The sequence below is a fragment of the Schistocerca piceifrons genome, chromosome 6 (assembly GCF_021461385.2).
Source record: "Schistocerca piceifrons isolate TAMUIC-IGC-003096 chromosome 6, iqSchPice1.1, whole genome shotgun sequence".
Lineage (NCBI taxonomy): Eukaryota > Metazoa > Arthropoda > Insecta > Orthoptera > Acrididae > Schistocerca > Schistocerca piceifrons.
The window spans coordinates 321,084,162-321,372,519 of record NC_060143.1 but is presented as its reverse complement, the minus strand read 5'-3'; the positions used below and the strand labels follow the sequence as shown (position 1 = coordinate 321,372,519).

General features: G+C 39.9%; 1 protein-coding gene across 1 annotated transcript; it reads left to right on the top strand.

Annotated features, from left to right (window-relative positions):
• The first annotated feature begins 35,355 nt into the window (after window positions 1-35,355).
• LOC124803295 (hepatoma-derived growth factor-like) lies at window positions 35,356-35,733 on the top strand. Its single transcript, XM_047264477.1, has one exon. It carries the CDS (start codon window positions 35,356-35,358, stop codon window positions 35,731-35,733), a length of 378 nt encoding a protein of 125 aa, XP_047120433.1.
• Window positions 35,734-288,358: the final 252,625 nt, after the last annotated feature.

Below are 288,358 nucleotides of genomic sequence, written 5' to 3'. Positions count from 1 at the left end.
TGATAATATCGTGTGTATGCTTCTCATTCTCTCCTGAGTTCTGTTTTGTATATTCTGTCCGTAGTTGGTAGGTGAAGATTCGACATCTGTAAACATTAGCCGTAAGTGAAAATTGTAAAATAATTTAAAATCATTGTACCCACTACTTACAATCTGCTTTCTCAGGACGTATTATTTTGCATTTGTACCAAGCTTTTAGCAGCATGACTCAATAAACCCAAGACAAATAACATTAGTAATAAAACTCATATAAAGTAAAGCCACGGTGCGTGTTGGCTGTTCTATTCGCGCCTTTTTCAAATAAATCCACATTTGCCTACCCTCCGCCCCAGATCTTTTCAGCCTGTTTGGCAGCTTAATAATCGAGTACTGTTCTTTCATGAAGATCCGTTGGGTCATGAAATGAAACCCACGGTGATACTCAAAAATAAATTATTTGCAACAGTTGGCTAGACGTTCCAGGTACTTCTCTACGTAGTCTTCGTTCAGCCTTAGTCAATTGTCATAGCGTTGTACTGAATTTCCAATACCCTCGACATAGAAGGCAACTGCCTGCGTTTCCCGAAAATTCTATACTCTTATCTGCAGTCGTTGTCTGTACCAGAATGTTGCCTTCCTGGACAGCGGTTGATGTGAGCAGAAATGAAACTTAAGAGGGAGCCATTTCGGGCCCTAGGAGTGAGGGGGGGGGGGGGGGGGGAGAAATGGGTCTGATCAAACGCTTTCCATCGAAAACACTGCAGGAGTATCTCCATTGCTCCTGCAGTGTGTGGCTAGAAGTGTCATGAAATAGGAAATGCCTGACAGTTGCGTATCACTCTGCAAGCACTTATACTTGGCGGGAGACGCTATTTTCTATGCATTTTTATGCTCTCTCTGGGCTCAGAACTAAAAGCAGCGACACGACGCGATCGACGCACATAGCCGGGACACTGCCTCAGACATCTGACCAAGGTTTCACCGGATTTCCGCTGTGGGTTAGACTTCGCAGACCTAGCAGATCTTAATAAAGGAATAACCTTCATAAGAGAGGACTACCTGGAACTAATTAGCTACGACGTATATTCTTAATGTGGACGAATAGGAAGAACAGGACATGTTGACAGGTTAACGTGCTGGAGTTTCTTATGATTCGAGCTCTTCAGCGAACTCAACTGATATTTATTTCACTTCCTTCAGTCACCTCAGGCGGATTTTAGAATGATGCACCTGAGACGCGTATCATCCATTTTGTGGCACATCTCAGTCCGATCTCATCGTCAACGAGATGTCAATGCCATCTTTTCGTTTCTGCTACCTTGCGATTCACCGCATAGGCTGAAGTTCCAACGCAGCTCTAGATATCCTTTCAATCTGCTGACAAAATTTGGGATTCTTAATCGATAGTTTTGCGTCCTTGTGATCAAGTCTAAATCTTCCTAATTCGTACCTAGATCCTACGAAAATCACCCAGTATTTTAATTGGAAACGTAGACTGAAGTATATTAGTAATGCCGCATACAATAAATGTTTCACAGGTAACATCCATTTCCACCCGTTTATTTCAGTTTATGACGTCTCCCTAAAGAGTGAACGTATTCTATTATCAAAACGCTAAACAGCTACCTTCACTACATTAGTCACAAATTTCGATTAGTTTTTCAACGATAAATACATATGGAACAAACAATGTGCACCTGAGCACAGACTGCTGCAGAAGCAGAATACGGTGGCGTTGCCACGCGCTTTTTATGGCCGTAGATCTTTTAATATACATGTACAAGAGACTTAAACGCATTTAACTGTTTGTGTTCCATATATACCTGTTTTGTTACTGATGCTTCGTTGTGTCCGAACAAATCAATAAATATCGAATTTCAGGAACATAGAATTAAAGAAAAATCTAAACTGTGTTGTTATTCGTAGTACTTAGCTAGAAAATACTATGAAAGGAAGATTACATTTAAATTATTTCACTGAGCATGTCAACCTGTATAAAATACACAAATTAAAAAAAGTTTTGCCTTACCTCGGTTCCGAGCGTTCCGGAACCTGTACAGAAAATTGGAATATAGATCAACATAAACATCATTTCCGCCCTTTTTATTGCTCATGAAAACCAAACACTGCTTGTTTTACCACCATACAGCGAGACCTTCAGAGGTGGTGGTCGAAACTGCTGTACACTTCAGTACCAGTAGCACGTCCTCTTGCATTGATGCTTCCCTGTACTCGTCGTGGCATACTCTCCACAAGTTCATCAAGGCACTGTTGGTCCTGATTGTCCCACTCCTCAGCAACGTAGATCCCTCAGAGTGGCTGGTGGGTCACGTCGTACATAAGCAGCCCTTTCCAATCTATCCCACGCATGTTCGATAGGGTTCATGTCTGGATGTCTGGAGAACATACTGGCCACAATTGTCGAGCGATGTCGTTATCCTGAAGGAAGTCATTCACAAGACGTGCACGATGGGGGCGTGAATTGTCCTCCATGTGCCAATATGCTGCCGATATGGTTGCACAATCGATCGGAGGACGGCATTCACGTATCGTACAGCCGTTACGGCGCCTTCCATGACCACCAGCGGCGTACGTTGGCCCCACATAATGCCACCCCAAAACACCAGATCACCTTGCTGCAATCGTTGGACAGTGTGTCTAATTTGTTCAGCCTGACCGGGTTGCCTCGAAACACGTCTCCGACGGTTGTCTGGTTGAAGGCTTTTGCGACACTCATCGGTGAAGAGAACTGGATGCCAATCCTGAGCGGTCGATTCGGCATGTTGTTGGGCCCATCTGTACCGCTCTCCATGGTGTACTGGTTGCAAAGATGGACCTCACCATAGACGTCGGGAGTGAAATTGCACATCATTCAGCCTATTTTGCACAGTTTGAGTCGTAACACGACGTCCTGTGGCTGCACGAAAAGCGTTACTCAACATGGTGGCGTTGCTGTCATGGTTCCTGCGAGCCATAATCCGTAGGTAGCGGTCATCCACAGCACTAGTAGCCCTTGGGCGGCCTGAACGAGGCAGGTCATCGACAGCTCCCGTCTCTCCATATCTCCTCCATGTCCGAACAATATCGCTTTGGTTCACTCCGAGACACCTGTTGAGAGCGCTTCCTGCCTCAAAGTAACAATGCGGACGCGATCGAACCGTGGTATTGACCATCTAGGCATGGCTGAACTACACACAACACGAGCCGTGTACCTCCTTCCTGGAGGAATGACTGGAACTGATCGGCTATCGGACCCCCTCCATGTAATTGGCGCTGCTCATGCCTGGTTGTTTACATCTTTGTGCGGATTTAGTGACACCTCTGAACAGTCAAACGGCCTGTGTCTGCGATACAGCATCCACAGTCATCGTGTATCTTCAGGAGTTCTGGGAATAGCGGTGATGGAAACTTTTTTTTTAGTGTCTGTATTTCGAAGCACTTCAAGTAAATGACAATCTTATTGCTAAGCTGATCGTGTCATCAGTATGAACGTAGTTACTGCGTAACGCTTCAGTTGTGTCTCCCACTATATATGATTCTAAGCAGCGGAGCCGGCCGTAGTGGCCGAGCGGTTGTAAGCGCTTTAGTCTGGAACCGCGCTACCGCTACGGTCGCAGGTTCGAATCCTGCCTCGGGCATGGATGTGTGGGATGTCCTTAGGTTAGTTAGGTTTAAGTAGTTCTAAGTCCTAGGGGACTGATGACCTCAGCTGTTAAGTCCTATAGTGCTCAGAGTCATTTGAACCAGTTTTTCTAAACAGCGGAAACACAAAATTCTGGTATTTTGAGTTAAGAATGATGATTTAAAGCAGTGATATTTTGTGTTTTCTATTCACTCCTACCTTCTTGTGGATTTAATACAAATTATTCGTAGTAATAAAAAAACACTTTTGGCATGCTCTTTTTACTACTGCAGTTAGACATTCACATTACATGTGATTCGAGAACCTTTGGATCGCATTCAGTCATTCCGATTTTCAAAAGTTTAATTTGATTGACAGCGGAGATAAGGCAATCTGTTTGCGTAGCACATACGGCAAAAAACTTATCTCTGATGGCGGTAGGTAGGAGAACTACGGATGAACTATTTAACAGACTATGTAGGTTCACTACTGTTGGGAGAAACATGAACACACCAGAGACGGAGACGTAAGAGTTAAAATTTAGCAGCTTGTACTCCCAATTACTGCATCTGTGTACTTGTAAAACTAGTTTCACGTGAATTAGCGCAAATAGCATACGATGCTCATATCGGCAGTTTGGTGGAACCCAACAGGCCCATGTTAAGACTGCCGCAAGTGTTACTCCTTTGGAGACGTGTGAGTTCATCAAAAATCTCCTTAAATAATTGAAATCTTATATTCGGTAGTTGGGTTGACGATATTGAAATCTAAATGGCAAATTATAAGGAGAAAACCAAAATAATGAATTCGATTTTCAGAATATGTTTCACCATGGATGATCGTAATACGGTTCCCTCCTTTCAATCGTTGCACTAACGGCTAATTAGCAGTTTCGAGACAAGTTATCACAAAAAAGAAAATCAACTAAAATTGCTCATCAGAGGAAACGCTTCGGGAGCGGATGAGTCGCTGAGACATTCTATACAGACTAAGCGAAGAACTTGCGACCCTGCAAGTGCCACTTTATTGTAGATCGCCGGAGCAACTGAGGGTACCGGCGGTCTGGAAAAGAAGCGCAGGTCATTCCTGTTTTCGAGACGGATCGTCGGCATAATTATATGCCTATTTTGTCACGACATTCTGTTGTAGAGTAATGGAACATGTTTTATGTTCACGCATTACGAAGTTTTTGCAGAAAGAAAATTCAAAAAGAATCCCTTGAAAACACAGATCTTGATCAACTTAGTCGTTAACGTCGTATGTTATGAGGCTACACAGAGGCGAATCTACTGACTGTAGGACTGTTGCAATGCCAAGAGACAGCACGCGAAATGGAGAAATTTATGCAGAGAATTGATTAGTAGCACAGGAACATGTAGGACCTAAAAATCCTATTAATCGTAACATACTGCGTATAAACAATTGAGGATGTAAGTTATTGTTCGATTATGGTATTGGCGATCAGTCAACGGAAACTGAAGTGACGATAAAATATCTGGGATTAACAGTCAGAAGCGACCTGAAATCGAATGATGACTTAAGACTGATTGTAGGAATAGCAGAAAATTGGAAATTTGTGGTAAGGTCCAAGAGACCAAACTGCTGAGGTCCCTAGGCTTACACACTACTTAATCTACCTTAAACTAACTTACTCACACACCCATGTCCGAGGGAGGACGCGAACCTCTGACGGGATAGCCGCGCGGACCGTAACAAGTCGCCCAAGACAGTGCGGCTACGTCGAGCGGCTAGGAATAGCAGATGCCAAGGTGAGATTCATTAGAAGATTCTTGGGCAAATATAATTAACCCATGAAAAAGCACTTAAAATATTTTTCGACCAATTATTAATTAATACTGATTAGTCTTGACCCTTTACCAGCTTGGAGTATTAGGTAAGTTGGAAGAGATCCAACGGAGGTGGATAGGTGTCGTCACAGGATTGTTTAGTAGGCGTGAGAGCATTATGGAAACGCTCAACTCCAGTGGCAGACGCTAAAGGAGTTGTGCACCACGGAGAAGCAATTCCGAGAGAGTAAGTTCCGAAGAGAAGTGAGCAGCATATTACACTATTGGCGATTAAAATTGCTACACCAAGAAGAAATGCAAATGGTAAACGGGTATTCATTGGACAAATATATTAAACTAGAACTGACATGTGATTGCATTTTCACGCAATTTGGATGCATAGATCCTGAGGAATCAGTACCCAGAACAACCACCTCTGGCCGTAATAACAGCCTTGATACGCCTGGGCATTGAGTCAAACAGAGCTTGGATGGCGTGTACAGGTACAGCTGCCCGTGCAGCTTCAACACGATACCACAGTTCATCAAGAGTAGTGACTGGCGTATTGTGACGAGCCAGTTGCTCGTCCACCGATGACCAGACGTTTTCAGTTGGTGAGAGATTTGGAGAATGTGCTTGCCAGAGCAGCAGCTGAACATTTTCTGTATCCACAAAGGCCCTTACAGGACCTGTGACATGCGGTCGTGCATTATCCTGCTGAAATGTAGGGTTTCGCAGGGATCGAATGAATGGTAAAGGCACGGGTCGTAACACATCTGAAATGTAACATCCATTGCTCAAAGTACCATCAATGTGAACAAGAGGTGACCGAGACGTGTAACCAATGGCACCCCATACCACCACGCCTGGTGATACGCCAGTATGGCGATGACAAATACACGCTTCCAATGTGCGTTCACCGCGATGTCGCCAAACACGGTTGCGGCCATCATGATGCTGCAAACAGAACCTGGATTCATCCGAAAATTTGACCTTTTTGTCATTCGTGCACCCAGGTTCGTCGTTCAGTACACCATCACCGGCGCTCCTGTCTGTGATGCAGCGTCAAGGGTGCCCGCAGCCATGGTCGTCGAACTGTTCGTGCAGATGGTTGTTGTCTTGCAAACGTCTCCATGAGTTGACTCAGGGATCGAGACGTGGCTGCACGATCCGTTACAGCCATGCGGATAAGACGCCTGTCATCTCGACTGCTAGTAATACGAGGCCGTTGGGATCCAGCACGGCGTTCCGTATTACCCTCCTGAACCCATCGATTCCATATTCTGCTAACAGTCATTGGATCTCGACCTACGCGAGCAGCAATGCCGCGATACGATAAATCGCGATAGGCTACAATCCGACCTTTATCAAAGTCGGAAACGTGATGGTACGCATTTATCAGCCTTACACGAGGCATCACAACAACGTTTCACCAGGCAACGCCGCTCAACTGCTGTTTGCGTATGAGAAATCGGTTGGAAGCTTCCCTCATGTCACCACGTTGTAGGTGTCGCCACCGGCGCCAACCTTCTGTGAATGCTCTGAAAGGCTAATCATTTGCATATCGCAGCATCTTCTTCCCGTCGGTTAAATTTCGCGTATGTAGCACGTCATCTTCGTGGCGTAGTAATTTTAATGGCCAGTAGTGTATTTCCCCCCTTATACCTCTCGCGAAATTTCAATGTCATGAAGCTCAGTAAGTAGAGCCCTTACGGTAGTGTCTTTTTACTCGATCTAAGTATCGCTCGCGAATACAACAGGAAAGTTAGGAAGGCAGAAGAACTCTCCACCACACACCTTAAGATGGCTGCGGAGTATATGTTTCTGTCTACGGGAATACGCGATTCACATTGGAGACTGCCCGTCCCACATACTATGTGCTCAGGAAATATCTGTAAACCTTCGAAATTACTTTGATGGACCTCGGATTAGAGCCGCATATGTCTGACTAGGACGTTTGAGATCACAGCATTCAACAGTAGTAGTTTATATAGTTCATGAACACAGTACGGGGTTTTGCATGGACGTTGATGATGGCTGAGTACAGAGATTATTGGTGACTTACCTCCATCGGCTTCATGGTTTTCTAGCTCTGATATCTGCCTTTCTTCACTAATAAACTACTTCTAGCGAAGCTAAGCGGGTTACTTCTGTTTTCGCGAGATTCGCTTTATAATACCAACGATAAGCACGTTAATGGGTTTTGTTTACCAGGCAGACTAATGCTAGGCAACACACGCATCACGTCCCAAGATGTTCCATTGTTGTGAGCCTCGCCTGTGAACAATGCTAAAGATTTGCCATCTCTTGTGAAAATTGTCTTTCTCACCTTAGGCGATTTGTTTATCACTATCATGGTTATCCATGGGCTCTGAGCACTATGGGACTTATCATCTTAAGTCATCGGTCCCCTAGAACTTAAAACTATTTAAACCTAACTAACCTAAGGACATCACAAACCTCCATGCCCGAGGCAGGATTGGAACCTGTGACCGTAGCAGTCCCGCGGTTCCAGACTGAAGCGCCTAGAACCGCACGGCCATCGCGGCCGGCCATGGTTATCCATTACAACAATCCTCATTTGCAAAGAAAATAACATTAACAATTTATTTCTTCAGCGCCGAAAACCTTGAACGTAATTTCGAATTCATCAAAAAATGCAAAATAAATGAATAGTAGAGACCTTGAGGAAATCACACATTTTTCACAGTAACTTTGACTAGAACCGTTCCTTGGTTTATACTATTATGATCATATCGAAACGTTTGCATATTTTGATATTTTGGCAACAACGAGCACGAAATATGATTGCAGGAACCATTCGCTTTGAAATTTGTAAATTTATGCACCAAAACAATGAGGCAATGTATAGTTCGTTGCCGTGTATGGACATTTATTTCCAGTTTTGGAAAAAACAAACGACACTGAATGGGCCATATTTCATAGACGACTGATTGTGAGGCGTAAATGTCATGTTCAGAAGAGTGGACGGCAGCGCATAATGACGATATCTTCAACGTGTTAACGAATTAACCAAGAATTATTACATGCTGTTGTTTCTAGATAAGGCTGACTGGCACAGGCTCTGAGAACTATGGGACTTAACTTCTGAGGTCATCAGTCCCCTAGAACTTAGAACTAGTCAAACCTAACTAACCTAAGGACATCACACACATCCATGCCCGAGGCAGGATTCGAACTTGCGACCGTAGCGGTCACGCGGTTCCAGACTGTAGCACCTAGAACCGCTCGGCCACTCCGGCCGGCTGCTGACTGGCACAGTTTGGGCGTATGAAGTACTAAATAGCAGAGCTCCCTGTGAAATACCCTTCTTAGAAAATACCATGCTCACACAGGATTGAAGGCTTTAAACGTGAAACATCTACTAATGCAAAAGTGCAAAAGGTGTAAGGTTCATGCGCCCCTTTCTAGACCAGCGCAGTGCGTGAAAGGTACGGAAAAAATGAGGAGGAAGAAAACAAAGAAGACTGGGTTAAAAAAGGCTGAGAACGGAGTAACTGAATAAATAGGGACATTTAATATTAAGGGAAAGGGAATGTATCAGGGTGAAAGATGCAGAATCCGTATCATACCAGAAATTACGCCTGTACCTAAAGGTTGACAGTAATCGAGAATTGACATAACGATTTGAATTGGATGTCTGAATAGCTACAAAATTACCAGAACTTAATCGCCTGATGTTTAGCTCACAAATACATCCAAGTATGTAACGAACCACGTTCATAATTCACAAATACGCATTAAAGAAAAGAAATTTCTCCCCTTAACAACGTAACAATTAATATGGTATGCGGTTATCCACCGTGATTTTCTAGTGATGTGTCAGCTTTTCGGTCAATATTTCTCAGATTCGGAGATGTAGTTGTCATTTCAGCTTGTGAATAGTTTTCAACACATAAATCTTATCTCTCATCGCTTTTCGATGTGAATAGATATTATCCCAACGGAAAGTAACAATAAAATACCATGCAGCAAGTACGGCCAATCGTAACTGTTATACCGTAGCCAAGGTAGCCCCTGAGGGCCGGCAATCCAATAACACCACAGAGGACGAGGGTGTCTATTCCCAAAGGCGTACCCAAAAGCACCATGGTAAACACCGGCTATTTACACACAAGAGAATGGAAAAAGTCATTCCAAGCAGTACTTCCTGCAGGGGGAGCTCGAGCCACGGCCTGCAGGAAGTATCACTACGTCGAAACCTGATTGGCTGGAGACAGCTATTTAGGGGCTAGAACCAGGCCCACAGTTCAGTTCACGCCGGATGCCGACCTCATATACTGCAACTGCCGAAGTTTACGTCTTCGTCTCGGAATTGTACTGTTACTAGTGTGTGTGTGTGTGTGTGTGTGTGTGTGTGTGTGTGTGTGTGTGTGTGTGTGCTACAACGAACCGTTGTGGAAAATAAAAAGTGAACTTTTGTTTGCCTCAGTCAGGGGACTTTTTTTCCTTATTGTTACCTTTCGTTTGTATGTTCAGTCATCAACCTTGTGAACTTACATCAATAAAAGTTGTGTTGTGAAAAATTGCGAACTGTCAGTCACAACATTATCAAGGAAAATTGTGCTTGTGAGAGCAGTATCTCACTTTTGTAGGCACCTCTAGACGTCAGCTTCTCTGCTGTGGCGAACCACTCTTCTGTGGCTAACCAACAAAGATGTACAGCCATGGAGGATAATTCCTTCTTCTACCAGGTCCCAATCATGACCAGCCCTCTATCTTGATATCAACATCGACGAAAAGAAAATCTTTCACGCACATATAATAAACGTCTGCCATAGAAGCAATGAAATCCTGAATGAAAGAGAAACTATTGCCAAAGAACATACCGCAAAACAATCTTAATCGCTATTGTGGGCTACAGGTTGAGCATTTGGGCTCATAGTACCAGAAAGGTTAACACAGCACTAGTTCTACGGCGAAACAGAGAAGTGTACTATTGCACATAACAAGCACGTGTAGATCAACACTATCTGAGGTGCTGCTGGTGATACTCGGCTTGCTATTTCTATATCCAGCCATATGAAAGGCAGGTCCGCAATATTGGTTGAAAAAGGGTGAACATGATAAGCTAAAGAAGATACTGGGCATAAGAGCCACATCGAATAAGGAAATAAAGGCATGCACTGATTGAGAATGACAAGAAACCTGGGATGAGGCAGAAACAGGGAGGCGAACTTACCAGTTCCTTCGTAACATGAAAGGAAGTACCTGAGTGTCATACTTCCTTCCGACCAAAGGAGCTATACATTACCTGTAGGGACATAGCTCATTCCTTACTGAAAGTACTACAACGCACGACATACTCATACACTAGTAAATGTGGAGTAATCGGCACCTGAGTCATAGCAACTAAGAATGTGCCATCGGAATTGATGTTACAGACGAGGAGAGGAACGTCTTTGTTTGTTAATGCAACAGTCTGTAACGTAATAAGGAATGAGGAATTGTGGCATCAGCTGAGTTCGTTGAATCTAAAATATCGGTTTGTGAACTTCAAGCCTACATGGCGAGAGACAATAAAGAAGAAGCCACACATTATTATAACGAGACGCAGGACGGCAGTAGATCAGCCTCTGACAACTTTCTAGAAGCAGTGAGGAGATGAACCTCGAGGAAGACCCTAACAGCTACCTCCCAATCTCTGCGCCTTTGGTGATGCAGTAGCGCAGCCACTTTGAATCCTGAGCTGTACCTCTGCGCCCCATGTAAGAGCTATCCAGACAAATAAGAAATGTAGCTTGGTTTTACCACACACATAGTAGCGTATTCTGCATACATAAATTACCAACTTTATGGTTCATCAACGCAGCACATTGTAATAGACAAGTATTTCGGATGAAGATAGGGCTGTTTGACATATTTCCTGATGGTAGTAAGTACACTTCTTTTCTCTTTTTTACCTCCTTTTCTTTTTATGTAGGTATTTTATGTAGATTTTTCCACTTAAACATAATAATGCTTAGTTATATTAACACATCAGAAATTATGTTCTATATTATGTGCTATATTCATACCAATTCGTGTGCTACATGTGGTCAGTGGTGTGTCAGCACAGCATGGAATTCAACTTTTACACAATGACACATCAGGTAACCAACATCGACAGTTGCACTGAACATTTATTTAGCACATTTAAACAAGACAAATAACAAATAAAATCATCAACACATTTTTTAAAATTAGCACACATCATTAAAATTACCATTTAGATGATAGCAAGTTACTTCAAAATTTAAACATTCATAAACCACGGCACTTATTGCCTATTACACATTTAGTGAAATTAGTTAAAAATTATTTACTCAAAAACTATGATCAACTTGAAGAACAATTTAGTAAAATTTAACGTGAAATTTCTTTATTGCAGTGACTGGTATTACCAAAGTAATTCAGAGTACAGCCAACAACAAATCAGATACCATGGCACACAACAACGTTACTTAAATGGCAGGCACCCTACAATGTAGGATATAAAATATAAAATTTCATGTGACCAAGCAACCTCGTGGGATTCAACAAACTACGCCCAGAAGCGGACGCCCGCTCACTCAGCTGTTTCCAACACAGGCTCGGCATTGACCCCCAAACAGGAGCAGCAACGGTCACGAATAGCCACGAAAAATCCCAGAACTAGTGGGTAACTACAACAGACTGACATCTGCCTTAAGTAACTAGAAACAATAATTCATCAGAGCACATCATCTGTAGAATTAATCAACCTATTAATGAACATCAGCTAAGCAGTACAAATCTATTATCTTATGTGCTCAAGACCAATTATGCATTAAGCCGCTAGCGAACTAGATACACGGCCAGCCGGCACGCTGGTGCAAAGGGGGCGGAAAATACACAACAACACAACCAGGAAGCAACCCAGGACCCCGCACCCGCTACCAAGACAAACAGCAAAAGTCCCGATAAAACGAAATCAAAATGCAAGTAACTAGCGCTCAGGCTAACGGTATATCGAGTTCCAAGTCCTAGCTAAGGTAGCGTCGATGAATTGTAGAGGTTGTCAGGAAGAATGTTGAGGCATCTTGAAGAATGGACCCCGTGAAGTTGAGAGTTAGCAGCATGGAGCACCTACAACGGCGGCGATTCAGTTATTTTGGTTGTAGCCTGTCGGGTTGTCCCTCTTCCTGGATCATATTCTTTATTCTTTGGATATACTGTTCTCTTGATTAAATTGTAGTCATCGCTAAGGATCTTGCAGCCGCTGAGTTTATCGATCAACTTGGGGATCAGGTAGATAAATTACAGATAGAGGTAAATAAGCACAGAGCGGCGGAGGGGGAGCAGTCACATCCAAGTCCACCAACCCTGGATGGCACTGCGGCGGGGTTGCTTACCCTATTTTCAGAGAAACAGGTGAATATGCATTCATATTTTCTGACAGTTTGGCCACAGCCGCCAAATTGCGGGTACTGAGTAAGGAGCATTTATTATGTGTTGCCAGATTGAAGTTAACAAGAGATGCGAGAGCACATATTACGTGTAATGAGAATCTGAGGGAGACTAAAACATTTGAGGATTTTCAGGATGTGTTAATAGAGAAATATCGGAAGAAGAACACTGCAAGATATTGTCGGGAACAACTTACTAGGGTTTTTCGTAAGCAGGTGACTCAACTGAAAGTTTCGCCGACCGTAATCGTAAAATAAATGTAGGTACCTATGGGCTCACGGATGATGAAATAAAGCAGTGACAGACCTTTTTCTGACCGGCTATGTGGGAGAGAAATTATGTAAAATATTGTTGGATACCGGTTCTCAGGTATCGGTTGCAAGTAAGCGAGTATTTCGAGGAAACAAGTTAAGTGCTTCACGCTGGGCGGTAAGTGGCGCAGATGGAGGGCGTGTAAATTCACTCGATGCTGGAGTGCCGTGTTCCGAGTGGGAGAGATTAAATGCCAAGTGGATGCAGAAGATCTTCCCAATGGTTAGCGGTAGTTACTATACGATTCTCGGACTTGGTTTCCTGGTTGCACGACGCGCAATAATGTAACTGGAATGGCGTTCAGTAGAACTGGTTGGATGTTGGATTTGCATAGGCTCCGCAGCGTGCACACCGTTAAAGTTTGAAGGTCCGCCCCTTGGCAAGGGGAAACCAATTAAACTGCGACAAAGGCCCCTTAAGGTCAATTCGCGCGATCGCAGGCAGAAAGGCACAGGAAAGACAGTCTTCATTGATGTTGGTACTGACCTTCCATAAAACAACGTTGTATATCGTTGAACCTTTGAAAGATTACGAAGTATTAGATGCAGTTAGTTGTTTTATACGACGCAGCGTGTCATGCATTTGCGAGGTAGACGGCACGAGAGTAGTGCCAGGCAATATTGATAATTTTGGTCCTGAGGTGCAAAGTTGTCGCAGGATACACTGTTTGCGAATTTAGAAGTGTTTGATGAGGATGAACTAGACGATGATTTTTTTTACAGCACATTATACAATAACGGTGGGGGGGGGGGGGGGGGAGGGGGCTGTCGACTTGTCAGCGCTATGGGGTAAGGTAGCACATCTGGAAGCACATTGTGCATCATTAGTGGAAAAACTGTTGAGTGAGTACGTGGAATTATTTAACCCTTCGCGTCCCACTCGCAGCACCCCTTGTCCAGCACCAAATACCTGCTGGAAGTGAAGCACACGTCTACATACGACCTTATCGAGCTCCAAGACATTTAAAGCCAATTATGGAACAGTTTATCTACATCTACATTTATACTCCGCAAGCCACCCAACGGTGTGTGGCGGAGGGCACTTTACGTGCCACTGTCATTACCTCCCTTTCCTGTTCCAGTAGCGTATGGTTCGCGGGAAGAACGACTGCCGGAAAGCCTCCGTGCGCGCTCGAATCTCTCTAATTTTACATTCGTGATCTCCTCGGAAGTTATAAGTAGGGGGAAGCAATATATTCGATACCTCATCCAGAAACACACCCTCTCGAAACCTGAACAGCAAGCTACACCGCGATGCAGAGCGCCTTTCTTGCAGAGTCTGCCACTTGAGTTTTCTAAACATCTCCGTAACGCTATCACGCTTGCCAAATAACCCTGTGACGAAACGCGCCGCACTTCTTTGGATCTTTTCTATCTCCTCTGTCAACCCGACCTGGTACGGATCCCACAATGATCATCAATACTCAAGTATAGGTCAAACGAGTGTTTTGTAAGCCACCTCCTTTGTTGATGGACTACATTTTCTAAGGACTCTCCCAATGAATCTCAACCTGGCACCCGCCTTACCAACAATTAATTTTATATGATCATTCCACTTCAAATCGTTCCGTACGCATACTCCCAGATATTTTACAGAAGTAACTGCTAACAGTGTTTGTTCTGCTATCGCATAATCATAAAGGATATTTCTTTCTATGTATTCGCAATACATTACATTTGTCTATGTTAAGGGTCAGTTGCCCCCAAGTGCCTATCCGCTGCAGATCTTCCTGCATTTCGCTGCAATTTTCTAGTGCTGGAACTTCTCTGTATACTACAGCATCATCCGTGAAAAGCCGCATGGAACTTCCGACACTATCTACTAGGTCATTTATATATATTGTGAAAAGCAATGGTCCCATAACACTCCCCTATGGCACGCCAGAGGTTACTTTAACGTCTGTAGACGTCTCTCCATTGAGAACAACACGCTGTGTTCTGTTTGCTAAAAACTCTTCGATCCAGCCACACAGCTGGTCTGATATTCCGTAGGCTCTTACTTTGCTTATCAGACGACAGTGCGGAACTGTATCGAACGCCTTCCGGAAGTCAAGGAAAATGGCATTTACCTGGGAGCCTGTATCTAATATTTTCTGGGTCTCATGAACAAATAAAGCTAGTTGGGTCTCACACGATCGCTATTTCCGGAATCCATGTTGATTCCTACAGAGCAGCTTCTGGGTTTCCAGAAATGACGTGATACGCGAGCAAAAAACATGTTCTAAAATTCTACAACAGATCGATGTCAGAGATATAGGTCTATAGTTTTGCGCATCTGCTCGACGGCCCTTCTTGAAGACTGGGACTACCTGTGCTCTTTTCCAATCATTTGGAACCTTCCGTCCCTCTAGAGGCTTGCGGTACACGGCTGTTAGAGCGGGGGCAAATTCTTTCGCGTACTCTGTGTAGAATCGAATTGGTATCCCGTCAGGTCCAGTTGTTTTTCTATTCCTTGGACACTTATTTCGATGTCAGCCATTTTTTCGTTCGTGCGAGGATTTAGAGAAGGAACTGCAGTGTGGTCTTCCTCTGTGAAACAGCTTTGGAAAAAGGTGTTTAGTATTTCAGCTTTACGCGTGTCATCTTCTGTTTCAATGCCATTTTCATCCCAGAGTGTCTGGATATGATGTTTCGATCCACTTACTGATTTAACGTAAGACCAGAACTGCCTAGGATTTTCTGTCAAGTCGGTACATAGAATTTTACTTTCGAATTCACTGAACGCTTCACGCACAGCCCTCCTTACGCTAACTTTGACATCGTTTAGCTTCTATTTGTCTGAGAGATTTTGGCTGCGTTTAAATTTGCAGAGAAGCTCTCTTTGCTTTTGTAGTAGTTTCCTAACTTTGTTGAACCACGGTGGTTTTTTCCCATCGCTCACAGTTTTACGCGGCACGTACCTGTCTAAAACGCATTTTACGATTGCCTTCAACTTTTTCCATAAACACTCAACATTGTCAGTGTCGGAACAGAAATTTTCGTTTTGATCTGTTAGGTAGTCTGAAATCTGCCACCTATTAGTCTTGCTAAACAGATAAACCCTCCTCCCTTTTTTTATATTCCTATTCACTTTATATTCAGGGATGCTGCAACGGCCTTATGATCACTGATTCCCCGTTCTGCGATTACAGAGTCGGAAAGTTGGGATCTGTTTGTTATCAGTAGGTCCAAGATGTTATCTTCACGAGTCGATTGCTCGAGGTAATTTTCGGATAGTGCTTCAGACCTCAGCATACAACATTACTACCTTCTCTGGAAGGGAATGGTCAGTTTCAACTGGTGGTTAATGAGAGCAGTGGCCGAGCGGTTTAGGCGCTTCAGTCCGGAACCGCGCGACTGCTACGGTCGCAGGTTCGAATCCTGCCTCGGGCATGGATGTGTGTTACGTCCTTCGGTTAGTTAGGTTTAAGTAGTTCTACGTCTAGGGGACTGATGACCTCAGCAGTTAAGTCCCATAGTGCTTAGAGCCATTTTTACAGAAATTGTAAACAGTGCGCAACAATACTCACCCGATCACCATAGACGTCGGGAGTGAAATTGCACATCATTCAGCCTCAAAGTAACAATGCGGACGCGATCGAACCGTGGTATTGACCATCTAGGCATGGCTGAACTACACACAACACGAGCCGTGTACCTCCTTCCTGGAGGAATGACTGGAACTGATCGGCTATCGGACCCCCTCCATGTAATTGGCGCTGCTCATGCCTGGTTGTTTACATCTTTGTGCGGATTTAGTGACACCTCTGAACAGTCAAACGGCCTGTGTCTGCGATACAGCATCCACAGTCATCGTCTATCTTCAGGAGTTCTGGGAATCGCGGTGATGGAAACTTTTTTTTTAGTGTCTGTATTTCGAAGCACTTCAAGTAAATGACAATCTTATTGCTAAGCTGATCGTGACATCAGTATGAACGTAGTTACTGCGTAACGCTTCAGTTGTGTCTCCCACTATATATGATTCTAAGCAGCGGAGCCGGCCGGAGTGGCCGAGCGGTTGTAAGCGCTTTAGTCTGGAACCGCGCTACCGCTACGGTCGCAGGTTCGAATCCTGCCTCGGGCATGGATGTGTGGGATGTCCTTAGGTTAGTTAGGTTTAAGTAGTTCTAAGTTCTAGGGTACTGATGACCTCAGATGTTAAGTCCCATAGTGTTCAGAGCCAATTGAACCAGCCATTACTGAGAGCACTAAATGGCTACAAACTTATAATCAAAACTTAGCGAGGAAAGTGAAAGGGATAAAAAAGGTTTATCAGAAAAATTAGAAAGGGTACCTGGTCAGGATGCAGTCACCTAAACTCAAGGGCGTATTACGAGTCATGCTGCATTACTACAGAGCTTAGATGAGAACTGAGTCCTACTATGTGGAAAGGAAAGACAAACATTAAGGAAGAAGTTAACCAAACAGTTAGCAAGGCTGATGCTTGTGGTTGTTACATTTGTGATGAATTACCTGGTTTTGATTACAAGCATTCCCTATCGGTCAAAAGTTTAAAGTTCTTAGAAATTTAGTAAATTGTATTCATCCACGTGCATGATTGGATCAATCTGATTTTTCACTCTCATCAAATTGGCCCGGTAATTGTAAGACTGAATTTGTGTGTGGGGTGATTTCGATGATGAACCTGAAATGCGACTGTATGACTTAGCGTATAATTGCGCATCACATGAAGTTTATTTATTATTATTGTTATTACTATTATTAAGTAGTATTCTGCCTAGTGGTAGGTCCATGTCTTCGTACGGAGAATTTCTGATTCCACTGTTCCCTGTCTTGAGCATCTTCCTTCAGTCTGTTGTATCTCCTTCCACCTTTCATGTCGTCCAGATGTTGAATTCTTCTTCTTCCTCGTCCTGCGTTTCCTCTGAGTTTCCCTTCGATGACATCATGTATGAGTCGCTCGTGTCTAAGTACAAGTCCAATTCAGTTGACCTTTCTCTGAAGAATTGTACGCAGAATACTTCTCTTCTCCCCTACTCTTCGCAGCACATCGTCATTTTTTATGCGATCTTTTCCATTCTCCTGTAGCACCATATTTCAAAGCTCTCTAAGTATTTCTTCTCCTTCTTTCTCATGGTCCATGTCTCTGCCCCATGCAGTGCAATGCTCCTAACGTAGCAAGTTTATTGCTATGTATTTCTTTGTACATGCTGGTCAGAGGCAGAACAAAACAGAGTAAAGTGTGGTATATTACCTATGAAAAACTTTAACCAGTCTGGCTTCATAGACGTTGCTCGGTTCCTTAAGGGTATGATGTCGATGAAACTTCCCTCAGGGCAGTGTCAAATCATTGTTGCTGGTTGGAGTGAGTATAATCTCAGAAGAGTTCCAAGACTTAGTGCAAGAGATACACTCGCGGTGAACGGGATGGTGGTTGATATAATGATAACGTTTTGTCCCTTTAATCCGAGGTCACAGGGAAACGGAAAGTATGATTGTGTGTGACATAATTCGCTCGAGGCTCGACATGGCAGTAACAGATGATGTTCTTGGGTGGATCTCCCTGTTAGAAATGAAGGAGCGAACGGAATCTTAGGAATGTGTGACGGTATAAACCATCCTTTGCTGCTGCACTGCTCAGTGTGGTGTACTAGAGATTTTTATTTTTTAGATAATTGCTTCATTTTGTGTGCAACCAAGTAACTGATACGTATTGATTAACAGTGTTGTATGTGCCATAATTCATTCCGTTGCTGAATTCTTCTGTGTACTATTATTTTAATGCCACTATGTGTAAAGATGGAGCAATGTTTTTCATATGATAACTTAATCTGGATGTCTTATCGTAGAATTATTTCTTCATGTGCGCTACGTTATTATTGTTTCTTATGATGCTGAAGTTGAACGAAATACTGTGGGAGCCTAGTGTAACAGTACGGGAGAATGAATTTTCTGTGTAATGTGAAATTTAATTAATTATTTAATACGTTGGTAATGGATATTTCTGAATGGTGAATTATATAGTTAATTGATGCAGGATGATTTTGATTGGGTCTTGCCCCATGACAAGGGCCATGAGTGAAGATCTTTAGATGATGCGAGATTTATTATTTGGTATAGGTATGTGTAGGCATGGAGTTATATGTTGTGAGGGTTTGCAGTTTTCTTGATCTGAATGAATGGTTGTTCAACACTTTAGATACAGTTTTTTATCTATGTATGTTGGTGAGTTCAATTCGTGAGGATCTGCAGTTTTATTATTCTGAATGAATGGTTGTTCAGCACTTTAGATGTTTTTTTTTATCTGCATGTGTTGATGAATGAAATTATGGTTTTGCATTTAGTGTTGCTTGAGTAACATGTGCCTATCGTACAGAGGATATTTTGCCTATCACTGATAAACTGTTATGAGTACACTGAGAGAATGCCTGTAAATATGAGGTGAGGATCAGGTTACACGAACTCTGTCGAAACAGATGCTGAAACAATGTGACGTTGTGCTTTCACTTACTTTATAGAGTAAAGTATCATATTTATTCTGAATGCATACTGGAGAATTGATGACAGATGAAGTACAGCCACTACAGAAAGTTATGGGTGATTGAGAGACAACTACAGTTTGATGAGATGGGACTAAGCAGATAACCATCCCTCGCTGACCATTCTTTGCTGCGGAGGTGGCAATTATTTTGGAAAAGATCAGGTATAGATTTAGTAAATAAAAAGTGAGAAATATCAAGGTACATTTTGTTAAGATAGAGATTCTTGGGCATTCTTTTTGAAGTTGATTGTATGTGGAAGGCTAAGTGATTACATATTTTGTGTTTGAATAATATTATGTCATTTCGTGGTGTTTGAGTTGGAGAATCAGTATGTCAGTCTGTATGTACGAATGTGAACTGACAGTGCGTTGATGATGATGAATAGTGATGTTGTAACACTTAAATGAGGGCTGTAATAGCATTTGTCCAAAATGTAATCTGACGCTTTAGTCACACATCCATTCACATGGTTGCACAATGTAACATTTAAATGAGGGGAGTTGCATTCTTTTGAAATTCACTGATTTTTAACGGCATTTTCACCGTGCAGGGGATAACAGTGTAACATTTCGGAGGGTAATGGGAGAAATGCTAACTGTAACAATTAGTGCCTCTTCGAATTTCCGGAGAAAACAATCAGCGTCCACTGTCTGTAAGCGCACTGTGTGTTAAACGTTCTGTACTGTGAGCCCATCTCTTTATGCCGTGGGTTTTAGGTTGGAAGCAGAAAAACGATAGCTCCCAATGGTTAGCGATGTGGAATGTAAGATGTCCCCTATAACTTCTCTCTTATTAATTCGATAAAAGGAGTTGTAATTATTTAAAATGTTTCTGAATTGTGGACCATGTTAGGTTCGTTCGTTATGTACAGGGTGTTTAAAAATGAGTTATGCAAATGTAACCTTTAATTGTGAAAAAGGTGAATAACTTACAGAATTGTCTGATATAGAACTGAATCCAGTATATCTTCAAATTTTATTTACAAAAGTTCACTGTGGATAGCTTTTGTAATTCTACTGCCGAATTTGTTCAATTGCTGCGTCAGAGACTACTAGCGGACGCTGCTCTGACTTCCTATGTCAAACACAATCAGTTTCAGTGAAATGATTATATCAGTCTTTGAAATGGTGGATTGCGATATTCGGTCCTCAATTGTCTCTAACTGTAGTAGCGGTTTGGATTCATGAAACTGTAAGCAACGCTGTACATGCTCTGCATCGTTATGCGACTCCATGACGGCTGTTGGAATAACTTAGAGAGTCTGTATACAGAGACCATATAGGCTCCCTAGAATAACCTACTCAGTCATGGCACCTAGCGGAAACGTCGGAAACTAGGAGCGTTAAGCTGGAATAACACTTGAAGATATATTCCAATGAATGCTCTATCAAACTTTTCCGTAAGTTATTTACCCTCTTCACAATTACAGGTTACCTTTGTATAACTAATTTATAAATGCCCCGTATAAAAGGTGATGGAATAGAGTGTATTTAGTCAGTAATAAAGGTGAAGCGAACGTATAACTTCGTCGAGTGTCTACTTACGACTTCCTTATTCGTGTTAATGAACAGTCGCAGCTTCGGATCGAGCCCTGTTTGGGGTAAATTTTTTAATTTATTTTTCAAAATACAATGCGACGCACCTCCCCCCCCCCTTCCTGCATGAATGTCAAGAACTCAGATGGAAACCCAGTTCTAAGCAAAGAAGGGAAAGCAGAAAGGTTGAAGGAGTCTATAAAGGGTCTATACAAGGGCGATGTACTTGAGGACAATATTATGGAAATGGAAGAACATGTAGATGAAGAAGAAATCGGAGATATGATACTGTGTGAAGAGTTTGACAGAGCACTGAAAGATCTAAGTCGAAACAAGGCCCCGGGAGTAGACAACATTCCATTAGAACTACTAATAGCCTTGGGAGAGCCAGCCCTGACGAAACTCTACCGTCTGGTGAGCAAGATGTATGAGACATGCGAAATACCCTCAGACTTCAAGAGGAATATATTAATTCCAATCCCAAAGAAAGCAGGTGTTGACAGGTGTGAAAATTACCGAACTATCAGTTTAATAAGTCACGGCTGCAAAATACTAACAAGAATTCTTTACAGACGAATGGAAAAACTGATAGTAGCCGACCTCGGAGAAGATCAGTTTGGATTACATGTTGGAAGACGTGAGACAATACTGACTCTAAGGCTTATCTTAGAAGATAGATTAAGGAAAGGCAAACCTACGTTTCTAGCATTTGTAAACTTAGAGAAAGCTTTTGACAATGTTGACTGGAATAATCTATTTCAAATTCTGAAGGTGGCAGGGGTAATACACAGGGAGCGAAAGGAAATTTACAATTTATACAGAAACCACATGGCAGTTATAAAAGTTGAGGGGTATGAAAGGGAAGCAGTGCTTGGGAAGGGAGTGAGACAGGGTATTAGCCTATCCCCGATGTTATTCAATCTGTATATTGAGCAAGCAGTAAAGGAAACAAAAGAAAAATTTGGAGTATGAAATAAAATCCATGGAGAAGAAATAAAAACTCTGAGATGCGCCGAAGACATTGTAATTCTGTCAGAGAAAGCAAAGGACCTGGAAGAGCAGTTGAACGGAATGGATGGTGTCTTGAAGGGAGGATGTAAGATGAATATCAACAAAAGCAAAACGAGGATAATGAAATGAAGTCGAATTAAATCGGGTGATGCTGAGAGAATTAGTTTAGGAAATGAGACACTTACAATAGTAAATGAGTTTTGCTATTTGGGGAGCAAAATAACTGATGATGGTCGAAGTAGAGAGGATAAGAAGAGAAATTTGTTAATATTGAGTATAGATTTAAATGTCAAGAAGTCGAAACTTCCGAAATGTGGTGCTACAGAAGAATGCTGAAGATTAGATGGGTAGATCACATAATTAATGAGGAGGTATTGAATAGAATTGGGGAGAAGAGGAGCTTGTGGCACAACTTGACTAGAAGAAGGGATCGGTTGGCAGGGCATGTTCTGAGACATCGAGGGATCACCAATTTAGTATTGGAGGGTAGCGTGGAGGGTAAAAGTCGCAGAGCGAGACCAATAAATGAATACACTAAGCAGATTCAGAAGGATGTAGGTTGCAGTAGGTACTGGGAGATGAAGAAGCTTGCACAGGATAGAGTAGCATGGACAGCTGCATCAAACGAGTCTCTAGACTGATGACCACAACAACAACAATACGACGGTTGCTCGTCATTAGCCAGTAATAGTACCGTGACTTGCACGACGTGCGGTTTTTCTCCTATCCCTAATTCTTTAAGATCTGTGCTAATGCGAAAACTTGAAAACAAACTTTAAGCTGTTTGCAGTTGGTGAGAAGCCAACAGATTCACCCATCGTAACAAGTATGACAAAGAATTATACATAATCATCATTACCGCAAAAGTACAAATGATATATATGTAAGGACGCAAGGTTTCATGGCTGACATTTAGTTTGTGGGCTTAAGGCTTTGGTCCAAGGCACAGTTCTCTGCTGAACGTTTCGTCTTTCGCTGATGGAGACAACATCAAAGGCTTTAACCACTCAGAGCAGTTACAGACACAAAAAAGCTAAGAAGGCAGAACTCTTTATACGAAGAACGATTCGTCACTTTTTTCAGACGGAAATTACTTACCAAAATAAAATACACCTTATACTATTTTTCAGCTTAGTCGTCACCGGCATTGAGACATTTGTCGCAATCTGCAATCAGTTTCAAGAAATCACTCTAATAAAACTCGGTGCCCTGCGACGCAAAGAATTGTCGCATAGTCAGAAACGTTGTTTTCATTTGTGGATGCAAAGGAATGCCCACATCGACCTTCATCATCCACACCCTGCCTTCCTTCTCTGAACATGCAACACCAGCGACCAACAACTTGACGGGACATGATGTCTTCGCCATACACGGTCTGTAGGCGTTTATGCATGACGTACACTCTAGTCTCACGTGTCCATTCATACTCGAGCCATTGGCGACCAAGTTGTCAGTACCCATCCGCCTGCCATCATGATTTGTACTCGAATGATCTTAGGCACGCCGGTCTGGTGCTACTCTCTCTTCTTTTGTACTCTGCTCATGGGACATTCCGTCTCCAACGACGCCCTTTCAGTCGACGATTGTACTGGGTCACGCCTAGTCAGTTACCAGTAAAAGTGGTCGCGTTAACATGTTTTCAAATGGCTCCAGTGCGGACATGGGTTCCGTTTCAAAATATTACTACTCACTCCCCTCTACAAGTCATAGAAGTTTGTAAAGAGGATCTCCGAACGCCCTGTATAAAGGACCACGCTTCCTACTCACGTAGCTATTCTAATTCAGTTTCAAATCAAAAATTGTTCATTTGTAACGTGAAATAGAGGGATATTGTAGTAAAGATAAAAAAACAGTGTTGCGCTAGACAACGCAATTTCCTCAACAAAGAGGAAAAATAAGAAAAGCACACAAGAAAAATATATCAAATATCGCTTCAATACTTCGTCGAACTTATATAAAACATGTTTCTGTTGTTCATAAATAACTTTTTCATTTATCAACAATAACAGCAAACTCTTGCTTTTTATCATGATGAAGAATGTTCTACTGAACACTAATAACTAAAAGTTTACCGTGGTGCCAGCTGTAAATTTCCAGTCGATGTAATTGAGGGGTGGGGTTTCCCTCGGATAGCTATCGGTTTCGCTAGGAAGTCGGTACCTGGATAATTTGGAGGTCTGACTGTTCCTATAATTTCAGAGAACAGGCTGAAAATTTGAGTTTTCAACAAGACAGTGCGTTTTCGCATTGGGACCTGCATGTAAAAGCACCTGTTCGACCATGGGTCAGCCGTAAGAGGTGTACGAAGCTCGCATTGCATCATACGTCCACAAGGCCATCTGGTCTCACGGTACGTGCTTTTTTATTTTGACTTTATTTTATTTTTGTGTTATTTTTAAGGGGGGGGGGATTTGTGAAAGACTCCGCCTATGTGCTCGCCCTTCCAACAACTTTGGAGTGTGACTCAGCATGGCAACAGCAGTGATTGCCGTTAACTCCAGTCAAGCTGTCAAAGTGTGGAACGAGTTTGACTATCGCCTGGATGTTTGTCGCGTGTCCAGTAGAAAACACACTGGACACTTTTGAAAGATATAAACAAAACTTTTATTCCAAACGTAACCCTAAAAAGTATCCCTATGATATATTGTGCATGCGTGTTAAAGACATACCACTGTAAAATGAGATGATTCTTTTGAGAACAAAAATTTTATTATCCTACGTGTACGTTAAAATTCATCCTAAGTTCCTGTCTAAATTGATACAGAAAAGAAAATCTTGTGAAACAGTATGAATCTTTTTGAGCCCCCTTCTACCTTTTGAAATTTTCTTGTGAACTTTTCTGAAAAGTTTTCTTTGCTTCGCTAAATTGCGAAAATCTTCTGTTATTGCATACTCTTAATGTCCTTCTTCTCTTCACGAACTACAATTTTCTCTTGAACTTCGTTACCTTTCATCTCTGTATATACGTCGAGTTCCGGGGTGTTCAATTACAATTAAATCAGATTATAATTTTATCATATTTAAACTAATAATTCTCCATCCTACAGGGTTTTGAACCGGCTTGTTAACTACATCGTTTTCAAATTCGCACTGAAATGTTCCAAATCAATTAATTTAGATTTTTGCGTGTCAGATTTTCTACTTACTAGCTACAGTATCGGATTTTATGCTACATTTTTACTAGTATTTGGTCTCTATCGATTCCAAACCGGGTTGAGAAGGACACATTTTCTTTTTTTACAGTAGACTATAATACTGTAAATCTTCTTCTTATTTCCATTTTATCTTTCGAGTTTAATTTCAATTCCTCTTTTTCTTAAAGAATGTATTTAGAACGTCATCCGCAGAGTGCAATGCGAAGTTTCCTATACAAGGCAAAATTTTCCCTTCGTCGCCAGTTTTACATTAAATCACTTATTGTAGTGCAATCTATTGTTTTAATAGCTCTTGTTAACATCCTACAATAATGATTAGCTGTGTCACCTGGTCGTGAGACTGTTGAAGTGGAAACATACCCCAGAAAAACATTACGGATTTTGAAAACTGTTCTTGGTACTTCGTCTCACATATGTTTGATTAGAATAACATTATTTTTTATTTTACTTGTGCGTATTAAACCGTAACTCTGAATGTTGTCCAACCATTCCAAATCCCATTCCTTCAGCGTTAGTACCCGTGTCACTGTGACTCCGATGTGAGATTACTGACCCCTTTACTTCGATCCATCATAAGTGTTCCAGATGTACATTTGAGTATATACGACTATTTCACAATTAACACTTAAGAACTTGGCAGAGAGTACTTTGAAACACCTTCATACTACTTCTCCCGCCGTTCCACTCTGTAATATCGTGTGGGAAAAATGAACACTTAAATCTTTCTGTACTTGTTCTGAATTGTCTTTCGATAATCATTTCTCCCTACCTAGGTTGGCGACCATAAGATATTTTGACATTCAGAAGAGAAAGTTGGAGAAATTTCGTGAAAAACGCGTTTGTTCCAACTCCCTCATCATGTACTTGACACTCTCTCCTCTATTTAGCGATAATACAAAGCGAGCTGCCCTTCTTCAAAATTTTTGGATTTCCTCCATCTTACCTGATAGGTATCGCATACAGCACAGCAACACTCCGGCGAAACGTAGGTAGGCGGTCTTTTTAGTAGAGCTGTTGCTTCTTCCACACGTTATTCCAATAAAACGTAATCTCTAGTTTGCCTTCCCCACAATGTTATGTATGTGATCTACCAAATTTAAGTTGTTAGTAATTGTAATTCCTAGGTGTTTAGCCTTTAAATCTTCTTTAAGTCTTCTAAATCGTCCTCTTGCCTCGCTGATTAGTAAATAAATGGTTTGGATGGCTATCAAACAACTTGAAGCATCACAGCTGCCTTTAAGTTTTATTTTGTTTAAATTTATTTTATCTCAGGCACATTTACGACTATCAGCTCGAGTATGAATTGAAAAATATACAAGTCTTTAACACCAGTTCAGCGTTTTGTGTAGGCTTCATTCAGTCTAAAGTTAGTCTACAAGCGGCAGTCATAGTCGTAACAGTGAGTATCCTCACTGAACGCATATCTCGGAGCCATATTATAACTATACTCGATGGTTGCCAGTCCTCGACAGCTGCTAGCTTTGTGCGCTTCTGGTATTTGGGGCTTTTGTAAAGAAGTTATACTACATAAAAGTGACAAAAATTTCTGATACTATCTTATGATGAGTAATTTTGAATGTCCAATTTGACCATCCATGTTCGCCGAGAATTTTCTGGAAATATGAAATCCCTAATTTGTATCTTTCATAAACTAACATGTTATTCTGGTGAAATTATGCATTTTCAGATTCAGAGAAATGGCTGCTACAAACTGTGGCACTGAATTTAGGAAAGAATAGCTTTTATAAATTGTAAATTTCTAAATGAGACAATTTCAAATAGGGATAACGTTTGAAATATTAAGTATTTACTGAAGATAAAGCCTTTTTCAGAAAGAGGAGAGTGGGGGTTTTGAAACAATGTATGCTGATCTGAAAACAATCAGGGGCTAGAATTTTCAAGTGCACATGATTCATGGCTATCATAAATGTTGTAAATATATTTAAATAAAATATATCCACTGAAACCAATTATCCAGTTACCATCAGTGGCGTGTAAATTACTTTGTGAATAATAAAGTTTAGAAAGTATCGTCACAGATAAGAATGGGGAGGTCAGATAGGCACAGTACATTTATCGCATGTATAAAGAGCCGAGAAAAAAAGGGAAAAAATATTGGTATCAGGAATAGCATAAGAAGAAACAGGAGGCCTCCCACCTTACTTTGTTACATCGTGAATTACAGTTTGGAAACTGCGGCACTTTGATTAGTTGATACTCAATTCTGCAGCCAATTGGCCAACGTTTTCCACTGCCTCAGTGCTGCCACTCTAGGTTAGCGTCTGCTGGCGTAGTACCCTACGCCGAATAATTCATTCCTTATTTGACATATCAACGTTTTCCCCAATGAAAACATGGAAAAGCCTGGAAGACTGGACACAGTGTGACCTGTGAAAATACAACTTCATCTGCCTCTGCACTATTTGATCATAAGTATTCAGACACGATATGTAATGCGGAGTTGACCATTAGATGCGACGAGAGGGGCACTCAACAGCATAAAAACTGGCGGGGAGCAGCATTGAGTTTGTCAGTATAGAAGCGGTAACAGCAGAATGACACACTCTAAAGGCCTCACAGATTTCAAACGTGTCCTAGTCATTCGATGACAACTGAGTAACAGATCCATCGGGGACATTTTAACACTTCTAAAGCTGTCCTAGTTTCCTGTTCTTCTTCTTCTTCTTTTTTTTTTAAAAAAAAAAACAGATATCCAATAGCCGTACATTTATTCAATAATTTTATAGCGCTATCAGTTTCAATGCCTCATCGGCACCATTCCAGGCCCTTGGGCTTGATTCCCTCTAATGGACATCTTCTATTGATAGAAATTACGGCTGTCATTGTCATAAGCTTATTTTTACTATTAATAAATCTATTAAAGTGCCCCATCACATGGTACGATATATCAAGCTTCTGTGATCACATCCCTGTATGTGACAGGCCATGTCGTGACTGACTGACTCACTGACTCATCAAGGCCCAGCCCAAACCCTGGTAAGGACAGAAACTTGAAATTTCGAAAATGTATGGATTTTATACCGTAGGCGTCGCTTAAGAAGGGATTTTTTTTAAATTCAAAACCTAAGGGGATGAAGTTTAAAAAAATGTCGCTATTAAGTCAGTTTTGAAGTTAGACCTACGAAAATTGGTATCTGGTTTCTCGGTTAGAAATAAAGAAGTTCGTGTTTCAGCATTTTTGAAAATTTAATCTTGTAGTGTAGAAATAGCCGGTGAAAGATTTTCTTGAAACTGTGTCAGTATTAAAGAACTACTAAAGTATTTTCAAAGTTACATCTACGAACATTAGTATTTGATTTCTCGGTTACAAATAAAAAATGAGTGTTTCAGTGTGTCTGGAAACTGAACCCCTAAGGGGGTGAAATCTACATCTACATCTACATTTATACTCCGCAAGCCACCCAAAGGTGTGTGGCGGAGGGCATTTTACGTGCCACTGTCATTACCTCCCTTTCCTGTTCCAGTCGCGTATGGTTCGCGGGAAGAACGACTGTCTGAAAGCCTCTAATCTCTCTAATTTTACATTCGTGATCTCCTCGGGAGATATAAGTAGGGGGAAGCAATATATTCGATACCTCATCCAGAAACGCACCCTCTCGAAACCTGGCGAGCAATCTACACCGCGATGCAGAGCGCCTCTCTTGCAGAGTCTGCCACTTGAGTTTATTAAACATCTCCGTAACGCTATCACGGTTACCAAATAACCCTGTGACGAAACGCGCCGCTCTTCTTTGGATCTTCTCTATCTCCTCCGTCAAACCGATCTGGTACGGATCCCACACTGATGAGCAATACTCAAGTATAGGTCGAACGAGAGTTTTGTAAGCCACCTCCTTTGTTGATGGACTACATTTTCTAAGCACTCTCCCAATGAATCTCAACCTGGTACCCGCCTTACCAACAATTAATTTTATATGATCATTCCACTTCAAATCGTTCCGCACGCATACTCCCAGATATTTTACAGAAGTAACTGCTGCCAGTGTTTGTTCGGCTATCATATAATCATACAATAAAGGATCCTTCTTTCTATGTATTCGCAATACATTACATTTGTCTATGTTAAGGGACAGTTGCCACTCCCCGCACCAAGTGCCTATCCGCTGCAGATCTTCCTGCATTTCGCTACAATTTTCTAATGCTGCAACTTCTCTGTATACTACAGCATCATCCGCGAAAAGCCGCATGGAACTTCCGACACTATTTTTATGAAAATACTTTATCGCGAAAAAATGTTTAAAGCTAAATCCAAAAAGCTTTAAATTCGCGTGCTGAGTTAGAAATAAAAAAAAGTAACTGTTTCACTGTTTTTGGACTTTCAACTCCTATGGGGGTGAAACGGAGGATGAAAGTTCTTACGGAAATATTTCACTGTGCATGCATTTTTTGAAGCTAAATCTTTGAAAATTGGTTTTTGGCTTCTGGGTTAGAGACGAAAAATTACATGTTTCCCTGTTTTTGGAAGTTTAATTCCAAAGGTGGTGAAATAAGGTCATACTGATTCACTGACTAATCATCGCCTGGCCCAAACAGCTAAGAATAGGAACTTGAAAACTGGAGAGTGTTTGGATCTTACACCGTAGGCATCATTTACGAAGGAATTGTCCAAAACTACACTCCTAAGGTGGTGAAATAGTGGACGGAAGGCTTTTTGAAACTATGTCGCTATTAAGGGAATTTTGAAGCCAGCTCTACGAAAACTTGTATCTGGTTTCTCAATCAGAAAATAAAAAATACATGTTTCAGCATTTTTGGAAATTCAACCTCTAAGAGGGTAAAATAGTGGATGAAAGTTCGTTTGAAAATAAATAATTGCTAAAGAACTACTAAAGGATTTTTGGGCTACATCTACGGCAATTGGTTCTGGTAGAAATAGAAAAATACGTGTTCAGTGTGTCTGGAAATTAAGACCTCACGGAATTGCAATAGGGGATGAAAAATATAAATATAAAGAAATATTTGTTATGGGATGAAAATTGGTATGGAAATTTCTCCACAAGAATGCAAAAGGCATGATTAAAAAAAACTCCAGCAACCAGAATCGCGTTTTGATCAGAAGCACATTCCGAAAAACCATGATTATATGGCCTTATTCACGAGTAGCATGAAAATCTTAGGTGTTGCAGTTTGTGAACAACATAAAAATTCGATTAAATGAAAACATAAAAATCTCTAGAGGCCATACAGTCTACGCTAGAGAAGCAGAGGGTGCTAGGCTAGTCTTGTATAAAAGGAACTAGGTAGCTACGGCCGGTCTGTGACTTGCAGAAAACAGATATCCAACAGCCATATATTCATGGAATAATTTTATTACGATACCAGTTTCGGTGTTACAGTGCTCTTTGGCACCATCCATCCTCCGTCAATCCTATCTGGTAAGAATTAGATCTCTGGAAAGAATGATTTTGTCCATCTCTCTTTGACAACCCAATGGAAACGTACGGCTATGCATGGAAAACGTTTCTCGCCAACATGTGTAGTGCCAACATTGAAGTACAGAGCAGGTGATGTTACGATATGGGGGTGTCAGGCTGAGGTGCACTTATTGAACTTAAGAACACGCTAAATGCGAAAGGATATGAAACCTTTTACAGCCTTCGTACAGCGTAAAGTAGAGAACAGCTCGAAGAGGGTGACTATTTACACTGAAGTGCCCAAGAAACTGGTACAAAAAATGTTCAAATGTGTGTGAAACCTTATGGGACTTAATTGCTAAGGTCATCAGTCCCTAAGCTTGCACACTACTTAACCTCAATTATCCTAAGGACAAACACACACACTCATGCCCGAGGGAGGACTCGAACCTCCGCCGGGACCAGCCGCACAGTCCATTACTGCAGCGCCTTATACAAACTTGTACAGGCATGCGTACTGAATACAGAGAAATGTAAACAGGCAGAATGCGGCGCTGCGGTCGGCGACGCCTGTATAAGGCAAGAAGTGTCGGACGCAGTTGTCAGATCGATTACTGCTGCTACAATGGCAGGTTATCAAGATTTAAGTGAGTTTGAACTGGTGTTATACTCGGCGCGCGAGCGATGGGACACGATATCTACGAGGTAGAGAAAAAGTTGGGATTTTCCCTTACAACCGTTTTACGAATGTACCGCGAACGTAAAACATAAAATCTCCGACATCGCTGCGGCCGGAAAAAGATCCTGCAAGAACGGGACCAACGACGATTGAAGAGCATCGTTCCACGTGACAGGAGTGCACCCCTTCGGCAAATTGGTGCAGATTTCAATGCTGGGCCATCACCGAGTATCAGAGTGCAAACTATTCAACGAAACATCATCGATACGGGCTTTCGTAGCCGAAGGCCCACTCATGTACCCTTGCTGACTGCACGACACAAAGCCTCGCCTGGGCCCATCAACACCGAAATTGGACTGCTGATGACTGGAAACATGTTTTCTGCCCGGACGAGTCTCGCTCCAAATTGTATCGACCAGATTAACGTCCACGGGTGTAGAGACAACCTCATGAATCCATGGACCCTGCATGTCAACAGGGGACTATTCAAGCTGGTGAATGTTGTGTAATGGCGTGGGACGTGTGTAGTTGGAGTGATATGGAAACTCTGATACGTCTAGGTACGACTCTGACGGGTGACACGTATGTAAGCATCCTGTATGATCACCTACATCCATTCATGTCCATTGTTCATTCCGACGGATTCGGGCAAATCCATCAGGAAAATGCGACATTCCACATGTCCAGCATTGCTACAGAGTGGCTTCAGGAACACTCTTCTGCGTTTAAACATTTCCACTGGCCACCAAACTCCCCAGACATGAACATTATTGAGCATATCTGGGATGCCTTTCAACGTGCTGTTCAGAAGAGACCTCCGCACCCCGTATGCTTACGGGTTGCAGGACTCATGGTGTTAGTTCCGTCCAGCACTACTTCAGACATTAGTCGAATCCATTCGACGTGGTGCTGCGGCAATTCTGTATGCTCGCGGGCGCCTTACACGATACTAGACATGTGTACCCGTTTCTTTGACCCTCCAGTGTATATCAGCTATACAAAGTACCGTATCATAAAACAGCATCTATGTGGCAATAGTCTGCAGAGAATAACTATCCTGAAACGGACTGATCTGCCCAGGCTACCGACCAGAATTCAAAGATACGTCTTTGAGATAAATTAGAAAGTAGTTTCCGCTCCCGTTCCCAGCGTTGAACACCAGTATCTTCCCTCGTACTGACTCCTGAGGAAGAATGGACTGCCATTCCTCCACAGACATTCAGACACCTCATTGAAAGTGTCCCCAGCATAGGAGAGGTTGACATAAAGGTGAGAGTGGCCATATCCCATGTGTCTAGATACTTCTGGGTCAGGTAGCGCATATTGCACAACTGTGTGCTGGACAGCAGTTTTGGTACCACTATCATTTTCCGTTTCGCGTTAAATCATGAATGGCATTGGAAAGAACAACTGTCTGTTTCTGTAATAGTCTAGTTGCGTTATTGTGATAACCCTTACGTTCTACGTCAACGTGCAATAACCACACGCAGACTGCATGTGATAGCACAACCAGTGGAGGGTATATTATGTGAGTCGAGAAGAAATGGAATAAAGTCCACTCGTTGTCGCAATGCGGAAAAGGAGTGATTTATCTGACATCCAAAAAGGATGATCGTTGTCTTTCGGGCCAAGGGTGAAAGCATTTCCGAAACGACTAAGACTGTAAACTGTTCGCATGCCGCTGTCGTTAAAGTAGACTGTGCATGGCAATATGGCACTATACAAAACTGGCGACGAGACACCTGTGGTCCATCACTGGGCATATGTGGTAGGAGTGTACATCAGCTGCGGAGATGTCTACTGGTGAATAGACGTGCGAGCGTTGAGCAACTGACCACCCAGATAAACCAAGGGGCTGACAACAGTGTCTCCTCAACGAACGTTCAGAGACCTCTGCTGCGAAAGGGTCTCTACAGCAGGTGCGTGGTTCCTGTACCCATGCTGACTGCTGGAAATGCACGCCAACACCGTAATTGGACTTCCGGTGAGTGGCGAAAGGGGACCGTTTCAGATGAATCACGTTTCAAGTTCCATTGGACAAACGGCCATTGGCGTGTACGACGTGAAACGTCTGAAAGCGAACACTCTGCAGCGATTATTGTCTGGAGAATGTTTTCGTGGCATTCCCTAGGTGATCTCGTCATTTTGCAAGCCCACTGGATCAACGCAAGTATACATCTATGCTTGAGGACTACGTCCACCCCCTCACCCGCCACCCCCAACATTCAGTTTGGAATTTCTCAGCACGATGAAATCTAAAAACGGGACAATGCGACGTGCTACACAGGTCGCAGCAGCATATTTGCATGGTTCGAAGAGCACCAAGATGAGTTTACCATAATCTGGTGGAAACCAAACTACTCGGATTAAATCTCAGTGGAGAATCTGTGGGACCACCTCGATCCATCTCTTCGTGCCCTGGATCCTCAACCGAGAAACCTAGGGCATCTGGTCACGGCACTTGAGTCCGTATGGCCCCACATTCCTGTAGATACTTTCCAGAACCTCACTGACTGTCTCCCTGCGCATCTCGCAGGTTGGTTATTCTGGCTTTGACAGATGGTCACGCTAACAAGAGTTTACAGTGTATCTATGACCTCCAATTTCTGTAATTTTTCTAATCGTGGTGATTTCACAAGATATGTGTGGAAGGAAGTAATATGTCGACCGATTCATCTTAAAACTGGCGCTATCGTAATTTCGACAGCAAACCTCTGCTTGATGCGGAACGCCTTTCTTCTAGCGTCTGCCGCTGGAGTTTGTTGGTCATCTCTGTAACGCTGTCCCACTTTCTAAAATATCCTGTGACGAAACATGCACTTGTTCGTTGGATCTTCTATATATGTTTCATTACTACAACAATGTGAAGGCTCCAGAAGGTTGAGCAATACTCAAGAATTGATATTACAAGTGCATTAATGTAGTGGCTGTTTCTGAGAGTGCCTGTCTAGTTAGATGCATCGAGCAACACAGACACTGTCAAAAACACACATTGACTAATGTATTTCATACCAAAGCAAGGAAAACCTTACTAGAAAAATAAATACGAGGCTTGGAACTTTAATAGTGGCAACTATTTATTTACAGATCGTACAAAATAGATACGTGTTTCAAAGTTTTACTGACCTTCAAAGTAGTCACCAGCATTGTGTATAAAGTATACTCTTAGCAGTGCCAGTTGTGTTGATAGTTCAAGCGGCGCGGTCTCTTGCCCGACGAACTTGTACCAGTTCTTAATCGAATGCCATGAAGTGTTTCCTTCAGTTTAGAAATCGAGTTGAACTTAAGAGGGCTGCAAGCCAATGCTCAAGCACGTACAGCGCAAACTGTTACTGATTTGTTTCACTGATGGGGCTGCTAAATATAGTGCTATACCACCTACTGCACTCCCCTGACTTAAGCACTCGTAAGTTCAACTCGATTTCTAAACTGAAGGAAACACTTCACGGCATTCGCTTCAGAACAGTTACAAATTCGTCGAGCAAGAGACCGCGCCGCTCGAACTGTCAACACAACTGGCGCAGCTAAGGGTATCCTACGACTTCCACATCGCTGGCAACGGGTTATACACAATGCTGGTGACTACTCTGAAGGTCAGTAAAACTTTGAAACACGTATCTATTTTCTACGAGCTGTAAATAAATAATTGCCACTATTAAAGTTCCTACCATCGTATCAGTCTTTCCCTGTGCTGGAATCATATAGCCTAATTGTGCGAGCACTATAGAAAGCAGACAGTGGGACATGTAGAGATCTGAATCGGTCCTGGAAGCGTGCTTGAATAGCCGAACGGAAGAGTTATTTGAATTAGTGTTTAGACTCCGTCTTGGTCTTCGTTGAACTACAACGTCTTCAATTATGGTGAAAGCAGGCGAATTGTCTTAATAAGGACTCGTAGAAGAAACGCTACTGGTGGGCGGTGATACAGCCGCACATTTTGATATTTTGATACTGAAATTTTGGAGATTGACTGATACATTTGCACTCAGACATGAACACCTTTCATCCAGGAGACAAGGTTTTTGCGAAAGTTCGCGGACGCCCGCTGTGGCCTGCAAGAGTGGAAAATGTAGCAGCGTCAACTCCCAATAATGTAAAATACAATGTTTTCTTTTATGGTACTGCAGAGACTACTGTTTGGAAAGTTGAAGATCTGCTTTTGTATTATGAAAACAGAGAAAAATATGGAAAACCAATAAAGCGCAAAGGTTTTACCCAGGCTTTAGCACAGATTCAGAGAAGAGAACCTCCACCTCCAAATATTCCAGGTAGTATTCCAACTACACAACGTGCAGATGGTGAAAGTGAAGGTGAAGGAGATTTGGTCGTTGATGAAGCACCGAGAACTTCTGTTCAAAGCCATCAGTGACTGGTACTGCAGAGGACAAGAAGCGTCCTGTGAAGCGTAAACGTGTGACTGAAATTGGTCGTGATGAACAGGGAACAAAACGAACAAAGCGTCAGAGTACTTCAGGTAACCGGAAGTGTATGAACAAAGAACCTCTGCGCACTCCAGAGACTGTCGGAATACAGCCTTCTCCTTAAAGAGCAGAGATTGTAAGTAAATCTGGCCGTAAAATTAAACCAAAAAAGTTTGCAGATGACGATGACGATGACGCTGCTGCATTGGAAGAAGGTGTCATTCAAACCACCATGCTTGCTGCTGACGAAGGATCTTCTCAAGAACAAAAGCCTTCAGTGAAAATTGAGGAAAGTATTGCAGAAATAGAAAGTGGTGCAAAAGAGCTTAAGAAAACTCTGAAAAAGAAGCAGTCGGTGAGGGCAAATGCTCCATCAGGTCAAGCTGTTTGCATCCGTATAAATACAGATGAAGAGAAAGCTCTTGAAGGTGCCCTTAAATTGAAGGATTTAATAGAAGCAGGTGATATTATGCAAACATACCTTCAAGAATCAGAAAATACACATGGCCAACTGTTAATTGAACGCCGGAAGAGTAAAATTAAATGGCTCGAAACAGAACTTCGCTTGGCAATAAAAGGATGTGTAGGTTTATTGAGTGCAGATCCTGACAAATGTTTGCAACATTTAGATGAACTCACTGGCCTGTCAATCGATCCCTTGATGCTCCTCAAGCAACTGACTTTAGTAGAAACCATCAGCAGACTTCGTCATTATGTAGGAAATGTAGACAAGTGGAATTTCTCAGAGCAACAAAAAGCATAGTTCTATCCCAAGACAGCCACAATAACAAATAAAGCAGCCTACATTTACAGCCAGTTTGAATCGCTTTTTACTGTTCCTGATAATCAGTCATTTTGCAGTTCTTTTGCAGCACTTAACCTAAAATTTCAGCAGGTTACTACAGCATTCCCTAGAGTGTGTCCATTCCTTCATTCAGGATTCAAAATAATCAGAAGATTGAAAATCAGCTCAGAGAGCAAGTCTTCTGTTTATGTGTTAAATACTTGATTCTTCTTATATACTGATGACCCTCGTATACATACTACTTATAAACAGTATTAATTGTTACATGAAAAACACTTGCGAGGTGCGAAAAAAATGTAAAACACAACTGATTTGGTAGGGAATGTTTTAACAATCTTTTGTAGCTCTTTAAATTTGTATGGGCTGTTTTTTATGGCCAGCTGTCCCATCAGTTAAGAATAGAATATGATGTTTTGCATACTCTGTTGTATACTTAGTGAAGAAATTATGGATAGGTGATTGTTTCGTAAAATAATATGAATTTTGTCCCACCTTGATAATCAATAAAGATCTGTATCTATATGTACCTAAACTCTAAACTTTGGTTTCAGATAATCATATGCAGTGTGCAGAAACTTTCTTCTTCTCCTGCACTTTGATGCATGATTTTTAATGTTCACATTAATGTTCACATTAATGTTCACTCCATTCCAGCCTGACAACAGGCTTTTGTTAGCAAACCCTATGACATGTTTTATTTGTTAAAGCAGTCAATCTTACCTGGATGAGATAAGTGATTGACAGCGATTTGTTTACCAAAACGCCGCCTAGGTTGTGCCTTCTCTTCTATTCCGATCACTGTTGTTATATCAGTTGTGGTAACCTGTCAGTTGTAGACCGTAATACGTAGCTAGTGAGTAATGGAGAGCGTGTTGAGATTCAGAACTGAACTGCACATTTCTTGCCGCCGTAATCATATTACATGTGTGGGTATAGTATGAATCTGCCATTCCTCCTATCAGTTTATTTTGACTCAAGTATAAATATAAATTTACATTGTTTCCCAACCGCACAGTAAATATGCTAAAACTACATAAATACTTACAAAGACCTAAGCATAGCGACAATACAATAAACCTTAGTTCTGAAAGGAAAAAAAAACGGTTAAAGCAACCACTCACGATAAGTGAGAAATCTGTCTTCGAGTTCCGATCCACAACAAGTTTTCATATTTTCCCAGTAAACTATGAAGCTGTTATGATACTTTATTCGTAATTTGCGAGTACATATCATGGTATTACAAGTGTTTAATAAGCTAGTTCTTTCACATTTGAATTACATTTCTGAACCTCAGCTTGACTTCTGTTTTTGCTACAGTTACCTTCATGTTGTCATTCCACTTTAAGTGACTACGAACTGTTACCACTAAGTTTTATATGCTAGTTATTATTTCCACTGATCTGTCACCAACACCATAATCTAGCAGTGACGGATCTCTACGTCTATTTATATCCAATAATGTAGAATGATTCATGTTCAGGTCCGATTACATGCCCTTGCACCCCCGTAGGTCTTTCTCCATTTAGCTACAGTCCTCTACCGTTTCAGCCGTCTTACATTTATATTTGTCCGCCCCCGGTAGCTAAGTGGTCAGCACGACAGAATGTCAATCCTAAGGGCCTGCTCAGGGACTGGGTATTGTGTTGTCCTCATCATCATCATTTCATCCCCATCGACGCGCAAGTCGCCGAAGTGGCGTCAAATCGAAAGACTTGCACCAGGCTAACGGTCTACCCGACGGGAGGCCCTAGTCACATGACATTTTGTTGAGTTCTATCTGCATTCGTCTCACAACATGTCAGCCACATTGCCTATTCAATTAAACTCAACAACAAAACCCATAAATTGGAGACTTACATAAGCTGCAGACTATCGAGGAACATATTGTTCAGTTTCCAGTGCTATGGAGATTGCAAATATCCAGTGTAAGTTTTCACCTCAGAAGGTAAAACTCGGTTTGAAAATAGCGATTATCCTTGAGGATCTAAAGTCGAATATACAACGATATTATGAAAAGTGCATGTAAACAAGAGTCACAACCAATTTGCTTAAGTACTGCAAAGTCTTGCACTATACTGTTGAAGGTCCCCACAGAGACAAAACACGCGCTAGGAATTCAAGCTTTCTGACGCAACACGTCGTCCTGTGTACGGCTCAGGCTTCCTGCACCGCTGACGTAAATACAGAGGGCTGTATTTCACACTTGGAGATAAGCAAAACGTAAAAATTGCTCCACATCTTTCTCTAGTTTGTTGAAGTAAACTGACGTCCAGCAACCACCTAGCTGAGAAGTGTTTCTGTTTGCTCGTTACGCGTATCTCATAAACGTCACCACCAAAGATGCAGTCTCATATTCTCGACATACTGTCGCTTGTAACAGCGATCAGTGCATTTTTTAGAAATAATATATGTTTCAGTTTACAGTTGCAACCCTTTTATTTTGCCTACTGCTTAGTACGAGCGAGGTACAAAAAAAAAACAAAAACGGATAAGATTGCCATGGGCGGAGCTTGAGGCGTACGCATTTCTACCGCTAGGAGTGTACTGTAGCACAGCCCATTACAAGTTCAGTGCCGTCTGTGTTGTCGACCTGGCTTATTCTGGAGGGTAGAGGGTGCGGTTTACGAGTCATTCAAGAGAAACGTACAAAAGTGATATTAAATGTGTTCTATCTCGTAAACTATTCGGAATAGGACATACGTCCATATGTAGAGCCACCACGTAACTTTTGTGCGAAAATAAGATACAGAAGACTATTCTTCCAGTGTCATCGGAAAGTAACCATATTTCCATCTAAATATGCTCTGCCACTAAACATGGCAGATGATTCCAATTTTCCTTCTTGCATATGCTAAAAGTGACTTATACTAAAAGCAGCTTACAGAGAAGCCGTTAATGCTTATCAGCAACACGGAATTCTCGAGTAACTAAGATTTTATTACCACCCGGTGATCAAGTAATCAGAGAGGTCACCCTTAGTGAATTCTTAGAACTGAACATAAATGAAAAGTTTCTCAGACATACCTCAATCAGGACCTTGTGTAGAAATTTCATGTCGCTTAACAATGAAACTCAAAAGCTTTCCGATTTCTCTAATTTCACTCTATGGTCAGCCATGATATCGCTTAAAATATCTATACTTTCACGATATTGCTAGCCCAGAAAAAGTCGGGCGGAACGTTTTGTGCTGTCAATTCGCCAGTTTCGCGCAAGCCTTTCTTCAAGGGTCTTAGAATATTATAACTCTGTCAGCCTGTAGAAATACTCCCTTATGGGATTAGTTGCTAATGAATTTATTTTAAAGGAACTGCAACTTTCATTCAGTGAATACTTGATGTTTAAACGATTCTTAGTCGGATAATATTTTACTAACCATTGTACACTAAAGTACACTATTCAGTAAGCTACATTTTCAGTAGCCTTCTTGGAGAACTGAAAATTTACAGAGGCTAACCCTGGATTTCTAAGCGGATATTCAAATTATTCCTTGTGATACACTCCTTTCATGTTGTATGGGAGTCACACGCGGCCTTCTCTTATAATCCGCTATTCACTTGTAGATCTTATGAAAAATCTTTTGTTTAACAACTTTAAAAATATTCTTTCTTTTTTGTAACTTTTATCAACATGGTATTCATTGTATAGTGATCTATTACACGTCCAAGTATTTTGCGTTCGCATCGACCCACAGAACCTGTGCAAAACAAATCAACATAATTCTAAGAATAAATATAATAGTTTCCGAAGTTGGGACAGTCTCTGGATTTTACACCATCTGATTCATTGTGAGTAGAATTACATATTCTTATATATGTGGGCGGCAACAAGTTATAGGTAACTAGTCTTTCAAGAAAAGCCCAAGATGGTGCAAGACGCAAAATTCGACGTAACCCCGTTAACTGCAGCGTAAGCAATACATTACTTCTGTTTTAATTTTTAGCGGTGCTACTGATGTTGACATAATATTGCATTATACTGGTGACTTTTTTCAGTTATCAGGAGTCCCTAGCAGCCCGATATGAGATCGAAGCAGAATCATTTGAAAGAATTACGACTTTATCAAATCGGATAAGCAAAGAGACAATCGAGCAGATGTACAATGAATTTAAGGTAATTATCTGCCCCTCTCACAAAACTATGAGTACTTCTCTCTTAGTATTTTATTGAGCCAAAGCTTTAACTTTCACTTGTCGCAGATGGCGCCTGACGAACGGATGAGTAAAGCTGTTTTCAGAGAGACATTTGAGAGGGTCACAGACATCACAATGGATGATGAAGAGTACCACGTATTGTTCATGAAGGTAAGATGACTGTGGATCATGACTGTCATTCCAGTGTCTAAATGGTTATTAATTTTGCAGGGCTATATGCGAGTATGAGAATCATAGAAATATTAATAAGATAATTTACATTTTAAATGTCAAGTTCTAAAATCGTTAAAATTCATGTACTCCTTTTATAATAGTTTATCATCATCTTTAATAATAATTTAATTAACTGTAGAAGAGTGAATACCCCCACCCAGGGAGTATCTTAACTCAACTTAAGTAGACATGGTCCTATTGCAGGTTAAACACTGTGCAATGTAGCTTGCATCTTTTCTGTTTAAGATTTGCACCACGAAAAAGGAGTTGCTGGCGCTCACGAATAGCGCGCATTGCTTTGGCGATAGTTTCCAAGAATGATTGTCTATCGAACGCGTGGGCTCCTAAAAATATATATCGAACGTGCGACTCGATGTCGACCACACGACTCAGGTGGCGCGAGTTATGGATATTCACTAGAACAACGACGAAAGACGAACGTTTATTCAGTTATAGTTATTAACAAATGAAAGTACGAGTAGTAACTTTACTTACTTTACTCGTCAGCCACGTCTTATTCAGGCGGTATTGCTCGTGTTGTGTAAGCCTCCAGCAGCAATTCTTTTTTCTATAACCTGGGTACACTCTTGCTATGTCATCAGAGATAGCAGGAGAGTATCAATAGGGTTAATTTTTCCAGGCAACCTCAAGTTGCAGAAATATAGATATCGGAAGAGATATAACTTTCCACGCTATATAAACGAGGAATTAGATTTCGTCATATAACGCTCTAGGAACTCGAAATGCAACGCTTTCGCTTATTGATATTCACACCGAAAACGATAAAATATGTTCCCCTGGCAAAGCACTCCACGTTTGCCATAATTCGCACCACCACAATCGTATGGTCGACATCGAGTCGCACGTTCGATATATATCGTTAGGAGCCCACGCGTTCGACAGGCAATCATTCTTGAAAATTACCGTTTAGGCTATCTACAGAGAATGGACAACATCTAACATATGCACAATATTTATTCATTACTAAGGTGTTGGGCCACCATTGGCTTTGAGAACAGCTGCAGTTCTTTGCGTAATAGGTTTACAACGGAATGTTGTTCACATTCTTGTACCAAAACATTCGTCATTTGCTTCAACGATGCTGGTGCTGGAAATTTACTCCCCACTCTTTGCTCTGATGCTCCCGATAACGGTTGGGTCATGTAGAACCGTCTGGGTGTGTGTATGGGCGTATTATCACCTTGCAATGTGGTAGTGTTTGGCAGTAATATGCTAGCGACAGTAAGGACTCCACTATAGAGGTTGTCGAGATATTCACTCGCAGTAATCCGGCCAGTGAGGGTAATGATAGAGCTGGCTGAATATCACGATATAGCCGCCAAAACTGTAACGGGACCTGTCCCGTTCCTGACTGTAGGAAACAGGCGGGCTAGATGGTAGGCTCCTTCTGGGGTTCTCTACACATACATCCGGCCGTTTGTAGGAAACAACGTAAACGATGATTCATCGAACCATATCCCATTCTTCCTGTTTATCAAGTTTCAGGTTTTATAATCATGGCACAACTTCTTTCGCAGGTCCGCGCTGGCGTCTGTTATTGAAGGTTCTACAATTGCAGCCCTTCTGTGAGTGTTAGCCTTGTGTTTTTGTCGACACAATTTTACTCAAGTGAATTTTGGTCTCTGCAGTCGCTTTTGTAGTTGGTTATTGGGAGAATTTAAAGAAGGTGCGGTTTATCTGTAAAGGAGACCGCATGTAGGACGCTAGTACGACTGTACTGCTCGAGTGTTTGGTATCCGCACAAGGTCGGATTAAAAGAAGACACCGAAGCAATTCAGAGGCGGGCTGCTAGATTTGCTACCGGTTGGTTCCAACAACACGCAAGTATTATGGAGAAATTTAGGAAATTAAAAAGGGAATCCCTGGAGGGAAGGTGACTTTCGTTTCAAGGAAGACTATCGAGAAAATTTAGAGAACGGGCATTTGAAGCTGACAGCACAAGGACCACGACGACAAGGGAAATTATGGCTTGTACCGAGGCATATAGACAATCCTTTTTCCCTCGCTCTATTTCCGAGTGGAACAGGAAAGGAAATGACTAGTTGTGCTACAGGGTACCCTGCGCCACGCAGTATTAATGTAGATGTAGATGTATACGTAGTTTAATGTTGTCCAGCCACAGTTTTTCTTTTTACTCGTCGACCTCTGTCAGTCATGTTCGGGTTACGCCCACTTTCCTGTTCGCCGATGATGTTTCACCATGTCTTGTGAATTCTGTCATTACCGTGGATACTATCGTTCGTGAAACTTTAAATAATTCGGCCGTCTTCTACGATAACGTTGGAAGCTGAAAAAGTGAATTAAAATTTGCGCTGCGGCCGGGACTCGAACCGAGGTCTTCTTGCTTACTAGACAGATATGCTAACCATTACACCACTACCCAATTCAATACTCTCCTCAACACAAACTCCAATTCACATCTCCCCTTATATTGTCACTTTTACGAGGGCATCGGAATAGCACCCCAGCATTGGACGTAATGGAGAAAATTTAATTTAATTTAATTTAAGAGCTATACGATCACATGTAATACAGCACTTCCCCATTACGTCCAATGCTGGGGTGGTATTCCAATTTCGGAGAGCCCTGGTAATAGTGTTAATACAAAGGGAGATGTGAATTAGAGTTTGTGTTGGGGAGGGTATTTGACTTGGCGACTTGGGTGTTAACTATAATGCTGTGATAGTGTAATGGTCTGTATGTGTGCCTAGTAAGGTAGAAGAGCTGAGTTCGAATCCTGGCAGCGATACAAATTTTAATTAACTTCTTCAGCTTCCAACGTTATCGCAGATAAATTAGAGACTTAAATGTGTCAGGGAAAATTTAAATTAAGATCAGCCGTTTTCGTCACATATGCTCCCGCTAAGTGCGCACCAACAAAGTTGCTCTTTAAAAAAAAAAAAAAAAAAAAAAAAATTGTGAGGTCACAGTTTTACCGATTGCTTGATCTAATCGTCACAGAACAAAGCGTATAATACACTGAAAGATATTCTGTAAGATTGGCACGTCAGCTGTGCGAACACCACGTGGAAAACAGACCTGCAGTCAACCTGTAGGCGTTACACGTAGATGTGTACAAAATCTGTATTGCAACAGCGCTGTGACGGACGCTGCACTACAGTATATGAACTTCAAGAGTTTCATATCAGAAACTGCGTCGGTTTTTCCCTGGTTTCTTCTCCGACATAGCCTTGTAATTAAACTAAGTAAATATATGTTATAACGTGAAATACTGGAACAAAACTACTCCACAATTTTTGAGCATGTGAAGTTGTTTTCTCAATGTATTCTCCCTTACCTCAGGGATTCATCTTTTCTTGCAATAAAAATTCAGTTATATGCAAATATCAACAGACATTTCCCTTCTGAAATCAAGTAATAGGGCTCCTCCAGAAACAATAATTTATTTTTCGAGTATTTTAGTAATTTTCCGGCTTCACTTATCCTTCAAAACGTTCTGGCTGCACACGAAACCCACATTATTCGACGAAATGGAGCATCTCCTGATACATTGTTCATTAAATCAGGAAATATGTCAAAGATCTTTGATTTTCCTGCTTTTCCAGGCCTTTAGGAACATTAAACACGAAAAATTTGTATGGCTTTTATATCCCTCTCTAAATATTATGTCAGTGTGCTATTTATTTAATCATACCATAAGAAAATTACCTCGTAATTTTTCTTCCTACGTTGCTTAATCTGTGGAACATTGAATTAATTAAAACAAGTTTCAGAGATTATTTAAGTTCAAAATTATTTTGGAAATAGCTATATTTGTATAAATGAGCAAAATGATTCTGTAAATACTTGTATAATTGTCCAAAATGATCCTGCAGGTCTTTGAAATAAAAATCCTGGAAACTCGACAGTCTAGTTAGAATGATAAGTAATACTAAACATTTTCGAGTCACAGAGTGAATGAAAATTTGTTCTTCAGCACAGAAAAGCTATGTGAGAATATGAATCAGTAAAGCGTTACAAAATGTCATACAGATACGTAACACACAGTATTACAGTGCAGGATACTGAGATGTTTGTCTTACTGTAGAAACAAAACTATTTCTGTGTATCAGGTGAAGGAAGTTCTGCACAAACCGCAACGCGAAACTCACCGAAGTGAAAATATGCTCACTTCTAAGTTTGTGGAACATTTTGTTGAAATAAATTTGGACATTTTCATAATACATAACAAGCATGCTGCATAAGAAAGATGAGCTTCTCATATAGCTAAATGTAACTGAAACATCGAAATATAGTTCTACAGCTGTATTGTGAGCAACAAAACATTATTTGGAAATCACAGAAATTGAACAGATGCCCCTAAAAGGATAATGGTCAGTATTAAAATACTGCAGACATAGTAGTGAAAGGAGAAGCGACTATATACATAAAAAGTGGAACAAAATTCTTGGCCATAGTCATAAATGAGTACTGCACATAAGTTATTTTAGTTCTCACAGATAAATTTTTTTAAACTTCACCAGGTAATTAAAGCGCTAATAATACTTAGCAGAAATAGCTAGGAAGTCATGGTATGTGCCTATTTAAATACTAATTTCATCTTGAATAATACTGATTGTGTGAAAGTACCTGTTGACGGCATTGTTGTCCAGCTTTGGCTTGTTCCCCGTAGTAATATTTCCAACTAGAACAGAACATAGAGCATATTATTAATCATTGCTGCATTAATTCCAACTGTCTTTTATGAAACATCTGTGGACTCCATGGTCATAAGGCAGCAAAACCCATCCTCATCAGTTATGTTTAGATAAAACTGTGAGAAGGTACAAACACTCAGAACCATAAATGCTGACTCAGCTACACCATTCAGAGAGAATTTACTATATGAACGATGGGAGGCAGTTTCCTAAGGACCACAGGAGATGAAAATTAAGATGCTCTCCAAGAAATATTCTTACAATGCTATGAATCCACTCTTCCTTTAAAACATTTCAGAGATAACTGAAGTGAAAACAGAAAATAAGTTGTGGCATTTTCAGTCTTTGCCGACGTATCTGTTGCAAATACACTTCACATGTTTGCCGCCCAATCATATTGTGCATATCCCGTAATATTTCGTACATGCAACTGTTCTAAATCTTCGGGAGGTGGTAGTTGCTGTTGTCACTGCTGCAAGACGCGACTGATGATAGTCGAGAGACGACATCGAAATTTATCGGGCCAGGAGCAGGCGTTACGCGTGCTCGGCAAGATGCTTCGCCGGCCACTGTGGCCGAGCGGTTCTAGGCGCTTCAGTCTGGAACAGCGCGACCGCTACAGTCACAGGTTCGAATCCTGCCTCGGCATGGGTGTGTGTGATGTCCTTAGGATAGTTAGGTTTAACTAGTTCTAAGTTCTAGGGGACTGATGACCTCAGAAGTTAAGTCACATGGTGCTCAGAGCCATTTGAACCATTTAGAGTTCATTTTAGTTTCGTCAGTATGTACTGTACTTCCTCGATTCACCGCCAGTTGGCCGAATTGAAGGAAGGTAATGTTGACTTCGGTACTTGTGCTGACATGCGACTCGTTGCTCTACAGTACTAGCATCAAGCACATCAGTACGTAGCATCTACAGGTTAGTGTTCATCACGAACGTGGTTTTGCAGTCAGTGCAATGTTTACAAATGCGGAGTTGGCAGATTCCCATTTGATGTATGGATTAGCACGGGGCAATAGCCGTGGCGCGGTACGTTTGTATCGAGACGGATTTCCAGAACGAAGGTGTCCCGACAGGAAGACGTTCGAAGCAATTGATCGCCGTCTTAGGGAGCACGGAACATTCCAGCCTATGACTCGCGACTGGGGAAGACCTAGAACGACGAGGACACCTGCAATGGACGAGGCAATTCTTCGTGCAGTTGACGATATCCCGAATGTCAGCGTCAGAGAAGTTGCTGCTGTACAAGGTAACGTGGACCACGTCACTGTAGGGAGAGTGCTACGGGAGAACCAGTTGTTTCCGTACCATGTACAGCGTGTGCAGGCATTATCAGCAGCTGATTGGCCTCCACAGGTACACTTCTGCGAATAGTTCATCCAACAATATGTCAATCCTCATTTCAGTGCAAATGTTCTCTTTACGGATGAGGCTTCATTCCAACGTGATCAACTTGTAAATTTTCACAATCAAAATGTGTGGGCTGACGAGAATCCGCACGCAATTGTGCAATCACGTCAACACAGATTTTCTGTTAACGTTTGTGCAGGTATTGTTGGTGATGTCTTGATTGGGCCCCATGTTCTTCCACCTACGCTCAATGGAGCACGTTATCATGATTCGTACGTTATACTCTACCTGTGCTGCTAGAACATGTGCCTTGACAAGTACGACACAACATGTGGTTCATGCATGATGGAGTTCCTGCACATTTCAGTCGAAGTGTTCGTACGCTTCTCAACAACAGATTCGGTGACCGATGGATTGGTAGAGGCGGACCAATTCCATGGCCTCCACGCTCTCCTGACCCCAACCCTCTTGACTTTCATTTATGGGGGCATTTGAAAGCTCTTGTCTACGCACCCAGGTACCAAATGTAGAGAATCTTCGTGCGCGTATTGTGGACGGCTGTGATACAATACGCCATTCTCCAGGGCTGCATCAGCGCATCAGGGATTCCATGCGACGGGGGATTGATACATGTATCCTCGCTAACGGCTAACGGAGGACATTTTGAACATTTCCTGTAACAAAGTGTTTGAAGTCACGCTGGTACGTTCTGTTGCTGTGTGTTTCCATTCCATGATTAATGTGATTTGAAGAGAAGTAATAAAATGAGCTCTAACATGGAAAGTAAGCGTTTCTGGACACATGTCCACATAACGTATTTTCTTTCTTTGTGTGTGAGGAATGTTTCTTGAAAGTTTGGCCGTACCTCTGTGTAACATCCTGTATAAGAAACTAAAAGATTACCTTAATAATCATTCCTATATGTTATCAGAATCTTTGGACACAGTTATGTAACCTGCAGTTCACACTATTGCTCATATTAACCAGCTTTTTATCCCAGAGTGTAGAAAGATGATTATGATCTTTAAAATGAGTAAGTTTACATAAATTCTTAGCATGAAATAGTAGATAAACATAGCAGCTGGATATTGCAAAAGGAATGCAGTGACCATTTTTTTCCAAACCATGATTTATTATTTGTATACTTGAATCCTTAGATCCAGAGAGCTGGGAAGAATTGCAACAAGCCCTGGTCAGAACGGCAAAGGAAACTGTTCCGTTTCTGAAACCGAAGAAGCATGCTTGGTGGATTAGTTATTGTGAGGCAGTGGTGAAGCAAAGACAGTATGCGTGTCAGAGATGGAATGCCAAGAAAAATGAAGCTAACATAACTAACTTCCTGGATGCTAGAAAACACGCTGCAAATACCGGGTGATCAAAAAGTCAGAATAAATTTGAAAACTGAATAAATCCCGGAATAATGTAGATAGAGAGGTACAAATTGACACACATGCTTGGAATGACATGGGGTTTTATTAGAACCGAAAAAACACAAACGTTCAAAAAATGTCCGACAGACGGCGCTTCATTTGATCAGAATAGCAATAATTAGCATAACAAAGTAAGACAAAGCAAAGATGATGTTCTTTACAGGAAATGCTCAATATGTCCACCACCATTCCTCAACAATAGCTCTAGTCGGGGAATAATGTTGTGAACAGCACTTCAAAGCATGTCCGGAGTTATGGTGAGGCATTGGCGTCGGATGTTGTCTTTCAGCATCCCTAGAGATGTCGGTCGATCACGATACACTTGCGACTTCGGGTAACCCCAAAGCCAATAATCGCACGGACCGAGGTCTGGGACCTGGGAGGCCAAGCATGACGAAAGTGGCGGCTGAGCACACGATCATCACCAAACGACCCGCGCAAGAGATCTTTCACGCGTCTAGCAATACTTTTTTTGTTTTTGTTTTTTTGGTTCTAATAAAACCCCATGTCATTCCAAGCATGTGTGTCAATTTTTACCTCTCAATCTACATTATTCCGTGGTTTATTAAGTTTTCAAATTTATACTGACTTTTTGATCACCCGGTATCATACAGGGAGTGAAGCGTACATTTGAGAAAATGCAGTTGGCACAAATTGAACAAGACTTTCAGAAGACAAATACACGAAACTTCTATAGCATTATTAATGCCAATCTCACTAAGTACAATCCTCCAAGCTTAGATTTCAAAGCTCCAAAAGGGAAGCTAGCTCACAATGATAAAGACAACTGCCAGATATTAGCGAATTACTTTACAGCTCCTCTGACTTGTGAATTTCCAAACTCCACATTTCCCTTTACTGATATGTAGAAGTACACCCAAATTCATCACCACCAACGAAAGAGGAAATCAAGCTGATTATTCACTCACTTAAAAACAACAAAGCACCAGGGGAAGATTCTACAATTGCTGAGCTTTGGAAATATGCAGTGGATAAGGCAGTAGATAAACTAACAGAAATTATCAGCCAAATTTGGGAAACTGAAAGACTCCCACATGGCTGGACTTTCGCTCTAATTCATCCTCTTCATAAGAAAGGCGACAGAACACATGTAAATAACTATCGTGGTATCTCTCTCATATCAACAACCTATAAGATTCTGTCGAACGCTCTGCAGGCTAGGACAGAGAACAGCTAGACTCACAGCTGGGAGAGTATCAAGGAGGGGCGATCATGCGTCGAACAGGCAATGAACCTCAAATCCATCCTTTCATACCTGAAGTTCAGGAATAAAAATTTTGTTGTGACCTTTTTGAATTTCAAACAGGCATACGACTCGATTGATCATAAAACCATGATCAGAATTCTACAAGAAATTGGCCTAGACAAGAAGACCAAAGCGATAAACCAGTAAACACTAACCAACACAACCTCAAAAGTGAAATTTAGAGGAGAAACATCAGAAGCTTTTCAAATAAAGACGGAGTGAGGCAAGAAGATGGGCCCTCACCTCTGCTCTTCAACTGTGCCCTCGAGAAGGTGATTCGTGAGTGGCGCAAAGAACTGGAAAACCATGGAATTAAAAATGGTGTCAGGCTGAGTTACAAGAAACAAAATCTTGAAATCGATTGTGTAGCTTTTGCAGATGATCTTGCATTTATTTCTGATTCCATGGAAACAGCTGAAAGATTAATGAGCCTAACGTAAAAGCACAGAAGACTAGCCTCCAAAATTCATTTGAGGAAACCGAGTTTATAACGAACATAAATTTACCACCAAGGGGACTTGTAGTGGGTCAATGCAAAATTAAGCGAACTGAAAAGTTTAAATATCTCGGACAATGGATAACAGCCACCTTATCGGAGAAAGAAGCCTTCGTACCACGCGTGGACAAAATGGAAATGGCATTCCATTTAACCAAAAACATTTACAACAAAAGATCAGTATCGTTTGATGCAAAGTTAAGACATTACTGTAGTGTTATCCGTCCGGAGGTCTTTTACGTTTCTGAATTGCCTAGTAATGAACAGAAAAGACCTACCAAGAAAGGGAAGATTTTGAGAAAGATCTTAGGTCTCATCAAAGAGAATGGGGAATATAGAAGACGTCATAATCATGAACTGTATTCCCACATAGAGAAGATAACCGATACCATCCAGAAAAGAAGGATTATGTTTTATGGACATATGACCCGAATGAGCCCTGGAAGACTCACCAATCGTATGGTAACCTACTATAAGAAGGAGAAACCAAAATGGGCCTGGTTCACAGAGGTGAAGAAAGATCTTAAAGAAGTTGGGATCACCCATGATGACATCTTGGAGCGGGTGCCACTCAAGGAGAAACTTATGGGGTGGCAGGGTTTCCAAGAAAAGCCAAAACCAAAAACAGGAAAGGCTTGCACCCAGGAGAGGAAGGATCAATACCGAGAACGAATGCAGGAGCACTGGGCAAACATCTAAACACGTAAGGCAAGACAGTTGAAATAACGCCGTCCAAAGATGGCCTATACGAAATGAATCAATGAATTAACTTCACATGAATAGCCTTCAGTGCCTCCTTCTGGCTGTTAACGTACATCTTTATTTCTTCAGCGCCATGAAGTTTATGAAACATGACGTATCAGTGAACGAATCAAGACAATAACAAAGAGCACATAGAATATTACTTAAAAGACAAATGGTTCAAATGGCTCTAAGCACTATGGGACTTAACATCTGAGATCAACAGTCCCCTAGACTTAGAACTACTCAAACCTAACTAACCTAAGGACATCACACACATCCATGCCCGAGGTAGGATTCGAACCAGCAGCGCGGTTCCGGACTGAAGCGCCTAGAACCGCTCGACCAAAGCGGCCGGCTACTTAAAATACAGCCTTATAAGAAAAACACTTGAAATTGTGTTCTTATTGAATATTCTCCCAGTTATGTGATTGGATTCGTGATTTCCTGTCAGAGAAATCACAGATCGTAGTAATTGACGGAAAGTCATCGAGTAAAACAGAAGTGATTTCTTGGGTCCCCCAAGGTAGTTTTATAGGGCGTGTGCTATTCCTCATCTATATAAACGATTTAGGAGACACTCTGAGAAGCCGTCTTAATTTGTTTGCAGATGCTGCTGCGGTTTATTGACTAGTAAAGTCATCAGAAGGTCAAAACAAATTGCAAAACGATTTTAAAAAGTTATCTGTATGGTGCGAAAATTGGCAACTGACCCTAAATAACGAAAAGTGTGTGGTCATCCACATGAATGGTAAAAGGAATCCGTTAAACTTCGGTTATACGAAAAACGAGTCAAATCTAAAGGCTGGAAATTCAACTAAATATCTAGAAATTAAAGTTATGAACAACTGAAACTGGAATGAATACACGGAAAATGTTGTGGGGAGGGCTAACAAAAGACTGCGTTTTATCGGCAGGACTGTTAGAAAATGTAACAGACTGCCTACTCTACGCCTGTTCGTTCTATTTTAGAATAATGCTGCGCAATGTGGGACCCTTACCAGATGGGATTGACGGAGTACATCGAGAAAGTCCAAAGAAGGGCAGCACGTTTTGTATTATCGCGAAATAGCATAGAGAGTGTCACTGAAATGGTACATGATTTGTGGTGGGCATCATTTTAAAAAAGGCCTTTTTCGTTGCGACGGAATCTTCTCACGAAATTTTTATCACCATGTTTCTCCTCCGAATATTTTGTTGACGCCGATCTACATAGGGAGAGACGATCACCATAATAAAACAACATATATCAGAGCTCGCATTTCCTGAGCATCCATGTTCTCTTCACAACAGCCGCAGTTGACCCAGTGAACTCTAGTTATGGAACATTATACAAAAAGAGTTAATAATTAACCAGCTGTTTCCTGGCATTCTAACTATGTATTCACAAGAAAACATCAAGTGCTTTTCAAATAGCACTATCTGCAGTAGAATGGCAGGCTGGAATACAGGAAACTGCCCACGTGAAAGACAGGCCATGGCGCGTACGTCATACCACGTGACACAGCAGGTCTTACGACTGCCACCAGCCGTCTCCGGCAGGGAGCCAGTAATTGTTTCAGACGAGTTTAATAATTATTAACTGCGCGTTTAAATGCACATAAGTTATCGATAGCACACGAAAAAATTTAGGACCTATAGTAGGTACATTTACACTTAAATATTGATTCCCTGTGGACCCTACATGGAGCCGAGCGTTCGCGAAGGGTCGTGGACAAGTGTACTAGTGTGACGTTAGAAGTTCGTTGCAGGGCCCGTATATCCGTCAGCCCTGAAAAAATAAGGCCGCCCAACAAAATCGCCACATCACTCTGACGTCACTTCCAAACGGCCCATCCCGGGACTGCCAGCCGACTGGTATGAAACAGCGTTCCAATATGGCGTTATTTTTGTATTTCAGTTAGACTGTTAACTACGTTTCGGGTACAATTTATGGGCAAACACCAACTGCATAAAAAAAAGAACTAATATTCAACTACAAGTTAATTTCAGCACTTAAACACGGGTAACAGACGGTTCGCCAAGTGAATGCGGGGTGCCGCTACATTTCGTTGTATCCAGTTCACTGCGAGGTCCACGAGAAAGACAGGCTGCAGCCCGTTAACGTGACGTCAGCAACTCGGTCCTACCTAGTGGCTCACGAGATCGCCCGTGTCGAGGTTTGCTATTGTGGTTGTGATTCATGGTGACCAGTAACTGCTTTTCTATGCTAGTTTTCAGTGAATTGCACTCTGTAATGTGAGTTACTTCTACCAAATTTCTTCTCGTCTGCCTCGGGTCCACTGCTAGTAGCGTCATGTTCCAATACGGCCTCTGTTCGTAGGTCTGATATGTAGAACGCATTGACTGTGCACTGCAGCTGCGTCACAGTATTTACATGTACGCAGTGGTGCTAACTTGGGGCAAAATGTATTATATTGCGCGTTGTTGATAATATTTTGCCCCTTGTCTTGTTACTGCAGCCACTGCTTACAACACAATCGCATTTTTACATCTATATACATCTGCCGGCCAGGGTGGCCGAGCGGTTCTAGGCGCTACAGTCTGGAACCGAACGACCACTACGGTCGCAAGTTCGAATCCTGCGTCGGGCATGGATGTGTGTGATGTCCTTAGGTAAGTTAGGTTTAAGTAGTTCTAAGTTCTAGGGGACTTATGACCTCAGCAGTTGAGTGCCATAGTGCTCAGAGCCATTTTGAAAGATGTGAAAATTACGCTGCAAAAAATCTGGACTGTTGATAGGATGTTGCAGTGTTTCCCAACCAAATCGCTGAAGTGCAGCCTTCGTCTGCTTGGCAGTGTGGGGGTGGCCATCATAGTGCAACACTATTATTTCTCCTACAGCCCTAGTGCTCAGAGCCATCTATATTCATTCATTGCAAACCGCTGTAAAGTGCGTGGTGCTGCTCATTATACCAGTTTATTAGGGCTTCTTGCCGTTGCATTCACGTATGGAGTGCAGGAAGAATGATTACTATGTGCGTCTGTGCACGCTATAATTAGTCTAATAATGTGTTCGCGGTCCCAAGTGGACCGATGTGTACGGTGTTGTATAATATTCCTAGATTCCTCGAGTACAACTGGTTTTTGAGACTCTGTAACAAGGGCTTCGCGGGATAGTTGGCGTCTACCATTAAGCACCTGCCTTTTCAGGTTCTTAAAAATTTCCATGACGCTCTCCCATTGGTCAATCTAACCTGTGGTCATCTGACACATTTCAGAAATACTTGAAACTACAGTAAGGTCCGATTCCGTCCGTCTATTTTGACCGATGAAGTCATATTCCGAGTGAAGGCGATCGTTTATCATAGTTACTCAGACACTCACAGATAACTGTAACAGGCCGATTGCACTCTTCAAGATGGCGACCACAAGATAGATTATTATGCCCATAAGCAAAGGTAAAAACACGCGATAGGGACAAAGTTTTAAAAAATGTTAATGAAACTAAGACCGTTCCTCAGCAACCAAAAATTTGAAAAATAGGACACACAAATTCATCTGGAATAAACGGAACGAAAATATATAGAGTAAATACAAAATCTGAATCGAATAATTCGTTTGACCTATACAGATCAAAGACAACGATACCAGACAACCGCTCACCACATCAACGACGATAAAAGAGAAATGACATATACGAATTTGTCTAGAATAAACGGAGCATAAAAATACAAAAAGTACACAACTGAAATCGGATTTTTCCCTTGACATATATTGCTGAAACGACGACAAGGATACCAGACACTCCTCCACAAAGCAGCAGCCTTATCGAATAATAAGGCATGAAAATTCTTCCAAAACGATGCAAACGAAAATGTTAAAAATAAAAAATTACACAGGCGTCGTACGCTGCTCCTATGTAGCTCAAACGAAAACAACGATAACAGGTACCCGATCCTAAACCCCCTCCCAAAAATAAACCACGTAAAAGAAACAATTGCACAATAGAATGCCTCGAAAATAAAAAAAAGAAAAGAAATCGCACAGTTTGAATCGAATTATTCATTTGACTTATATAGCTCAAACGAAAACAGGGAAACCATACACCACTCCAAAAACGTAATTAATCAAAACACACACACACACACACACACACACACACACACACACACACACACACACACAATGTCCTCCAGAGTAAACCGAAAGAAAAAATATGCAAAAAGATTAAAAGTGCAATACAAACGAAATCAGTAACTGAAAAACCAAAAGAAGAAAAAAAAGTAAAAACCAAGGAATCAATCCAATTTAACTAATCAGTACTATAAACCACATTGCAAAATACATATCCAAGGCAAGGATGAGCCACCTGTAACAGCAATACGACATCTAAAAGAGCAACCGCTTTTATATAACAACGACTCATCGAAATTACATTTTAGGAAAAACAACGAATTCTTCATCTACATCTACATCATTACTCTGCTATTCACAATAAATGTATTGTAGGAAAGAAACTAAAATTCTCAATAACATTAATATTAATTTCAGTCGCGACCATTTGGGCAATGCACGTATGTCCCCTGATGTTCATCTTATATTCTCCTTTCAAGACACTGTCCATTCCGTTCAACTGCTCTTCCAGGTCCTTTGCTGTCTCTGACAGAATTACAATGTCATCGGCAAACATACTTCACATACTCGATATTTATTGCCTAAAAATATTGTGTCAGTATGTCACGAGAAAGTGCAAGACCAAGAACTGCATAATATTATTGCATGAAATTTATGTCCGGAACGAATCAGTTGGAACTCTGCCTAGGGACGTGTCAGTGATTTAGAGCTTGCATGTACTGCGATTGCAAAATACAAGCAGAAATTGTGCGGAACTGTCGTAATACGTCTGAAAACTTCCAGTAAACATTTCAGTTGACAACAGGATAATTCATTGCAGTATAGATCTGTAAACCACAACAACTGATTAGAAATTAAACAAGCGCAGTGTGTAATTTATGATGTACATATACTGTTTTCTATGTATTTCTCTATTGTAACAGTTGCTTACTGGTTATTAATTGAAAGGTTATGTGATCTTGTTGTGTCTTCGGTGTGGCAACTGTTGCAATGAAAAAAATAAAAAAAAAACACGTATGCTGACCTTATCTTGTTTGCCAATTCTGAAAACTCCTGCAAGTGAAATAAACGCTTCTGCTTACTGTCTTGACACCATGAACTTCAGTTTCCTCCAGTATTGTGGACAAGGGAGTATCTGGCGTTTCCCTTACAATCAGGAATTTTGTTTCTGAAAGTACAGAGTAATGCAGTAATATACAGGGTGATACAGAAAAACGGAAGCATTTCTACAGTCCAATAAGACTAGAAGGGATGAAGGAAAGAAATTTCATTCATAGTAATTGAAACCTTACAACTTTGCCATTTACGAAACATTGATGGCATTTACCATTTTTTAAAAATTACGCCCTTTAGATGGTGTCCTTCGGTACGAATACATTCGTGAAATCTGAGATTCCTCATTGACTGCTGCACCATCTCAGCTGGGATGCTGAGAATTTCATCCCGAATTCTCTGTTTTAACTCATCCAGGGTTCTTGGCCGAGTCATGTAGGCTTTGCTATTGAGGTTGCCCCACAAGAAAAAATCATAAACGGGTAAATCTGGCAATCTAGCGGCCCAGGGAATGTTACCGAATTATTTCAAACATTACTGTTATTCTGTGTCACCCTGTACAACCTATAGTACACTCCCTGATCCTTTGTCACTTACTTTTTCAGTTCTTTGCGGACATTGGCTCGAAGTGAATTGAATTGCTCTCAGTCTCAGTCCCTGCCCTTTATTAAGCAATACTACTTTTCACGGTAAAATACTCAGTAATGCGAAATAAATATCGAATGTTTCAAAGTGGATATCGGGATTTTCAGGTTTTGTTGCATTTATACATTCAGCTTACAATTATAAATCTATTATCCAGTGACAGAGCAACTCAAAAAGAGTTGTACACTAAGCATGTACACACAAATGCACTATTTTCTGTGTCTTCCATTAGAAAGCGCTAGTAGCAAAGATGGCGACTAGTGAACACAGAGAGCTTTTTGTGTTTTACAGTTTGCAAGAACTGAATTTGTTGTTATAGTACAACACGCATTCTCTGTTAGGTTTCAGTATAATCCTCCAGGTAATATAAGATACATAGATGGCATCATAAGTTCGAAGGAAGGAGTACGGGGCGATCAAGAGTGACTAAAAAACGTATTGAACGAGTAAGAGAGTCTTTCACACGGAGCCCAAATAATCAGCTCGATACGCTAGTCGTGAATTAGAAGTTCCAGTGAAGTCTGTGTGGAAACTTTTAAGTAAACGCTTACAACTACAGCCTTATCGTTTACAGTTGTTACAAGCCCTAAAGCCTACAGACTATGTACCAACTTGCTAACAATAAGGTGCTGTATGGTGATGAAGATTTTCTGGATAGTGTCTTCTTCAGTGATGAACCGACAGTTCATGTAAGTGGAAGTGTGAACACACACAATGTGCGGATCTGATGGTGAGCAAATGCCTACAAGGCAGTACAGTTGTAACAAGACTCCCCAAAATTGAATGTTTTTTGTGCCATATGCCAGCAGAAAGTTTATGGGCCTTTCTTTTCTTTGAAACAACTGTGACTGGTGTTTTTTACGTTGATGAACTAGACCTATGGCTCTTTCGTCAAATGGAAGAAGCTGAATCACATAACTTTATTTGGTCGGAAAATGGTGCGCAACTTCACTGGCGTGACTCAACACACGACTGGTTAAACGACGTTGCACTCAACTGGTGCATTAGCCACTAGAGGCTGGATGACAGAGCTTGTTTCACATGGCCTCCATGTGCACCGATCTGACACCATGCGATTTTGACCTTTGGGAACTCATAAAGGATCATGTGTATGTGCGTCCACTCCAGCTGGTCTATCTGGCGTAGCAAACATGACGGAAGCAGCTGCTCCAACAATTACACAGACACATTGATCACAGTTTGGAAGAAAAACTCGCCTATCGACTTGATGTGGTCTACGTGATGAATGGGGCTCACATTGAACAATTCTAAGAAAAGGTGATGGAGTTGCTCTTTCATTTGATGTACAATTTATAATTGTAAACTGAATATAATAAGTGCTACTAAGACTTAAAATCTCGATACTTATTTTGAAACACGTGGTATTAAGCATGTGAGGGCCCCTTTTCGTAGATAATTGTATCAACTCCGAGAAGTCTGAGGTTCCTAGCTAACAATACTGTTTGCCATTAATTTACAACGAGAACACCAACACAGTTCCCTGGAATTCGCCTCAAGTTACTGTCACTTCGGTCAGAAACTCCTTTCAAGCTAACATTCTGCTTCCGCTCTATCAAGAAATCCTCATCCCACATACAAATTTCGTTTGATACCCAATATGATTGCACTTTCGCTAGTAAATATTGAGCTGAAATCAAGAGACCTGCGCCAGGATCAGTGACTGACAGTCAAACATAAAGATGGAATGTTGTCGGTTCGCCGTTAGGCACAAGTGTAATATTGATCCGGTAGCAATTACTACTGCTACACAGTCTAATACATACAGCCACGACACTCTGTGGTGCGAAAATTGTTCCCATTTGACAACTGGAGCAACACCAGCCTTACAAATGGTGAGAAAGCAGACACATGCGTCGTGGCGATAATGTTTGTTTTTAATTATTTTCAATTTAACTAACGGAATAATTGTTATCTTTTTGCTTTCCATGCAATAAGTTACCAAGAGACTTGAACTATCGTGAGATACATGTAAAAACAGCTGAATCACACTGATTCAGTGACATAAGCTACAACTCATTTATGAAGAAATATTTTGGAATATGTCTGTATTCCAGCTTACTCCACCGAAAGCTAGGGAATGTAAACACATATCATATGTGAGAAGCATATATCCCTGTTGTTATTTTGATAGGCACTTACCTTTTTTATCGAGTCCAATGATTCGCCCTTTCTTGCACTTCACTCAACTTTATAATTCACGAATATTTTTGTAAATGTAATTACTTTTGCTTCAAAAGTGTGTTGAGGATTCTTACCGTTTGTGGCTTAGATTTAGCTACAACTGTGGAACTGGTTTTTTTCTGAATTGGGAAACAGTTTTATTGCTTTCGGCGATCTATAATCTCGGCCGTGTGGTTCTCCCTCAAGCTACATTTGTAGTGGCTTACTTTATATGTTTGCAGGTGTTATGTTCCATATCGGTTTCCTACGTTCCTCACTCACTGATTTCGCTGAAAGTGTAGCGAAAAAAAAATCTGCTTTGTTGGGACTTCCTGCTACAGATCATGTCTTCTGAGTTTACTAGAAATTTTTTATTATTGAATGGAAACGACACTATTCAGTAAATTTCTGTACGCTACAAGGGAATCATAAATAAACTGCTCCATAATGCTCCATTTCATGTATACAAGAGTCCTTAAGAAACTAAATAATCACGTATGTTGTGCATTGTTTCAGTTATTGCCCATTTTTATGGTACCACATACACTCCCTATGGTAAAAAAATTATGTTACAATTCAATACAAAAGTTAGTATTCGCACTCATTCGATATTGTATTCATATGTGTCGCTTGCTGGCCGCTTGAGGCGCTGCTGTAGCTGTGGGTAACAGAAACGAAACGGAGCTTCATGACTGTTATGTTAGACTGTGACAGCTACGTAGCAGGACGGGTGCAATTGTGCGTGTGCAGAAGTCAGATTTTTCTCCTTTCTGCGCATTACATTACTGCTGAAAAGCCGGGCATAAGGGGCTCCGTTCATTACGCAAGCGCTCTTACATATTGAAGAGAGTAACTTTTCTGTTGTTCTTTGTCTTTCTGTTCTCTCGAGTCTTCCTTCTATTTCACGTTAATATTACCTAATTTGGGCTGTGGCTTCTTGTGAAAACTATGTTCAGAAAACGAATCATATTTTCTCCAAAGACAAAGAAACATGTTATCTGGTGGTTCAGATCTGTAGAAGAAATGATAATATTAACATTAAAAATGTTACTACCTGTAACGTAAAGCCGGCCGAAGTGGCCGTGCGGTTAAAGGCGCTGCAGTCTGGAACCGCAAGACCGCTACGGTCGCAGGTTCGAATCCTGCCTCGGGCATGGATGTTTGTGATGTCCTTAGGTTAGTTAGGTTTAACTAGCTCTAAGTTCTAGGGGACTAATGACCTCAGCAGTTGAGTCCCATAGTGCTCAGAGCTATTTGAACCATTTTGTAACGTAATTTTAAAGAGGGCGATTATTTACCAGATCTCCAGGCCGAATTATTGAATTATTCCATAAACAAAGACCTTAAAGTAGCCTGCAGTGCCTATGTTGCACCGTATTAAAGCCAGTTGTGCTGTTGTTACATCCTCTAAGGTATCATAAAGAAATAAGAGTATGAAAGTTAGGGAAACTCTTAAAAATACGCTTAACACACAAGGTTGACTGCCACCGAAGGATAAAAAAGTAGAGCAAAGCACACAAACAGAAAAAGATCGTGTCGATCCCTATCAACCTTAAGGGATTGGGGGGCGAGAACTTACCATCCTTTGTGTAAGAGTATTGGTGAGCTTACCAACCTCAATGCAGTAATCGTGGCTATGTACTTCTGCACTAAGTTTGTTGTTTGCATACTTATTGATCACACTCTAGAGAGTAAATTTGATGCTTCTGTGATTATTTTCCTGTACAAGCAGTAGACTGTGATTACTTGTTTTGCTGGCACAGATGGATGAGAAGCGCGATAACTACATCGACTGGGATGAATTCCTGACGCATCTGATGCTGGAGTACCACGAGAAGGAGATGCTGATCAAGGAGCATCGTTTAAAGGAGCCCATATTGGGATTGCCCAGAATCTTACGCAGCGGCCACAGGCTACATGTCACCCGTGCCACTTTCAATCCTGTTGTTACACCGGTAATCTTGCTTTAATTTTTGCTGTCACAATGGAAGTAAAAGGAGTGCCAGTCCTCACTTTGTCCAAAAAGGACCAACTATGATCTACATACGAGCTGTCTACAAGATATTTTGCTTTCCTCTTCATACTAATCAACTGGTATCAATTAACAACTTTATTTACTTTTCTTTTTTGTAGTTTCTGTAGAAATATGATATACGTCTCGTTTAGTAAACTGTTCTGTGTTCCATAGTGTGAGGACCAGACTGTAGGTATTTCTTATAAATAGTAAATCAATTATATGGTTGTTAGAATTATGGGAATTTTCCATTTGAGTTCTATACGCTGTAGTAATAGGATTGATGTGTGTGTATCTATTACAAATAATAAATTAAAGTTATTATTATTCACATCACGTGAGTTTGGTACTGCTGTTCTTGACGCCATATCAACGTCACGTCAATGTCATGTCACATCGACACCATTAAGCTCTCAGCCCAATAGTGTTAATATTACGAAGTATGACTCTTTGACATGATAAATAATGACTTTACATCATGTTATGTAAATTGGCGGCCAATATTGACGTAATTTATGGTGTAAGACACTTTGTCAATTTAGATTATGACTATGTAATATTACTCAAAATGGCGGTGAACATCAATGTCATTTACGGTATGAGTCACTATGACAATGCTGCATGAGGCTAAATTAATGACGTCACTGTGTATTAAGCAAAACGGTAGAAAATTTTGTCCAGTGAGATAGAAGACTCAAACATATGCAATACAAAGCATGACATTGTATCTAAATTTGTTTCTTGTAAGTTATTGGATGTTTTTGCAAAAATGGTGGAATGTTTTGTCTGTCCTCTCCTCTACTAGAATTGTGCGTCCATCACCTCGGTAAGGTTAGACTGGAGGGAACACCCAGCAGTTTCCTTCAAACTTGGGGAAGTGTTGGACAACGCGATTCTAGAGACAAAACTATCGTATTCCCCTGCATATGGACCGTACCGTATCAGTAACAGTCATATCGGAAAATATTGTATGTTCTCTATGCTTACTGATGAATAATAACATCTCTTTATTTTTGTTTACTGGTGTCATGTATGGCTGACGAGAGACTGCCACAAAATGAAACACTCTCTCAGATGCCTAGCACCCAGGAGAATCCTCCCCTCCAACCCTTTCTCTCTGGACCAATTGGGAAGCTTGAAAAAGGCAGGAAACGCGTAGACCAATAAGAATCAAGCTTTTTTATTACTAGTGGTAATGCATAGGTGACATGGTTCTTGGCCAGCCAGCGTTCCCAGGTGGCACGAAAAGAGTAAGAAGACATGTAATTACAGCTAACCTACCACAACATGTGTTCAAACCAACTCTTGCTACAGCTTTGCTCTCTAGAAGTCACTCACTCCCGAACTGAAAATCCTACTCTTTGTCAGGATGAAGGCCGAGGAATCTGAGTGGGGTCGCCAGACGCAATAAAGCAGGATTAAATATTACTTCATTTATTTCTCTGTATACATCTCGTCGCTGTATCTTCGGCGGAGACTGGTGGCTTAGCAAGACATTGGGGAATCTGCCGAAGCCAGTGTCTAGCCCAGGCTGCCGTATCTCGCTCCATCAGCTTTGTGCTCACAAGGGAACATCCCCATCGCACCCCCCTCAGATTTAGTTATAAGTTGGCACAGTGGACAGGCCTTGAAAAACTAAACACAGACCAATCGAGAAAACAGGAAGAAGTTGTGTGGAACTATGAAAAAAAAGCAAAATATACAGACTGAGTAGTCCATGCACATGACAGGCAACATCAAGGCTAATGTCAGCAAAGGAGCGCCGTGGTCACGTGGTTAGCGTGAGCAGCTGCCGAACCTGAGGTCCCTGATTCTAGTCTTCCCTCAAGTGAAAAGTTTAATTTTTTATTTTCAGACAATTATTATCTGTCGGTCCGATGCGATCACTTTTTTTGGGAGTGGTTATCACATCCACAAGAAAACCTAAATCGGGCAAGGTAGAAGAATCTTTTTACCCATTCGCCAAGTGTACAAGGTAGGTGGGTCGACAACATATTCATGTCATGTGACGCACATGCCGTCACCAGTGTCGAACAGAATACATCAGACGTGTTTTCCTGTGGAGGAATCGGTTGACCTATGACCTTGCGATCAAATGTATTCGGTTACCATTGGAGAGGCACGTCCTTTCGTCTACTAATCGCACGGTTTTGCGGTGCGGTCGCAAAACACAGACACTAAACTTATTACAGTGAACAGAGACGTTAATGAACGAACGGACAGATCATAACTTTGCGAAAATAAAAAAGTAAAATTTTCTCTCGAGCGAGGACTTGAACCAAGGACCTCTCATTCCGCAGCTGCTCACGCTAACCACGGGACCACGGCGCTCCTAACTCGACATTAGCCTTGATGTTGCCTATCTTGTACATGGACTACTCAGTTTGTATATTTTGCTTATTTTTTTCATAGTTCCACACAACTTCTTCCTGTTTTCTCGATTGATTTGTGTTCAGTTTTTCAAGATCTATCCACTGTGCCAACTTATAACTAAATTTGAGGGGGGTGCGATGGGGAGGTTCCCTTGTCAGGCCAATGGCTTACAGTAAGCAGGTTGGCGCCTGTGGTGCGCAAGGTGTGCCTCGCAATAAGTTCTTCACGACGTGTGGTTGTAGTGTCTCACACGTTGTTCTATGAGTACCCTGCCCCTTCCAGGTCAATGCCTGTGTTGTAACAATCGATAAACCGCAATGTTCGATACTGTGGGGTTTTGTTGAATGTTGGTATTCATTCGCTGGTTTAGTAGGCCATGTGACCCAAGTGATGCTGGACTTTGGAGTAGTTTGTGCTCCAGGCAGCAATGGTGTTAGTAGGCCCCTGGACTACCCATCAGTGGTGGCTGGTACCGGAGGCTGGCTTCTGTCATATATGAATATGGATTGGTGGTCATCTCATAAGGTGGCATGGTATGACTGGTACTGGAACAATCTCATGCAAAGATCTTACAAGATCATTACAACATTCAGATAATCAAGTGTGAATATATGAACACCATACTACTGACTCCAGCCTAATGAGATAGAGTATTTATGACATTGAGGAGAGTATCTCCTTTTTGACATTGTTCATCTTGACTGAATTGGTTCTGATCTTTATGAGTTCTCAGTGGTCTTATGTCCTGCTACAGTTGCTTTATCAGTTTGTTTCAGCGCCTTAACTTCTTTGTCAACGCTTAATGGGTCTTGCTAAGTACTCCTTAGAGTTTCTGACATAAATTACCTGAGTGATAGAGGCAGATTGTTCTGCAGTCATGTAACCCTTTTCCACTAAGCTTGCTCCCACTCACACACAGAAGTGTGTAGCACACTTGGTGACTGACTAGCCGTGTTGTAATGTTTACACCTAGTGCCTGGCTCATGTTGATAGTTCCGTATGCTTGAGCAATGCTGTTCTGTTAGGACTTAGAAAATTTCACTTTCCTGTTCCCTCACATTCTTGGTGCTTTGCAGCATTATTAGTGTGTGACCTTACTATAAAACTCATAAATTGCTCTGGAAAATATCCAAAGTATACACACATCCCCACTATCCAAATGGGACAGAACAATGGCCATAGTGCAGCAAAAATTAACTATTTCTATATACAAAGTAAACGACTCTCTGAAGCCATGGCCACCCTGCTGAACAATACATTTATACATATAGACCTGCAGTGTTTGCACTCTGTCTGTTGATAATCCTTCTGCATAATAATTTTGTCGTTTCTCCATAAACAACATTCCAAAGACGCATGCATAAAATATAGACCTGAATAGTTACGTACAAGCAGATGGGTCGTGCATGTCTCTGCAGAAGCTATAGTGTGCACAAAATGCCATGGCCACTATATACGCAGTCAGCTCTGGAAGCGTGGGGAGAAGGCAGTGGTTGAGGGCCGCTCAGAGCGCTGCAGGGAAATTGCTGAGCGCTGGAGGGGAAAGTGTCATTCTAAACTGAAGCCTACACTCACATTTTTTGTAAACATTAAGTGAGGCCCCTCCATGCCGGCACTTGCATGGTGGCAGTTCAAAAAGATCTAGTGTCATCTGTGCTTTCGTTAGTATCTAAAAAGAATTCCGCCGAAAATGAGGCGATTTATTTCCGCTTGGCGTGCTAACCACTTGTTACTTTCACAGAAGCGTCGTGAGTGGCGAATTTTGAGTAAAACCTACACATTTCTCTGGTTGCCTAGTCAAAATTTGCTTCTTTTGCCAAAACAAAGCAGAATTTATGCTGTGTCAGCTCACTAATATGTTGTGCAGACTCAATTGCGAGAGGATTGTGAAACGGTGGCTTATTAGGTTCAGGTTTTTTAAGTGAGGAACTGAGGAAAAGTAAAGTCAGTAGCTTATGATAAAGCACATCCTCGGTAAAAAAAAAAAAAAAAAAAGTGTAATATCTTCACATATGTTGTTCTAAAACCCATAGCGTTTCTCGTTTCACCAACAATCGATGGTCCTTAAAAATTACATTATTTCAACGAAAAAGTCTGTAGTTATTGAAATAATCCAGTAGATAATGAAGTTTTAAATAATTGCAATATGGTAAAATACTCTCCTCTTTGCGTAGTACCATTTGCTAGGATCTTATTTCGATATCTGAAACCGTTCATGAAATATGAGGAGTGATGTGGATATTTCACTCTGGCTTTATCACTTGCGCGGCGCAATCGCAAATGAGTGTGCTACATCAGGTCAATCTTCTAGAGATTGGTGACAGATAGATACGTCTACCCAAGTTTAAAGAAAAATTCAGTATGTTAGCTAAATTTCATATGCCACAACATATTGGGTAATATGCACCAGACGAAAAATCATAGTGACCTCTATTTTTCATCGCACACTTTTGCGAATTTCTAGCAGTGTCTTATTTTCACGGAAATATCTCAATGACTATTAATGAAATGATGAGCGCATCATCATGGTACAATGCCTCAGTGGCATTGTAGCGAGAAGGAAGTACTTCCCTGGTCGCTGTGTCACTAACGTGGTGTCTTGCTGCTTCGTTACTCCCTCGTCACACAGTAGTAGTGCTCAAGCGCCAGGTTCCATGTAGGCTAGGATCCTGCTGAAGTGGAGTGTTTAGGGCTGCCAGTTGTTAATTGTCAACAACGTTTGTACTATACTCGTTTTACTAAAGAAAATACTTTGGCACACTCGGCATAGAATGAACATTTACAATATAGCGGCTCTGGACTACGCCGTTATAATCGACCCTTTACAGACATTAACACCTTTTTCTGACTTTACATAATGATAGACACTGCCCACGACACGTGGCATTCTGATAACTAATAACTTCACTTTATATCTTGTTTAACTGCTGAAACATGTACTCGCGAACGTTCCTTTAGAGCCGTCCCGGTTACTCGACCGTGCGACTGTCTTCCCGACGGACAAGAGAGACCCCCCCCCCCCCCCTTCCTTTCTTCCTCAGCCAATAAGGACACTTCTCGCGTTCCCTAGATATATCCAAACTTTCAGCCAATGGGCGTTCAGGTCGCTGTTGCTAGGCACATCTGACGTCGCGTTTGCGGACATTGTGACGGAAGTTTGTCTCGTAACACTGTCTCAGATTGTAAGATCCTACTCCCGATTAGTCGGATTTGTCCCTACTAAGGTTGCACAACATTGCCTCCTATGATTTCATCACTAATGCTACTTGCTGACGCTTAATTGTCAAATGTACATGTAGCCTGGCTGCTACTGAGCATTCCCGATCGCATAAATGTGCGTAATACTTGGCTTAAACACGTGATGGGAAAGCACGTATGCATTACGATGGACCTGACATATAAAGCTATAAGTAAAGCAAAAATGATTTTTTTTTTTTTTTTACTGAATAGTTTCTGTGAAATCGTTTGAGAAAGATTGCAGGGCGCACGCCTCGATACTATCATCGGTGACCGGGCGAAAGGCGGAAAAATCAGCCTCCTCTTCTGAGCAAACGAATGAGGTCACCCAGCGCTTTGGACGAAAACTGTTCATTGCACATCGGCCACTGTATAAGACACTAGCTATACAGCCGGCGCTGGCACCGCTACCACTGCCTGTCTCTGTGGCTGCCGCAGCCATACCGAGTCACCAGCCAGACCTGGGAATATCACTGAAGTTGCAATGCACCAGACACATCTCTTTCCGCGCAAATACGTATTGTCTAGCCGAGGGAACTACCACCCCCCCCACCCCCCCACGTTGGGTTGTGCAACAGATCTATTCGCTCTCTGGGTGTGCTGAATACGGTAGCAGATGACACATTAATGCCTACCTGTGCAATTATTACCCTCTGTCAGAAGTGAAGGAAGCAATAGAAAGGTACCAGCCAAAGTGTACTGCAGCAGAGTAAATGCAAGTAGTATTAAACACACTGTAATATCATGTATTACATATTTCTTGTAATTATCGGAGAACCATAAATGTTCGTGCCTTGAAAGATGGAAATATTTTGACTTCATATGCATTATTTTCTGTGTGTATATTTTGCTAACACTCGCTGATTTAATCTCTATGCTTCTTTGTGGTTTGTAAGCTTGCTGTCCCCTGTCTGTAACGTGCACTTTGGAAACTATTTGCTAGCAGTAAATCTTTTGCTGCAGAAATGCTGTAACACACTCTTTAGGCACAGAAGGCTAACTGTAGAAGGCTTTCTCTAAAACGATCATGTAATGCTAAATTTGCTACTAGTAGGTTTGATCAATAAATGAGCATTACGTGAACTCAAACCAGAACCCAAGGAGAGAAGGTGATGGTCATTTCGCGAAAATACTGTTGAGACAGGTTTTAGAATAGACATCTGTAGCTGACAACAGAACGACTCTAATATGGTCAAGGCACCTTTTGCGTCTGAACCAAGAAGATAAGCGAAAAATTTAGAATTTGTACAGAAGCAGATAGTTGATTTTTCCCCTCGCTCTATTTCTGAGTGGTATAAGGTATCCTCCTCAATGCACCATACACTGACTTGCAGAGCAAGTGTGCCTTCTACGGATTTGGAAGTTGTAACTGGTAATGACACACGATCACATGACCAACTTAGAAGTATAGAGAGACCTACAGTTCAGACCAGCATTACAAACATATGAAGAATCTGTGATAAGTGTGCAGAATTAGAAAGGGTTTTAGTCTGATAGTTGTTCAGACATATCCATAGGTGAATTATGGACTGATTTCCAATCCCCAAATAACGTAGGCTTCCTTGGAGGACTTCATATACATTAGTTTCTATATGTTTGTAGTTGTCTCGTAGCTCTTTTGGACAATTTTTTAGGGATCATATGTTTGAGGTAGCTGGCATGTTAATTATATACTGCATCTATTAATCCAACAAGGTTGTGGCTTCAGGCTGATAAGCACACCCTGTAACGATTGAAATGTAGTAACTGCATGTAGGATGAAAAAAGGAAAAAAAAAACATTTACAAAGAACAAATTCAATGGCAAACATAGTATTTAAGTTGTTATTCTCTCCAAGTTATTATGAATAAATCAATGTAGATTGACCCAGAACGAGATTTCCACTCTGCAGTGGAGTGCACGCTGATAGGAAACTTCCTGCCAGATTAAAACTGTGTACCAGACTGAGACTCGAACTCAGGCCCTTTGCCTTTCGTAGGCAAGTGCTCTACCAACTGAGCTACCCAAGCATGACTCCCGCCCTGCCTCACAGCTTTACTTCTGCCAGTACCTCGTCTCCCACCTTCCAAACTTCACAGAAGCTCTCCTGCAAACCTTGCAGAATTATCACTCCTGGAAGAAAGGATATAGCGGAGACAAGGCTTAGCCACAGCCTGGGGGATGTTTCCAGAATGAGATTTTCACTCTGCAGCAGAGTGTATGCTGATATGAAACTTCCTGTTGGATTAAAGCTGTGTGCCGGACTGAGACTCGAACTTGAGACATTTGCCTTTCCCGGGCAATTGCTCTACAGTTGTGAGGAGGGCACGTCAGTTGTGCTTGGGTAGCTCAGTTGGTATAGCATTTGCCCGTGAAAGGCAAGGGTCCTCAGTTCGAGTCTCGGTCTGGTACACAGTTTTAATCTGCCAGGAAGTTTCAATGTAGATGGTGTTTATAAATGAATGGTGCGGTTTTAAAAATTTATAAAAATCAGTTTATTCTTTTATATGGGCAAACTTTACAGAATAAGCAGTGGTAACTGTCAAGACATTATGATACATTAATCACAATTCTTAAATATGTGCACCTTTTGTTACACAACACACAACTACATGGTAATCGAATTCTTCCCATATTTCGCATAGCATATCCTCTGTACTGGTCTGCGGCTCATGCTTTATCCAATAGTGCACCTCCTCTGCAGACACAGGTACTGGTGGTACACGAACTCGGTCCTTCACAAACCCTCACAGAGAGAAATCACAGAGTGTTCAATCTGGTTAATGGGATGACCAACGGAGAAGGTTGTTGTCCGCTGTTGCAACTCGTCCAATCCATAATTGGTGAAAAATACGACTAAGGAGCTCTCTTGCATTCCTGTGAAAATGGGATGGAGCACTCTCCCGTCGCACTGTATAGTGATCATTACAGGTATTCAGCTAGGGTAACAACCAGATATCCAATATGTCTCGAAATGAGTTAACCATCGCCGCTTGTTGTTCAAAGAAAAATGGGTCGCGCACTTTCTCACGCGACACCACACAAAAAATGTTCATCTTTGGAGAGTCACGTTGATGCTCTGTCAGGGTATGTAGTTTCCGCTTCTCCAGATATGGACATTGTGTATATTCACCTTGCCACTTAGATGTAAGGTGGCTTCACTGGAGAAGATGAGTCTTTCTACAAAACCAGCGTCCTCCATTTTTAGCTACAGCTCTTCACAAAAGTCACTCCTTCTCACTTTGTCTGCTGGTATAAGGTTCTGCACTAATCCCACTTTGTACAGTTTAAAACGAAGCTGCTTACGCAACGCCTTCCTCACCGTAACCCTTGGCGTGAATAATCCAATTGCTTCATTAGGTGACCTGCACTCTTTTGACGTTTGCATCAGACACACGAGGTCGACCAGCACGCTTCCCCGTACAAAGGTATCCGATTTTCACAAACTGTCGGTACCATCTACCTACATTATTCTTGTGTGGTGGGTCTTTTCTAAACCGCGCACAAAATTCACGCTACACTGTAACCACAGATCTGGACTCCTCAAACTGGAGCACGCAGGAAGCGTTTTCCTGTTGCGCCGCCATCCTGGAAACAGATGCTGTGACTACGCACTAAGCATTCCAAGCAAACAGCGGGTAGCACATCGATAACTTGCACAGTTGCCGCTGATTATGCTGTAAGATTTGTTCATATAAAGTAATAAATGTATTCATTATTAATTTTTGAAACGGTGACCATACATTTAAAAACATCTTGCACATAAATCGTTAGGAAAAAATTATTTATTGTACTTTAAATTTGTAAAGTCCATAAAAGATTGAAAAAGAACAAATTGTTCCTGCTACCTGCTACGTGTACCGTACGTGGGCGAGAGAGAAATATTCTCCTCACTAGCACTCTTGTCAGCACAGCGTAGCTGTAGATGACGATACGTGGATGCTTCCACACCACACATCTTTTGAATAAAGTGCATTTTCTATCCTGTGCTTTTTGTGGCGAAATTGTTTGCGTCATACTTGTAAGCGGTGTATTAATAAGAACATCCATTTGAAACGAGAATGGTTGGTTCATGCTGCCCAGAAATGCAAGACGATTTTGCTGTAGTAGAGATAAAGCACGAGGAACGTAAAGATGAGCAAAGTTACGCATTCATCATTACAAATTGTTTGCCTCATACAAAACACATAGTCCCGCTATAGTACCTCATAACCTCAGTATTTTGTCCTATTGGCAATAAGTCACCGCAATGATATTTTTACCCGTCTGGGTCAATATACGGACTGAAAAGTAATGCCTCCAAATTTTTTATGTGTAAACTCTTAAAGGTTTTTTAAATAAAACAAATGTTATTAACATTGTACATCTTTATGCTTCGTGTCTACATATTTATTTCTCAATTTAGTCACACTGGTGACTAACACATCTCTTTCAATGAGAGACAAGTTTATTGAAGCCGTCTATATCTGAGCCACAACTTCACCTCTGCTTGCACTTTGGCATTATAAAAGTGAAGTCCTTGAAGGCGTTCTCTAAGTTTTGGAAAATAGATGACAATTGGGTTGGGCCAAGTCGGGACTGTATGGAGGATGATCGATGATATTGAATCCAAGGCGTCGGATTGTTGCAGATTTTGCAGCACTCATGTGTAGTCTGGTACTGTTATGTTGAAGGAGAGGGCGTTCCGTGTGTGGAAAAACTTTTCATATAATTCGAAACTCGATAACAGGACGCTACTTCTCACGCACCAATATAGTTAAGTTATACTCATCATGTCACACGCTACAATTCAGAGCCCTTTAGCAGCAGAGGACTCCAAATACGTTGGCATGAAGAATAAAGGTGTAGAATGTTAATAACGTCTGTTTTATGTAAAAAGCTTTAGTTTTCACATAAAAATTTCGGAGGCATTACTTTTCAATGAGCCCTCATGATCTAGAATTATTATTGAGCACTTGCGTTAAACATTTCGGAAAATGATTCGAATTTTTGTGGTGTCTTACATAAAAAAAATACATCAGAATACCGGCTTTGCTTGTCAGCCTGAGACCGTTACCATGTTGGATTAATAGATGCGATGTACAATTAAAACGCAAGTTGCCTCAAGTGTGTACGTTCCCTAAAAAATTATGCAAGCAGAGTTTCACGATAACTATGTTATAGCTCCTACACATGCAGGGTTCATCTATGCATATGCCAGAACAACTGTAACGCTCGCTATTTCTGCACACATGTCGCAGAGTCTTCACATTTTTTAACGTTGGTCCAAACTCTAGGTCACTCTATGCTTATAAGTTTGTCACATGATCATGACATCACTCCTGGTGAGGACTCAAAAATTATTAGAAGGCATACGTACCCACAAGCCACCATACCTTCTGGAGGGCACCTTATACCACTCGCAAATAGAGTGAGGGGAAAAACGACTATCTATATGCCTCTGTATGAGTACCAATTTTTTGCTCTTATCTTTGTGGTCCATGCACAAAATGTACGCTGGCGATAGCATAATCGTTCTATTGTCAAGTATGAGAAGCAATCACATGAAAACCAAACTCTTGCCATGATGGAACCATGGAATTTTTCTATTCAAAAGTAATCATCCATGCACTATGACATCAATTCCTGTTTCATACAACGCAGTCAGCCACCAACAGCTCCACAACCTCACCCTATCTTACACTTCCTCACCCCACTGAAACCGACGTCCATCCATGTCTCTTTTCAGGTTGCCAAAGATATGAAAATTACATGTTTCCCAACCAAATCGCTGAAGTGCAGCCTTCGTCTGTTTGGCAGTGTGGGGGTGTCAATCATCGTGCAACATGATTATTCCTCCAACAGCCCTAGTGCAAACGGCAAAGCAAACTGTGGAAACATTCCACATCCCTCCCGTCAAAGAAAATCCAAAGATATTCATACAGGCTCCAATAACATAATGATGCCCACTTCTTCGACTGCAGGGGGCCCTCTGTTCTTCGAGTTCCTCGAGCGTCCAATGTGGAACCACAATCAGTGCACAGCACTATGAAGACACTTTGCATAAAGTCAAAACGCTCAGGAATGCTGTTGGATATAACCATCATGTTGCACGATAACGCCCACTCCCACACGGCCAGACATGCATGGATGTCGGTTTCTCCTGGACGAGGAAGTGCAAAAGTGGGTGCAGTTATGGATCTGTCAGTGGCTGACCGAGTTATGTGAAAAAGGACTCGATCGTCTCGTCTCCCAGTGGGACCAATGCCTTAATGTGTGTGGTGATTGCTTTTGAACGGAGCCATTCCATGGCCCTGTTATAGCAGGTGTCCGGTTTTCACTTGACTGTTCCTTATACAAATGCCCGTTCTCTAAAATTTCTCAGTAGCCTTTCCGCAAAATGAACGTTGCCTCCTCTCCTCTGATTCTGGTTTCAGTTCACGTAACATTCACGTGTTGATCAACTGTACCAGGACGAAATCTAGCATTAGCTGATTGATTTACAGAAAGCTTTCTAAAAATTTAGCCATCAGTGCCTCATAAGTGTGTTACAGCATTTCTACAAGCAACAACAGATTCACTGCTGGTAAAGAATTTCCAAAGTGCACGCTGCAGATAAATGCCAACAACATAAAGTTTAAACCAGCAAGTGTTAACAAAATATGCACGTAGGCCATAATTTATAAAAATGTCAAAGCTTTTCCATCCTCCAAGGCAAGACCATTTGTATGGATCTCTGATAATTAGAGAGATATTTAATGAAGAATATTACAATGTGTTAAATACTCTGCACAGTACACTTTGGCTGGTGTCGTCTTATTACATACTCTGCTTCCACTGGCGAGTGATAATTGTTTGGGTAAATGTTAATTGAATCTCTAATCTTTTTCAGCACACCCAGAGGAGAGCAGGCAGAGCTTTTCCAGATACCGACGTGTCGGGGGGGGGGGGGGGGGGGGGGAAGGGGGGGGGGGGGGAAGTAGTTCACTGGGCTACAGGATTCAAATACAAGAGGGATGGGATGTGTGTGACCCATTCCAGCTTCGGAGATATACACTGTGTGGTCAAAAGTATCCGGACGCCCCAAAACACATGTGTTTTTCATATTATGTGCATTGTGCTGCCACCTACTGCCAGGTAATCCATATCAGCAACCTCAACAGTCGTTAGACATCGTGAGAGAGCTGAATGGGGCACTCGGCAGAACTCACGGACTTCGAACGTGGTCAGGTGATTGGGTGTCACGTCTGTACACGACATTTCAACACTCCTAAACATCCCTAGGTCCACTGATTCCGATGTTGTAGTGAATTGGAAACGTGAAGGGACACGTACAGCACAAAAGCGTACAGGCTGACCTCGTCTGTTGACTGATAGTGACCACCTACACTTGAAGAGGGTCGTAATATTTAATTGGCAGACTTCTATCCAGACCATCACACAGGAATTCCAAATTGCATCACGATCCATTGCAAGTATTACGACAGTTAGGAGGGAGTTGAGAAAACTTGGATTTCGTGGTTTAGTGGCTGCTCATAAGCCACGCATCATGCTGATGAATACCAAACGACGCCTGGCTTGGTGTAAGGACCATGAACATTGGACGACTGTACAGTGGAAGGAAGTTGTTTGGAGTGACAAATCACGGTACGCAATGTGGCGATCCGATGGCAGGGGGTGGATATCGCTAATGTCCGGTGAACGTCATCTGCCAGCACGTGTAGTGCCAACAGTAAAATTCGGAGGTAGTGGTGTTATGGAGTGGTCGTGTTTCTCATTGAAGGGACTTGTCGTTATGCTTGGCACTATCACTGCGCAGGCCTACAATGATGTTTTAAGCACCTTCTTACTTCCCACTGTTGAAGAGCAATTTGGGGATGGCGATTGCACCTTTCAACACAATCGAGCACCTGTTGATACTGCGCGACCTGTGGCGGAGTGGTTACATGACAATTACGTCACTGTAATGGACTGGCGTGGACATAGTCTTGACCTGAATCCTACAGGATACCTTTGGGATGTTTTGGAACGCCGACTTCGTGCCAGCCCTCACCAACCGACATCGATACCTCTCCTCAGTCCAGAACTCCGAGAAGAATGGGTTGCCATTCCCCAAGAAACCTTCCATCACCTGACTGAACGTATGTCTGCGAGAGTGGAAGCTGTCATGAATGCTAAGGGTGGGCCAACACTATATTTAATTCCAGCATTACCGATGGAGGGCACGACGAATTTGTAAGTCATTTTTAGCCAGGTGTCTGGATACGTTTGATCACATAGTGTGCTCAGGGCTGGTTGGAGACTGTAGCAGTAGCTGAAGCAGGCAGCGGCGATGGTGGCGGCGCTGGGCTCCTGCAGAGACGTACGTAACTGTTTGATTCTGTATTTTACGTGTGGAGCCTTGGAATGTTGTTGAAGAATCAACAAAGTTATAATTCAGATGGTTTATCGACAGACGGTGCATGAACGATGCATCTCTCTACAGCCATGTGTATCGTATAGTGGCGAGCTCGGTAGATGTGGCCGCGGAGAGTTGATGACTTTGTATGTAGAAATTTTGTTGCACTGTGGCCATTGTTAGGTCCCGCTTAGGGAGAGTGGACACGTGAATATTTTTGATTATTTCTATAGCTATTTATTAGTCTTATAGTGATGTTACACACAAATAAGGCAGAAGTGTAGCAACAGCTAATATGTTTAAAACTCGTGTATGTAGGTTAATTGTAATTACATGTCGTCTTACTCCTTTTCTCTACCTGGGAAGACTTGAGGCTGGTTCACCAAGAATGACGTCGCCCACCCATTAGTTTTAGTAATAAGAAGCTGAATTCTTATTGGTCTACTTGTTTCCCACCTTGTTGAAGCCTTCCTGTTGGTCCAGAGAGAAACGAGGTAGAGGGGAGAAATCTCGTTTGTGGAGGGACCTGACAGAATGTTTCATTTCGTGACAGATACCAGTAAACAGAAATGAACTGCTGTGATCATTCGAAATTGAACTTACAGAAGGTACAACCACGAGTGTTTTTTTGTTAATTTCTTTGCGATGTGTCTGTTGGTAATACAATATAGTCCACATGTAGGGGAATATTGGTAGTTTCGTTTCTGGAATTGTATTGCTCAACTCTTGGTCACGATTGAAGGAAAGTTCTTGGAGTTCCCTCCAGAATAACCTTAAGGGATCCTCACACGTTAAGTAATGTTGTCAAGCTGGCAATATATTGAATGTCTGAGAGCTTGTATTGACAAACTGTCAGTATTAGAAATATTGATGGGCAGTATTGACGGACCTCAATACCTACTGATCATGTGAGATCAAATATTGATGGTGTGATAATATTCTCCATTTAGATGCTGACAGAGCTTCTGGAACCAACCACATGGCGTTAGTTTGCACGGTTTATTTTTTCAATTTGCCGTTGTGTGTATCATAGGGGAACGGTGGGTATAATGGGCAATTTAAGGAAAAATGTAAATTACTAAATATATTTGTAGCCTAACTCAGTTATGAGCGAAAAAATCGTATTTTCAACTTCTTTCCTCTAAGTAATAAAATATATTTAGCAATATATGAAGAGAATGTAACACAAAATGTAATTAGAATTTACCTTGCATTCTGGGCATTTTAAAAATTGGCGGGTAGTATGGGCCACACCAATATGATTATGTTTATAAATCAAAAACATTGTTTTTAATAAAAGTTTTATTGTTTAATACTATACACACTGTATGATGTCTTATAGCTCATTTATCCAATGACTTATTTAGCTTACAGAGAAACAAAAATAAAACAGCAAGTCATCAATGTCCGCACAGTACTCACAGTGCCCAGCCTTCACACTTGTTGCACTGAATACAGCTTTACTTATAGCTTTCTCCATACACAATGCACTTCACATCTACGTCTTGACGAGTGCTTGGTGTAGGACTGTCATTATGAGAGATTTTTATTTGTTCATTTTACTTGTTATTATTGGTCATCACTTATTCTTGTTTTGAAAATTTCATTTGTTCTTTTTCTGTTGTGCATTTTCCTTTTGCTCTTCTGATTCTTTCTTGTCTGTCAGCATATTTTTTATTGGAGTTGATGTCAATATTTTGCTTCACTCTGACTTTCTTTTCCAACGTGTCAACCTCTTTTCACTGGAGGAAGGCAAAGGCGACACTTCTTTTAAAACACCTGAAAAACCAGAATATTCACTTGAGTGTAATGCAATGGAGGAAGTGGTGGTCTCTCCAGAAGTGATTGTAGATTCTGCATGGGAAACAAGCTGAGGGGGGAGGGGAGGGTGGCTATCAGAGCTGCTGGTGAGATTGATGTGGGTGTCCTAGATGTAACAACAACAGCCCAATCACATGTCATCTCGGGGAGAGGTTCCTGTACAATGTTGGTAACATCACTGCCCATAAAGTCGAAATCAGTAAATATGTCTGGGTTTGTCAGGTAAATGCCAGTGCATCTAAATCCATTTTCAGCAAAATCTAGTCGACACACTTGCTTATAAGCATCAACTACCAATTTTGCAACATCAAAGTCATTAATTCTTGACCCTGGATTAGCCCTCATCCACAAACTGCAAGTCGTCTTGTAGCAGGTTTTGAAAGGTTTCATGAACGTCCTATACAGAGGCTGCAACTTATGAAAACTGTGTAGGGGAAAACTTAGCATACAGACATGGTTTTCCCAAGCAAACATGATGACATGTGACTGACATGCCCATCTACAATCAGCAAGACAGGATTTCCTGCTGAGGCCTTTGTGAAGGAAACAAAGTGTCAAAGCCACTTAAGAAAAGCCTCAGCTGTCAACCAGCCTCTAAAAGTTGGAAAACTAATGCTTTCGGTTGGAGCACCAATCATGAGCTGGTCATTCATTCGTTTCCTTGGGAAAATAAAAAGTGGAGGAATAAATTGCCCAGTTGTACTCATACAAAGCAGAAGTGTAACATTATGTCCCCTCTCTCCGGATGTAATTTTCCCCATTTGACATTTGCCTTTCACTGTAATGACCTTATCATTTTCTTGCATGCATTAATAATTCGAGATGGACGTAGGAATGCTTTTTTAAGAGGATTTCAAATTGGCTCAAGAACCTTTTGACCTGTGGCTTGTTAAACCCTACACACCACGTAAGACTAGTTGATTGTGGTTTCCTGTAGGTGAAATTTGGGTGCTTCTTCATAAAACTGGCATAAAAATATTTTCCATCCTCTTTTTTTTTGTTGAATCTGTGACTCAAAATTAATTTTTCTGCCAAATCATAGACCAGTTTGAAATATTCTGTTTTGTACAGGGGCATTAGTCTCGAATCTAAATCCATGAAATCAGCTTCTAAAAGTTTTTCACATCTTTCATTAAAGGTTGCTTTAAAAACCCCCATCTGTCGTTTCATATCAGTTGGCTCATTATTTGCTATAGATTTTAACTTCCTTTGCAGAGTGCTTCTAGGTACATCATATGGGTCAGTTGCAGCTCTTTCGGAAATTTTGTTTTCCAATACACTTGCAACAGCATTCTTCATATCTTTCTCTGACCATTCTCCCTGACCTTCAACGTCTGGTTTTTTCTTATGTGTTGGAATAGTATCCTAAAAAAAAAAAGGAAATGAGTTCCGTGGCCCATACCACCTGAATGTTCAAAAAAGGTTCAAATGGCTCTGAGCACTATGGGACTTAACATCTAAGGTCATCAGGCCCCTAGAACATAGAACTACTTAAACCTAACTAACGTAAGGACATCACACACATCCCATGCCCATGGCAGGATTTGAACCTGTGACCATAGCAGTCACTCTGTTCCAGACTGAAGCACTTAGAACCGCTCGGTCACTGTGGCCGGCACCTGAATGTCGCCTGGCCCATGCTACCTGACTCACACTGATATGAAAACTTGGTAGTAAGCAAAACATAGTTAAAGCAAACAAAATGTAATTATCAGTATCTTATATTAATAGAGTAAACTAAATAACAGCTCTAGTTTCATAAGTATATTGTTACCTGTAATGATTCAGGGTGATGTTAGAAAATATTTGAGGCATGGACTTGTGCAAGCACAAACAAACAATGATCAGTTGCAGATGATACGACGTTAGGAGTCAAACAAACTCTCTGCACATGGCAAAATGACACTGGCGGCAAAGATTACACTGTGTACCATGCTGCTACCTAGTAGTGAATAGCTGAAATACCAACGGACCAATACTACCCCGCTGGCCCATACTGCCTGCTGTTCCCATACAACAGATTGAATTTTTAAGCAGCCTTTTAACAAAAAAGAATGTTAATAGGCCTAGGCAAGGGTAATCATTGTGAATGCCACTTTAGGATGGTTACTGGAGGATTATCTACGATATTGCGTACTTCATTAATTTGAAAATATGGTATAGATTGTTGTGTTACTGTTTGTGTTTTGAAAAAACACTCGTATTTCAAAAAATGCATCCTATCTCTTCAATGACTAGTAAGCATCTTGCGTTCACCAAATTATCACAAAGCATAAAAACGATAATTGCCAGCAGATATAACTGCTTGAAAGGTTTCCATAGAATTTTGCTAATTCTGCTTGCTGATCTTACGGAACTAAGTTTTGAGAATTAAAATCACATGGCCGTTGCGAGACGTCTCAAAGTTACTCCTAATCTGTTGGCAAGTGTGATTACCTCTCTCATTAATGTATTTTGCTTCTCTGTCTTATCTCGTATTAATACAAATAACTTGTTGTGAGATGCAGAACTCATCAGAAAATAATCTGTGATGCTGATTTCGATCAGTAAATTAACATGTGACCAGTCGCTCCTTTTTTCAACCAATACCACATCCATTTCTTCTTTTCCATTGTTTTCCCTTGCTTGCAAGCTGTAATTAATATAACTGCAACACGCGTCTTCTTTTGGGTGTTCGACATCTTAATCTTGTAAAGTCACCTTGTCAACTGACTATTTTGTCAATGTTATTGGTAGTGTGATGTTGCTTCAATATATTGAAGGTTTGACAAAAAAGTAGCTTACTATCAATATATAATGAACGTATGTAGGCCTCCTTTCTGAGACAATGGAGGCACACAATTCTCCTAGAGAAATTGATAGACAAATATTTCCGCCATAATACGGAAGAAGAAAATTAATAACAATGTCATGCTTTGTAATGAATATGTTTGAGTTCACAACCTTAATGGACAAAATTTTCCACCTTTTTGCATAATGCATGGTACAGTGACATCATGAACTTAATCACACACTTCATTGTCAAAACGTCTTACATAATAAACTATCCTAATATTTGTCACTATTTTGCATAATAAAGCATGATGTCATTAATTTGTTATAGCTATTAATATGTTCCATCATTTTGCTGAAAGCATCATGATGTTGAAATGAAGTGACATGACCTGAAGTGACATGACAGTGACGTGATATCAAAAGCAGTGCAATCGATCTCACAAAATTCAAACAATAATAAATTTAATTTATTATTTATAACAAATAAGCACACCCAAGTCCTCTCACTGCAGCATACATACCAGTACCTTAAATGGCCAAATTCACAGTAATTCAGATTGTTATGTATTTAGATGAAATTCACTAATTCAAATAATAATGAATTTAATTTCTTAAAAACCCCATTTTATAAAAGCCCACACCCTGGTCCTCTCACCGTGGAACCCAGACATAAAACTCACATAATCAGGATAATAATATATATAATGTATTATTATTATTATTATTATTATTACTAACACATACTCACACCATTATCTCATAGTGAACAGTACAAAAACAGTGTAGTCACCACAAATGCTCAATTCGTAAAAGACTGAGGAGGGGAAGGGGGATCTTGAATTTCAATGGTCCAGTGGTGAGCAGGGTGGTAGTGGGGTATGGGTGTTAACCTTCAATGTAATTTGCACAATTGCCTCAGGTGCATGAAATGAACAGAGTTTACTGTTGTCCAACTACCTGTGGTGTAACCTGATATCAGAAATATAACCTGATACTCAAGGTCATTTTTATCCTGTACCGGCACTATAGTAATAGATTGTGGGTGTGTCTTGATGCAAAACATTTGTGTTTTATTTGTTTTCCTTCCCAAACTAGTTTCAGCGACAGTATCATCACTAGATAATTACTTTCTACTTTCCTTGAAGGTAAAATAGAGAGCTATGGATCTAGGTTTGAATCCACCTGACAGCTCAGTGATGGTACTACTGGGAACAGTGGGATGTCACTGCCTTGATTCTCATGACCTATAGAAAAAAGCCATGGTGCCAACAAAGGCTGCAGCTTTCTGCTGTAGGAATCCAATCACTCCTACCTATGGAGTAGTGATGGTTGCAATTTTCTCACTTCCCCTTCTACTGCTACTTGTGAGGGAGAGATGGTGATGACAGCAAATGAGGCATATGTGGTCTAGGTCAAAGATCGTGTGAACTAAAAGGTCTAGCAAGTGATGTCTGTGTCTCAGATGAATTTCGTAGTGCCTCTGTTGGTGTCCATCCATTTCCATGTGGTAGGGGCAGTGTTTGTTGGCTACAGTGAATGTTGTGGGTGGTCACCCAGTATGCTATCCTAATGGTTGCACCCACACCATGTCCCAATGTGAACATGACAGTGCGGTGATCCTCACTAAAGCTGCTGCAATTTTGGAGGAATTTTAGTGGCTGCATACTGTGCAGTAACTCTGCCTGGCTCTACACAGGAATCTTTGCAGTGCTGTGGTGCTTAAAAATATTGTTGGGGCATCTTATTTAGGTGTCAACTAAATCACTGTCTTCATTTTCTGTGTAGAAGCTGACCATCCATTCTCCCTCCCCATCGAATTATGGGTAGAATGTGGTAATAAAGAGGTGCTGAATGTCATTTTTTCCACAAAATTATGTAAAGGTGGGTATTTATTGCAGACCATTATCTGTGAGTACTGTTTCTTCACATGCTTTCAATGGCAAATACTTGACTTAATCTCTTAATAGTGTACTCTGAGGTTATACAGAGTGATTTTTCCAAAGAGGGACAAACTACAGAAAACAATCCCTGATAGGTTGCACAAGGATGTAAGCCAATAAATATGTTACAAGCAATGTATACTCACTTGAATGTGCAAATAAGAGATCTTTGACAGTGACCCTAGTATGAGCATGAGGCAGGTTGCCTGCCATCATGGGGTAACCCAGATGGCTGTGTGGAATATTCTCCATGATAACTGTCAATATTTATATCTATTATAATGTGTGTGTACCTTATTACCTATGGACTTGCCTCTGCCGTGACATTTTTGCCACTAGTTTGTCACACAGGCCATCAGAGTGCTGTGATTTTTGTTGTACATTCTATTTACAGATGTGGCTACCTTCATGAGAAGTGGTATCATCAACATTCGCAACACCCACCTGTGGGCTATGGAGAATTGCCAAGCTGTGATGGCAGTGAACCATCAGTGCTGATTGAGCCTCAGTGTATGGTTGGGGATTATTGGTGACCATGTCATTGGACCAGCCATCCTTACATCGTGCCTCACAGGGAGGACATATCTGCACTTTCTGCAGGCGACCTTGACTCCTCTTTTGGCAGATGTGCCTTTGGTAGTCTTCTTTGTCTTCTTTTCCTGCCACTCCCTGAGCCTAGGGCCTGTTCCAGTCTCACCATCTCTTCCTTGGCCTTCCTATGCTTCTCTTACCCCTTGGTTTGTTTGCAACACACTGCTAGTTCAAAATACCTGTGTGGTAGCATATTTCCTCTTCATTTTTCATTGTATTGGATTGCCTTTTGGGTTGCTGATTGAGTCCCTAATTCTTCTTTTATTACTTAATTTCTAATTTTGTATTCCTGAGTGCAGCCTTTCACATATCTTAGAAATTACATTTTTGATGCTTCTACTTTCCAAAAATTTTACTTATCAATATCAAACTTTCTGGGCCACATAATAAAGTGGGAACTGCCATAACCTTATAAAATTTTGGTCTTGTCTCTTTCCTTGTTTTATCCTTGGGTTTTCTCCTCATTTGCTGGTAAGTATCAGCTTTTTTCTGTATACCCATATCATGATAATATGGTATGTTACATCTTAAATATTTGAAATGGATTATTTATTCTATTATTTTATTATTGAGGACTATTTTTGTTTGTTTTGTGTGAATACCTAAGGATATCATGGTTTTAGTTTTATTTGTGAGTAAAGTCAGGTTGTAGTGTGTGCATATCTCATTTAGGATGAGTAACGCTGTTTGTAATTTATCTTCACTGTCATTCATGATAACTTAATCACCCATGAATATCACCATCTTAACATATTTATTCCTCACAGTATTCATGCCTTGTGATGTTCTGTCTCTTTTTCATTCTCTGGTCAGGTCATTTATATAGATACTGAATAATGTTGATGACAGGCTACACCTTTTTTTCCTGGTGTTCACATATAGACTTTTTGTGACTTCTAATAGATGTTGACGGATTCTTCTTATTTTCATTATTACCCATAAATTATCTCTGGGAACTCTGTCAAATGCTTTTTCATAATCCACAAATGCTAGGTAAGTTTTCAGATCAAATTCTCATCTCTTTTGTATTATCTGTTCCAGAATGAACATGGTAGTATAAAGTCTAATGTCAGTAGTACATGCTGGTGCCCAGCTCACCTTCCTCCTGAGTACACTAGTACAGACAGAACATTCCTAATTGCCTGATATGTTTTAAAGTGTGCTTTCAGTCACTGAAGTGTACGCTATCAAAGATCTTTTATCTTCTCTTGGAACACATTTCCAACCATATATCCATATGAACCATTATCCTCCTTATCCTCTCAGAGATCATCGCATCTGCCTCACAAATGAAAATTTTGAAGAGTCCTCCACTATAAGCCACATCATGTTCAGAAGTGGGCCACAAACTTAATATGTGACCCATGTAGAGAAAACATTTGAAGGAGATTCTTGTGGTGCACAGTCAGAATATGATAAGGTTAGGTGCTGATTCTTCTTATTATAGCTGACCAGTAGACATGAGAGCAGGCTGGCCTCTCCATGTGGTTGATGCTTCAAAGTCTTGCCTGCTGCAATGAAAGCACTGTAGTGCAGAGGGCAAGAGAAACAATCACTTGGTGTAGTTCACCCTCTATGCCAAATAGTAGCGTACCTTCTTGAGCTGTTTAGGAATGCCTTAGAGCAAAATAGCTTTCAGAATCAGAATGGTTCATTCTGGTTGTTGCTTAGGCCAGCCTAACTTCACCCATTTCAAATTGTCTAAAAGTGTGATATTTTACTTTGACTAAAAGTTAAATATTAAAGGTGATAAGCTATTATCCCCTTGTGTTATCAGACTCTCACTTTTAGTTACAAATGGCTAAAAAATTTCTCTTTAAATTTGTATTTGTTAAAATTTCCCGAATTATGTGTAATAATACTGCTTCAGTTCCAAATTTTCTAGTTATTTTCCTTGTCTACCGAATTAAACACTTTCTTGAAAGCAACAAATGATGCAATTACATATTTACTGCTTCACTGCTGAACTATTCATTTTAATTTATAACCTGTTCTGTGCAATGGAAACTCTTTGACGTTTTCCCAGTTGTTTCTCAAAAGTTTCTTCCCACTTCCCTGTAACCATTGACATTTTGTTTGTTTCTTTTTCTAGGATCGCAAGTTTAGTTACCTCCAAGGAAAATATATAACTGTAAGTCATGATGGAACAGTTAATTATTGGTCACTGGAATTTGATTTAGAGAAGACAGTCCGCTCTGAGACACGTAAGTAATTGCTGAAAGAGACTAGTGAATTTCACATCTACTTGTATAGTTTACAAATGTTCCATAGAAAAGAAATTGGAGAAAATAATCAAAAATTTATAAAGCGTTTTTCATTATCTAAGGTAAAACTGAAAATTTCCAGGAATTTATGCTCCTGACAAAATATGATATACCCATAAAACTGGACCTCCTTTAATCAATAATTTTTAGATTTGAGGCATATGTCTGTGATCATTTGATTCTACCACATGCAAATATGACTTTAAACTCATAATTTTATAATGTCTCAAATCTGAACATCCAAGAACTGAGAGTTACATGTACAAGAGCATCTAATACTCAGGTAATTCTATCCTCAGTTAGCATTAATAGAAATTTTCTGGTTATGGCGAACCTCTTAATACTGTTGGAACTAAAAAGTCAGCTGAATCCAAATTATTGTTAACCAAAATGGTAATTTAATATTGGGGAATAGGGTTGACACAATTAAGTTTCATGATCATTCTAAATTTTATAATTAAATTAATACAAAATGAGTTTGTAGATGTAATTTAATTTAAGAAATAAAAACATTTCCTCATATCTGGTTCATAGTTCTGCATATCAGATAACGCTGGATTATTCATAAGTATCTCCAGAATTTCACAAGATGACCATGCAAAAACTTTGAGACATATATAAAGTGGACACATATCAGTGGGCATAGCATCCTTCCAAGTTTTTGACTCATTTATAGATCTTCAATATGGACACTATTGGTAATGCAGCAAATGTCAATACATGCATGCAGTCCATTGAATCACTGTTGTTGCCTGAGAAGGTATGATGATAACAGCACACTTTGCTAAATTGTTCATTGGGGTAACTCTCTGTAGGGATATGAAATGATCACATAGACTCATCTGTGGGTAAAGCAGGTAGACTTTAATTTATTGGTAGAATACTGGGGAGATGCTATTAGTCTACAGAGGAGACTGCTTACAAATCACTTGTGTGACCCATTCTAGAATATTGCACAACTCTGTGGGGCTTGTACCAACTAGGACTAAACATGGAATATTGAATGTATTCAGATAAGGGTGGCATGAATGGTTACAGGGCTGTTTGACCCTTTGGGGTAGTGTCAAAGGATGCTGAAGAAACTGAACAGGCAGACTCTTGAAGACAGATGTGAACTATTCATAGAATGTCTGCTAACAGAGTTTCAAGAACTGGCTTCAAATGTTGACTCTAGAAATATATTACAATCCCATACATATCACTCTCAAGAACTGGCATTAAATGATGACTCTAGTAGACCTCCTAAATATTACTCCCATAGGTATCATGAGGACAAGATTAGAATAATTACTGCAAGGGCAGATGCATTCAAACAATCATTCTTCCTGTGCTCTATATGTGAATGGAATGGGGAGGAGGATGAATGTAGATGTAGATACAGATACTTCTCTGTAGGCACAAACTAACAGAGTGGATGATTGGTCTATATCTTCCATCATGCCTGCTCCCTGGTGGTGCATTCTGCAACTATTCCATAGCAAGTATTATATGAATGGAAACTTGGAGAGATTTATTATCCATGGATTTGTGTCATTTTTCTGTATGTCTTATGAATAACCCTATATACTATTGGTGTTCAGTTCCTTAGAAGGTGAACATATTCTTGTGGTCTGTGAGGTATGTAAATTAACATCTACTAGTAAAAGAAAAAAATTAATTCATAGGTGATCCAGACATCTATAATCATGTTTTCAAGTTCAGCTATATGTGCACCACCTACCATTTGATTTGAAACAAAAGACAGAATTGGTTCTTACAGCTGAAGGGACAATTAGTCTCTTACAGCTGTGACTTCCTATTAACACATGAGGTATCTTGACTGGTTCTACATTGCTACACAAAGGGATTCATGGACTACAGTGTATAAATAGACTAATTATTATATATATATATAGTGTCTGTATGTGTGGATGGATATGTGTGTGTGTGCGAGTGTATACCTGTCCTTTTTTCCCACTAAGGTAAGTCTTTCCGCTCCCGGGACTGGAATGACTCCTTACCCTCTCCCTTAAAACCCACATCCTTTCATCTTTCCCTCTCCTTCCCTCTTTCCTGATGAGGCAACCGTTGGTTGCGAAAGCTAGAATTTTGTGTGTATGTTTGTGTTTGCTTGTGTGTCTATCGACCTGCCAGCGCTTTCGTTCGGTAAGTCACCTCATCTTTGTTTTATATATATATATATATATATATATATATATATATATATATATATATATATATATATATATATATATATATATTCGATTATTCCCAATTAAAAGAGCATTTGAACTTGAATTCCTTTATGATGATTGTTTGTGTTTTTTCTGAGCCCAAATTTTCTTCATGTGTTCACTGTGTTGTTTCTTTCACTCCACTGTCCATTTTCATCCTGGTCTCTTCTCGTTGTGGTGTCAAATTTATGTTTTTTGATGAGGTTCCTGAATTCAGTTCTATTTTCTGCATCGTTTACTGTTATGTGTGCTTGTCTGAGATCCTCTTCAACTTCTTTTATCTATTTTGTTTTTCCCCTGCCTGAGTTGATGACTTTAAGAATTCTCTTTGAAATTCTGTTTTCATTCATCCTGTGGATATGTCCGTAGAACTGCATTCTTATTTTCCTTATTGTATCCATAATCTTGTCTGTGTATTTATATAATTCTGATGTTGGTCTCTTCTTCCAGATTCCTTGCTATTGTATCGGGCCAAACATTTCCCTGAGAATTTTCCTTTCTTGTTTCTCTATTTCTTTGATTTTAGTTTGCCCACCTACTTGTGTTGTTTCAGATGCATACAGTGCCTCCGGAAGTACGACAGTGTTGTAGTGCCTCAATTTTGCATTAATGGATATGGACTTTTTGTTATAATAGTTCCACGTGAGTTTATATGCTTTCTGTAGTTTTTTTATTGTTTCCTCATTGGCCTTTAGGTTGATCCCTGATGGCTGGATGATTTCTCCCAGGTACTTAAAATGTGGTACTTGTACGATTTTCCCATGGGTTGTCACAATAGGCAATTTGTCTTGTGGCACTCTTTCTATGTACTGGGTTTTCTCATATGAGATCTGCAGGCCAGTTCTTTGTGCAATTTTGTGTAATTTCTCTATGGCATTAGTGGCTTCTTTCCTATTATTTGTGAGGATTGCAAGGTCATCCGCAAAAGCTAAACACTTCACATTGAATCTATTATCTTTTCTAATGCCAATTTGGATTCCTTTGACTTTTTTTTCTCATGTCTTGATAATTTTTTCAAGAATGATATTAAAGAGTAATGGTGAAAGTCCATCACCCTGTCGCACTCCAGTTTGGATTTCAAATGGTTCCGAGATATCCCCCATAAATTTAACCTTGGAGACTGTGTCATTTAATGTTTCCCGAATGATTGCTCTTGTCTTTCTGCCAATGCTGAATTCTTCCAGCGTCTTGCAGAGTGCTACTCTGTCTATTGAGTCGTAGGCCTTTTCAAAATCTACAAAAGTAACCACTGTGTTTTGGGTGTTTCTCATCTGGAGAATCATTTTCAGATTCCAGATCTGCTCTATGCATGATCGCCCCTTGCAAAAACCAGCCTGGTATTCTCCTATTTGTGGGTCAGCTTGTTCTTCTAATCTATTCATGAGAACATTTGATAGGATTTTATATGTGACTGGTACAAGTGAGATACCCCTGTAATTATTTGGTTCAGTTTTGTCCCCTTTTTTGTGGAGTGGATGGATGAGTGCGCATTTCCATTCAGAAGGGATCTGTTCTGTTTCCCAAATGTTTAATATGATTTTGTGAATTTTTCCTGTTAATGTTTCATCATTTAGTTTCCATAGTTCTGCAATAATTCCATCTTCTCCTGGGGCTCTATTGTTTTTCAGTGTCTTGATAATTTCTACTATTTTGTTGATGGTTGGCTGTTTAGCGTCAGGATTTGGTGTAGACGTCTCGTAGTGAATATCCTCTGTAGGTCTTTTGCAGTTGAGAAGTTTGTTGAAATAGTCTGCGAGGATTTGGCAGTTATTCTTCGTGTTAGTTTCTAGTGAACCATCCGGTTTCTTGAAACAAAGATTGGGTGGCTGGTATCCTACAATATGTTCTGTAAACGTCTTATAAAAATTCCTGTTGTTGTTCTTCTTAAAATCTTGTTCTATCTCATCTAGTCGCCGTTTGTCATAATTTCTTTTTTCCCTCCAAATAGTTTTCGATGTTTGTTTTTGGATTACTAGAAATTGTTGCCATTTTTCTGATGTTTTGTGACTATTGAAGTTTTTCCAGGCATTGGTCCTTTCTTCTATTGCTTGGTCACATATTATATTCCACCACCTGCGTTTTCTCCTTCTTGGGGGTTGACCCAATTTCATCGTGGATTTGAGGACGTCCACAAGTTCTGTCCAGTTTGTGGTGTTTGTCTGACTAATTTCCTGTAAGATATTTTCCTTGTTGAGTTTTATGTATTTGGGGTCTGGTCTCAGCACTTTGTTTAGTTTTGGCTTTTTTCTATTGGGTTGTAAGCTGGTCTTTATCTGTAGAAGATGGTGGTCTGAGTCAAAAAATCCTCTTCTCGTTTTCACATTCAGAATTTCTGCTGTGTTACACTTGGAGATGGCCACATGGTCTATCTGGAATTCATCCAACATTGTGTTGGGTGACTTCCAAGTATACAGTTTCTTGTTGGGTTTTTTGAATTGTATTGACATAATTACGAGGCCGAAATTTTCGCAAAAGCTTATCAATCTTTCCCCATTCTTGTTAGTTCTCTTGTGAGCTGTATGGATTCCAGTGATTTTCCTGTATTTTTTCTCTTTACCTAATTGTGCGTTAAAGTCGCCTACCAAGATTATTACATGGTGTCTGGCAATTTTGTTTGTCGTCTCTTCAAGGTCATTCCACAAGTCATCCACATCCTGAGGGTTCTTCTTGTTATAGCTATTTGTGGGTGCGTGTGCATTGATCAAGGTATATGCTTTGTTGGCTGATTTGACGGAGAGCGTTGATATACGTTCTGAGGCAGACTGGAAGTCAATGACAGAGTCGCTGATAGATTTGTGGACTGCAAATGCTGTGCCAAACAGTTTGAGTCCTTTCTCATTAGTTTTAACTGCTGGTTTCCCTTTGTAGATCCTGTAGTTGTCTGTATCAAAATGGTTTTCATCCGTAAATCGTGTTTCCTGGATTGCAAGGATTTTGATCTGGAATTTTTGCAGCACGTCTGTAAGTTGTTTGATCTTGCCCAGTTTGAAAAGAGTATTAGTATTAAGTGTACCGATGAAGTGTCTTTGTTTTGTGTGTAATAATTTGGACGTCGTCTGGTTCTCAACCTTAGGCGTAACATGATGCTCCTGGTCCTCCGGAATCCGATGACCAGGTAAAGCCAGCCTTGCGACTGGTGCCCGGGGTAGTGGATTCATTCCTTGTGTTATCATTATATTTGGTTTTCAAGTTGAAAAGTAACTTGGTGGTGGTCCTTCCGAGGAAAGATCACGAGGAATACGACTTGATTGTTGAGATCAAGAAGGTTGATGCAGCCTCACCATCTAGGCGAACAGACGCTGACCCCTAACCACTGGATACCAGGCAGATGTTAGTGGATTTCGGTTGATAGTTTTGGTCCACCCCGGGTATTTTATTTCCCTGGTACCCTCCATATCTGGAGAGCATTCCCCTATCCGCCACCTGGGGAGGCACCCGATGGGAGACTATCAACTCCACACGGGAATTATTATTATTATTATTATTATTAGTAGTAGTAGTAGTAGTAGTAGTAGTAGTAGTAGTGGTATACTAGTAGTTGTAGTAGTAGTATAAATAGTAGTATGAGCAATAGTTTAATTTCCTGCATTGATAATAAACATGACATCACTGTAAAAGAAGAAAATAAAATGCACTAGTATTTATAAATTTCATCAACATCACAAGTGATGGAAAGTCCAGGATGCGATAACAAACCAGCATTGAATCCTGCTTGACTGAGTTTTCTCCTCCATGCAACTGTGATTAACCCCCACTGCCCTCAAATCACTTCCTGTTAACCAGGTTGTTAACCTCTAAATTTGCATATCAATCATTTCCCATGTCCTTTCGCGTGGAAACCAACCTCACATTCACAGAAAAAACCAAAAGACTGATACTAATTTTATAATCCTACCTGCCAACAAAGGCACTACAAGGATTACCGGCCAGTGGAACACTGCCAGCTGTCAGCTATGTCCATTTACAAACCCTGTACAGTGACAGCATTCCAGAAATCCAGCAGGATCTCCAGTCCATCCAAAAATCCTTAGGTCCATCTTTGAACCTCTCTTTTGAGTGTCTTGCCTCACCTATACTCCTCCATTATGCATGCTTCCTAAAGGTCAAAAGCCCATCCAACCAGGATACCCCATTGTGCTGATTACTGTACCCCCAAAAGAGAGAATTTCTCCTTTTGTGGACCAACCTACCCAAGTATTTCCTCCACCAACTCTCCACAATCCCTCTTCTTATACCACCAGGTGACCTAGTGATCACTGTCAACGCCACTGCCTCTGCGCTAACATACCCAATCTCCAATGCCCATTGCTTGCCACTATTGAACACTGCCTTTCCCAATGCCCAGCTGCCTCAAAACCTACAACCTCCGTCCTGGTCACCATGGCCAACTACATTCATATCCATAGTAACTTCTCCTTTGAGATTGTCAGCAACAAAAAAATCCAGGGTACAGCAATGGCCACTCACATGGCCATCTAAAGGAATATTTCCTAACCACCAAGAATCCCAAACCCCTCATCTGGTTCAGAGCTCTTGATGACATCCTCATGATCTAGACTGGGAGTGAGGACATCATATCCACATTCCTCTATAACCTCAATACCTTTGCCCTCATTCATTTCACCTGGTCCTTCTCATACCAACACTCACCAATCTCATTCTTCATCTGAAGGATGGTTACATGCATACCACCATCCACATCAGACCTCTCAACCACCATCAATATCTCTGCTTCAATAGCTGCCAGCGCCAGCCGGGATGGCTTAGTGGTTCTTGGTGCTACAGTTTGGAACCACGCAACTGCTACGGTCACAGGTTCGAATCCTGCCTCGGGCATGGATGTGTGTGATATCCTTAGGTTAGTTAGGTTTAAGTAGTTCTAGGGGACTGATGACCTCAGAAGTTAAGTCCCATAGTGCTCAGAGCCATTTGAACCATTTTTAGCTGCCAGCTATTACTCACCAATAAGTCCTTTCCATACACCCTTAGCCACCCATAGTTGTTTCATTTGTAGTGACAAGCAGTCCTTCTCCAAATATGCCAACACAAATCTTAATTATTCTCTCAACCATGTCCAGAGACACGTTTCAGGTCTTGTCTCATCAGTCACTGATTATCCCTCACACGCCCACACGCCCATTATCCAGCCACAAAGGAACACACTTCTCATGAGTAAGTATGACCCAGGACTGAATCAACCAAATCACATTCTCTGCCAAGGTTTCAGTTACCTCCCAACATGCCCTAAAATGGGAAATACCCTACGCAGAAACATCCTCATTGCCCCTCTCACCCCCCCCCCCCCCCCCCTACAAACCTATGCAGTATCCTTATTTGTCCCTACTGCATACCTCCTCCCAGTCCCTTGCCTCATGAATCATGGTTTTGCAATAGATCTAGATGGAAGACCTGTTCCTTACATCCTCCCACTACCACCTACTCCAGTCCTCCCATCCTATCAAAGATAGGGCCACCTGTCGTATCAGCCATGTGATTTACCAACTTATCTGCAACCACTGTGCAATATTCTATTTTGGCATGATAACTAAGAAGTTGTCTGTCTGCACAAATGTCCACTGCCAAACTGTGGTCATGAGATAGCTGGACCAGTTGATGACAATGCCACACAAGACTTTACTTACTGCATCACAGCGCATTCCATCTGGATTCTTTCCACTAACACCAGGTCATCTGAATCATGCAGGTGGGAATTCTTCCTAGAACATATCCTTTGTTTCCATAACCTCCTGTCTCCACTTACCTATCTTGTTTCCTGCTCCCACTTCAGTACGAAACACATCTTCTACACTGCTATCACACCTACATAGTCCTTTCCCCATCCCTACTACTGAGCAAGGTGGTGCAGTGGTTAGTATACTGGACTCACATTTGGGAGGATGATGGTTCAAACCTGTGTCTGACCACCCAGATTTAGGTTTTCTTTTATTTCCCTAAATTGCTCCAGGCAATTGCCAGGCTGGTTCCTTTGAAAGGGCATGGCCGATTTCCTTCCCCATCCTTGACACACTCTGATCTTGTGGTCTGTCTCTAATGACCTCAGTGTTGACAGGAAGTTAAGCCGAATCTTCTTTCCTTCCTTCACTTCCGTAATTCTTTCCTATCCTGTGCCATCCCTCTCACACACCTTCCTGATGCTGCACCTAGCAGCCTCATCCTGCCCCACCACATTCCTACATATTCCCAAAGGCGGCACTAGAATTTTCCCTCACACCTACTCTGCTACCCCTATATCCCTATTCTCTCCACTCCATGGCTCTCCTTTATCCTCTCTTCCCTTCCCACTAGATTGCTCCTTACAGCAGATGCAGCCACAGATGGACCTTACAGCATAGAGCCAGTGACCTTGTGCATCCACGTGTGTGTGTGTGTGTGTGTGTGTGTGTGTGTGTGTGTGTGTGTGTGTCAGTGTGTTTCCTCTTAGGACTACATTTGAAAGCTAACAATATTTCTGACAATTGTTTTAATTGTGCCTGTATGTGAACCAAGACCTCATCTATGTGGTGATTTGTAATCAATATTACATAAAGCTTGACAGGTCCAAGAATGTATAAAAGCAATCCTAATTTTCAATATAACTTTTACTTTTCTATTTTATTAATTGAAATGTTACAACAATTTTGATTGTACTAGAAAAAATTTTCAGATCTAAAAGGGTTAAACACCAGCAACCCTCGGCGAACTATGTGGTCACAGTCTGTCAGACACCTACCCATCCATGTTGCTTGACTCTCAGTCACAGTCAGCAGTACAGAATGTTTAGAAGTCACTCAAAAATAGGTAGATCAGCTGGAGAACAATTGGAGGCTATGTAAGAACCCCCAACTGCCCCTCTTGTCTGTATAGATAAGAGTCTCCACTCGGCACCTGCTGTGGTGTGTAACCAGTCCTTTTGTTTATAATGACCTCTTACGTGAGCATAAGGAAAACATTCACCACACCATTCTTAGTTTCCTGTTCTATTCAGTTCTCCATGACTATGCCAGTTTAAATGTCTCTACACAGATGGAACAAAAGTCAATAACGGATTTGCAAATACAAGGGTGCACACGAAGTATTCTGTTCTGAGTTTATGCAGTGTATACTCTGCAGAGTTGATCACTATATCTGAGGCTCTGCAATACATTAAAACTCTGACAGCATAGGACATTCTGGTTTGTAGCGATTAGCTTTTTACAAGGGATATTTCAGTGCTACCCCAGAAATGATTGCTGACATTCAAGACATTTAAGTTGACCTCAACAGCTCCACAATGCTAGTAACATTCATCTGGAGACTGAGCCACTTGGGTATCCTGAGAAATGAACTCACTGACAAATTAGCTAAAGGAGCAGCAACAGTAGACAAACTTGGACTCAGAGTACAAGGTGCAGACCTACAATATTGCAACTGTGACATCACATTTTCGAAATCTTGGATATGGAATGCAGGCCACCACAACTCTCAACAAGCTGAAGACAATTGAGAGAACCATAAGACATGGTGTATTTCTCTTCAAGCTCTCCACAGACCTCTTGGAAAGATGCCATTGTACTGTACTGACTATGTACTGAGCACACCAGACTTAAGCATGTGATCCTTTTTTTTAATATAAAGAAGTGTCCCCCAATGAAACAGTGGTAGTCATAGTAGTCCATATGGCTGATTTGAGACAAGAAATCAACTTGCCTATGTCTCTGCCTCTGAAAGTAGCAGACAGTAGGCTAGCAGCTAACAGAGTCCTACATTTTCTGAGAGAAAGTGGTTTTTATAACAAAATTTCATGCAGCTCTATATTCGGTGTCAGAGGTGGATGTGGGGAGAGCCCCTCTCACTAAACCATGTGCTCTAAATTGTGTCAATCTGCTTTCTCTCTCTCTGCACTGTCATGCAGTTTTAAATTTGATGTACATATTTGTTTACCTAACTGTTTATGTTCATTAGCTCTTTAGTCCATAATGTCTTCATTTGATCACTCCATTTTATGTGTACTTACTATTACGAACCTTCAAGCTGTATCTTTCAATGTTTTTGGTATAGGATGGGAGTACAGGGTGCATTTATTACCAGAGATATATGGTCCAGGGAACTTCACATTTTCAACCATGTTGACAAAGTCACAGACCCTAGAACGGAATGTTCTCCTTTTCCCATTTCATATACACTACCGGCCATTAAAATTGCTACACCACAAAGATGACATGATACAGATGTGAAATTTAACTGACAGAAAGAAGATGCTGTGATATGCAAATGATTAGCTTTTCAGAGCATTCACACGAGGTTGGCGCCAGTGGCGACACGTACAACATGCTGACATGAGGAAAGTTTCCAACCGATTTCTCATACACAAACAGCAGTTGACTGTTGTTCCCTGGTGAAGTGTTGTTGTGATGCCTCGTGTAAGGAGGAGAAATGCGTACCATCACATTTCCAACTTTGATAAAGGTCGGATTGTAGGCTATCATGATTGCAGTTTATCGTACTGCGACATTGCTGCTCGTGTTGGTTGAGATTCAATGACTGTTAGCAGAACAGGGAATTATTGGGTTCAGGAGGGTAATACAGAACACTGTGCTGAATCCCAACAGCCTTGTATCACTAGCAGTCGAGATGACAGGCATCTTATCCACATGGCTGTAACAGATCGTGCAGCCACGTATCGTCCCTGAGTCAACAGATGGGGACGTTTGCAAGGCAACAACCATCTGCACGAACAGTTCAATGATATTTGCAGCAGCATGGACTATCAGCTCAGAGACCATGGCTGCGGTTACCCTTGACACTGTATCACAGACAGGAGCGCCTGCGATGGTGTACTCAACGACGAACCTAGGTGCACGAATGGCAAAACGTCATTTCTTTGGATGAATCCAGGTTCTGTTTACAGCATCATGTTGTTCGCATCTGTGTTTGGTGACATCATGGTGAACGCACATTGGAAGCGTGAATTCATCATTGCCATACTGGTGTATCACCCGGCGTGATGGTATGGGGTGCCATTGATTACACGTCTTGGTCACCTCTTGTTCACATTGATGGCACTTTGAACAGTGGATGTTACATTTAATATATGTTATGACCCATGGCTCTACCCTTCATTTGATTCCTGCAAAACCCTACATTTCAGAAGGATAATGCACGACCGCATGTTGCAGGTCCTGTATAGGCCTTTCTGGATACAGAAAATGTTCGACTGCTGCCCTGGCCAGCACATTCTCCAAATCTATCACCAATTGGAAATGTCTGGTCAATGGTGGCCGAGCAACTGGCTTGCTACAACACGCCAGTCACTACTCTTGAGGAACTGTGGTATCATGTTGAAGCTGCATGGGCAGCTGTACCTGTACACACCATCCAAGCTCTGTTTGACTCAATGCCCAGGCATATCACGGCCGTTATTATGGCCAGAGGTGGTTGTTCTGGGTACTGATTTCTCAGGATCTATGCACCCAAATTGTGTGAAAATGTAATCACATGTCAGTTCTAGTATAATATATTTGTCCAATGAATACCCATTTATCATCTGCATTTCTTCTTGGTGTAGCAATTTTAATGGCCAGTAGTGTAGTCTTACATGAATTTCCACTGGAGTGAGGGACTAATAACCAAACTGTTATTTCCTTTAAACCCATTGTCATCATCACCATCTACCATCATCTTGTATTTTAGCTTCTTCCTGTCAGGCTGTACCCTGTTTGAACTTTCACTAGGGCAACTAATTAAAAAAAAAAAAATCGCAGTCCTCTCCACAAAGCCCCTGCTTCCCACGTAGCCACCTCCAGTGTGTGGTGGAACCCTGTTCTGAATGACAGGTTCATCAAATAGAAGCACCATGAAAATGTTATGCCAACTCATGGAGTACAGATGACAGCACCATCACAAGTCTCTCAGTAACTGGAAACCACAGCAATCACTATCCTAATAGAAGTCCAGGCCAGTATAGGTAATCATAATTCACTTTATAGAAGCAAAGTCAGATGATAGCGGCTAGCAGTGGAAAAACTGAGGTTTAGCGATTTTCCATGTGGCTTTTTATTGGCTCACTGCAGAATTTGACACGACCAGTCCCTAGTATCAGCATGATTTCCCTGCAAGATGCACCTTTACATGACGTGAGTTATGTTATATATCTATATCTTCCATTTGCTCTTCAAAGGGGTTACTAAAATTATATTACTGAATTGTTTGCTTCTGCAATTGCTATTTGGAATCAGAGTAATGAATAATTTTATGTGAAGTTACAAAGTTAACCACTGTATCTCCTCTGTCCACCTGCCCATGCATAGACTTTTAATATTACACTTACTCCCTTTCATCTCCTACAGATTTTGATAAAAGTATTTTTGTTGTATCACTAAAAGCAGTTCTGTTATTCCAATAAGTTATTTTATTTTCCTCTTTCCACAAGTTTACTCAGTGTGGGTGGTATGCTAGCAGTTCAGAATGCCTAATTCATGACAATATGAATTTGATTAGACTGATCCATATTAACCACAAGCTAAGACAGAATGATGAAGGAAATCATATTTATGGAAACTGTGCTTATAGAGAGAAGAAACTAATGTGTTTTAGTGTAATTTGTAGCAGTCAACTTTAGTTTCATAGCTGCATCTCTTAGTGTTCGTCTTTACCTACATTATTTTTTCTGTATCTATAATAATTCTTTTTTAATTGTATTACTTTTGTATTGTCTTTTACATAGCTGAACTGAAGACTACTCAGACATTTGTGACAGATCTTGTGTGCTTACCTGATTGTGAGATTGTTTGTACAAGTGCAACTGAGGATTTGCGATTTTATGACACATCGGCCAATAAATTTGAACTCCGTGTTATGGTAAATCAGGATTTTTATTATTTATCAGTGAATTATGAGACAGGGTTGAGAAGAAACACACACAGTTACACTTAAAAATTATTAGTGAATGCTGTCCTTCAAAATTAAATCAGGTTATAGAGCTTAAAGTCGTAGTTCTATCTTCTAGACACTGAAACTGTTTGTGTTTCTTAGACATCTATCAACAGCTTTCAGTTTGAGGACATTATGCTACTAAGTTCTATATTTTATTTCAGTATCCCACTATGGCTGTGTTTTGGTATGTTTCTTCTTCTTATACAGTAGAAAAGGTTTTACTGTTCCTTTAAACTTCATATGATAACATTTAATATTACTATTTGCTTGTAATGAATTTGCCCTTTTACGCCATTTTGATGATGGATACAGTTAAGATCTTATAATTATTGAAAATATTTGTGCATGATGTTTAGCTATTTATGTAGGGATACAAGTAGATTTGAGGCTGCAGAAGGTGGTTCTTCTTAGAACTCGAAGAAGCTCTCATAATCTTAGTCATACTTAAGACGACAGACCAAGATAGATCCCAATGTCAAATTCAAATCTCAAGTGATATAGCTGTAGTGCCCATAAGGCAACAAGCCTAATGGATTACTTTTATCTTTAGTTTTTGTCTGGGATGACAGATAACACTGACCCAGAAATAAATTAAAATAGTTCCATTCGCCTGGTCACAGCTAAGGTTTCTAAGAGGTTTCTCTTGATTGTCAGGTTATTGACAAAACTACAAGTATTCCCCATGTGGGTTCCCTCGACCCCTCTTCCATGAAAGAGGGAGGGAGGGAGGGGGTTGGAGAGGGGGTAGTACAGAAAGAAGAAAAATAGGGGGAGGGGATGTTGCTCTATGGGGAACAAATATAGATAGGCTGATCACTACTTTACTATCCAGTCAAAGTGGTGAGTCAAAAGTCTGCTATCCTCAAGATGAAATATGTTATGAGTGGTACATGACTGTCTGACAACTAAATGGCATTGTTGCCTTCAGGAATCTTCTTATTTGTGACTGGCATGTGAACTGCCCAGGCCCCAACTTAAGCTGCTGTGACCATAGATGTTCAGAGGCTTATAACTTTTCCTGTGTCTAGCTGAATGTAAGAAGGAAGGAAATGAATATGGAAAAGGGCAGTCTATCAATTTCGTTTTCAATAGTTATATATTGAGTCTGGATTCCTGAAGTGCCTCTTGCATTGAGTATGTCATGGATCATTTCACTGATCATGTAAAAAAAAAAAAAAAAAAAAAAAAACCTACTGACAAAATTTTGTCTACTTGAAATTTTATGATATATCTAATACATTTGAATATATAAATCACAACATTCTCTTAGAGAAGAATAAGGTTGATGGTTTTCAAGGTAGATTGAGTAAGTGGTTTGCTTCATATTTAATGATAGGAAGCAAAGCATAATGTTTGATAGCTCATACAGCTCTCACAATGAATATTGTTCTCAGCATGGATAATTAAAGAGACCTGCTGTATGTTTGGTGTCATAGACCATTTGGTTGTTGCCTTTAATTAGTAGAATGTCTTTTCCATGACAGATTCTTCAGTTTCCCTTCTAACTATTTTCCTTATTATTTTGAGTTTATTTTCAGATATTTTTTTAGAAAGTTTTCACTCATTGTGTGCCACCAGTTTTATGTTATGATAGGGAGAAATACACTTTTAATCACAAAACTTTGAAAAACTGAGGCTTGCAGAGAAGAAATGGAATGGTGCAATTATAAGGGGACATAAGAAAACAAATGAATTAGTGAAAAAATTGAAGGGAAGGACATGATTATGACTAATGTAAATGGAAAGTAGATGGAAGTGATTTATAACCAGGTGAATGGATGGTAGAAAGTTCTTCAGTTGTCACCAAGAGGTAACTAAAGACTGGCACAATTACATAATGCTAGATGGATAATGGCTCTGAGCACTATGGGACTCAACTGCTGGGGTCATTAGTCCCCTAGAACTTAGAACTAGTTAAAACTAACTAACCTAAGGACATCACAAACATCCACGCCCGAGGCAGGATTCGAACCTGCGACCGTAGCGGTCTTGCGGTTCCAGACTGCAGCACCTTTAACCGCACGGCCACTTCGGCCGGCTATGCTAGATGGATAGATGGTGTTAGAAACCACATGAGGTCAACACGGATAGGTATTTCTGAAGACTGTAATGCATGAAACATCCTATAGGAGACTGTTATGTAGGTTTGGACATCAAATGAATGCTGCTTTTGATGTTGATGGTGATAACATAGTTTTGCAAGCTTACTTCATCAGTTCTAACTACATCAGAAACATTCACACTGAATGCCAAAAGTGTGTACTGAGAAAAGAAATATTTTCTACTTTGCTTCCTCCATTTAATTATTATCACTTAAGAGAAGAATGGAATATCAGATATCCATATCATTCATATCTAAAAACTGTCTAGACTTACACAGAGAGATCAAGGCTCTGAAATCCAACAGTAACTGAATCAGTACAGCAATCAACTATATTTTACCTTAGGTTATGTGGGCAGAAATTGTCCTGATAACCTTACATATTCAGAATTTGTGTTTCCAGTATTGTTGACACTTCTTTTCCCTAAACTTATATGTATTGATGTGTAATTGGAAGGAGTGGTATTGCATTATAATATGTATTGACAATTAAAGCATCCATTTGTTATAAGCAGTTCTTCATCCCTAACTCCCATTCTTTCTCTCTTTCTCAATCAATCTGTATACTTCTCCCAGCATATTTCTGCATTCACTTTTGAATAAATGAGAAACTGATCTTTTTATTCTAGGTACAAAGGAACGAGAACTTCATTTAATTAAACAGTAGGAAGTTCAGGATAGAACATCAAAAACATTATGAAGAGGATACATTGCTACTCACCACATAGAGGATGCACTGTGTCACAAACAGGGATAATGAAAAGACGAGGCCAGGTAGAGTTCCCACCCATGCGGCTCAGAAAAGCTGAAGTTTACAGGAAGGATCCAGATGCTGCAGGCTTTGTGGCAGTCATTGAAGAGAAGCACATTGCATTGGGATGTATGTTCAGCCTCTGAGTGGTTCAATGTCTCTTGGCACAATTTTGCTGTGAGCTTTCATGTGGACAGAAAAATTTTTAGGTGTCACATCAACATAGAAAGCAGCACAGTGATTGCAGCTTATTTTGCAGATGGGTGGTTTCACAGGTAGCCCTACCTTTGATGGGATAGAAGATGCTTGTGGCAGGACTGCAGTGGAAGGATGAGAACAGATCTTGCATCTAGACCTCTTGCAGGGATACCAGCAATGAGACAAGGGGTTGCGAGGAGGTATGGACAAGGATGTTGGGTAGCAGAATACCATTGGGGAATAGGTGGAGAAGATGGTGGATAGGGTATCCTTCATTTCAGGCCACAATGAAAGGTAGTTGAAACACTGGCAGAGAATGTGATTCAGTTGCTCCACTCCTTTATTTAATTAGATAGCTTGCAGTGTGCATAGATCAGCTGTCAATGTCTAAACGTTATGTGGTATGATAAAGTTTCTTGTTATTGGTTAGTGTAACTGGATTGCTTGAAGTAATGGTAAACTGATGGATAGCATAAAGTAAAGTAGAAGATATACTATGTATTAGTTACATATGAAAATATATGCTGGACCAGGACTCAAACACGTATTTCCTGCTTATTGTGAGCAGTCGCCTTAATCACTTCAGCTATCCATACACACTTCCTGGACTGACACAGATTTCCATAAGCCGCACTATTTCCCTATATGATAGTGCCCTACGTATGAAAACTTGGGTCAATCTGGGAAGTGTGGATGGATAGCCTAAGTGGCTAAGATGACTGCTCATGATAAGTGGGCTGTCTGGATTTGAGACTCAGTCTGGACAAATTTTCGTATGTCACTAGTGTATCTATACCTTATGCAGCTGATGCCAAGATATTCACAATCAGAAAATTTATTTTGAATTAATTTTGGATAGCTGTCAATCATAATTAATGCCTATTTATCAAGACATGCAAGCAAACAAGTGGACGATATTTTCAAAAGCATTATTCAAAAATTACAATAAGCCACTAAATCTATACATGAATCAGTCATCTTGAGTTGCTGTGCTTATTCTCTCTGTTTTCCCTATATTAGTCACCACATAAATAGTTTTGTCAATGTGATGTACACTTAGGTTACGTTATCTCATTTATATTTATTATTGTTTGGATGTATACTGGAAAGAGTAGGTGGAGTTTCTTCTACATGCCAAAATTAAATTGGAGGGCAAGACAATGTGGATAGTTATGCAGTTCACGCAAACTTAAGTCTATTGTAAGTGTATAATGTAAAATTCTAATGACCAAGAATATTTTATAAGTAGATGATACTTATTTATTTGTCTTCAACATACTATATTCATCAAAAGGGAGGACAATAGTAACGACATATGTATATTCACAAGAAAACAATCATTAGTCTCTGTCATGTTCTGCATAGTGACTTGTAGAGAGTAATTAGTAAACAGTAAAACACTGAAACTTAAAAAGAATGAGTCATGTTGGTCACATAGTATTGGATATATAAAAATGGATCAATTGTTGTAAATATAACTGTAATCATCACTTAAATTTTGTATTCCTTTGCAGAAATCTGCCATAATAGCTTATGAAATGTTGGAGCAGCTCTATAGTGCACATGTTATTCTACATTCAACAATATTTTATTGATTCAAATAGATTAACAAGAACCAACCATTGACTGCAAAACAAAACAGCTGTGGTGCTTCATGTGCCACACAAAATAGGATGGTTGTTGACGTGGCTAACACTACTGTAAATAAATAATGTTAAATTACTCAGAATGCAGTGGCAAAGATTTTGTAAATATCTCATGATAGTGTGTTCTCAGTTTTTCAAGACTGCCTATAAATGAAGTTCATTTCTGCCTAGTGGGTACTAAAGCCTGAACAGAAGTAACCTGTTTGGTGAGAGCTTCAGAATGACATAGTGGAACATTGTAAGGACTTTATTAGTTAGATCATTGCTGGTGGTGATTATAACTGTAAAAACAAATACACAAGCACACTTTGGAATTCACAAGTTCAAAGGCACTAAAAAGACATTGATACTTGAGTCTTTATTTAGGGTAACAATTTCATCCTTCATTTATTGCATCAGAGTATTTAATGGTTGGGCATCCAGAAAATAAGTTCAGCTGATTAATTCTTTCTAGAATGGAATGAAGCCATTATTTTGTGAATGTACAATGCAACAAATGTTGTTTGGATTAGGCCAATATGCCATTTTTATTTAATTGTGCATTTTATATAGGTGATGACTACAAAGACATGTAGGATTGAAATGGCAGTGGAAGAAGAAATTCAGGCAGTAGCTCATATTATGAATGATCACAACTTGACAGCAGAAGTATTTTATCATCTTCTCTTTGTGGGAACTTGAGAGTAATACAGTTAGAAAATAAGTAGTTCATGCATGGGTGTGAATGTGCAATCTGAGGTACGTGAATACTCATGAAGAATAGTAGAGTGGTTAGTCAGGTGGGGTGAGGAATTAGTGGAACAAGACACTAGAAGCCAGTTTAGTCTTTAGCAAAAAAAAAAAAAAAAAAAAAAAAAAAAAAAAAGTGACATGTTCCCATGTTCCACATCCAACAGGATCTCCTCAACACGGATCTATGGATTGAAAAACAAATCTTATCTAATCTAATCTATATGTGTCATGATGCAGATGCAGATGCATGTATTGCAGCAAACAGGGATTCAGAAATTTCCCAATTCTACAAATAACCATGGCTGTAAGATTAACTATAAGAGGTAATCAAGAAGTATCCATATGAGGATGTTGCTGCAGCATATCTGCAATGTAGCATCACTCTAATGTAGATATATAAGTACCAGCATGTAGGCAACAGATTAGTGTGACATTTACATCTTTTTGATGTGTGTGCATTGCATGCAGAAAGGTGAACTATGGTGATATTATTATTAAATGCATCCAAACAGGACCATTTTACTGTTATTATTTTTTCAGCTGCCAAAGGCTGAACACTGGTAGATATCCAATGGAAAATGAAGTATGTGTGTGGGGCTGCATGTTCTTCGAAAATCATTGTTGTAGAGTGGTATTCCAAGATTCATAATAATGCATATCCTCATATCGCAAAATATGTAGTGCAATAGTTACACCAACTTGGGTGGGAGACACACGAGCACCCTCCTTATAGTACTGACCTTTCCCCATGTCCAGTCCGTTAACAGGGGCCTTGAAGGATTGACAATTTCTGTCAGATTAGGGTGAGCAGCAGACAGTTACAGACTTCTTCATGCAGTAGGAAATTGTGTTTTACCAAACAGTTATCTTCAACCAGCTGCACTGGTTTGTTGATTGCCTCAACGCTAATGATGATTTTGCCTGACTGGCATACAAATTCTGGACTGTATGACCTTCGAATGGAAACTTCTTAATCACCCCTTGTGATCAGAGGGTTAGTGCTTGGGAGGTTTAGATACTACTAACAGTGGAACAGTTGTCTGAGGTGACAAATTATTTAGCAATACTAATATGACATTAAATGCTAATGTTCCCTCTTTCTTATTGCTGTGGATAATTCATTACCACATTATGTCATGTGCCATATTAAAACCACATGGCTGCCCATGCACTGATAGCAATCTTCACCACCAATTCACGTCATAACTCAAACATCCTGACTCAGTTTTCCTATACTATCTCTAAATTGCTTAATGCAAATCCTGGAATGGTTTCTTTGAAAAGGCCATCATTGATTTCTTTCCCAAACTTCCTCAAACTGATCCTGTGCTCTTTATCTAATGACTTTGTCATGATGGGCTATTACACACAAATTTTCCTTCCTTTTTTTAAATCAATTCAACTATGTTATACCTTTCAGGACTTGACATGAAATCTACTAAAAGTAAGCCAAAATACCTGGATGGGTACACAAATGCAATAGTGATGTGCTGAGAGTTGTGTTAGTATAGTGTAGAATGAGTGATTGATTGTTGTCACAATAGCATGACTGGAATGCCATAAGATACTGGTACTGACGACATAGAAAATACTAACTGGACAATATTTTAAATATTGTCAATTTTTTACTAGACAAAGGCTATTAACAAGCATTTGTACAATTATCTGGGAAAGGAAATAAGATCATAGTTTAACAAGCTTTGAAGATGAAGCCATTAGAGTAGGAGCAGAAGCTCATATTGGGGAGGAAAGCAACTGTGTCCTTTTCAATGGACCATTTTGGGTGTTTATTTTACCAAGTGATGTGCCACAGTGGTTAGCATACTGAAATCACATTCAGGAGGACAACAGTATGATCCCTGTCTGGCCATCCAGATATAGGTTTCTGTGACTTCCCTAAACAGCTCCAATAAAAATCCTGGCATGGTTCCTTCGAAAAATGCATTGCCAATTTCCTTTCCCATCCTTTCATAATTCAAGTTTGTTTTCCACCTCTGTTGACAGTGATGTCAACAGAACACTAAACTCTAATCTTCCTTTCTTAAAGCTATTTAAGGAATCCATAAAAAATCTAAATCTGCTTGATGATTTGAAACCCATTCAGGTTAACTGGAGTGTAAGTGGTTCTGCAATTTTCAAAATTGTGTCTTTCCACATTCATTGGCGTGACTGATAGATACATTTTCCACTGCCTGTCTGAGTAGATGGTTCCATTCCTCTGCTCTGTATTTGGTAACATATTACACTCTCATACAAATTTAATTTTTGCAATTTTAGTAATATGAACTGTTTGGGGAAACTAACACTACTGAGATGGAGATTGCTTAGAATTTTGATAACCCAAATTAAACATCATGACATTATAAAATGCATCTGCTAGTGCATGCTACATTGTTCTTAACCATTTGATTATCTGAATAAAATTATTAAGTAGGAGAAGTAAATTACATGTGTGCTGTCATCCTGATGTATATGAACTCATAATAACCAAAACTTTACACAAAAAAAGATGAAAAATATTTTTTGTATCAAAACATGAATTGTGCACATTACCTGGAGTTTGAGTTATTGGAGATCATACTTATTTCCTTCTGTAGACCAGTTTTGATTTAATACAATTGTACATCATTCCACTTCAGTATTAATGTCATGGACAACAGGTACCCTAGCTGTTAGACTGTAAAGGAAGGTCTCGTCCCAAAGCCAGCGCTACTCTCATATTTTAACCCTAACATTTTTTTTCCTGTGTGTGTGTGTGTGTGGGGGGGGGGGGGGGTGTTTACATGAAGTCTTAAGTGTGAAACACTGAAAAGAAACTGCTTGATAGAGTCCTAGCTGCCTGTCTTATAGTACAGCAGACAACAGGTATGTTTGAGAGAGAGAGTGACAAATTTTATACCCTTTCATGATGCACGCATTTAGTTTTGTGCTCACTGTTTCGAACTTGAGGACATCAGATAGAACCAAATATTTCTTTCCACTTATAACATGTACATAACAGGTTACAAGCATGAGAACATTATCTAGATCTTTCTACTGAAAGAGTAACTGTGATAACACATTGGAACTGCAGTTACTGGAATGTTTATGTGTCACTGTACATTTGCACTTGTGAGGACAGAATGAGACAGTACATGACTTCCTCCTGTAGTGCTAACAATATCATAGATTAAACTTCAAATGTTGTCCAGCATGTGTTACCGCTGCTTTCTTGTAACCTGGCATTGTGCGACTGGAGTCGGTGGTTCCAATGGTGTGTGAGGTACCAATCATTGGCGTTGTTTCTTCATAACGGCACCTGGTGTCCATTGTGTAACTTGGTGACTGTGATATACTGGAAAATTTCCTGATGCTGTAATCTCATATTTTGCACGTGTGGATCCTGCAGTGTTTGCAGTGTCCAATGTGTTGCAAAATGCAGGCTTGAGTTGATCGAACATGACAGTGGTAGGCAGACTTTTGATTCTAATTTGGAATGTGTTATTTCTTTTGCTAATCATAGGCTATCATGGCTGTAATGCTTGCATACTGCATTATTACATAAGAAAATGTATATACAATTGTTAAGATCTGCAAACACAAATTAGTGTCTTCCAACCTAACTTCAGGGTGCTGTTGGTCTATGCTGGCATATACGCTCCAAGAATCTGGTAATAGAGTCTGGTGCAGAGATTATATCATCTCCCATGTTGTGCAAGAGTACCCATGACAGATGTAACATTTGTTGTATACTAATTCTGCTGCTCTAGACTTCACATTACTTTTGAATTATGTCCATAGACCAAGGAGTGCAGTAGGTAGTGGCTTCATTCACTTCTGTGCCACATGACATTCCAGAGCTGCTTGTAGTTTTCAGTGTAGATGCTCAATTAAGCTGTTTGATGCAGTATGATGGGCTGTGGTGCGTGGTTGCTTCAAGCCTAATAACGTAGCTAATGCTTTGAACAGGTAAGCTTCAAATTTTTGCCCCTGGTCAATTGTTACTTGCAGTAGTACAACCACAAAAATATGTTTGCACTGTGGTTTCAGCTGCAGTATCTTTCACGGGGAAGCTTTGAGCCATCTGGTGAATTAGTCCACAACCATGAGACAATGACCACAGCTTTCTGAGACTGGAAACAGGCCTACAATATCAGTGAGCACATGTTCAAAACATTGATTTGGTGGTAGATATGCACCTAAAGGTTCCCTGACATGTGGTGTGAACCTGTTCCTCTAACATACTTTGAATCACTTGACAAATGGTTTACAATCTGCATGCATCTCAGGCCAGATGAAACTTTGCTTGACCAATCTAAGAGTGCCTCATACTCCTGGGTGTGCCAAGCTCTGTACTGATGCAATTTTTTGGGTTCAAAATTCCTGTGGCACAAATGGGTGTTCTTTCACTCTGGATAGACCATAATGTAATTCAACATTCACTTCAGGCATAACAATGCATTGCAACTTCAGTCCTCCCAATTACTTCAATAGATCATGTAACTCACCATGTTTTTGGGTCTGTGTGAGAGCATCAGATTCAGTGGCAGTTGCTACAACTACAGTATGTGAACATGCATCTGCTGTCACTTTCACAACCTCTACATGTGAGAGTACGTCAGCTGGCACATTCAGCTTCCCTCGTACATAGACAATGCAGGTAATGAAATGGCTAATGTAATCTAGATAGCATAGCCGTCTCAATGCTTTCTCTAATTTTACAGTAAAAGTGTAAGTTAGCAGCTTGCGATCTGTATAAATACTGAGCTGCCAGACTTGTAACAAATGCCTGAACTTCTTGACTGCAGCATAGGCAGCATATAGTTCATGGTCATACGTTGCCCAATGTTGCTGTGAAGGTGACAACTTATGACCAAAAAATACAACAGGCTTCCAACAATGCTCAACATGCAGTTGCAGAGTAGCACCAACAGTGGTAGATGAGACATCAACCATAAGAGCAAGGGAAATCTCTGCCACTGAGTGTACCAAATGTGCAGCCTCTGCAGTTGCTGCTTTCACAGCTTGAAAATCATTGTCCACATTGATTGTCCAATGCATCCTGTCATTTGGCTTTGGTTCATTCAGGTGAGCAGTTATCAATGCATTATTGTTTAAGAACCCATGATACCTAGAATTGGTATGGTTCTTTGACTGTATTGGGTTGAGGGTACTTGCTTATGGCTTCTACCTTACCCTGTAATAGTCAAAGCCATGTGCATCTTCCATGTACCAAGATATTGCAGCTCCTTCACTCTGAAAGTACACTTTGAAGTATAAATTATCAATACTTATGCAAGTAAGTGTTCAAATAATTGGGTCATCTACTGCAAATGCTCTTCTTCTGACACAGATATCACCAATATGTCATCTATTTAGACATGATAGAAGCCTGAGCCCCTAGTGATGTCATCCATGAAACTGTTGGCATGTCCATGCTGTGTTGCACTGACAAAAGGGCGTCCTAGTGAACTGGAATAGGCTGAGCGGTGTTGGCACTGCTATTTTTGGAATCTCTTCCATCTCTCTGGTAGTATGCTCAGACTAGATCAACTGTGGAAAATATGGTCTTACCGTAAACACTGGAAGAAAAGTCTTCTAAGTGTGGCACCAGGTCCAACCTAGGGTGGTCCTCACACTGAACAGATGGTAATTGCTGTAAGGATGCCATCTGTCTTCTGCCCCCATGTTCACTAGATGTTGTAACTTCGTTGTTGCACTCTGTGACAAAAACTCAATGCATACTGCTGATAGAAGTGGCTGTTGTTGCTATGGTTTCTGCTTCATGTTTCCTCTTGCACAGTGCTGTACACTTTCACACATTGTTGCCAAACTTCTTGTGATACCTGCAGATACTTGGTGGTGATGATGAGAGGTTGCAAATTTGTCATGGCCAATGGTGCAGTCACTGCTGAGTGTGTATCATTTGTAATGTAGCTACTTGTGTGGTAAGTTGTGCTCATTGTGACTGTAGAAATGCTAGTGTAACTGTAGGCACATTTTCTTTTTTGCAGTGTCAGTGTTGATACATTTTGTGGGATATATGTCATAAATCCTGTCTGCTGTCTGTGCTAGTGCAGTTAGATCAAGTGTGCACACTGTCAGAATTTTTTGTGTCCAAGGGTAATAGGGATATCCAAATATTGTGCAGCTTGCCAATGTGTGCAAATGGTGTAAAAGTTGTGATGGGTTGCGATTTTTGAGCTCCTTAGACCACAAAAACTTCCCCAGTTCCTTTACCTCTGTCTGTGACAGGCATGTCACCAGTTCATTCTTGACTATGCATACCATTAAGTGTCCAGCAGTGCAGCTAGAATATCCTGTACTTCTGCAGCTAGGTCCTCTGTGAGCACTGTTACAACATAACCATATCTTGTGTCATCTGCTGATGTCTCTGCAAGGACTAACTGGCTTTCATGCTGTGCAACTCACAGCCTGTATTGCCAGAATGGTGGCAATTTATCCATAACCCTATTAATTACACTGCTTGCAGCTGGTTCTATGGTGACTGATGAATTGCCCATTCTTGTGTGAGAATGAGAATGGCATGGCCAGTGCAGAAATGACAGACATTCAAATTCCAAAGCAGATAACATGTGCAGAACTACTTACAAGTATGAAGAACATAAGAGTCATGGTGATACAAAGCATAGAATAATCTAGAATTCTCTAGTCAAAGAGTGATCAGAATAATACTTCAGAATTGCAATTACATGGTATGTGTATGTATCACTGTACACTCACATTTGTGGAGACCAAATGAGATAGTACAAACAGTTTCTATCAGCTTAAAATGTTACAATAATGTGATAACTGTTTCTGTTTTCAACTGTTGGTTCCTTATCTGATGGTACTCAAACCTATACCATTGACATTTGGTACATGTAAGCTTAATCTGGTGCCAGCACTCCCCTGTAGCAACTTTGTGGATTTATGAGTGCAGAACACACTCACCTGATGCTTCCTGCTTTTCCCTAATCAGCTGGCCAAGTTTTATTTCTTTCCTTCCTGGCATTATATTGGCAACTTTCTTGGCAACAGCAGAAATTCCCATTAATCATGTAGTCTGTTCACTGGTTATGTGAGGTGACCTTAATTGATGCTACTGAACCCAACTGTCTGATGTCCAGAACTATGGAGAGGAACACAGGAACCAGCTCTAAGGCAGCCACATCACTGAAGTATGTAATAGAAGTACACTAGCCAATAGACCTTATCAACAGTGTGTTACTTGAGATTAGTAAACATGAAAAAATGTGGATATTGTATTTGTTATTGTATGTTTGGGTTAAAAAGATGGGGAAAGAGGAAAATAAAATTGTGGCTGAACAATACTAATGGTGTTAGTTCTGCAGTTATGTATGATGTCTATGCCCAGAAGTACAAGGCAGATAGTGCTTTTATACATGACATGTGCAAGAGACCAGTATGGAAATATTTGCCATCTCAGTCAACAAATGTATGTAGTAACTTATCACACATAGCATAAGTTGTGTTCTGTTAGTCACTGCTGTTAACTTCAAATAATAACTGATGTACTAAATAACTCTTACTAATTTATTTTTAAAAAATAAAAAATAAAAATATTTTTAACAGCATACTCAGAAATTATTTAAGGCTGAAATTATGCAGTAGTACAGAACAGTTGCAGATGGTGTAGAACCATTCCTTTCATCAATTAAGTTCAATGTTTCTTTTGTTACCCAAGGAGTTCTACTAGCCCTCGTCTATTTACCTACTTGATCCTCTGCTGCCTTCACTACTTTATCCCTCAGAGCTACCCATTCTTCTTCTACTGTACTTCTTTTCCCCATTCCTGTCAATTGTTCCCTTATCCTCTCCCTGAAACTCTGTACATCCTCTGGTTCTTTCAGTTTATCCAGGTCCCATCTCCTTAAATTCCCACCTTTTTGCAGTTTCTTCAGTTTTAATCTACAGTTCATAACCAATAGATTGTGGTCAGAGTCCACATCTGCCACTGGAAATGTCTTACAGTTTAAAACCTGGTTCCTAAATCTCTGTCTTACCATTATATAATCTATCTGATACCTTCTAGTATCTCCAGGGTTCTTCCATGTATACAACCTTCTTTCATGATTATTGAACCAAGTGTTAGCTATGATTAAGTTATGCTCTGTGCAAAACTCTACCAGGCGGCTTCCTTTTTCATTTCTTAGCTCCAATCCATATTCACCTACTATGTTTCCTTCTCTCCCTTTTCTTACTCTCGAATTCCAGTCACCCATGACTATTAAATTTTCATCTCCCTTCACTACCTGAATAATTTCTTTTATCTCATCATACATTTCTTCAATTTCTTCATCATCTGCAGAGCTAGTTGGCATATAAACTTGTACTACTGTAGTAGGCGTGGGTTTCGTGTCTATCTTGGCCACAATAATGTGTTCACTATGCTGTTTGTAGTAGATTACCCACACTTCTATTTTTTATTCATTATTAAACCTACTCCTGCATTACCCCTATTTGATTTTGTGTTTATGACCCTGTATTCACCTGATCAAAAGTCTTGTTCCTCCTGCCACTGAACCTCACTAATTCCCACTATATCTAACTTTAACCTATCCATTTCCCTTTTCAAGGGAACTTAGTAAAAGACAAATGAATTGCTTTGAGGAATAGTGCACACAGAAACAAGGACATGTGAACATCTCATTGTCCATTGTTGTTTCCCCAATGGTGATGCTTCATTCCAAGATGACAGGGCCCCTGTTCATGCAGTTTACATCATCCAAGACTGTGTTTGTGACCATAAGGGTGAATTTTGCATATCATCCTCACCACTACAGTATTATTGAATGTTTGTGGTCTATTTCGGAGAGAAGGGTGTGTGGTTCCAACCCACTTCTGTCATCGCTACCTGATATTGAGGCTATTTAGTGGGAAGAATGATGTTTCCCTTGAAAACCATACAGGCCCTGCATTTTCCATTACATTAGATTAGATGTTCATTGGTCCACATAGTAATGTAGTACACAAATCGTAAATTCTGGTATAGGGTAAGTAAGTGTACAAGAAATATATTATTACATGATTTAAACTTAGATTATTTACATTATTTTTACATTAAATGTGCATTAAGTTTTAATGTACAGGACATATATTGTACAAGTAGAATAAGATATACTGTAAAAACAGAATGAGTATATATTGAACAGGTAAATGATATTAGTTGGAATGGTAATAAAGTTCCATGCTCCTTGACAGACATGGGGAACAATGCAGGAGACCCATAGCACTGTACTTTGCAAGGTCCTAATGGAGATGGTTTGCCTTTGCCTTCCTCTGACCATAATCAGGATGAATGGTGATGATGAAGATGATACAACAACACCCAGTCATCTCGGGACAGGTGAAAATCCTTGACCCCACCACGAATCGAACCTGGGACCCAGTACTCAGGAAGCAAGAACGCTACCGCAAGACCACAGCTGCAGACATATTAATATGACACTGGCATTTATGTAGTTGATCATTATGGAACTTAAGATAGAGTAACATGTATATAATACATCACTAAGGTGCAGACATAAATACTGAGTGCACTTCCTGTGGGAAACAATCAGGACTCGCTTATGCCTTAGTAGCTAACTTGAAACTCAACAGGTCATTTATTACAGCATTCACATATCTAAAACACTTCACCAGAAGGCAATGAGTATGACACTCATCAAAAAGTCACAGTCTTTTAATATTGCAACCTGGCTAGGTGTCTGAGAGCTTTTTACCAACAGCTCATTTTTTGATTTAATTTCTGGAGGGAGGCTTATTATAAAAACTTTTTCTATAATGCACTGTTTCTGTCTTATATAGACTAGTGTTCACTGGTTCCATATCAAATTATTCTTTTGCATGGTTTTATTATCTCATATACATAGGTACATGGAAGTGGAAGGAATTCCAGATTGCTGAAGTGTATGTCTCCAGATTTTGTTCCATCTTACGCCTTCCATTATTATTACAATCCTTTTTTGCAGTCTAGAGATATTTGGCTGAAAGAAGAGTTATCCCAAAAATAATTCAGTATTTCAGTTGTGAGGATATACAAGAAAAGAATATAGGTTTCAAACAATCTTTATTGCAGCATCCTTCTAATATTCTTATTAAGTAGCATGCAGTGCTTCATTTCTTATAAACTTTTTCAAATATGTGTCCTCTATTCAATGTTTTTCTAAGCCATAAACATAAGATCTTTATGTTTAAAGTATGAAGGTTCTAACAGTTTCAGCATCAAGAGAAGTGGTGCAAAACTGGATTGCGAAGTTCACACTTCTCTTACTACAGTTGACTTACTTGAAACATTTAGCCAATCCTCTTCTCTGGATATGTGGCTGTGTTGATCTCCATAACCTCTTCTCCGAAGAAATAATGCTGGTTAGAGGAACCAAAAAATTACTATCTCTCTCACTTGAAATAACTCGGTACTCTCATACTTTCATTTCTGCGCAGGTGTATTTTCCTTTACACAAGTTTTATATAAGCATACAAACTCTTGAAAGTCAACTACACCAATGCCCATTAGAAACAAATATAATCAAAATTGCCTGGTTTTAACAACCAAATAATTTATAGATGTCCCCTGCATCTTGCTTCATTCAGAGCTAAGACATGAAGTAAGTTAAAAGTCTGTAGTCAAATGTTTGTTTTCCTTTTTTTTTATCAACAATTACATTCACTAACACAGCAAAGAATAGCATTTAATTACTCCGTGTCCTCTCACATGGTTTCTGTGGCTCTTGCAGCAAACACTTGTCGGCGTTGTTCTTCTGCCTCACTTATCGTCTTCTCATTACAAACTTCCAACCTGCACACAGAAACCGGCAGCACAGTAGATACGTTTCTGCTCTCTTACTTTTAAAATATTGGGTGTTTGAGACTGTGGAAGGCTGAGTGTCACTAGAATTTACACTGAACTTTCTGAGTCACTACATATCTCTCCCCTTAGCTTGAATACGCAATATTTTATACATATTCATTATGTACTTTAATACCTCACATAATGCTAATTAACATTTAATCAGTATAAATTATATTTCTTTTAGTAATTGAGTACTTAATATCTAGCTCTTCTGTTTTTGTTCTGATAATAACTATCTGAGCCTGTCACCTAGTGTTGGAGTTAGTACTTTTATATCTAATAATCATGTGAACAACATTCTTGATTTCCAATGACAATCTCCAGGTGTCATAGACATTTAATTATTTGTTTCTTAATTCTAAGTCCATGTACTAGTTTTTCTTTAGTATGTAATAGTTTCATTACCTACAGTTGCTTGTAGTCTGGAGGAACTCTGGGCAAATGAAATTGTTCTTTCTGACACTCATAAACATAAAACATAATAATGCTAGTGGAATACAGAATTCAAATTTACCAGAATAATTCCTACAAAACGTGTGACTTCTGCCACAATACTGCCCTTTTCCTTTTAGGAACAGTACCCATACCCTACATACGGGTTGACCCTAAGAGTGCACTTCCTTCTTCTGTTTCGGTAGGTATGTCCCTCTTAATTCCTATTTTCCTATGGTACAGGTCAATCCCCTTCTTGGTGCTCCTGTCCTCACAGTATAGCCAGTAAATGCTGGTTGCACCCCCCCCCCCCCCCCTTTTATCCTTCCTGAGTAGGACTTATGATTCATTTCCCAATTATACATCTTTATGTACACTAAAATTAAATGTCCTCTGGAAAATAAAATCTATTTCACACTTAACACTCACTCCCTAATACTTCCCATAATCCCCTAGAGTCCTCCACTACTCTTCTACTTCTAAGTTTCCAGTAGAAACCACATTTATATACACTATTCAATATATCATACATTTACTTGTGCTATACCTGTCCCACTATTCTACAAATCACCAGAACAAATGTTTGACTGACATTTCTGAATAATTATCACAATTAGTTCCTTCCTGGCTTGTGCTCAGTAATTCCTCCTTGACTTATGCTCTCCTTAATTACTCACACTTCCTTCTTATGTATCCCTGACGTAGAAATATGAGAGTTTTTTTAATGTACATATGTGACATAGAATCATCATAGTTTCTTTCATATATCTAGGCATCTACGCAATGTAGAGCTGTCATAGTGAATGACAACGTGTGCATATTACCCTAAAGTGTCCCTATATAATCATGTGTGGGATGTAGTACCATCACAGTAAACGACAATGTGTGCATCCTTTCCCTATGTACACATTCCTTTCCCCCCACAACCCTTGATGGTTCTCCCCTTTTGATATGTAAGATTTTTGTTTGTGTAATCGCATTTTTTGTGTGTATGCGTAAGTGTGTTTGTGTTGCCTGATTCGTCGGCCTACTTATAAAAAATAAGTTGAAGGTTATTGGATACCATGGAAAATGAGAAGGACTTCTGCTATAGAAGTATATGAACATGTAAAGAGGGAAAGATAGACAGTTACTCAAATGAGAAGTCAGAAAGGAAAAAGGAAGAAATGGTTGCTAAGATCGAAGAAGAGAAAGAAGATAGTGCCAAAGACAAGAAACCCTTCCCACCCCCTCCCCCAGGACCCATACCTCACCAGTACTTGAGTGAGAAGCTGGAGGAGGTATGGTGTTAATCGTATCCTGCAGAATGGACATTCTTACCTTCACCCTTGAGGTCTCCGGAGAAAAATCTTAGCAACACCTATGGAACGGCAAATGGTGAAGAATCAGTCACACTTCTTTGCGAGGGTCATTTGGGAGTTGTGGTGTGTGTTCTGTGTTACCCATGTTTGTACTTACACTACCCACCTCTCCAAAAACTAATATAAACCCTCCCCTCCACATCACATCTCATAAAAGGTAGAAAAACATTCTGCATTACATATAAAAGTATGTATCATATTATCACAATTATATAATGATTCATACAAAATTATGTTTTCTATTACTCTAATATTCTTTGCAGTTTATTAATCTGCACCCAGGTTGGCATGGACTTTCTGGATAAGAGATTACTTTCAAAGAGTAGCTTAGGCAAAAATAAGACCTAACTATACGTGGATGGCAGGAGAGACTGGCTAGCTAGGCAAAAATAATGGAGACCACCGCTGACTAGAGCAGAATTGAAGGCAACTTAAATACTTATTGGCATGATCCTCTAACAACTGAGGATGACTTCTTCCAAATACTTAGCGGGCACACCCCTCCGGAGACTGCGTTGGCTGCTGTCAACATTACAATCGAGACCACCGCTGACTTGAGTGGAACTTGAAGGCAACTTAACAGGCACAATCCTCCAACAACTGAGGATGACTTCTCCTAATGGTGGATGACAGAATAGTATAAGAAGTAGAGTGATAGCATAAGAAGTATTGTTAGGTTTGGAAAAAGCAACAGTTGAAATGAGTTTATCCCCGAGGCAACTTTTTGATCAATTATTTCCTCTATCTGTTCCTCCAGATTACTTATATTTATTAAGTCTGAAGTGACTATTTTCTCCTTAAAGTCATGTTCCTCGTTATCTACTTGGGTAGTAACACATGTATTATGCGATTGGACTAAAGGTATTAATTTGTCCTGTTTCTCAACACTTTCCTTTAAAGTGTGTAATCTTTGTTTTACAGCATCAAATGTACACTTTGAAATGATCCTAACTGTTTGCCAAGTTCTGTTTATACATTATTACATTTATCTTCAATATCAAATTCTAGTTTTTTAACTAAGTCCTGAAATTCGTTACTCTGTATCTGACTAGAGTCAGTGAACAGTTGGTTTACATGGATAGTCAGGGAATTACTTAATTCATTCTTTAAATCTATTTGCAAACTCTCCACTTTATCATTTAAGGCATTGAACTTAGCATTTAAAACCTCATCCTGTGCTTCTAGTTATTCACTTAAAGTAGCACTTAGCTCCTTTCTTATAGCAGCTGAATCTGCCTTCTGTTCATCTAATCAATCTTTTAACTGAGTATTTACTGAATCTAATTTAAGACTTAGTTCTTCTCTTAAAGTAGTTGAATTTGCACTCTGTCCATCTAATTTTTCACTTAAAGTTGCAATCTGAGCATTTGCAGCTTCACTTTGGTTATCTAATCTAGCATTTAGTTGAGTATTCACTGAGTCTAATTTAAGACTTAGTGCTTTAATTAAATTTGCTACCTCAGTCCAATCTGCATTTCTTTCGTTATTGCCATGGCCATGGCTGGTTCTGATGTTTCCCCAGTTTTTTGAGTGTTATCCATATTTTTTCATACTTTTAGATCATGTTATTATTAAAAAACTCCACCCTGAATATAATAATAGTCTGTTATTGAACAGTGTCCTTAACTTCACACTCAATTGTCTTTCGCTCACCTGGTGCAGAGTTTTAGGCTGCATCAATGAGCAAGTGTGGAATCAGTGCTGGTGAACAGCACAGGTGCCAGCAGCGTCAAAGGTTGGTTTCAGTGACAGTGTCGGTGAACGGATTTGTAGTCAGCACCAGCGAGCAGCAGCTGCCGTCGTTGGCGTTGGTTTCTGGTCATGGAGTCCATGCCCCCGCGATGTGTGTGAGGGCTGCTTACTCTCCATACTGGATCTTTTGTCATCAAATAGATCTCATCAGAACTCTTCTTAGTGTAAACTGTTGAGATTTTCCTTGCATCTTTTCTTGTATAGTGTTTATTAATTTTCACCCCTGTTTACTGTTTATCCAGAATCCAACTTTGCAAAACAATTTTGTCTTGTTACTATTGGTTGCTATGGCAACTCACAATATCTTCTTATCTTGATTTCATTTCAAAATGACTCTTTCTTTGAGTCCTGATCACGTCGCCTGACACATTCTAATGGTTTCAGCGACAAGGGAAGCGATGCAAAACTGGATTGCGAATTTCACACTTCTCTTATTACAGTTGAATTACTTGAAACATTTACCCAATCCTCTTTTCTGGATATTTGGCTGTGTTGATCTCCATAACTTCTTCTCTGAAGAAATAATGCAGGTTAGAGGAACAAAAAAATTACTATCTCTCTCACTTGAAATAACTCGGTACTCTCATACTTTCATTTCTGCTCAGGTGAATTTTCCTTTACACAAGTTTCATATAATCATACAAACTCTTGCAAGTACACTACACTGATACCCATTAGATACAATTAAATACAATCACAATTGCCTGGTTTTAACAACCAAATAATTTATAGACTTCCCATGTGTCTTGCTTTGTTCAGAGCTAAGATATGAAGTAAGTTAAAAGTCTATAGTCAAATGTTCGTTTTCCTTTTTTTTTCAACAATGACATTCACTAACACAGCAAAGAATAGCATTTAATTATTCCGTGTCCTCTCACACAGTGTCTGTGGCTCTTGCAGCAAACACTTGGCAGCGTCGTTCTACTGCCTCGCTTATCATCTTTTCATTACAAACTTCCAACCTGCACACAGAAACCAGCCTGCACACAGAAACCGGCAGCGTAGTAGATACGTTTCTGCTCTCTTACTTACTTTTAAAACATCGGGTGTTTGAGATGGTGGAAGGCCAAGTGTCTCTAGAGTTTACACCGAAATTCTCGAGTCACTACAAGGTCTATATCAGTTATCTGGATCTGAACAGCTTGCTCATCTTTTTTCACATTATAGAGTTTTAGCACCACTGTCTTACTTGCATTTATTGCCAATCAGTTATGACTGATTCAGTTTTCATTATTGTTCAGTGTCTCTGGTGTAAACTTCTGAAGTGTTTCAATTTGTTTCCCACTAACTAGTACACTAGTATCAACAGCAAACTGAATGGCATTTTCACCGAATTTGTTCAGGTCATTCACATATAACAGAAACATAGAAATGGTTGGAATACTGACCCTTGTGGCACTCCATATTTAATGGCTTCATTGTTTGAAAAATGTAGAGTTAATATGTTGAAACTTTGGTGTTGCACTTCAACCACTTGCTTTCATCCACTTAGACATTATTTTATCCAGTTATTGGATGTCCTCTAATTTTCATGTTGTCAAGCTTAAGCTATTGTTTAATGTGAACTATGAAATCAAAATCCTTAGAGAAATTTACATATATTCCAGTGACATTCTTCATTATCAGTTCCTGAAAGTATTTTATTTAAAAGTTCATTCAGAGAAGACTGAAAGCTATTTTGAATACCAACCATTTTTCTATACTGCATTAGGCATGCTAATGTGCTGTATTTTTGTCCACCTCTGTAGTTGCTTGTATGCACAGGAGTTGGAAAACTTTGCCTTTTTATTTTCCAGTAAGAAGCTAGATTTTCTTCCATTTTGCAGTTTTGATTTACACTATTGGTCATTAAAATTGCTACACCAAGAAGAAATGCAGATGATAAATGGGTATTCATTGGACAAATATATTATAGTAGAACTGACATGTGATTACATTTTCACGCAATTTGGGGGCATAGATCCTGAGAAATCAGTACCCAGAACAACCACCTCTGGCCATAACAACAGCCTTAATACACCTGGGCATTGAGTCAAACAGAGCTTGGATGGCATGTACAGGTACAGCTGCCTATGCAGCTTCAACACAATACCACAGTTCATCAAGAATAGTGACTGATGCATTGTGATGAGCCAGTTGCTCGCCCACCATTGACCAGACGGTTTCAATTAGTGAGAGATCTAGAATATGGGCTGGCCAGGGCAGCAGTCAAACATTTTCTGTATCCAGAAAGGCCCGTACAGGACCTGCAACATGCAGTCATGCATTATCCTGCTGAAATGTAGGGTTTTGCAGCAATCAAAAGAAGGGTAGAGCCACAGCTTGTAACACATCTGAAATGTAACATCCACTGTTCAAAGTGCCATCAATGCGAACAAGAGGTGACCGAGATGTGTGACCAATGGCACCCCATACAATCACGGCGGATGATATGCCAGTATGGTGATGATGAAAATACGCTTCCAATGTGTGTTCACCGCGATGTCCCAAACACAGATGCGACCATCATGATGCTGTAAACAGAACCTGGATTCATCCGAAAAAATGACGTTTTGCCATTTGTGCACCCCGGTTCGTCATTGAGTACACCATCGCAGGCGCTCCTGTCTGTGATGCAGTGTCAAGGGTAACCACAGCCATGGCCTCCGAGCTGATAGTCCATGCTGCTGCAAACATCGTCGATCTGTTCATGCAGATCGTTGTTGTCTTGGAAACATCCCCATCTGTTGACTCAGGGATCAAGACGTGACTGCACGATCCATTACAGCCATGCGGATAAAATGCCTGTCATCTCAACTGCTAGTGATATGAGACTGGATGCCATATTCTGCTAACAGTCATTGGGTCTCGAAGAACGTGAGTAGCAGTGTTGTGATACGACAAACTGCAATTGCAATAGGCTACAATCCGACCTTTATCAAAGTTGGAAATGTGATGGTACACATTTCTCCTCCTTACATGAGGCATCACAAAAATGTTTCACCAGGCAACATTGGTCAACTGCTGTTTGTGTATGAGAAATTGTTTGGAAACTTTCCTCATGTCAGCACATTGTAGGTGTCGCCACTGGCACCAACGTTGTGTGAATGCTCAGAGAATCTAATCATTTGCATATCACAGCATCTTCTTCCTGTCATTAAATTTTGCATCTGTAGCATGACATCTTTGTGGTGTAGCAATTTTAATGACCGGTAGTGTAAATATCTCATCAATATGTCTTCTCTGTTGGAGTAAGACTATCCTTGACATCTGCCCACAAACCAAACTTGTGGAATTTGATGAAAGAATTGCTTCTTTGTGGCTCATTCATTCCTCTCTCACCATAACACATCTGTCTGTTTGGAAAGATACAAATGCATTTTAATACATTGTTTTGCAAGTGAACTCTACTCTGAATATGAAAGTTTATGGAAATAAAACCAAATGTTCCATTGTTGAAGGTATTTGAACTGTTTCATTGAAGGGCACCACCAGGTTCAATTGGGTGATCTGATAAAGCAAGAGAACATTAAATCTGAGCCTTTGAGGCCTTCACTCAATACTGTGGCTGACCTGGGTCTTTTCCCTTTGGAACTGACCACAAGGATTTATTAATATAGCAATAAACAAATTCTACATCTTACCTCTGCCATGACTTTGCGCCTCTTATTTTCAGATACCATTGCAAATGGTGAAATGCTGGTAAGATAAAAATTGCCACCTCACATCTCTGGGCAATTTACTTTTCTTCTAAGTGTAGTATAAGTCATTTACATGGCAATCATATTCCAAAGGCTTCTCTGTCTTCAGGTGCCTGACTCAAATGCTGTACGAGTGACATCTTCAGTGGCAATAGAAGGTGCAGTGTATGTGACTTCTCCACTTCCAATTCCTTGGACATCTCTTTGAAGGGCTTCAAAACTATTTGTGTTTTATAAGGCATGCTATAAATTAAACACCAATGTAGAAGAATTACAGAAACAGAATAGCATGCATATCATCAGAAGAGAAATTAGTTCACTCATCAGTGAAATATAAATTTCTTCAATTCATGCTATTTCTCCCTTCTCAGAGAGCTTTTTGAAAAAAGCTGAATTTTGGCTTTCTACCAATTGTAACAATGTCAGCCACATATTCCAGTAAGTGTCATTGCGCTGTTCCAGTGATCTATTAGGAACATGGAAATGACCCCTTTTCTTTGTGTACTTGACAACTGGTTTCACTGCAGTCAAAAGACCATGAACATGTTCACAATTGACGCATATATATGCTGCATTAAAAGCAGTTCATAGTGTTATATTTAGCATATAGCAGGAAAAACTGAATTATGAATAACCACCCAGTGCAGCAATAGCATTGACATGTCAGTCAGCCATAAAAGGCATAACTTTCAAAGAAGTCTCGTGGATACCAAGAGACATAAATGGTCTCAACAATTCCCTTTTAAAGTTATCACTCATTATTGGTTCTTCTGGAAACAGGGTCTTGAAATTTGAGAGTCCAGTCTCAAAACAGGTGATAGTACATGTTAGATATATTTCTTCTTACACTACATTTCCACATACTTGTAGCTCTGAGCATTTGCCACTTGTGATATAATCAATTACCTGAGGCATAATTACACCTCTGGGCTTTTAGCACTTTCTGCCATGTGCCACAACATTGTTGTGGGATGAGGTATAATAGTCTTTGAAGATACTTCATCATAAGTTCTCCAGCATTGACTAATGCCAGAACCAGATCCAAAATACCTTTACCTTCTACGGTTCCATATGAACTTAGGTCTTGCACACACATAGCCACTATTTATCAACAATTATCTGCTGGGCAGGTTTAAGAAGGCATTTTTTGTCCACACAAGACACTTGTTTGACATACGTGGATCGTGAGATATGTGTGAAGTGCCACTTGATCTTGTAGCATGAGAGTAAATTTCACTGCAGAGCAAACATCAAACAAAATTAATGTTTTTACTATCATTATCAAATATAGGCTTAAATAGCATCCAAATGGAACTTTTAAGATTTTTTTAAGGATGTGTGGTTCTACATTCACTAATGATTAAATTTTCTTTTACTTTCCCTTATTTTGATACACTCTCCTTCCTTTGCAAACCATGTTTAGTTTCCTTGCTCATTTTCTGTGATAAGAAAAATATGGAAATCTACACTACTCTATCAAGCACTGCTTTTCTCACAATTTATATACCATAGCCTGCAATGGTAGTCAGTGATACCACCAGCCTGTAAGCCGCAGTGCTTCCAACCAGCTTTGCCTTGCCTGCGTAGGGATGTCACAATGTTGCTGAGTGCAGCCATGGCCTCGGTCTCTATGCATACCTCTGCTGAGCCTGCAGCACACCAGTGCATGCATGCAGGATTTCTTGGCCTGTATGGTGATGTTACAGGCTTGTTTTGTCCAAACCTGTTGCAGTCCAGTGTTGTCGTAGTCTGCACACAGGCTGGACCTCTGTGCATGTCTCTGTCTTATATGACGTTCAGGTTCTGTTTGTACGAGGGATGCCCAATAAAGAATGATCATAATTTTTTTATTTTATTTTTTATTTTTTTTATTTATTTATTTATTTATTTATTTTTTTTTTTTTTTTGACAACATACCTTTACTCATCCTCATAATTTTGATGGCTCTTCTCAAAGTAGTCTCCCATGAATGCCATGAATGTGATGCACTTTTTCCAGGGTTTCTGCCAGTCTTCAAATACATGCTGGAAACTACTTTTTGAGAGGTCCTTCAAAATCGCCTCCACAGTCTTCACCACTGCCTCTGATGATTGATAATGCCTCCCATGGAGGCGTTTTCTCATGTTAGGGAATAGAAAAAAGTCACATGAGGCTAAATCCTGACTATAGGGAGGATGAGGGAGCACTTCATGTTGATTTTTGCAAGATATTCAGCAACAACATTAGCAATATGCGTCCACACATCCAGCCTGCTTCACAGAAATGTGATCTTTTGCACCTGATATGGACTTGCAATATTTTCAGGACATCCATGTAGTATTGTCCAGTTACTGATGTATGTGCAGGTACAGCATGCTGATAAACCATTCCATGAATATCAAAGAATGAGTTGACCATAACTTTCCCAGCAGAAGAAATCACTTTTGCTTTTTTGGGGGTCGGTGATGAAGGAGATTTCCACACTGAGCTTTGCTGTTTATTCTCAGGGTCAAAATGATGTAGCCAAGTTTCATCAGCAGTGATTACATTTGGAAGAAACTTCCTCTAACATCAAGTTTAATTGCATGCAGACCTGCACATGAATGTCCTTTTGTTGAATGTACTTGAATCAATAGTCTTGGAACACACTGCACACAAACAGGTGTCATGTAATTTTTTGGTCACCAATGAGCGAGTGGCATCCAATGAAATGTTTAATATTTCAGAAAGTGATCTTAAGGTAATTCGTCGATCCTCTCTCACGCTGACAACAGCAGCGTTGATGTTATCTTCCATAAGAGGAGTAACTGGAGAATCAGGTCCACCTTCCTTTGAAATTGATTGTCTCTCCTCTTCAAACATTTTAAACCACCTTCAAGCTGTGCTATATGGAAGTATAGACACTCCATTGTTGATGTTGTGGCCTTCAGTCCTGAGACTGGTTTGATGCAGCTCTCCATGCTACTCTATCCTGTGCAAGCTCCTTCATCTCCCAGTACCTACAGCAACCTACATCCTTCTGAATCTGCTTAGTGTATTCATCTCTTGGTCTCCCTCTACGATTTTTACCCTCCACGCTGCCCTCCAATGCTAAATTTGTGATCCCTTGATGCCTCAGGACATGTCCTACCAACCGATCCCTTCTTCTAGTCAAGTTGTGCCACAAACTTCTCTTCTCCCCAATCCTATTCAGTACATCCTTATTAGTTATGTGATCTACCCACCTAATCTTCAACATTCTTCTGTAGCACCACATTTTGAAAGCTTCTATTCTCTTCATGTCTAAACTATTTATTGTCCATGTTTCACTTCCATACATGGCTACACTCCATACAAATACTTTCAGAAACGACTTCCTGACACTTAAATCTATACTTGACGTTAACAAATTTCTCTTCTTCAGAAACGCTTTCCTTGTCATTGCCAGTCTACATTTGATATCCTCTCTACTTCGACCATCATCAGTTATTTTGCTCCCTAAATAACAAAACTCCTTTGCTACTTTAAGTGTCTCATTTCCTAATCTAATTCCCTCAGCATCACCTGACTTAATTCGACTACATTCCATTATCCTTGTTTTGCTTTTGTTGATGTTCATCTTATACCCTCCTTTCATGACACTGTCCATTCCATTCAACTGCTCTTCCAAGTCCTTTGATGTCTCTGACAGAATTACAATGTCATCGGCAAACCACAAAGTTTTTACTTCTTCTCCCTGGATTTTAATACCTACTCCAAATTTTTCTTTTGTTTCCTTTACTGCTTGCTCAATATACAGATTGAATAACATCAGGGAGAGGCTACAACCCTGTCTCACTCCCTTCCCAACCACTGCCTCCCTTTCGTGCCCCTCGACCCTTATAACTGCCATCTGGTTTCTGTACAAACTATAAATAGCCTTTTGCTCCCTGTATTTTACCCTTGCCACCTTTAGAATTTGAAAGAGGGTATTCCAGTCAACATTGTCAAAAGCTTTCTCTAAGTCTACAAATGCTAGAAATGTAGGTTTGCCTTTCCTTAATCTTTCTTCTAAGATCAGTCGTAGGGTCAGTATTGCCTCACATGTTCCAACATTTCTATGGAATCCAAACTGATCTTCCCCGAGGTCGGCTTCTACCAGTTTTTCCATTCATCTGTAAATAATTCACGTTAATATTTTGCAGCTGTGACTTATTAAACTGATAGTTCGGTAATTTTCACATCTGTCAACACCTGCTTTCTTTGGGATTGGAGTTATTATATTCTTCTTGAAGTCTGAGGGTATTTCGCCTGTCTCATACATCTTACTCACCAGATGGTAGAGTTTTCTCGGGAATGGCTCTCCCAAGGCCATCAGTAGTTCTAATGGAATTTTGTCTACTCCCGGGGCCTTGTTTTGACTCAGGTCTTTCAGTGCTCTGTCAAACTCTTCACGCAGTATGGTACCTCCCATTTCATCTTCATCTACATCCTCTTCCATTTCCATAATATTGCCCTCGAGTACATCGCCCTTGTATAGACCCTCTATATACTCCTTCCACCTTTCTGCTTTCCCTTCTTTGCTTAGAACTGTGTTTCCATCTGAGCTCTTGATATTCATACAAGAGGCTCTCTTTTCTCCAAAGGTCTCTTTAATTTTCCTGTAGGCAGTATCTATCTTACCCCTAGTGAGATAAGCCTCTACATCCTTACATTAGTCCTCTAGCCATGCCTGCTTAGCCATTTTGCACTTCCTGTCAATCTCATTTTTGAGACGTTTGTATTCCTTTTTGCCTGCTTCATTTACTGCACTTTTATATTTTCTCCTTTCATCAGTTAAATTCAATATTTCTTCTGTTACCCAAGGATTTCTACTAGCCCTCGTCTTTTTACCTACTTGATCCTCTGATGCCTTCACTACTTCATCCCTCAGAGCTACCCATTCTTCTTCTACTGTATTTCTTTCCCCCATTCCTGTCAATTGCTCCCTTATGCTCTCCCTGAAACTCTGTTCATCCTCTGGTTTGGTCAGTTTATCCAGGTCCCATCTTCTTAAATTCCCACCTTTTTGCAGTTTCTTCTGCAAAAAGACTCTCCATAGGGCTCCTGTAACATTGTATAGGCCTCAGCTGAAGGTTTGTTGAGATGAAAGCAGAATTTCAGAGCTGCGTATTGTTCCTCATATGTTGCCACCATTGTAGCAGTAGGGCATACTGAACACGTCTGACCTTGCCAGCCTTTCACAGGCAGGAACCAGGAGTCCCAACAATGAATCTACTACAGCATGTTTGTTACACATTACGCTAACAGAATAAGAAAAGATTATATTTTAGTGGGAGAAATTATGACCATAAAGAAATTATGATCATTCTTTATTGAACAACCCCTGCAATTTTCAGTATGAGATGTCTGTAATACACTTTGGGTGTTTTGTAATGGCATGCATTGTAAACTGTTAGTATGTAGATATACAGTGGCTACTTCATTACATCGTTTAGCATATTTTCTGTTCATCACCTTGGATGGCTTATTCATGATTTCTTCAGGTGTACAGGTTCTGTACCCAGATGTTCCCACAGTTTTCAGACAGAAACTATGGCCATAGTCACAGTGCACATTACACTAAGGTGGCAAAAGTCATGGGTTAACTCCTAATACTAAATTGGGCCTCCCCTTGCCTTGTGTAGTGCAGAATTTTGATATGGCAAGGACTCAACAATTGATTGGAAGTTCTCTGCAGAGGCACTGAGTGATGCTGCCTCTATAGCCATTGGTAACTGCGAAAGTTTTGCCAGTGCAGGATTTTGTGCATGAACTGACCTCTCGATTATGTCCAATAAGTGTTTAATGAGATTCATGTTGGGTGATCTGGGTGACTAGATCATTCACTTGAATTATCCAGAATGTTTTTAAAACCAGTCATTAATAATTGTGGCCTGTTGATAGGGTGCATTGTCATCCATAAAAATTCTATCATTGTATGAGAACATGAAACCCATGAATGGCTGCAAGTGGTCTCCAGGTAGCCAAACATAACCATTTCCAGTCAATGACTGGTTCCCTTGGACCAGTAGACTCAGCCCACTCTATGTTATCACAGTCCACACCTTTATGGAGCCACCACCAGCTTGCACAGTGCATTGTTGACAACATGGGTCCAAGGCTTCATGGGGTCTGTGCCACAGTCGAACACTACCATCAGCTCTTACTAATTGAAGTCAGGATTCATCTGATCAGACCACAGTTTTTCATATATAGCGTGCAACTGGTATGATCATGAGTCTAGACCACAGTTTCCCATGTCTAGGGTGCAATTTACATGGTCATGAGTCCAGGAAGGTCATGTCATGCTATTAAAAAAGGGACTTGCATTGGTTGTCTTCTGTCATAGCTCATTAATGCAACATTTCACCACACTGTCCTAACAGATATGTTTGTCATACATTCCATGTTGATTCCTGTGGTTATTTCATGCAATGTTGCTTGCCTGTTAGGATATACAATTTTTACACAAACACTGCTGTTCCCAGTCATTAAGTGATGGACATTGACCACTGTATTGTCTGTGGTGAGAGGTAATAGTTGAAATTTGGTACTCTACACCTACATCTACATCTGTGTTATACTCTGCAAACTACCAAGAGTTGTATGGCAGAAGGTATATCCCACTGTACCAGTTATTTGGGAGTTCTTCCTGTTCCATTCATGTATGGAGTGTGAGAAGAATGATTGTTTGAGTGCCTCTGTGCTTACAGTAATTATTCTAATCTTACCCTCACAATCCCTCTGTGAGAAATTTGTAAGGGGTTGTAATATATCCCTGGAGTAACCATTTAAATCTGGTTCTTGAAACTTTGTCAATAGACTTTCTTGGGATAGTTTATATCTGTCTTCAAGAGTCTGCCAGTTCAGTTCCTTCAGTATCTCTGTGATACTGTGTATTCCAGCACTCTCTTGACACTGTGAATCTCAGAAAATTGAATACCCTAATGGTGTCCGAAATGGAATGTCCCATGCATCTAGCTCCAACTACCACTCTGCATTCAGAGTCTGTTAATTCTCGTTGTGCTGCCATAAACACATCAGTAACCTTTTCACAGTCACCTGAATACAAATAACAGCTGCATCAATGCATTGTCCTTTTATACCTTACATACATGATACTGCCACTGTCTGTGTGTGTGCGTATCCATGAATGCAATACTACCACCATCTTTATATGTGCATATTGCTGTCCTATGACTTCTGTCACCTCAGTGTGTTACCATCATTGTCTTCAATTACTTTTATCTTAAGATAGTTAGTGTAACTGTTAGAAATGATTCTCTCCTTTATGAAGTGATGAAAAAAAGGATCTGTCTCTCTTTCTCCTAGTGTCATAATAAAGTTTCCTTTCTCGTCCTCATTTGTAATACTTTCAGTTCTAATTGTTTTTTAAAGAGTGTATTTTGAAATGTTGTAGCCAGTGTTGATTCATGTTGCATGGGTCATGATGCACAATAGCACTCACATAAATAAAAATAATAATGCGATTCTCATTTTTAATGTAATATTTAAGGAAGATTAATAAATTTTTCATGATTGAAATAGTTCAAGAAAGATCATAATTAAGTGCATGACATTTGCCTCTAATACCACCTAATGGCTTAATACGTTTACCTCGTAACACAGCATGTGATGGGAGCTTGTTTGGCCACTGATGTTCTGCATTGACTAGATGCAATTTTTCTATTAAGCCACATAATGCATCAACAGGACTTACACTACAACTTGTTACTATATAAAATTTGTTTTGTTATATCACTTCTCATACCACAGTTCTGAAGATGCTGTGTAGCAAAATGCATCAGATGTAAAAATAAAAGTATTTTGATGAGTAAGACAAGGGTAAAGTATTTGAACCAAACATGGTCACAAAGCTGCTCAAGGATTTCATGTCCAAAGGAATGTTTCTCCTCTTGAATGGTATCTACAGAACACACTGAATGAATGAATTTGACTGGTGCCTGGCCTTGTGCTTATACATCTAGCAGCTTGCACTCACTTTCCACTGCTACTCCATTAAAATCAGCATGTTATTCCAATTTCAGTGCTGGCAAGATGAGTTGACAAACTACATTAAAAGTAAAACTGCTGTCATGATTCACATAATTTTGTGTGACATATACTTCATTTACCATCTTAATAATGCTATCTCACCAGTCACTAGACAGATCACATATGTCTTTTCAAAATAAAATGTGTTCCCCTCCATCAAGCTGTTCTGAGCCAGTTCCTATTTCTATGCAGCATCCTTAATCAGCCAGGTATGAAATTCAATATCAAATTGATAACGAACATCTTTCTGAAATGAAGGCCTTGACTTTGTAAATACAGGTTTTTCTTCATATTGATTCATACTTTCATCATATTCTGTAGATCAAATTAAGAAGGAGAACATATTGGAATGTGGGATGATGTGAGTTATGCATTAACAAGACATAAGCAAATGATAAATTAACAGTACACTACCACTATGCTGCTTAATGCCGTTCATTACTAATGCCAGCTAAATGTAGTAAGTAAATTAACAAATGGAAAGCCCAGGATGGGATGTCAACAGTTTTTATTAAGTAAATTAGAAAAAAAACGATGCCATTTGAAAACAGCTGCTGCCTCCACAACAACACTAAATAGCTACCGGTACTGCTTATCTGCTATTGGTAACTTAATACTTACTGAATTACAATGGTGCTTTTTAAAGATAATAGTTACTTATATCTCTGAATATTGAGTCTTGTTTACTGTAAAATACTACTACATATGTAGCTTTACAATGAACGTTGGTACTTGTCTTGTAGCTAATGGAACTTTTCAAACCTTGAGACTAAATGTTCAGGTAATACGTAAAAAGACTAACTAATGAGGTACATTTTTAATATTCATTTGAATTGTTAGAAGTTCCTAATTTCCTGATTTGTTTTAAATGAAGGTTGCTGAATATCTTCCTAATATATAACTCCATTCTGAATCTAAGAAAAGGAGGCATTGTCTACTTGTAAACTATTTTCGTGTCTTCCATCAAGACTTTGTAAATGATAATTCATCTGAAACTGATTATCAGCATCAGCAACAAAAACCTTATGGAGTAAATATATCAGGAAGTGAGTGTAAGAGTTCCAAGATCATTAGAAAGGTTCTGCACTTTTCACTTCTGCAGAACAGACACTTTATGTAGTTCAGATGCATTATGTCAGAAGGTAATGCCACAAGGCAACAGAGAATATGCAGAATAACCCCAAACACTTTCTTTAGGTCAATATGACAAGAAATGCATCTAAGGACAAAACATGCTCAACTATGCTTTTTGACCAATTTATCTACATGATGGCTCCATTTTAGCTCATTACTCATTATATGCAGGGTTTTTCATACAGTATATGACCATTGATGCCTACTTCACAGTGCTAAAAAGGTCACTCTTGCTTGTTTGAACTGCATAATGTGAGTCTTTGTGAAATTAAGACTTATACTGTTAGCTGTGGAAAATGTCTAGGCCTGATCACCTATCACCTGAGCTGTGTCTGCCAAAGTTGCATTTGGAAACCTGACTAGTGTGATTGTACCATCAGAAAACATTACAGTTTTGAATTGCACATTAAAGTCATGGGAAGAATGTTTATGCAGGTTATGAACATGATTGGGCACAGTACATCTACAGTTATAATGCAGCGAGGGAAAATGACTGTCTATAAAACTTCTTATGTGCCCTAATTTCTTATATCTTATCTTCATGGCCCTTATGCAAAATTTATGTTGCCGGCAGTAGAATTGTCCTGCAGCTGGCTTCAAATGCTGCTTCTCTAAATTTCCAGAATAGTTTCTTGGAAAAAGGGCATCATGTTCCCTCCAGAGATTCCCATCTGAATTCACAAAGCTTCTCCCTAATACTTAAATGGGAATGAAACCTACCAGTAACAAATCTAACAGCTCACCTCTGAATTGTTTTGATGTCTTCCTTTAATATTTCTTGGTGGTGATCCCAAATGCTTGAACAGTATTCAAAAACATGTCCCAGTAGCATTCTAAACACCATTTCCTTTCATGAGCTACACTTTCCCAAAATTCTCCCAATAAAACAAAGCTGATGTGCTCATTCCATTTCATATTGCTTTTCAGTGTTGCACCTGGATATTTAAATGCTATGATTATGTTAAGCAGGACACTACTCATACTGTATGGGTTTGTTTTTCCCAGTTATCCACATTAACATATAGTTTTCCACATTTAGAGCTGGCTGCCACTCATCACACATACTACAAATTTTATCTGTGTCATCTGGTATCTTCTTATCAGATCATTTATCTACATAGGAAATAATAGCAGTCCTCACATACTTCTCTTTGGCACTCCTGATGATACCCTTGTCTTAAATGAACTCTCTCCTTTGAATACAAGATATTGGGTTCTATAAAATTGCTAAGGCATTCCTGGCCACTTGTTGACAAACTGACTGTTGAATTCTGACTTGGGTTCATCGGTCAATGTTCACCTGATAATTTTTCTGTCATTTAACCAGCGTGAGTGGCTGGCATTGTCAAAGCTTCACTGCTGGAGGAGAATGGGGGCTGAGCTTGTGGCTGCAGCCTATATGTACCTGGCGTGTTAACATCCATGAGCTTCTTTGCTCTTATTTCTGGTGCAGATCTCCTCTTGCTACCTGCAATGGTCGTTCACTGCGGCATGGGAAGTCAGGATCCATCTACCCTCAGGTCTTCTTCTTTCTTCTTGATGCAGTTCTAATGTTTGTGTATTTCTATAGCTTCTCTGAACAAGTCACTGTGATAGCTCTTCTCTACAGCCAGAACTTCTATGCCAGCCAATTTTGGTGTGTGGTCAATCTCACACAGTGTGTGCTCTGCCACAGCTGATTTCTCCAACTGCCCCAACCTGCAGTGCGGCTTATGTTCTGTGATTATGGTGTTGAAGGATTGTCCAGTCATTCCAATGTAAACTTTTCCTCATGTGCATACAACACAGAGATACTTGGCAAGAATGGATGAGGAACTGGTGGACATTTTCTGTCAACTAAGTATTGGAATGCATCAAGATGACTGAGACAAGATTGACAGCATCACTCACAGGAGCATACAGAATGTACTTGAGTGGTGAACTGAGCAACAGAATGAAAAGTTTGTAAGATGCCGGAAGCAGACTGGCAAGGCGATTCCTGACATGTCACACACAGAGGTCAACCTCACTGAACACCAATTAAATGAAGAGGAAGAGTCTGTCCTTCAAAAAGAAGGGAATTTTTCTATCATCCTTAGAATTATACTTATTGAGAATATCATTGCTAATACCGAAGCAGCCATCTGGCAGAGGAAATATGCACCGAAACATACAAGCTATTGCATTGAGCAATACCACTGGCTTGCAACCTGAAGAAAGAAGAGGTACAAGCTATCAAGAAGCTTAATGCCGACAAGAGTATATTGGTACTGCCTGCCGATAAGGGGACTATGACCATCGTAATGAAGAACAAAGATTATGAGCAGAAGATCCGGTACCTATTAGACCCAACAACATACCAAAAACTAAGTACAGGTCAGGTGCATCGTATCACATAGAATATGAATCAGGTTAATTAAATGAGGTGTCTTCTCTGCCAGCAGACATTCAGAAGAACCTGCATGACACAGAAGCCCTACCACCTCGGCTGTACAAATTACCGAAGATCCACAAGAACAATATTCCACTAAGACCAGTTGTTAGTGCTACTGGCTCACCAACATATAAACTGCTAAAACATATGGCCTCTCTGCTCCAGCTGCACACGGGGATGCTTGACACATACATAAAGGACTCAGGGTAGTTCACTGAGAAGCTGAAGAAACTAAAACTTCCACCAAATGACACCCAGGTCATCTTTGATATTGTTTCTTTGTTTATGAAAGTGTCACTAAGTGACTCTGGGGCACATTGGTTCCATTTTCTGCAAGGCATCACCAATCTCTTTCATGCATGTCTCACCATGAGCTATTTCACATGGAACAACAGTTTCTACAAACAGTTGGAAGGCATCACCATGGGCAGGCCTCTTAGTCCAGTGGTGGACAACTTCTTCATGGAATATTTTGAAGTGCAGTCACTCAGCTTGGCATCTTGTAAGCTGAAGGTGTGGTACAGATACATTGATGGTACCTCTGTTGTGTAGAGCCTTGCTGAGGAACAGCTCGGTGACTTCTTAAGACACTTGAAAAGCCTCCATGCCAACATAAAATTTACCATGGAAGTAGAAAAGGACAAAAAAACTGCCATTTCTATATGTGCTGGCCACAAGGGATGGTGAAAGCCTCCAAGACAGCGTGTATCGAAAACCAACACAGAAGGACTGATACCTGCCCAAACTGTCAAATCAGAAAAGAGGCATGATTAACATGCTCATAGTGTGAGCAAGATGAATATGTGAGCCACAGCACCTCAGACATGAAATGCAAACCTGGAAACTGTTCTGAGGAGCAATGAGTACTCCATAAGCTGTATTAGAAGTATAACAGAGTCAAACACTTGGCAAAGTGATACATCAGTAAATGCCAGGTACAGCCTTTCTGCCATGGATTCCCAGAGTGGCGTACATAATCAGATGTATATTGTGTAAATTTGATGTAAAGACTATTTGCAGACCAACAGGGAAGGTCAAAGAGTGTCTCAGGTTAGTGAAGGAGAAAAGGGACCCACTTGCAGTATCAGGAATAAACTGCATACCATGCACATGAGAAAAAGTTTTTGTTTGAATGACTGAATGACCAATCAACACCAGGATCACAGAACACAAGCAACAATGCAGGTTGTGGCAAGTGGAGAAATTGGCCATGGCAGAGCACAAACTCTGTGAGATTGACCACATACTAAAATTCGCTGACATGGAAGTTGTGAAGAGCTATCATACCCACTTGTTCAGTGAACCTATAGAGATGCATAAACATGAGAATAGCTTCAACAATAATGAAGAAAGCCTCAGTGTAAATGGATCCTGGCTTTCCGTCCTCCAGTGAATGGCCGTTGCTGATAGCAAGAGGAGGACTGCACCAGAAAGGACCACAGACAAGCCCTTGAATATTGCCATGCCATGTACATCTAGTTTGTGGCTAAAAGCGCAGCTCCAGTTCACCACCAACAATGGAGGGTGAAGCTTTGACAATGTCAATGACTCGTGCTGGCAAAATGTCAGAAAAATCGTCAGATGAATATCAGCCAAAGAACTCGAGACAGGAGCTGACAAGCAGTTTCTTATACTAGGTTCTATTACTTAAGAAATCTTTAAGCCCCTCACACATCTTGGAACATATTCTGTTTGCTCGTACCTTCATTAACAGAGTGCAGTGGAGCATTGTGTCAAATGCCGTACAGAAATCCAGAAACATTGAATCCACTTGTTGCCCTCCATCCATCACTTGTAGAATATCATGTGAGGAAAGAGCACACCAAGCCATGCGTGAGTGATGCACTCCCAGATCTGTGCTGATACATGAATCAATCATTTTGCAAGACGACACAACGACTGTGGTTAAGGTCTTATGGTTTTGTGTCCTGTCCAATTTGTTGCCTCGGATTTTAGAGAGAGGATTTTGATGTGCTACTGGGTGACTGGCTCACCCAGGTTTTAGGTAAGAGGTCCGCTAGTCACGATTACCTACTTGTTTCACTTCAATTTCTGTTCTCTTTTCCTTGTGTTTCCTTTCCTTTTTTAGTACGTTTCTTCTCCTCTTGTTTTGCCTCTGTATGTGAGGATTTGGAACTGCGTCAGGTCTGTGTCTTTTAGCCGTTCTCCTTGTTCACTGTCCGTCTTTGTACCTTCATCGCATGTGTTCCTGTTTCTGTGTGTTTGGGCGCTGATGACCACGCTGTTTAGCGCCTGAAAACCTCAAACCACACACACACACAATTTGCCTCCCCCCCCCCCTTTCACCTCTCACCCCTTCCTGCATATTATGGTCACTCATTCTGAGGCTACTTTACCCTGGTGACATAGACCATCAGCTTTCTGTTATTGAGAAAGACGCCATTCATGCAAGAGGTATGATATTAGTGCCATAACATTTCAGTTTGCCAAGTCAAATTACATGATCCAAACAAAGGTATTGGCAGAGTTATCAAATATACCAATAGGATAATGTCATTACTGTTACACATAACATAAAGTACTGTACTTTGTTCTTGGTCGGTTTAACATAATGTGTGAGCAGTGAGGAAACGTTTTACATTAACTTTATTCCTTTGTAGTATTAACACAGAAGATTAAATATCCTTCTTTCTGCCTTATAATTTTAATATTTTGGTTTCAGGTAACTCGTTGGCCATCAATTATTATGAAAATGTGTTATCATTTCTATGAAGATGTCAATCAAGAATCTATTCTCATATTAGGAGATGCTGATGGCAACATAAGAATACTATTAATTAAAGTTAAGAACAAAGGTCCATTTTATCATACACCTGGCACTGATGTGATTCACATACATTATGAAGGTCTTATTTCTGTGAGTAATGACAACAATTTCAAAGTGCTGTCTGTGATCTTTTGCAGGTCAAGTGTACAGTGAACTATATTTTGTTAAATAAGCTCACTGCAGAATGATATAGTGATCTATGTGTTGGAGGTGCATGTAAAATCTGTTCTGGAGACGGGAAGGATGGGTTGACTGTTGGAAGGGGGGAGGAGGAAGATGAGGCGGATGAGCAGGAAAGGCAGCTCATATTAGTTTCATGCAGTGTGGAAGAGAGGAGAAAACAAAGCAGAATTTATTCCAAAATAAAATTCAGAACTATAGGAACAAGTGTTTACTATCAACAAACATACTAAAACTACCACTTTGTATTAGTTACCTGCTAACTACAATACTCAGTCAAAAGATCATAATTTTTATGAGATCTATAGACATTAGTTTGATCTTAGGCAGGTAAGACCTGTGAATACTTTCTGTGTTCACATTTTTAGAACCTTATGACATTGGCACATAACACAATGGAAGAACATCAGAAATGGAAAGTACAATTCTACTAAAAGGTTTTTGAGCCAGAGGCATTTTGCATATTTAGTTGCAAGGAAAATATCAATGAACAATGTGATAATTTTGAGATTTCATGACTAATGGCTCTGGGTTTATTTCAAACTGATACTGAATTGGCAGGTCTGTGTGTGCAGTACATTTGGATGTGGGTTTGGTTCACAAAGATAATATTTATAATTTGAATATTTCTGAGGGTTCTTTAAGAATGGAGTCACAAAACGGATTTTGCTGTATCCAAAACTATTCTTTAATAATTATACATTGAATGTCCAATAGAGATGCAATAATTGGCAATAGCAGACTTCAACAAAAATTTTCTGGGTTTGTGACTACATTGTCAATATGTAAAACTACCAATGTTTAAAGATAACAAAGGTAGCATCAAGATATTGGAGCCAACATTCTGGGTGTAGTGGTGTGGACTGGAGCACTGTTTCTACAGAGGCTTCCATGAAGATGTCTGCTGCAATAGACGAGAAAGGGGAGCCCCCAGCTACACCATCTCTCTGTTCATAGAAGTGACCTTCTTCAGGATGTTTTTGTTTGCTACTGAATGAGAAAACTCTCTTTCTTGTATAACTGCAGACAAGGCTGTTATCTGATTCTAATAGGCTGTTAAGGATGAAGGGGAGGTATGTTAGAAGTTGTTTATTGGTGTTTTTTATTATTTCTTTTCACTGGTGGAAAACTGACATTATTATTGGTGTTTGCATTACTGCTTGTGATTGGTGGAAAACAATAAATGGAAATCCAGGTGACAGTTGTGACTTGGTGCTGTTTTCCTGCTTTCTAGTGCCAGCTGAGGTGCATGAGTACTCTATGTACCTGTGGCTGCTGTGGTCTTCTGCATGCCTACATTTATTGCTTCATGTGAGCTGTTGTCCCATAACACTGCTATTGCTGACAGCCAAGATGTCAGATGTCAGTACCCAAATTCTCTATTCATATTGGTGGGTCACTTGGTTGTTTCTATTGCCTCTCTGATCTTCCTCCTGAAAGTAAGAGGTTGTTTTGCCAGTACGCAAGCTTCACCAAAATCAGTCTGCTTACTGCACTCATCCTGGTGTTCTACCACCACTGACTTGTGTTGTCTTAGATATATCTTTCATGTTAAGATGTCTGATGCTGATGGGTCCCCTCATCTCACCTACATACACTAATTCACATTCACACCTGATTTTGTAAACTCCCACAGCCTGTAGTTTGTCAACTGCACCTTTCATTGTGTGAAGAACATCTTTTATTCTGTTGCTGCTTAAGAAAATTGGCTTGATGGCTGCTCAGTGGAGAATTTTGCCTACCCATGCAGTGACACCTTGAGCATATAGTAATAGAGTGATGTTTTATGCTACCTTCTGTTAACGCCTTCATTCCTTATCACCATAGTTTTATCTATTACTTTCATTCCATAATCATCAGCACCAAACATTGACTTGAGGTTTTGTAGTTCACCCTTTAGATATTCCTTGTTGCTGATCCTGTGAGCCGTTATGGTTAAAATATGCAGGGCAGATTTCTTCTGTGTAGGATGATGATGAGACGAGGCTTGAAGGTACCTGTCAGTACTGGCTTCCTATATGCTCTGTGACCTAGTTTAACATCAGGCTTTCTGTAAACTTCCATGTCAAGGAAAGACAGCACTCCATTCTTTTATATCTCCCTAATGAATTGGATTCTGCTGTGCCGGTGGTTGAAGTGTTGGTGGAAATTTCATAGCTCTTCCTCTCCATGTGACCAGATAACAAAGGTAGCATCAAGATATTGGAGCCAACATTCTGGGTGTAGTGATGTGGACTGGAGCACTGTTTCTTCAGATGCTTCCATGAAGATGTCTGCTGCAATAGGTGAGAAAGGGGAGCCCCCAGCTACACCATCTGTCTGTTCATAGAATTCCCCTTTCCACCTGAAATAGGTGCTTGTTAAACAGTGGCACACTAGCTTGCAGATATGGGGTGCCACTTGCTCCTCTAAGATGTTCATGGTGTCTTGTACTGGTACATCCATAAATAAAGACTTCAAGCTAACCATCAGGTCTGTGGCCAAGATACACTTTTCTTTTAAAAGTTCTGCAAAATGGGTGGAGTCCTTAACATATGAATTTGTTTGGCTCACCTAATGTTGGAGCTTTACAGCCAGTTCCTTTGCTGGACTGTAATAGGTAGATTAATGGTACTCACAAATGTCATAAAGGAAAGGCCTCTTTATGGATCTTTGGTACGCCATATACCCTTGGTGCCTGTGGAACTTGTGGGATGAACATTCTGACTGTGTCATATTCATTGTAGTTTGCTGTAGCAGTGCTTGCATTGATTTGATTATCTTGGCTGGCAGATCTAAGCTTCTTATAGATGGGTTCAATCAGAAGATCCTCCATTCATTCATTACAATCTTTCATGTTCAACGCAACAGTTGCATTTCCCTTGTCTGCTCATGTTATTACTAAATGAGAGCTGTTCTTCAGTTCTGCAACAGCATGATGTTCCTCCTAGTTGATATTTTGTTTTGGAGGCTTTGCATGAGTTAGGGCCCATACTGTTTCTTGTCTAATCTTCTGCACCTCAGTTTGTGACAAATCAAAGCCTCAACAGATTTGATGATGTCTTCTTTCGGAACTCCTTTGGTATGACTGCAAAATTCATCCCTTTAGCCAGAATTTGTGTGGCTGCATTGCTTAAGGTGTGGCTGGAAAGGTTAACCACCATCCATAAAGTCTCCATCATCAGTCCTTCCATGGTGGTTTTCTGCTGCAGTTTGTCAAATTTCCTCATCTGATGGATGGCAGTACTATCACTCAACCTTGTGGCCTGTTGACAGGTTAACATGTCAACCTTCTCTGTCATCCATGTCCAGATTTCTAGTAAGGAAGCTATACAGTTGACAAAGTTTCCTGTTGTTTGTATTGAGATTTACATGACTGTGGTGGATTCTTTCCCATAACAAAGCTTTTCTGGCTTGTACATAGATGTTCTTCCCGTTGTTCGATTTTATATGGGACATCAGCATTAAGTTGGTTATTTATAATTGTAGGTCCCGTAGCCATCGTCACAGTCCATAAAGTTTTTCTAGGTCTGTGACCACATTGTCAGTATGTAAAACTACCAACACTCCAGCCACTGTTGCAAGTGACCCTCTTCAGGGTGTTTTTGTTTCTGCTGAATGAGAAACCTTTGTTTCTTATATACCTGCAGATGTGGCTGTTATCTAATTCTGATATGCTATTAAGAATGAGGGGGCAGGATGTTTGAAGTTCTTTATTGGTGTTTTTATTATTTCTTTTCATTGGTGGAAAGTTTCTACTGTCTCTCTAATATCCTTCCTGAAAGTAAGAGGCTGTTTTGCCAGTATGCGAGCTTCACCAAAATCAATCTGTTTACCACATTCATCCTGGTGTTCTGCCACTGCTGACTTGGTGTGTTGTCTTGAGCAAATATATCTGTTGTGTTCAGATATCCATGTGCTGATGGGTCACCCCATCTAACTTACAGACATGAATCCACATTTTATAACCTTCGACACCATGCATCTTTTGTGCAAAGAACATCTTTCATTCTGTTGCTGCTCTGGAAAATTGGCTTGATGCCTGCTCAGCAGAGAATTTTGCCCACCCATTCAGCGGCACCTTGAAGGAAGCACAAAACATCTCTCTCTTATGATATGTTCAGATTTGTTTGGTTGCTAAACGCAAGTGCATCACAGATGTGCAATGAAATGTTCTTTGGTGGTGCCTGTGGTCTGGTCTATATAAGCCGTACCTCACCAGCAAGGTACTTAGTAAATTACAGCCTTCCACATTAACAAATTGTCCTTCACTGATCCCAGTGGGTCAATTATCTTAGATGGTGGGTGGATAGCTGCTTTCACCTGAAAGTTATGGAGGATTCTTGCTATTTTAAATGAAATATTATCAGCAAAAGGAAGAACTGCTAGAGATTTTGCCATTGTACTCTCCTCTTTGCCCATTTCCAGGTTCTTGGCTTTAATTAACAGCACCCTTCATTTGTCTGCATGATAGAATATCCATCTTTTCTGACACTTTCTTTAGGTTGGCAGGCTCTTTAGGCAAGCTGAGACTGTGTGATCTCTGCATACAAGTGTTTTCAGTACACTTGTGGTTTACAACAGGTGATGGTAATTCAGTGATTGGAAATATGAGATGGTTGTGTGGGCTTATGGTAAACTGAATTATCCAGAGAGTCAACATTTTTCCATTTAACAAAACTATGCAGGAAAGGCAGACAATCATCTGTTTCTAATTCCATAATGAACCAGATATTCTTATGAGTAGAGTTGAGGCGATGTAAAATCTCCACTAACTTATCTCCCCTCAGGCTGCACTGTGAAAGTATCATCCACACACCTTAATAATACAGTTAATTTAAAGATCACTGACTCATGTGCTCTCTCATCAAAGTCCTTCACAAAAGTATAGCTGCTAGGGGAGACAGAGGGGTACCCATGACAATGATGTCAATCTTTTCAGTATAGGCATGGCTGATCATAAAATAGATTAAGGAATGGGTGTGCCAAAACAAAATAGTGATGTCCACTTGAAACTTGTTACTAATTAATGGCAAAGAATCTTGGTGAATTGGACCTTTGCTAAAAGAGATACTATGTCAAAGCTGACTAAATGGTCTTAACTACTTAGAAGCAAAGCCCCAACATGTTTGCAAGGTCAGCCATTTCTTATATTATGTGTGACTTTGCCTCCAATGACCTCAGCAAGGAAGCAACATATTTGCTAAATCATATGTGGAGCACCAATGTTGCTTATATCCCTTGAGGGAATGAGGAAGAGTATAGGCGTGCATAAGTTTCCCACTGCACACATCCTGTAGAGTCATAAATGGATGTGGAATTATCTAGTAGACCACACACCTTATCATTCTCAGAAAACCAGTGAATATTTTTGGGCAGCCTTGCATCATTATTAAAGTCTAATTCATAATTAGACCAATAATTGTTACATTACTCTTTAAGGATTTTCAGTTATATTTCTGTCCTCTCGGAGATTTGACAGTGTTGTCCTTTCTGCAGAGGCCAGATTACTGTACTGATATGGAGCTTTCAAAAGAACATGACAAGTTTCCCTTCTTATTTCCTCTCCAGCACCCAAAGGAAGCCATCGTATGGCTTCTTCAACCCCATTCCCAAAATTTATCAAAGGCGGAGCTCTAATTGTAGGTGCAAAACTGAGTCCTTCAGTCAATGCCGAATGGTCCAATTTTTTCTCTGTGAAGTTGACAATGGAATATTGTATGGTTCATCTGGTAACTTGATTTTGAAACACATTTGAATTACTCACAGTATGCTATATGTTGTGAAATGGATGATTTCCTTATCAGTTTGTGAAGACTCATCTGATGATGACTAGTGAGCATCCAGTCAAAATATCATAGAATGTATTTGAGGACAACCAACTGTAAGCCCAAATTTTCCTCAAAAATCTTAAATTCTCCATCAGAGATGAATTTGTATCATCACTATATTTTCCCTATCACATATTATTTTATCTGTTATTCTTTTTTCGTTCTCTTTTTCTTTTCCTTTTTTTTCTTCTGGATCTCCTAATTAATACATACTTTAGTAGCTTTTTCATCCAAGTTTCATTGCCATTTGCAATCCTACTTTTACACATTTCAACTACTCCCTTGTAGAATTCAGCAGTCAAATCAAAATAGTATAACTTTACATAAAAAAAACTTACTTTCATTTAATTGAGTAACTGTTTCTCTTAATGTTACTGTCAAGACCAAATTAAGTATACTCCAAGACAAAAGAAAATGACTCACCATGAAGGAATTATCTGAATGGGATGGAAATCAGTAGTTTAGATGTACATATACTGTCAAACAATACAGCTTCAGAAAAATTGGATGATTTATTCAAGAAAAAGTGCTTCACAATTGGGCAAGTCTGTAAAGCATTGGTCAACCAATGCCTGCAGATTGTCATGTTGTGCACCCCACAGCATGGGAAAGAAGTACATGCAGAGGAAACCTGCTGCTATGAAGGGTCCTTCTGTTGTGCAACTCACTGAGTCTGCTGACCAGGCAAGAAAGCCCTGAGAAGATGAGTCGTGGCCTATCCCCCCTTTGTACATCAAGTGCAAAGGCGTGTGGACAGTGCTAGTTGACATTATGACGAATTGCGCCAAGAATGAGGTAGTCTACTGCAGTGGCCCAGTGTAATGTTAAGCTCTTACAGCTTAAGCATCTTCGTGGACTTACTTGTTGAAGAATTCTGGTTCTGCTTTCTTGCAGCGCCGATGTCTTCTGCTAGCAGCAGATGCTTCTCCAAAGATTTCCCTGCTAGGAAGGGGAAATTTTCACTCTTTCGCTCTATCTCTTCTTATTTAAAGAATGCACTATCTTGGAATATTATTCAATGCACCAAAACATATTTATTTCCAGTTTGTACAAAAAACAACTAAACTTTATGACGTAAGCCCACACATTACCAGGCACCCAGAATCAGTTAATTACACATTTTTGAACACAATTAATACATAAGCTTTTATCACGGCTGACTATCCACATCCAGTTCATGTACTCTCAACAGCAGTTCAACATCTAATAAACAGTCTAGTCTCTCCATTTGTTTTTTAACAATACAATGCTACATTACTCTTTGCAGGCGGCCACGGAGCTTCTGGGCCATATTTGCTTATTCTTGGCAGGTCGCACTGAACACTAGCCAGCGCCAACGAATTATCTCCCTTCCAGTTTCTCCTGCACAAACAACAAATGGGTGCAGTATCCCATGCTCATCCTTACATCCTGCTTTAAAATAATGCATGTTCAAAACGGCTGGAACACAAGTGTCTCCAGACTTTTGTAAAATTCTGGGGGCACTACACTATGAGTCTGCCAATACAGACTCGCTGATCTGTGTTCGGGCTGCAAATGTGGCTGACCATAAGGTGATAAAGGTTGCAGTGGCTGACCACATTGTCGATGCACCACCAGTGCATGAGAAGGCACCTTCCATTGGAAGGAATAAGATGACCAAGGCACTCCTAAGGGAGTTACCTTGGTACTGTGATGAGGCAGCAGTCCGGGAAGGGCTGCTGCAAGCTGGGTTTGGTAATGCAACTGCCTGGTTGCACAACCGGACCAACAAGAAGTGGGCGCCACTCTATGCCGAGACCGTGGAAATGGCCAATGGTGAGAGCAACATCTTAGGCTTGCAGAAGTTGCTGGGCTTCCCGGTTATGACAGAAGCTCTCACGACCACCATGGACTCCCAGCCCCAGTGCTTCAGGTGCCAGGGCGAGGGCCATGTCGCAAAGTATTGCCACAACGTGGCATGGTGCATCAAGTGCTCCAGTGAGCATGACAGCCGCACCTGCGACTGCAGCAGTAATGTTCTGGCGACTTGCGTCGGGGTGGCGGCCCGAGTGTTGCCAGCTCGCATGGCTGCCCGGCTTTCTCAAGCCGCAACCATACCGAAGGCAGTGAGGTGGCTGTGGCCTCACTGACGCAGTGGAAGAAGAGAAGATGACGTCACCAATGACGCAGGGTGCAGACAAGCCTGCCCCAGCTGAGGTACAGTGCAGAAGCAGCTGCCAGGAGTGGGGACGACCGCCCAGAGACGGGTAGTTGGGATGCAGCTCGCACCCCCAAGAAGGACTGTGGCCTCGAACTCGGCACCGCCATAAAGGAGGTCACTGCAGCCCTCAAAGCTGTCATGGTGGCAGAAAGAGCTGCCTTCGCAGCCACCGTGGCTGCAGAGGAGGAAGAGGCCTTGAGGCAACTGCATGCAGTCTTTGTCTAAGGCCTCCGTGCAGCAGAACCTATGAACACTCCTGCAACCTCACAGAAAGACGTTCACGTGCCTGTCCCAGTGGCGCCATAAGTGAAAGGTGCAAAGAAGACAACCACCACCGCAGTGGTATTGGTGGTGACGCCAACCACCGCGGGTGGACCCCGCAAGGGACCAAGAAGCCAAAGCGGCAGCCCTCATCCTGCAAGTGCGAGCGAACGGCCTGCATTACTCTGATACTGAAACGGCACAGGTCACTGAACAAGTGGACCTACTCAAGGCTCAGATGCGGCAGAGCTGTGCCATGCAGTAGAGGAGGACACTGCTCAGCACCAGCCTCATGAAGCTGCACTAAGTCACTGACGACATAGCGCAGTAGAGGGCGTAATGGCAACACATGCGTTGCCACACTGAATTCCTTTCTTACAGGGATGAAGCCATTGCAGCAGGTCCAGGAGAATCCACACAAACCCAGCACATACTACAGCACACTGAGCTGCAGCACTGTCTAGGACTGATCTCTTATGACAAAACTTGGCATGACATGATATCCGATTGCATGATACCCACTTCTAATATAACATAGCCTTGCATGACCTATCACAGTCAGCAAAGCATCTGCTACTGCTCTTACTACCTGACCTAACTATCGCAGAGGCTTTTTTCCCCTTGGTGCTTGCCTTGGCACTTTTTTCCCTCTGCACTTAATCCGCTACCCTTTGTTCGACTTTCTTCCCAATCTATCTCCAGATGACCACCTATAAATGGCTAGCCTTAGCCAGACATACGCAAACATTGCAGTACCCACATCCTGTGACACCTCACTTTAATGAACACTAACCCTTTATTATGCAGAGATGGCAGTAGACCTTTTGAGTTGGTCATCATACCAGTGTGGGTGTGGAGGGGGTCCACCTCTCTCTCTCTCTCTCTCTCTCTCTGCTTTTTTTTTCCTCCAAAGGGGAGAGAGAGAGAGAGAGAGAGACACCCTCCCAAACTCCCTCCCACCACCACACAGAACCCAGAACCCAGAACCTAAACAGACCCGCAATACAGTTATGGACCTTGAAACACCCCTGTTATGTCATTTATTCGGTTTTGTGTGATTTACCAAAGCTGCCTAACAGTTAATTATTATGATCATTTGACCATGTGCTTAATGGCTGAAAGGCCATAGCTTTTCTTGCTGTTGTTTTGGGGGTATTTCAACCAATTGTGGCTGTTCTGAGATGGAATAGTTGATGATTGAAAGTTTTCCTATTCTTATTGATCACAGAGGTTGCGATATACGAACTTATATGTATTTGCTATTAACACACAAATTCGGAGGCAGTTGCTACCTTTGCCTTGCATATTTCATTATGGTTATATCTTTTGTTGGTTGCTGATTTTAAGTACTTCGTCACACACAGTAATAATGGTTAACATTCACAACAGTCCTCACTTCAATCTATGGTTGTTGCTTGCTGACACAATTGGTGCAAAACATGTAATTCAGCACTTGTTTACATCATTCGAGAATCAGTATTGATGAGGGTCAACCCCACAATGATCAGGGGGACGCGCTCATTTATCACACTTCGGTGAATTTACCATTTACTACTCACTCAGCACATCCGCCATTGACATCATACTTAGCTCAACCACCATTCTTGCCCACCTCTCTTGTACTGCCTTCACTTGACACTCATCTCACTGCCTCCTGCAGGGCTCGACAATCGACTCCTGTCTTCTATCAACCTGGGTGTCAGATACTAATATCTATGTTCCTGGGATCACCTTCTTTGTAGCCACAGGCAAAAAAGAATGATAGAAAAAATTATAACACAACATATATATGAAGATGAGCAACATTAGATTCTGGTTCACATACTGAAAGTTACAATGTATCACAAACAATACCCTATTGACTCCGATAGCAAACTGCCCCTACAGAAACATCATACAACATCAATCTATCTTAATTAATATAGCATGGTAAATATTTTTACAAACTTTGTCTTACATGTAATTACCAAAAATCTTCACTTTCAAATGTTTGTATGGGCCATTAACTACATATTTGTTACTGGTCAATCTTTTATAACTTGCTACAGCAAAGACAAGAAGAAAAACCTAGTCAAATGCCAGCTACCCCTTTGATATGCCATCCTTTCAGCGGGGTTCCTGCCATCTATACTACTTTCACTCTAACTTATAACTCACTTGGTCAACATACATGAAAGTTAAGGGAGAAATTCACAACTTATACATTTGAGTCTTTAACACAAGCAAAACTGAATATGAGAACAAAATATAACATTTATACCTTGACTTATGCAATTATTTTACAATTCCACATACCTCTACAGATTGATTCAATAATCTTAAATGCTCCATTATTGCCCTAAATATATCTTACATAACTATTTGCATCACTATAACTAATGTGGTTGCCCAATGAAAACTTTTAAATTACTGATCATTTCATTTTGACAAACATTTATACTGCCATATGTGAACTGTTATCACTAATGCTCAGATGAGAGGTACAATATGTCCTGTTATATTAACATTAATCCAAATCTGCTGTGTGGGTATTTATTATTCATTACACAGTGCTAGAATTCTGCTTCTAAAGCTTGACCTAAGCATAACCATAATTGACTCTGATAGCTAATTGGATACATGAATTACTCACTACTCATGAGTTACACTTCCTGTTTTATCAGCATTTATTTATTTATTCTCCATAGACAAATACAAGGATTTGTTTTGGATAGTTTACATGTTGATCATTTCCCCTTATAACATTGTGGGAAACAATTATATAAAGTAGGTCTAACAGATAAAAAATTATGTTGCTATTTTTTTGTACATATAAATACTATTTATACAAATGAAAGTATTTTACTCCTCTGACAGGAATTCCTTAATACTATAAAAACACTTATTGCCAAGGAACTCCTTCAAGGCAATTTCAAGGCAACCTCCACTTAAGCTTTTTAATTTTTTTGAAGTTTGTTATAAAATTTGATCCCCAAGTAATAGGGACTCTTGTATCCACTTTTTGTATTATTTATTTCCAGGTGATAATCATCATCCCTCCTAGTATTGTACATGTGCACTTCTCTATTTAGCTGATTGTACAGCTTATATTTTAGCACCACCTGAACAGTTTTATAAATATATAGTAGTTTCATAATTTTAAAAATTGACCTATAAGACTCATTATATCTAAGCTTACACATGATCCTAACTGCTTTTTATTGAAGGATGAATACCCTATTTACATGCTTGGCACCAGCACATCCCCATACTTCAATTCCATATATGTGGTATGGATACACTAAAGCATAGTAGATTATACTCATTTGCTCATATTTAAGAAATTGTGACATTGTCCACATTGATTAAATTGATTTGGTAAGTTTTTGGCATAAGTAATTGATATGATGCTCCCAAGAGAGATGCAGATCTAATATTATGCCAAGGAAGGAAGCTTTGTCTTTCAATTTTATTTATGGACCATCATCAGACACAACACTCCATTGCATTTCATCTTGTTTGTGGTGTATTTGAAATTCCATTAGATTTGTTTTATTGATGTTTAAGCTTAAGTGATTGTTTTGGAAGTAGTTCTTCAATCCAAATAAGACATCAGAACAATTTTGGGCCAAATCATTCTCGTTGGTTCCCCAGATAACAACGGTTTTGTCATCCACATAGTTAAGTATCTTGCTGTTGTGTTCTGTGGGCAGATCATTAACATGTAGTATGAACAATAAAGGACCCAAAAGTGACCCTTGGGGCACACCATACTTTACTATAGCTGGACTGGAGCTGTACTTCTTAATAACATTGCCCACTTTGTGTGTGACTTGTGTGATCTGATATCTGTCCTGTAGGTATGACTGTGTAAGACTTTTGGCTATTCATCTAATACCATAAGTTTCCAGTTTCTCAAGTAGCAGCTCATGAGATACTGTGTCAAATGCACATGATAAATCTAGGAACAAAGATGCCACCCTTTCTTTTTCATCTAATTTCATAAGTATCGTATTTACTACATCACGTATGGCAGATGATGTTGAATAGCCTTTCCTAAAACCATGTTGGGTTTCTCATAGCACTTTTTCTTTGAAAAGAAAGTTTTCTAACCATAGTGAAACAATCTTTTCTAATACTTTGCTTAGGGTTGGAATTAAGCTAACGGATCAGTAGTTTTCAACTTTGTTGATACTATCTTTTTTCTGCAATGGCTTGACTATTGTATATTTTAATCCAGATGGAAACACATCTTTATTCAGACTTTCATTGAAGAGGTGGACCAGAACAGGTATGAGTGAATGTTTGTGTCGTTTTAATATAATGGAGGAGATTTCATCCCATCCTCTAGAGAATTTGCTTTACATTTTATTTATTATTCCCTCTACTTCAGTTGTATCTGTTTCATACATAAACACTGATTTTTTTAGCTGGTAAGGAGCTCTGTAGTCATCAGTGTCAGAGGTCACACACATGTTTCCTGAATTTGTAAAGTGGGTATTAAAGGTATTGCTGATCATATATGGATCTGAAATATTTACATTATCAGTCGTTAGTTGAATATTGTTGACACTAGGCTTTGGTTTTCTGCTAATTCTCTCATTTACACAGTTCCATACTGATTTGCTTATGTTATTTGAGGTAGCAATTTTTTGCTGTATAGTTTCCTTTGTGTATACATTCAGTGCTCGTTTATAAGCTTTTTGACATGTTTGGGAGTTGTCTCTAGTTGATGTGTCCTGGAACTCTTTATATATTTTCCAAGTAATAAACATTTTCTTCTTCAGCTGTTTTACTTCTGAAGGAAGTCTTATGTGATTTTGAGTATATTTCTTTTTTAAAGTAACTCGACTTGTTACATTGAAATGGGCAAAGAAAGTGTTATAAAAGTTATTCCATTTGTCTGCAACATTTTCTGCACAATATATGTCATCACATGTCTCAGACTGCAGTGCGGACCTCAACTTTTCTAAACATTTTTCATTTGTACATCTTGTTTCAATCATCTCATACTTACTTTGTGAATCATACATAATCAGTATTTCCATTGTCTGGCAAAGATGACCAGACAGGTGAAGGTTTATTATGTCAACTCTGCAGTTATCTAAGTTGGTGTACTTTGGATCACCACATAAACCTACAAATACTTGCAAACAGATGTTGCTTGTTTGCTAAATGACATAGTTCATACATCTCATATTCAACACACCTCATTACACATAACTCCCTCAACTTAACAGCAAGTTCAACTGCAAATATGTATATATATCTTCAACATACACCAACCCTCCATATTCTCTGCAGTAACTACATAAAAATACTACTCCAGGCTCCTTGGCCTCTCTGCATATCATATCTCACATCATTTATTCGAACAAGTATCTCATCATGTATGTTTCTTTATGTGCCTTCCTATTTACAAGCTGATACATTACTCTGATTCTCTTACAATTGCTTGACCTTTTCATGCCTCATAAAACAACTCTATAAGATAACACAAACTCTTGTTTGACCAATTCGCTTCCCATCACTTTTTATAAAAATTGGCTTTCTGATCTGGTTCTCATTTTGTTACTTCTGGCACTATTAATTTTGTAATGTACTGGCACTAAACCGATTTTTAACTAATTGATTCTTTGACATCTCACCCTCTACATAAACTGTAACTACTTATCCTTATTTTAAGTCAACTGTAAATTTGTTACATGGTTCCTGACTGAATTATTTGGATGACCACTACCTATTCTAACTACTACACACTAACTTTCTTAACCTAAGGATAGAGAAAGATGGTAAAGGAGTGAAACTTGAAATAAGAAATAAAGTCTCACCCAGCTGGGAGTGTACCAGTTGCCACTTGGTATACCAGTGAAAGAGTTGTTGGTTCCCTACACCTCCTCTCACTCTATTCCATTATCTAAGTTGCTCTTATCCTTACGTGGATAGTATCATTTTATATTCTCAACATGTTCCTTACTATGAGCTCTATTTGTTTTCACATATTCCAATTCAACTGTGTTTAGGTGATCAATTCTTGTGATCCTGTGTGGTCCTTTATAAACATGGTTAAATTTATGTATCTCAGAATTTATTTTCTTTGATTTGGCATGCACTTTTCCTAGCATCAGATCCCCCACTCAATAAGTTGTTGGCTTTACCAATTTATCATGTCTCTCCTGTCTCCTCTTTGCTTTCTCTTTCATACTCAGTTGCACTAACTCTAATTTCTTCTTCCACATTAAGTTATTTCCAGGTGGATAATCCAATAGCTCATGAAACACACTATCAGGTTCTTGGTTAAGTAAGGTCTCACATGGTGCAAATCCCGTGGAGTCATGTGGGAGATGATTCCCGATACGTTCAAATTCCCCCAGGTACTCCTTCCATGACCCATCCTTCCTGTGACATTATGTCCTACATAAACAATTTAATTCCTTCATTGATCATCAGCTGGGTTGGAGGCCGGTCTGTATCTTGAGATTGCAATTGGTTCTATATGATGCTTATTTAGCATTTCTTTTCATTCCTTGGATTGAAATTGTGACCCATTGTTGCTCAGAATCCATTTCAGTACACATACACTGCTGAAATAGTCCTTTTCCAATTTAGTAATGGTAACATTGCTGGTGGCTTTCTTAAACAGATAAAACTTTACAAATTTCGAAACTAATTCTACAGCCACTAGAATCTGCATATAGTTCCCCTGTGCTGCAGGCAAGGGTCCGAATTAATCTACAGCTACAATATCTTTAACTGCTGCTGGTACTATGGGATGCATATAACCCTTATGTTGGACTGTGGTTGTCTTAGCCTTCTGACAAGTGTCACAAGTACTTGACAATTTACATATACGTCTCCCCATACGTCTCTAATTTCAACTTCTCGAGACTTTTCTTGGGTCCATAGTGAGCATTACTATAATGAGTATACCAGATCAATTTGTCCACTACATGTTCCGGTACACCCAGCTTCCAATTCTCTTCATTCTCATTGCTCCTATTGTGTAGTATCCTGTTGTGGATATAATAATACATGCAGATCTTCTCTCCTCCAGCACACCTGTACTTGCTCTTAATCAACTTCAGTCTGTCATCCTCATTCTGTTCCCTACATACATTTCTCAGAAACCTCCTAATGAACTCTTTATGTTGCAATCCCTTTATTAGGTTAATCCTAACTTGTTCACCTTGTGGTCTTCTCAAGGTTATTCCCTGTGAATCAAGCGGCAGTCTTGATAGCGCATCCTGTATTGTGTAGGTTTCACCAGTCTTGTATATTACTTCAAAGTCATAGTCTTGCAGGGCAAGGGTCCATATTATTAAGTGACCATGGCTCAGTTTACTGGTTGCTAAAAATGTCAGGGCCTTGTGGTCTGTGACCACTTTCACATGTCTTCCTGCTAAGTATTAATGGAATAGTTTGAAGCCCCATACTATTGCAAGCGCTTCCCTTTCGGTAATAGAATATTGTCTTTCACATGCATTCAGGCTTCTGCTACCAAAGGCTATAGTTTTTATGATCTCATCCTCCCCATTTTTCTCCACTTGGTATAAATGTATGCCCAGTCCATAATCCGAGCTGTCTGCCCCCAAATAGAAGTCTTAAATGTATGCCCAATCCATAATCCAAGCTGTCTGCCCCCAAATAGAAGTGTTCGGTAAAGTCCAGATGGTAAAGTATCTCTGCATTGTATAGGGTTTCTTTAATCTCCACAAATTCCTCTTGACAATCCTCATTCCAATGCCCTGACATCTTTGCCTTAGTCAGTTTTCTCAAATTTGGTGCATTTAGTACTGGCTCCTTTATGAATTTCCTGTAGAATTCACAGACTGCGAAAAATGCGCTCAATTGTTTCTTCCTACTTGGCACCAGAAACTGCCTAATTGCCTCCAATTTGCTTGGGTCAGGACAGATACCACCCTCTGAACCTCTGAAATTATGTAGCCCAAAAATTTTAGCTGCGGTTTGCCAGACTCTGACTTATCTAGGTTTGCTGTTACTACTACTGACTCAAATGCTTCTAAATGGCATCTAATTTGTCCAAATGCTCTTCCCATGTTTCACTTGCAATCGGTACATCATCTACATTGACAGTGACTTTCTTAAGCAGCTCCTCACCTAAAATTTTGTCCAGTGTTCGAATAAATTACAAAACAGATACATTAAGCATGAATGGCAACACCCTAAAAAGGTAACTCCTACCAGCGTCTGTAAAAGCTGTATACTGGTGAGACTCAGGGGCCAATGGTATCTGCCAGTAACCAGTAGTCAAGTCAGCACTACTGATAATCTTTGCCCCTCAAAATTTTTGGATTCGCTCCTCTGTTGTCTCCAGTTTGTCTCGCTCTGGCTCAATGATCCGGTTTACCATGCATGCATCCAAAACTATTCTCACCATCCCATCCTTTATATCTACCACAAATAGGGGACTATTGTATTCACTATTTACTCTCTCTATGATGCCAAGGTCCCTCATCCTCCGAATCTCTTCTTCCATTGCCCCCCTTCTTGCTTGTGGAATGGGGTATTGTTTGATATTGAACAGTTTGTGATCCTTTATCTTTAATTTGCACTCTATCCCTCTCATAATGCTGAGCTGTTGAGAGAAGACCTTCTGATGTTTACGCAGTATTGCAGCCAATTTCCTCTGAGTCTCTTCTTCCAAGTGTGTCATCTTTTCCAGTTTCTTGCCTATCATATCTTCCCAGTGTTGAACCTCTTGTACTAATTCCTCATAGAATGTCAGCATACATTCTTCCTCTGGCTCTTTGTTTTGTTGTTCTGCTGCCAGCTCCTCCTCACAACATAAGCTCACCCATTTAAATTGTTCCTCATCTGCTGCTTCACACCTTTCTGTAAATGTCAACTTCTTCCTTTCTCCTCCTTTTCTTTTTACCTCCACGATGCCTTCGTCAAACCTGACTATTGCTTCCACCTCATTCAACCAGTTTATCCCCAAAATGATCAGCAGGTTCAACCCTGACACCACTAAGAGCGTCGCTTCATATTCTTCTCCATCTACTTCAAAGCTAACTAACACCTGCTCATTAATGGGCTTGCTTTAGGCACCAACAGCATTCACAACTCTCACACCCATCACTGGAAAACTTGGTAAACTGACTTTGGCATTTAATACTTGTTCATATAGTTTCTGGGATATAGCACTAGCTTCACTTCCTGTGTCTTCTAGGGCATCAACATCCAGATGGTACATTCTGTCTCTAAACATGGGTAACATAGGTTCTTTGGAAATTTGCTGACTTTCTTCCATCAAGTCTTCTCTCAAGCCACCTCGCTCATCTTGTCTAATAAGATTAATGTTGGTCCTGGTAGTCACACTCCCAATTGGACCACACACGGAGTGCCATTTAGTTTATCGGGTCTCTTATTTCTTCAATTCGTACCTCACGATCCCTTCATCTATCTTCTCCCGTCTCATAATTACTGTCATCATCATCTCTCCTATGATTGTAGTAAAACTGTCAACCATTGAACAGTTCTTATGTCCATTACCCCCACCTCTACCTCTGTAATTTGATGATAATTATTTCCACCTTGGTTCTGATCATGCATCTGGTTGTTTTTGTGTACATGAATAGTTTGTCATTGCTCCAATACTTCCACCCATTCCATACCAAGAAGTCCCTTCCGTACAACCTAGCTACCCATGGTCATTGCATCTGCAGTGATGAGCAGTCCCTCTCAAAATATACCGAGGGTCTCACTGAAGCCTTCACTGACTGTAATTATCCTCCCATCCTTGTACAAAAACAAATCTCCCATGCCTTACCTTTCCAGTCTCCTGCCACTTTCCAAAGCCCCACAATCTGACCACAGAGGAGCTTTACCCTCGTAACTCAGTACCATCTGGGACTGGAGCACCTGAATTACACAGGGTTTCAATTACCTCTTGTCACGGCCTAAAATGAGAAGTGTCCTGCCCACTATCCTTCCCACCCCTCCTACCATGATATTCTGCTGTCCTCCGAACTTACACAATATACTCGTCCATCCTTACACAACCTCTGCTCCCAATCCCTTACCTCATGGCTCATACCTCTGTAATAGACCTGTGCCATACATCCTCCTACCACCACCTACTCCAGTCTGGTCCCATCAAAGGCAGGGCTGCCTGTGAAACCAGTCATGTGATTTACAAGCTAAGCTGCAACCATTGTGCTGCATTCTATGTAGGCATGACAACCAGCAAGCTGTCTGTCTGCATGATTGGCCACCAACAAACTGTGGCCAAAAACAAATGGACTGCCCTGTTGTTGAACATGCTGCCAAACATGCTATCCCTCATCTCAATGACTGCTTCACAGTCTATGCCATATGGATCCTTCCCACCCACACCAGCTTTTCTGAACTGTGCAGATGGAAACTTTCCCTGTAACGCATACTACGTTCCCATAATCCTCCTGGCCTCATCCTTCATTATTCACTGTCCTCACCCATCCAGCTCCCTCCCTGTCCCCATTCCAGCACTACACAGCCATCATTTGACCACCACACATAGTCTTTTAATTTCTTTTTATTTCTCTGCTTTCCGCTACTTACCCCCTCCAGCCTACGCACCTTCTCTCCTGTCCTCCATCTAAACTACAACACTTCATTGTCCGCCACTCCCACCAAACATCCTTCCCCCTCCCTGCCCTTGGCTCCTCCTTACCCCCACCCAGTTACCACTCCCATCATGCACTGGTGCTGCTGCTCGCAGTGTGGTTTCAGTTCTCTGAGACTGCAGATGTGTGTGCAAGTCGTGTTTGTTTGTTTGTTTGTGTGTGTGTGTGTGTGTGTGTGTGTGTGTGTGTGTGTGTCTACTGCTGACAAAGGCCTTAATGGCCGAAAGCTATAATTCTGTGAATCTTTTTGTTGTGCCTATTGCGACTCATCATCTCCGCTCTATGGTGAGTAGCAACTTCCCTTCTCTGGAATTGTTAAAATTAGAAAAATGTAAATTTGCAATGAAACAATTAAAATTTCTTGGCCATTGCATAAGTGGAAAAGGGATTTTGACTGATGGAGAAAAGATTGAGATTGAAGCCATTGTAAAATTCCCAAAACCTAAGAATAAAATTGATCTGAAGTCATAATTTAGATTAATGAACTTTTATCATGAATATGTGAAAACACTGGCACTTAATGCATCATGTTTAAATAACCTGTTAAGAAAAAATGCAGTGTGGGATTGGTCTGATGAATGTCAATTAGCTTTTGAGGAAATTTAAGGAAATCAATGGGGAAATTTTACTTACCAGTTCTGATCAATGTCAAACAACAAAAATTTCCCCATTATAGTGTTTGCAAGTAGAACCTTACAAAAACATGAGAGAAGTTATATGATTACAGAAAAGGAACTTTTGGCAGTAGTATGGGAATTCAAAAAATTTAAAAATTATTTGCTTTGGCATGAAGTAAAAGTATATACAGATCATAAAGCATTAACTTACAAACAGGAATGTAAATTGTATTGTGAGAGAATTACCAGGTTGTCAATGTTCTTACAGCAGTTTAGATATACAGTTCATTTCATAAAAGGAAAGGAAAATGTAACTGCTGATGCCCTAACAAAAATGCCTGTGGAAAATGTAAATGATATTGAAAATAATAGTCAAGGAAAGAATTTCAAAATTATGTACTTTAAAGATGTGAAAGAAGATAATGAAATTAGGAAAATCTATAATCAATTGAGAAGAAACCAAAATGGTGATGATTATTGGAAACTTGTTAAAAGTTATTTGGAGGAGAAAGGTCATGAGAAGGTACAGTTTACTACCTAGTCTTCAAAGGCATTCTGTATTATAGACACAACTCAGATAGTGATGTATGGAAAGTTTGATGGCCAGATTCTTACATCAATATTTTTATATCATATACACATGAAAGTTTTGGACACTGTGGTGTATTGAAATGTATTCAAAAAATCCAGGAATGTATATATTTTCATAACATGTCTAGGAGGGTTAGTACTTTACTTACCAGTTCTGATCAATGTCAAACAACAAAAATTAGTAACAAAACTAACAAGGGTCTTTCACAAAATGTGATACCTTATAAACAGTTGGATTTACTGGGAATAGATTTGTATGGCCAACTTCTGAGAGCTAAAGGCGGGTTTCAGTATATTTTTGTTATTTTAGATTTATTTTCAAAATATGTAAAATTTTATCCTTTAAAGAAAGCAACTAGCAAGAAAATAGCAACCAAATTTGTGAAAGACTACTTTATTAAAGTGGGTGTACCAAAAGCAATTTTATCAGATGGTGGGAATAAGTTTACTTCAAAGTTTTGGAAGGAATTTGTATAAGAATATAACATCAGACATGTCCTGACTTCATCTTATTCATCAAAATGTAGCCCGCCTGAGCATTATATGAGGGAAATTGGAACATTATGCAGAACTTACTGTCATAAAGAACATGCTAACTGATTAAATTATATTAATGATTTTGAAGATATTATGAATAGCCTACAACATACTACCACAGGATACTCTCCTTATGAGATCATGTTTGATCAAAAGCCACCTTACTTAAATAAAGAACTTGTAGAGTTTCCAGCATGTAAAAGCATAAGAGCAGCTGAAAGAGAGGAAGTAGTTAGAAGAACCATGAATGACCATTATGAAAAGAAATGGCATGACAAACACATAAAAAACACAGAATTCAAAGCTGGAGATTTAGTTTTGAAAACTTTTACAGCAAATCTAAAGCTCTTAATAATGAAATTAAAAAATTCTTTGATATTTACATAGGACCATTTGAAATTGTTGAAAACCCACATCCAAATGCATAAAGACTTGTATATCCGAAGTCTAAAAAGTTATTTGGACTGAGGAATGTTACACAGCTAAAATTGTACAGACAACCTTATTACCCATTTAGCATTATGATATTTGTTCTTTGATATATGACACACCATTGGAAATTTATTTGAAATTCATCTTACATTACACAGTCAAGATCATACTGTATAGTTTAGCAAATCCTATGGTGAGTACTTTGAACCAGTGAAAGTGAAATAACTAATAGAAAGAAATTGGAAATTGATTCTTATCTCTGCTATCACCGAATATTTGAACCTTTTTTTTTTTTTTTTTTTTTTTTTTTTTTTTTTTTTTTTTTTTATATATATATATCCAACATGAATTACAAATTAAAAAGCCATTATTTAACTGGTGGGGGATCTGTAGTACTTTCATAGATACACCATGTGGCACATATTGTGCCTTGCCCCACCCAGTGACTTCATATTTATTTTGTGGAATCACTCCTCTTCTACTATTCTATCTAGATAGTAAGAGCAGTTAGGTTTCTTCTACTATCCTGGGGTATACAGTGTGCAACATGTAAGACACAAGACTATATCTTGACCAGTCACTTGACTTACAGTGTGGGAAAAGTAAACAACACCAATTTCATTTTATAATAACCAGTGTTTTCAAAAATGATATCCATGTTCTTATTAAGATTCAACATGTAGTAGTTTGCCACTTTATACCAGTAAAATGTAACAGAGTAAGAAAGATTTTTGTGGTAAGTGGTGGTAAGATTTTATGCTGATTTTGTAAGCCATGCCTATGAAATGTAAGACAGAAGAACTTATTTTGAAATGAACTGATGTTGGATTATGATTAGAGATGTTTTTCTAATGGAAATGAGTGCATGATAACTATTTATGTTACCATTGAAGTTATTGAAAATCCATAAGTCTATGAGAGATGATGATGTTGTTGTGGTAGCAGATTTGCAAATGAAGTGGATTATACATTGATATTTGCAATTTTGGTTTGATGATGATGATGATGATGATGTGTATATGAATGTAATGGATGTTGAGGTAGGTCAGGACATGATATTGGGCATTCTGTTTTTTGCTGAAGTTTAATTTCTTTGACTAAGGAATACGAGGGGCATTTGAAAAGGCCATCCAAAGTTCGAGAGGTGGCACCACCAGCACATATCAAGGTCATGTTTAGTTAGTAGCATCTTTGGAAAGAATGCACACCAAGTTTCAGCCATATTGGTCTATTTCTTTGTGTTTGGCATCCATGTGAATCAAGTAAGTCGAGTGATTGTCAAAAAATAGACGAAAAAGGATTTTGTGTGCTGATTAAACATGGACTTATACTTTACATGTTCCTTGTTGTGGGAAGGAGAACTAATGTAATGCATGGACCAGAATTCTGTAATTTGATTTGTATCTCTCAGACCTGCCTCCTGAAAGAAAATACTGGCCAGAAATGATACATATTCGTAAGTATAACAAAAACATAACAAACTCAATAAGATGTGGTGACGACGCATGTCCATGTTATGCTGGAATATTATAGATTATGGTCTGACTCATCGGAATTCCCCCCCCCCCCCCCCCCCCCCCAAAAAAAAAAAAAAAAAAGTTGTTATATAATTTTTCTTTGTTGCTTTTCACACCTGACTTTAAGGTGTCTAGCAATTATACAAAAGTTTATGAATATTCAGTGACACTTACTACTAATTCTGACAAAGTGATATTCATCAGATGTTGTTTCTTGTGGTAAACACACTACTCATTTAAAATAGTTTTGAATACGTTTATCTTACCTAATTATGCATGAGAAACTTCTTCTCAAAATGAGAGCATTTTTCGCACTTGAATCATTGGCCCAAAGAGGCACTGACTTTGTTTATTTATTGATCTGAAACTTATAGAGATTTGATATGATATTTGTGTACCTTCTTTATTTTCATGTTTATGTATTAACTATGTTTGATCTGAATCAGATGTCAGAGGAACTGCTTGTAAGTTACCTAGTTATATCTAGCATTTGATACTTGTATTAAACAATACAAAGTTAAATATTTCAATTACTCTCTCTATCAGAATGCTATTGTTTACCCTTCATCAGTCAGTTAATAGGGAGTGTTGGAGTTAATTTTCAGGGACTGGGAAGGTGAAGCTGTGGCAAGTCCACTCTGTAGAGAATGCCGAACACACTTCTCCCTCCTGCACCACAGTGAAGTACTTGAACAGTGAGAGTCCTGGGTAGGGGGGAAGGGGGGTTTCCTGTCTTAGGGGTCTGTCATCTTTTCTTCTTCAGCTCCAACACTCCAAATCTTCAATTTCATTTCTTACTTCTCACCAGAGTACCAAGCTGTCCTTCCCTGTGTCCACATGCGTACGTCTCTACTGCTGAGACCCTTCTCATTTGCCATGTCAGTTCTTACCTTTATGACTAAAACCTATTGTATAAGAGGATCCAGGAAACAAACAAGCATTTCTGCATTATTAAATATACTGAGTTTCAAAGATGTCACATGTATAGATTATCTTTGATATACCTGTAATTAGTGACACACTTTTGCTAATTTGAGAGCAAGTATACAGTTTTTGACTTGATGTACTGGTAGGTTTTGATAAGGTTGATTTAAACTTGTGTTATGTATAGATGTATAACCACAGTTTCAAAGATGTCACATTTATAGATAATCTTTGTTATAATTGATGATACACTTTTGCTAATTTGGGAGCAAGTATACAGTTTTCAACTTGATATACTGGTGGTTTTTGATAAGGATGATTTAAACATTTATTATGTATAGATGTATAACCATATTTTCGAAGATGTCACATGTATAGACAACCTTTGATATAACTGAAATATTACTCACTTATGTTTCATTTTGTTGTATGTTGGAACCCAAAGTGGTGAAGGACCAAATTTCAAGAAATTTCTTGCATTATAAAGTATAGTACCATATTATAAAAATGTATTTGATGAACCAAAGATCTTGAAACAGTCTGTGTACTGTGGTTTAATCAATATTTGTATGAGTAGTCCAAGTGGACTGTGTGGAGAATTGTTTTTTAGTCAGCCCCAGATGGCAATATGTGGAAGTGTGATTATTCAGTAATGCATGTGAACATTGTTAAGTGCAGAGACTAGTGCAATAGCACCTGAGAATTTTGTACTAGTTATATAATTTGAAATCCAAAGTTGCAACTGCACTTCATGTAGTTAATAAGAATTTGTTTTTAGTGATATGTTATCAAAGAACAAGTTATAATTGCAAATTGAGATTTAAGACAGGAAATGTTTAAATATGATCAGTTGGAATTTTGCTGAATTGAACAATTCTGTTCAAAACAATCAATTACATGAAATATGATGGTCATAAAGAGTGGAATATGAACCACATTTCAGGTTTTGCAATGAAGAACTTCTGATGAGCAGAGAACCACAATGAGCTTCAGTTCAGTACTCCTCAATACACATGGGGAAGACTGAACACTTAGGTATATTATGGTCTTATGCTGTGCATTACTAAGAAGAACTTGCTACACCTGACTACAATGGGATGTTGCCAAGAACAATCTAATATGGATTTTGAGTATTGTGGTATCCGATACTAATGCTTGTTCCACAATGCATCGACAGTATTGAGTAAGAGTTATATACACCGGTGTCTCCATTGCACTCAGGAGAACCTGGAGGCTCTAATGACTGATATAATTATTCAGAAACAATACCAGTTCAGCTAACTTCCACTAGATAATTTTTCTGATTGAAATAGATTTACCTCATATTCATGCTGAAATACAAGCTACGGACAATCCTGTAAATTAACTTGTTGTTTCTTTTTGATATTAATCAATATTTTGTCTGATCTAGTTGAAACTTATACAAAATAATTTATGATAATATTACATATTTAATTGAAAACATAGTTTACAGTTCATTATGATGTATGTGCACACTTCATTTTGGAGATTAAGCAGAAATCTGATCTCATATCATACGTAAATTGCTAATCCATCCAGTTAATTGTAAAATGAGTATTCTTACATGGGGAGTTGTTGAGACATAACAGTCCACTGAAGCCCATTGAAAACACATATTTTTGAGCCAATTTGAAGTAAACAGGAATCACTGATGTAAACAAAAGGTAGTGGTGTAGGTAAACCTATACTTATAAAATTGTTACAGTGAAACTGTTTACTAAATTACAATTGTATTGAAGTGTATAAGTCCTGTAACTGGTAGGAATATTTAGGATTAACGTAATTAGGTGAAATCTGGAACAAATGATTGAGTACATTGGTCAAAGTCATTTCTTTGAAACTGAGATGGATTTGTGTTAAAACAGTATCTAAAATAAAGTCTGTGGTATTTAAATGAAAAACCAACTGAGAGAATCAAAATTGATTAGAAAATTAAAATGTAATTAGGGAAAATGTTGTAAGTGGCATGTAAACATAGTCAGTTCTTTAGGTGTTTTGTCAATAATAAATAAAATACCTTTTTTGCCACATTCAGTGGGAGACTTTCGTCTTCCCCTCTCCTTCCCTCTTTCCTCATGAGGCAACAGTTTGTTGTGAAAGCTTGAATTTTGTGTGTATGTTTGTGTTTGTTTGTGTGTCTATCGACCTGCCAGCACTTTCGTTCGGTAAGTCACCTCATCTTTGTTTTTATATATATATAAAGGGGCAGTGATGTTGGCATTGGATGACAGTGTCTTATGAGATGTTGTGCAAGAAGCATGCAATTGCTTAAGTAAGATGTACATCAGTGTTGTAAACATGCCAGTATTTTTGAGTTTTGTCAAAGTAACATAATAATTATGACGTGATATAGAATGAAGGTTCTGAAAGATAATGTTTGTGTTGGTCATTCTTGGTGTAAAAACCAAGTTACAGTGGACATGAAGGAAGACAGTGCTTGTGGCAGCAGCAGATAAAAAGCAGTTGGATGAGTACACCCTACATAATTATAAGAATTTTTAATAATAATTTCACACATAACATAGGCAATGATGGGCATGCTTACCTGATTATGATAGGGATTTAAGTATTGATGTGATACTGTCCATATCCCTTTTTCATCATAATAAACATCTGTAATCTAAACTTGAGAGATTCATAAATATGTGTTCCAAGTGTTATTCTTATACATCACAGTTAAAAAATACACGTATTCAAAATACATACATTCTTTTTGAGACACTCTGTATGCTAACATCCCCAATAACTATGGTCTTGCAAACATGAAGCACTCCTTCTCCCAATGTTCTGCCTACTTCAAATTCACCACTTCATGATTTACACACTTGACGAGATACATCATTACCTATATCTGCTTCTCCTTTGAGTGGATGACATGTGAATGAATCCATGTTACTCTCATACACAAATATGTATATGTTTATTTTGAATTTGTAGGTTTTAGGTTATTTCATGGAGGGAAGCTGGTGGGAGGCTGTATGGTGAAATAAAGTCCAATTTTTGGGTTTTCTCTGTTGCTGGTATTTTGTTGTTCCCTTTTCTCTCAGCCTTTGCCATTGTGTGTCTCTTGATATGTTGTTCTGCAGATTTTCTTTGTGTATTTACCTTCTCCAGTTCATATCTTTCATTGGTCAAAGGAAAGACTGCCAAGGTAACGCCTCTGTGGTTCCACAAGCTAACATTTTGCACAGTTTGCACCTCTGTCCTCTGCATATCACTGAGTGGATAACAGAATTCTTATTTGATTTTGAAGCTCTGTATTGTAATACTGATTGACAATTCTTACTACAAATTAATAATTTCCTTATAAGTAGATGTACCCATTGGGTATAATTAAAGTGCAGCTACTCACAGAAGTCCAATGTGAGCTATAATTATCACTTGGCAGCAAAACTTGGTAGAAATATTAATTTGTTAATGCAGAACCAATTTATGCTGCAAAAATCTAGTTCCAGTTTTGGCCACCAGGTGCAAATATAATGCTGTGAATGCAAGAAAGACGTATAGAGATATTTCATATGTAATGGATTAGGAATGGGATGTGGGCAGGAAAGGTCAAAAAAGTGAAGAAGGCATAAAGTTTATTTTATTATTAATCACCACTTACACAGTTTGTTCAATGTGAGCACTGGGGACATTGATGAGATGCTGTGTGGAACATCAGATTTGCACCTGTTGGCCAAAATTGGAACTAATTTTTTTGCAGTGCAAATGCGTTCTGCATTAACAAATTAGTATATTTATCATGTTTCAGTGCCATATGATAATTACAGCCCACACTGGGTCCCTATGAGTAACTGCTCTTTAATTATAACCACCTGGTATGTTTTGATCTGTTCTAGGTTATTACGGTTAATGCTGATCTTTTCTTTTTAAATGTGTTAAAACATTCATATTAATTGATAACTAATATACTGATGGTTATATCACTGAAATGTCTTGAGTACTTGTGTTACTCTAGAACATATTTCTTTTTCAAAACTTTCAGAGTGAACTTGAAGGAATGAGAGTTATTGAGCACTACTCCATTCATACCAACAGTGTGATGCAACTGGGATTCTATGCCAGTCTAAAACATTTTGTTTCCTGTTCTGCCTGTCCTAAAAATTCCCTGTACCTCTGTGACATTTTGGGAACAAAGACACACTATAGTTTTGATCTGGATGCAGGTGTTTCATGCTTTAATTTTTCAGAAGGTACATAATTACATGTTACTTTACTTTAATTATGTCACAAAACACTTTATAAAATACTTACCAGTAATTAATAGTTACTCATATATTTTGAATCCAATGTATTTAAATAAAAGGGTTGCCAAGGGAGCCGTTAGAAGATAGAGTTGATAGATTGTTATTGGTTACTAAATTGAATATATGTTCTAACTTGAAGAAAAAAAGAATATTTTACTACTATACAAACTTTATTTACATTTTTTATAGAAACTCATTTGATTGTTACTGGTGGGCGAGATTGTATCATCCGTGTGTGGAATGTATTTGTGCAGGCCAAACCAAAGTACTGCTTTTTTGGCCACAAAACAGCAATTGTCAGTATTGAACTCCAAGATTCTGGTCAAAAAATATTTTCTCTTTCTAAAGATAAAACTATAAAAGTGTGGGATTTAACTTTACAGTCATGCATTCAGGTATGTGTCTCATTTTCATTAATGATGCTGTTGTGTTGTTAAGCATAAAATCGAGTCATATTATGCATGTGCTATCCAACAAGAGAGGGGAATGTAAGTGGTCTATGTGAGAAATGTTAAAAAAGTAATCGTTTTGACCCATTATTCCAAGAATTGTTAAAGATGAATGTTGCAACCTCAGTAAAACTTACCATCTTTACTAACATGTTAAAATTTTTCCCTGTTGTTTTGCTAATTTTTTTTTGTACAAGTGATCTATGTGAAATATAATCATTATACTGTATACATAATGCTGTAATATTAATACAAGTGTGTGCTAAAATGTGTTGCTCTAACAGTTTTTCAATAAATCAGGCTATTTGTCACAAAAATGAAGTTTTCTGAAATCTGACAAACAGTGAAAATGCAACAGTATTGAGTCATTACTATCTTATGTACTGTTCAGCTCTAACCTTTTGCCCTCCTAGGTTGCATTTTTAATTTTAATTCAGCTGTTGCTATTTACTAAATGTCAAAATCCACAAGACATTTTGATTTATTCTAGACGATCTTTACACATAGTCTCTTCAGAGCTTTTATTCTTTTTATATTTCTATCATAAACTGTGACAACAGCATTGTTTACTCCAAAACTGAGAATGCTGTATCCAGTAAATACATTTTCAAAATCATGACTAAATAACATTGTTGGGAGGCTCACTATTATTTGCAGTTTATCCTAGCTGATATTCTTCAGCAGATCTGGGTTTGCAAAAAACTATAAACTGGATTTGTTACCTTCAAAACAGCATTATGCAAACTGTTTTTGTGATTAAATTATCTGTGTGTAAATAAGATGCTGACTGATAGAGCCCTTGTGAAAGAACCTAAAATGTAGCAATAGAAAGTCCAAGATGAGATAACAAAAATATTTTGAAAAGGATAGAAAGCTACTCACAATATAGAGCAGATAATGAGCTGCAGGCAGGTACAAACAAAAGACTGGTATGCATTTTAGATTTCAGCCAAAGGCTTTCTTCCTAAGTACAAAATAAACACACATTCACAAAAGCACATGACCACTATCTTTGGCCACTGCAACTGGACTACAACTGCACCTCATGGGATAAGTAATGTGGTTTGGGTGGTGGGGTAATAAGGTTTCTGGGGCAGTGAGGGGGAAAGACAGTGATGTAGGGGTGTGTGGAGGTGCACTGCTGCTTGTGGGGCTTGTACAGTTCAGAAAAACTGCTGTTCATAGAAAAGATCCAGTGGTGTAGGGGTGTGTGGAGGTGCACTGCTGCTTGTGGGGCTTGTACAGTTAAGAAAAACTGGTGTTCATAGAAAAGATCCAGATGATACAGGATGTGAAGCAGTCATTGAAGTGAAGGACATCAAGTTGGGCAGCATGCACAGCAAGTGGGTGGTACAGCAGTCTCTTGGTCACATCCTATTAAAGGCCAGTCATGTAACACACAACTTGTTAGTTGTCATAGCCATGTAGATAGCAGCACATGGGTTACATCTTAGTATGTAGATTGCATGGCTGCTTCCTCAGGTAGTGCTGCATTTGATGAAGAGGGAGATGCCTTTGGCTGTTGGTGGGAGGACATATGGGACAGGTCTTGTGTGTAAGTCTGTTACAGGAATATGAACCATGAGGCAAGGGGTTGGCAGCAGGGCTGGAGCAGGAATGGACAAGGATACTGTGTAGGACCAGTGGCTAGTAGAATATCACTGTGGGAAGGATAATTAGTACAATACTCCTCATTTCAAGGCATGGTAAGAAGTAGTCAAAACTCTAGTAGAGAATATGATTGAGTTGCTCCAGTCCTGGGTGATATGAGCCACAGTAGGAGTGCTCCTTTGTGGTTGGATGATGGTTTATGTGCAATATGGTAAGTGACTGGAGAGACAAGGCATGAGATATCTCCTTCTGTACAAGGTTGGGATAGTTATTTCTGTCTGTGGAATCCTCAGTGAGACTTCTGGAATATTTAGAGATCATCACTACAGAAGAGATGACCATGAGTGGCTAGGCTGTGTGAAAGGGACTCCTTGGTATGGAATGGGTGAAGGCTGTGGAAGTAGAAGTAGTGCTGGTGGTCAGTGCTTTGATAGGAACAGAGAGTTTGATGTAGCCATTACTGAGATGAAGGTCAACATTGAGGAAGGTGGCTTTTTCGGTTGAGGAGCAACAGGTAAAGAGAATGGGGAAGAAGGTATTGAGATTGTGGATAGGGTGTCCTCATCCTCAGTCCATAGTACAAAGATGTCATTAGTGAATCTAAACCTGTGTTGTGGTTAGAGATTCTGGCTGGGTAGGAAGGATTCCCCTAGATAGCCTATGAATACGTCAGCATAGGATGGTACTACGTGGGTGCTCATTGCTGTACCTAGGATTTGTTTGTAGGTGATGCTTTCCAGGGTTAAGCAGTTGTGGGTGAGGTTGTAGTTGGCCTGGTGGCCAGGAAGGAAGTTGTAGTCTTAGAGCCAGTCAGGCATTAGGAAAGATGGTGTCTAGGTGTCTAATAGCAGCAAGGTCATGGACGTTGGGGATGCTATTATGGAGGTAGGTGGCATTGACAGTGATGAGCAGGGCACTTAGTGGTAAAGGAATGTGAACTGTGGAGAGTTAGTGGAGAAAATAGTTGGTGTAAATACTAACAAAGAGATAGAGGGGCTGGCCAGTACTTGCCTCAACTCAGTACAGCTGATAGATTCCAAAACAGAACAGAAAATGTACATTCCTAGCTTTCAGAACTTTGTTCCTTCATCAGGGAGGAGAGAGGGGAAAAAGGGAAGAAGGGAAAGTGGATTCAGTTACTCACAACCCAGGTTATGAAGCAACAGGGATAGGTAAACAGGGAGGGTAGCAAGGATGGAGGCATGGTTGTCAGAGGGAAAACAAAGATATTCTACTGTTAAGTACTGTGCCATCTTCAAACCAAAGAGGATGCATACAAAAGTAAAGAGCTATATAGTATAAAGATAAACACAACTATGTAGGATGAAAAGATGCATGAAAGGCTAAAGAGGAGAGGGAAAAAGGAGATGACTGAAGAGTAAATGGGAGTGAGGTTGGTTAACATAGGTTCAGTCCAGGGGGATGGCAGGATGAAAGGATGTGTTGGAGTGCAAGTTCCCATCTCCACAGTTCCGAGGGACTGGTGTTGGATGGGAGAAGCCAAATGGCATGTACATTGTAGCAGGTTCATAGGTCCCTAGAATTATGCAGGATGGCATGCTCTACTACTGGGTATTGGACATCTCCTAGGTGGACAGTTCGTCTGTGTCTGTTCATATGCTCAGCCAGTTTAGTTGTCGTCATACCGATGTAAAAGGCTGTGCAATGCAGGCATGTCAGCTGATAAATGACATGTGTTGTTTCACATGTGGCCCTGCCTTGAATTGTGTATGTTTTACCAGTAGCGGGACTGGAGTTGGTGGTTATGGGGGGATGCATGGGGCAGGTTTTGCAGTGAGGTCGGTTACAGGGGTAGAAACCGCTGGATAGAGAAGGTGGTCTGGGAATATTGTAGGGTTTGACAAGGATGTTACAGAGGTTAGGGGGGCGATGAAAGGCAACTCTGGGTGGTGTGGGGAGAATATTGTAAAGGAATGATCTCATTTCAGGGCTTGACTTGAGAAAGTCATTTCCCTGGTGGAGTAATTTGTTGATGTATTCGTGGCCAGGATAATATTGGGTGACAAGGAGGATGCTTCTGTGTGGTCTGAGGGTAGAAACATTGTTGTTGGATGGGGAGGAATGCATTGCTCAGGAGATCTGTTTGTGGACAAGGTCTGCAGGATAGTTGTGGGAGAGGAAAGCACTGGTCAGGTTATTGGTGTAATTGTTGAGGGATTTGTCACTGGCGGAGATACGTTTGCCACGAATACCTACACTGTAGGGAAGGGAGCATTTGATGTGGAATGGATGGCAGCTATCAAAGTAAAGGTACTGTTGTTTGTTTATGGGTTTGATGTGGACAGAGGTGTGGATGTGAGCTTCAACAAGATGAAGGTCAACATCCAGGAAGGTGGCTTGGGTTTTGGAGAAGGACCAGCTGAAATTCAGATTCGAAATGGAGTTGAGGTTATGGACGAAATTAAGGAGTGTTTCTTCACCATGAGTCCAGACCATTAAGATGTCATCTAAAAACCTATAGTAGGCCAGGGGAAGAAGCTGTTGAGTCTTCAAGAAAGCTTTCTCCATGTTGCCCATGAGGAGGTTGGCATAGGACGGAGTCATCCTGGTTCCCATGGCCGTTCCCCTGATTTGTTTGTATGTCTGGCCTTCAAAAGTGAAGTAGTTATGGGTGAGGATGAAGTTGGTAAGTGCGATAAGGAACAAGGTTTTTGGAGGAGCTTCGGGTCAGTGTTGGGAGAGGTAGTGTTCAAAGGAAGAGAGACCATGGGTATGTGGGATGTTTGTGTAAAGGGATGTAGCATCAATGGTGACAAGAAAGGTTTCCGGTGGGAGGGGAGTGGGAATGGGATACGTTCTGTTGGGGCTTTGAAGCCTGCCACAATTGGACGGCCAGGATGGTTCTCTTTGTGGATTCTGGGCAATAGGTAGAAGGTAGGGGTACGTGACTCAGGTGGAGTGAGTAGGTCTATAGAAAGTTTTGTGAGGCCTTCTGAGGGACCTTGGATTTTTAGGATTTTCTGCAGCTCAGTCTGGATGGATGGAATGGGATCCTTGGTAACAGCTTTGTAGGTTGATGTGTCAGAGAGTTGACGCAGTCCTTCTGCCCCATACTTCACATGGTCAAGTACCACAGTTGTGGAGCCTTTATCCTCTGGGAGGATGACAATAGAGCGGTCCTGTTTTCAGCTCCTTAATGGCACATGATTCAGCCTGCCATGATCTTTTTTGCACCACCCGTGATCTTTTTTGTGCCACCCACGATCCCTTTTTGCACCACTCACGATGCAACATGTGTTCGTTTCCCCTGATCTCAACATACTTGCTTGGTCTGGTCAACCTTTATCTGTACTTTTCTTATTTAGTAGTCTTCCTTTGGTATGGAACATTACCAACAGATTTCATTCTCTTTCTTGTCCTTCCCTCCTTGTTTTATTCCTTCTTATTATTACTATTTTAACTTTAGTTATTTAATTTCCCTACCCACTAGTTACCCACTATGTACCCTAATCCTATACCACATTATTTACATTCTTCCGGAAACATGCATTCACCCTAGCCAAACTGCAATCCCGCATACTTTTCCTCCAGTCCTGCTTAACCTTTGGAATTACCCCTAAAGGATTTACCTTAAAAGTTCCCATCTCTGGGTGCATTCCCTCCTTCCACCAGTCTCTCCTGGACTTCCAGAACCTTCAATCCTTAGCTCTTACCAAATTTGCCCTGAATCTCTACACTACTTCATGTAACCACCACTCCCAACAGCTCCTATCTCTCTTCAAAGTCCTCCATCTCTCAAACCCCTGCTTGGAGAGCACACTCAGGAACATCATCCTAGAAGCCAGCTGTAAACTTGAGTTCCATGCCACACACCACCTGAATAAAACTATCCACAGTGCTAGTGCAACACCTAAGAAGTGGGGTCCCTCTCCCTATCCCTCACAAACACCAACCACAACAGCACCTTCAACAAACCCCCCTCATAGCCAACAAACCTAGCCTAGCCACCCTACTCAATCTCCCAATCCCAGCACATACCCCACACAGACCAAATCTCAACTACAACCACAGTCAAATGCTACATATCACCAGCCCCAATTCAGTTCTAAACCTCTCATCCAGATTTCTCTCTACTCCAGAGATATCTGTTCTATCAAAAGGCTTAACCATTAGCCCCATGCCTAAATTCAACCACACTGTTCTAGTTAAAGATCTCCTCTCATTCACCCAGAACCTCAACTGGAAATATCACTTCACCACAAAAACACAGCCCCCAAATACTAAACCCAGTGTTGAACCCTGTCTAGAACAGTTTTGACCGTCTTCCTAAAGGGATCCTCCTCCCCTCCCACAAAACCATCCCTTGCAGACATTTAAGGAATTCCTCACATCCAGTGTTGCCTCCCAGTCGTTCTTGAAGAACATCCCGACAACCCCCAACATCACCCCAGCTGAATCCTGTGCCATTAAGGAGCTGAAAACAGACCACTCTATTGTCATCCTCCCAGCAGATAAAGGCTCCACAACTGTGTTACTTGACCATGTGGAGTATGTGGCAGAAGGACTGTGTCAACTCTCTGACACATCAACCTACAAAGCTGTTACCCAGGATCCCATTCCGTCCATCCAGGCTGAGCTGCAGAAAATCCTAAAAATCCAAGGTCCCTCACAAGGCCTCACAAAACCTTCCATAGACCTACTCACTCCACCTGAGTCATGTACCCCTATCTTCTACCTGTTACCCAAAATCCACAAAGAGAACCATCCTGGCCATCCAATTGTGGCAGGCTTCAAAGCCCCAACAGAATGTATCTCAGCTCTGGTAGACCAACACCTCCAACCTATCACCTGCAGACTCCCATTCTACATCAAAGACACAAACCACTTCCTAGAATGCCTCAAATACATTCCCACTCCCCTCCCACCTGAAACCTTTCTTGTCACCATAGATGCTACATCCCTTTACACAAACATCCCACATACCCATGGTCTCTCTGCCCTTGAACACTACCTCTCCCAACACCTACCAGAAGATCTTCCAAAAACCTTGTTCCTTATCACACTTACCAACTTCATCCTCACCCATAATTACTTCACTTTTGAAGGCCAGACCTACAAATAAATCAGGGGAACGGCCATGGGAACCAGGACGACTCCGTCCTATGCCAACCTCCTCATGGGCAGCATGGAGGAGGCTTTCCTGAAGATCCAACAGCTTCTTCCCCTGGCCTGCTATATGTTTTTAGATGACATCTTTGTGGTCTGGACTCATGGTGAAAAAATTGCCTCCATAACCTCAACTGCTTTTCGAATCTGAATTTCAGCTGGTCCTTCTCCAAAACCCAAGCCACCTTCCTGGATGTTGACCTTCATCTTGTTGAAGCTCACATCCACACCTCTGTCCACATCAAACCCATAAACAAACAACAGTACTTTCACTTTGATAGCTGCCATCCATTCCACATCAAATGCTCGCTTCCCTACAGCCTAGGTATTCATGGCAAACGTATCTACTCCAGTGACGAATCCCTCAACACTTACACCAGTAACCTGACCAGTACTTTCCTCTCCCACAACTATCCTCCAGACCTTGTCCACAAACAGATCTCCTGAGCAATACATTCCTCCTCGTCCAACAACAATGTTCCTACCCCCAGACCACACAGAAGCATCCACCTTGTCACCCAATATTATCCTGGCCTGGAATACATCAACAAATTACTCCACCAGGGATATGACTTTCTCGAGTCAAGCCCTGAAATGAGATCATCCCTTGACAATATTCTCCCCACACAACCCAGAGTTGCCTTTCGTCACCCCCCTAAGCTCCGTAACATCCTTGTCAAACCCTACAATATTCCCAGACCACCCTCTCTACCCAGCGGTTCCTACCCCTGTAACTGACCCCGCTCCAAATCTGCCCCATGCATCCCACCACAACCACCTACTCCAGTCCTGCTACTGGTAAAGCATACACAATTCAAGGCAGGGCCACATGTGAAACAACACATGTCATTCATCAGCTGACATGCCTGCATTGCACAGCCTTTTACATCGGTATGACGACAACTAAACTGGCTGAGTGAATGAACGGACACAGACGAACTGCCCACCTAGGAGATGTCCAATAACCAGTAGCAGAGCGTGCCATCCTGCATAATTCTAAGGACCTAGGAACCTGCTACAATGTACGTGCCATTTGGCTTCTCCCACCCAACACCAGTCCCTCAGAACTGTGGAGATGGGAACTTGCACTCCAACACATGCTTTCATCCTGCCATCCCCCTGGACTGAACCTATGTTAACCAACCTCACTCCCATTTACTCTTCAGTCTTCTCCTTTTTCCCTTTCCTCTTTAGCCATTCACGCATCTTTTCATCCTACATAGTTGTGTTCATCTTTATACTATATAGCTCTTTACTTTTGTATGCATCCCCTTTGGTTTGAAGCTGGCACAGTACTTAACAGTAGAATATCTTTGGCTTCCCTCTGACAACCATGCCTCCATCCTTGCTACTCTCCCTGTTTACCTTTCCCTGTTGCTTCATAACCTGGGTTGTGAGTAACTGAATCCACTTTCCCTTCTTCCCTTTTTTCCCCTCTCTCCTCCCTGATGAAGGAACAAAGTTCTGAAAGCTAGGAATGTAAATTTTCTGTTCTGTTTAGTGAATCTATTGGATGTACTGAGCTGAAGTAAGTACTGGTCAGCCCCTCTATCTCTTTGTTAGTATTTGCTTTACGTCTTAATGTGAGATTTTCCATTAATCATTAAAATGGATGGTGTCTTTTATATGGGAGGATAGGTTATGGGTAATACACTGAAACTGTTGGTGCATGAGAGCATAGATTCTCTCTGCGGGGGCACATGAACTGGCCGCAATTGTGAGAGTCATGGGGAGTTAGGATTATGGATTTTGTGTAGCATGTGGATGGTAGGGATGTGAGCGATGTTAGGGCTGAGGAGAGAGACAGATTCAGAGGAGAGATTGTGGGCAGGATCTAAAGATTTGAGGAGGGACTGGAGATCTTGTTGGATTTTTTGAATGGTTACTGTGGCAGGGGGTGTAGGTGGACGAATCTGATAGCTGATAGTTTCCCTCAGCCTGGTAATTCCTGTATTTCTAAAGTACTGTGGTGGATCACAGGAGTATAATGTTGGGATCAACTTTTAGGTTGGGAAATGCTTTACTTCATGTGGCTGTAAGATTGGTATCCATGTTGAGGGATTTTGGGGTTTAATGGTTAGGCAAAGCTCATGATTAAGTAATTCTGGAATGCTAACAGGGGGTGATTAGTGAGGGTGTTGGTGGATCATGGTTGGCAGTGCTAAAAAAGGTGTACTTACTTTTGTATCAGCAAATAAAATTTTAGCAGTCAAATGGACTGACGGGGGAGGGGGGTTGCATATCCTGTCAACCATTCATGACAGACCAGGCTGTGATGTACAGAGAAAGAATGCAAGCTAAAACCAAAGTGCATCACTGATTGCAGTAAAGGAATGAGTGGTATTGATGCCCATGAGCAACATTTAGCATCATATCCACTGATGAGAAGATATAAAAAGATATGTGTTTGTATGATAGACATAGAAACTCTCAATTCAAGTTTAATACATCTTATGCTAAGCACAGGTTCACTGATTTTCATCCCAACATGGCTGAACTGATTTTGAAAAATATTGGACTTCTAGATTACAGTGCTCACTGACAGACAAGTCAAATACACTGAAAAATGTTTATCTATACACACTGGATTGAACAAGGTGTCTACTGTTTCAAATGTTCTGTAAGAACAGACACAACATATACATCAATAAGATGATGACAACCAACAATCCTTCCTTTCAGTACAATGCACACTATACCCGAGGAGTTAGGAATCAGTGAGTAAGGGGTTTGTGGGTAGTGGTGCTATGCCAGTAGAGTGTAACAGGCTGGGAATTTGGGCTAAAAGGGAAACATGCTCAGATGGATGAGGTGGTTAAGGCAACCACTTGCATTAAATGGGAAATCTGGGTTCAAGTCCTCGTCTGACACAAATTTTCATCTGTTACCATTGAATGATTTCAGTGTCCAAATGTGACTAATGTCAATGAAACTTTTCAAAAATGTAAAATACAATTCAGTAAGCAATCATTGAAATATTTAGCCTCTGGACCACTTCACTGGACCACTTCAAAAGATGTTAGACTAACACAATATTGTAATTATGGATAAAATTAAGAGGCATCAAGGCTACAAAACAAAACCGATGAATTTTTAATATTAAAATTCTACCTACTTACTTTAAGATATCTTAAATTACCTCATAGAGTAATGGTCCTTCAAAACAAGGCAAATTGAAATATGTAGGAATCCACAATAAGAGAGACAGAATGAATTGTTACACCTAGATCAAAGTAACATAGTCATTTCAGCTGGAAAAACTGTACACCATGTAAGAAGGAGTCAATACTCAGAGAAGGATGAAATAACAATATGTGGGAAAATGACAAATCAGTATTCCTTAGGATCACCAGATTCACACAAAATATAAATAAAAGTAAATACAATAATATTATGTTATGGAAAGATGTGTTCAAAATTCTGTTTTGATTGGTCAGTGCCAGCAGATAACTATGCAAAATTTAGTGTTAGAGTAACACACTGGCCTAATATTTTCCCCAAAAGGAAACTCAGCATACAATATCCTACAAATCTATTACAGTAATTATTAATAATCTGTCCCGCATGGAGACAAAAAAGTTGACAAGCAAAACATGAAACAGCCTTGTTGGATTATCAGTAGGAAATGAGGATCAACTTCAACCTTATTTTTCGTTTCTGGGTAACATGGTTAAAAAAAAGTATCTTGTCAGATGTTCTTAGGATACACAATTATTGAATTATGGGTCACCTTCATATGGGATAAAATAAGCTTTTCATTGGAGGTTTCAATTGATATTGTGGCTCTTATAAAACCTGTCTGATACATCAGGAAAGTACCAAATATAAAGTTATAGGCATGGAGAAACACAGAGGCAACACTCTAGAAAGGGTAAATAAAATATGAGTTTCCACAACAACACAAAAAACTTCACATACAGGAAGGGAAAGAATGTATTGAATCATTAATCAGTTCACAAAATACAAATATGATCATGGCCAAAGTGCAGTTTGGTGTGATAGAAGTGCACAAAGTACGTAAACAAGATTCCAGTTATGATGTATGTCAAAGTGGATGGTGTGGCAGGGAATGGTGTTAAGTGTTTGAGTCACAACACGTAATGGTGGCCCCTTTGTGGCTGCATGAGTGGGAGAATGACTTGTGTCACAAGACCTTAGTTCTGCAGGAGGGGAAGCAGGAAAAGGGATAAGTACTAGTGCTGACAAAGGGTGGGGGTAGAGGGGAGGGGGAGAGAGAGAGAGAGGGGGGAGGGGGGGGGGAGACAGACAGAGAGACATGTGATGATGGGGGGAGGGGGAGGGTTGGAGGACAAAGGGGGCAGGGGCCCAGCAGTTGGGGACAGCTGTGAGGCTCATAACTCATGGCTGTTGGTAATGACAGGAGTTTGACCTCTCAATCAATTTACAACATTGTTTAAGGAAAAAGAAACATTGTGCTCTATTTTTGATTGGTTTACCTATTTAAGAACTGATATTATTAATTTTTAGACAAGCTGGGTACAAGGTAGTTTTGGTTGTACTGTCAGTCAGTCTCTGTGCAGCTGTGTATTGTAAGTGACATGGTTTAATTACTTGAGTCATATTACCGTATTTACACGAATCTAAGCCACACTTGAATCTAAGCCGCACCTGAAAAATGAGACCCGAAATAAAGGAAAAAAAAAATTTACAGAATCTAAGCCGCACCTGAAATTTGAGACTCGAAATTCAAGCGGAGAGAAAAGTTTTAGGCCACACCTCCAAATCGAAACAAAGTTGGTCCATTGTAATATGAGACACAATTTAGTTCGAATGAATGACGATACACCTACAGTAGTCTGGTTCGAGTCGTAAGCTTAGCAGTTAAGCTTTACCAGGTAGCCATTGCTATGCATCAGGCACTCCATTCGTATTTATAAGTGTACCCTTCCTCTTTCACGTGCTTCGTCTGGTTTGAATCGATTGCTTATTTTGCTTTGATCTGATAAGTGCCGTTTTCTTTGTAATAGGTGTTTACATCACTTTAAGCTGAAAATGCATTACTGTACTGTGTCATGCATTGTTTGTCGCATTCTGATAGTGCATGTTTATGGCCTGTCACGCTTTTGTGCACGCTAAAGCCGCTTACAATTAAGAAAAAAAAAAAGAGAGGAATCGTCTCATTAGCAAAACAATGGCAAGAGACTGTTATTTGTTGTTACTTACACTGCTGCTTTCTTTGATAATGATCAACAAGAACCAAACAATAGACCGCGCATGATAGAACATGTTCTGAACGAGAGTTAGGTGAAAATTTTTCTCTGTTTGAAAATCTTTGCGGCCGCTTCTTTAGTACATCAAATTCTACACAGAAATTAGAGTAATCTTAAATTTAAAAATCTAGTCAGTTGCCGTGCTTCATTTCTGACTGTATCACTACTAGGCAAAAGAATAATACAAATATAAACATGACACGATACGTATATACTTCCGCGTTTGCTGTTGTCTCACTCTAGTTTTGTAGTTTATTAGGCAGACAGGATTTAAATGAGATAGCAGCAAACAGGAAAGAATACATGGCAAAATGTTTATATTCGTATTATTCCTATGGTGAAGAGAATACTGTATGTGATTCACATTTCATCATGTTCCTATTAGCAACCATCTTTTCTCACAGGTAGGAAAAAATTCAGAACATAGAGTTGGCCATATTGACAAACATCCCGAACAGTCTTGCCAGTCGGATTTTCATAGTACATTGAATTTCTGCTACATCTGAAGATGAACAATATGGAGTTTGTATTTACTTTGTTGGATAATGTACGAAAATGTAGTGGCCGAAACTCGGAGCGGAGAAAAAAAAGCTCGTTTACCACCTTTTTTTAAAATTTATTTACTGACGCAGAGGTTTTGGCGCCAGTATTTATCTTTGTGCCTACAAAGCATGCCTGTGTAGCGCTACATATATTCAATGGCAGAAGTTAGTGGCGGCACCCACCAACATTTTTCAGAACTTCCGCTTGCTTTGCACTCGATTCTAAGCCACAGGCGATTTTTGGATTACAAAAACAGGAAAAAAAGTGCAGCTTAGATTCAAGTAAATACGGTACATGTGGAGGTGTTTGTGAGAGCAGTAGCTACTCTGCAAATTGCACATAAAGGCTGTTTATCAATGACAGGAACAAGGAGGGTTGACACCCTGGCATTATGCACCAATGAGGGGACACCTGGAGACTGGAAAAAAGTGGGAGGTACAAAGGCTATGAGGCATCATCAGTGATCCACTGCGGTTCAACAGCAACTATTGCTTGTCAGAAACCAAGAGAAGAGTCACTTTGATGAGAGAGGTGAAATTACTGGGGCATAAAAGGTGAACTGTAGCAAAACCATGACATGCAGGACCACATAAGGTCTGCAAAAATTACATCAAACAACAAAAGTTACTGCCTTCCTCATGGAGAACTAGGTTGTATTATACCAACTTGAAGTTCACTTATGTACAGACAATGAGTGTCACTTACCGAATGGCAAGAAATAATCAGTAATCAGTGGCAAAAGCAAATGCTGTAATAAACTATGAGTTACTTCACAGGTAATAAAACAATAGAATGTTCTCAAATAGCAGCAGGTTAAGGAATATAGTGCAAAAAAGCACTATATTTAACTTGAAAATTAGGTTGCACACCATAGGCAACTCAAAACTTCCTGTAAACATGTTCACAGCTGCTACAATTGTAACAAAACAATGCATAATGTTAAAAGAATGCTCATAGTCTTTGGCAAATTTTATGAATCATCTGAGCAGTGTAACCATTATTACTAGGAATTAATTGAAAATTCTCAGTATAATGACTCATATAATAACATCATAAACAAGCAGTGTAGGCAAACTGAAGTATAGATTAAACTTAATCCATTCTTTCAAAAGAGACACCAAAATAAGCAAATGAAAATAATTATCAACAAATGAGCTATGACAGCATGTCCAAAGCCCAGTCTCTACAGGAAAAATAGTGTAAGACATCGAAATCCTAAGCTGTATAATGTAAATTGCCTGATATCACCAAATGACAAAGACCTATACAATTGATAAGAGATGGTAACTTTCAGCATCTAAAAATCTTCAGAAATACTTAAAATCTACACAAAAAGCAATAAATGTGTACCTGGACATACCTCCTTATAAAGCCATTAAAATTTACAACCTTTTAAACCTCATACAGTATGGGGTCCAACCAAATAAGCTCACAGATCCACAAAAGTTCTTGCAACCAGATTCTTAACCTTATCAGTTTTAGATACTATAAAAAAACCTATACATTTCCATTCACAGAGATAGAAAACTCACAGTAGTGTAATATAGTCGGTAAGAGTAGAATGAGAGTAACAGATATAAAATACAGGACAACAATTGTGTTGACTTATCACAGATACAAAATACAGGACGTTGGTCATGTCAACTTGCTACTGATTAAGAATTGGTATTTCTTCCTCATTATTCTTGGTATCTTTTTACATCATCAATGTACAGTTTGAGTGTGCCTAGCTGTCTCATTGTTAATGATTTCCACCTACGTCATAATGTACAGTGTAATATTTGATTAACCTTTGCTTGCCCTCTGGGGGTAACAGCCAAATGTTATCGTATCATCACTTAACAACTTGCAGGGTACAACAGATCAATTTTCCTTGCATGATTCATTACATTTCATATTACCTCATTTAATATATTGTAGCTTCATGTATTAATTAGTTTAACCAACTACTAGTTACTGATAGAAGAAAGAAAAAGGATAATTAAAACACACACTATTGGAAGTGGCATTAGAGAAAATTTAATCCTTACATTTTGCAATCGGGTAACAAAGCAGCATTGTAGCAATTTCAAGGGCAGCAGATGCTGGTTGCATTTTGATGTCTATACAGACATCTGCAGACCAACAGCTACCTAATTCCTTTAGCAGTCTGATAAACACAACAGCAAATCTGAAACTGTATGGTCTATGGGTTTCATTCAAAACCTAGATGTGGGTGATACATATGTATCTGGTCTTGAAACAAAAACACACTCTCATCAAGGTTCAAAGGATTTAGTGCACCAATGATTTCGGAAACCTTGCAGATGTGGTAAGGAGTGACAGGAGGTTATTCAGCCCATAGGGTGCTCAATCATATAGGGCAATGAGTAGGTAACTTCTCTCATCAGGGGGTATGGAATTGATGCTCACAGGAAGCATGAAAGAAAATAGGACAGATCATGGCACATAACCAAAAAGGAAGAAAATACCATTGATAGTTTGGGGATTCTGTGATTGCCAAACACATTTTGGTAGCTGTGAATCTCTGAAGATTAACTGAAAACTCCAGCCTGGAGCCATATTAGCATATACAATTGAAAAACATACATAGAAACTTCTCCTCATCAGTTAACAACCAAACACAAAATATTTCAGCAACAGTCGAGCTTAAAACCAGGATAAGCAACTGCAGTATACAGTTCCAATGGAAGCCTGCATCTAAATTACACAGGCATTAACTATACTCACAAAATTTAAAGTTCAAGAAATTGTACTGAGTAAAGACATCTCCCACCTAAAATTTAACTCTGTACTATGTACTTCAAGGTGTTGAGGACACGATGGCTTGTGGTACAAAATCTGTACTCTACAAAGGTTAAACAGTACAGTACCTCTCCATTTAAAACCATAATTACCTAATCTGAGAGTCCCTATCCACTCTCAATGTTCTTCACTGAGCAAATAGCTACCATGCTTCAGGACATAGCAATACTTACAGCAAACTCCTCACTTCACAATGTGCACAACACCAGTGGCCATGGTAGGTGCAGGCAACTGAGGGCCATTTGCACACATTGTCCACATAATTTGTGGCATGGGCAGTAGGGGTGACAGATAGGACAATGATGGAAATGAGCATTCTGATTGAGGCTAGGACCCTCATGGGGATGGCAGCAGGAGGTCGTGTGGTGGTAAATGTTGGGTGGTGCCTCTGGGTGGCATGGTGGCAGGTGGGCCATGTTACTGGGTGGCTACAGTCACAGTGGCACACTGTGTGAGCAGCTCAGCCTGCAGGCCAGGCTTCAGTGTGATATGGGGCCAGTGAAGCTCTCAGGCAGGATGGGCGAGCAGTGTGGTGTCAAACAGTGTGGTGGTGGCAGATGGATGGCACCAGTGAGCTATATGACTGGACAACATGCAGCTGGTGGGCACTGTCTTTGAGTGGTGGGCACAGTAGGAGAGCCATGCTGACTATACACAGCACCCATGCACTTGACTCATCCCAAACAAGTGGTGGTGAGGCTGCAGAAACAGTACTGACTCATTGTGGCTTTTTCACATAATGGCACCTGACTCAGCGTTAGTGCACAGCAACATCAAAGCTGCACTGGCTGCGACCATCAATTCATGTTGAAACACCTGTAGCATGTAGATGCAATGCATAGCATGGCTCAGTGAACTTGTTGAGAGACAGCCCACACTACAGTAGGCAGCAAGGTGGCAATGCAGCTAAACATGCATTAGACTTCATCCCGGGCACTGGTACATGTCAACACACTGTGTTGATGGTGAGACTGGCATGACTGGGCAGCCAGGGTCACAGTGGAGTGCAACAGAAACTTTCTGTAACCAGCCACACAATTACAGAAGTGAACCAAACATGGCTGCTTTATGGGCCAAATGGTGGGTTCTAATCACAGTTGTCACAAGTAAGTACAGACCATTCCTGGTGTGGGGGCAGACTGCATCAGGGATGGGAGAGGAACAGATTGTGAGTGGCAGAATGGAGGCAGGTTTGAAATAAAATCAGAGGATTAAAAGAAACTTATGGTATATTCTGAAACTTATGGAGTACCTGAAGGCTCATCCAGATTGGACTGTAGGGCAGCCACCAATCTGGTTGTTTGGAAAATGTGGAAACAGGAAGGAGAGTGAAATACCCTTCATGTTTCAACTAACTGGTGGCTAGTTGGAGAGAGCATAAATGGAAGCAGATGGCATGAGGTCATTGCTCTATCTGAAAGCTAGAAAGAAATCAAGAGTATCTGCTCTGTCTGGAAACTGGATCACAAGAGACTGATTTCACTGTCCTCCACCTTCCAGGATGTGACAAGTAGCAACCTCTTTCTCATGCCTTCTTGTTGACTAGCTGGTGGCTTGGGCACCTTAAGGGCATTCAGCAGAGGGCTGAATGTCAACCCTGTCAGTAGCTTTTACTGAAAAGAATCATTTCTGTCCTGAAGGTACAAGCCAGTTGGTCACATAGAAACTGCAAGAACTCATGCTATATTTCAAACCTGAAGCTTGGTTGCAGTGTCAGTAAATTACACCTGACAACCCAAGCTGGCTAGGCATACTGTACACTATTACCTGTAACCTACCCTCCTATGTATAAGACACCAACCATGTCCTCCATGACTCTCCACAGTTTCTGCCCCTTTACCATGCAGCACACTGCTCATGACTGTCAATACCATCTCACTCTATACTAACATTCCCAATGCCCATGGCATTGCTGCTATTGGACAATAACTTTCCCAATATCCAACTCAAACTAAACCTACAACCTCCTTCCTGGTCACCATGACCAACTATATCATCACCCACAATTACTTCTCCTTTGAAGGTATCACCTATGAAAAAATCTGTGGTACAACAATGGGTGCCAACATCGCACCACCCTACACCAAACTATTCTTGGACTATCTACAGAAATCCTGTCTAACCACCCAGAATCCCAAACCCTTCACTTGGTTCAGATTCATTGATGAAATCCTTGTGATCTGGACTGAGGCTGATGGTGAGGACACTATCCACTTTCCTCCAGAATGTCAACACCTGCATGCTCATTTGCTTTACCTGGTCCTCTTAAGCCCAACAACCCACCTTATTCAATTTTGATCTCCACCTCAATGATGACTACATCAGCACCTATGCCTGAAACAAATCTACCGACCATCAGTAATACCTCTGCTTTGACAGCTGCCTGTCATTCCATATCAAGAAGTCCCTTACATACAGCCTAGCCACTCATGGTTATCATGTCTTTAGTGATGAACAGTCCCTCTAAAAATATACCAAGAGTCTCACTGAGACCTTCACAGATGGAGATTACCCTCCCAATCTTGTATAGGAACAGGTCTCCCATGCCTTGTCTCTTAAGTAAACACAGGATTGCAGCAACAGAATCACATTTTCTGCCAGCGTTTTGAGTACTTATCATTGCGCCATGAAATGAGGAATATACCAGCCACTATGCTTCTTGTCTCTCCCAGAGTGCTATTCTGTTGCCCACTGAACGTATGTAATATCCCTGTCCATCCCACCTCCACTCCATCCCTTGCCTCATGGCTCATATCCCTTTAATAGGCCTAGATGCAAGACTTGTACCATACATCCTCCCACCACTGGTCACAGGCATCTCATACCCCATCAAATGCAGGGCTTCCTGTGAAAGCAGCCAAGTGATCTACAAACTAAACTGTAACTACCATGCTCCTTTCTACTTGTGCATAACAACTAACAAGCCATCTGTCCACACGAGTGGCAACCACCAAACTGTGACCAAGAGACAGATGGACCACCCAATTGATGAACATGCTGCCCAACACAATGTCCTTCACTTCAGTTTTTGCTTTACAACTTACACTACCTGGATTCTTCCTACCAACGACAACTTTTGTTAATTGCACAGGTGGGGAGTCTACCTGCAAAATGTCCTACGTTCCCCTAAGCCGCTGGCCTCAGCCTCCCTAGTCCCAGTCCTGCACCTACCTATCCCTTTTCTAGCTCCCATTTCAGTACTACACAGCCTTCTATTCCACCAATGTGCCCACTAGTCTTATTTTGTTTCTCTATTTCCCTCTTTTCTCAATCTCCTCCCTCCCTCCTCTCTCCAAACGACCCAATTGCATCTAGCAGCCCTATCCTGTCCCAAAAATTTCCCAGTACTATATCTTTCCCCACCATAACCTGCTATCCTTCCCCCTCCCAGTCCCATACCTCCTCATTACCCCACTACCCACATTAGATTGCTGCTTCCATCAGGTGCAGTCACAATCTGGCTACAACGGCCAGACACAGTAGTCATATGCATATGTGAGTTATGCTTGTATGAATGTGCAAGTGTTTTCTATTTTGGAAGAAGTTCACTTGGCCATGAGCTTAAATGTATAGCAGTCTTTTGTTGTGCTGGCCTGCAGCTCAGTGAAATGATCATATGGCACTGTTGGCCAGGTGGCCCCATAGGGGAAGGTTCAAATCGTTCAAATGGCTCTGAGCACTACGCGACTTAACTTCTGAGGTCATCAGTCGCCTAGAACTTAGAACTAATTAAACCTAACTAACCTAAGGACATCACACACATCCATGCCCGAGGCAGGATTCGAACCTGCGACCGTAGCGGTCGCTCGGCTCCAGACTATAGTGCCTAGAACCGCACGGCCACTCTGGCCGGCCATCAGGGAAGTTTGGCTGCCAGGTTGCAAGTCTTAATTCAGGTGACACTACATTGGGTGACTTGTGCTTTTTTTGATGATGAGGTGATGATGAGAACAACACAACACCCAGTCTATGAGTAGAGAAGATCTCCAACTGAGCTGGGAATGAAACCCGGGCCCACTGCATGGTAGGCAAACATGTTAGCACTCTGCTAAGCAAGCAGACTGCGACTCAGTGTCTCCTCTATCTGGTGTGTAACAAAGTATCTTTTTCATAATAACGTTGTCCCTGAATGAAAACAGGGATCCACAACCCTTGGGGGGAGGGGGGAAGGGAGAAAAAAAGTTTGAAATGCTTTTCCATTTTTTCCTTTCCTATGTATCAGCCTCCATTTTTTGTCTAGTCCACAGGGTGACAATATTATGCATATGATATTGGGGGACAAGGAATTGACACCAAGATAAAAAATATGGTGGTACTTATATTACTGTTAACAGAAACATTTGTTGCATCCAACAATGTTCTGAATTTTATTTTTGAATAATTTCTTTATCTTTCATAGCTGTGCTCTTAATTCAGACCCTGTTCAATATGTTCAAATACCTGGCTGGTTCATGAATTTTCTCCACTTGGAGCTAGGAGTGCATGTTGTCTTTATCATTGTTTCATCATCATTGATGCCCAAGTTGCTCAAATGGTGAAAAATGCTTTGCACCAGGTGGCTGAACACCTTGGAAGGGGTCTTCTGGTAAAAAGTGCCACATGCATATTTCCTTTTATTTTTATTTTATTTTTTTTGGATTGATTTCAAAAGTGTAACCAATATTTAGAGAAATACTTTTTACCTAGGAATTTACTTATATTTAAAAATGTCTCCTACCCCATCACAATGCACATGTACATTGTAATTCAGACAGTGTATCTATCTGTAACACACAGTTGACCAGAGCTAATTTCTTCTCTGCAGTAAGCTGATGCCACTATGAGATTGTGTTTTCTGAAGGTGAACATCTCACACAGTTGCAATGGGAGGCTACATTCTGTACTTATTTTGGGGTTAGTGGACAATACACAGTCATAGGTGTTCTATTGTTAGTATAATCATATTGCCTTAGAGAACAATGCAAGAACTGGTCAAGTCCCACTTAAGCTTTATTCCTCATAATCAGTTACTGACTATTTGTTGACAATGCATAATAGCTGTTATACCATTACCATGTATTTATGGTAACAACAAAGTGTTCTTTATTTGGAGTCATGTTGTGTGAGTGTCCAAGTGATTAATACTTATGCTGTTTGCTGTAGAGTAACTGAATGTCTATTGAATTACTTCCTGACTTATGGATATTGTTATTACTTACTTACTTTAACTTAATATCCTTGCGTCATCTATGACATTATAGTCCTTGGAAAGTAATTTGTAACTGGAAAGGATCCTGAAGCACATGCTGCAATAAGCTACTCAAAATTTTATATTTTTATTTTTCAAGTGTATCATTAAATTCACACAATATACACAGCCTTATGGCTACAGTTAATATGGAAAATAATGTCAGAATTCCCATTTGAATAACTGACATCTCCAGAAGGACTACTGATACAGTTTTTGTTAATAATTATTTCACTCAATTATTAAATGTTGAAAGTATTTCAGTTTGATTGTCAGAGCGCCAAGGGATCTTGTCTCCTGCGACAAGCCAAAAGTTACATAAAGGTTTTAATTTAATGATCCCAAAAATTTAGAATTGTTTAGAGTTACGTTGCATCAGAAATTCTGGAATGATGTGTTCAATGAGGACGGTATTAATAAAAAAGCCAAAGTATTTCCTGACACTGTGGCCCATTATTTAAATATTGATTTTCCCATGAACATTCTGTCTCTGGTTTGTTCATAGATCTGACCAAAGCCATTGACTTAATCAATCATTCTCTGCTGCTTGATAAACTAGAGTTACTTGGTATTAGAGACACTTGAAGTAAGTAGTTTCAGTCAAACTCAATAACAGGGGGGGGGGAGTTGGTTGAATTCTCGAATAAGGATAGTATTAAACCTCTATCCAATGAAACTATGATCAGCTGTGCAGTCCCTCAGGATTCAGTTCTAGGGTCCTTACTTTCCCTCTTATTTATGAATGACCTGCCCCTGGAACTACCTAACACCTTACCTTCATTGTCTGCAGATGGCACAAATCTCCTTTTCCAATATCCATCTCTTCATCTTGTAAAGGATATAATAAAAGATTATATCAACAGGTTTACTTTCCGGATATACAAAACTAAACTATTACTAAACAAAAGCAAAACTGCTTATAAACTTTTCGCTGCCTCCAAGAAACACACTCTCTACATGGAATCATGTAATAATTGACGATGAAAGTATAGAGCAGGTCAATAAGATTAAATTTCTTGAGATGTTAATAGACAATAACTTACAATGGAACATCTACAGAGTAAATCTGCTAAGGTAATTGAGCAGTCTGTGCTATTCTTTTGGTATTCTTAGTCTGTCCTGTGATATTTCAACTTAAAAACAATTTATTGTTATTTAGTGCACTTGGTTCTCTCTTATGCTCCCATTTTGGAGGCCAGTGTTTGGTAAAATTTTTGTAATGCAGAAAAGGCTGTTGAAGGCAATGCAGCAGAAATCACTTTGTACCTCCACTAAGTGTATCTTCATGGAACTGAAAATACTACCCATTCCAAGCATTTGTATCTTACAAATTGTAACTTTAGTTAATAAGAATTTACACTTGTTTGAGGCTAATAAGTCTGTTCATGATCAAAACACTTGCTCTATTACACACATTCACCTTGATATTCAAAGAATGCCCAAAAGTTTTTGACAGTGTGCTTTATAATACAGTTCACCTATCAATTAGTGAAAGCAGAAATACTTTTAGGAATAAAGTAAAATATATCTTACTTACACAGCCTTTTTATTCTTGTTATAAATACCTAAAATCCAAATTGTTGTAACAGTTCTTGTACTTTTAGTCTACAGTATGACTGTACTATAGTGTGTCTAAATGTATAAGTTTAATGGAACAGTATATAATTGGTCTGAGTTGTGCTGTTATGAGTTTGTGTTTTATTTTTGGTTTTTAATATTGCTAACTTGCAGTTAATCATGTTTTTAACTGCAAATATAGTCTGATGAACTGTGCTGTGCTTAGTTACTAGTGTAACAATCTGTTCAACAGTGGTGTGTAATTTGTAGGTAAAAGTTTGTATCTCGTATCATAAATTGAATTTTGTTCTGAAATCTCAATTTCCTCCAGTATCCTTGCATATGTTGTATATGTTGGATTTGATGATCCAAATAAATAAATAAATGGATGTAGATGTAGTAATGTTTGCCCACTATTAGCTTAACTTCACTTCTGTGATATGCAATGTCTCAATGAAACTCTTTGGTTTCTCTTATGACAATAAGACTTCATCTATATATGGCAGTTGCCATTAACATCAAAATATTTTAAACCTTCTCAGCTACAGTTCCATGATTCTTTTTACCTGCCCCAAGCAGGGACACAATTTTTGCTGTTTTTAGTGGGATGAACTAATGCTCTACTGTTCACCTTGGCAGGCTAGTGTTGAAGTTGTCACTTGATCAGCTACATGCAACACCCATTCATTCCATATAATTATTTTTATGTGCAAGCTGACTTACCTTCTCATCTGATCATGATCACGTCTCACATAATTTCATTTAAAAATTATAGATTTTAATATTTTCATGTTGTTTTCCCACTATTCTTCATTTATTATATTAAAGCTTGTATGTTTGTGTGTGTGTGTGTGTGTGTGTGTATGTGTATGTGTGTTATCCGTGTGATTGAAAATATATTTTTGGGAAATTTTGGAAGCTTACAGTTTTTGTGTGTGTCCTGTAAACTTTGGCAACAATATCCTGTTCAGAAAATTGTTTTCTTGTTCTTGCAGTAAGTAATTATAATGTCACAAAAGAAGCTGAGTAGCACTGTGGTGTAGTGGTTATGATAATAAACTGTTGCATGAAGGGTCATGAGTTCAAAACTCACCTGGACTGTACATTTAATTTTAATTTCTATATTCAGTTCAAGTACATTCTAGAAGTATCCACAAATGTCAAGAATCATTGTACTGGAATGTTCTGTAGCTGTATGTATACTGTATGTGCTCTGGCCAGAGGCAGTTCGCTCCGCGCTCTTGTATGTGCAACTGCTGAATAAACCTTCATTAAGCGAAGCTAGTGTTTATCATTCATCTGATTACACCCTCTTCTATGTAACATTATTCTGAGGGAGGTGCTGGGTATTGGAACTTGTGATAGAGCACATTATCGGTGACACAGTGGCTCCAATCAGGCCACGACAGAGCTGCTGTTTATGTGGTGAGAAACCTGAGTTCGAGCCATATTCAACAGATCGCAATGTATCAGAGACAGAAGAAGAAGAGGACATCATGATGACAGAAACTGTGTGCCACCATATGAGACATCCTTCTGGGTTCTCTGGTGACGATGGCCAAAATCCGAACAAGTGGCTGAAGTTATATGAGCATATAGCCAAATTTAACAAATGGGATGACACCATGTGCTTGGCAAACATATTTTTCTACTTGGAGGGTACTGCCAAGCAATGGTATGAGAACAATGAGGAGAAGGTCGCTAGCTGCGAAGTATCACATGCAGAACTGTGAAAATATTTTGGCAACACACGACGACAGAAGTGCAAGGCTGAAGATAAATTAAAGTGCAGGGCACAGCATCCAGGAGAAACTACAGCATCTTACACTCAAGACATCTTGGAGCTGTGTAAAATAGTGGATCCTAGAATGAAGGAGGAATATAAGGTTGCACATCTTATAAAGGGTGTTGCTGAGGACATGTATCAAGCCTACTCCTGAAGGAGGTTTTGAGAGCAGATGACTTCATAAAACGGTGCCAGTATATTGAGACAATGCATCAAAAAAGAATTACATGCAAGAAGTTTGAATGGCTTCCAAACATCATATTGATGTCTGTGATGGAATAAGCAACTGATTTCACAAGTGTTCTTCATCAGATAGTGAGAGAGGAAGTTCAGAAGTCACTTGGATTGCACAGCAAGCAAAAAACTAAGATCCTTCAAGAGATCATAAGGGAGGAAGTGGAACAGACATTGAACCTAGTCCTTCATTTCCCTTTAAAACAGTGAAAAATTTGAGACCCAGGTGGAGTTACATTCCTGCAAAGTCATACGAGGAACCTGTTTGGGCACCAAGGAAGATGGACATCTGAAGGACCCATGATAACCAACCAGTATGTTTCCACTATGAACGACCGGGACAAGTGGTGTGCTATTGTCGAGAAAGGCAGTGGATATTTGATGATGCCCACACTAGAAGACAGCAGACCAATCTTGGCTGACACCAACTCCGGGACGATGAAGATGAACAAGATGTGGGTGCAGGATGACATAGGTCACCATCACCGCAAGCTAGCAGCTGGAGAGGATGCTCCCCAACATGGTGATCAAGGTCTCCATTGCTGTTTAGAAGCTCCAGCCAATCACCTAGCTGCCGCAACCTGGGAAACTAAAGGAAGCGACCATCCTTGGAGGTGAGGCTGCCGAAGAGAAAAATCCTCTGCCGTAGATCACTACAAAAATGATAGGAAACTATGTCAATATGCTCATGGATGGCTGACCAGCCCAATCTCTTGTGGACACTGGAGCATCATATTCAGTCATTTCAGAGAAGTAGCATCACCAGTTGCAGAAAACCTTATTCGTCGACAGCAAAACATCTCTGCTGAAGGTGGCTAATGGGAAATATGTAAAACCTACAGGAAGATGTACCACTTGTGTGGGTATAAGTAGCCATACACAGCCCTTAGAATTCATCATCTTAGAAGAGTGTAGTCATGACGTCATTCTCGGATGGGACTTTTTGAAGCTTCCCAGGCAATTATAGATTGTGGTCTGTTGAAGATTATGCTAGATGAGGTGAGATACTGTGGACAGTAAGATGTGCATCCGAGTGTGTGGAAACTGTGTGCTTGATGAAATGATCATTCCTGCAGTCGGCGCTAGAAAGGTAACTGTCATGTCATGACATGCATCAACCCATGGATCTTGTAGTGGAATGTAAGAGAAGCATACCACTGAACAGTAGCTTGGTCATCCCAGCCTCTGCCAACTCGTTTAAGAATGGATTTGGTGAATTGTGGATAGTTAACTCTCGCTGAGAACCGCAGATCCTCCGAAGATGCATGTGCATAGCAAACGCTGAGCCATTAATTGAAGAACAGCTGAGCATCATAGACGCCTCCCGTGCTGAGTCTGTGGGTGAAATAAGTGCTACCACTAAGAGACAAGATCTTCTAGCTCACCTATCACCAGATCTCACTAAGGAACAACAGAAGAAGCCACTTGTCATTTGTCAAGAGTTCTCTGAATGCTTCAATTCACAGGTGAAGAGCAAATTAGACAAACTGACTGTGTAGCACCAGATTAGCATTGGAGACCGCCAACCAATAAGCCAGAGAGCATACCATGTGCTACCACTAAGAGACAAGATCTTCTAGCTCAAGTATCACCAGATCTCACTACGGAACAACAGGAGAAGCTACTTGCCATTCGTCAAGAGTTATCTGAATGCTTCAATCTACAGCTGAAGAGCAAATTAGACAAACTGACTCTGAAGCACTGGAATAGCACTGGAGACCATCAACCAATAAGCCAGAGAGCATACCATGTGTCAGCAAAGAAACATTGAATAATTCGCAATGAGGTAGAGAAAATGATGAAGAATGACATCATTCAGCCTTTGCAGAGCCCATGGCCATCACCATTGGTCCTCATCAGGAAGAAGGATGGCAGTTGGCACTTTTGTGATGATTACAGGAAGCTTAATAAGATTACTAAAAAGGACGTTTACCCTCTTCCACAAACTGACGATACACTAGATTGTCTGTAGGGGGCTAAGTTTTTCTCAATCATGGACATATACTCAGGATACTGGCAGATTGAAGTAGGTGAGGCTGATCATGAGAAAACTGCATTCATCACCCCTGAGGGCCTGGATGAGTTTGACATAATACCATTTGGTTTGTGTAATGCACCTGCAACTTTTAAACGGGTGATGGATAATCATCTACATCACCTGAAGTGGACAATGTGTATTTGTTACTTAGATGACATTATAGTGTTCTCAAAGACATTTGATGAACATATAAAAAGACTGAGGGCCATTCAAAAGTGTCTCCAACAAGGCAGACTGAAACTTAATCCAAGAAAGTGTCTCTTTGGAACAAAAGAAATCAAAACATTCGGACACCTTGTGTCAAATGAAGGTGTAAGGCCAGACTCAGAAAAGGTGAGATCTATAATGGAATGTCCTATTCCTAAAAGTATTAGAGACGTGAGAAGCTTCCTCATAATATGTTCTTATTACTGTCATTTCATCAAAGACTTTTGTATCACAGCTAGGCCACTCCAAGAGTTGTTAAAAGCTGATGCTAAATTTATATGGGTTGGTGCTCAACAAGATTCTTTTGACGTGCTGTGAAAAGCTCTGATGACTGACCCTGTACTTGATCTGTATGATGAGAGAGCACCTACAGAACTACACACAGATGCCAGTGGGTATGGGATCGGGGCTGTTCTGGTGCAAATTTTGGATGGAAAAGAGAAGGTTATTGCCTACACTTTAGAACACTTACAAAAGCTGAGAGAAAATACTCAAATACAGAAAGAGAATGTCTTGCTGTGATCTGGGCCATGTTAAAACTTAGACAGTATCTCTATGGAAGGCCATTCACAGTTGTTACAGACCATCATTCACTTTGTTGGCTGACAGGTCTTAAGGATCCAACAGGACGACTCGCCAGGTGGGCACTATGTCTTCAAGAGTATGACATTACCATAGTGTACAAACGTGGAAGAATACGCAAAGATGCTGACTGTCCCTCAAGAAACCCTGTGCAGGGCCATCAAAACTTTGATGACGATAGTGACTGTCTCATTGCACTCCAGGATCTCTCTGTTGAACAGAAGGACACCAAGATATCTCAAATTATGCTTGCCTTAAATCGGTCAGGGGATGTGAAAGGACAATTTAAGGTGGATAATGGATTACTTTGCAAGAAAAACTTTGATCCATTTGGAAAGAGCTGGCTACCAGTGATTCCTAAACACATGTGCCTAGATGTTCTAAAGAAATTCCATGACACACATGAGGCTGGACATTTAGGATTTATTAAGAATTGCAAGAGATTTTTCTGTCCAGGTTTATTCAGGAGTGTCTGTCAGTATGTGTTCCACTGTTGAGAGTTCCAGAGGAGAAAGGCGGTTCCTCAGAAACCACCTGGCCAACCCATACCAATTCCACCAGCTGAAACACCTTTCCAGCATGTTGGGATTTGACCTCCTTGGACAATTTCCAACATCTGCTAGTGACAATAGATGGATTATTGTTTGCACTGATTATCTGACACGCTATGCCATTACAAAAGCTGTGAAAACAGCTGAAGCATCTGAGATAGCCAAATTCATCGTGGAAGACATTGTATTAAAACACAGTACCTACGACCATTAATTATGGATTGAGGGAAAGTTTATCAATCAAGTCTTGTGACAGAGACAAACTGTCGGTGCAACACTATTCATCACATGATGACTACCTACCATCCACAAACTAATAGGCTTACTGAACACCTTAATAAGACCTTGGCCGACATGCTGTCAATGTTGAGCAGAGCAACTGGGATGAGGTGCTACCTTTCATGACGTTTGACTACAAAACCGCCAAACAAAACACCACAGGATTTACACCATTTTTCCTGGTGCATGGGCGTGAGGCTACTACAATGATGTACACTGTGTTTCTGTTACATCCTGATGACGTGGATGATGATTACATCGGCTAGGTGTTAACCAGAGCCGAGGAAGCTCGGCGGTTAGCTCAACTCCACATGCTACAGGCTCAAGAAAACGATCACCGAAGGTATGACGTGAGCCACTGCCCTGTTATCTACCAGCCTGGTGACCTTGTCTGGATCTTCATTCCTGTTCAGAAGGGTGGTCTCTCTGAGAAGCTCCTCAGGTGCTACTTTGGATCTTATAAGTTTTGTAAGACAGTCGTCTGATGTGATGTTTGAAATTTTCCCGGCATACTGATTGTTCCATAAAAACACAGGAGAACTGCCACAAGTCAGTAACATCTTGCCACCTATGACCTAGCAAAAGTTCTGGTTTCACTGCTTAAACCGGATATAGGCAAATGCCCTCATCACATAAAAAACTCTAGTGTTTTTATCAGCGGTATTCAGTCTTTACAGCTGCAAAGTAATGACTTGCTGGTCAGCCTGGACGTGGTTTCTCTCTTCACCAAGGTGCCTCTTGTAGATTCATTACACCTGATTGGTAATATGTTTGATGCAGATATTAAACGTTGTTTGAGCATACTCTCTCTTCTACATATTTTACATTCAACAATGAATTTTATGAACAATCTGACAGTGTCGCCATGGGGAGTCCTTTGTCTCACTATGGAAACTGAAAAAGATGGTTTTTTGCCATTTTTAGATGTTCTGGTATGGTGCAAGAATGATGGCACACTTGGTCATTCGGTGTATAGGAAACCGACCCATACAGATTTGTATCTGCAAGCTACCAGTTGCCACCATCCGGCACAAACAATGCCGTGCCCATACTATTTCTGACGTCGACAGTCTTCAAGTGGAACTGAAACACCTGCAAAAAGTATTCCTGATGAATGGCTTTGCAACTAAGCAAGTGAACAGAGCTATGCAGTCCTACAAATGACGCAACAAGGAAGAAGAAGAGGTCTTCAGGTCAATGGCTTATCTACCTTTTATTGGGAACATCTCGTCACAGATAGGTAGAATATTGAGGAAGCATCAAGTTAAAGTCATCTTTCGCCCTCCTCCTAAAATATCATCACTGGTGGGATCCGTTAAGAATGACCTGGGCCTACGTAAATTAGGTGTCTACAATATTCCGTGTGATTGCGGCACGTCATATATAGGGCAGACAACAAGAACGGTGCAGGAATGTATTGTGGAACACCAGCAGCATACTCTCCATCTCCAACCCACCAAGTCCACAATTGCTGAACATTGCATTTCTACAGGCCACTCTATGAATTACAATGATACAAAAATTGTGGCTCAAACATCAAATTTCTGGAGTTCAATTATAAATGAATCCATAGAAATAAAATTGTCAGACAGCGAGACTCTTATCAGTTGAGATAGCGGTTACCAATTAAATTCCTCTTGGAATCCCATTGTAGAGAAACTTTGTAGTCAACGTAGTTATTGGTATAAAGATGAAGATCGATCTGATATCGAAATGCCAAGTTTTCACCGCGGAGGGTGCCAGGTGCAGCGCACGCAGTCGTGAACGTGGACGCTAAGCAGCACATGCGCAGTGCATGCGCAATGCAGCCCCCTTTGGCTTTAAATAGCAGAGCTCAGTGCGTATTTGCCAGTACTTCTTCAGCTGTACTCACCTGAAGATGGCCAAAAGACTTTGTGCCAAAATATCGTGGCAAGATGTTACTGACTTACGGCAGTTCTCCCGTGTTTTTATGGAACAGTTGTCTGATGTTACTTATGAAGTTGAAGATTTCGACCCTGACACAAGACGGTGAAAGATCAGAGATACGGTTCATGTCCTTCAAATGAAGCCCTACAAGGATCTTGCCACCCAGGGTAAATTCGAAGCTCCAGTGACAGGCAACAAGTGGAAAGGTGACGAAGAGTGTAGCGGCAAAGGAAGTTCTATGAAGATCAACACCAGGGTGAGCATCAGTCATTGGGACTCGGAGTATGCAGGACTGAGGTCTCATTCCTGGAGTGGGAGGACATAACACAGTGATGCTGTTCTCTTAAGGAGGGAGCAATGTCACTGAAGAAGCTGAGTAACACTGTGGTGTAGTAGTTGCATGGCAGGTCATGCGTTCAAAACTCACTTGGACTGTATAATTTTAATTTCTATATTCAGTTCGAGTACATTCTAGAAGTATCCACAAATGTCAAGGATCATTGTACTGGAATGTTCTGTAGCTGTATATATACTGAATATGTTCTGGCTGGAGGCAGTTCGCTCTCTCTTGTATGTGCAAGTGCTGAATAAACATTCGTTAAGGGAAATTTTATTGTGAAATAAAATACTACAGATCTTCCTCTTTAAAATGATATATTAATCTTACCTGTAGCTCAACTCCAAGTATTGAAAATATTATTTTCAATAATACGCTGTAGAGGGCATGTCACGACATTGAATTTCCATGGATGCATGTTAATTGAAAACATCGTTTTTCAAAACTTCCGGTCTTTCTAAAGACTTTATATTATGTTGGCAACACGATTTGACAGGCATTTGTTTTGTCTGCATATTGTAGTCTTTGGATACTGTTTTTTTCATTGAGCATTTGGTGGTTATTGCACGATTTGTGTTGTATTTCTATTGCATAACTGGAACTTATCAAATATGCCTCGATTTAGTGGCAGAGTTTACAAGAGGAAGAAGCCTCCTCTGAGGCACACTAGTGGAACTGTGACAATTTCTCCAACCTTGGGAAATGATTCTGAAAATAGTGAGGTTATTCATGAAGTGAAATATACTCCTGTCTCTAGCACAAGCAAGAAGTTGTATGGATCAACTGAAAAATACTGCAGTTTATTGGAGAAGTGTAGTGAGGATAATGTGAACGAAATAATTAACATATCATTGCTCTCAAAGGTGATTGAGAGTTCAGTACCGTGTAAGGAATGTTGCATATTGAGTATGTCCATAAATGTCAAGCGACACATAGGACTTGCAGCAGGAATCTGTCTCCATTGTACTAGTTGTCATTACAGTGTTTCATTTTGGAACTCAGAATATGTCGAAATAGGCCAAGGTGAAACTGATAGTGAGAAAAGCAAGTACTATGGTGTAAATATTAGATGTGTTTATGCTCTAAGGTCAATCGGTAAGGGATACTCTGCTGGTCAAATGTTTTGTTGTGTAATGAATCTACCACCACCAACGAAATTCTCAAAATATAACTTGGTTGTTGGATCCCGTGTAGAAAATATTGCCCAAGAATCCATGAAAAGGAGGCTGTGGCAGTGAATGAAGAAATTCCAGACGTTCAGAATCCTCGGGACCTGACTGTCGCACTAGATGATACGTGGCAGAAGCAAGGGCATACTTCACATAATGGGGTAATAACGGCAATAAGTGCTGATACTGCAACAGTTATAGATGTTGTAATTAAATCCAAGCACTGTAGGCATCCTAAAAGAGTGAAGGATGAGCATACAGAAAACTGTCAAAGGAATTGCAGTGGGTCTAGTGGGGCCATGGAAGTTTCCGGTGTGAAAGACATTTTCAGTTGCTCTCTTCTTGGTACAAGGTCAGATACCTACAGTTCCTGGGTGACGGTGATTCGAAGTCTTTTGCTGCTGTATCTGAGCTGAAACCTTATGGAAATGAGTTACCATTATTAAACAGGAGTGCATAGGTCATGTTCAGAAACGTATGGGAACAAGGCTGCGTTGACTGAAGACCACAATGAAAGGCCAAGTACTCAGTGATGGAAAACCTTTGGGTGGAGCTAAAAGATTGACAGATGAGGTAATCAACAGATTGCAGAGAGACTATGGACTGGCAATAAGACAAAATACTCACAGTGTTGATGCAATTGAAAGGGCTGTAATGGCACTTTACTACCACAACTTATCGACTGACGAGGAACCACTACATTGACAATGCCCACAGGGACCCAATTCCTGGTGCAAGTACAACAAATATCAGGGATCTGAACATGTATACAAGCATCATCACAGTCTACCAGAAACTGTCATGAAGACTATAAAACCAATTTTCAGAGATCTTTCTGCCACTGAACTTTTGAAGAAATGTCTTCATGGACATACACAAAATCAAAATGAGAGTGTGAATAATGTAATTTGGACAAGAATCCCAAAAAATGTGTTTGTGGAAATTCATACTATTCATTTTGGAGTATGTGATGCCATTGCTACGTACAACAAAGGTAACATTATAAAGTGCAATGTGCTGCAGAAGTTGGATGTGATGCCCGGAAAGTACATGGTGAGTGCAATGATGTCGATAGACAATAAGAGGAAACAGGATGCTGAAACGAAAGAAAAGGAGTGTGAGAGGCAAGCCAGACAAAGAAAGAAAGGTGTGAAAAGAAGGCTAGATGGGGAGATGTCTAGTAACAGTGAAAACCCCTCTTATGGTGCTTGACTCCACAAAATGTTAGTGAAACTTTGAAACTCGTTTTCCACAAGTTCACTCTTTTGCCATATAAGGAATATTTTCTGCTAAAATATTAGAGATAAAGACTTAAAATTTTCAAGGAATGTAAACAGTGCCAATATACACCTTGTATCATATCCTTTATGTGATACATAATTGATAACAGATTTTATTTCAAAGATACTATGCCAAAAAATGAGTCAATTATTTTCAGTAACAAAATAATTAATATCTTCCCAAAAAACACCAATAAATTAAAATCCATATGGTACATGGTATTAAATATATGTAATATTATACTTTAAAAGTTTCATCATTCTGGTGTTAATAGGTCATAGGAAAATGTTCCTTACATTTAACATTGGAGGCATAGGACGTTCCGGGTCCCCTTAAGTGAAGTTAGTGTTGGTCATTCATCTTATTACACCTTCTTGTATGTGACAATATGATTAGCAGCAATATTTCTACCTCTTTCCACTTGTTGACTAGTTTGTTCAAAGGAGGTGTTAAGTGTCCCATGATAGCAACATAGATACATTGGAACACCAAAAAACTGGTATAGGCATGCATATTCAAATATAGAGATATATAAACAGCCAGAATACAACACTGTGATCAGCAATGTGTATATAAGACAACACGTGATTGGTGCAGTTGTTAGATTGGACACTGCTGCTACAATAGCAGGTTTTCAAGATGTGAGTTTGAACATGATGTTATAGTCAGCACATAAGCAGTGGGACACAGCATCTCTGAGGTACTGATGAAGTGGAGATTTTCCCATACGAGCATTTCATGAGAGCACTGTGAATATTAGGAATCCAGTAAAACATGAAATCTTTGATGTCACTGTGGCCAGAGAAAGATCCTACAAGAACTGGACCAATGACAACTGAAGAGAATCGATCAATGTGATAGAAGTGAAACCCTTCTGAAAATTGCTGCAGATTTCTTTGCTGGGCCATTAACAAGTGTCAGTGTGTGAACCATTCAATTAAACATCATGGAGCTGAAGACCAACTCATGTACACTTTGTGACTGCACAACACAAAGCTTCATGCCTGGGCTGGGCTTGCCAACACCAACATTGGACTGTTGATGAGTGGAAAATGTTGCCTGGTTGGGTGAGTCTTGTTTCAAATTGTATCAAGTGAATGAATGTGTATGGGTACGGAGAAAACCTCATGAATCCATAGACCTGCATGCCAGCAGAGGACTGTGGGCAGCCCTGCAGGATTCATGGTGTCAGTTCCCTCCAGCACTACTTCAGACATTAGTCAAGCCCATGTCACATTGTCTTGTGGCACTTCTGATTGCTCGTGGGGGCCCTACACAATATTAGGCAGTTGGACCAGTTTCTTTGGCTCTTCAGTGTATAATTCATATGTTGTGCATCTTTCAGGTTTTGCTTTCAGCAGCAATGTATATTGTCTACATTTCTCAGAAAATTGTACATTTTTTGAGTTTGTTAATTGAATCTGTTACAGAGCACAACCTAAATAAAAGAAGAGTCCCAGATACAAAATTCTGTTTGTGGAATCAGTGAATTTTATCCCAAATGTTTCTGTTGTTAGGATGGGAGAAATCTTTCTGTTGGGCATTGTATGTCAAGTCTTAAGGGAACTTCCAATCCTTGTAGAAAAACAGATTCTGGAATTAAAGAAAAACCAACAAGGGTCATTTAAAGTTAATTCCTATTTTTTTACTGTTCATAAATATATTGTTCCATTTAGAATGCAGTCCCACTGTGAACACTGTTCTTGTGCATGAGATTAGTTAGATTGTGTTTTGTAAGCAGCTTGAAAACACTCTATAGGTTGAGAAGCAATTGGAGGCTTTTGGATTGTTTGAACTACTGAGAGTCATCTCCCAAAGATACCAAAGGCAATTCAAATACTATCTTTTCCTTTGGGTACTGTCTCCTCTCCAGGACAACTAGATTATGAGTGGCTAGTCACTGGTAGATCTAGAGCTCCTGTAAAGTGGAGAAAGGAGGCTTTGGACAATTCAAGGTACTACAATTGCCCACTCTACCAACACATTTGGTGCTGCTTCTAACTGATACTGAAACTGAGAATGTGTGACATGTTCCAGCAGCCACTATGGGAACAAGATCTAACTGACTGTAGATTATGGTGCATGTTAGAACAAATGTTGCCTGTAATCCAGAGACAGAGGTGACCAGCACAGAGAATGTTGAGAAGACTAGACTTTCTCAAAGACTTTCAACAAAACTAACAATCTGCAACATTGTTTCCAGAACTGATGGACCCTCTTTTTCTCCACCAATAAAGGCCAAATCAGAAAAATTCTAGTGCCTGGGAGCAAAAAAAAGTTATTACCATATTTGGACAACCATGGAAAAAGCCTTTCAGCTCCTCTTCATGAAGCTTTACCCAGTGAATACTGTGTTACAGTTAAAGCTACAATTAAGTGCCGTAGTCAAGAATTTATCAGAAACAAACAATCTGAAAAAGATGACCAAGTTATAATTGGTGGCACCAACAATGTTTACAGAGACGAGAGTAAGAAGGCACTTGCAGTGTACAGGAAGTTATGGCCAAAATTGCACAACACAAAAGTTATCCTGATAAACCTACCATTGTGACATGATCTCCCACAGTGGTCATGTGTTATAATACAGAAATTGAGTGCTATAAATTAGAACTGCAGAAACTATGTAAATAATTAAATCATGTGTACTTGCTAGACATAAGTAAACTGAAATGTGAAGAACATACCGGGAATGGACTTCACTTAAACAGAAATGGAAAGTTCAAATTAGTGAATCAGATAATGGAACTTTGTAAGGAGCTGCATAAAATCATGGACCCAATCATCTTACATTATAATCAACAAGTTTTTTAGGCTCAATATGAAGCAACACAATTTTACTGAACTGATCTCCTTGTATTGGAAAGAACCCCATTCACATGCAAAGAAATTGATGTGGAAGTGAATAAATTGTCATTACTGTGAAGTGTTAAAGACTTGGGTAATAATTTGACTGATTCAGAATACCATGTTGCAAAGTGTTGTAAAATACCAGTGCCCTTTAGGATAATGCATCTAAATGTACAGTATCTTAGGAATAAACTCAATTTGCTGCAAGTATTTGTGGATGAGAATTCACCACACCTGTTAGTAATTACAGAACATAGACTAAAAGACAATGAAATTGAGTATTACAAATTATATGGTTATGTGTTAGCAGATAGCTACTGCAGGCAACAACACAAAGGGAGTGGGGTGGTAATATTTGTAAATGAACATCTTCTGTTTAAGAAAATCTCATTTTCTGAACACTACTGCAAAGAGGGAACAATTGAAATGGCTGGTGTTGTGGTCCACATAAACGCTCATTCAAGCAGGTTAGCTAAACATAAAGTTACTGGTATGTACCGCCCATACAGATATGTTGTACTATCTTGATAGACAAACAGGCCCTACTGACCTTAGCATAGTTGGAGACTTAATTATTGATGCAAACTCCTGTAGTATAACCTATTTGAAAATAACAGCTATATTAAAGTCATATAATCTCACAAACATAGTGAACTCTGACACCAGATAACAGGGTCAACCTCCAGTAATATAGATTATGTAATAGTCAACAAAAATGTAAAAGACAGTGTTAACTTTCAAAGTGTTGATTTTCATTACTCAGATCACTATTTGCAGGTGTTAGAATATTTAAAGTTTGCTGTACCAACAGCAACTAAGATAACCGAGAAGAAGCGGATCCTGAATAGCACCAATATCAGCACCTTCAAAACTAAGTTAGCAGAAGAGAAATGGAACACTATTTACAAAACTAAAGGGTCAGAAAAAAAGGGAAAAACTTCATAGGAGGGTGATGAAGCATTTCAACTGCTGCTGCTATCTCATAGAAATAACCAGGGTACGAACCAACTTTCATCTTGAAAGTAATACTAGGCTGAAACTTACACCTAGGCTGATTAAGTTAAGGTAAAACATATGTGATCTTGACTGTTTATGTAAGGAAACAAAGCTACACATATTTAAGGAAAAGTATAATCAAGACAAAAAAACTTTTAAGACAGACCTTTTACACTTGCGGAAACAGATAAACAATGATGCAATAGAGTGTTCACCCAACATAGGTAAGGAATCCTGGAGACTAATGAAAAAACATCGTAAAGCCACCAGCAAGTGACAGAGTGAGCCAGTTAGTATTAGGCACAAGGGCCATCTAGTGAAAGATCCAAATGAAGCATGTAATTTATTCAATAAACATTTTAGCTCTCCTTTTGACCAACCAGCCCCTTTTATAGATCTACAGGCTGGCACACCAAATGATGTCATGAATGGTATAGAACTCAAATTTATGGAGGTGAATCCACAGGAAATATTTAACACAAAACAAATTCTAAAGAGCAAGCATTCATATGGATGGGATGGTATCTCGAGTGTGGTATTGAAGAAATGTGCCAATGAAATAACAGAACCCGTTACCTACCTTATCAACTATAATATTAATGAAAACATATACCGAAATGCCTTAAAAATAAGTGTAATTCAGCCAGTCCATAAGAAGGGAAGTAAAGAAGTAGTTTCAAATTATAGACCATTATTGCTAATCCCTACCTTCAGTAAAATATTTGAAACAGTTATCGTATCACAACGCACAACATTTTTCTCAAGACATAAAATGATTACTGAATCGCAGCATGGGTTTAGGAAAGACCTAAGCATGGCCACTGCTGTTACCAATTTCTTCCATGAAGTATATAGCAATACAGAATGGGGTACGCACACAGCTGGAATATTCCTTGACCTTAGCGAAGCTTTTGACTTAGTAAACCATGAGCTCCTCTTAAAAAAACTGCAGTCATTTAATATCAGTAATGCATCAGTGAAACTTCTACCCACCTATCTGGAGAATCAGAAACAGTGTACCAAACTTACACATCAAATTGATGATAAGATGTTAACTTTTAAATCCAAAAGTGAAACAGTGGCACAGGGAGTCCCTCAAGGCTCAATTCTTGGACCTCTCCTCTTTTTAGCATGTATTAATGGCGTTGTACACCCCATTAACTCGCAAATTGTAAATTGTGCTGGTGACACCTCAGTTTTGTTTTGTGGTAAAGATTGTGGGTAACTGTAATTTTCAGCAAGTAAAGGGATACTAGAATTAAGTTCACATTTTCATGCAGAAGGATTAAAGGTCAATGTAAATACATCCTAGATGCTAATATTTACAACTGGCAGCTTACACCACTCATGCGTAAATGAGGTATGTGGCATAGTGGCATAGGAAGCAAACAAGTGTAAATTTCTAGGGGTCCATATGGACTCAAACTTCCAGTGGATTAGCCACATTAATGCTGTATGTAAAAAAGTCAGCAATGGGCTGTATCTTCTTAGCCAACTGTCCAAAATGATGCCCACCCACATGCTTAAAACTGTGTATTATGGAACAATCTATCCCCATCTTAGCTACTGTATAGAAATATGGGAATGTACGGCAGATATTCACCTTAACAGAGCACTATTGTTCCAAAACCCAGGGTTAAGGACTATACATGGACTAGGCTATAAAGACTATTGCTGCGTTGTTTCCAGACAATGCAAGTACCTCACCATATACTCCTTGTATCTTTATAAATTAATTACTTTTTTGTCTCACAGATAACTGAAGTAACTGAATGTAGTGTTTACATGACCACAACACCAGGTCTCAAGAGACTTACTACTGACAAACAACAAGATTAAAAATGAAGGACCAGAGCCCATATATTAATGGGCTGATTTTGTATAATAAACTGCCAGAGTCCATGAAGAACAGTAATAGAAATCAATTCAAATCAAAACTAAAAGAATTCTTAATTGAAAAGTGTCTCTGTACACTTGACAAATTTTAAATGGTTAATTTTAAGAGCTGTAAAATAATGTATAAAAAATAATTGACTGTATTAATATGTGTAAGATGTAATTTATTTTGACAAGCATCAGTTTACTGTTTAATTACTACCTGTAAGGTTAAGATCTAAATGCATTTTATGTTTGTAACTGTACTTGACATTTGCAAAAGCCATCATATTGATGACTCCATGCAAAAAATCTAAATAAATAAATAAACATCAGAGGCTGCTGCATTTATAGCTGACGTTGTGGGTGATCTAGATTAGGTGACTCTCCATCCCATACAATGCTAATTACACAAGATCATAAAGTGTAAGTCCCAAGATATACCTCTTGTAATGCATTTACTAGTTATATTCTCATATAAACCTTCATAATTCAATCCAATTGCGTATTACTAGAAATTACTTGTGTTTTGCAGTAGTATATCTACATTTGAGAACAGAAAGCAAAACATATTTTATATTTCTTTTATCTCACTGAAAACTCACTGTAGGAATTCCATTACAGTACTTGATGATTTACATTTTTGTACTCTTGAAGAGTTACTAGTAATTCTCATTATTTTAGTAATTATCATCACTCTTTTTCATCAAACACAATAATTTCTTTACATTTAGTTACAATTTATTATGTTTAGCCACAGTATTAACATTACATCTGACTCAGACTAACACTACAACTGAACTGATCAAAATTCTTGACACAACATTCACCATGGTTGGTGTGTCAATCATGCAAAGATTTTATGTTGAGTGGTTAGAAAGCTGAATGCTCTTTAATAATTGTTTGCAGTTTATGTTTTGGTGTGTTGTCAGTATGTGTTGAGATGTATGTAAATGAAACTGTAATAAATTTTAGACATTATAATTTAATACTGTCATCTGAGAAATAAAAAGAAAATGTTAATAACTGGTTTGGATATGGCAGAAATACATGCACAAGCATTATTACACAACTATTACTTCAAAAAGGAACTTATAATAATTATAATTGTGTTGTGTTGATACCAGTGACCTAAACCATGGCGGCGAGTGAGTGACATACGTTAGCTTGGCTCACAAGTTTATGTGAAATCTGGAGGTGTTTTAAGCAGTTAGGCTAGTCTACATATACTAAAGCCATATATCCACTGCCGAGTGTCGTATTTTACATCACATACTGAGCACCAATTACACGGTATCGCACTTAAAATGGAAAATCGCCGAACAACGCGCAGTGCAGCCAACGGCCAGGCCGGCAACAGCGCAGGGGTGGAGTCTACACTGGGAGCTGTGGCTGCTCCGCCCGGCATCGCTGACATCGCCGCACTCGTGAAGGCTGAGGTGAGTGCCACGCTGCAGGCTAAGGAGACGCTCGGGCTCATTGTTCAAATGATCACTGATGCTGTCACTGCAGCAGTGACAGACAAAATACAGAAAACTCTGGAGGCGAATGCGAGTGAGATCCGTGCACTGGACACATCGTTAAAAGCAAGTGAGGAGAAAGCACGACTGCTCGAACAGAAATTGATCGAGAAGATGGACGAGCTCGAACAATATCAGAGACGCAATAATCTCAGACTGTTCGGGATTCCAGAGAGCACCAGAGAGAACACAGATGAACTTGTGATAAACCTTGTCCAAGAAAGGCTAGGCGTGCAGGTGACTCTGAGTGACATTGACAGAAGTCATAGAGTGGGTCGTAGGTTGCCAGGTTCTACAAAACCAAGACCTATAATAGTGAAATTTATGACGTATAGGAAAAGATCTGAAATCTTCAGAGCAAAGAAGAATCTTGTGAAGTCGGGTCTGACAGTACGTGAGGATCTGACCTCTGCAAGACTAATCATTTTGAAGAGCGTGATTTCGAAATTTGGGCTACAGAACGTATGGACAAATGATGGCAGGATAACGGTTAAGACCGAAAACGGAAAGAAAACAATTTGCAGTGTTAATGAACTCGAAAGCCTGTGCTTTAGAAGCTAAATCATGTCTAATCTTGCTGCCACTAACCTGTATGCTTATATTGTTTACCCTATCAACCATATCTTAACTAATGTGTCATCAAATTGTTCGTTTCTCTACATAATTTTTTTTTTATCTCTAATTATTTTTTCTCGTGTAATTTTTGTTATTATTTGTATCATCAACTTTTAGTTTCTCCACATAACTATTTTCATCTTTAATTGTTTTTCTGATGTAATTTTTGTTAATTATTACATAAGGTAGTCTCACTTCCATCCTTAATTAGCAACCCACCATCATACTTTGGTTGTTATCCTCATAAGTGCAATTAATATCACACTCTGTCGTAACGTGCAGATTAGTCCCATTGTGTTTAGCGAAATTCCTTCCCCTGCCAGCCCATGGCTACTTCCAAAACCGTTGCAGACCTTGCTGACCTTGGCCGCAGATCCTGTTGCCTCCCCGGGGACCCACCCCCTCCCCCTCCCAGGTGCTTTCACTGCACAGAACTGGGAGGATGCTCCCTCACCCCCCGTCCTTCACACACCTTCTGCATTTCTCATGCCAGACCCTCTTGTCACTGCCAACCACAGCCCGCAAACATTGGTCAGCAGCCTCCTCGGATAATCAACACCCGAACGCACCAAGCTGCATATTGCACATGCAAATGTCCAGTCTCTGCCAACTCACTTCGACGAGTTCAAATATATATTTCAAACTGCTGATATACACATAATACTTTTGTCAGAGACTTGGCTCAAACCAAGTATTCCTGCAACTTCCGTAAACCTAGATGGCTATATCTTTCTCAGGCACGACAGATGCAACAGACGAGGGGGAGGAGTAGGGGCGTACATATGCTCTGATTCGTCACCTACAGTACTACGCACATCCGACAACCATGTAGATAAACAAGTGGAATATATGTTCATAGAGGTCAAATCACTTAACAGAAAGTGCTTAATATGTGTCCTTTATAAACCTCCTAAAGTAGGTGGGTTTGCCTGCTTCGAAGCTGCCCTCTCTAGCCTCGAATCATCATATGAACATGTAATTATAACAGGTGACACAAACATTAATTTTCTGTGCAATAGTCCTTCCACTGGGAAGTTTAAGAGGATGCTTTCTTCCTCAAATATGACGCTACTTCAGCTGGCACCTACTCATCACACGACTACCAGTCACACTTTCATAGATATATTCGCAACAAAATCTCCGAACAGAATAATCCGCACCTCTCAAATATCTGTGCCTGGCATGTCTGCCCATGACATCATTTCCATGACGTATTCACTAGAATGCCCTAGGAAGAAACAAAAACTGTCTACATACTGAGACCTCAAACGCATAAATTTGCCTGAACTCGACACTGAGGCACAAGAAATAGTTTGGGGGATGACCTCTACTCCCTTCATGGACATAAATGACAAACTCCAGGATTTCACTAACAAAATTACTCAACTATATGATAAATATGCTCCAATAAAGACCAGAAAAGTAAAAAGGCAGCCTGCACCTTGGCTGACTGATGAACTAAAACAGCTCATGAATCTCAGAGATGCTGCACATCGAGCATACGAGATACACTCCACACCTGAAAACCATGCTGTATACAAGCAGAAACGAAACAAAGTCAGTCAAGCGGTGAGAAACGCTAAGCTCAGACATACCCATACATTAGCTGACAATAGATGTAGACCAGCTATCTTGTGGAAAAATCTCCGTAGTCTCGGTTTAGAAAAAATAAAAGTTGCAGAAAATCCCATGGTCCCAGCTGAGGAACTAAACTGATTCTTCACATTACCTACAACCAAAATTGAACCGCAGAGGAAACAGAGAATCATTGATTACTTCATGGGGATGAACGACTGTGGCAAAGAAAAATTCTATCTACAGCACGTCACTTGCAGTACTGTCAAGAAAGCCATAATGCGGATTAGATCAGCATCTACTGGACATGATGGTATCACTATCCAGATGGTAAAACTTATAATTGACCAACTACTGCCCTCTATAACAGACATTTTCAACGATTCATTAATCACAAGCGTTTTCCCTGAGGCCTGGAAACTGGGACAAATTAAGCCACTGCCTAAAAAGGACATCGCCACAGCACCCTCTGACTACTGCCCCATCTGCCTTCTTCCTGCACTATCAAAGGCTTTAGAATATATAGTTTATGACCAGCTCACCAACTACCTAACTACTAACAACCTACAAGACGAATACCAATCAAGCTTCCGTAAACATCGAAGCACAACATCCGCTCTGATAAAGGTGACAGATGAACTGAAATTTGCCATGGACAGACAAGAAGCGACTATCATTTGCTTCTTAGATTTCAGCAAAGCATTTGATACTGTCGACTTCGACATCTTACTAGCCAAACTTAGCGGTTTAAATTTCTCACCAAGTGCAGTGCAATGGTTTCGCTCAACATGACGTCTCGTCAGCAACGCGTCCTGTCTGGGAATATAAAATCACAATGGCGGCAGGTAGTGTCAGGCATTCCCCGAGGCTCAGTATTAGGTCCTATACTCTTCTCTCTGTATGTCAATGATGTGTCATCCTGTCAAAATGGGCACAGGACATAGGTCTAAAACTAAACCCATCTAAAACCCAAGCGGTACTTGTTGGTCACTCTAAGCTCATTAGCCCAAAACATCGGGAATCCTTACCACCTCTTATCCTAAATGGCACAAATATTAACATCTCTCCCTCAGCAAAGAGTTTGGGAGTAATAATAGATGAAAATCTAAATTGGACAGAGCACGTAACTGCAGTGTGCAAAAAAGCATCAGCATCGCTTCATGTCCTACAAAAATATAAAGAACTCTTCCCTTTCGATCTGAAAAAGAAATTAGTACAAACACTTTTACTCCCAATCATTGACTACAGCGATATTATCCCACAAGGCCTCTCTCAGGAAAATTCCTGACGTCTAGAACTGGTCATGAATGCCTGCGTCCGATATATCTGTGACGTTCGACTTTTTGATCACATTTCACCAGCATATGCAAAATTGTCCTGGCTGCATGCAGACAAACGCAGAAATTTCCATACACTCTGTCTCATCTACTGCCTTATAAATGTACACTGTCCCTCATATCTCTCCTCATCCTTAATGCTCATGTTGGAACAACACGACAGAAAGACACATTCCCATTATAATAAAATCCTCTCCGTACCACTGCATCGCTCAGTCACTTTCTCCAAGTCCTTTACAGTAGTGGGAACCTAACTCTGGAATAACCTCCCTCGTTATGTTAGAGAACTTAAAAACATGTCCGGCTTCAAAAAACAGTTAATGATGTATCTACTTAAGCAACAATAATGCCTTCCTCTGTTACATGAATGCACTTCACCTCATTACTTCCCTCTTTCCCCCTCCTTAAATCTCCCTTCCCCAAAACTCGCTATACTAGTAAACATCTACTTTACACACCAAGATATTAATGTACATCTGCACAAACCTTCATTACTATTGCCAATCTTTCTCATGTTTTGTCATTATTATTTGATTTTTTTACTGTTATTATTATTGCTTTTATCATAATCTGTATGTATAGCACCTGTTATAAAAATACTGCGCATTTACTTTATTAGGTCTTAGTCACCACTCTTTATTCATATTGTCACTAGAGTAAGCTAATTTTCTCATTTAAACTATGGTCATGATGTAACTCTGATGTGTGAAATGCTGCATGTGTGGAACACTGGTCTGATGTAAGAGAGGGCCTGATGGCCCTAATCTGATCAGGTTAAATAAATAAATAAATAAAATAAATAAATAAAATATATTGACATCAGTGTTGCAGAATGATCACTGTTATACAAAGAATAACATTTGCAGGATGTTGTGGGGGATCAGATCTTCCACTAATTGAAGAATCCTTACTCAATAAAGCATTATTTATTACTTGATTTTTCTCATACAGTAGGTTGATGGCTGCAGCCCACATGCTGAACATGGCTTGTGGCAGTGAGGGAGCCTGCTGATGCAGCAGAATGCTTTGACAGAGGCTGGCAGTGACAGTGTCCTTATTGATGCAAAATTGGTATCAGCCGTGCAACAAGTGTGGTTAGACTGCTAGGCAGCACATTATGCATGCTATGTTTGTCATTTGGCTCAGGCATCCAAATCCTCCAAGTTCAATGCAGGGCACACAAAGGCTGGCTGGAGTGTCAGGTGATCCCACCTACAGGGGCTTCACTTCAGTGGTACCTGTTCAAAGACAAAACTATCAGGGCTAGCAGATGGTACATAGGCCAGTGGCTCTGCCAAGCTGACACTACTGCTTGATGTTACTGCTTGATATTCCTGTAGCTTCTTGGTTGCACATCTGACTGACTACTGATATGGAGAATGCATTGGATAAAGCCACAGCACTGATGGGATGAAGCTATCACCTGAACTGGGAGCATATATTGGGTGATTCTGATTAACTTTTAAAAACCTCTGAAGTGACATATATGACACTGAGGTGAGTAACTTGATGTAAGACTTGTGGGGTCACAAACATCAGGAAATACTCCAAAACTGGATGAGAAACATTGAATAATCACATCACCAGATGACATACCTAGCTGCACTTGAAGTTGTTGAGCCTATTGGTCTGTTGCACCTGATAATCCTGAACCAAGTACTCATGTCAATGTAGATATGGGCCCAGACATGAGACTTTAGTGCTTGAAGTTCAGGGTTCAAGTCTTGCATCTCGTAGGTGGTACTTTTTCATTATATTAGATAATTATGTGTTTACATTGAGGTAAGATTTATTATTTTGTTTGCTTATAGTTTCCTTTAGTCTATTGCAAAGTCCAATGCCGTACAACAAAAACCTACCATATTATGTCAGTCATAAATGAGCATAAGCTTACAAATTTCATTTACCAGTAAATGACCTAGATTATCTTCATTAAATAAAGTAAGTAAACAAAAACAAGAAGGGGAAAAAAGTAAAGAACAACAAAATAAGAACAGCTTTTATTTGATTACAGTGAAAACAATAATTCTGTAACTTTTACATTTACAAGAGGTTTCATTCACAAAAGGTGTTCAAAATTTGTCCCTCTTCCTTAAGTGGAAGTATTGTATTGATCAATAATCCCTTCAAGTTCAAGCCCAACTGCTTCACATACACAAGAAACATTATCTGGTGATGTCAGATGTTCAACATTTCTCACCTATTTTTGGGTCTTTCCTGATGTTTGTGACCCGATATGTCTTATATCAAATTACTTATCTCAGCATCATCCACATAGTTTCAGGGGTTTCTAAGTTAATGAGAATCATCCTGTATTTACTCCATCTGTGTAGTTTATGATAAGAGGTAGAATGCTGTGACACTATCAGCTTTCTACATCTACATGGATATTCTACAAATCACACTTAAGTGCCTGGCAGAGGGTTCATCAAACTACCTTCACAATACTTCTTTATTTTTCCAGTCTTGAACAGGAGAAATGAACACTTATATGTTTCCTTGTGAGCTTTGATTTCCCTTATTTTATTATGATGATCATTTATCACTCTGTAGGGTGGTGTCAACAAAATATTTTTGCCCTTGGAGGAGAAAGCTGGTGACTGAAATTTTGTGAAAAGATTCTGCTGCAACAAAAAAATATGCCTTTGTTTTAATGATGTCCACCCCAGATCTTCTATCATGTCAGTGACACTACCTCCAAAATTTGTCAATAATACAGATTGTGCTGCTCCCCTTTGAAGTTTCTTGGTGTACTCCATTAATCCTATCTAGTAAGGCTCTCGGACCGCGCAGTAGTACTCCAAAACAGGACAGACAAGCATAATGTAGTCAGTCTCTTTAGTAGATTTGTTACTTTTTCTAAGTGTTCAGCCAATACAATGCAGGCTTTTGTTTGTCTTCCCCACAACATTTTCTTTGTGTTCTTTCTCTTTGAAGTTGTTTGTAACTGAAATTCCTAGGTATTCTTTGAGTTTACAGCCTTTAGATTTGGCTGATTTATTGTGTAACTGAAGTTTAACACATTCCTTTTAGCACTCATGAAGGTGACCTCACATTTCTCATTATTTAGCATCAGTTGCTGATTTCTGTACCATACAGTATCTTTTGTAATTGGTTTGCAATTTGTTTTCATCTTCTGATGACTGTACTAGATGATAAATGACAGCATCATCTTTAAATAACCTAAGACAGCTGCACAGATTGTCTCCTAAATTGATAAGGAATAGCAGAGGGCCTATTACACGACTTTGTAGAGCACCAGAAGTCACTTCTGTTTTACTTGAAAACTTTACATCAGTTACTACAAACTGTGACCTCTCTGATAGGAAATCATGAATCCACTCACATAACTGAGATGATATTCCATAAGCATGATTTCACAGTGACAAAAGTCTTCTGGAAATCTAGAAATACAGAATCAATTTGAAATCCCTTGTCAATAGCACTCAATACTTTGGTGTGAGTAAAAAGGTAGTTGTGCTAGTGTGCTTTGAACCACTGTGCCATACTAGAGCATGTGGCTCTCTTCCACTGCTTAAGGTAGATCACTGTGTTGCAGAATACAATGACAACATTATTGCTGTGCTCAATTGTAGAGTTACATAGGTAGCTGGCCTGCATACCAATTGGTTGATTATGACAGCCTCTCTGAGGCCTATGCTGCAACACTGAGGTGACAAATGTCATGGCAAACCTAATATCATGTCGGACTTCCTTTTGCCTGGTGTGGTGCAACAACTCAATGTGGCAGGGACTCAACAGGTCTCTGGAAGTACCCTGCAGAAATAATGAACCATGCTGCCTCTGTAGCCATTAATAATTGTGAAATCATTTTAGCATCACCACCATTTAAGATAGGAAGGTTAGATTTGGTGCAATATTTCTGGGCGCACAAGTTACAGTCAGGCACAGGCCTGTTGACAGTAAGTTATGCTGACCAGTGATTGAGAAGTAGAATGGAGGCCACAGGGCTGTCAAACCGGTGAAAAGAGTAAACACAGTGGTTTGCATGATGCAACTTACAGGCAGAAGGGGCGCACTGGCGCAACCAAGGTGTTATGAGTACATTACTCGGAGTGACGCATTAACAAAACAAAGGCGCACAGCTGCGTGTAAATAGGTGCCGGTTTTCTAATGAGGGGGATTCAAGTGTGGCAGCTCTCCTTGACGGTGGGACATGTCACACCACTGGCTACACGCAGCAGCAGATGGGTCACCAGCATTCCAGTCCACAGCGGGTCGCTGGTCCAACCTTCTGAGGCCAACGCATGACCCCTAGCCAGACAGCAGCAGGCCACTCAATGACTTGCTGCCGCTGGCAGACTTTTTGGCTCCCGATACACGCCAGAGACATCCTGAGGCAAGGTCCACAGATTTGGCTGTTGGATCGCAGGTGCTTGTTGTCACCGTGATCTTAACCACGATGGCTAAGAAACACGCAGTGGACCACCCTACGGCTCCCCAGCAAGCAGCACTGAGGCAATGGGTACAGAGGCTGCTGAGTTGGCTGCCGGTGCATCCTGACCTCATTAAAATACTGTGACTGTACACGGCCAGCACGCCGCAGTACATTGCATGGGTTGCTGAGGTCGTCCTTCCATGCCAAGCTGTTTTGCAGACAGCAAAGTGGCGTCCTTGGCATCACAAGACCCTGTGAGGCAGTCAGCAAGGAATGCGGCACTGTAGCTGTGAACAATAAAACACTTGAAGATCAAAGCCTAGTTTTAATATGGCACACCTTGACAGTTTCCATCCCCGTCAGTTTCCATCCATGTCCAACATTCCTCCGCTGCACGCCAATGTCTACATTTGGCAGTGAAGACTACTTTTGGTGTCAGAATAGTGGACGTCACCTGTACAGTATGATGTTTGAGCCCACCACCTGCATTACAGTCACAAAATGTGGTGAGTGTTGACTAATTTTTGTTTTTGAGTATTGGTCGATTTCTTTCTTTGCATTGTCAGAGTAAGTGTTAGTGTGTTTGGAGCAGTAAGAATTTTTTCTTTTGTGGCATTTAATTACTTTTGTATTGGGTTGAGTATGATGTTTTACTTATCTCCTCCTAAAACATAAGATGAGATACTGAGCTGTAGGAAATCAGTTTATTTTTGTAGTTAAATGTTCTGTTTTTGTAGGATTTTATAGGTTGAATTGGGACTAACTGGGAATGAAAGCAAGACAATGGCAGAGTCATGGACACAAGTTGTGTCAGAACCAGAAGCAGTACAAATTTTGTTGGAAAAGGTAGCACAATTGACAGTGAACAATACGCAATTGAGAAGTGAGCTAACATCGAGGAGTGAGCGGGAAACCGCATCTGAACAATTGTCGTTACTTGGGGTGCCGCAGCAGAAGATTGATCAAGCTGCCGTGAGTTTGATTATTCCATTTTCTGACAAGGCATCTGAGGACATGCATTTGTTTATGGAGGACTTGGAAACTTCAGCTGTGATGAATGGTTGGTCTGATGAACAGTTCTTACATGTAGCCAAGATTAGATCAACGGGTGAAGCAAAAACATATGTAAGGTGTTCTCAGGCCTTAAAGAAGACAGGACAGTTCAAGGAGTTGAAGGAGGGCCTTTTACAGAGGTACAAGAAACAAAATAGCAATGGTACTTTAGGGAGAGGTTGAGTACAATGACAAAGAGACAGAGGGAGATGGTAGAGAAATTTGCGGACAGAATAAGAGAATTAATGAGTATACTTATGAGTTGTGTCAGAGCAATGAAGAGAACGGTGTTCTGTTGCAGGATGCTGAGTAAAGGGCAGGTGATGTATTTTTGAGGGGGTTACCTGTGCATATGGCATGGAAAGTGCATGAAGGGACTCCAAAAGATTTGTATTCGGACATTCAGCTGGCAATCCAATGTGAGGAAATAGACGTGGCAATGGGTGTACGTAATAGACAGACAGTGTTTACAGTGGGTATGAAATGTTATGAGTGTGGTTGTATGGGACATGTGCAGAGGCAATGTACCCAGTCACTGAGGAATAGAGGAAGGGGTGGAAATAAGCAGCATAGAGGATGGAGAAGTGGAGTTAGTAGAGGTGGACAATCGTTAAATGGTAGAGGGGGCCCAAGACCCACCTAAGGGAGCTCATGTTTAATTTCAATGCTACAAATATGTATTCAGAGGTGGGCTGTTCAGTGGTAGGATCCATAAGAACTAAAACATTTAAGATTTTGTTGGATTCAGGGGTGCAAGTGTCAGTGACTACTAAGAGTTTAATAGGGCAAGGGAAGCTAGACCCACCACATTATAGGTTGTGTGGAGTGGGAGATGAGGAGGTCATACCTTTGGGGTCAGTGACAGTTGACTTTTGCATAGGGAAAGTCCAATTTGATGCATGCTTGGAGGTAGTACCATAGGTAAGTGAGGGCTATGACATGATCCTAGAAGTTGATATCTTGCATCAACATCATGCCAAAATTGACCTTGGACAATGAACTGTGGAACTTGGTGGACTGTTATTTCAGCTAGGGGAAACTGTTGTTGATGCAGAACTGTCATGAGGGGTGATCAACATAATTAACAAACCAATTGAGCTGCATACATTAGCATTAAGGCTTAATTTGCATTAGTGTGTGTCTAGTGGCACTGGTAAGTCACTTTGGGTAAGTGTAGAGTCAAGTGTACTTGTGGGTATAGTATGTGTTATTGAACCATTGGAGGATAATGAAATTTTGGATCCATTAGGTTGTTTTGTGAAACATAGAATTGTATGCATGCAAGAGGGAAATGAAGAGGGAGTAGTCCCCATAAATGTGGATAATTTTAGCACTCTAGACACAAATTTGGGAAAAGGAGTTTTACTAGCGAATTTGGTTGTACCTGATGATGAAGGCTGGTGTTCCAGAGGTAGACATAGTGATCAACCACTAACTGCTGATAGAACTGCATTGCCTAATGAAGTTAAGCATTTGAAAGGAGGAGAAAAAGAGCATATGGAAAAATTGTTGTGGGAATTTAAGGATTTGTTTTTTCCACAAGGGCCGTTACCAGCAACTCCACTAGTTCAACATAGGATACCAACAGGGAATGAAGCACCTGTTTACCATAAACCATACAGAATACCAAGGTATTTGCAGCCAATTGTGGAGGATTTCATTGATCAGCAGCTTGCGGATGGTATTATAGAGCATAGTAATAGTTGCTGGAGAGCGGGCATTGTCGTTGTGCCTAAAAAATCTATGGACGGAACAAAGAAATACAGGTTCTGTTGTGACTACTGATACCTCAATAATAAGACAGTAATGGATTCATACCCCATTACAAACATATCGGAGACTTTGGATCACTTAGGACAGTGCCAGTACTTTTCTACGACGGATTTGAGAAGTGGTTATCATCAGGTAGAGATGGATCTAGAGCATCATCCAAAAACTGCTTTATCTAGTCCTGGAGGCCATTACCAGTACATCAGAATGCCATTCAGTCTGAAAAATGCTCTGGAAAAATTTCAGAGGTTGCTGGACAGGATGTTAAGGGGTTTGCAACCACGGCAGTGTCTTGTCTGTTTCGATGACATTATAGTGTTTTCAAGTAGTATAGAGCAGCATAGACAGCAATTAAGGGAAGTCCTTATGAGGTTAAGAGCTGCTCATATGACATTGAGCCTGGAGAAGTGTCATTTTGCATTGGAAGAAGTGAAATATTTAGGTCATATCGTCAGTAAGGACGGAGTGTGAACAGATCTGAAGTTGGTACAGGCTGTAAGGGAAATTTGGGAGCCGAAAACTGTTAAGGAAGTGCAATCATTCGCTGTAATTTGCAGTTTCTATCGAAAGTTCATGAAGGGTTTTGCAGATTTAGCACAGCCATTGATGTGGTTGTTACAGAAGGGTGTGAAATTTTAGTGGACAGAAGAGTGTCAGAAAGCGTTTGACAAACTGAAAGAAGTTTTAACATCAAGTCTGTTTCTTGTGTTTCCAGATTTTGAAAAGGAATTTATTCTAGCTTGCAACGCATTGAATCAAGCATTAGGGTGTGTTATTAGTCAGGAAATTGATGGGAAAGAACATCCTGTAGCCTATGTGCCGAGGCAGTTGAATGCAGCAGAGAGGAATAACTCAACAACAGAGAGGGAGATGCTTAGCATAATCAATGGAATCTCATATTTTAAATGTTATTTGTATGGGAGAAGATTTCACGTAGTGACAGATCACACTACATTGAAATGGTCGTTGGGGTTGAAGGATCTGTCCACAAGACTTGCTAGGTGGTACATGAGGCTTAGTGAATTCAACTATGAGGTGATGCACAAGCCTGGGAAGAAGGATGGTAAAGTGGATGCACTGAGTAGGAAGGTGGAAAAAGTAGAAGTCATAGATTAGGTCCTAGCAGTATGGCAACAATTACAGGTTGCTGACAATGATTGTAAATTGCATTGGGCACAGCCACAATTTAATATGTATGATATGTATGATGGTCTTCTGTGCAGGGAAACGAAGTTAGGGCCCAGGGTAGTAGTGCCAGCAAAGCTGAGAGATGAGGTTTTAAAAGAAGCACATAATCATTTGTTATCTGGTCATGGTGGGAGTAGAGCAACGAATAGGAGAGTGGTAGAGAGGTACTGGTGGAGAGGTAGGAAAGTAGATGTGGATCAGTATGTCAAGAATTGTATACCATGTATGCAGAGAGCAGATTTGAGCTGGAAACCGATACAGCTACAATGATTGCTGGAAGTGACATATCCATTTTCTATGTTGGGAATTGATGTCTTAGGACCTTTCAGTCAAACATCATCAGGGAATAGATTCACACTGACAGTAATAGACTATTTTTCGAGGTATGTGGAGATGATGGCTGTGCCAAATCAACAGGCAGCAATGGTCATGCAAGTGTTAATAAACAACTGGATTTTGAAGTTTGGTGTACCAGAGGCATTAGTTACTGACCAAGGGACCAACTTCATGTTGGATTTAATGAAGGAACTGTTTAAATTGTTGAACATAAAGAAATTGGGCATGATCATGTTGTATGCACAGGCGAACAGAAGGACAGAACGGGTACACAGAACAATCAGGAAGATGCTAAGTTTTTATGTGAGTTCTCATCACCGTCAGTGGGATGAGTATTTGAAGAATATTGTATGTGCATACAATGCAAAATTCCACACTAATACTGGTTTGTCTCCATTTGAGGTAGTGTACAGGTGAAAAATGGTGTCACCATTTGATTTAGTGAAGCTACAGAAAGGAAGGGCCGGTGAATCTGTACGTCAATTTGCAAGGACAATTTGGGATATCTGGAAATGGGTACAAAAGGTGAATACAAAGGCTTTGGAAAGGCAGGAAGATGGAGTGATGTGGAAGGAAGTTTACCACAGTATAGAGTAGGGCTACGGGTCAGCTATCTAGCCCCTATATGCCTAAAAGGAAAATGTAGAAGTTCATCACGAGGTATCAAGGGCCATACCAAGTAGTAGAAACCACATCCCCTGTTAATGTTAAGCTTCAGCTGCCTGAACAATGATAGTACACACTGGGCAGTTATGGCCATTTAAGGGTTGTCTGAATGTGATTCCAGGCGTGTCACAGGAAGAGAAGAGTAAGAAAAAGAGAGTGGAGAAAGGTTTTAAGCACAGGGAAATCCAGGAAGATAGAATACAGTGTAATGTACCATATGCTTTGTGATCCAGAAAGTAGTAGAGTATTTGTAGTTTTTTGTTTTACTGTTACATATCATTGGGTTTATGTAGAGTAATTAGGCACTGTATTTTCATAAGTTGTATGCGTTTTCGAGTATTGTGAGCCTGCTGGGGACAGCAGAGGGAGGGAGGGTGATGGTGATTAATGTCCTCAGATCACTGAAAACTGAGCGAGGTGGCGCAGTGGTTAGCACACTGGACTCGCATTCGGGAGGATGATGGTTCAATCCCGTCTCCAGCCATCCTGATTTAGGTTTTCTGTGATTTCCCTAAATCGCTTCAGGCAAATGCCAGGATGGTTCCTTTGAAAGGGCATGGCCAATTTCCTTCCCCATCCTTCCCTAACCCGAGCTTGCGCTCCGTCTCTAATGACCTCGTTGTCGACGGGACGTTAAACACTAATCTCCTCCTCCTCCATCACTGAAAAGGAGATCATTCAGCAAGTTGGTAGAAGTAAAAAACTGAGGAGGTATCACTGATCTTGGAAGTTAACAGCCAGTACACTGAGATGACAAGGAAGGAATTATGGATCTGCCATAGAGGGAAGGTAACAGTATGTCCAGCCATCCAGCACTGATCTAGACACATGCACAGTGCAGTTATTTTTAGCCAGCAGGAAAGAAATAGACTGTCCAAGGGACATCGTGGAGCCAAAATTGAGCTTTCAATGGGTTGGGATGCATTGGATCTTCTCCACCTACAAAAAATTGATAGTAGTAGCAAGTTGTTTTGAGTAGGGTGTATTTGCAGAAGCGAAATGTATAGAGCTCGAAGAAAGTGGAATTTTAATCAATGGAACTGCGTGTAACATAATAGGACCAACCTTCCATCTCCCAGCGTCAATTTCAGGAGTCACCTAATTGAATGTTACACAGCCATAGCTGTACTGGCCAGAAGCAATATTAGAGTTTTTGACAAGGCAGAAACTGATCTTGTTAAATCAAACTCTAGAGTCAAGTCTGTTGAGATCTGTAAACCAGTTCATTTCAGAGCAAGGGGGGTGCATATCAGCTGAACAGCTTGTGCATCATGTTGCTCAATATAGTGAGAGGCAACAACAAGTAATGACTGTTTTGAGCACCTCTGGGCCAAGTGCCATCACAGCCTTAACTTTGTTGTGTGTTGTTTTCATTCTGATCAGGCAGAGAGCCAATTCCAAGAGGGAACTGACAGTAGTACAAATCCCAATGGATTGGATACCAAGGGCGTAAGACGGGTAGGTAAGGGATTGATTGAGCATTAAGTGGAGTGGTCATCCAGTAAGGAATTTTTACGTTTTGTCTCGAGTCATGTGTTTAAGAGGACTAGACCACATCTAAATTTTCTAATAGTAGTAGTAAATTGGCATAAGTATGTGCCAACCCAAACAAGTTTAAGAGTAGTTAGAGGTCAACCCAGGGTGGAATAATGTAGTGACACCACCTTTTAAGACAGGAAAGTTAGATCCGGTGCAATATTTCTGAGCGCACTAGTTACAGCCAGACGTGGGCCTGTTGATAGGAAGTTACACTGACCACCAGTTTTGAAGTAGAATGGAGGCCACAGGACCATCAAACTGCTGACAAGAGTAAACGCAGCAGTTTGCATGGTGTAATTTATGGGCAGAAGGGGCGCGCTGGCTCAACCTAGGTGTTCTGAGTACATGACTCAGAATGACATGTTAGCTAAACAGGGGCACACAGCCACATATAAATAGGTGCCGGTTTTCTAACAAGGGGGATTCAAGTGTGGCATCTCTCCTGGATGGTGGAGCGTGTCACACCACTGACTACATGCAGCAGCAGATGGGGCATTAGCATTCCAGTCTACGTCGGGTCACTGGTTCGACCCTCTGAGGCCAATGTGGGACCAGTAGCCAGCTAGCAGCGGGCCACTTGACGGATTGCTACCGCAGGCAATGTTGTTGGCTCCCAACACACGCTGGAGGCATCCTGAGGGGAGGGCTGTAGATTGGCAGATTTGGCTGTCGGATCACAGGCACTTGTTGTTGCCATGATCTTGACCATGACGGTGAAGAAGCACACAGCAGGTCACCCTGTGGCTCCCCAGTGAGCGGCCCTGAAGCAATGGTGATGGAGGTTGCTGAGTCAGCTGCTGATGCATCCTGACACCGTTAAAACACTACAGCTGTACATGGCTGGCACACCACAGTAAATTGCATGGGTTACTGAGGTAGCCATTTCACTCCAAGCTGTTTTGCAGATAGTAAAGTGGCGTCCTTGGCATCGTGGGACCCTGTGATTCAGTCAGTGAGGAAGGCGGCACTGTAGCTGGGAATAATAAAACACTTGAAGATCATGACTGAGTTTTCATATGGTTCACCCTGACAGTTTCCATCCACATCCAACATTCCTCTGCTGCACGCCAACATCTACATTTGGCAGTGACGGCTACAGTGTCAATGGTGCAAGATTTGGTGTGCAAAGTGACTTTCTGATTATGTCCCACAAAAGTTTGATGGGATTCATAATGGTTGAATTGCATGCTCCAATCATTCACTCAAACTGTCCAGTGTGTTCTTCAAACTAATCACATACAACTGTGGCCCAGTGACATGGATCATTATTGTCCATAAAAACTTGATTGTTGTTTGGGTACATGAATTCTACGAATGGCTGCAAATGGTCTCCAAGTACCCAAACATAAAAAAATTCCAGTCAATTACTGTTTAAGTTGGATCAAAAGATTTAGACCATTCCATGCAAAAACAGTCTACACCTCTATGGAGCCACCACCAGCTTGCACATTGCCTTGTTGACAACTTAGGTCCATGGCTTCGTGAGATCTGTGCCACACCAGAACACAACCATCAGCTCTTACCAGCTGAAATCATGAGTTATCTGACCAGGCTATGGTTTTCCATACATCAAGGGTCAAAACAATATGATCACAATCCAAGGAATGCACTGCAGGCAAGGTCATGCTGTTAGTAAAAGCAGTCACATCAGTTGTCTGCTGCCATACATAGTCCATTAATGCCAAAATTTGCTGCACTGGGTTAATGGATATGTTTCTCACACAGTCAACATTGATTTCTGCAGTTATTTCATGCAGTGTGGCTCATCTGTTGGCACTGACAATTCTCCACAAATGAGCCACTCTCAGTGATTACATAAAGGTTGTTGGCAACTGTGTTGTCCATGGTGAGAGATAAAGATGAAATTTTTTTTTCTCAGCTCACTCTTGACACTGTGGATCTTGAAATATTGAATTTCCTAATGATTTGCAAATTGAAATGTCCCAGGGAACTCACTTCAACTACTATTCCCACTGTATGGCTGTAACCACACTGGACACCTTTCCAAATGAGCCACCAGAGTAAAAATGACAGCTCTGCAAAAGTGATGCAGGTGCAGGGTTTTGTGCATAAACTGACCTCTTGATTATGTTCCATAAATGTTCAGTCAGATTCATGCAAACAATCTGGGTAGCCCAATCATTTGCTCAAATGGTCCAGAATCTTCTTCAAACCAAGCAACAATTGTGGCCTGAAGTCTTGTTGGGTAATATGAAGACAAGGCTGCAAATGGTCTACAAGTAGTTGAACACAACCATTTCCATTAAATGTATTCACAGTTGTGAATATGGACAACCAACAGCAGCAGACTGGAATGACAATAATGAAAATTTGTACCAGACCAGGACTTGAACCCAGATTTCCTGCTTGTCATGAGTAGACACCTTACCATTTCACTATCCTTGCGTGACTCATGGTCGGGCCCAAACTTTGATATTGTAGTGATTTGAGAATTTCTGTGTATATACTAGAACCACTCAGCCTTCTACCATCTCAAACACATGATATTCTAGACACAAGAGTGGAATGGTAAAATCCTACCTACAGTGTGTCACATGTTTGTGTGTGGAGGTTTAAAGTCAGTCATGAGAAGAAAGTAGACACAGCAGTCAAATGGCCCTGACAAGTACTTGTCAGGCAATTCATAGATGTCTTAGAGGAAGAATCATGGAGCTTTTATGCAGCTCTGTGCCTATTATGTCATTGACAATTGTTATGTGAAAGAAGAACAGTTGAAAAAGTAAGCTTGAAAACTCTTAATCCAGCCTTGTTAGAGACCAGACCCTTTTTATGGTTCATGTGAAGTAGAGTCATGGTTATTAAGCCAACTCTTTTATAAATTAATTAAATTTGTTTCTGACGTTGGACAGAGCAAGTGACTTACTGGAATTCATATATGTATGTGAAAAGTAAGAACTTTTTTCTGTATGGGGTCCAAATAGATCATTGGTTCATGAAAAGTGAAGTTCGTGTATCTCTTTATTTCACAAGAAGAGAGAGAGGCTTAAATATTCCTGTACCTAGCATCATTCTGTGGAGAAGAAGTCAAGAGAGTTTTCCAGCAGCCAGCTAGCCATCCAAGAAGATTGGCTGTGAATCTCAAATAATTCATCTCGTATAGAAGTAGTGGGAAGTTTGTACATCTACTTCAAGCTTTAAATTGGTGTCAAAAACGTTAGAATATGTTGTCTTCCATGTGTCTACAAACTGTACTCATACATCCGTTATGTATCTCCCTGAACTGGTGAGACATTTTACTTGAAAGTTGTTTGTGTGGTGTCAGCCCATAAATGTGACAATGCAATGCCTCTTTCTTTCTGAATTATGATGCAAAGGTGGTACTGGGCTGCCTACAGCCATTATGAAATACATTAAATGTAGACGCATGGAAGTTAGGGTCTGGCAGTGAGTCGTGCTTGGACATCCAAATGGTAAGGCTACTGCTCACAATGAGCACCACAGTCTGGCACCAATTTTCATCATCATCATTCCATTCTACAGCTTATGATAGTCAATATATGCATCTGTGAATACACTCAATGTGCCTCATAATGACTGCAGTCACCACAGTGCCGTGCATGTCCAAAGGAACTGTGCACTGTAATTCAGAATAACACAGGCAATGCAATATCATAAAACCATTTCTAGTCAATGGTAAGTTCCGTTGGACCAGAGGACCCAATCCATACTATGTAAACACAGCCTACACCATTATGGAGCAACCACCAGCTTGCACAGTGCCTTGTTGACAATTTGGGGTGTGTGCCACATCTAAACGCTTCCATCAGCTCTCACCAACTGAAATCAGGCCTCATCTGAATAGGCTACAGTTTTTGAGTCATAAAGGGTCCAACTGATATTGTCACAAGCCCAGGAGAGCCACTGCAGGCAATGTCAGACAGTTAGCAAAGGCCCTTGCACCTGTCATCTGCTGCCATAGCCCATTAATGCCAAATTTCTCTGCACTCTCCAATAGATATGTTTGTGACACATCGCACATTGATTTCTGGAGCTACTTCACATACTGTTGCTTGTCTATTAGCACTGACAACATTGTTTTCTAATCATCTAGGTTCCAAATAAATATGGCAACAAGCTGAGGAGAGGTGCTGCAGCTGATGTGCTGTTAGCCAAGTCACCCTTATCAGTCATCTGCTGCCATAGCCCATTAATGCCATATTTTTCTACACTGTTTTAGTGGATGTGTTCGTTGCACTGCCCACAGTTATTTCTGCAGTTATTTCATTCAGTGTTGCTTATCTGTTAGCACTGGCAACTCTATACAAATAGCACCACTCTCGGTCATTAAGACAAGACCATCAGCCACTGTGTTGTCTGTGGTGAGAGACTGCATTGTCTGTGATGAGAAGAAATACCTGAAAATTGGTATTCTTGGCACACTCTTGAGACAGTGGCTCTCAGAATATTCCCTAACAATTTATGAAATGGAAGTTCCATGCATACAGCTCCAACTACCATTCTACATTGATATGAACTACCCTTTTATACATTGTGTACATGATACTACTACTATCTGTATACATGCATATTGTTATCTCATGACTTTTTATCACCTCAGTGTAATCCAACAACAATCAGATGGGATAGTTATAGTTTTGTAAGTGATGGACAAGACAATAAATCCTGCACAATGATACAAAGTGCTTGCTCTAAAACCTACTTGGATCTACTAGTTCTGATAACCATTCATGATAAACACATATTAGATATAACGGTAACAAATATGGCTGTCCTCTTTCAGAAAGTCTACATGGAAACTGTTATCATTGACCATCAGGCAGTTACAGTGACAATGATTACTGAAGTAAAAATTATAACCAAAACAAGTGGAACATTTACATGTTCAGTAAGCTAGGTAAAGAGGCGATCTTGTCATACCTCAAAGAGGGACACAGAATTTTTAACTGTGCATACGAGTGCATAGAAGGACTTTGGTGTGAGTTAAAAGGAACAGTTGACCATGCACTGGATAAATATGTATCCAGTAAAACAGTCAATGATTGGAGCTAACCAACATGATGTACAGTCACTGTAATGAAACCTCTAGAGTAACAGTGATGACTGTATGGCAATGGATAGAGAGTTGCTGAATGAAATTCATTTAGCTGTTAAGGCAGGATATGTCTGCCTGTGTCTGTATATGTGCTGATGGATATGTGTATGTGTGCAAGTGTATACCTGTCCTTTTCTTCCCCCTAAGGTAAGTCTTTCCACTACTGGGATTGGAATGACTTTAACTGTTCATAAATGTAAATCTGTGCACTTTACAAAATATAAAACCATCATTTTCTGTACCAATGAGTTCACAATTGGAATCAGCTGACCCTTACAAATCTCTGGGTTTGGTAGTTTGTAAAGATATACAATCGAATGATCACATAGGCTTATTTGTAGGTAAAGCAGTTGGCAGACTTTAATTCATTAGTATGATCCTAGCAAAATGCAGTGAGTCTAAAATGGAGATTGCTTGCAAAATAATCATTTGACTCAACCTAGAATATATGTTTGACCAATACCAAATGTGTCTAGTGGGGTATACTGAACATACACACAGAAAGTGTAACAAAGCAGGTGTATCCTATTCATCTCTTATCCCCCCCTCCCACAGAATTGTTATTTTTTTGCAGATATCGGTATTACGAAAAGGAAATTTACCACTCACCATATTATAGAGATGCTGAGTTGCAGACATGCACAACAAAAAGATTGTCACAAATAAGTAAAGCTTTTGGCCAGTAAGGCCGTTGCCAAAAATAGATCACACAAATTTACCACTCACCATATTATAGAGATGCTGAGTTGCAGACATGCACAACAAAAAGATTGTCACAAATAAGTAAAGCTTTTGGCCAGTAAGGCCGTTGCCAAAAATAGATCACACACACACACACACACACACACACACACACACACACACACACACACACACACACACACTCATGTAAACACAACTCTCACACATGACTGCAGTCTCAGGCACCTGAAACCACACTAATTTACAAGGAAGAAGATGATAGTGGATATATTGATGAATTGCTTTCTGATGGAAAAGATGAAGTAATATTATCAAGTGATCATGATGGTGACTCTGAAATTGAATGTGATTAAAGGTTATCTTCCTTAGATAATAAAGACAATATATTTATTGGTAGGGACAAACAAATAAAATAGATGAAAACTGGTATGCATAAAAAGGCATCATGTATACCAGCAAAAAGTACGAGGGTTGGAACTTAAATAGTGGCAACTATTTGTTCACAACTGATACAAAAGAGTTACATGTTTGCACCTGTTACTGTCCTTCAAAGTAGTCACCAGCATCGTATAGCACCCGTTGCCAGCGATGTGGAAGGCATAGTATACTGTTAGCAGAGTCTATTCTATTGACACTTTGAATGGAGAAGTCTATTGTCTGTTGAATCTCTGGAACAGTTCTGAAGTGAATGCCACTAAGTGGTTCCTTCATCTTCAGAATCAAATCAAAGTTGCAAGGACTTAAGTCAATGGAGTATGGTGGATGGTACAGTACTACCCAGTTCCATCGACTGAACAGAGCAGCCACAGCTTGTGCTGTATGCGCTCGTGCATTGTCATGCAAAATGATGGGTGGGTTGCGCAGAAAGTGTCGCTACTTCTTTCACAAAGCTGGTCACAGGTGATGCTCCAAAAATGAACAGTAATTCTGTGGACTGATGGTCTGTCATGGAGGAACATGATGCATTAGGATAACACTATTACTGTTGTACACGAGAATCACCATAACTTTAGACTGCTCCATTCGCACCATCAACAGAACAGGCACTGCTAATGGTATACCATGCCTTCCACTTTGGTAGCAATGGTTTCTATACAACACTGGTGACTAATTTGATGGACAGTAACAGGTGCAAACATATAACTCTTTTGTATCGGTCGTGAATAAATAGTTGCCACTGTTTAAGTCTCAACCCTTGTATTATCAAGATTTTTCCAGGCCCTAAAATGGTAGCACAAGGTATTGTAGAAGAAATTGAATCATTCCATAAAGTCATCGGTATTGATATGATAGATGAAACTGTGTGTTGTACAAATGTATACATTCACAGAAAAAGGCCAGAAGAAAATTATTCTAGAGATAGGGATGCTAAGGTGATAGATCGTCACGAAATTTGTGCTGTATTAAGGATTCTTCATTTGATTGGCCTCAAAGGTGGAAAACACACAAATGTAACGGAACTTTGGTCAAATTATGGAACAGGAATGGTTGGTGTGAGATCCTGCATGAGTTACAAGAGGTTTTATTGCTTCACAGGTGTACTGGATTTGATGATAAAGAAACTAGGAATATGAGCCAGATAAGTTGGCAGCTATTAAGAGTTTTCTGGTTGCATTTGTGAAAAACTGCATGATTCGTTATACTATTGGTGAGTTTATTACTACTGAAGAGAAACTAGAAGCATTCAGAGGTTGTTGCAGCTTCAAACAATACATTCCTAATAAATCAGAAGCTTTTCTGCATTCCTTTGCAATATAAAAAATACATTAGACAGTAACCCTCTTAGTACTAAGAGATGTAACTGTAGCAATATGCATAAACCACAACACACAAAAAAGTGGTACACCCTGTACCTCAATAAAATTAGAATCCTTCTACTCATGCTGAAGGACAAAATTGAAGGCAATCAAGAAAACAAGAATAGATATATAAACTTGAGAAAAATATACAAATCTTAAATTAAAGGAGCAAAAATGAAGTCAAATGAGGAGCATATATTAAATGTAAAGCTGCCTGGAACATAGTTGAAAGTGAGATAAACATGGGGAAAGAAGAATTCAGTAACCCACTTAATTGCAATACTCTCAACGAACACTTCATAAATTCAGTAAATACCCAGTTACCAAAAAGTGATGATTTAACTGATGTGGAAGCTTTTAAGCTTTGGAGTAGAAAAACTGCTACAGATATAAATAACTCTGTAAACAAGTTGAACAACTATAGAACAGAAGACTGCTATGGATACAGTAACTCTATAATAAAAGCTATAATTAAGGAAATGAGAACTCCTCTACTCTACCTTGCAAATAAAATCCTTGATGATGGCATTTTCCCTGACTGCCTTAAAATTACTGTTATACTTCCCATATACAAAAAGGGTGACAGAGAAATGCCAGATAACTATAGACCAATATCAATTGTCCCTATACTCACCAAAATCCTAGAGAACTTCTCACACACACAGATTTACATGTATTTTGAGAGCAATAAATTACTTAATGACAGCAAGTTTGGATTTAGAACTAATAAATCAACCATAAATGCTATTGAATGCCTGATAACTGAAATCCACAACACTTTGAAAGGAAACTGACCACCTGTGCAACACTCATAGACTTAAGCAAAGCATTTGATTTGGTATCACATGAGATAATTGTAAAAAAATTAGAATATTATGGAATTGCAGACAAACCACTTAATTTGGTTAAGTCATACCTAAATAACAGGCAACAGTCAGTGTATGTGAACAATGAAAGATCAGAACTTCCTGGCAGATTAAAACTGTGTGCCGGACCGACACTCAAACTCTGGACCTTTGCCTATCGCGGGCAAGTGCTCTACCATCTGAGCTACCCAAGCACGGCTCATGCCCTGGTAGATAGAGTCGAGGTACTGACAGAAATAAAGCTGTGAGTCATTGTCCTGCTGGAATTGCCCAAGTCCATCAGAATCTACAATGGAAATGAATGGATGCTGGTGATCAGGCAGGATGGTTACATATCTGTCACCTGCCGCAGTCATATCTAGACATATCAGGGGTCACACACCACTCCTACTGCACAAGCCCTACACCATTACAGAGCCTCTACCAGCTTGAACAGTCCCCTACTGACATGCACGGTCCATGGATTCATGAGATTGTCTTCATACACATACACGCCCATCTGCTTGATACAATTTGAAATGAGCCTCATCCGATTAGGCAACATGTTTCCAGTCATCAACAGTCCAACATTAGTGTTTATGGCCCCACGTGAGGTGTAAAGCTTTGTGCTATGCAATCATCAAGGGTATACAAGTGGGCCTTTGGATCCGAAAGCCCACATCAGTGATGTTTCATTGAATGGTTCACATGCTGACACTTGTTGATGTCCCAACATTGAAATATGCTGCAATCTGCAATTGGGTTGCACTTCTGTCAGGTTGAATGATTCTCTTCAGTCATCATTGGTCCCATTCTTGCAGGATCTTTTTCCAGCGATGTTGGAGGTTTGATGTTGTACTTGATTCCTGATATTCGTGGTACATTCATGAAATGGTTGTACATGAAAATCCCCACTTCATCGCTACCTCGGAGATGCTGCATCCCATCACTCATGTGCCATATGTAACACAATGTTCAAACTCACTTGATAACCTGCCATTGTGGCAGCAGTAACTGATCTGATAACTGTGCCAGACACTTGTTGTCTTATATAGGAGGTGCCAATCACAGTGCCATATTCTGACTGTTTACATATTTCTGTATTTGAATATGTACCAGCTTATTTGGTGCTTCAGTGTACTTATCCAGTATACTACATTCTCTTACATACCTTTTCAGTAGAGACAGCCAAGATGAGATTAGACTACTCATTGTGCATGCAGAGGTATTTAATAATCATTTTGCCTGTATTCTATATGTGAATGGAATCTGAAAATTCTCATATCACTATATTCCTGGGTAAGATAAGAAGAGAAAGAATAAAGACTGAAACAATACAAAGCACACTTTAGATCAATTCCCTAAAAGAAACTAGTAAAGAGATAATCTGAAATGGTTTAACCATTTCAAAAGTATGGGACAAGAAAGACTACCAAGAAGAGCTGTGGAATGGACAGAATCTGGGATAGGCTATTTGAAAGAGCACAGACAAGATGGAGAGACCAGGTGAAGATGGTTGGATTGTATGGGGGAGGAGACCAGACAGCAAGGCCATTGGTCCCATCCAGCCATGCCTTTTCAGAGCAACCATCCCGACATTTCCCTGAAGCAATTTAGGAAAATCATGGAAAACCTAAATCAGGATGACCGGATGCAGGATTGAACTATCATCCTCTCAAATGCAAGCCCAGTGTGCTAGCCATTGCACCACCTCACTTGGTACCAGGCGAAGTATTTTGTGAACTGAAGAGGACTATAGTGGGAGGTAATGCTTAACAATAAACTGTGTGAGAAAAAGGAAAATTGTTTGTGTTTACAACATTCAAAGGTGTTGACAATATCACAGAAAATATCCACATGATTTTGTTTTTCTTATTTACCTTTACCAGGATTTATTTTGTTGAATATTTTATGACTTTCTTTGCAGTGAACTCTTATGAAAGACCAACTGAGAGGCAATTAATGAGTTCTGATCCAAAATGTGTTCACCATTTCATCATCTTATATATTTCATGTATTTAAAAACAAATATAAGGAATAGAAGAATTGAAATGGATCTGTTATTAGAGATGATACGCTTATTTCAATTTTTTAGATATGGTGCTACTACTGCATATTTGCTAGGAAATATGCTTTGAGTCATTGGCTGCTTTCATAGGTACACTACTTTTTCTTATTGAATAGACATAGACTTTCAACACACGACTAGAAACACTGTCATAGCCAGAATTGTCACATTTTAGAGAGCTGAGAGTGAATAAAATTCATCTAAATTCAATGTTTATTAACAACTCTAGTAATCACTGTCAATGTTAATAAGTAATCAAATTAATAAGTAATCACTGAATTTATCAGTCATGATTTAATTTTGTTGTTATTCCTGCAGTAGCCAATGTCTGAGAAATCAGTTTCATCCTTTCTTATTCTGTTAGTTGCCTTTGTTTGACTGGTAAAGGTCAAAACAATTTTCATTTACTTTTATGTATTGTACATTTGTTTTAATTTGTAAATTACAGATATAAGGATTTTTAATACTGATGGTGATGTTCATTTTAACTAGTTAAAACCTATTCCTTTGGATTCAGTTAAGCAATTCATATTATTCTAAGAGAATACGTTTTTGTGGAATGCATGCTTTATCACTTCCTTAATTTAGTTCTAGTCGACAGGATAAGATCATGGGCACAGTACTATTCTTGCTCTATGCTAATGGTATATCATTTTACATAAAATGCATTATGATGATATTCCACTAGAGCAGTTTTTATACGTATTTTTTAATTTATTGTTATTGATTTCAAGCATGGCTGATTTTCAAATGGCGTTCTTGAGAGCAAGCCATGCCTAAAACTGGTAGTAATGAATACAAATATATATTTAATATAGCACCTCTGGTGGAACATCATTACATTGCATTTATACCATTTGTAACTTCAAAACAGCACACAAAAGATAATTTTATTTGAACCTCACACAAAAGTAGTCCTTTTGCCAGATGATACATGCATTACTGTAAAAGTGCACTTCAAAGTTTGAGGAAACTCAGCTCATCCAGTTTTGTAAAAACCATAAAAACATCCACTCTTGTTGAAACTTACTGGCAGATTAAAACTGTGTGCCTGACCAAGACTCACACTCGGGACCTTTGCCTTTCATGGGCAAGCGTTCTACCTACCGATCTACCCAAGCATGACTCACACCCCATCCTCACATCTTTAATTCCGCCAGTACCTCATCTCCTACCTTCCAAGCTTCACAGAAGCTCTCCTACCATGTTGATTGAATGATTGATTTATTATTTGCTTTTTCTCATCTGTAGAACACAGTACATTGTATGGATGTCATTAAATATTTGCACAATATATATTAATAAAAGAAACATTTCTCTTATGGTATTTACTTATTTTTATTTTTCTAATCAAATTATAAATTGTCACATAGTACAATTAAGTCACTATCTATAGTTATTTCAATTGTACTTAGTTCTGCTTTTCTAATCATGTCATAAATTGTTACATAGCACAATGCCTATGAACATTAAGTTACTATCTATAATAAAATTGTAAATATTCTTTCAGGCTTTGGCTCAAGGTGCAGGGATTATTTCAATCTTTTATTTCTTGTGGTGGCCTATTGTACAATTTTATTCCATGGTATAATACACTATTTTAAGATTTTACTTGTTTATTTAGTTTAGATGTGAACAACCTCTGGATTTGATTCCATTGTCATGTATTGTGCTGTTCGTGGAGTGAAGATTAAGATTTTTTCTTACATATGTTATGTTGTGATAGGTGCATTCACACAGAACTGTCAGTTTCTAGTTTTTGAATACTTCTTTACAGTGTTCCCTGTTATTACTATTTGTTGCTATTCTTACAGCTCTTCTCTGTTTGTTGAAAATATTTTGTGTGTTCCTAGCACTTTTCCTCCAAAGCACTATCACGTAACTGAGGACTGAATGCATATATCCAAAGTAGGCTACTTTGAGGCATGAAATATTGCAGACAGGTGGAATGATTCACTTCTGCGCATTTCAGTTGCCAATATACATCCATCCCTGAGAATTTGGTATCATATACTCAATCTCATACATCATGGTCCCCCTTCAGTGTGGTATCATTGGGCTTTTTCTTCAGTTGGAAGTTTATATGGTTTGCCTTTTTCACATATAAAATTACTCTTCTCTTTCGTGACAAGATGTGAACATCTCTGAGAGCTTCATTGGATTTTTCTGTTAACTGAGTTGAATTTTTGTCTATAATCACTACAGTGCTGTCATCAGCATATAATATTTCTTCTCCTCACCTAACCCTCTGAGGGAAATCAGTACTCCCTGGGGATGCCTATATTAATACATCTCAGATCTTTTACTTCTATTCTTTCAGAAATATGTGAGATTTCAACTCTTTACACCCAGTTCCACATATAACTTAAATCAGTTCTGTCCCATACCCCTCATTCCTAATAGTTCTAATTCATGAAATAAAATTCAGTGGCCAATTGTATCAAATGACTTTGATACATCCGAAATAAATAAATAAATTAATAGAAAATACCTGTTGCATTCTTGCCCTAGTCCAGTGCTTTGAATATTACCTTAGCAAACTGTGCTGTAGCTGACTGTGTACCTCTTGTGGGCCTGAAACTGAACTGTTCATTGCAGAGAAGATTGTATTTATTTAAGTACTTTATTAGTCTACTTTTCACTGTGGTTTCTATTGAGTTTGCAATGCAAGATAACAAAGAAACTAGTCTGTGGTTTTCCATGCATATTTGTATTGGTATTACTTTTGCTTCTTTCAGGTTTCAAGAAAGCAGCCATATCTGAAATATTCATTAATTATGATTGTTAATGGGGTTTTCATGTTTTTTATACATTTGTTAATGACACTTACTGGGATCTCATTTTACCCTGTGGATTTTTAATTATTCAATTGATGTATTACCTGCACCACCTGTTTCTTTGTTCTTGGAAAGAGCACCATTCAGTGTGGTGGCTGGTCCTGGTGGTGTAGAACTTATGTGTCTGGAAATTTCTCTTGCAGTTTTTTAGCAGTGCCACTAAAGTACTCATTTGTAAAGTTTACTAGTTCCTTTGTGTTGCTGATTTGAACATCTTTGATTTTGATGTGTGTTTCCAGATGTTTCTGTCCAAAGTTGCTGTCTCCTGTCTGGATTGCTTTGCTTTTGTTATCTTCCTTGAGCAATGTTTCACTGTTTGTAAGTTTTTTTTGCAGATGTCAATACCTTTCTATAAGTTCTTCTGTAATCTTTGTAAAATTCTGAGGAAGCTGGATCAGTCTGACTGTTTTGATGGCTGTTAGATAGCTTAGAGTTTCAGAGGAATTTTTAATACTTCTGGTCCCCATACATTTTTCTGACGTTCCAAAACAATGCTATGTTTAATTTTACATTAAATATTGTCATGAATGTAGTAAACATTACGTCTACATTTGTTTCTGCATACACTCACTCCTGCCTTTCATGTTGTATCTGGGATGAGAATTGAAATAGGTCTGATTCTGAGAAGACTCCTTGATATAGTGTATTGATGAAGAATGTTACAAAACTAATTATAATTAAATATGGGAATCACATACATACATCTTGCAGGTATCTGTTTAAGCAATTAAGAATGTGAACAGTATCACAACAGTACATTTATTCACTGATGAAATTTGTTGCCAACCATCTGTTGATGTTTGAGTTCAACAAATGTATTCATTAATATAATATTAACAACAAAAATGGCATGCACCACACTCTGCTAAATGTAACTTTGGCACCAGGGCGATTGAAAAACATAGCATTAAAACTCTTTCATAATCTGCCCAGGGAAATAAAATTTCTGACACACAGGACAATTGTGTTCAAACACAGATTTAAAAAATGTTTCTCCTCAATAGCTCTTATTATAATACCAGAGGAATTCTTGAATAGAAATGCTTAGGTAGTTACAAAACTGCAAATATCCAGCATGTAACAATAGAAATATTTATAATTTATTTTATTGTCTCTAAAAGCCTTTGTTCAGTTGATACATTACACATTATATTGCTCATGATGAATATGATTTACTGAACTTGGAACTAGTTAACATTTTTGTAGTTAAAGATATTGCATCTTAGTTTTGCTGGCCCATTAAAAGTCAAATTAATGCAAATTAAGGTGACCTTTCATTCTGGAAAAGGCAATCTGTATTCAATGCCATAGCTATACATGTAATACAAGAAAGAAGCTTTAAAACACTGTTTCTAAAGACAAATAACTATAACTGCACTCATAGTGAGAGTTCAAATAGCAGTAGTTGTTAAATTTGGATTATGAATTCTGTTAAACTAGTGTCTATATTTGTACTCACTTGATCTTTGTAACTGAGTGGCAGTTAGCTATTGATTGAGAATACATTTAATAGAATGACAAAGTGTAACTAACAAATTCTGATGTTACAGACATATGTCGGTATTACTCCAGAACTTGGAGAGCTCACTCCAGCAGTGTCTTTCTACAATCCCATTAATCGCAACTTGTTGGTTGCCAGCATGAAACTAGCTATTGTTGTATGTCGTGAAGAAATTGATTTGACACAGACTGATGGGTTCACACACACAAAACCTGTGACAAATGCATTATACAATGAACTTTTTAAGATTGTAAGTTCTATAAAAATATAATGTTTGTATTTTCAGTTTGGAATTTAAGTATATTATATTTTTAAAAAATAATAAATGTAAAATAATTCCTCAGTTTACTAGAATATTGTATGTACATTTATATTGTCACTGATAATACAAACAACTCTTCCAATATGCTAGGAATTTATTTTCTTTCATTATTATTCTCATGAGTTCTGCATTGTATATTGTTTCTGATAAACTAGTTCAAACATGTGAGAGAGAACCACTGTTTACATTTCTCTGTGACATTTTTGACAGTTTGACTACAGCATCTTCAGACTAAAACCATTCCCCGATATGAGATTCATTATACCTGACCTAAATTTTTATCTCATGAGTAGATTCTCCTGCTGGAGAAAGAATGATACTGAACACATCAGACAGGTGACAAATTACGTGAATAGCACTGATGAGGAATGTAAAAGTACATTAATGTTTTCACTGATAATACACTCCTGGAAATTGAAATAAGAACACCGTGAATTCATTGTCCCAGGAAGGGGAAACTTTATTGACACATTCCTGGGGTCAGATACATCACATGATCACACTGACAGAACCACAGGCACATAGACACAGGCAACAGAGCATGCACAATGTCGGCACTAGTACAGTGTATATCCACCTTTCGCAGCAATGCAGGCTGCTATTCTCCCATGGAGACAATCGTAGAGATGCTGGATGTAGTCCTGTGGAACGGCTTGCCATGCCATTTCCACCTGGCGCCTCAGTTGGACCAGCCTTCGTGCTGGACGTGCAGACCGCGTGAGACGACGCTTCATCCAGTCCCAAACATGCTCAATGGGGGACAGATCCGGAGATCTTGCTGGCCAGGGTAGTTGACTTACACCTTCTAGAGCACGTTGGGTGGCACGGGATACATGCGGACGTGCATTGTCCTGTTGGAACAGCAAGTTCCCTTGCCGGTCTAGGAATGGTAGAACAATGGGTTCGATGACGGTTTGGATGTACCGTGCACTATTCAGTGTCCCCTCGACGATCACCAGTGGTGTACGGCCAGTGTAGGAGATCACTCCCCACACCATGATGCCGGGTGTTGGCCCTGTGTGCCTCGGTCATATGCAGTCCTGATTGTGGCGCTCACCTGCACGGTGCCAAACACGCATACGACCATTATTGGCACCAAGGCAGAAGCGACTCTCATCGCTGAAGACGACACGTCTCCATTCGTCCCTCCATTCACGCCTGTCGCGACACCACTGGAGGTGGGCTGCACGATGTTGGGGCGTGAGCGGAAGATGGCCTAACGGTGTGCGGGACCATAGCCCAGCTTCATGGAGACGGTTGCGAATGGTCCTCGCCGATACCCCAGGAGCAACAGTGTCCCTAATTTGCTGGGAAGTGGCGGTGCGGTCCCCTACGGCACTGCGTAGGATCCTACGGTCTTGGCGTGCATCCGTGCGTTGCTGCGGTCCGGTCCCAGGTCGACGGGCACGTGCACCTTCCGCCGACCACTGGTGACAACATCGATGTACTGTGGAGACCTCACACCCCACGTGTTGAGCAATTCGGTGGTACGTCCACCCGGCCTTCCGCATGCCCACTATACGCCCTCGCTCAAAGTCCGTCAACTGCACATACGGTTCACGTCCACGCTGTCGCGGCATGCTACCAGTGTTAAAGACTGCGATGGAGCTCCGTATGCCACAGCAAACTGGCTGACACTGACGGTGGCGGAGCACAAATGCTGCGCAGCTAGCGCCATTTGACGGCCAACACCGCGGTTCCTGGTGTGTCCGCTGTGCCGTGCGTGTGATCATTGCTTGTACAGCCCTCTCGCAGTGTCCGGAGCAAGTATGGTGGGTCTGACACACCGGTGTCAATGTGTTCTTTTTTCCATTTCCAGGAGCGTACAAACAATACTTCCAGTATGTTAACAGTTTATGTTCTTTCACTAAAGTTCTCATCATGTCTCCTCTCCTCATTGCCAGAGGGTCACTTGCCACCAACTCACTGCCCGAGTATCTCTGGCGAGGTCAATATCGACCTTAAACATCGTTGCCGGAACACAATCATGCCAAAAATCAGCACAATGATGTTATCCTCTAAAGTCCATAAAGGCGTGGGAGACCATCAAAAGGATTTTTGGGCAGGATGGAAACGCCAAGTTACTGTTTTAATGATTAACACTACTCTGCTGACCAGTGCAGGAGGCATACCCCAGATAGGGAAGCATTTTGCAAAAGTGATGGCTACCATCACCCTGGATCCAGCATTTTGTTATCACATAAGTATAGCCAAGGGGAGCAAGTGTAGGATGACAACTCCTTTTCCTATTGTAGTATTGCTATCCAGTCTTTTAGCAAAAGTAACAAGAAGTAGTGATGGCTACCATCACCCTGGATCCAGCTTGTCATTATAACATAGCTATATAACCAATAGGAGCAGGTGGGGGATGACAACTCCTTTTCCAACTGTAGTGTTGCTATCCAATCTTCTAGCAAAAGTAACAGACATAGTGAGGGAGCCACCATGAAGTATTCCATAAGTAGCTGCAGGCTAGTGGCTGTAGTGTGGCAGCATTTGGGTCAGAATAACATGCACATAAGGGAATTGTGAGACCAGCTCCACTCAGCAGAAAACTGCACCACACAGCAGTAATGACTGTAGCAGACAGGTTGATGCCACAACACTAGGGAAAGTCTCTTGTTATGAGTTACATTTAGTGAAACAAATATGCCTCAGAGTAATATAAATATGTCTGAATTTTGAGGAAGATGCACTCCCTTTTGCCAAAGTCCAGCAGCAGCACCACCATGACACCAGGGGCATGCTGGACATTGAGACAAATGGGCATTGCCAGCAGCAGCCATAGGTTCAAGACTGGGCTGTGCCTGTTGCCACCAACTCCGAGTTCCTCAAGGTACTTACTGCCCTAGCAAAGCCAACCTGCCATCCATGCTGGCTGCTGCCAGCACTGAGTTCTCCATGTCCACTATTGTGAACATGTGCAGGGCTGAGGGCTGCTTAAGGCCCCATTGCCAGTGGAGGAGTAGCATGCTGCTGGCATAAAGCCTGTGGCCTATGGAGTCTACAGGCCATCCATGGGCCTCCTGTTAGCAATGTAAGGCACCTACACAGCGTCATCTCACCAGGATGAAAGCTCATACATAATAAGCATCAACCAGGGTCAACAGAGTGAGGCAGGTTTTGCCTCACTGAGACATGATGAAATAGTTTCCAAAGTGGACTAAAGCATACTTTACTGTCAGCAAGTCTATCAGCTTAGCTGACTAGTAACATGCTTGCCTACCATGCAACAGGCCTGGGTTTGATTCCCAGCTGGGTTGGAGATTTTCTCCACCCATGGTCTGAGTGTGTGGTGGCCCGGTGTAATGTTAAGCTCCCTCTACACAGCTTAAGCATTTTTGTGGACTTACTTGTTGAAGAATACTGGTTCTGCTTTCTTGCAGCGCCGATGTCTTCTGCTAGCACCGGATGCTTCTCTGAAGATTTCACTGCTAGGAAGGGGAAATTTTCACTCTCTTATTCTCTCTCTTCTAATTTAAAAAATACGCTAATTGTGGAATATCATTCAATGCACTAGAATATATTTATTTCCACATTGTACAAAAAAACAAGTAAACTTTATGATGTAAACCCACACATTACTGGGCACCCAAGATCAGTTAATTACACATTTTTGAACACAATTAATATATAAGCTTTTATTGTGGCTGACTATCCACATCCAGTCCATGTACTCTCAACAGCAGTCCAACGTCTATTAAACAGTCACTATCTTGAGTCACTCCATTTGTTTTTCAACAGCACAGAGCTAAATTACTTTTTGCAGCTGGCCACGGGTCTTCCGGGCTGTATGTGTTTATTCTTGGCAGGTCGTGATGAACACTTGCCAGCACTGACGAATTTTCTCCCTTCCAGTTTTGCCTGCACAAACAATAAATGGGTGCAGTATCCCATGCTCATCCTTACGCCCTGCTTTAAAATAACACGTGTTTGAAACGGTTGGAACACAAGTGTCTTCAGACTTTCATAACATTCTGGGGGCACTACAAGTGTTGTGTTGTCCACATCACCATTTCATCACCATCGATGTGCAAGTCACCCATTGTGGACTCACCTGAAATAAGACTTACACCCAGCAGCCAAAGTTCTCCAGATGGGGCCTTGGAGCCAACAGTGCCACACAATCACTTCATTTCGTTTTTACTGTCAGCATTGTTTCCATGAGGACCCCTGGCTTGTCACCATGACCGTACAAGGTGGTGCTGTGCCTAGCACACTGGACTCGCATTTGGGAGGACGACAGTTCAAACCCATGTCTGGCCATCCTGATTTAGGTTATCTGTGGTTTCCCTAAATCACTCCGGGTAAATGCTGCGATGGTTTCTTTGAAAGGGCACAGCCAAATTCCTTTCCCATCCTTCCCTGATCCAATGAGACTGATGACCTCACTGTCTGGTCTCCTCCCCCAAACAATCCAACCCACTCCTGTCACCACCACCATTTACCTCACCGAGTGCAACTGTGCTCTTCAGAGTGGTCTCAGGAGAGTCGATGTCCACCCAGTCAGCAGTGGAGTGTGTGTGATTGCATGTCACAACCTACAATATTATCATTTGGGGTGAGTGAGAATATTGCTTTTCTTTTATGGTGACAGTCATAGAGTTGAGGAGTGGGGTGTGTGATAATAACAGAGTTACTTTTGTAAAACCAGAAGAACCAGTGAACTTATCACAATATAAGAGTAATTACAGAGACGACTGGTTAGAACCTGTGCACTGTACACAGTGAAGTTTGCTTGGGCATTCTGCCCCTTGTGCCATGACAGTAGCAGTTGTCTGCTTTACAGGGTTATTACAAATGACTGAAGCGATTTCACAGCTCTACAATAACTTTATTATTTGAGATATTTTCACAATGCTTTGCACACACATATAAAAACTCAAAAAGTTTTTTTAGGCATTCACAAATGTTCAATATGTGCCCCTTTAGTGACTCGGCAGACATCAAGCTGATAATCAAGTTCCTCCCACACTCGGCGCAGCATGTCCCCATCAATGAGTTCGAAAGCATCGTTGATGCGAACTCGCAGTTCTGGCTCATTGTGTCTGTTCACTTCACCATTAAGAAAAAATGTTGCTTCATCACTGAAAACAAGTTTCGCACTGAAAGCATCCTCTTCCATGAGCTGTTGCAACCACGCTGAAAATTCAAAGCGCTTGACTTTGTCATCAGGTGTCAGTGCTTGTAGCAATTGTAAATGGTAAGGCTTCTGCTTTAGCCTTTTCTGTAAGATTTTCCAAACCATCGGCTGTGGTACGTTTAGCTCCCTGCTTGCTTTATTCGTTGACTTCCGCGGGCTACGCGTGAAACTTGCCTGCACGCGTTCAACCGTTTCTTCGCTCACTGCAGGCCGACCCGTTGATTTCCCCTTACAGAGGCATCCAGAAGCTTTAAACTGCGCATACCATCGCCAAATGGAGTTAGCAGTTGGTGGATCTTTGTTGAACTTTGTCCTGAAGTGTTGTTGCACTGTTATGACTGACTGATGTGAGTGCATTTCAAGCACGACATACGCTTTCTCAGCTCCTGTCGCTATTTTGTCTCACTGCGCTCTCGAGCGCTCTGGCGGCAGAAACCTGAAGTGTGGCTTCAGCCAAACACAACTTTATGAGTTTTTCTACGTATCTGTAGTGTGTCGTGACCATATGTCAATGAATGGAGCTACAGTGAATTTATGAAATCGCTTCAATCATTTGTAATAGCCCTGTACATGTAATCATCTTGGGCAAATGGTCAGGTAGTGAAGGGAGTCCAGATAGCTCATGATTAGGCAAGAGATGTAGGTTGGCAGAACAGGTAGCCTTGGAGTGTTCAATCTGTGTTATTCTTGGATTATTATTTCTGTGTTATTAATTCTGAGTTATACAAATGAGTAATAGTGAGGCAATGGCAAAATTAGACACACAAGGTGTCATGAGAGAGGAGGCTATACTATCATAGGTGAATCAGGTAGCTCAATTAAGGGTGAATAAATATTTTTTTCAAATAACAAACTAGCAGAGAAATATGAAGAGGCGAAGGAGTGTATTCAGCTGATGCTAGCCTTTTTTCTCCCTTTTCTGGTGGGTCTCCTGAGGATGTGTTAGCATTTGTGGGGGATCTCAGGTCATCAGCTGGCTTAGGGGGTTTGCCAAATAAGCAGTTATTACAGATAGCGAGGAGAAGCAAAATCGATTGTACAGTGCGCAGATGTTTTGCACAAGACATAGCATTTTTATCAACTCATATGTGGATTAGGACATAGATGTAGGAAACAGAACAGCACACAGTTTTTCTTTAAATGTTTGAGCATAATTTCCAAGTGGCCTAGTAAGGCATTTGAAGGTTTGCATACAGAATCAGGAAATTTGATGTAAACACTTATAAGTTAACACAGAGTAAAAAGGTAAACAAGGTGTTGCTACAGGAAGCTGTGGACATGTGCTTAATGCTTTCCTAAGAGGTTTAATACCAGAGATGTCTGGAAGAGTGCACATTCGGTGCCTGAGGACTTCCATACAGCAGTTAGCATAGCACTGGAGTATGAGGAATCTGATGTCAACAGGTGTGGGGAATTGGAGAAATATGCTCATGTTGAGTGGCATATCTTTTAATTTTGAACATTCAGGGCATGTGCAGAGGCACTGCTACTGCCCGCAGAGGGGTAGTAGGGATGGTGGGGACTCCCAATGATTCAATAGGGCTAGTGGTATGGGCGGTCTGGGCTGTAGAAAATACACATTAAACTTAAGAGGAAACTTAGAGTTGCCAGCAGGAGTTCCCAGTAAAGACAATGCAGTGACAATGAATGCAGAGGTGGAATGTGTCATAGTGGGTGTAATAGGTGGTAGGAAATATAACGTTTTGTTGGTCTCAGGGGTGATGTGTCAGTGGCCTCAGCAGAGTTAACTGGTTTGAGATACTAATTGCTCGGAGCACAGGAAAGTGGTATACACCCATTAGGATTAATAGCAATGAATTATTTGTTTGAAACTACTAAGTCTAGGCAAAGTGTGGAAGTGGTGTCTCATGTACTCAAGGGTTACAGCATGATTCTGAGGTTAGACTTTCTGCATTATCATGGCGTAACTGACATTCAGTGTTGTATAGTGGAACTTATCGAGAAGACATTCCAGCTAGAGGAAGCTGTCAATGTTCATCAGTCATGAGGAGCTTCTAGTGTACAGGACAATCCAGGTAAACTGCAAATACTGATATTAATACTTCATTCACATGATTGTTCATCGAATGGCACAGGAAAGTCACTATGGGTGAATCTGGAACTTGATTTCTCAAGTGATATGTTGTGTACAGTGGAACAGCTGGAGAATAGTGAGGTACTGCATGCACTGCATAGTTTGACATAGTGTTATAAATGTACAAGAGTGAGACGAAGGCAAGGTAGTACCCACCAATATGGATAATTTTGACACCAGAGAGGTCAAGGTTTTGAAGGCAACAATTTTGGCTACATTGGAAATTCCAGATGAGGAAGATTGCTGCACAGGAAGTATAGCTTGTGAAAGAGCACAGAATGCTGCTACAACTGCATTTTGTGAAAAATTCAGGCATTTGAAGGAAATGGAAATGACACAGAAGGAGGACCTATTACTAGAATTTCAAGATCTGTTTTTTATGTTATTTTATTTTTCATGAAGGTCATTGCCTACCACACCAGTAATGCAACACAGGATTCTGACAGGGAGTGAAGCACTGGTATACGCTGCAATCAATACTGGAGGAATTTATTAATCAACAATTGGCTGGCAGTATAATGGAAAAATGTGGGGGAGGGGGATGGAATTGTAATTGTATCATATTAGTCTGTGGACAATTCAAATAAATACTGATTCTGTTGTGACTGCCACCATTTACTGGTAGAATTAAAACAGATGCCTACCCAATTCTAAACATGGGACCTGAAGAAGGGATAAAATAGTTAGAAGTGATTCCTGAGGATTGAGTAAAAACTGTATTTTCACCACCTTTGGCACACTGTCAGTACAGGAGGATGCCATTTGGGTTAAAAAATGCATCAGCAATATTTCAGAATTTATTGGACAGAGTACTAAAGCTGTGTCAATGTCTGGTGTATTTCGATGACATAATCATCTTTTCGAGAGATAAGCAGTAGCATAGGCAATGACAGGGAAGCTGATTTGATACTAAATACTGAGTAATGTCACTTTGCACTATAAGAAGTCAGCTATTTAGGCCATGTAATTAGTAAGGACGATATAAGAACTGATCCTATATTAGTGCAATCTGTGAAAGATTTTCCAGTGACAGGAACAAACAAGGTGTTAAATCTTTTCTGGGTCTAACAAATTATTATAGAAAGTTCATGAAGGAGTTTGAAGATATTGCATGATCAGTTATGTAGTTGTTGAAGAAGGGTATTTATTTTGTGTGGTCAGAAGTATGTTAGGGAATGTTTCTCAGATTAAAGTAGTTCTTAATATCAAGTCCATTGTTGGTGTTCTTGGATATTCAGAAGGAGTTTATATTGTGATATGATGCATCAAACCATGCACTTGGGTGTGTTCTGAGGCAAGAGGTTGATGGTCAAGAATGTTTAATTGGCTTTGCATCAAGTTGAACAGAGCAATGTAGAAACATTCTACAGTTGTACCTGTAACTGTAACTGTAATAGTAAGTGGAGAGAGAGATTCTGAGCTTGGTGTACAGAGTAATCCAATATTTCTTGTATAGAAGAAAGTTCAAGGTAGCAATGAACCATGCTGCTTTGAAGTGGTTATTAAATCTGAAGGACCAATCCTGTATACTGACAAGATGGTCCCTAAAACTCAGTGAATTTGAGTACAAAGTAATCAGCATAACAAGGAAGAAGCTTGGATATGCAAACAAGTTAAGCAGGAAAGCAGCAGTAGTACAACATTGCTGAATGGAAAATAGCATTCACCAGGGATGTAAACAGTTTAGCAAGCAACTGTAGTTCAACTTGTGTGACAGCTTATTGTAGAGAAACAAAATCAGGACCAAAGGTGGTTGTGCGAGCAGAGTTGAAGGAAGGAGTAGTATGTGAAATGCATGATTATCTCTTATCAAGCCATTGGACTTCCAAGACAATTGATTGGAGAATGGTAGAGAACTACTGGTAGATGGGAAGGCATAATAATGTTGATCAGTATGTCAGAAATCATGGAGAATGTGTGCAGCGTGCAGATTTGAATCAGAAGCAGATACTATTGCAGAGATTTCCAGAAGCAATGGAACTATGTTGTCTCATTGGGGTGGACATGTTAGGAGCATTCAGTCAAAGACCAGCAGGTACCAGTAATAATTTTGTGCTGACCATAATAGCCCATTTTTCTCATTGCATCAAGATGGTGCCAGACCACCAGGTAGTCAGTCATGCAAGCATTAGTTGATAAGTGGGTGTTGTAGTTTGGGATGCCAGAGACATTAATTTGGACCAACAAACAAACTTCATGTCAGACCTGATGAAGGAGGTGTGTCAGTTATTAAAAGTAAGAAAGTTAAAAACTAGTCCACTTTATTCTCAAGCTAACAAAAGGATGGAAGAGTTCATTGGACAATTTGAGAAGATGCTTAGTTATTACATGAATGGACACCATTGGTATTAGAACATGTATTTATCCTTCATAGTGAGTGTGTATAACTCCAAGGTTCCCACAAGCACAGGGTTGTCATCATTCAAGTTGGTATATAGTAAGGAGATTGTGTTACCTTTTGACTTGATTATACAGAAAGGATGCAGGAATAGTGAGTAGATCTGAGAATTTACAAGAACCGTGAAGCAAGCATGAAAGAAAGTCCAGCAAGCAAATGTTAAAATAATGGAGAAGTAAGAAGAGGCAATAAAGTGCACAGGAACATTACTTCAGTATAAAGCAGTCCATTGGGTGATGTTGTCAAATTCATATGTTCTGAAAGGAGAAACAAAAGTTTTTAATTTGGTACCAGGGTTCATACCAAGTAACTGTGAATAAGATCAATGATAGTTCATGTCAAGCATCTGCAACCATTCAAGGATGCATTAGAAGCATTTCCACGAAAGGTATTAATGAAGTTAAGGTAGGAGGCAAGGAAGAGGAAGAGAAAAGATGAGCAATAGAAGAGGAAGTCCATATACCGCAGGCTCAGTATATGTTGAAGCCAAGGAAGTAGCGGATATGTATTATGTTTGTAATTTTGGCTATTTTTTGTGTGTTGCATAGGTTATTGAAGTTGTTTTGGATACTGTCAAGTGTTATAATATGGTAGGAATTATCTTTAGTGTGATAAGACATGCTGTTCAGAGACAGGAGGCTTCTAAAGGGAGGGGAGGAGATAGTAATCTCTTCTGGGATGCAATAATGAACCCTGTCCTCAGGAAACCATATGAAGAAAGGTGAGAGAAGAAGAATGCCAATTTCGGCAATGCTATTCCTTTTCACTGAAGGTGGAGTGAGGGCACTCCAAGATCATCACCTAGATGGAGGAGTTCCATTCTCCAGGCAGTGAGGCACAGTATCATCCATCCACAGATGGTTAGTATTTACTGTATGGGAATTGAAAACAAGGTGAGGAGGCTAGAGGAGTTGTTTCCAGGAGTGTAACAATTAGCAAACAGTAACGGAGTGCTTAGGGAGGTACCAAAGGAGCACAGGAAGTTGCCTGGGGCATAAGCGCAATTGAGGGAGGAGATGCGGGAAGGGATAGGGGTGATGCCACATAAATCAAGGAGGATAAAAAGGAAGAGCAGAGATACAGGGGGTAGAATACTACATACAATATTTGGGACAATAGATGTAAATGATGTGAGTGAACTGAAGAAAACTCTGGAAGCCACAAGTGGGGTAGTGGAGGTAAATAAAACAGCTATGGAGTGGCATCCCATGAAGATTGTGAATGTTTTGACAGCTTACTAAGGAAATTATAGATTATGCTACAGTCTTGGCTAGCACTCTAAATTGGGATGTGGAGGAAATTCAAGCACTGATGCAAATATTAGATACAAGAATAATACTGATGAGACTACTGCAGGAACTAGGGGATAGTATCTGGTATGAAGGAATGCAGTAGATGAACTTGCAAGAAGCCATGCATCAGGCACTACATGCACAGTTAAGTGCAGTCTTGCTGTCACCTGAACAGTACCTGAGGGTGCTGGGAAAGGTACAAGAAGAATTACCACTGGAATTACAGTTAGTAGAAGAACCAAGCTTCCAGAACTTATCATTCTACTACCTTGGACAACTGCAGGTGTGACAACACATAATGCATGGTTGTACATACCAGTGAGGATTCTGGTAGCAAACAAGCGTGTGTTATTCAAATGTTATGTGCTGCACATCTATAGAGTAAAGCTTACAGCACTTGGGAGATTCATCCAAGTGAAACAGGAGAGGGTATTACTAGGGGCAGAAAATGGGGATTGACACATAGTAAGAACGAATGATGAGCTTGAGCAATATCAAAAGTGGGGTTGTCATGATACGCCCAACTCATGAGGTTAGAATGAGTGGAAGCACAGGCATCATACAATTGCTAGGGGGAAAGCAGAGTGATGTCCATGCCAAAAAATGGTGATGGAACCAAAGCCATATTTTCAGAGAACTGGTTTGTGTTGGGTGTACTCCGTTTAAAATGGTATAGTAATGGTTGCTAGTTACCACAAGCAATAAAAGCTCATGGGAATAAGACATGTGGAATTAGAAGACTGTGGACTGGTCATCAATGGAATTATATGTGACATGTAGGATGTACATTTCTTTTACAACATTCAATGATGACAGTTAGTCTGTTAAATGTAACATAGTTGTAGCTCTATTTGCCAGACAAACATCTAGAGATGTCACAGTTTCAAATGTAGCTGACAACAGCAACGGTAAATAAATTTTCAGTATATAAAGCATACAGCCCACTGGTTGCGGAGATGTCCTTCAAACAAAACACCTCTATCCTAAATGACACCTGGGAACCAAGCCAGACCATTCACAAGCTCAGATGACAGCTGTGCACAAAGGGCAGATTACTGCAGATCACAGTTGTTGAGCATGTGGATCAACATCAGGATGGTAGACATCAGGTAACAATGACCCTGAGTGTTTCAGTTCTGTGTACCACAGTGGCTATTATTTTGCTCTTTCTACTTTTTTTGTATCTGAAACGATGAGCTGTGCATAAACCTGATCCACGGATAACTTGAGTTCTTGTAGAAAGGTTTCCCATAGTGAAGGATGGAAAATAGATTTATAAGGTATAAGATAAATATAGTAATTGCATATCAATTAATAACTGAGATGCAAAGGGCAGGCTCTTCTCCATGGTTGGGGACAGTGTAGTGTCAATACCCAGTCTTTTAGCAAAAGTAAAAAAGAAGGAGTGAGAAAGCCACTAGGAGCACTGCATTAGCAGCCGCAGGCTTGTGGTCACAATTTGCCAACATACAGGTCAAGATAACATGCATGTAAGGGGATTGTGAGATGTGGCTAGCCACACTCAGTGGAAAACTCTACCATGCAGCAGTAATAATGACAGCAGTTGGATTGACGTCACCACACCAGGGCAAGTCTCTTATTGTGAGCAACATGACTTGGTGCCAGGTTTAGTGAAACAAATGCACTTCACAGCAATATAAATGTGTCAGAATTTTGAGGCTGTTGCACTTCCTTCCATTAGAATACAGGAGCACCACCATGAACTCAGGGCTATGCCAGATAGCAAGATGACTGGGCATTACGAGCTGTAGCCATGGGTTCAGGATGAGGCAGCACCAGGTGCTGCCTGCAGTGTGTTCCTCACAGGACCTAGTGCAATGGCATCAAAAACCTACCATCTGTGCCTGCTGCCATCAGCACTGAGATCCCCATGGGGCTTAATTACTCAGTGCCAGCTCCTGCCCAACTCGTGCCAGATGGCAGCAAATGGGATCCCATGCACAGCAGTCTTCACACGCTGCTGAGGTGAATGCATGTGGGGCGGCTCCAGGTGCCATGGCTGCTGGAGAACTAGTGGTCTGGCAACATCAAGTCGGTGGCTTATAGGAGCCACCAGCTGCCCCATGGCCTGCCATCAGCAACTCAGGGCACTTATATAGCAACCTCTCACCGGGACATAAGTTGCCACTCTTACGTGAATGGTGGCCAGGGTCAACAGAGTGAGGCGTGTTTAGCCTTTCTGAACCACAACAAAGCAAGTACCAAAGTTGAATAAAACATTGTTTACTGCCAGAAATTCAAATGGTTCAAAAGGCTCTGAGCACTATGGGACTTAACATCATAGGTCATCAGTCCCCTAGAACTTAGAACTACTTAAACCTAACTAACCTAAGGACATCACACACATCCATGCCCGAGGCAGGATTCGAACCTGCACCCGTAGTGGTCACGCAGTTCCAGACTGAAGTGCCTAGAACCGCTCGGCCACTTGGCCGGCCTGCCAGCAGTGTTGCCATTGGGCTCTCTGGCCTGTTATCATCACCACTCACCATACTGAGTGCAACTGCAGTCTTCACCACATTGAGAAACTTTACAACTGCCCCTTCTCTGTGACAAAGCTAGAGTGAGTGTTGTCTGTGGCCTTTGACGTAACACCTAGTCAAAGTAATGTGCACTACAAAATATTGTAGAACCATGTTGAGAATATAGAAGAAATCCTTATTGGACTTCTCAACTGTATACGGGAGACAGGAAACTTCTCTGACCATTGGAGGGATGTATTCCAAATTCATCTTTTGCAACCAGGAAAAGATCAAACTTTTTATGTAAACTGCAGGTGGTGGGGTAGAAAGGAAAGGAAAGGGAAGGGAAGGAACTGATAAGATGATATCAGCTGCATCAGAACTTTATGTGGAATCAGCAGCAACAGGCAAAAATGTGTGTCATACTGGGACTCAAACCCAGGATCTCCTCCTTACTAGGAAATTTTATTAACCACTGTGCCATCTGGACATAGTGTTTATTGCAAATGCATGACTTTGGCCCCTTTGGGAATATAAAATTAGTGAGCATGGAGGACACAGACCGGGACTGCAGATAGGTGGCACTAGAAGGTAGTGTGGGTCAGCCAGGGAGATTGTCACGATAGTCTGTGCATTTGCGATAAATACTGCGTTCAGATGGTGCACTGGTTAATGTAACTACCTAGTAAGCAGGAGATCCCAGGTGATGAAGTGTTTCCTTATCTAGGTTCTCACCTGTAGGCAGTTCATTAGTCGTTTTCAGTATAAATTCAGAAAATATTATACCAAGACGGATAATATAATTCTACTAGAGATGGCTACATAGTGGGATTTCCTATACAGTATCAATAAAGACTTCTTACACCGTTTGGAGACTCCATCATTGGGGTATTTGGGGAAAACTACCTATGTTTATGTGGTCCTTTAAGTGATGCTGATATTTCTGCTGTGGTAGAAAACTTGTATGAACTCAGTTTGAGCTTGAGAATGACATTTAACTAGGAAGTGTGCTGTCACCTTCCTCTTTTTCACTAATAACAAAGTAATTTCTATGTTAGAGTAACTGTAACAATGCTCTTCATTGGTGGAGAATTTTACTGTATTTTCTTCATCCTCCAAACCAGCAACAGCAACACATCAGTAGCAACTGACATTAAAGAGACTGAAGGACTGGTCTGCATGCAAAGAACTCAAGCTGCCAGCAGCAAATGGTGCACAGAGACTTACATCATTCAGCAAACATGGATAGTCCACTTGCATTGATAATGAGAAACTCCATTCTGAGTTTGCAATATTTGGTGACGTTTCTGGGCCTCATTTTTCATAAAAATATCTCATGGTGCCACACCTGAAACCACAGTCCCTCAGAACACTTAACATTTAAAAATACGTCAACTTTAAGTCTTGGGAAACTGACATGTCATCTAATTGAGTTCTAGGAATCTTTATTTTTTACTTCAGAGTTGATTATGGATAACAGGCATGTGGATAACCAAGGCTTCCATGTTCAGAGATCTTAGATACCACACAGCATGAGGGTAGAAGCTGACCACAGATGGCTTTGGGAATATCTTCTTTCCCAGCCACTTTGTTAATGCTGGTAGCCATTAGTAGCCATAGAGTGGCAACTCCTCATGGTAATTCAGACCTGGAAAGTTTCCAAGTCCTTGGGAAGACATCCAGTACGGTACTAAACTTCCACAGACTCACCATGTCTGCCAGTTGGCTGCAGATTATATTTGTGCTCAAAATCAATGCCTTGTGGCTGTTTGCTCATAGTGGAATATCATTACATTGTGAAAATACAACTTGTTATAGAATATTATGTATTATTAGTTGACTTTACCATCAGGGACACTATCCAATTGAGTAAACACTCACCATAAAGCCACCACATGTCAGTCAGCTCTGTAGCCCAGCTTCCTGAAATTAATGCTGAATGTCATCCACTGACCCAAGTAATTTGGATGCAGTTTGCTTATGGTGTATTACACAATTTGTTATCCTGGCTTATGGTGTAACAAATGCCAAAGTCCAGTTCCTGCATGCTTAGTTGATTTTGTAGGAATGTTACAAGCAGTACAAAGTTCTTTGTTACAAGACTTACGTAATACTTTATTTCTGAACTGTGCATTAGATTATAATTGAATGTAGGTATCATTCTGTAGTTCTTGAATTAGCAATACAGGTTTATTCTGTGACTAATTTCCTTTCAACACAGTCCCTCTACCACAAAGAGAAACAGAATTGATTTCCTTTTTCTGTTTAAACAATTATTCTCACTGCAACAATTTTGTATGTCATTTCAGTCCAGCTTTTGATGTTGGGCAGAAGGGGAGAAAGGAATGGAAAAAAGTACTGGTACACTTAAAATAATGAGAAATGTGAGACAACATATAGTCATAGCTGCTTCCCGTGATGATGTGTGATCATTGGTCTGAGAGATTGCTGTTCCATAACTTCATTGATCAAACAAGTACTTTTGTCTACATTTGGATGAGCTCTCTCTGGGTATTCCTGTATTCCTATCACCAACCACAGCTGACCTTTTCTCTCTATCCTTTATCTCTATGTACTTGTATCCCCTTTAAAATTCACCATACCTTTCCTGTCTAAGACAACTGCTCATTTGCACATCTTCTTAAAATAACACAAATCTGAAAGCTTTGTCACACTGTTACCTCCTTTTTCTTTCAACTATGTATTGTTTTGGGTTTCTTTTATACACTAAATGCTTGTACTTTTTCAAATGTCTTGCAATAACTAATTGGATGTTTTTATATTAGTGAAATCTTGAACAAAAAGGAAAAAATTATGCTGAATTACAAAATTTATTTCATACTATTTCAGCTGATTACAGTTGGTCAAGATTCGAGTATTATGGTTTGGGACCCATGGATTGGAAAGAGACTCCTGTTAATACAAAATGCCCACCATTATCTAAAATTTGGAGAGATTCATACTGTACAAATAACTGCAGCCACATACAGTCCTGATTGGCAACTTTTGCTAACAGGAGCTCGTGATGGATCCATAAAAATGTGGAATTTCACCACTGGAATGTGCCTGCTTACCTTAAATATTGAAAAAGACTGGTTGGTGCATATACAGTTCTCTCAGTATCTCACAGTACATACAGGTTTCAAAGTATATTTTGTAATCTGTTTATGTCTACTCAAAATACAAATATATGTGGCCTTTATTTTCTTTGGTAGCTTAGCCAAGACACACTATCACAGTATTCAAACTGAAGTTCTGCTTATGCTGTTGTAATTCCAGATACAAATAAATCATGCATGAAGTTCTAAATTATTTTATATAAACACAGTTCCGATAGCCCATACACACTCAGATTACAAAGCCAGGTTGAGTCCAACATAAAAATGCAATTCATCACGAGAGTGAAGTTACTATGGGCAAGTAAAACAGAAAAATGTGAGAGTCCACTCAAGTGTGGGGTTATGAGAAGCTAGTTTGTTACTCAGTATCTTGAGGTGACCCTGGCTGCTGGTGGCTGTCTTCTGGTGTGTGCCATGTGGCCGCCATGTGGTGGCCGGCCCTGTGCCTACTGGCACTGGGGCAAGGGAGTTGAATCATGATGGCTTGTGTCTGTACCTTGTGAAATTTTGTGCCAGCCATGTCAGTGTTGCTGGTACAAAACAACTGCTAACATGATGGGTTACCACAGTCCTCTCTCTTTGGGGAGGAGGGTGGGCACCGTGGGTTGGTGCAACCCCAGAACCCCTCTGCCACACCGAAGGCTACTGTGTGATATGTAAGAAAGCAACATGCATGGCCTCCTGAGCATTGGAGACTGCCACCCATGGTATGGGCAGCAGCTCCCTGTCTGCTGCCATTGGAACACAGGGCTGGTAGCGTTCTTGGTAATGATGAGTACACTGCAGCCAACTGCCGTACAGTGTGATACCAGCCACTTAGGATGCTGACACTGAAATGGGTGTCATGTGGACATCTGGCTCCTCAGGTGTTGGAACAGGACCTTGTAGGGGCAATTCTTGCAGTTCATCTCTCAGCTCTGCCCACTTAAGGATCTTGTCTACCGCTAGCTCCTGATGGTCCTATGGGAAGGGGCGGGGGAGGTGGGGAGGCGGAAGAGGCTGAAAAGACAACAGATAAGAAGGGCAACAGGCAAGGACAAGCTTAGTGCAGGATGCTGGATTAGGGAAAGAAGATGCACCTGGAGAAGTGGCGGCAAGGATGGAAAACTTGGTTTCAAAATGTGGGCAAGCATGGGAGGTGTATGCAGGGACAGTGGAGGCTAGTTCCCCACATACAGACATAATTTGTTGCAGTGGTGGGCCACCAGAGTGTCACTGATCTGCACAGTGAAGACTCACCAAAACTTTGCTGGCTGTGGATACCACCAGAATCAAACGAATGCAGAGAGCAAACATATAAGGGTCACTCAAAAAGAAATGAACTGGAGGCATAATTACAGAAACCAGTATCTGTATGTTTGGAGTATTGACCCTGGCTGTTGAGACACTTGTCCCACTGTGCCACTATGACACAAGGTGGTGAATGGCATTATCATAAGATTCCCGGGGCTGCAATGTTAACCAGTACCACATGCACAGCTGAATGTCGTCGTCCAAGGTGAATTGGCCCCTCAGAGCCCTTTTAAGGGGACCAAAAATGGCTCCCTTGTAATTCACTTTCTGCAACAGTGATTGCCCAATATTACTTGCAAACCTTGACCATCCTTCACCAAGTGATCCAATCAAAACGACCAGGCAATGTCACTTGTGGGGTCATTCTGCTTTATGACAGCCCAAAACCTCATATGGCCAATACAGCCATGGCATTCCTGCAGAAATTCAAATGGGAGGTTCACAGCCACCCTCCAAACAGTCTAGACCTTTCTCCCTGTGATGATGCCATTTTTGGTTCCCTTATAAAAGCTCTGAAGGTCAAACAATTCACCTCGAATGACGAGATCCAGCTGTGCTTGAGGAACTGGCTAAAATCGCAGCCCCGGGAATTTTATGAGACAACCGTTCACCACCTTGTGTCACAGTGGGACAAGTGTCTCAACAGCCAGGGTCAATACTTCTAACATACAGGTACTGGTTTCTGTAATTATGCCTCCGGCTTATTTCTTTTTGAACGCCCCTTATATATGTCCAGATGTTGGTAACAGGTGTGTATTGCAGTGACTGAGGTGCATGAAGTGGGTGAAGAGCCAGCAGCAGGAGGTGTAGCACTCTGCATGTCTGGCACCTGTGCACCAACTCTGCTGGGCTCTTAACCCCAAAAGGAGTGGATCTTTAAGAACTTAGAAATTGAGAAAGCACCACTTCTCTTGGGGCATCCCTGATGTACTTCTTCATCAGCATCCTGCCTGAAGGTCTGTACAAGGCATTCTACCTCCACATTGGACCATGGGTGTAACAGGGTTTCTCTGATGTCATGTATGCCATGACACAAACAAAAGTCGTGAAAGATATGGGAGGTGAACTGTGTCCCCTTATCCATCACCAGGGTGTGGGGAAGGTCTTCAAGGGGAGAAGATCTAGGTGATGGCATGCACAGTAGAGTCTGTCTTCATAGAGCACCAACTACAGTGTATGGGAAGTGGTGGAAGCATCAATGATGAGGAACCAAACTTCACTTAAGAAGGGACTCACAAAGTATCCATGGAAGCAGCCACAGAGCTGGGTGGGTGCTGACTTGGTAATAACATTGGCATCGAGACAGCCTGGCATTCTCTGCACACACAGCAATTAAGTGCTCAGTTTTCTGGCTGGCACCCGGTCAGTAGATGTAGAAGCAAGGGAGTATCTTCATCACTGATGCACCCAGTGCAAGAACCAAAGGACATCCCATCAGAGAGAAGGGAGAATGACCACCCAGGCAGGAAGTGTTCCACTGTCAACAAGGTCTGCCAGTGATGATAGTTGGTCTGTGGTGCAACACAAAATAATTATAGATGGTTTCTGACATCTGGGGTGCAAGTCAGTCAGACTGTTCTCACTGTACATGTTGCTGCACCTGCCAGACAACAGGATCTTTGCTGATAGCAAGAGCAATATGAAATGTTGAAATAGGAAAGCCATCCACAGTCTTCTGAGTATCTTTATCAAAACAAAAGTGGAGTATTTCCTCCTGGCAGAGGCCATGTTAGGGACCAATAGGCAGACAATAGAGTTTGTCCACATTCGAGCGATGAGCTGTTGGGATCAAGTGAATCTCATAATGGTAATGGCTGATGAACTGACCCTGTTGTAGTCTGTTGGATGTCTTATCCAGAAGATGTGCAGTAGGGCTGAAGAGAGAGATTAATAGCTTGTGAGCATGACAAGAGGAAATTTCATACCATATAAAAACTCATGAAACTTCTTGGTTGCATAAATAATAGTAAGGTCCTCTTTCTCAATTTGGAAATAATTTTGTTGCACCATATTGAGCATCTTGGAGGTGTATGTTATAAACTGCTCTGAACTGCCATGATTGCAATGGGCCAGTGCAGTCTACAGCCAAAAGTGAGATACATCAGTAGCCTAAGATACTGGTCAGCTGGCTGAAACATGGTGAAACAAGGGGCCAAATAAGGAAGATCCTTCAAAGTCATGAATGCCGGGTCACAAGCAGCTGCAAAATGAATAGTGCGCTCTTCTTCAGTAACTGATTGAAAAGATGCACAGTTGTAGCTGCTTGTGGGATGAATTTATGATAATATGCAACTATACCCAGAAAAGCATGGAGCTTCTTCGTGTTAGTGGCTCAACGTAGAGCATAAGTGGCAGTGATGCAGCTGTTCATTGTCTGTATCCCCCACATGGAGATGACATGTCTGAGATATTCAGCAGAAGATTGGAAACATTGAAAATTATCCAGATTGCCTTGAGACCTGCATGCTGCAGAGTTTGAAACAGAAGCCAAAGGTTCCACAGATGACTCTCAGCGACCACAGTACTGCCAATATAGTTGATACAACAGGGAGTATGTTGTGTGAGCTGCCTCTAAAAACATTGAAAAATAGCTGGAGCTCTTGTTACCCCAAAAACTAACAATTTATAACTGTAGAGACCATACAGGCTGTTGACAACAAGTAACTCCTGATATTCTACATCAAGTTGGAGCTCCAGATAATGTCTCTGATAAATCCATGTGCAAAAAATATTATCTCCCTGCCAGTCTTATCACCAGTTCACTGGAGGTGGGATGGGTTACATGTTGATTACAGCCTGTGCATTAAATGTCACTTTAAAATTGCCACATAGATGAAGTTTGCCAGGAAAGTAGTCCACTGGCTGGACAAAACAGGATCAATCACATCCAAAGCTCTCAACATGTTGAGTTCCTCCTTTGCTTGATTTTGGAGTGCCAGTGGCACTAGTCCGGCCCAAGAAAACCCAGGCTGTGCCAAAGATTTAAGGGTGACATGAGCAGTAAAATCCTTAGCCTTGCTAAACTCGGCTGCATTTGGTCATTAACTGGGTTAACCTGATTGGCAACTATGAACACAAACATCATAGAAACATTCCAGCCAAACAAGTTTTCTGTAAAATTACTGCCCACCACAACATAGATAAATGGATGGACTAGTGACTTGTATGCCATGTCTTCCATAGATTGTCTAAGAATCAGGATTTTTTGTCTTTTGTAGCTTATATTATGACTTTATTTAATTAGATAATAAAAAAATCTACTCACCAAGCGGCAGGAGAACATACACGTAAAAGAGAGAAGGAGAGCCTTTCCTTCTCATCCCATACAGTAAGTATCCCCTGACCCACGATTCTGGGTGACTTTCGCAAAATCTCCACCTTTTCCTAGACCTCTCCAGTCCTTTCACTACACCTCTCTTCCTTCCCCTTCCCTCTTATTGCCTGAAGGAGGAGCCATTGGCTTTGAAAACGTGCCAATTATAGCCATCTTTTAAGTATGAGTTATGCCTCCACTTGGTGAGTAGATGTTTTATCTATCTAAGTAAATAATTTTGTCAATAAGTGATTGTTTTTGTTTTTATATTATGACTTGTAATAGGAGACAAAGACAATGCACTGTGGCACAGATATGTGTGAGAATTACTAAGAGATGCTGTGACACCCATATCTACCTGCAGCTGAAGTGAATTCCTATTGATACAGTGATTGATGAACAACTTGTTAGAAACTGTAACATTAATGTCTATCAGTTTGGAGCCCAAGAGAGTGGCACAAGTGGGCAGTGCATGACATACTGTCAAAATGTGTCCTTTCTTCTAAAAGTGATATCAGGAGGAACAAATCTGGGGGCAGTAAGGCCGACCATGGTAAACAAAATAAGCAGGACACAGGGAAAGAGCTTGTGGGAAACAGATACTATGGATGTGTTGGTGCGGCTTGTGGTTCCTGTGTGTGTTGCACTGCCACAGCTTCTGCCTATGAGGATGTGGCTGACTTGAGTGCTTGCTGTCATCTAAGGCAGCAGTGGCCACATACACCCAGAAATCAAACTGACCTGCTGCACAAGAAACTTAAAACATAATGATAGCATTCTGAACCATAGTATCAGTGTAAGTCTCCAGATGTTGAGATGTAACAAAGCAGCATTTCTGACTAAGACCCTGCAATTCTGTAGGCCAAGTATGACATGAATGATGAAGTTGTTTTCTGCCCTGATAATACTCCACCCGGAAGGAAATAACATGCATACACTGGCGATAATAAGATGACAACAAGCTACACATTTTGTCAGATGAGAGGAACCAAATTTAATATAGGTTATACATGCAGGGTTAAATCCTAAAGTGAAAAAGAGCCTTAATGGTAGCATCTTACATTACCTGGAAGTTGGTGGAGTGTTGCCATGAGTGCTTTTGCATGGCCCCAGTCCTCTGCAGACTCAACAGGCAGAGAAGGGAGATAGAAGGCCCAGCAGTTGCTGTGGTTTTGCCAATAATCTAGTCACTGCTCTGTCCAACATGGCTGTGTGCTCCTGCTATTGTAATTCCAGATGCCAATGGCTTTCCAACTTCTGCTGGAGCAAACTTGGAAGCATCACATCCAGGGATGCACTGAATGTCAGCATCAGATCAGCAAGAAACATGCATTAAAAGTGCAGCTGCCCTGATTGCACTATATGTTTTACTTTGAGAAGCAAATAAGAACATGCACAAAGCACTAAACATTTTAGTGTGAATACAGTTCTGATAGACCATACAAGTCCAGAGTAAAAAGCCAGGCCAACTCCAAGGTACAAACACAATTCATCCTGATATTGGAGTTCAAGTTACTATAAACAAATACTATAGCAAAATGAGAGTGAATTATCTCCACTCCATGGTTTGTTGCTCGGTGTCTGCAGCTGGCAATGACCATCAGTGGTATGTGCAGGCCCTGAGGTGGAGCTGTCTTTTTATGTGTGGTTGTGTCGCAACCTAGTAGCTGAGCCCTCACTGCTGGCACTCTTGCAGATTACCTGAATCATGACAGCTTGTGTCTGCACCTTCAGAATGTTGTGGTAGCCACTGCCTTAGCACCAGTACAAAACATGAGTTAACCCGATGGGTTGCCATGGATACAATCAAGATTTTAGATGTACTAGTAAATGTTGGAGTAAGTGTTGTGTTGTGGTGAATTGTAATGTTCTGAAACTGATCACTTTACAAATTAATTGTTGCTACTAATGTGAAGCTGAGTGGAAAGAAACTTATTGATACATGACAAAGCTTCATTGCTTTAAATGCTATTTCATATTTAAATATCCACAATACTTAAAACATTGTGGATAAATTAACAGATACAATAAAAGTAGTTCATCTGCTGAAAGACAGGCAAAGATGAACAGTGAAATGAAAGTCAAAATAGTAAAATGTCTCTTTAGGTCTATAAATTAAAGGCAAAAAATTTAGCCTTCTTTAACTCTCTGACCATTAAAGAGTCACATAGTGGAAAATTTAAACAGGAAGTATTTGAGGTATATTTAATTAACTCTTTAATAAAACAAATTTCATTCTTGTTCTTAAAGATAGGAGCCATTACTCAAAAAAGACAACTTGTATTTTTTGTGGGGGGGGGAAATTATATTATTAGCAATGCCATTATGTTACATAATTTTAGCATATACTGTATCAACAGTAATTTCAATATCAAGCACCAAATTGCCAATAAACAGCTGGAAGGTTACAGTTCATTAGTTAAGTAGAATTTATAGAAGAAATTAATGGTTGTAAGTTATTTAATATTGCTCAGGAATAGCCACTGAATAGCCACTGACAGAATAAGGACATTGATGCATAAGGGATGAGAAGCTTGATAGTGAAATAAGCATTTTGGGCATTTAAATATGATGTATATGCACTTTGGCTTTTGAGAAGAGGTTCAAATATTACTGTAAAAAGTTAAGAGCAATGTTGCAAAGTGATAAAATTCTGGATTGGTACTCAGGAGAACCTGATATAAAATCAGGCTACCTGTTCCTGATACGAGGACACATGAGAAGACATAGCTACCTATTCAATAAATACTTGGAACAATATCAGTTAATAATACAGCTTTTAAGTTCCTAAGCAGCAGAAAATAAATCAAAATGAAGTAAAGTAGATCCTAGCCCTTAACTAGGAATTAAATGGTAGCAGGTACATAAGCAAAATCTGGAACATAGTATTTCTCCTAAGAAATGTTATTTCAGAATGAATTTTCACTCTACAGTGAAGTGTGAACCAATCTGAACATTGAAGCAGAGTGAAACTGGGTTCAGGATGGGACTTGAAAGCTGAACCACTGTTGGTACAGTAATTGCCCACAAAGGTGAATCCAGTGTTAAGTTCCAATGGGAACCTAGTTTTTAATTTCCAAGAAGTTTAGTGCACTTTCAGTAGTTGAGTGAAAATTCATTCTGGAAACATTCCCCTAGGCTCTGGGTAATCCATTTCTCCGCAGAGCTCTTTCTTCCAGGAATAACAGTCACACAAGGTATCCAGGAGAACTTCTATAAATTTGGAAGATATAACAGAAGCACTGACAGAAGTAAGGCTATTGGAGAAGATTGTGAATTGTTCTCTCATAGCTAAGTTGGTAGAGCAGTTACCTGTGAAAGCAAAGGTTCCAGTTTCAACTCCTGAACCAGGCCACAGTTTAAACTGCCAGGAAGTTTCAAAACTGGAATTCTTCTTGTGTGTACAAGCATCCATTTGTCCTTTTGCTGGGGTCTGAGAAGACTGTAGGCTGAATCAAGTGGAATAGACAAGATGAACAACACTACCAAGATGAAGGGATGATCAAAGAAATAAGGAGGACAGAGCAACAAAGGGCTAGGGTAAGAATGCAATACCAAAAATATCTTGCACTAGTACAGGCAGTGGTGCAGGTGTGTTGCATATGCTAGAAAAGTGGGTAAATTTTTTGGTGGTAGGTGCAGGATAGAAAAGAGTTATAAGGAGGCCTCTAAGTATGGGGGAAGATTATAAACTTGTACACCTATGAGTAAGTCTAACATGACGGGACAACAATGAAATGAAGGTAATGAATGTGTTAAGGGGATGAGAGAGGGGGGAGTTTGATTGGGACAAGTGAAAAATGAGAAATGAGCCCACAGGAAGAGTGGAACTAAAGTATGCCTTGGAGAGACATTTCCCACTTACACAGTTCAAGAAATATGGTGTTCAGAGGATCCAAATGGCACGGGTTGTAGTGCTGGGCAACCATGTTGTGCAAACAGTAAACCCAATTTGTTAGTAACCTATTGGCCAGTCTCTTTTTTTTTTTGGTGTTGTTTAGTAGGATTTTTCATTAGAATCAAATGACTGAATACAACTAATCTTCACAAACACTGTGGGTTTGAGGGAATTACCTCACATACTTTTTCAACCTTTTCAGTTATACAGGAATGATGACTAAAGTTATCAAATTCTTTCAGAGACAAATAACATAGTATCTTACTTAAATGAGGTGTGGATAAAAGAAAACTTAATCATAGCTAACACTTGGTTCAAGAATCATAAAAGAACCCTGGAGATACTAGAAGGTATCAGATAGATTATATAATCGTAAGACAGAGATTTAGGAACCAGGTTTTAAATTGTAAGACATTTCCAGGGGCAGATGTGGACACTGACCACAATCTATTGGTTATGAACTGTGGATTAAAACTAAAGAAACTGCAAAAAGGTGGGAATTTAAGGAGATGGGACCTGGATAAACTGACTAAACCAGAGGTTGTACAGAGTTTCAGGGAGAGCATTAGGGAACAATTGCCAGGAATGGGGGAAAGAAATACAGTAGAAAAAGAATGGGTAGCTCTGAGGGATGAAGTAGTGAAGGTAGCAGAGGATCAAGTAAGTAAAAAGACAAGGGCTAGTAGAAATCCTTGGGTAACAGAAGAAATATTGAATTTAATTGATGAAAGGAGAAAATATAAAAATGCAGTAAATGAAGTAGGTAAAAGGGAATACAAACGTCTCAAAAATGAGATCAACAGGAAGTTCAAACTGGCTAAGCAGGGATGGCTAGAGGACAAACATAAGGTTGTAGAGGCTTATCTCACTAGGGGTAAGATAGATACTGCCTACAGGAAAATTAAAGAGACCTTTGGAGAAAAGATAGCCACTTGTATGAATATCAAGAGCTCAGATGGAAACCCAGTTCTAAGCAAAGAAGGGAAAGCAGAAAGGTGGAAGGAGTATATAGAGGGTCTATACAAGGGCGATGTACTTGAGGACAATATTATGGAAATGGAAGAGGATGTAGATGAAGATGAAATGGGAGATATGATACTGCGTGAAGAGTTTGACAGAGCACTGAAAGACCTGAGTCAAAACAAGGCCCCGGGAGTAGACAACATTCCATTGTAACTACTGACGGCCTTGGGAGAGCCAGTCCTGACAAAACTCTTACCATCTGGTGAGCAAGATGTATAAAACAGGCGAAATACCCTCAGACTTCAAGAAGAATATAATAATTCCAATCCCAAAGAAAGCAGGTGTTGACAGATGTGAAAATTAATGAACTATCAGTTTAATAAGTCACAGCTGCAAAATACTAATGCGAATTCTTTACAGACAAATGGAAAAGCTGGTAGAAGCTGACCTCAGTGAAGATCAGTTTGGATTCCACAGAAATGTTGGAACACGTGAGGCAATACTGGCCCTATGACTTATCTAAGAAAATAGATTAAGGAAAGGCAAACCTACATTTCTAACATTTGTGGACTTAGAGAAAGCTTTTGACAATGTTGACTGCAATACTCTCTTTCGAATTCTAAAGGTGGTAGGGGTAAAATACAGGGAGCGAAAGGCTATTTACAATTTGTACAGAAACCAGATGGCAGTTATAAGAGTCAAGAGGCATGAAAGGGAAGCAGTGGTTGGGAATGGAGTGAGACAGGGTTGTAGCCTGTCCCTGATGTTATTCAATCTGTATATTGAGCAAGCAGTAAAGGAAACAAAAGAAAAAATTGGAGTAGGTATTAAAGTTCATGGAGAAGAAATAAAAACATTGAGGTTCGCCGATGACATCGTAATTCTATCAGAGACAGCAAAGGACTTGGAAGAGCAGGATATAAGATGAACATCAACAAAACCAAAATGAGGATAATGGAATGTAGTCTAATTAAGTCAGGCGATGCTGAGGGAATTAGATTAGGAAATGAGACACTTAAAGTAGTAAAGGAGTTTTGCTATTTGGGGAGCAAAATAACTGATGATCATCGAAGTAGAGAGGATATAAAATGTAGACTGGCAATGGCAAGGAAAGTGTTTCTGAAGAAGAGAAATTTGTTAACATCAAGTATAGATTTATGTGTCAGGAAGTCGTTTCTGAAAGTATTTGTATGGAGTGTAGCCATGTATGGAAGTGAAACATGGACAATAAATAGTTTGGACAAGAAGAGAACAGAAGCTTTCGAAATGTGGTGCTACAGAAGAATGCTGAAGAGTAGATTGGTAGATCACATAACTAATGAGGAGGTATTGAATAGAATTAGGGAGACGAGGAGTTTGTGCCACAACCTGACAAGAAGAAGGGACCGGTTGGTAGGACGTCTTGTGAGGCATCAAGGGATCACAAATTTAGCATTGGAGGGCAGCGTGGAGGGTAAAAATCGTAGAGGGAGACCAAGAGATGAATACACTAAGCAGATTCAGAAGGATGTAGGTTGCAGTGAGTACTGGGAGATGAAGAAGCTTGCACAGGATAGAGTAGCATGGAGAGCTGCATCAAACCAGTCTCAGGGCTGAAGACAACAACAACAACAACAACAACAACAACAACATTAATTTTATGTCAGTATCAATGAAGGAAGTAAAAATGAATTTGCTAAGGAGATGATGGAGAAATGAAAGAAACATATGTTGACAGTAAAACAAAAATTAGAATTTGTTGAAAGATTTGAGAAGGAGGAAACTGTTGCAAAACTAAGTGCTGGGTATGGCATTGGAATGAAAACTGTTCAGTATCTTAAAAAGAATAAGCAGAAAATACAGGATTTTGTCAGGAAATGTCATTCTAGTTCTGGACCATCTGCACAACAAAGAATGAAGATATCTATATTTGATGAATTAGATGCTGTTCTTTTGCAATGAATTAGCCAACAACAATCACAATGTGTTATTGTTTTCAGGCTCAATGTGGGCTGGAAAAGCTGAATTTTTTCATGAAACTCTAGGGGTAGAGGGAGAATTCAATGCCTCATCTGGGTGGCTAATCTGATTCAAACATCAGGGGATTTGCAGACTTACTGTGCAAGGGGAGTAGCTTAGTTCAGACATCACAGCAGCTAATTCCTTCTTAGAAGAGTTCCAAACATTTGTGAAAGAAGAGAATTTCATTCCAGACCAAATTTATAATGCAGATGAAAGTGATTTGTATTGAAAATGTCTACCAATGAGTACCTTTGCTTTGAAGAGTGAAGGTAGTGCTCCTGGATATGTCATCAATATTACATGTTAGAATTTTTTTGCAACATTACTGCTTCTGGGAACCAAAAAGTCAATCTGCCAGTGACCAGAAAAAAACCAATAATAGGAGGATATTGCAGCTAAGAATCTCCCTGTGCAACCAAAAATGAGTACGGCAGATAGTGAAATTTTCAAGAACTGGTTCACATATATTTTGTGCCATAAATTTGGTGATCTCTAGAAGAGAAAGAATTGCCACAGAAGGCTGTTCTATTGCTTGATAATACAGCTTTATACCCTAATGAGAGGATTCTTGTATCTGATGGTGATCTCACTGTAACTAAGCTTTTACCACTTAATGTGACTGCCATTATACAGCCAATGGGCCAAGATGTAATTCCAATGGTAAAATGGCACTACCGAGTAAGTCTACTGAGAATGCTAGAAGTATGCTGGAAGAATTTGACAATTGTAGATGTTGTACATGGGATTTCTGATACCTGGGAGGAAGTCAAGCAACGTACACTGGTTTGACCAGGGAGAAAAATTCTTCCACATTTAAAAGAAAGTGATTTTCAAGGTTTCGTTGATGAAGAAGTAACAGCTGCACAAATAATGAGTCTAGCAATGGGTTTGAATGGTTTTGAAGACATCAATGAAAAAAACTTGAATGACTGGCTGAAGTTGGTACATGTGAACCCAGCTTCCCGTACATGAATGATGCTGAAACTGTGACCAGTGCCTCGCAACAAAACACAGAAGAGAACAGTGAAGGTGTAAGTGGGGATGAAGTCAGTGACCTTCTCAGTCATTGTACCACATTTCAGTATGTAGATACTCTTCTAGATTATATGGGCCAGAGGGGGTTTCAGTACAAAGACATTATTGCTGAAAAAATAAAATAAAATGCCATGCAAAAAACTGTCATCTCCTCTCAGAAGCAGGCAAAAATAACATACTATTTTAAGAAATAAACAGGCCTACTGTATGAATGCAAAGAAATTGGATAAACTTCTGAACAAAGAATACATGTTTGAAAATATCTTGCTTATTTAAGGTTCAAATGGCTCTGAGCACTATGGGACTTAACTTCTGAGGTCATCAGTCACCTAGAACTTGGAATTACTTAAACCTAACTAACCTAAGGACATCACACACATCCACGCCCCTAGGCAGGATTTGAACCTGCCACCGTAGCGGTCGCACTGTTCCAGACTGTAGCGCCTAGAACCCTCGGCCACTGCGGCCTCTTGCTTATTTATGTTTTTGATTATTCATGCATCTTGTCTCTGACATTTCCCCGAATAATCAGGAATATCAAAGACTAAAAAATTGGTGTTATATAACTGAAGTACATTAAAACATACACTCTTGTGCAAATCTATTGCATTTCCTTCTACATAAAAAAATAAATAATTGGTTTCCTGCCACTCTGGTGCAACATGCAGAGAATCATGAAATTTGTAAATAACAAATTGAGTAGCGTCCTTTCTGACTATACAAAAAGTAGACATGTATTTAGACAAACTTTGAGGCTGGTTTCTGATAGCAAACTGAGAATAAAATATGTATCATAGTGTTCATAAATACTGTTTTGGAAAATTAATGTTACCAACTGAGGTTAATCTACTGATGAATTAAATATAGTTTGTGTGGTAGTGTGATGCCTAATAGATGGATTTCCATATACCATGTACGTTCAATTATTTTTAGCTAGTCTGTAACATTTTCTTGTGTTGCACAAGTACCATAGTTATAGCTGTTCTGACATTTCTGACTTAAAGTGTGAGTGTGAATCTGGTTTTTTTCGGTTTAATCCCACAAATCACCTTCCACTTCTTTATGAGGTGACTTACTTGGAATTAGCAACCACTCTTCTTTACTGGATAGCCGATGCTGGAAACCCTCTTCACTCCTTCTACATTGAAAAATGCTAGGTACAGGAATTTTTAGACTCTTTCTACTTATGAAATAAGTAGACATACAAACTTTGCTTTTCATTAATTAATGATGTATTTGACTTTCATACACAATAAAACTCTCACTTTCAACATAAATATATAACTTCTTGTAAGTCCCTCATACAGTCAAATGTCAGAAACAAATTAAATTCCAGTTAAAAGAAAGTTGGCTTTGATACCATAACTTTTCTTAACATAAATCAGAAAATAAGTCTTGCCTATAGCAAGGTTACATCAAGAGTTTTCAAGAGTTCTTTTTCAACTGTCTTTGTTTTAATAACAATAGTCAATGACCCAGTAAGCACAGAGCTGCATATAAACTGCATGGTTCCTCCTTACACACTCACTAAAACATCTATGGATTGCCTGACAGGTACTTGTCGGTGCCGTTTGTCTACCGCATCTACTTTCTTCCCGTGACTGATTTTAAGCCTGCACACACAAATATGTGACCTTCAGTAGGTAGGATTCTGCCATTACACACTCATATCTAGAATATTGTGTGTTTGAGATGGTAGAAGGCTGAGTGGTTCTATAATTTATGCAGAAATTCTCAAATCACTACAAATCCGCCCCCCCTCCTCCCTCTTCCCCCCTCCCTCACCCCTCCCGCCTCAGATTGAACACGCAATATTTTATACATAATCATTAAGCAAATAATATCACTCATAATAACATTTCAAATCTTAACAGTATACATTTCTTACATATGTTTACATACAATTTCTTACATATGTTTATATACATATCTTTCCTTTCAATGGCAATCATCTGTCCTCTCTTGATCAATCTTTCGCTTAGTGTTTCGCTATTCTTTTCTTATTTTACTTTGTTATTAAGACATGAGATTTACTCATGGTTTTAGTCAGCTTTACTAATATTTAGGAATTGTGAGGACTCTTTTTCTTTTCTTTACTTCCTTTTTTGTAATTGTAAGCTTCAGGTGTTTATTACGTATGAATAATCTATTTTCTATTCCCATCTTTTGTGCTCCATTTTTCCTAGTACATACTATTTTCATTTTTGTAGCTTGGAGGAACTCTGGATGAAATGAAAGTGTTCTTCTGACACTCATTTATTTCCGTGAAACATAATAATGCTAGTCGTTCATAGAATTCACACTTCCCAGAATAGTCCTTATAAAATGTATGACTTTCTTCATGATAATGTCCCCTTCTCCTAGGGAAAGCACCTATGCCTTGCTTGTGGGGTGACCTGATGAGAGCACTTTCTCTTTCCATACTGGTAGACACACCCCTTACAAAACATTCCTATTTTTTAGGCCACAGATTGTCCTGTCTCCACGTAGGTACGATTGCCCTTTATACTTAGTGAATGCAAGGTATGTCCCCCTTATCCTTTCTGAGTAGGCCTCATGGTTCATTACCCTAGCATACATTTCTATGTATACCATAGTTAAATATCTTCTGATAGAGATATAAATATATATTAAGCCTCGAATTCATTCTTTAATATATCATTTACTCACTAGAGTCCTTCTCTACTTATCAATGTCTATATTTTCAACAGATACTATGTCTACATATACTATTTACATCCCACTATCCTTCAGTTCATCAGAGTATTTATTACACCGATGTTTCTTAATGATCAACACGACTAATTCCTCTCCTACTTTCATTTTCTTTCTTTGCTTGTGCCTCACTTTTATTTATCCATCACTCATTGCTACTTTATACTTGTTCGTTATGTATCATTTTCATTCCACAAACTTATATGCTTTTGTCTCTCTTTGCGCGTGAGTTCATTGTGCCTCTTCTAATCTCTATTTAGAACTGTCCATGTTCTTTATTTATGTGCACTTCTTCTTATGTACATTCAATGTAAAACCATCATAGCTTCCTATATATGGGCGCATGTTTCCATATGTACACACATTTTCCCCTACAACACCTGGCAGTTCTCACATCATGACAGGCTTCGTCTTATGTAATTTAATGTTTGTGTAGAAGTGTATATTTATGTATGTGTGGAGGTGTGTTCATGTAGTCTGATTTTTTGGCCTTCTTATCTAAAGATAAGATTTAGGTTTCAGGTAAACATGGATACAAGGAAGGACTTCAGCAATAGAAGTTTGTGAATATGAAAAGAGGGGAAAAAATAGACAGGTCCTCAAATGAGAAGCAAGAAAAGAAAAAATTGATGGGAATGCTAGGATCAAAGAAGAGAAAGAAGATAGCCCCAAAGACAGGAAACCTTTCTAACCCCCCTTTCCTAGGATCCCTACCCCTCAGATACTTCAATGAGACGCTGGAGGAGGTCTTGTGTTAAATTGTCCCCAACAGAATGGACTTGCCCCACTTTCACACTTTGAGGTCCCTGAAGGAAATCCTAGTAACCCTTTGGAAATGGAAAATGATGAAACATCAGGTACACTTCTTTGTAATTGTTCTTTGAAAGGTGTGCTGTGTGTTTTGTGTTAGACATGATTTACCTGTTCTTGTAAATCATGCTTTTAGCTACAATACCCACCCCTTTCAAAATTTATACAAACCATCCCATCTATATCACATATCATAAAAGGTATAAAATACTCTATACAAAATAGAAAATGTTTACACTAAGGTATGACAGTTGTTCAGCTAGTCACATCATATTATGTTTTCCACAAATATAATACTCGACTCAGTTAATTTCCTCTAGATATCACTTTTTTTCTGTGATACTCTTAAGTTTTTTCTCTATTTTATAGTCATATCCAGTTTTCCAATCAATAAGATTACAGGATAGTTCTAGATTTTAAAGGAATTCGGTGCAGGAAAACTATTTTGGAAGAAACACCGAAGACGGCTCAGAATCTGACGGTCGTTATTCAGTCCGTTAACTCAGAATGTTAACATCCCTGGGTGATGTACAATGTTACATCCTTTACATTTTATTTTTATTTCCCCTTCTCTAATCCAGTTGTGGGATCTACTAAAAATAACATCTTAGGATGGACAACCGTTTGTACCCGGTGTGGTCCCTCATAATTTTGGAAAAACTTATGAGACTCTTTCTTCAGAGTCAAGCTGTAAAGATGTTGTTTTATAAGAACCAGGTCATCGACTTGGTACTGAGGTTTCACAGCCTTTTTGTTATACTTACTTACACTTTGAAGCACCTTTTCAATTAATTTCTTAGAAACTACTTCTTGATTTACTTCGTAATTGACACTAGGTTTTTCATGCCAATTAAAACACTTAATAAGAGGTTCTCCTATAAAAGGTTTCCCTATAACTTCTAAAGCTGCCAATCCAGTTCATAAATGGGGTAATCCATTTAGGATAAGTTCAAAGTCGTTAATTTTCGTTGCCCATGAAGAATGATTTTCATGGCAGTAAGTATGACATAATTTTCCAATTTCCTTCATTACACATTCACATGGATCTGATGATGAGTCATAATTGGATACTAACACTTGTTGAATGTTTTTCCCTATTAGGAATTCTCTAAATTTGTTACTTACAAATTGTGGTCCATTATCAATAAGAAACCATTTTGGTTTACCTACTTCTAGAAAGTATTGTTGTAAACAGTGTATAACTGTCTGTGTATTTGCTCTTTTAATGGGATATAGTTTAACATATTTTGACCAGCATTCTATGATAACCAAAATATATGATACTCCTTCCTTTCCATGTTGAATTGGTCCAAAAAAATCCTCTGCTGTGAGGTCGTGTAATGACTTAGGAATAATAGATTACATTTTTTATTTCACATGAGCATTATTCTCTTTTACTTTCTGGCAAGTTTCACAGGTTCTAATCAATGATGCTATTTTATGACATAGTTTCTTGAAATAATAAAACTTGTTCATATGGGATGTACATTTTTTTATTCCGAAAGGTCCATATCTTGTGTGAACATACCACACAAGTTTGTCTTCCATTACCTTCGGAATACATAAGCACCAACGTTGTGATGTTACGCTGTCTCTCCAAAACAAGTTATGACCTATAATTTTCCATTTTCCTAATTGATTAGGAGGTAATGAGCTCTAGATACACATAGAAAATATTTCTGTGAAATAAGGATCATGATGGATATTCCCTGTTATTCTTTGAGCCATTTCCTTTACAATGACTTTTGGATATTATGCCGACATAAAATTAATGGCAAAAATAATGCTGGGCTCTTCCATATGTTTCATTTCTTCCATTCCTATGGGTAGCCGCAAAAAAGCATCGGGTACAATATTTTTGGAACCTTTTACATATAGTGTATTAATAACGTATTCCTGTAGGAAAAGCATCCGTCGCATCAACCTACTGTGTAGTAATTGACTACACCTCAGAAAGGATAAAGCTCGATAATCTATATAAATATGGATTTCTGATCCCCATACTAATGTTTGAAACTTTTGAATACTCCGCCCAATCGCCAATAGTTCCTTTTCAGTAGCTGTGTAATTTAGTTCGTGCTTATTTAGGCTATGGATAGCAAAAGCTATGGTTCTGTGTTCTGCATTACTTGGATCGCATTCTCCTTGGAAAATTACAGCAGCAACACCATAATCAGATGCATCTGTAAAAAATGTGAATGGTTTGCCCATAATTTGATGATATAATATGGGTGACTCAAGAAGCACTCTTTTAACGTTTTCAAACACATCATTTGAATCTTGAACCCAAGTGCACGGTACTCCCTTTCTTAATAAACTTAAAATTCTTGGGTCATTTAACTCTTGCCCTCATACATACTGTCAATAGTATCCGGCCATACCTATAAATCCTCTTAAGTGTCTTACATTTCTGGGGTGTGGACATTCTTTGATAGCTTTTACATGTTCAGGGTCCAGTCTAATCCCTTTTACCACTATAATGTGACCTAAGAACTTAAGTTCTTGGCACATGACAAAGGATTTAGACAGCTTCACCGTAATACCTTTTTCTTTCAATTTTTTCAGTCTTGCACAAAGTTAGACAATGGTCCTCCCAAGTAGCTGATATTATTGAGATATCATCTACGCATATTATCAAATCCTTTAATAAGTCTCTTCCTATTGCTTCATCTAATGCACATATAAATACGGACACAGAGATATTAAGTCCAAATGGCAATACATTAAAATGTTAAGATATTGCATCAGATATGAAGGCTGCATACTTTTTGGATTCTGGATGTAATTTATCTGCCAATATCCCGTGGTCAAGTTAATCATACTAAAGAATCTCGCCTTTTCAAATTTGGATAACAATTTGTTGGTATTAATTGGTCAATCTCTCTCCATTTATATTGGTCAATTTAATGTATGAGCATCTAAGACTAATCGTACCCCTCCTGTAGCTTTCTTCACCATGACTAGAGGATTATTCAATACTCTGGAAGTTCATTCTTTAACATTATTATCAATCATTTTGTTAATCTCATCCCAAACTGCTTTCTTCAAACTCACTGGTAATGGATACAGTTTGCAAAAGAATGAAGTGCCATCTTTGATATTGAACTTACAGATATAGTTGCTGATGTTACCAGGACAATCGAAAAACACCACTTCATACTCCATTAAAATTTTATACAAAATCTCATCTTTGTTGATCAGTTAATATTACAGATTCATTAACTTTATCTTGTATATCAGTTTGTTGTGTTACTTGATTCACATTACCGATTTTCGGTGATAATTGTGCTGTAGCTGTTAATCATAGACACTGACACTCAGTTGTTTGTTCCTCAATGTTCATCAATGTTTAAGATGACTTTCAACTCTAACAGCCAATCTAAACCAAATGATACTTCTCTATTAATATTCTCTACTATTAATAGCGTTTGACGAAATAATATATGTCTTTTTGTTCCCATTATCCCAATTATGTGTACTCCAATCACGGGCAATAACAGTAAGCACTGTTTATTCTGTATTGAGCTAAAAAATGAGTTTGAGATTAGTGATACCTCACTCCCTGAATCTATAAATATGTTAAGCTCAAAATTTTCCACTGTCCCTGCTATTATAGGTTGTGGGTTATTAGTAGCTAAGCTTGGTTCTTCAAGCAGAACCATTCCTTTGTGGGTATTTTGTGTGTGAAGTTAACATACTTATATGGAATAAGGCCTTCTAATGTATCTCCATGACCTTGGCCCTGGGCCTGGATCCAGATTGAACAACGTTTTCCTCAGTACTATTAATTATGGGTGGGTTACCAAAACGAGATACTACATTTCCATCCTGTGTTTTATGGTTACTCAGGACAAATTCTTGAGAAGCTAACACATCTAAATTTGAAGATGGCTGTTTCTTTTGATAATTGTCGTTACAACTTTTCTTACTGAACCAGTGTACTTTTACTAGGTTTGCCTCATGTTTTTTAAAATTATTTCCGCTATTTCTTTTATATTTTGAGCTTTCACTTTGGTGTAAGGTTTCATTGTGGTCCTTATTTACTGCATCAAGTGTGCCAATGAAAGACAACAACTCTTCTATTGTTTTCCAACCACTACACAAGATGTCTTTTCTCATATAGATTGGCAATCGTCTAATTAAAATATGTACTAATCCTACTTCTTCCATTGGCTTATCTAAATACTTTCCTCATGTTAAATGCTAATCGAAATATTTCCTTTTACTACCCCAAGTAGTATTATAATATTTTTGGTCCTTTAGATCTGATATTAACTTTTCTTGAGCACAGGCAGACCAGTACTTCTCTTTAAATTTCTTTTGAAAGTCTCCCCAAGAGGAAAAATTTTCAATATTTACTGTTCTCCTAGAAGGTACCCCAAAGTAAATTCAATCTCCAGAATGAGATTTTCACTCTGCAGCGGAGTGTGCGCTGATATGAAACTTCCTGGCAGATTAAAACTGTGTGCCCGACCGAGACTCGAACTCGGGACCTTTGCCTTTCGCGGGCAAATGCTCTACCATCTGAGCTACCGAAGCATGACTCACGCCCGGTACTCACAGCTTTGCTTCTGCCAGTATCAATCTTCTTGGAATATTCTCAATTTTTTGGTAAAGCTTCGTTAAATCTTTTTAAGAAATGGTTTGGATGTACATTTCTGTCTGGCTTAAATTTAGGGAATTGTCTAGATAACCCTGAATGGGCTCTCCGCTGCAGATCAGTCACTGCTTTCTTAGTTAATAGAACATTAGGTGAAGTTACCCTTTTTTCTACTTTGTCTTGGATAAGCTTAAATTCTCTCCACAGAGTCGTCCATACCCTTCCTGGTATCACTGAATTCGGAAGAAGCAATAGGTGATATATTTCCTGATGTTATTCTCTCAGTAACCTTTTGATCTATAATTTCTCCAAATTGTTCCTCCAAACTAATTACATTTATAATATCAGAGTTAGCTATTGTCTCTTTGAAATTTCTTTCTACATTATCTACCCATGTACTGACACCTGTAATTTGCAATTGAATGACTGGCATTAATTCATTCTTCTTATCTACACTCACTTTCAAGTTATTCAACCCTTGCCTCACATCATTATACTTAACATTGAACACGTTTTCAAGAGATCCTAACTTTTCGGTAAGTTCAGATCCCATGTTATTACATTTGCTCTCAATGTTAAGTTCCAATATTTTCAATAAACCTTGAAAATTGTTACTCTGTTTCTGACTAAGATTAGTCAACATATGATTTATGTGATTGGTGAAAGAATTTATTAACTCATTCTTTAAATCTACTTTTAAATTCTCTACTTTATTACTTACTGCATCACACTCAGTATTCAAAGCACCCATGTCTTTGCATAGATTACTAAATTCTTTGCTTTGAGAGTCAACTTCAGCATTAAATAAACTTAAATTTTTCATTTGAATATTTAGAGTTTCACTCTGTGCATTTTAAACCTTCACTCTGGGTATTTAATTGAGGATTTACTAAGTCTAGTTCTTTACTCAGAGTCACACTCTGAGCATTCAATTGAGAATTTAATGAGTTTAACTTTAAAATCTGAGTTTTGATTAAATTTATCAACTCAGTCCAGTCAGGCACTTCTTTGCTAATTTTCATGGCCATAACTGGGTCTTAAGTTTCCCCAACCTGTTGTATATTTTCCATACTTTTAAATGCCTTAGCTTTTGTAAGCATTTAAAACTAACTTTAAATATGATAATTACACAATAAAAGTCAACAGTATCTTCTACAACTTCATACTAAAGTAATCAAGTTTTGTTTCATGCACACCAGTGTAAAATTCGCATTGCATAGGTGTGTGGATGTGGAGGCAGGTCAGCACCAGTGAATAGCAGCTGGGGCCGGGGTGTCGGGTTATGTTGGTTTCTGTGTCTGTGTCCCCGTGATGTGTGTAAGTAAGTGCTGTATACTACTCAGACTGGATCTTCTTAATTGAAGCATTCTGTGCATACTTCTTAGACAAGTACATTGAAATCTTCTTTGCTGTTTTAATCATTGTGAAGTTTTCATTTCTTCAGCTTTTTTACATTTGAATTATGCTCCATTGTATACTTGAACATATTCCAATTTCTTGGAGTAATTCTCTTGTTGTATTACGTTTGGTTGCTATGACAACAGGTAACAGCTTCTTTTCTCATTTTTTACTTAAAATCCCTGTTTTCTCAGTCCTTTCACACATGTTGCCAAAATATGATGTTTCCGACTTAAAGTGTGAGTGTGAATCTGATTTATTTCAGTTTATTCCCCCAAACCACCTTCCACTTCTTTACGAGGTGACTTACTTGGAATTTGCAGCCACTCTTTTTTACTGGATAGCTGGCTGCTGGAAATCCTCTTGACTTCTCCTCCATCGAAATTTTTAGACTCTTTTTACTTGTGAAATAAGTAGACATAGAAACTTTGCTTTTCATCAATTAATGATGTATTTGACTTTCATACAGAATAGAACTCTCACTTTCAACATAAATATATAATGTCTTGTAAGTCCCTCGTACAGTCAAATGTCAGAAACAAATTAAATTCCAGTTAAAAGAAAGTTGGCTTTGATATCATAACTTTTCTTAACATAAATCAGAAAATAAGTCTTGCCTATAGCAAGGTTATATCAAGAGTTTTCAAGAGTTCTTTTCCAACTGTCTTTGTTTTAATAACAATAGTCAATGACCCAGTAAGCACAGAGCTGCATACAAACTCCATGGTTCCTCCTTACACACTCACTAAAACATCTATGGATTGCCTGACAGGTACTTGTCGGTGCCGTTTGTCTACCGCGTCTACTTTCTTCCCGTGACTGATTTTAAACCTGCACACACAAATATGTGACTTGCAGTAGGTAGGATTCTGCCATTCCACACTCATATCTAGAATATTGTTTGTTTGAGATAATAGAAAGCTGAGTGGTTCTAGAATTTACACAGAAATTGTCGAATTACTACACTGTTTGTCATACCAGGCTTTCCATTTTCTGAGTAGTTGGTGACTTTTTATACATTTTTGCAAATCATGATGGACAAGAGACTGCACTGCTGCATTAGTTGAAATTTCCACGCTGAAAGAAACTTATTATGAACCCGACTTACAGAGAGGGGATTCTCAGCGTGGACAACTCTTCAGCAAGAATCACTCAGACTGCTGACCAGAAAACATATTCTGCATACTACCAAATATCAGAAGAAATGCAGGTATCAAGATGGCATCTAGTATATCTGTTAATAAAACTTGACGCTTCAAAATCTGCATCAGTACTCAACAGGACACCTTATGACATATGACATGGGCCAATTTGGTACCACTTAAGATATATCATTATTATTTTTGTAGATTTGGGTAATGCATTACACAATATGATGCTAGGATGCAGTATGTTTTTCTGTATTTGTCTGTTAGGCATATAGGCCTACATCATTTACTTGTCTTGTATGGTAGATGTGTACAGCTTCATTATGGATGATGCATGGACTGATACTGCTTAATTTTGCTTTTACAATAATTACATTTTCCTCTGTGAAAATATTTGAAAGTAGTGGTATTTTATTTTTCCTAAATATTGCCTGCATGGTTATGTTCAGTCCATCCATTCTGTTCTTGTGTTAATACTTTTCTATAGTCTGAATGATTTGAAAATTACTCCACAGTTTCTCCAAAATACAATATCGTATTGCAATACCAAGTGACCATGAGCAAATTATGTGACCCTGAGACTATTATATGGTATAAGGTTTCTTAGTATCCATATTATGAAACATGTTTTGCTCCAGTTGCTTGTTTAGTCTAAATGAATATTGTATTCATTTTTTGTTGTATCCATATACAGAGAAAATTTGTACTATCTTCTTTTTCAGTTGTTGGTCCAGATTTATAATCAGACAGTTTGGGTAAAGATAGTCAGCCACGTTCTTTTTGATGACATTGATGTTGTTTTCAAAGACCGTTTTGGTTCTTCCTATGGTTAAGATGCTAGTGTCATCAGCAAATTGGTATAGTTTTCTATCACTAATTTTTATATCCAAATCATTTACATAACAGGAAAAATCGTATAGGATGTCATGGAACCTTAGGAAACTCCATTTGACCACAAATCTGTCTGATGGGTATTAACTATATCATTTAATTCATGTGCTATTTCTATAAGCTGTTTTCTTTTGAGGAGGTGTGGTTTAATCCAGAAGTGTGCTACTCCCCTAGGACCACAATTCTGAATCTTATTAAGTAATTTATAATTGTTGTTGGTATCAAAGCATTTTTAAAGGCCTAGGTATGTGCTTGAGGTGTGTTCCTGCCTGTCTGGGACCTGTAGCATTTTATATAGAAAAGAAAATATTGCTGTTTTGGTTGAGCAACTTTTTCTAAACATAATGTTGTGAATTTGTTAGTATTTTATATTTATTTTAAGAAATTAGACAGTCTGTCATTAAAAAAGTGTTTCTTTTTTAAGAAAAAGACTGTAGAAAAACAAGTTATAGTATGACATCTCTTCTTGGCTTTTTCTTTTGTGAAATGGTTTCATTTTAGCAATTTTTAACAATATTGGAAAGTTGTCAGTTGAGACTGACAGGCTTGTGAGATAACTCAGTCATTCAGAAATTTTGCGTGCAGTTTTCTTCAATAAAATCTAGTGTGTTATGTGTTCTGGATGAGTGTTTCGATTTTAGCAGCTTCATTTGTTGCTGTGTATCCTGTACATTTGTTGGCTTCTACTAGTTCACTTCATGATGTCAGATGCTGCAAAGTCTATCCATGAAATTTTGCCTTCCTCCCACAGTTTGATTGAAATGGATATTATTAATTTAATTTTGTTGCTTCCTGTTTCTTTCATTACAAAAGATCATACAGCTTTCATTTTATTTGATGCATTTCTCATGTGTCTGTCATTTTCCAGCATTTTGACACATTTTATTACCTCCCTGAGTATTGTTTCACATTTTTTAAAACATCAGTTAAACTCAAGTGATGTGTGTTTCACTTTGTATTGTATTGTTTTACGTGCAATTTTCAGAATATTTGTGCATAGATATAAACTGATATAAGACAAGTCACTTGTTAGAGAAAATGAGATGAGACAACATGAATTAATGTGGTAATTGTAAACTTCATTTCCTTTACAAATATGCAGGAGTTAATGGAAAAATATCCATATATATGAAAAATCTACTCACGAGGTGGTGGCAGGAGAACACAGATATAAAAAAGATTTTATGTAAGCAAGTATTTGGAGCCAGTGGCTCCTTTCTCTCACAAAAGGGCTGAAGAGGAGGGAAGAGGGGTGAAGAAAAAGGACTGGAGAGGTTTAGGAAAAGGGATAGAGTTGAGAAAAGTCACTCATAATACCGGGTCAGAGGTGACTTACCAAACGGGATGAGAGGGAAAGACTGATAGTTGGGGACTGCAATGGGTGACAGATCAGAAAAGGAAAGATGAAGAAAACTAAAACAGAGTGCAGAAAGGAGTAGTTAAACTGCTCCTTTCTTCACTCTTCTTTTAGTTTACCACATCTTATATTTTTCACCATCCCCTCCCACCTCTATTACATAAAATGCACTTAGATTTTTACACTTATTAACTCATGGATGATGTTTTAGAAGTAATCTCTGTCTTGCATATTGCCCTGTCTTCCACCTTTAAGCTCTCAGGTTTTCAAATTTTGTCCAGTGCAGTCCCCAAATAATCAGTTCTTCCTTTCTCATCCTATCCAGTAAGTCTTCCCTGACCCAGGTTCTGGGGGAATTTTCTGAATTCTGACCCTTTCCCTAAACCTCTCCAGTCCTTCTCCTTCAGCTCTCTTCCTTTCCCTTCAACCCTTCTGCCAGAAGAAGGAGCCTTTGTCCTGAAAGCTTACATAGGTAAAATTATTTGTACATGTGTGTACTCTTGTTGCTGCTTGGTGAACACACACACACACACACACACACACACACACACACACACACACACACACACACGCGCGCGCACAAATATACACTGAAGAGCCAAATAAACTGAGAGACCTGCCTAATATTGTGTAGGGCCCCCCCCGAACACACATACATGGGGTAACGTGCACTTCACTAGAGTCTCAAGTAGTGCTGGAGTGAATTAACTCCATGAATCCTGTAGGGCTGCCCATAAATCTTTAAGAGCATGAAGGGGTGGAGATCTTGTCTGAACAGCTCTTTACAAGGCATCCCAGATATGCTCAATAATGTTCATATCTTGGAAGTTTGGTGGACAGTGGAAGCGCTTAAACTGAGAAGAGTGCCCCTGGAGCCACTCTGTATCAATTCTGGACGTGTGAGTTGTTGAATTGCCCTGCTGGAATTTCCCAATTTCCCAAGTCTGGCCATATAAGAAAATCCCCACTTTTTCAGTGACGTAAATTTGCTGCCATGACTCATTTCTAAAATAATTTTTAGTATCCTAATCATTACAAGTTTTGCTCTGATGTGTGCTTGTCAGTTTGCTGGCCTTGTTACTTTCAATGTGGAAACATGGTTTGGCTATAGTGATATCCAGGTCCTGTATTCACTATATCTGTTTTGTAATGTTATTGGTTAGATTTAATTAGTAATTGATCTGTTGTAGATTTTGAATAGTGAATTTGTTCTGTGGTGGTATATGTAATGTGTTTTCCCACTTATAGGAGACTCACAAACTCTGTACTTTATTGAGTTTGCTAAAGTCTGTGCTGAAATGCCACAGATGAAGATGGTTTACTTTTTTTTACAGTATGAAGTATCAATCAATCAATCAAATCATGTTTGCCATGTATTGAAGAGTTTTTATGCCTTCATCATGAGATCTGTATAGGCATTGAGTGATGGTAATTGTATGGCTAATAATTCAAAATTTCTGTCATTGTTCAGTTCCTTTAGTTATCCTAGTTGTTTATAAACCACTCCTGTTTTAATAAAGATGCTTTTTACACCACGTTGGAGTTGTTTTCTAAATGTGTAGGCTGCCAATTCACATTTTGTTATGTTCACTGTTTGTAATGAAACCTCTCTTAACCATTGCTTATTCAGACACAGTACAGAACCATTAGTGAAATCATTTGAAAGCATTATTTCCAATCTGTTAACTTATTGTCCAAGGATCCATCATTCTGATGAACAACATAAAATATCAGACTATTTTTTCTGGCTATGAAATAAATTTGCTAGATGTGAATAACTTGGCTTCAGCTGTTAGGCAAAGATGCACTATCTAATGTATTTTATGGGCTATAAGGTGCTAAAGACTATAAGACACACCTAATTTCTTAACAAAACTAAAAAAAACATTTTTGCCATTTTTTAGTAGATTGGAAAGTCAGGCTAAAAAAAATCCTAGTTAATATAACTGAAGTGGCCTTTAAAATCCCTAAAAATTGTCATCTGAAATTTCCTCTTCTACTTCTTCTTTCTCTTTGTCATCATCATTGTCCTTTTCTTACATAAGATTATCTTCACTGTCATTGGGAGCATTAGTTACACAGCACTACTTGAAACATTTAACAATAATGTCTTCTTTTACTCTAGGCCATGACTGTTTTATCCACTGACAAATCTTTGGTTTTATATCATTTTAAAGCTCCCTTTGGTGTGAATTCATGTTGGTTTTCATGCATCATCCATTTGTTTCATTCCTCTCTCATATATGCTTTAAATGGTTTCAATATGAAAACATCAAGAGGTTGCAATTGTGAAGTAAGTTCTCCTAGAATAACAGCAAGCTCTGTATTTTCCTGTCTCAATTTCTCTTTCACAGAATTTTTCAGATGAACACTAAACTGATCTAGCACAAGAAGAGAACTCTTCCCCAATAAGGCACCTTTGCTTCTCTCCAATACTCTGTTAGTCCATAATTTCATACCAGCCTCATCCATCCAACCCTTGTCATGCATGTGAACAACACCTGGCAGTATTTCAGAAGGTTTCCCACGGCATCCAATATATTGCTGTTTTTAAGACTGGCAGGAATTTTAAATAAAATACTAGACATTTTTTTATTAATTTCAAGTATAGGATGCATCTGAATTTTGGAGGCAATTTTTTGAAGAAATAAGTGTGCCTTATAGTCAGTAGTATGTGGTATTGGTGACATGAAAATTTGTGCTGCACCGAAAGTCAAACCTAGATTTATTGTATATCATGAGTGGTCACCTTAACCATTATGCTATGCATGGGAACCTTGCTGACTGATTCAATCTTCCATATGTCATGCTGTGTACTTCTCTGTACCATAGTCTCCTACATTCACCACTAAATGGTTGCAGCCATACCCTGTATTCCCACAGCAGTGAGAATGATACTGTCTTCTCCCTGCCTCAGCATGTACTAACTGCTGGAAAAAAAGAACACCTGGAAAGTCTACATTGATTTTAATCTTATGATGACGTATGCCACCTGTATGATAGTAGATGTACTGATAATGGTTTCAACATCATCTACCAACAGATAACATAATGGCACAGCTACCAGCGTGCCATCTGTAGCTACACTTTAACAGGGAAGCTCACAGCCAGAAGCCTCAGTATAGCACAAACATGTGAAGCTAGCAGGCAACCATGCCATGCAGACAAACCCATGACTCCCACAGCCAAACGAGGAGTTGAAAAGGGGTCACAAGTTTAATGCGCTATGTCGATTGAACACATGAATATTCTCACATCTGTAGGTGAGTTTTGGGACATCCACACAGCATAGATGCTCATCAGGATCATCACACCGTAAGGGCAGCAGTTGCAGTTCATACAACTACCATAGCACAGATAAACAGATAAGTGGGCTTGTGAGTACAGATGTGTCAACATGAACTGTTGTGAACTGATTATTGGCATTGGGACGATGGGCACGTACGTGCACCTCAAACCCATCTTCAACTCATGTCACAGCATCGACATGCTGTGTGGGTGAACAGATATTCATGATGATAGACAGCTGACCTCAATTGTATTGAAATAAAATGTGAAGAACTTGGCTTCAGCTGTGTCAGGCACTGATGTAACCTAATGGTGACATATGAAAATTTGTGCCATGCTGGGACTCAATCTTCGAGCAGTTGCCTTAACCATTAGGCTACCTGTAAATGCCTTCCAGACAAACCCAAACTTCCAGTCACACTGTCTACCTCCCTGCACCATAGTCTTCTACATTCATCACTAAGTCCCCCAGCTATACTCTGTGTAATGGTTAAGGCGACTGCTTGCAATAAGTGAGAAATCTGGGTTCAAGTCCTGGTCTGGCACAAATTATCATAGGTCACCAATACATAGCACAGCTGAAGCCAGTTTATTCACGTTTAGCAAATCTATTTTGAAGTAGTTTCAGTCAGCTGTCTATCATCAAGAATACCTCTTCATCCAGACATGCAAGTAAATATTTTTTCTGGGTTGGTTGGTTGAGCACTATAATGTTCTGCTCAGCTAGTTACATTTAACTTAACTTTCTATTGCCTGGAGTTCATTTGATGAAAGAATATAAAATCTTCCAACTTCACAAAATTTATTGACAGCTGAACTGCATACTCGCCACATTAACAAAAACACTGACTACATACTTCACAGACTTCTTTGACTGACTAACAAAACAACAACTCAGCAACTCACTTGTAGCCTTGCTGCATCACTTTATATAGAATTTTAACAATAAATTTCAAAATAACCCATTATTAATTTTGTAAAATTTTGATGTTACAGTTAAAATTTACTATATGTAAAGAAACTGATGTTAAAGCTGAATAAGGTATAAAATACAATACAGTATGACATATATTTTTTAGTATTATCTGTAGTTTTAAACATAAAACTTCAATCCGAACTTTAATTACAATAATGTCTCTTGTATTATTTTAGTTACATAATTAATTACAGTTTGGATTTGGTTACTAACATTCAATGACAGTAAAAATCTCATGCTTTATCCGATTACATACATAAAATGCACAAATAAGGCCACAAATTCTGAAAATCAGAAAGTTGTGTGATGTAAACAATTGGAGAGTTAATTAGAAATGTAATTACAAAGGATATTAATTACAGAGGAAGGCATAAAAATAGATAACAAATGAAAATACATTGCTTGGTAATAACTTCCAGTTTCTCAAGGTAATGATGTTCTCTGTGTCAACCCACCAGTCTACTGCAATTAAGGTAATTAGTGGTGCCAGCCACTTATGCCAACATTTCCACAGCCTCTTAATATTTGCTGCCAGATATTTAACACTTCACTTTCTTGATTAAACACCTAACTCAGCACCTGTACATAATTTTGTTAATGTCAACAATCCCCTGACAATCATGATAATATATGTCCTTCCAGAATATTCTATACGCTTTCACAATGAATATCAAGTATTTTAGCAAATTGGACAGAATGATATACATAAAGACACACATACAAGGCCCTAGGAAGCACTGACCCATATGCCAGCCACCTGGATGCATACGAAAAAAAGGTGGTATCAGTCTTTTCATGAGAGTCTTGGGGAAGGCTGTATCATTTTAGCACTTACTTTTGATTTGCTTTCTGGTTTCTGTTTCTCATTAAAAATATGAAACAAATGGAAAGAAATGTTAATAAGTAATACAGTAAAAAGTATCCTCTGCCATGTATTTCAGATGATTCATAGAATATAGATCTAGGTGTGGATATGCTCACATGACATTTTTTATCTTTTTGGTCTGAGGAATCAGTTCCCAAAGTTTTCCCAAGTATTTGGATACCTACTGCATACCAGAAGACTTGATCCACAAATACTGTAAATTGTCTTGTGAACATCAATTTCTCTTTTTAGAAAACATGTGTTCCTCATTTAACTGTTTTCACTGTTAAGTGAATATGTTGATAACAGCTAATTTGTTTGTTTCCTGATAAGCAGTTTATCAAACAAGTCTAGTTATAGTTGCTTAACATGTTTACTGCTTTTCGTCGAAAAGGTTTTACATTGTAATTTGTAGGGAAAGCTAAGTAAGAAAAAGTAAAAGAGACTTGACAGCATAAATATATGATTGTCTTTCAGTGAGGTAACCAGCCTTGTATGGCTTAAAAATCGGATATTGGCTACCGGATGGAATTTGCACATTGTAGAGTTTGATGACAAGGGGAAAGCTATGAAAGGAAAGGACTGGGAAAGTTTACACACTGATGATGTAGTATGCATGGTGTGCCGTGAACCAGAATCTTTGGCAACACTCTCTTACTGTGGTGAGCTTGTTCTTTGGAGGCTTGAAACAGGACAGCCATACAGCTGCTATAGTGTTGCAGATCCCACAAACAGGTAAGCTTTCTGGTTTCTATTTTGACATGAGTTTGTATTTAGCATGAGTTACAGAAAACATGAAGAAGTAAATGAATTAACAATAATGGGAGGATGACACCAATATTGAGATAAAACAACAAATTGAATAAAATTAAAGACAAAGTTAGCTCTCCAATTTCTGACATATTTTGCAAAAGCTTACTTTGTGGAAACTGTGAAGTATACATACTCTTTGAAAAAAAGAATTCCATTAAATGTTGAAGAAACATTTAGTTAGATTTTTTTTTTTTTTTTTTCAATGCTATATTCCTCAGTTTTGGAGTTATTCTTTGCCAATTTTTGTGTAATTTCTCACCAACAGCCCAACAGCATTTTGGAAAAATGAACTCTTAAATATTTGGTACAACACTAGGCAGTTGACATTTTCTGTTGACATGGAAATCTACTTGTCCACTGAACTGTGAAGGGATTTGTCTCCCTCCAGGATATCTACACTGCCATTTCAGATATGTGTAGCTAGAGCCTTCTCCATGTCAGCATTAATGCAGTTCACTATTATGACCATATGGCTGAAATGAAATCCAGGGCTTTGAACAGAGGCTTGCATGGATCTGTGGTCATAATAAGAATTTATATCCTAATTTGAGACTTCATATGAGTGTCTTTCAGGGTTTCCTTCAGTATTGCCTGAAGAATTTGCTCTTTTATACGTCTTAAAAGCTTTCAAGTTTCATCACCAAAAATTACTTTCCCACGATAATGAATCAATCTTTGACCTCTTTTCACTTGAAAAAGAGGTAATAGTTTTATCTGGCAACTGAGACTGTTACCAGAATGGTGTTCATTGGAAGAAGTGTGTTTTTGGTTGATATAACATCTAGATGAATATCTTTCGTTTTGGAAATGAACTTCCAAGATTGTATGCAAACCTCAGCCTTAAGAAAGAAAGTCAAAATTCAAAAAGAAAGTCAAAATTCAAAAAGAAAGTCAAAATTCAATTCCAACATCAGTAATCATCAGAGACCAATATTTATAAAATGCTGCCCTCTGTAGAAGCAGCTGCTTTTGAATTATTTCTCTCTCTCTCTCTCTCTCTCTCTCTCTCTCTCTCTCTCTCTCTCTCTCTCTCTCACACACACACACACACACACACACACAGAGAGAGAGAGAGAGAGAGAGAGAGAGAGAGAGAGAGAGAGAGAGAGAGAGAGAGAGAGAGAGAGAGAGATCCCTATTATCCAATTTGATTTGGGCCCAAGACTGTATGGATAACAAAAAAAAAACAAGGCTAATGCAAATAAACCAAAATGCACAAGTTTTTACCAAAAATATTGCTGTTTAATGTACTTACAAAATGTGCTATGTCACATTTGAGAGAGCATTTCATTATGAACAATCTGTACATTGGAACATTGGAAACAGTTGTCTTGAAATTATTGAATGGAAAGCGCTAAGTGATTTGTTGACTCAAAATTGGCTGTAAACATGTCCCTGCATTTTCCTGAAGATGAAATGGGCAACTGTGGAAAATTATTTCAGAGATGTTTGAGTATGTAATTGGCTTTGCATCATTTACTTGCAGTAAAAGATGCCACATACATAATTCTAAACAAAAATATTCACTATAATCATAACAATACTTCAGGCTTCTTTTTTATAGAATTACCAAACTATATACAAATAATCCATAAACCGTGTGAACCACACCTTTATAATTGGAATACTGCTGTATCTGTGTGTGTGTGTGTGTGTGTGTGTGTGTGTGTGTGGGTGGGTGTGGTTGTCCTTTAATGTATGAGGCACTACATTTATTTCAACTGTTTCTGGTTCTATTCCTTCTACATTTATCTCATCATTTCTTGCTGTTTCTCCATTCTTTCTGGTGTTCAAGCGGCTCTTAAAGGAAAGGCACATCGTGTCTATTTTCCTCTAAGCCCCACATCAGATACTGAAGTGTGGACATGTGGATACAAAATGGTAAGTCTGTACTGACAGACATAGTCCACTTTAGGGCACAGTTACTACTGTGCAGTGAATGTCAGATAGTAGATTTTGTAATATTTTTGTGGGAAGACTTTTTTATTCTCGAATCAGAAACATACAAATTTACAGTAGCCATACACATCAACAAATATATATATGTGTATATATATACAAAAATAGAGGGAAACATTCCACATGGGAAAAATATACCTAAAAACAAAGATGATGTGACTTACCAAACGAAAGCGCTGGCACGTCGATAGACACACAAACAAACACAAACATACATACAAAATTCAAGCTTTCGCAACAAACTGTTGCCTCATCAGGAAAGAGGGAAGGAGAGGGAAAGACGAAAGGATGTGGGTTTTAAGGAAGAGGGTAAGGAGTCATTCCAATCCCGGGAGCGGAAAGACTTACCTTAGGGGGATAAAAGGACAGGTATACACTCGCACACACACTCATATCCATCCACACATACACAGACACAAGCAGACATTTGTGAAGACAAAGAGTTTGGGCAGAGATGTCAGTCGAGGTGGAAGTGCAGAGGCAAAGATGTTGTTGAATGACAGGTGAGGTACGAGTGGCGGCAACTTGAAATTAGCGGAGATTGAGGCCTGGTGGATAACGGGAAGAGAGGATATATTGAAGAGCAAGTTCCCATCTCTGGAGTTCGGATAGGCTGGTGTTAGTGGGAAGTATCCAGATAACCCGGACGGTGTAACACTGTGCCAAGATGTGCTGGCTGTGCACCAAGGCATGTTTAGCCACAGGGTGATCCTCATTACCAACAAACACCGTCTGCCTGTGTCCATTCATGCGAATGGACAGTTTGTTGCTGGTCATTCCCACATAGAATGCGGGAATGTGGGTGAGGCGTCGACTTCTTCTATAGCTCCAGCCTTGCCTTCTCTGGGGAAATGGTGAGCTTTTCTGATGTTCTCAGGAAGCTCTTTCGCGATCTCAGCCATTGCTGTGGTGGATTATGTCCATGCAGTGGATGGGCACTGTCCTGTTCCACATTCAGTCTCTCCTTGTTGGCAGCCACTGTTCTGCATATCCATGGTGGCACTATTCTAGCCAGGCAGTAGAGCTTATGAGTTGGGGTAGGTCTTAAGCAACCTGTGATCAACCTGCAGGTTTCATTGAGAGCAATGTCTACTTCTTTGGCATGAGATGACCTGTACCAGACTGGAGAAGCATATTCAGCAGTAGAAAAGCACAGTGCCATTGCAAAACAGTGAATAGTTTGTGGATGTGATCCCCACTGTGTCCCCGCTAGTTTGCGAATTAGGTTGTTTCAAGTGGAGATTTTCATTTTGGTGTTCTTGCAGTGAGTTTTGAATATCAGAGTTCTATCAAGAGTGACTCCCAAGTATTTAGGTGCACGATGATGCTGGAGTTGGATGCCTGACCATGCAATATGTAGCTCACGATTAGCTTCCCTGTTCCTTAAACGAAACACACACACACTTGTGTCTTCGAATGGTTTGGTCTGAGTTGGTTCCGATTGTAGTAGCTTGACAGTATTCTAAGTGCTGTTGTCAGGTTTCTTTCCACTCTTTCAAAGCATGAGCTCTGCATAGCAAGGGCTAGGTCATCTGCATATAAGAATCTCCTTGTGCCTGGGGTCAACAGCTGGTCGTTGGTATAGATGTTGAAGAGAAGTGGAGCCAAGACGCTTCCCTGAGGTAGAAAATTTTTCTGCGCTCTCCAGCGACTGGGTTGTCCTTGAAATTCAACAAAAAACCTGCGGTTTTTGAGGAGGGTGCTGAGTGGTCTAACGAGGTGGGCGTTCTTGATCATATTGTATAGTTTTGCATGGAGTAACCAATGATGGACAGTATCATACGCTTCTGTGAGATCCACGAAATTATTAAATTTGAGAGAACTTTTATGAAGGAGAAAGTTAATAATCATATTCATTTTCCCACAGTTGGAAGGACCAGATCTAATACTTCTAATTAGGTTGAAATGTGATCATCATGTTTTTGGGTTTATTGTTGGAATTCAGTTTTGTCAGAAATAGGATGATGAAAGGTATAGTGTGTGCTTCTTGAATAGCTTTTTCAGACAAACTGTGCTACTTTTCTGATAACCAGGTGGAGTTTTTTGTATCCAACATTAGCCACAACTGTACTAATGTCAGAAATTACAAGTAATATGAAATATTGTTAATAGCCTCATTAAGTGATTGTAAGAAATGATATAATCGTTGTATTTTATGTTCTTTTCACATATCAATGAAATTTGTCTGAAAACTGATTTACACTGAAGTATCTACTCAATTAATTTTATACCAAATGATGTTTTATTAGCTAACTAAACTTCAGAGTTGTGTGTAACTATACTTACTATGACCAATAGAATCAGTATTCATTTTTTGTCATAATTGCTGCAGCATCATGACATTAATTTTGTAGTTATTAGTGGTATTTCTCACCAAAGAAACAGCTATTACTCATTTTGATACTTAGTTTTTTGTTTCTTTTAGCATTTTGTCTGTTTGTCTCCTTTTTGTAATATATTATGTTGTCTTCACAAGGAAATTAAATAATTAAAAAGTACACAAGACATGGACCAGGTTGGTATGATAAATTATAGCAAATGCCCCCATAGATTATCAATTTATATTTAGTTACATTTGAGAATCAAACAGAATTGTAAGGAATTGCCCCATACATCACAATTGTTGTTGACATGCATCAAATGAAATTATAATAAATTGCCCCATACGTCATGATTGTTAAAGATAAACTTCAAACAAAATTGTAATAAATTGCCTCCATATTTTTCCATGCATGTGACAAAGGGGAAATGTGAAATTTGTTTTATTCATCTCATAATGTACAAAATTTCATAACATAAGTCTAATGTACAAGGGACAACTCAAAGTTACGATTCAGTTGTTTTAAATTTTATCACACTTACAGTATTCCTTGGTGAAGAACCTACATATTTAAAATTTGTCAAAGTTACAATATTTGCATCCACCATAACTAGGATAAATTATAATTCCACTTTAGGGATCCAGCTCAAGGTATCACTTCATCCTTTGTCAATCTTCCACTTAGTGGTAACATCTTTCATTTAAAAAATCATGTAATTTGCTTTTTAAAATATTTAGCTTCATATGCATTATGTCACAAACTTTTAACATGCTGTGTATTTTCATGGCTTTATAATGAGGAGTCCAAGCATACAGTTTTAAATGATGTGAGGTGAGCATAAAGTTTCTACTGCATAGGAAAATAATTATCTCAAAGATGTATAATGAGGGGACAGTTAATATTTTTAGGTCTCTAATAATGGTCAACATGATGCCCTTGGCTGTGCAGTGCTCAAGTTACAAATTATTCTTTCATGCAATGAATGTTTCCCAAGTCTCGACCCCCCGCCCCCCCCCCCCCCCCCAAAAAAAAAAAAAAAAAAAAAAAAAAGCCATATCTAATAACAGATTCAAAATAGCTAGAGTATGCTATTTTCCTAGTGTCCACATGAGTGACACTGTCTAAAACTTACATGGCAAATGCAAGGCTGCTTAATTTATTCGCTAAATATTCTACATGTGAATTCATACTTCAATTTCTGTATAAATTTATCCCTTGAAATGTGACTGAGTCAAGTTTCTCCATTTTTTGTTATTGTGAGTAACACAGATTTCTCCAGTTTTTCACTGTTTGGTTTTATAACTCATCATGTGGGTTTTGGAAATGTTTAGCTTTAAGCCATTCAGACTGAACAATGTTTCCAAGTTACATAATGTATCATGACACTTTGCGGCATATTGCCAGAATTTTCATTTTCAATTAGGCAGAAAGTACTATACGCAAACAAGGTTAGATGAATATTTATATTGAAAAGCAAGTCATTTACGTACAATAGGAATAAAATTGGTCCAAGGACTGAGCCTTGAGTAACATCTTATGACACAGTTTTCCTCTCTGAGAAGTAATCTACACTATTTGATGTGATTATTACTACACTCCTGGAAATGGAAAAAAGAACACATTGACACCGGTGTGTCAGACACACCATACTTGCTCCGGACACTGCGAGAGGGCTGTACAAGCAATGATCACACGCACGGCACAGCGGACACACCAGGAACCGCGGTGTTGGCCGTCAAATGGCGCTAGCTGCGCAGCATTTGTGCACCGCCGCCGTCAGTGTCAGCCACTTTGCCATGGCATACGGAGCTCCATCGCAGTCTTTAACACTGGTAGCATGCCGCGACAGCGTGGACGTGAACCGTGTGTGCAGTTGACGGACTTTGAGCGAGGGCGTATTGTGGGCATGCGGGAGGCCGGGTAGACGTACCGCCGAATTGCTCAACACGTGGGGCGTGAGGTCTCCACAGTACATCGATGTTGTCGCCAGTGGTCGGCGGAAGGTGCACGTGCCCGTCAACCTGGGACTGGACCGCAGCGATGCACGGATGCACGCCAAGACCGTAGGATCCTACGCAGTGCCGTAGGGGACCGCACCGCCACTTCCCAGCAAATTAGGGACACTGTTGCTCCTGGGGTATCGGCGAGGACCATTCGCAACCGTCTCCATGAAGCTGGGCTACGGTCCCGCACACCGTTAGGCCGTCTTCCGCTCACGCCCCAACATCGTGCAGCCCGCCTCCAGTGGTGTCGCGACAGGCGTGAATGGAGGGACGAATGGAGACGTGTTGTCTTCAGCGATGAAAGTCACTTCTGCCTTGGTGCCAATGGTGGTCGTATGCGTGTTTGGCGCTGTGCAGGTGAGCGCCACAATCAGGACTGCATACGACCGAGGCACACAGGGCCAACACCCGGCATCATGGTGTGGGGAGCGATCTCCTACACTGGCCGTACACCACTGGTGATCGTCGAGGGGACACTGAATAGTGCACGGTACATCCAAACCGTCATCGAACCCATCGTTCTACCATTCCTAGACTGGCAAAGAAACTTGCTGATCCAACAGGACGATGCACGTCCGCATGCATCCCGTGCCACTCAACGTGCTCTAGAAGGTGCAAGTCAACTACCCTGGCCAGCAAGATCTCCGGATCTGTCCCCCATTGAGCATGTTTGGGACTGGATGAAGCGTCGTCTCACGCGGTCTGCACGTCCAGCACGAACGCTGGTCCAACTGAGGTGCCAGGTGGAAATGGCATGGCAAGCCGTTCCACAGGACTACATCCAGCATCTCTACGATCGTCTCCATGGGAGAATAGCAGCCTGCATTGCTGCGAAAGGTGGATATACACTGTACTAGTGCCGACAGTGTGCATGCTCTGTTGCCTGTGTCTATGTGCCTGTGGTTCTGTCAGTGTGATCATGTGATGTATCTGACCCCAGGAATGTGTCAATAAAGTTTCCCCTTCCTGGGACAATGAATTCACGGTGTTCTTATTTCAATTTCCAGGAGTGTATTTGGTTCCTCTCCATGAGATGTGATTCAAACCATTTCAAAGCAATGTCACTTATTCCATACATGCTGAGTATGAAAAGCAGTAAGGCATGGTTTACAGAGTCAAATACAACTGTACCTTTCCAATGTGTATGGCACATCCTTCTCTAGCATTACTTATCCTCAACAGAAGTAGTCAATACCAGAACTAATTTCTCGAATTTTGAACAA

What these genes read in the sequence shown, in the direction of transcription:
- LOC124803295 (XM_047264477.1), top strand. Translation starts at nt 35,356, where the DNA reads ATGAACACCTTTCATCCAGGAGACAAGGTTTTTGCGAAAGTTCGCGGA.